Source organism: Limanda limanda, chromosome 19, assembly GCF_963576545.1.
Source record: "Limanda limanda chromosome 19, fLimLim1.1, whole genome shotgun sequence".
In the NCBI taxonomy this organism is placed as follows: domain Eukaryota; kingdom Metazoa; phylum Chordata; class Actinopteri; order Pleuronectiformes; family Pleuronectidae; genus Limanda; species Limanda limanda.
Window position 1 is genome coordinate 2,352,565 of NC_083654.1, and position 288,358 is coordinate 2,640,922.

Here is a 288,358-nt window from a genome sequence, read left to right on the forward strand (position 1 = left end):
ATGTTGTGGCCATGTCAGAGATTTTGACTATTTGATGATATTGACCTGCAGTTTCACCCATTTGAAGGCCAATTATGTAACTATCTGAGGATGTAGAAGAAGACGTCCAACTCGGTCCTCAGACTGACTGAGAGGATGCTGCCCCAACCCCACTGATTGCTACAGACCACTGATTGCATGTTTATTCAGGTTTTACTAAAATTGAGTGAAATGCATTTTCAAATTGCACCAAATACACATGCCAAGTGTGAAGTTAATTAGTTGAACGGTTCTCAAGATATGCTTTACACATAGAGAAAGAATTAGTAGGTACATTTGTAAACTTATTTTGTCTGTATGTATTTAATACATTCAGTAATAGGGTTTGAGTTATTATCTATCACTACATTGCTGGAGGGTAAGATTTGCAAATAGAGTTGTATTGTAACTTTCTATACCTGCATGCACTAACCGTTGAATAAAATTGAACAATAAAAACATATAATGATACTACTCAATGCTTTGCTCGGTATGTAGCATATGATTCTGAATCGTGATAAATGTGGAGAGCAACTTAGTGTTTGTCTGATGACTTCAGATTTTCTTTACTGGAGAGTCATCACATTATGAAAAGTGATGCTGCAGTCCTTGACTATAATTGCACGCAGCAAAATATTCCCTCTGGGTAAGGACTACAGCAGAAGGCAGTACAGTTCTAAATACTTTTTAGCCGGTCTATTACATTACAGTACACATAGTGCTTCATAATGACTAGTAATCACAACATTTTATTACAGCTTTTAAACAGCTCAGGTGAATACCATTAGGATTTGTATTGGACATTGTACTGATATGTAAGAGCTGGTTAACAGATTGTGTTGTAAAGATAAACTATGTAAGGAAACAACGAATGCGAAGCACTGAGTAGAGTCAAACATTCAGGCTCAGTATTACTTATAGATTGATTGCCAGTCATTATAATTAATCCAAAAATAAGAGTTGCTATTAAAGTATTTAGCTCAAACAGTGAAAACCGTTTTATTGGTAACTGGAATCGCACTCAGAGAGCACATACCACGCCAAGTCCCAATAGTCCCTTGAAACCACATTTAAATTTACTAGATTTAATATGAAACTGGAACAAATTTCACACATTTTTATTTAAACAGGCAGATATTTAAAGAAAGTTGAAACAAAATCCTGGATCTGTGCCCTGATCCGCATCTGCACAAAAAATGTATCGCGTTCCACCAAGTTTATAGAAATCCATCCAGTAGTTTTAGCGTAATCATCCTAACAAACAGACAGCGGACGGAAAAAGTGATGCAGAGGTAAACATAACCTCCTTGTTGGAGAGAATGAGGTGAAACAAGGCTTAGCAACAGGGACACAGTCAGCCAATGTAGGTTTGGATTTATACAGAGAGAACTGATATTTTCTGCTTTAAACTGTATGAACACAAACATAATGGGCGGAAAATGTCCACTTGCTGCAGTGATCTAATCAGAGCTGTGGGTTTTACACAATACGCTGCATAGTACTGGAAGGGGCTGGAGGGTTTTGAACAGAAACTGCTGAGAAGAAAATGCAAATTTTTCGGAAAGTAAGCTCACACTATGTGTTTATGCTAAATATAATGTGCAAATATGTAACATTTTATTAAAAAAAAGAAACTTCAATAATATATTTTCATTAGCGCTATTTAATCTCACAAATCAAAACTAAAGTCACCATTCTTTTCTTATTCTCATGTACAGATTAAATTAAGTCTCAAATTTCACAACACATCATTTAACATTAAGCAACAGTTAAGTATTTATTCCTGAGTATTTATACTGATAAAAAAACAGCAACTAATTAGTATTGACAACCCCATTCCCATTGGAAATAATGAAAGCAGTCTTGATGGCACAGTCCTCCAATTAAAAATTCTATATGTTCCATGGCTTTCAGAAGCAAGCTGTGGCTGTGAAGGGCCACAGTAGGCGGGTCTGGGTTAACTGTGGGAAGGGGCAAACCCAGAAAAAGCCAACGTAGGCCACCAGTGGCTAAGCGCATGTGTTACCCACAGTTATATTCCTTTTGAAGCCAGTGATGTTATTTCTGTTTGCAGACCCAGCTCGGTCCAATTTACAACCTGAGAACTCACCAGAAACTCTGGTTCTATCAGATCACGTCTCCACTCCTCCTGACATTAAAAACAAAAGAGCTGAATAGTGGCTAGAGGACTGATTTCATTGTAGAAGAGAGAGTCTGTCAACTGTGTCCATCTCGAGGGGAATGTGATGCACTTGTGGCATGTGTGGCAGTTTGCAGCATCCTTGACCTTGTGTGACTGCACTGATATGTGATTTATTGTTCGAGCTGTAAAACCGACCTCAAGTCTTTGTAACTGCACCTTCATTAAAATGCAGAGTGTCTGCACTTTGGAGAATGTTCCTCCCTTTTATGCACAAGTCACATGGCACTGTGACATTAATGTTTGCATCGTATAGATGCACACAGTAAGTTCTATGGAGCCTCTACATTCATGGGATCAATCAGTATGGACTATGGACCTAAGAGGACACAGCTTTAAAATGGATTGGCACATAGCTGGTACAAATATGTATGATTTCTAGAGCATGTATCCTTGTTGACTTTAAACCTTTTACTTTTCGTCAGGTACCACTATGAGATTTACATATCTCATTTTAAGTGAGGTGTTTTAATAACTCTTACATGGCTTACCATGACGTTTGGTGAACACCTTCATGTTCCCCTTAGCATGAAATATAATCATCATCTGGTATATATTTCAGTTGGCCTGTAGTGCTTTGGTTCATGAAAAAACACCGGCTAATTTACAATACTCAGATGGACTTTGTATTCAGTACTAGCAAACATTGGTGTTCTCAAAGACAATACTAAGTTTTGTACATGTAAGGGCAGTTTAAACTTTGACTCTTTGACTGGTCCCTGAAGCCGGCAAAATGTAGAAATCACAAAAAAGCGCCAAATTAGATGTTATGTTGAATTATTAGGGATGGGAAACTTTTTGACAAAAGGAGTAACACATGGAAAGCCACTATCTAAGAGTTTATTTTTTTTGGATGATTTTGATAAATGCTCACCAGATTGTAGTGGGATTCATCTGTTAATGAAAAGAAAGGCTAATGAGTGTGTACTGACTCACTGTTTTTTCTGTCTGTTGAGTTGTTAAGAAGCCTCATCAGGTTCTAACATACAATGAAAATAGATAATGAGTCTAAGTAACTTATCCAAAGAAAGATGAAATGGAGTGTTTTACTGTCAAAGATATTTTCAAATGTTCAGAGTAGTCTGCTTGTGGATATGGATCCATGTTGGGTGGCATTAAGATCAGTAAAGATTAGTCCATTGTTTACATGTACGATCAAAGTTAATAGCTAGTCTCTTTTCCATTGTGGTTTGCTTTGTGTTAACAATTGGAGCCATAGCTGTCTTGGCAAGTTATATTGCCAGTTGTAAAATAATATAGACCTATCACATTCTAATCTGTTTCTCTCTTGGGGAAAACTAGCAGACTCAAAATTGTTAACTATTTGGATAAAACTGGTGGCATTTCTTCTGATCTTGTGATTGTACTAGTTTTGTCAGAAGAAGCTGAGGTAGAAAAACTTCTGCTTCCCTTCCTGACAGCGGTGCCCAGCAGGTCCACTCCAACAGCTCAGACTCTCTACAGCCATACAGTATCACTCAAGCTCTCGGGCTCGCGCTTGAGTGCTACTCGATGGACTTATTTGACACTGAAGAAGTGCTTCTTTAATGTGGTGAGTGCTGACAAAGCAAGTGGTAAAAAAAAAGTACCTTGTATCCTTGACATAGACATTGTGGTGCATGTTAGATGATTATGATGTGCTGTGTAATATCAGCATGTTTGTCTGTAGTACACGAAATTCAATATTCAGGACAATTAAATGTAGTAGAAATGTATCAGCTCATTCTTCTGCATTTCGTTTGGCCACGGTGAAAGGGAGTAGGTACTGGCAGGTAACAGTAACTGTCTATTTAACATCAGAACCCTGTGAAGGCTTCTGGCATGTGCAACACTCTGGCTATGTTTGAGATAGCAAAGCTTGGGCAATTGGGACATATATTTAGAAGACCTTATTGTGTAGCCCACATTGTGTACCCCCATTTGTGAAGAGCATTGACAATTCATTGATCATGTGCCACTCACATTAAATGTGAGTGTGACTTTGGGGAGGTCGAGGGGAAGTACTCCACATATCGGCCATATAGAGAGCCCGGAATTCCATCTATACTCTGAGAGCCCTTTGCAGTTTATTAAGCATGGCAGGTTATTGCTGCCACTTTTCCACTTCTGTTCATCCATTGACCATTCTGCTCAGTCAACTGTAAATTGTGCGTAGCCTCCTGAATGCCAGCATGCTGTTAAGTTTAGGTGTGAAGTCCCTCCGAAGCCACATGTGTGTTTTTGCCCCGGATCTCTCCAGACCACTCTAACTGCCAGTGCGCAGGGGCCATGTTGCTGCAGGAGGATACCAATGTGGGGAACACCCAGTTTGATCTATTGCATGTAATTTCACCAGGCACCAAGTTAAAAATACTTCACAGCCGATAATAAAAAGCTTGCTTTGCTGTTGGCACTCAGGTCCAGTCTTTGGGTGCTTAAATCGTTTATTGACAATACTCTGTATATTTGAATGATTCGTATATATTAATTTGAACTGATTTACCTTACAGACAACTAAGCTTTGCTCAAAATGTGATAAATCTTGGTCAAATTTGATTATCATCTGAACTTTAAAACACACGGTAATGAAATTATTAAATCCTGCTATTTCTTTATTGCAATGCACTTTACAAATGCCTTAGTCTAATCCTAGATACTTGTTTGCAGCCTGTTCAAAAGGCTGCAGCTCGTATCTTAGCTAAAGCAAACAGCAGGTCTCATATCACGCCAATCCTTGCATCCTTTCAGTGATTGCCTGTTAAATTCGGGTCTGATTTTCACATTATTTTGATAACTTTTAAAGCTCAACACGGGCTGGCCCCTATTTACATTTCACAGCTCTTGCTAGGTCAAGGCTGGCTACTCAATGTAACCAGGGTTTCTCTGTCAGGGCGCCAAGGCTCTGGAACTCCCTTCCTGATGAGATTAGACTCCCTAACTCACTACCTGTCTTTAAACCACAGCTCAAAACATATTTTTTATAGGAAAGCATTTCTAACATGCGATTTGTAATTCAGGTTGTTTTAACTCATTTATTCCATTTATCTTACTTTTTTGAAACATTTTCTTAAATATGATGACTCTGCTGCCTTTGAGTATTTAGTTTAGTTTAAAAAAGGTTAAGAGGTAATGATGACTGAGCTACTGAGATGGTCACATGGCTTTCAAAGCACTGCCATACAAACCAGTAGCCAGTCAGATTTACCTTTAGCCTCAGTGTACCCTTGGGTTCGGTTTTTAACGTTATTGGGATTGAAAGGCTGAAACACCTGTTGACGCCTGAAGTGCAACTGGAGAGTATTATTATTATTTTCATTATAACAACCAGTCTGCCAGAGCTCAAATGTAATGGTTACACAACTGTTCCTGGGATCTCTCTCCACTTCTCTCTGACTGAACTGAATTGAATACCTTTATTTTAGTTCATTCATCTTTTGCCATTGATTTGCTTTTTGTGTGTGAAGCACTTTGTAACCTTGTTTAGATAAGGGCTATAAAAATGAAGTGATTATTATTATATTATTATTATATTCACTGCCACATTCATTTGTTTTGACTGACCGCTCACAGATTATATCAAAATGTAAGTACTGACTTGTTTATATATTTATCAAGGGATTTATTTATTTATTTAATCATGTATTTTAACACAATGTTACACAGCAAGCCAATATATAACCTGTCAATTCCTCTCCTCTTAGCATATTTTGCAAAGCTATGCATACATCTTCTAAACACATTTAGTGAAAATATTTGGCTTTGCATTGTATTGGCAATGTTTTGGTATTGGCAGCTGGCTGCTGTAGTTCAGTGTGCTAAATAGATTTGTGGCCTATTATGTCAAAGTCAAAGAGGACTTGGCACAGCTGAGCTTTTAAAATCAATTCACACAATATTATTTTTGTTGTAAAAGTTACCTGTATAAAGTCATCCCCAGACGATAGTGGTGAAGTGATGATTTAATAGGTTGAATCCATCTGGAACATCCTGAGCCAGTTTGATTGATCTAATATAGTCGGAAATCCCAGAATTTCATAAATGAACCAAAGGCCAACACTGAATAATGGTCATAACTGAGGAATGATGGACGTCCAGAAAGTGCCACGGAGAGAGAGAGAGAGAGAGAGAGAGAGAGAGAGAGAGAGAGAGAGAGAGAGATCTAATTTTAGAACGTGGTGATAAGTGGGGCTCCCTGTGGGACAGGGTGATATCAAAGGAATGCATGCTGACTCTGTTGCCATGGCGATCATAATTCAGCTTGGATATTGCCTAATTAGATGGCAGGGATGTAAAAGAAGAGGAATAGAAAAAAGAGTAACATGAACTGAAGTCATCATCATTACAGTAATAGGGATCAATAGCTCCTACCCAGCTGAGACACTATTTATATGGAGTTGTGGAATGGGTGTACTGTACTCAGCTCTTGAGTGTAGAGGGCAGACATACAATGCAGTACTCTTTCTAAACAGTCCTCATCCTCTAGTGTTTACAAATCATAATGTGGTTTTAATGTTCTCTAGCATACAGCATATGTGAATTCTCCTAAAGCTAGGTTATCCTGACCATGTCTCATTGCCTGGGTTTGATTTCCAACCTGATGAACAACAAAACAGAGGTGCAACACTCTTACTGCAGAGACACAAAAGACAAAGGAAGAAACTGCTGAAAAACTCCAGCTCACACATAACTGCGAATTGCTGTAAGAAACTTGAGCAGGACAGAGAGTGACGTACATACAGTAAGACCTGAGGACAAAATATTCCCCATGAAGATGCTGGGTTTTCCTTTCTATCTCAGGGGGAAAAAAAGTGTGCTCCCTCATTTATCTGTGTCGGGTTATTTCATATTAAAAAATGGATGAATAATTGATTAATTCATTAGCTGGATGTGACATCCGGAAAAGTTAATAAAACGTAATTTCTAAAAATGGGTCTGGGAAGATGTTCCCCGGTACAGCAATTCATCATCTGGTTCCAGCTTTACATCATGTTATTAAATTCAGTCTCAACGGTACAATATTCATCATGTGAAAGACAGAGCAAGAGATCTGAGGTACCCATGTATAGTACAGACAATAAGTTGTATTGTGTGTTTAGCCAAATTTGGCTTTGTGCACTGCTTCAAGGTCTCAAAGTAAAAAGGCATCATACGCATTTGTAGAAACAGTATAAATTTCAGATTTTGACTGCACTCTATGGAGGACCATACATGACTTAAGTATAAAGAGGACCATACATGACTTAAGTATAAATAGATAAATACAGAAATAAATAAATAAATACAGAAATAAATAAATAAATGAATTAATAAAAAAGGAAATAAATGAATTAATACAGAAATAAATAAATAAATACGTTTATAACAACAGAAATGTCTAAATAAATGTCTTAAATATATTTGCACATTTATTTATTCCCTGATTTATATTTTTCACGTTTTCAATCACCTTATGCTAATGAGAAAGGCGGGCCTAACCGCAGTCTCATGCAGGATTGGTCAACTGAGCTATATACACACACACACGCACACAGGCCCCGTGGCTCCGCCCTCATCAGTGCCACACACTCGCACAGAGACAGAAGCAGTGACTGAGACTTGAGCTCGTCACCGCGAAGCAGCTGCTGAGTGACTTTGTAGAACAGTGAAAACAGTGAAAACAGCGAGTTTCTCTGGTCACATCTGCTCAGAGATCAGCTGCTTCATGGGCAGAGCAGAAGCTGAAGGTGGTTTGGACCGAGCAGGAGTTTCTGCTTCCTCCTCTCTGCTCTCTCCTTGTGCTCAGGAGAACACGAGACGTGACGCCCACAGTCAGGATTACTGACACTTTAATCATCCCAATAAAAATATAACCTGAACTAACCCTCTGAACTCGAACAGGTTCATTTTAAGTGTGAACTGTCTCAACACTGCAAACAGCTACTGGACACCAGTCAGCATTGAAAGGCTGGATAATTACACTCCTGTGACCAATCCTGCATGAGACTGCGGTTAGGCCCGCCTTTCGCATTAGCATAAGGTGATTGAAAACGTGAAAAATATTAATAAGGGAATAAATAAATGTGCAAATATATTTAAGACATTTATTTAGACATTTCTGTTGTTATTAACGTATTTATTTATTTATTTCTGTATTAATTCATTTATTTCCGTTTTTATTTATTCATTTATTTATTTATTTCTGTATTTATTTATTTATTTCTGTATTTATTTATTTATACTTAAGTCATATATGGTCCTCCATAGCACTCTTGCTGTTGTAATGTTGCAAATTTCCCCACTGTAGGACGAATAAAGGATTTTCTTATCTTGTCCATTTTGTATTCTGATCACAATGTACACAATTATATTCATGCAAGTTATTACATATTATTTTGCCCTCTGGCTGCATGGAAGGAGATATTCTTCCATCACCACAACTCATTGATCTTCTTGATATGTTTTATTGTCTCAGTCGCAGCATGCAGCAATTTTTTTGCAATAAAGTCAAGACAAAAATGCAATTATAAATGAATAAAAGTAATTGAAATAGGATAGAAGCCCACGGAGTAAGAAAACACATAGACGTGACACCATTACAGATGAATTCAATCAACTCTGAACATATAATACAAAACACGTTAGACAAACATATAAAACAATTAGATAATCCCATTGGACAAAGGATGCAATATATATATACATATTTATACATGTGTACATGTTATTATTATTATTATTATTACTATCTTTACTATTATTATTATATATACTGTTGCTGCCATTAGGTTAGGCCTAAAGTGCTGGTCAGCTCCACTCCCACCACGAGGCCTGGGGCCAGATTGATTCTAATGGGAGAGGGAGACTTCTCATTTACATCCTCACTTAAATGTCAACTCGAAAAATACATATGACTTCCTCGAAATTATTGACGTCTCTCCTCTGGCTGCATATTCCCGGCCTCCCTCTAATCCTCCCCTGCCGTCCTACGTGTCCCACACAGCTCACGCCCCCGAGTCCTCTGACTCCCTGCAACCTGCATGCACTGGAGCTCACCACTCCAAACTGCACTTTATTGTCGTCCATTCCAACCTCATCCACACTTATTAGCGGAGACTCAATTATGCAAAATGTTGGGGGAAATATGTTGCTTTCGGGGGCTAGTACAGACAAGATCCCCTGCCTCCTACCCGATTATCAGCTTACCTAGGATGTTGTTCTTCATTTTGGATGTAATGACACCCTTCCAGTTTTTTTAAGTGTTTTGATTCCTATCTGCAAGACAGATCATTTAGTGTGGCCATTGGCAGATCCACTGTAAAGATGAACTGCGGGGTGCCTCAAGGGTTTGTTCCTGAACCATACTTGTTCTCGAACTATGTTACATGTAACCCCTTGGACATCTCATAACTAGACAAAAGTCATTTTACTTTCATCCTTATGCAGATGACACTCAAATGTTAATAAAGTTGTCCCATCATGTTTTTCTGCAACTCTATTTTATCCAAAGTTAATCATGACATTGAGATACAAAACATGAATAAATAAATAAAACCAAATAAATCATGCTTCCATATTAGTAGATGCTGGGACCTGGACATTTAATAGTTTTTTCCAAAGATGGCTTTGAGCATTTTAAGTAGTACCTTATGGCACTGATGTATGTTCAAGTGTCTGATAAATTTGGTTTTAATTTGTTATTTGTTGCTTTAAAAATGGGGTAAAATGTTATGACTGACAGATGAGACATCCATACCATGTCTCCGCTCCACATTCAGTGCTGCTTAAACTCTAGTTCTGAATGATTTCATCAGAGCAAGAAAACAGCACCAGGTTTTGCTTCACTTTTGTACCGTGAGAGGACGTGGATATGTGTCATCTTTATAGCCTTCCACTTTTCCTCCAAGATGAAGTCCCTTGCTGTGCATAGTGGGTGATTATCTCACTGCATGATGAAGTTTGGATAATTTCTTTGTAAACTGACAGATAAAATGTTTCTGTAGACGTCTGAATCACTCTGCTGCTCCCATCTTGAGTTACACCTTTACCTTACCTTTCATTTAGCTGATGCTACAAAACCAGAACAACAAGAATCAAGGTAGTAACATTTTCTTCAAAGAAGCCAAACTACAAAGTGCTATAGGTACTTGCCATATAAGTGCTACTAAAGCGTTACTTTAAAAAAAAAAATTATTCAAGGTATTGTCGGAAGAGATGGGTTTTAAGTTTGCGGTGGAAGAAATTTAGACTTTGCTGTCCTGATGTCATTGGGGAGCTCGTTCCACCATTTAAGGCTCTTATATACTACTACGTGTCCGTTTCTCGGAGAGTTCTCAGCAGGGGGCAAAGACTCTTTTTGATTTTTACTTCTCCGTCAGTCTACGTCCGGAAAAAATTCAACGCCAAACCCATAGGTGGCGCAACGGAAGACGAGCTCAGAGAAGCCTACCCCATTTGGGAAGAAGAAGTCCACGTGTCTCTGTTGACATGTTAGCTTGCGTCCCACACACTGAACCATGGCAACTAACAGAACTAAATAAAGTGACACCCAGCGGGTCAAAATGCTGATGTAATCGTTTCTTAGCGCAGCGGTTCCCCGGTCTTGTTTCCGAACTGTGTTGCTGATTCCACAGCTTGAATCTGCTTGAGGCTACATGTAGCTAGAAGCTACACGGACCTAGCTCCCCCCAGCTTCCACACACAGTCAGCAGGGACTCCCGACACTAACGACTACTATCCAGTGTTTGCTTCTAACCTGACGGTATTATAGAAACAGTGTCATGATAGAAGTGGAATTAAAGTCGTGACGGCGGGTTCTTGCACTGTTACCACCGCAGTTAGCATGGTGGCTAGCCTAGCCCGCTAGCCTAGCCTGCTAGCACCGTTTTGAAAGCTCGTTATAACCGCCTGTGACCGTGCACACATGCCCTCAGTGCTCGAACGAGCCACCGTCAGCCGGACAACTCCGCTGGCTTAACACACACGTCACATTAATCGTAGAATCATAGTTGTGTTTGGGTTTGATGCTACATGGAAGTAAACAGGAAGTAAACAGGAAGTTTGAGGTCCGGAAATACGGAAATGACGTCATACGGAAATGATGTAGTTCGCGGACCAATCACAGCCAAGAGCGGTCCGTCGGGTCTCAAACATGAAGACGGAAGACGAAAAGCTGTACGAAGCATTCGGAGAGGGCGTTTCACGACGGATAGGGCGGTCTTATCTGTCTGTAATAGAAGAAACGGAGAGGCATAAATTGGCCTTTAGGAGCAGGGACAGCAAACAATCTTGATTTTGTTGAGTGTTTAGCTCGCATTGAGGGAGCAACAAGCCGATTGGCAGACACAGAGCGGAGTGGATGGGCTGGGGTGTAAGGTTTGACCATGTCCTGGATGTAGACTGGACCCGATCCGTTCACAGCACGGTACGCAAGTACTAATGTTTTGAAACGGATTCGGCGCAGCCACTGGTAGCCAGTAAAGGGAGCGGAGGAGAGGAGTAGTCTGAGTGAATTTAGGTAGGTTAAAAACCAGTCGAGCTGCTGCATTCTGGATGAGCTGCAGAGGTCGGATGGCAATAGAGAGTAGACCAGCCAGGAGGGAGTTACAATAGTCTAGGCATGAGATGACCAGGGATTGGGGAAAAGAGAGGATCAGTTGGGTGTCATCAGCCTAGCTTTGGTAGGAAAAGCCATGTGAGTGAATGACAGAGCCGAGAGAGTTGTTGTGCAGTGATAAGAGGAGGAGACCCAGGACGGAACCTTGAGGGATCCAAGTTACCTGGTAAGTGCGGTCGTCGAGGTGGGATGAAAGCACATCACCTGAAGCAGCCATGGCACCACCTCCATCGAGATTCATAGACACAATTGTAAGTTTTGGAGCATGAGCAAATCGTTTACTTGTCCACACTTTTCTTTCATCCCTTTGGTAGATTATTATAAAGTCCAGAACAGGAGCTTATGTACTTTTTAATGAATTCTACCCGTGTCCTTCAGATTCTTTCTGCTGACGAGTGGCTTGTGGTCTGCCCTCTTCATTATATTGCTGCTCTCAAAGTCTCTTTTGAATTTGGCTTTTTCTTCACAGCTCTCACAATGTCTCTATTATAAGCTGCTGCTGTGGTCGTTGCTGAACCGGTTTGTGTGTCTGTTGCTCAGAACACCACTATTTATCTATTTTTGTTGTACTGGCTGTGCCTGTTGTTTGTGCAATGGCTCTTATCGATTCTCTCTCTTTTCTCTGCGTTTTTCTCTCATAGACATCTATCTTCACCTCATGATGTTTTATCCTTTGAAACAACAACACAGTCGTCACAGGTATAACCCAAAGCTAAAACCAAGACCAATATTTTTGCACACTTGTAAAAATTAGTGGGTTCAAATAAAAGGGGCTGTGTCCTCATTTGTAGGGTTAGGAACACATCTCAATGTAAATACCAGGAAATAAAAGCCAAATCTCTGAACTCATCCCTTTTCATCTTTTGATCTTAATCCTAAATGTCGTCTTTGACAACAAAGTTTCACCAATAGTTCTGAAGGTGGCTGCATATATACAAATGATATACTGTGGATTGTGCGATTTGTTTTACTCACAGCCTCTAAAAATCTTCATGTGGCGATTTAAATATCGCACAATATTCTCAACCATCATTCCTGAAGGGAAAATAAGGGAAAATAAGCCTGCAAATTGGTACTTGATGTCCCCTTATATTCATTACACGTCTACCCCAGGAAGCCAGAAAATAACTATGTGTCACTTCCTCTAAATAAAGCGGCAGAATAATTGTCGTTGAAACTTTGCATAGAGATAATAGTCTAGAAAACTGTCTTCTCCCTGAAGGGACTGTTTACCGCATTACTTCTGTTTCAACCCTGACATAATAACCCCTTGTCCCCAGTTAACCTCTCTTACTTATCTGCTTCGATGATCCCTTGATGTGTTCTCACTGCTGACAAAAATGGCCTCTAAGGGAGAGCAAACGCAGACTAAAAGGTGTCTAAGATCATGCTATTCTATTAAAGTCACAGTATAACACCAAGTCAGTTAACTTCAGGGATGTCCATCTGTCCCTATAGGAAGTACAAGTGATTGTGAATCAATTTCACTGCTTTGGTGCAAATGAAAGTGACAACAGGTGCAAAGTCTCCGGAGCAAATACAGTAGGAGATACCAGGAGACCGGCCATTACATGAGGAGAGCTGGATTGGTATCTGCTCCTTTGAGTGAGGAGGAACAGGTGGAGCACTGCCAGAGCCCAACAAAATTACCTCAAACAGGCTCCTGGCGTGCATGTTTCTGGCTAAACTGTTACAAACAGACTCAATGAGGGTGGCGTGGGGCCTGATATCCTCTAGTGGGAGCTGCTCTAAGAGCCAAGCACCTTGCAGCTCGATTGGCCTTCCCCTAAGAACAGCAAAATTGGAAGGTCTGTCACTGGTGCCCCGTTCTCTTTACAGATAAGAGCAGGTTCACACTGAGCATACGTGAGAGGCATGAAAGAGTCTGGAGACGCTGTGGTGAACGTTATTCTGCCTGTAACATCACCCAGCATGACTGGTTTGGCAGTAGGTCAGTGATGTTCTGGGGAGGCATATCCTTAGGCTGGTAAAGTGGGCCCTGGGTTCCTCCTGGTGCATGACAAGTCCCGGCCTCATGTGGCAAGAGTGTGATGACGAAGGCATTGTTGCCATTGACTGGTCCTCCCGTTCCCCTGACCTTAATCCAATTGAGCACCTATAGGACGTTATGTATTGGTGTATCCGACGCCGCCAAGTACCGCCAAAGACTGTTTAGGAGCTCACTGATGTCCTGATCCAGGTCTGGGAGGAGATCCCCCAGGACACAATCCGCCAACTCATCAGGGGCAGACCTAGATGTTCACTGGACTGCATACAGGCACGAGGAGGCCGTACACACTACTGAGTCACATTATGAGATGCTCTGTGAAATTCACGCTGGTTGGATCAGCCTGTGATTTCAATTCTTCGGTGTGGTTTTGAATCCAGGCCTCAATGGGTTGATGATCTCTGTTTCCATTAACAGTTGTTGTGTCATTTTGCTCTCAACAAATTATGCAATGTACATCAGTACAGATTTTCAACTTGAATAATTCACTCATCAAGATCTGATGTGTGATTTAAGTATTCCCTATATTTTTTGGGATTGTGTAGGTTGGTTATGGGAAGCCAACAGCATGCAATTAACCATAACTACCTTGTTAATACTATTATCAACCTTTTTCTATGATAACTCGTTTCCTCTCCATTTACTCTAATGGATATAAAAAGCCTCGGGTGTCTTCTTGGAGCACCCTGACATTTCATGATGGCTCCAATTCTGACAACAATAAAATGAACACTATTATCCACTACACTGCTAATGCTGATGGAAGTGAAATTAGAAACAAAATAAGTGACTTGTTGTGAGCCAGCACCATCTGCTGGTACCAAGCACAAACTTATCACACTGATGGTTTAATTTTAATTGTAATGATCAAATAATGATGTGTAGTAACTGGACGTTTACAATCATTTAAGATTGATCCATTTCTACACAGGGCCTTATTTTTTGAGACAACCTTGTTTAAGTTTTTATCAGCAGTAATGAGTGAGTTATTTTCCCAATCCAGACAGATTTATTCATCCCGTCACAAACTGCAGAAAATGGCAAGCAGAGCAATAACAAACCCCATTTTTCAGTTTTAATGCAAAACTGAAAAACAGCTTCTCCAGAAAAATACTACACTTATTCTATAACATGAGCTTTTAATCATGTTCACTACATATAAGGTACGAACCACAAAAATTAAAACATGACATTGTTTCAAAGCTTTGCCTAGAATTTGTCATCATTGCAATTTAAAGCTTTTCATTGGATTTTCAGGGGGAAAAAGTATCTGAACTTAATTGAATTTTCTCTAAATTCACATTACTCTCCTCATCAGTCAACGAGTTTTCCACAAACTACCAGTGGCAGGACTAATGAATAATGTAACAGAACTGGGAACTGTTGGGTTTGTCTATAACTTTTAAGGTCTTGACCTTATTGTGGCCCTGAAATTGAACTGAATACCTTTTATTTTTGTTCATTCATCTTTTGCCATGGATTTTGTTGTGTGAAACACTTTGTAACATTGTTTAGATAAGGTCTATACAAATAAAGTTATATTTATATTATTATTCAGTCACTGACACTCCATAATACCAGAGCTCAAGAAAAGGAACACATTTAATTTCCTATTAATTAAAGTCTCAGTGTGTCCTTAGATGCTGGCGAGACACAGTGAAGCGTTGGTGCCACCAAATCCAAATGAATTTGTAAGCGCAACCCGTCGGCCCTGAGTCCGCCATGACTGCGCTGTGCAGGGAACATAATTCAGGTTAAACTCTGGCTCAGTGCGATCCAGGTTGAGTGTCGGGGGCAGGACCCCATGGTGGCAGGCCAGAGCGGTGAAGGCTGCCTCCACAGCCCCCGCAGCCCCAAGCAGATGTCCAGTAGCCCCTTTGGTGGAGGAGACGGCCAGGCTCTCGACACTTTGCTGGAAGAGCCTTTTGAGGGCTGCATTTTCAGCCGCGTCACCCAGTGGCGTGGACGTGGCGTGAGCATTCACGTATGTCACATCTGCCGGGGAGACGCCAGCATCTCTGAGTGCTGCAGACATGCACCTATGGAGACAGTGGTCAGACAGTTATAGACTTTTTTTTCTCACTATATTTATCAGTAATCAAAGCAAAATAAATTCTCGACCAGATGTCTTCATCTTTATTTGGAGGACAAAATAAAATCCTAAGAACAGTTCCTACTACAGGCGATGTCCTCAAAACTACAGTACATCAAAGTTGAGGTGGGAAGTCTGTGAACTGTGATGGATGCTCACAAACGACAGGGAACTACTACGGAATTATTTTACCATTTACACTGTGTTTCCCTTACCATTCTGTTAATCGTCATGACCCCTCAGATTTACCCTGTGAGGGGGGTGCTGATCCCCACTTTAGAACAACTTAACTTTAGTGGGATAACTAGGTTGTTTTTTCTTAATATTTAGAATAAAATAAATGCTGGCTCTCACATTAGACAAATAAAAAATAAATGCTTCTGAAAACCCTAAAATCAGTCACCTGAATGCCCCATCCCCATCTGCAGTGGGTGCAGTGATGTGGCTGGCGTCCCCTGAGAGTCCATAGCCCAGGACCTCTGCGTAGATCCTGGCTCCCCTCTTCATTGCACGGCCCAGCTCCTCCAGCAGGAGCACAGCAGCTCCTTCACCCATCACAAAGCCCTCTCTCTCTGGGTGGAAGGGTCTCGATGCCAGCACAGGGTTGTCATTCCATTTGGTGGCGAGGGCACGTGCCCTGGCAAACCCAGCTATTGACAGAGGCCCTATGCAGGATTCTGTTCCTCCTGTAACCATAGCATCCGCATCCCCATGAGCAATGAACCTGGCGGCATCACCTATGGCATGTGCACCTGTGGCGCATGCTGTGGACACAGCATGATTGGGACCCTTTAATCTGTGTTTGATGCTTATGTGCCCAGCAGCCATGTTGACAAGGATGCGGGGCACAAAGAAGGGGCTCACTCTGTTGTAGCCCTTTTCCTGGAAGGCAGCCGAGGTGCGAGCAATCTCCTCCAGTGCCACCATGCCCATTCCGACAGCCACCCCAGTGCTGAGCTGTTCCTCTGGGGACTTGGGGTACCAGCCAGAGTCCTCCAGGGCGAGCTGAGCAGCCCCCAGGGCCATCACAGTAGCTGGTGACATGCTGTTGATCTCCCCACGAGAGGCAAACCTTTCCATGTTAAACTGACCCTCTTCAGTCCCTCTGGTCACCAGAGCGGCCACTTTACAGGGAACTGTCTTGTACTCCTCAGAGTCCAGAGCAACAATCCCACTGTGGCCTTTGATCAGATGGTCCCAGGGCAGAGCAGTGCCTGTGCCCAGGGGACACACCAACCCTACACCGGTGATCACAACCCTCCTCCTCGGCTGTCCCGAGCTGTGTCGTGTGGACAGTTGGTTTGGACAAACAGAGGAGTTCTTGTGAAGAAGTGCCCTCATGTTGTGTGCCCTCAGCTGTAGTGCGGTCCAGCAGGACAGAGCGGACATGTTGTTATCTCTCCGACAAGTGCACCGCTTCATCCACTGTGGAAATATCCATATGACAGGACAACCAGGGCAGCCTTAAATATGCCTGTGACTTTGAATCGTCGGCAACTCTCTTTAACTTGTACTTTTTCTTTTAAATATAAAATCAAATAAGATACAAAATAATTAAATTGAACTCAACTATATATATATAGAAATGATAAAACAAAGAGTAACAAACAATAGTTTCAGAGCTACAGACATTCAGGCGCTGATGGGGCAGCTTCACGCAGGACCCAAAACATCAACTTAGCAGCAGTGTTAGCATTAGCTGTGACTCTCAAAACTGGAAGGACCGGTGTTTTAAAGAGGAAATAGCAACATGAGTGTGTCACCAGCAGTCACCACATTGTGTGAGAATTCGAACGAAGTCTTCCTCGACGTGGCCAAGTTGTTACTCACATATGCGGACAATATTCTAAGGTAAAGTTGTGAACTTGCCAGCGGGTCAGTGTAGATGTGTTATGCTAAGCTGAGGATCTGATAGAGCGCTTCTGTACATTTCACACCTATGAGTTGGCAGAAAACGTCATGCCCTGACAGTCTGTCGAAATGCCGTGTACCTGAGCCGTGCTGCCTGCTGTTGTTCCTGCTGTTCCACCCAACTCTGTGAAACAAATGAGCACTTGTACTTTGACCCTTTGCTTTGACTCTGCCAATGGATAGACGCCCTTACTCGTTATCCCTCCTCACATAACTTTATATTTTCTGGTTAATTCGGCAGAGAGATAACTCACGATAAAGCAGATGTCAGATAGGTAACATGTCAGTTATCAACACCCTAAGTTTTTTGATAGAAAAGTAAATGTCTTAAGATAAAATTGTCGCACTTCCTTTTTTGAGTAGAGTCTATGTTTTCAGCAAATTGTTAGATTTTGTTCAGTGGTAATTTAAGCAAATAGGTGAAGCAGGATATTGCTGACAATAGCAGACTCAACAGTTAATTTAAACACTCGTAGCTATAATGTATGCTGGTTTGTAAATATGAAATTTCTCTAAAGCCAAAGGGGTACAAAAGGTGTTTCCTGAAAAGCCTTGAAAACAAATGATGCCACCTCCCTACAGGAATCCAAATGAGGAAAAGTACAGGTCGATCCGCATAGGAAATCCTACTTTCTCCACCAAGCTGCTGCCCGTCAAAGGAGCTGTGGAATGTCTCTTTGAGATGGGATTTGAGGAGGTAAGAACCTGCCTGCTTGCTACTACAGAAGTTAAATGACAGATCTCCTGTTGTATTGCTTTGATTCCTAGGGGTCTAATTGATCACCCATGGCAGAACTCTGAATAACTTAGACCCCGTTCAGACCTGGGATTGCATCCGTCCTGACTGTACCACTGACAAGTGGTCAGTGCTAAGTACAAACATGAACACACCTTAATGTGTCCTAAGATCCAATTACTCAGATCACTGCTGGACTTGTTCTTGGACACACATTTGGCCACATTCTTTTCGCTGTGTGAATATCAATGCACCCTGGGCCACAAAAGAAGGACCGCCTACTCAGCTGACATCCTCTGATCCGCTACAGTTTCATAAGGAACCAAATGTATTTTTATGTCTCTCTGTTGCATTCAGTGGTTACCACTAAATAAATATCAAGACTGACCAGCACATAATGATTAATACTTTTGTTAAATTGATACAAATCTTTCTTAAAAGCTAAGCTGCACGAGATTCAGTCAGCCCCTCATGACCCATTTCTGTCTCAACCTCTCTCCCACTCACTTGCTTGTGCAGACACATGCATGCCTTAAAAAACACTTTGACACATCCGTGTTCTCAGACTGGGTTGTCTTGGCAAGCATAAATGATGGTCGTGAGTATTTGCATATAGAGTGGGGAGGTGAGATCCATTCACAAGTAATCCCAGGAGACACGTTAAGGAGACATTTTAATTGCAGGTGTGAATATGACCGTTCTCAGGAGGGATGCTATTAAAAGGTCTGGACGGGCCTAATACACCCACTTTTACCTCTTTTTAGGCAGAGACCCACCTGGTGTGGCCCAGGTCTGCGTCAATGCAACAGCTGAAGCTCATCAGGGAATCCATAGCAGCAGAGAGGAATCAGAGGCTACAAGGAGGACAGCCTGTCCAACCAGGAGCTCAGGTTGCTGGAGCCTCAGCACCAGACAGCCTCGCTCCTGCTCCTGCTGCTGCTGCTCCTGCCAGTCAGCCAATTCCACCATGTCCATCACAGCCATCATCCCTGGTAAAGATGTTACCGGGCACTTTAAATAGCGGTGGCTGTTACTGCATATATTTGTAGCTTTCAGCTGCAGTATCATCACAGCAGAGGCTAAACACATTTTAACTCTCATAGATCCATTTTTGATAAGAAATGAGAATAAGCAAGTCTATGATGAAAAAATACAGTGAAGTTACCTTACAGCATGTTACATCTCTCAAGAACAACTATTGTAAATATACAATATATCATCTTGGTTGGTGAATGATGGTTCCTTGTCTTGTGTCAGCAAAAGAGTATGAGCTTCTTCGTGACTCTCGAGGCAAACTCCCAGCATGTGATGATGTATGAAAAGCCTGAATGGCAGCAGAAAGCTCTGAGTCACATCCCTCACCAGCAGCTGTCATCGGCTGCTCAACACAAGCTGAAGGAGGCTAAAGCTGCCGACCCAGGTAAAGTCCCTTCATTCAGTTATTTAGAGCAATCAGTTGTACTCTATATCTTTATTTTACTGTTAACACATTGAGAATAAGAGGCACAAATTACATGCTTTCCTGTTTGTAGATTGTAAACTTGGAATAGAAGACTTCCTGGTGCTGGAGTTACTTAGGTGGTTCAAGCAGGATTTCTTCTCCTGGGTGAACAGTTTACCCTGCAGCCGCTGTGGGGGTCCCACAGAGAACGCCAGCTCCCTCAGTCCCAGCTCTGAGGATATGCTCTGGGGAGCTCAGCGAGTGGAGAACCATTACTGTCAGCTCTGTAGGTTCTCCACAAGATTCCCAAGGTAAGAGTGTGCGTGCTTGCATGTGTTTTTGTATGTTATTTCGTATGCCGCTGGTGTTTAGGATTAGCCTGACGTTGTCAGACTCATTATTCTAGTCAGAATATGAGTCTGAGACCGCTCCATTGGGCTGTGATTATGGGGCGTGTTTCAACCGAACCAGGAAACCAAGTGCCTCTTCGCTCAATTGGATAGACCTACAACCAATCAGAGCAACGTAGTATGTGACGTCTGTCAAGCGACGCATAGTTGTTATCAGTTGTCTGTTTCACGAGTTTATTCACTCTCTAAATCAGGGGTCCCCACACTTTATCGGCTTGTGAGCTACTCTTGAAACGACCAGCTCAACAAGATCTACCCCCCCCCCCCCCCCGGCGCACGTACCCCCTCTTTTTTCGCGCCAGGAAACACACTGAAAAATGATTTTAAAAGATATTGATAACATATTTTATATTTTATATGATAGAAATGATTAAATATGCATCCCAGAGTTTGTATTCCCCTTCTGTTGTCCTGGAGATTTAATTTTACCAATTTTACCAATCACATTATTAAATGTCCCCCTCTGCCCAGCCACAAGCAGTCATATAGATAAAAAGAGAGCGAGAAGGGGGGGGGGGGGCTACGTAACCTCCACATAGGTTTGAGTGGAGAATACGTAATTTACCCTCCACACCCGACATAGCAAACAGCGGAGAAGTTCTTGAAGATGGATGATATTAAATTAATAATTTAATTGGAGAAGTACAGTGAGCTGTATGATCCTCAGCACATATAAGACAAAGAAGACACATGTTGGGCTGTGTTGCAGTTAATGTTGGAGAAACAAGTAAGTATATGCTTGAAAAAAAAAGGATTAAATGCCGTTTTTACTGCAGGCTGATAACAGCAAAAGTATGTGATATTATTAGTGCGGCGCTTCAGCGTCCGCTGTGAACAGCCAAGCGCCGGCGCTCTAGGGATTAGCGCGGCGCTTCGCCGTCACTTCCTCGTCCTGTTTGAACCCGGCGTGACGAGCAGTCCGCCCCGGTTGACGTTCGCAACATCGTCCAGAGCGGGGGGCGTGGCGGCGGCGGCGGCGGCGGCGGCGGCGGCGGCGGCGGCGGCGGCGGCGGCGGCGGCGGCAAAAAAAAAAAAAAGTGGGTACGCGGAGCGTCCACGTGACTGCCTCTTGTCCAGTTGTGCGATCGACCCACACTGCCTTCGCGATCGGCCGGTCGATCGCGATCGACGTATTGGGCACCCCTGCTCTAAATAAATCAATGGAAATGCTGCAAATGCCGCTCGTATATCCACCGGAGGCAAAGCCCCCAGGAAGCAGCTGGAGGCCAGGGCTGCTCGTGAGAGCCCCGGCCGGCGGCGGCGTGAAGAAGCCCGCTACGGATCTCTCTCAGATCCTCGCGACCGGCCCGGTACCGTTACCGGCCCGGGACCGAGGCTCTGACAGAGATCCGTCTCTACCAGAAATCCACGGAGCTTCTGATCCGCACGCTGCGCTGCAGAGCTCCGCTGTCATGGCTCTGCATCAGCGAGGAGAAGAAACGGCAGCTCATCGTTTTTTTCAAGCATTCACTTCCTTGTTGCTCCAACATTAACAGCGTCCCAACATGTGTCTTTTGTCTCATGTGTGCTGAGGAGCGTAGCGCGCCCCCCCCCCCACTCTCTTTTTATGTATATGACTGCTTGAGTGGCCGCAGCATCGGGGCCAGCTGATACATTAAACTTTTTATGAATCCCGTAGGAGGACGGCAAAAACATCTGTTCGATCTACAAATGCCTTGATCACGTTCCTCTGTCCCTCTTTCAAAATGAATGCGCTGTCGATGTCTGCTGAAACAGACTCGATGGCATCATCGACACATCTCAGCTCATAGATATAAACACTATATATGTCTAAATATGTCTCAGCTCTCCAGCGCTCTTTGCTGACGTGGTTGACTACGTCACTGTAGATCATCTGTCAATCATCGTATAAAGCCCGCCCTGACGATCTGATTGGATCGAACTGCTTCGGTTTTGAGCATAGTTTCTCCCCAACGGAGCGACTCCAGACCGAACTTCCCGAACAACAAATGTTGTGGGCGGGGCTAAGTTCGTCTGGCACCCAGGCTAGTTTAGGATGCCTTTCTAAGGTTATATTTAAGATTAAAATTAATAGGTATAAACCCTAACCCTATTTCTTTTACATTTCCTTTTGTAGTATTCACTGTCAATACATTTTAAAATGGCAACACTGTAGATATGTTTCCTGTAAACAGCAATAGAGTATGAATGGATTTGAACACAACGCAGAATATAATGGATCGCTTGCACGTTTACTCTACCAGGTACAACCATCCCGGGAAGCTGCTGGAAACCAGGAGGGGGCGCTGTGGGGAGTGGGCAAACTGTTTCACCCTGTGCTGCAGAGCCATTGGCTTGGAAGCCAGGTATATCTGGGATAGTACAGGTATGAACATGACTGACTGATGTGCCTCCTGTATCGCTTATTAGATTAAACCCAAAGTTTATTTATACAGAGATATTCGTCACCGTCACAAAATTTGTTGATTAAGAGTCCTCCCTGCAATATCTTTATTCTTTACATATTTTATGAAGCACAAAGATGAGTATGTGTTGTTATTACTGTACTTGATACTATCGCAAACACTGAACCAGTTTCAAATATTTTGCCATTTGACTCATTTGGAGAATGTCATTGCATTTTTTAAGCTATTAAATTCCCACTTAGTTTTATGTCAGAACTGTTTATGTAGCATGTAAATGAAGTAAAGGTTCTGTGTTATTTCAGACCACGTGTGGACAGAGATTTACTCGCACGCTCAGCGTCGTTGGCTGCACTGTGACTCGTGTGAGAATGTCTGTGACAAGCCTCTTCTTTATGAGGTTGGCTGGGGGAAGAAACTGGCCTATGTCCTGGCTTTCTCTAAGGACCAGGTCAGAGAAATTGATGCATACTGCTACTACTACATTATTACAACACCATCTGGCTTGCCCTGACTGGAACTCAATATGTATATTGATTAAACCTCCTTATTTACTTCCTCTCAGCCTTCTTCGCTTCCTTTATTGGTGCATTGCTTAACATGTGGTTGTAGATCAGTGTGTGAAAGCATTGGAAGGAATGTGTAATTGTGTCTGCATGTGCATCTTCATGCATGTGCACAAGTGTAAATGAAACAAGGAAATACACTTAAAAACATTACAAAATGGTCACTGGGTTAGATGGCAGATGTTTTGAGAATAGAATAACTATTTATGTATGAAGGTATTTTAGTCAGGGATTGGAATCTCATAATACAATACTGTGAATATGTTGATACTAATCACTAAATATTACATGTGTGTGTTTGTGATGCAGGTGGTGGATGTGACGTGGAGATATTCCTGCAAACATCCAGAGGTTTTGTCTAGGAGGACCAGTGTTAAAGAGACCTGGCTGTGTCGCACCATTAATGGGCTCAACAACTCAGTAAGTCATAGCCCTCTTAACCATGTATATAATACTATCTTGTGGTGACTCTGCTGTAAGCCACCTTCCGTCTGCTAGAGGCAACAGGGTTTGAGTCCAGGCAGGAAGAAGGACCTGACGGAGAGGCTGCTTGTTGAGCTGGTGGAGTTTATTTCCCCAAAGAAGCCGAAACCAGGAGAGCTGGGGGGACGCAACTCAGGCTCTATGGCCTGGAGGACGGCAAGGGGGGAGACCAAAGCGGCCGAGTCTTCAACACAGGTTTAGTATATCGTACAAATTATGTTGCAATGGATCTTATACTTCTCAGCTGTATGTATCCATTTCAATAGACCTCCTCCCAACTGTAATATAAACATGACATATAAACAAAAAATATAATTGATGGCATTGAATCATTATTGGGATCTCAATATGTATTCACAATATATGTGATATCTTTATGAAACGCTACATACAAGCAGATTGTGTTGGACATCACCCAGTCACATGCAGTGTTCTATTTAATAGTGTAATATGTCCAAGGTTGATGATTGAATTGCTGGGTGTCAGATCACAGTGTGTGCATCTGCGTGTGTTTTTCTCAGGCTGAAGGTTACGTGTTTACTCCCACTGAGAAAGAGAAGAGTGACCGGTTACTGCACGTGTGCTACAGTGCAACTAAAGACCAGTACTGTCGACTGTCCAACAGCTCTGAGGTAGTTCAGGGTTGGGATCAGTGCGTGTGGAGGAAGGAGTCGGTCTTCAGAATGTTGGAAAAGGACTGGCAGATGGTAAGAGCATTAACAAAGCAATAGTTTTCATTTCAGATAATATTTATTTCCAATATTCTATGATTGGTATTAATAAATGTATTCCTTATTATTTCAAGGTGTATCCATTTGAAAACAGTGCTGGCTTCAAATGTAGCCACTGTTGATGTAAATTGTGTTTGAATTAAATATTTTGAATATTAGGAAAAATGTCAGTAACTTTTTTTTTTCTACAGTGAAAATATATAGTATAATTAAGATAAAGAGCAATAAAATTTTGAAGTGTTAATATGTGTTTGTTTATCTTGTGTTAAAAGATATATATCTACATTAAGTATACATATTCACAAAACAAGCCCTGAAAGCTGTAAGTCAGCTCATCAAGGCTAATCTATTACTGTTTAAGAGCATTCGCCTATTTAATAATCACTTCAGCAAAACAATGGATCCCATTCCAACCCAAATTGTATCATCTGGGTCAGTATCATGGAGCACAGCCTTTATCAGTACTGTCAAACACACCTTTGTTCTACCTGCTTTGACTTGTTTTATACTTGCTCAAGTCCAAACCAAAATAATACTAAAGTTACTTTCAATGTAAGAAAATATATAAAAGAGCAGCAGCTCAAAAAGTTGAATAACAAATTTGGGGATTTTGCTTGAAAACGACATCAAAATAGTTGCAGATTATTGTTCTTGTGAAGAAGTAATTGATCATGTCGAGTTGATTTATAGTTTTTTATACCCCCCACAACCCTCACTCACTCTTTCACTCACACACACACACACACACACTCATACGCACACACACACACAGACATACGCACACACACACACACACACACGCACACAGTAAATAAAATAAACTATACAAAACAACAATTTAGTCTGATTACCAGTAAAGTTAGGCTAGGCACTTACTCACAAAAGATGCCTCTGGCAGCTGTGGTTTTAAAAACATAAATATATGTTATTTTGACTATGAATAAGATTAGGAACAAATTTTAAATAAGATAAGCATACTACTGTAAACTTCTAAGGGAAGTAAGGGAGAATAACCTGTGTACTAATTTGTTCTTCATGCAGCTCTATGTGACCTAATTGTATTTCTTTGTTAAGGTGTACATCTCTCGAACAGAAGGCTCCTCTACAGGACGAATGAGCTGGAAGTTTGATTTTGCTGCAGTCGGGATGAAGATGAAGTCTGTCTCGATCAGGACCAGTAGCCAGACCTTCAACACAGGGAAAGTCTGCTGGTCCTTGCAGTCAGGCCTAACTACTACAGAATTCTGTGGAGGTACAGTCATGCAGTAAATCATCTGATATAGTGCTCACAATGTGCCTGTATGACAACATCACCTCCTCTTGATTTCCTCTCCTGTGTTTGAACCGTCAGATGGGAAAATGCAGTCGTTCCCCAGTTTGTCCGGCTCGTTGGACATCGTGGTCGTAGCAGAACTCAGCGGGGGAGAAGGGGAGGCATCTTGGCAGCACTCTCAGCTGTTCAGACAGAGCCTGAAGGAGACAGAGGAGTCTTCATTTGAAATCCTCATCCACCTAGAAGATGCCTAACGGTTGCTACACTCAACAGAACTGGATCCATAATACTTTTTAATTAGTTTCTGCTCTAATGAGTCCAGTGGTTACCGTTTAAAATATAGTTAGAGCTCTAAAATGGTCTTTTTTTTTGTTGAATCAGTACAATATGTGTCAGTCCACCGGGTGGTGAAATATGCACGATCTAATGATTGACAGCAACAGCTTGTTCTATCCCAGATATTGCAGTTTGCTTTTCACAAACAAGAACGCAGCAGCACACAGGACATTGACGTTGTCCCCTATCACCAAAAGTGCTCTTGATATCTTCATTGGTGTCCCCTACATGTATGGCACCTCTATTTCATCCTGAGGCAATGTGTATTCTTTGTTTTCAGTTTAGAGTCTGTTGCATGTTAGAAACGTCATCAACCCACCCACTCGCTGTGTTCTCACATTGCCTCATTTAGACTGAGTTTTTACTAGCCAGGAAAAAAACTCTGGGGAAAGTCTAGAGACTCATACTTGCACATTTGCGCTCTCACACACAGCCTCTCCGGAGAATGTTCTGAGATTCTTCTAAGTTCAGTGCGTGTCTGAAAGCAGCTAATGAGACATGGAGTCTGAGACAGAGTTTTCACCATGAAGCCATGGAGTTTTTGTAACCTATACTTCTTTGTAATTTGCAAACCATGTGTTGAAACCCTCATCAGCTCAGGTATCTCCAGTTCCAATTATTGTTAAGTGTGTTATTTTCGACACAATGTGTGTTACTGTCTTTACAGTGGGCTATGGTTTTGTTCTATCTCATCAGCCCCAGTTAGAGCATGGATAATTGTGTGCGTAATGATAAACGGAGGAGTGTAATGTTAGGATTGGTGTTATGGAAATACGCTGTGTGGTTCTGCTGGTATAATAAAGATATTTTTTGCAGTCTGGTGTTTAAATCCACAATAAGCTGTGACACGGTTTACATCACAACAGACTGTCTGGGCTTCACTGGGGTTTTGCCGCCATCTTGCGTTGAGAATAAAGAGACGGTGTCTTTAAAGGTCCACTTCTCTCATTGGCCGAAATACCGGCGTCTTTGAAAAGCAGCCGCCTGATTGGTCAGTTTATCCTCGAGACGATTCGCTGTCTGTCTTGTAGATGGCGGAGCCGGACGGCGGATTTAGCTGCTAGCTGACAGTCGTTTTCATATCTAAATGAAAACTATTTAAGTCGGACGTTTCCGCAGCATTTCAGTGAAAGTCCTGTTCAATTCCGTGGAGCTCTCCCGGTGAATCGCGAGCCCGCCCATGCGCGCTTTTTGTACAGTATTTATTTAGCAGCTGGCACCCGCGTTAGCATCTTTGTTGAAGTTCGGGCCTGCTGTGCCACCGCTCGTCGATTTTAACAATAGCCGCGACACTCCCGTCCTCTGCTTGTTCTGAGACATTCGAAAGGACTATCCTCACCGCAGACCAGGGAAGAACATGGGAGACGAGCAGCTTCGTGCAGCTTCCAGCCACTGAGACGTTTGTTATGCGGATGGACTTTTAACTTCGGGGGAATTTAGAACACAGTGCGAGCAGCATCACCACAGACGAGAGGACCACAAAGGAAGATGTCCAACGGCGCAGCAGGAAGCGGGGCTATGGCTTGGCTGGTGAGTTGGTGTGATGCACAACTTCCTAACTAACGTATACAGGGTGTATAACACAAGGAGTTTGTATACAGTACATGTACGGAAGTGCTGTGTTCATGTCAGCGCGGTGCCGCGGGTAGCTACAAGCTGGAGCTAGCATTTAAATCCCCCGTGTGTCCGGTCCAGTGAAGAGGAGACAGCTGCGGTCTCCATTGATATTCAGGCCGGGATACAAAGGGCCACAGACGAACAGCTGATCGGTGCAGTGTCCTCAAGTTTCTACAAAACACTTCAACTCAGCTGCCGCTTCATGGAGCCATAGTTTACATCTTCAAAATAAAGTTTGTTTTGAAGAAAAATGTAGCGTCTAATACGGTTATTACACAGCCGTAGACGGAAGAACCCTGCGTTATTACTTATAATGTTACGGACACTGTTTATGGTAGTAAACACATAATGTATGGAGCAACACACCTCTATGAAGCTACTGTGTTTGTATTGTTCCCCGGTGACTCCTTTACGCATCACGTCGGCCGTCAGGAGCAAAGAGTTAGTTTGTAAATTACTCTGATTCATGTCAACCACAAATATACTACGAAGATGATTATTATCAGTCAAACTGTGCCCCTCGTATGTTGACTGGCTGTGAAAACCATCTGTCTGTTAGTGATTACTCAGTATTTGCTCATATTAATATCATTAACAGAACTCTTTTTAATATGGAAAGTAAGAGTATGGACATATGATGAGTGATTATTTTTATAGTATGTAGATTATCTGCTGTAAAGTGTGGCAAATTACTTTGTACAGCACATTTCAACATCAAGGCAAAGTGCTTTATATAAGATATAGAAGGCATCATGTGGAAATGTGTAAGCATTAGGCAATTTTAAAAAAAAGCATCCTGAAAGAAGGTGAACTTGAAAGGGAAATGAGCAAATTAAATAAGAAATTCAAAGGCAGATGTTACAGTAATGACTTGATTTATTAAAAGGCTGTGGCGAATAGTGAAGTCCACAGCATTGATTTAAAGGAACAGAGGGTTGCAGACCTGCAGCTCTCTGGGAGTTTGATCCTCAAATGTGGAGCATAAAAACTGAACGCTGCCTCCATGTATAGTTCTGACTGTGGGCACAGACAGCAGACCTGAGGGATCTGAGGCCTATTAACCCAATCAATGTAGACAAGTGGAAATATAAAAAGATATGGATACGTTTTCCAAGTTATTTAATCCTCTATATATTCTCATGTTGATAATAGGCGGACTTTGTAATTGTGTTAACATGGCTATTGAAGTTCATATTTGAGTCTGTGAGACTCAAGCTGAGCACTGATTTTAAATCATCCTGTCATGTCTCCAAAAACAATGATCTCAGTTTTATCCTTATTTAACTGAAGAAAAATCTTAACCCATTCCAGGATTGTAGTGGGGAGACTGTCACAGGTTTTATTTTGGATTGTTTAGTAGAGGAAAGCAACCCTCAAGCTCACCTGTGGTTCTCTTATATCTTGTCTGAAGGACTTTTATTACATCTTAGAAATTGCACTTGCCTGATGTTGTACAAAGAGCCATATCATGCATGAAGATAAACTGTGTAATGCACATGGTCTGCAGGTTTTTCTGCTATTTGCGTAAAACATTAAAACCCTCTTGCAATTAAATCTTTCTTCTTGTCATCAATAATTTAAAACAAATTTGGAAATCTTGCTTCTAAGATCCACCAGGACTGGGAAGATATTTTATTTGCTCAAATATAACTGAGGTTAGAAGATGAGTGCAAATGCACTTCACTATGAAACAGATAATCCTCCACCGTCCATTTACATGCTAGTGTCCAGTACTCTGCTTCTTCTGTGTGTCACCATTATCACTGTGAAGCCAATGGGAGGACAAGGCCTCCTCCCTGTGGAGGTAAACACTGATAATCTGGTGTCAACAGCACAGTGTTTCTCACAGGGCTCGGAGCTTAACCAGAGTCATGCATCCTGTAATAACTAAAACAACTCTGTTTAACAGGAGGCAGCGAACGGCAGAGGGGATGCCAGCAAGATGGAAGGCACCAAGAAAGACAAGGCGGCCTCCAAGTTGTCTGTGGAGCGAGTGTATCAAAAGAAGACCCAGCTGGAGCACATTCTTCTCCGTCCAGACACGTATATCGGCTCCGTGGAGCCCACCACACAGGTGAGTCCCGAGCAAACTGCTGTACACTGTAGACATTCTGACATTCAGGCTGTGGTTCACCCGTGGAAGCAGGACTGCTCTTTTAGACATTCGAGGTCTTGCCGATTATTTCTTCACAGTGCAGTTCACAGCAGAATAGACAGAAAAATTATCTTTCAGCACTGTTTCAATGTTTATTTTTTGAATTTATTAAGAATTTATATATTTACAATATTTGCACTTCCTGTAGCCTACCTGTTCCAAAATAAAAGAACTCCAGCATTGCTGTGGACTGAATCCATTAATTTGTTTGTAAAGGTTTTTATTGTGAAGAGAATGGAAAATGTACTGCTTCATACTGGATAGTACTGGTATTTATGTGAGTACCTAGCGTTGTATACAAGGAAAAAAGCAGTTATACCAGAAAGCCTGTAGTTATAGTAACAATGAGCGTAAAGGACCTCAGATGATGGGCAGTAGTCTCTCTCACTCTCTCTCACGTGACAGGTAAAAAAAATAATTCCCACAACCCTCCACTTGCTCGCGGTTATCCAGTTAACCGCGAGCAAGTGATGTTAACCTGTTGTGTTCACACATCAACTGGTGCTGGATTTCTAGGAACATTATACTTGGAGGTCAGACGGTTAAAGTCTGTAGAAGCTCGCTCGGACATTTGCGTTCAGACATGCACCTCATCCAGACAACATACAGTGCATGTCTGAAAGCAGCTATAGTGTCATTGAAAAGAAACAGATAATCTGACTTTATTAACAAATTTGATAAAAGGGGCCCTAACTCCAATGCATGGACTGCAAGTGCAAATGATGAATATTATTAGCGTGTTTTATAACAACAACGTATCATTGTGGGTGCAGCCGGAGTCTCACAGTTTGTCTGTGGCAACATTGCACAACTAAACATCTTAGAGTTGGACCAAGCACTCTGATGGGAGAATTTTCAGGTGCATGACAAACTAATGCTCTGGATGTTCCTCCTGATGGTTCACCATGGACCATAGCAATCTTTAGCCAGTTGGCTAAGATTACACCAGAAGCATAAATTGTAGGGCTGTCAAAATGAATGCGTTAATCTATGAGATTATTGTGCCCGAGATTAATGCGATAAAATATTTTAACGCAGTTAACGCAACTTTGTTTACTTCCGGTGTGCGGAAGAAAATTCAGCTCCTCAAGCAAGCTGCCAGCGTCTCCCTCACCAGTGACCACTGCACGTCAGTCAGCACTTTCACCGGAGCTGACTAAACTGGAGAAGTTGGAGAAGCTACTTGTACCATGCAGGCAACTCCACTCTTTCCGTCCTCTCATGTGCACTTTTTTTATCTTCCTCGAACTGTGTGTGTGTGTGCGTGCGCATGTTCGTCTGCGTGGAGCTAGCGCGGAGCTAACCGGAGCTAACCGGAGCTATGGGCAGTGGGCTTTGGGCAGTGGGAGCTGGAGCTAACTGCTTCAGCTCCCACTGCGGGTCTGTGCTGGGGAACTGGGGCTCTAGCAGCCAGGCTTCGGTCCACCTGACTCTGGTTCAAAACGATATGGTTGCAATATTGTATCTTCATCTCCAGCACTCAAAACAGGTCAATCTGAGGAGGGCTGTTTTAGACAGGGTAAAAAGGTGCTGTTTTAAATGATCCTTGTAGTATTTTGACCAAAATATGTCTCAGACATTTCATTAAGACCCCAAGGAACCATATCAACTGTGGTGAAATGGGCATACGGTGGGACCTTTGAAGTAGCAGAGATCTTCCTGTTTTCCATGTTTGTTTGCACTTTAAGTTTTTGCACTTTAACATGACAGATTTGAATGTCAGTTAAGTTTACCAAGGCCATTTGTTATGCTGTTGTGTGTGTTGTTCAATGTTAAAGATGACAGTACCAATGGTGTATCAAATACACCTCTTTTTTACCTTTTACTAATCTGGATGTTTCAATGAAGAAAGAAGCAGTGTTATTGTTTCCAAGGACATTGGGAATATTTTCAGCTGGTTTTAAAAAAAAAATTTGTACACAATTTATCATACATGATATTTAACGACCTGGCTGCCACTTTATAGGTAGGTGTTATAGGCCTGAGCCTCTTTGAAAACACAACATTGTGTAAAATACAGGCTGTCTGAAGTGATTACTCGTTAATTTATAAGATTTAGTGTTTAGAAGAAAAACAAACTTTTAATCGCGATTAATCGCGATTAATGAATTTCAAAATGTGAGATTAATTAGTTAATTTTTTTTAATCTATTGACAGCCCTAATAAATTGTCATCTGGGATTAGTTGCTATCTGAACTGCGAAGTGTGGCATTACACCAGCAGAGCCAGTAGAGAAACAAGGAAGACAAAATATTCCCTCATTCATATGTGTTGTGTTTCTGCATATAACCAGTCATGAGATGCCACAGTTCTCCGTAACCAAGGAGATGCCTCATTATCACATAGATCATTTGGAAGTCACAAATATTGTGAAGACATTTGAATATTAGATTGACACTAACATTAGAGATGTGTGCTCCCTCCTCGCTGAGGAGGAGAAAACAAGACAGTGAAGCAGCATGTTGCAGTCAACAACATCTCTGTAATGTAATACTTCCAGCGTTGACTAATTTCACATGCTGAACATAGTGTGAGCATCAAGGCTTTGTTTGTAACATTCCTCATATGTGTGAACAAAAATATATAAAAAACATCTCAGAATGAAAAAGCGGTGGCGGAGATATTAAGGGATTTTTTTTGTTAAAAAAATGCTGATGCCCTTGTTGATGTGGTGTAAACAAAAACTTGTGATCTCCGCTACTGCATTAGTCAGTTATGTCCTGCCTTTACATGCTGCACTGACCTGAAGGCTCCGGAGATTACTGTGTTGTTGTGAACACGTTGAAGAGAATCTCCCGCTGCGTTGTTCAGGGCAAACTCAGGAAAAAGTCTGGACCCAAATCTGATGATAATCCTCCGCTGTACTTGTCAAAAAAAAATTGTTTCAGTCATGAGCTTTAAAGGGTTTTTATTTCTTGGCATTTATCCCATCCTTCCATCAAATTTCGTGAAAGTTTGTGTGTAATCCCACTGACAAATAATAATAATAAATAATCGGACCGCATCAAAATGTAACCTCCTTGGGGTCGGTAGCAACAGCTTTGTTTAAATTCAGTTGAAACAAGTAGTCAATTAGGTTTTGACTGAAAATAATTGGTTGCAGGTTTTAGTTTAGGGTGACGAGGTGTCCAACCATTAACTCTGAATAAAAAATACACTTACACTTGATCTTTGATTCTCATGTCTCTTATCCTGTTTTTATTTTCTACCTTTCAGCAAATGTGGGTTTTTGATGAAGATATCGGCATGAACCAGAGGGAAATCACCTATGTTCCTGGGCTGTACAAAATCTTTGATGAAATTCTTGGTAAGCGAACGCACACTGCTCATCATCCTTTGACATTCTCATCTACACAGTTAATATAATGGTTCATTTGTCATTTGAGATTGTCCCTCTCTAACTGGAATATTCAAGTCTATAAAAATGTCAACATCGCTCACAGTGTGGTGTTGGCTGCGCTCAGCAGCACTGATCTAGGACTGTAAAGAGAGATTAGTTTCCCTGTGTGAGCGTGTCTATGTGTGCTCTGTTTGCAGCATGAATAGAGATCTCTGTGAAAAAAGAGGAGTCTAATTTATTTTTACTGTGGAAATGCAAGCATACACCGTCAGCTTTTACTGGATAAATAAAGGCTAAAAAAACAATTGTACAGTCTTTGTTACATATTCCTTTTAATGACTCAGTAAAATGTAGGCGTAATGCTGCACTGCTGAGGGGCTCCGGTTCTTGCCATGTGGGAGTGTTGTCAAGGATCTGCATACTTGGCCCTCTCAGACTGTGTTTTACACGCTCCATTGTGTGAAAATGATCACTGTCCAAGTAATTACACGAGAGACTTGGAGCCAGAGTATTTACTTTAAAAGCAGGATCCCTCTCAGCTAATATAAAAGGTACAGTGACCTTAAGCCTGTGTGAAATTACAATTTCTTTCTTTGTTTTTTTTTACTAAACTTATCCAAGTTGGGCCTTACATGACTTTTGATCAGTTGTTGTTATGTCCACACTGTAGTTACTCTTATCAAGATGGTTATTGTTTCTCACATTTTCAGAGAGAGGCATCAATCTGCTGTTAAGTCTGTATAATTTAATTGTGTTCTACTGAAAAAAAGGCCCATCACAACAACCCTCTGTGATATTTTCAGAAATAGATTATTGTCTGCAATCTGTTCTAGACCCAAACAGAGTCAGTTTACTGTATGATGATTACATTTCATATAATGGAACACCCTGTTCCACTCACTTATCTTACCTGATGGGGAATTGAACTGTTGCAGTGCAGGGAAACGCGGACAGATTTTTAAATGTGAATTGAATTACAGGACCACTTCTTATTCCAAGTGATGAGCCAGTAAAATGTCTGTGGCCATTTTCAGAAGGTCAACATTATAGAAATAATTGGAATAGGTGTAAATTGTTTATTCTGGTCCTTAGATGAACTCTCTCAGAGTTTGGTCATATGGTGTTACTGTCAGTGGCTGTGTCTGATATCACCCTGCAAATGAAAAAAGTGCTTCCAGACACAATTTTTTCGATATTTTAACGACGTACAAAAACAACAACGTTGGTTGGTGGAAAATCCCATAATAAATTTGAAATGTTTATTTTATGCTTAATATTTATACTTTTAGGTAAAAAACACATTGATTGAACATGTATGAATGTAGAAATAAATTGCTGCAATTAAGTTTACTTGTGAATACTTTTGAATGTTAAAATCTTTTTCTGTTTTCTTCCCCTTGCCAGTCAATGCATCAGACAACAAACAAAGGGACAAGAACATGACATCCATTAAGATCACCGTCGACCCGTGAGTGCACTGCTTCATGATATAATTATCAGACACTATATGTACTTCTGTAGTACTATCAGCTCTAGGCCTCCAGGGTTTGGCGAAAACATGCAGTAGATGGAGGGGGTTTGAGTCATGGATCCAGGCAGTAAACTGTATAATGAGCCTGTTCTGAATCACACTGAGCTTTTGTTTTATATGCGGTTCACCTCCAGCCTGTCAACTGCTTCCACATCTGACTGCTTAAAAAGCTGCATGTCCTTCAGCTGAGCCGCCGCTCTCTCTAATGTCCCCCCGCTGTATAAACGATACCATTAGCCCTCTGGTCTCTGCTGCTAACGTGGTTTTATAGAGAAGTTAATGCTCCTCTCCACTAGGCAAGCTTATTAACCACTCAAATATCTTTGTTTTTTTAGTAACCGCAAACCAAGCCGTACCTGGGAGAAAGTGCATTGATAGATATTGAAAATATTTATTTAGGAGCAACATTATCCCCTTTTTACTTCTGTTGATAAACCACCTGATTAATCTCTTTAATTTCATGTTTTAATGCCACCAGCACTTTGTCCCCATCGCGATACAGCTAAATGAATATCCTAAGTTAAGTCTTTACCGTTACATACCGCAGGATTCCAGCTTCACTTTATCATCCATTACATTCAGTCTGCTAAATAATAGAATGGATGACACTTCCCTGGGTGCTTCCAGACTTGCAGATAAATACAGAGGTCACATTTCCTGTGTTTAAAACATACATGCACAAGAAAGGATATAGTGTTTATGACTCTTCTCTGCTGTTGCTCTCTCTTTCAGTCATGCATTCATATTTTAAGCTTCATTCATTTTTCTTTGGTGAATGGCAGCGTGGGAGCTGTGTCGATGACGGATTTCTTTCATTAACCACCCACATATTAAACTCAGCATGAACGTACTCCTTATTTGACTGAAATAATCAGCGAATGTAACTGAAAACTCTTGGGTTTTCCATCTTAAGGTTTGTCAGCTCACAGTTGGGTTCAGATGAGTTTGATGTGTCCTTTTTTTATGTGTTCTCATAAAAGATTGAATGTTTCACGGATCTGAAGCTGTTTTAAAACTGTAACTGGAGTCTACTTGTCATTTCAAGTCCAGGTCTGACAAGTGCTAGGCTTCTGCCCCGTAACGTTCACTGTGCTTTGCTCCTCTGTGACACACGCCAACTCGCACTGCTCCTCTCAATACTACTTAGTTACTCTCACACACCTTCACCGCAAGTGACATCAATTGCTCTAATCTTCTCCACAGTCTCCCCTGGCATGTATAACATCGCTTGCTAAATGCTGTCGCTTGCTATTGTTCTCTCTCACACACAAACACACTGACCATCTGTCACAGTCAGACTCGCTATCGGCAGCACTAAACAAAATCTAGCCCGCGCCAGTGTCCAGTTAAACAAAGTATTGCCGTCGTCGCCAGGCAGTTACAATTCAACATAAACTCAGTAGATCTTGCTCTCACTGTGAGTGTTGACGCGTTCAGCATAGAGTCAGACAGCCCTCTGCTTAACACTGTCTCCACTCTGTAACAGTGTGTGTAAGTAATCAGGACTAAGAGTCTGACATGATATTTGGCCAAACTATTAAGGTTTAAAAGCTGGTCTTAAATATGAATATACAGTATTTAAGATTGTCCTGGTACAATTCATATCGCCTCTGTAACTCATCTATTTCCCTTTACCCTGCCTCCACCAGTGAGTCCAACACCATCTCCATATGGAACAATGGAAAAGGAATTCCCGTGGTGGAGCATAAGGATGAGAAGATGTATGTCCCAGCTCTCATTTTTGGCCACCTCCTCACCTCCAGCAACTATGATGATAACGAGAAAAAGGTCACAGGTGAGAGGAGCAATCTTGTAATATTGTATTAGTGGTTGTTAAAGTCAGTTCAGAGAGGTGCACTTTAGCCTCTGTGATGCTAACTGTTTATTTGCCTCCAGGTGGGAGAAATGGGTACGGTGCTAAACTCTGCAACATCTTCAGTACCAAGTTCACGGTGGAAACGGCCTGCAAGGAATACCGACATAGCTTCAAACAGGTGAGGGGGACTCTACACTACTCTTTATTTAGAGTTGAGGGAAACTGAGGTGACTTGAGCTCAGTCTGTCACTGTGGTAATTCTGTGAAGCTAACCTACTCAATGGCAGCTTTTCTGCAACAAACTCTGAGTTTGTCTCCTGCTGAGCCTGAAGATCCTGTCTGACACAGAACTTCTCTCCCCCATTCTTCATTCAAATAGTCCAGGTCAAAGTGGGCCTTTTTGCCTTTTATATTTTTGATAGACATAGTGACAGGGAACGGGATGAGAAAAAACATACCTTCCTTTTCAACACTGGCCTTTTTCTGAAGGAACCACGAACAGGAACTTTGATTTCACTGTAGGGACTTGGATCTAAATTAGGGGAAAACATTTCTACCCCCAAAAAGTCACTGCTCTTTGGGTAATATTTCACTGAGGTAAATACATCTTTTGGGGGGGAGCTTTCAGAGGTGAAGATGCCTGATATGTCGAGTACTCAAGCCTGTACAGCCCCTTTTATTTCTGCCTTTGATCTGCTTAATTTTTATAACACTGGCTTGTTGTCGCCATCAGTTGTTCATACATCATTATAATCATTTTTGCACACATGTGAACAACACTCTGCAAGAGCCTTTTATTTCTTTGAAAAAAGTTCCTATAGCTTTTTGTTGAAATGCAGCTTATGAAAGTTAAACATTCGGCTTTTTAGTCACCGCTCGTCTGGAAGAGTTGACATTGTTAAGAGGTTAAGATTCAGACAGGATAAGGTTAACATGTTGACCTGTTTTTACTAACATCACTTCCTTCGATCTATGATCAATCAGTCGTTGGAAAGACACATGGCCTCATGTTGACATGATGAATGACGATATTGTAGCTCCAGTGTTGACCAAAAGACATCAGCTGTTGTGGAGCTGAACACATCTCCGGGTTCAGCAACTATGTTACACAATGGCCCTGGATCAATTGGTCATTAGCAGTATTGCTATGAATTAAGACTAAATCTATTATTTTATTTCACAGATTATGTTTGTATCCGTTTAAAATGTTCTCCTTTTTCTTTTTTCGAATATCAAATACCTGGCGTTCATATCGCTGTATCAATATCATTTTTGTGGTTCAAAATTGTCTCTTCGTTGTCTTGTTTTTTTTATTGGTAATTTCATGAGGTGTCGTGTACTGTCTTTCCCCATAATTGTACACGAATAATGAATGAAAGAATTACTGTTTTATAGGGTTTTGACATCTGGTCATATCTGAGGTAAGGTTGTGTATAATACCATCGTTTCGAGCTTCAGCCCCTGAGGGTTATATGAGCAGAACTGGGAAGACACGGGGTGTTTTACTGTCACCGTTATTGGGTCTAAATGCACTGGACATAGTAAGGGTGTTCTGAGTTCACAAGGGTCCTGTACAAAACACAAGAATTATGAACTCAAGTGCAAGCAAAAAACGTTTCAGTCAAGAGTTTGTGTGCGATAACCTGTGTTTCGTTTTACTCAGACGTGGCAGAACAACATGACCAAGACTTCTGATCCCAAGATCAAATTCTTTGATGGCGAGGATTTCACGAGCGTGACATTTCAGCCAGACCTGTCCAAGTTCAAGATGGAGAAGCTGGACAAGGATATTGTAGCACTTCTTACCCGCAGAGCTTATGATATAGCAGGCTCCTGCAAAGGAGTCAAAGTTACACTGAATGGCAAAAAGTTACCCGTGAGTGTCAATCTTATTATACACTTCTTCCCTGCTACACTGTCTTAGCTTTAATGTTTGTGTTGAGGTTTAAAAAAAATTGTCTCAACTGTGACAGACAGGAATATGGCAGATGATTAATGATTTAGAAAGATGTTTATATTTTAGTTATTTTCTTGTGTCTGCCAGCTATGTGTCATTGTGTCATAGACCATACTCTTTTTTTTCTGTTTTCTGTAATTAATGACTCTTGACCTGAACCTGTCCTGCCTCCAAAGATCACTGGGTTCCGTAGCTATGTGGATCTGTATGTAAAGGACAAAATGGATGAGACGGGCGTGCCCTTGAAGGTGGTCAATGAAACTGTGAATGATCGCTGGGAGGTTTGCCTCACCATGAGTGAAAAAGGATTTCAGCAAATCAGCTTTGTTAACAGCATTGCCACCACCAAGGTATGTAGCAGCTAACTAGCAGTGAGTAAAAAGTGGCTGAAGTGGAATAAGTTGACGTAGGAGCTCAAAGTAAAAAAAATGGTTTTAACATGAGTATATGTCTGTTTCAGGGTGGCAGACACATCGACTATGTGGTGGACCAGATTGTGGCCAAACTTATTGAAGTGGTGAAGAAGAAGAATAAGGCAGGAGTGTCTGTGAAACCCTTCCAGGTTGCTCAACTGATTACTTGCGCAACATTTCTAATCAAAGTGAATGCAGTGTTCTCACTGTAGATGTGTGCTGATTAACCTTTTTCTCGTCTGTGCCTCAGGTGAAGAACCATGTCTGGGTGTTTGTGAACGCTCTGATTGAGAATCCCTCCTTTGACTCCCAGACCAAAGAGAACATGACACTCCAGACCAAAAGTTTTGGGTCCAAGTGTCCTCTGTCGGATAAGTTCGTCCGTGCTGTAAGAACACTTCCCTCATTTAAGTCCTCACTCTGTTTTGAGTTGCTCTTGTAACGTAGTTGGGCATCTGTCACTCAAAAGTCTCTTTTGTCACCCACAGGCCACCAACTGTGGGATTGTGGAGAGTATACTCAACTGGGTGAAGTTCAAAGCTCAGACACAGCTAAATAAAAAGTGCTCATCAGTGAAGTACAGCAAGATCAAAGGCATCCCCAAGCTTGACGACGCCAACGATGCTGGTGTGTGAACACTGGGTCATAGTCAGACAATTCTCTATGACATGTTAATGAACATATGAAAGGAATATTCTATTAGCAATTTTGGATGAATCCCATCTTTTGAATCGATATACAGATTATTCAGTGCTAAAGACTGCTCTGTTTCATATTTGTGTCCTAGGTGGCAAACACTCAGGTGAGTGCACACTCATCCTCACTGAGGGAGACTCAGCCAAGTCTCTGGCTGTCTCTGGACTGGGAGTCATCGGCCGTGACCGCTATGGAGTGTTTCCACTCAGAGGAAAGATCCTAAACGTGCGAGAGGCAACACACAAGCAGGTGGGATACTGGACAATTTACATAACCACTTGGTGAACAAAAATAACAGTCAAGTCAATGACTTAACTCAATCATCAGAAGGGAAACCGCTGCAGAGGTGAGTTATGGGCTGTGTGGTTTCTAAGGTGTGGATGTATACCTGGCAGCAAGGGTCTGAGGAAAGACACTGAAATTTCACTATGGGAAGAGTGAGATCCAGGATTTTTGGAGCTCGATTGTTAAGTCCTTCAGCTTTGTGGTCGTGCAATATATGATTGCTCGAGTACACTTTCAGTAGAAAATACAAGGTTTATGGTGTAATGGATCAGCCCTCACCCGTTGACTTCATTTAGATCAATACACCGCACAGTCTCTAGCCAAAATATTAAACATGTTGTCAACGTGGATGTGACCTTGCAATGTTGGTTTAAGGTATGCCACAAGAACTGATACCTGGGTACTTAGTCGATGCCAAAATTGCCACAGTGCTCTCTTTTTACAGTACTGGCGCTACCGAACAATACAAACCCGTCGCTGCAGGATGGTTGCTGGCTCAAATTGCATTTACGGTGTCCTTGTACCATGCCGTATAACCCTGCTGCATGTCCTCCCTCCTCACCCCCCCGCTGACCTGCGCTCAAGATCTTAAACACACAAAGACTCACAAACTGCTACAAAAAGTGTTTAACGGCTGTGATATCTTTCTGACAGAAAGTAACTAAGCACTGAATTAGTAAAGTGCTGAGACTTTTGTATATGCAGCAATTACCATTTATTATTTATCCTACTTTTAAAGTCTGTAAAATAAACATCTGATGAAAAGCTAAGGGCTTTTGCTGCAGGGGTTGTGTGTATACGTTCACTTCAAAAACTAGTGGGGAATTTTTGCATGCCTTCACAGCTTTATGATCCAGCAAATTGTTATTGTTTTGGTTTTGTCAAATCTATGAGCTGAAAGCAACTTTTCTTTCACATAATTATGTGATTAAATATTATCATTAGAAATCTTCCCTTTTTGAAGCTCTATTATGACCCATCACCCTTTTTGACAACAGATCATGGAAAATGCTGAGATTAATAACATCATCAAAATCGTTGGCCTTCAATACAAGAAGAGCTATGAGGACCCAGAGTCACTGAGGACCCTACGCTACGGCAGGATCATGATCATGACTGATCAGGTAATCTGCTTCATGCACAGTCTTTCAGATTTAATACAACTTAAAGCCCATCATCCTGTTGTATGCTTCTAACACCTATACTCTTGTCCTAGGATCAAGATGGCTCCCATATCAAAGGTCTGCTCATCAACTTCTTCCATCACAACTGGCCCTCGCTGCTGAAACACACCTTCCTGGAGGAGTTTATCACACCCATCGTCAAAGTAAGAGACATATAAAGCATTTTCAGTACAGATGGTAACTACAGTACAGAATAGACTGGTGATTTTCACTAGACCCAGATCATTCGGTGCATCTTTAATGCACAGCAACCTGCACCTGCAGCATGTGGCGGAGGGGATATTGTTTGCCTGGACTGCTCTTTTTATATGATTTTGTGTGATTAACTAATTTGCACAAAATATAGATATGCACTGTAAATCTGGAGCTCAGCCATGTTTATTTGATGTCTGCAGGTGACCAAGAACAAGCAGGAACAGTGCTTCTACAGTATTCCAGAGTTTGATGAGTGGAAGAAACAGACAGAGAACTTTAAAACCTGGCATATAAAGTACTACAAAGGTTTGATACTCACGTCTTTAAACATATAATTTTAAACTTTAGAAATTAACAGTTTTATTACGTACAATTTTCTCTTCTTTAGTTGTGTGAAAAACTATTCAATTTAATCATGTTACATTAATCTTCCAGGTTTGGGAACAAGTACAAGTAAAGAGGCAAAGGAATACTTTGCTGAAATGGAGAAAAACCGCATCACATTCAGATACACTGGCGTAGAGGACGATGCTGCCATCACTCTGGTAAGTGGAACAACACAACTCCATAATGTTCTGTAGGGGAACTAAATTCTGAAACACAATATCCAGTGTAATACAGAATGAAATATCACCATTAATTAAAACATAAGTACTTACAATTTTATAAAACTGGATGAATTCCTCTGAGATTATTAGCCATGCTTTCAAATTTTCTGGCTTTTGAATGTTTGTTGATCTTTAAAGGATAACGTTCAACAGTCCTCTGAGCAAAACCTGATTATTTTTGTGACTATCTTTGTGTTTTCTAAAGATCACTAGTTGTTTATCAGGCTGTGACTCGGGGGTAGAGTGGTCGTCCTCTAGTCAGAAAGTTGGCGGTTCGCATGGCAGAATATACTGTAAAACAAACACAGATGTATTTTTGGATGTAATATTTTTTTTACAGAAAATATACGCACATCCACATTTTCAGTAATGCAATTCAATTATTTTTTGTGCAGTGTTAACATAGTTGAAGAGTTGTAAGTCCTCAATTGAAAATTGGAAGATATTTTGAATGTATATTTTCTCAATAACAATTATTTAAATTTCATTGACACCTTTTTTGGGAAATCACTAATATTGAATGCAGGGAACATTTTAAGATGTATTGTTTCACTGTAAATAAGCATTTCTCACACTTGTAATGCAATTGACAAAGTCAAGATAAACATGCAATATCATCTTTTGTTTAGTAATTCCAGGATGACCCTCATAACTGTCATTGTTTTGTTTCAGGCTTTCAGTAAGAAGAAGACAGATGACAGGAAGGAGTGGCTGACTAACTTCATGGAAGACAGACGACAGAGGAGGATGCACGGCCTGCCAGAGGTTTGATGCTTTTCTTACAGGCGTCCATTTGAAGCAGTGTTCTCAATCCTCTGTAAAATATAATGTAAAAAAACACTGGTATCACATTATACCACAGATTTAAGTACATTTATTGATGTTTATTTAATTTATTTTCAGCAATACCTATATGGAACTCAGGCCAGACACCTCTCCTACAATGACTTCATCAACAAAGAGTTGATTTTGTTCTCCAACTCTGACAATGAGAGATCAATCCCATCTTTGGTTGATGGTTTGTATATTTACTCCATTTACTTGGTTTGTGTTCTGACTTTAGAAAAGAGCTGATGTGTAGTGTACAGATTGTTTTCATTCAGCCATTCTGGTACAGTCTCCCTTTGACGGTGTTTGTTGCATTTTTCTAGGCTTGAAGCCAGGTCAGAGAAAAGTACTGTTCACCTGCATGAAGAGGAACGACAAGAGGGAAGTGAAGGTAGCACAGCTGGCTGGTTCCGTGGCAGAGATGTCAGCCTATCATCATGGAGAGGTACGGTCAACTCACTGTCTTTCAGACATATGACATATTTTACAGAATTATAACGATGGGATAGGTGAGTAGTTATTAGGCTACTTTGAGATTTCTATTTAATGTTCCATCCCAAATATCCAAACTCCTATATTGGTTTAAATACTGCGTACTAGGTCTTAAATACGTTCAGGAAGCCTATTTCTGTCACGCTTTAAGATTAGTTTTATTAAGATAAATTTCTTGTTTGTCGGTTTTCTGTTCACTATTAATGATCACCCACTTTCTTTTGTCTGTGAAGCAAGCTCTCATGATGACCATTGTGAACTTGGCCCAGAACTTTGTGGGCAGTAACAACGTGAACATCCTGCAGCCTCTCGGTCAGTTTGGTACTCGCATCAATGGAGGCAAAGATGCTGCCAGCCCTCGTTACATTTTTACAATGCTCAGGTAAAGCGATGATGAATAGACTGGTTCAAATATTTTAATCTACGTCAAGTAGCTTAACTGATTCTTGTTACCTAGCGTTTCAGGATTTCCAAATGTCCCGAAAAACCTGGACAAATGGACAATCCCTTTGGAGGTGTCCAGTCTCCTCATGTTGTCATTCAATTTCCACAGTCCTCTTGCCAAGCTGTTGTACCCCGGAGTGGACTCCAACCTGCTTAAGTTCCTGTACGATGACAACCAGAAGGTGGAGCCCGAGTGGTACATTCCCATTATTCCATTGGTGCTGGTGAATGGTGCTGAGGGCATCGGGACAGGCTGGGCGTGTAAGATCCCAAACTATGACGTCCGAGAGATCGTCAACAACATCAACCGCATGCTCAACCACCAGGACCCTCTGCCAATGGTAAACTGTTGTTAAACTCCTGATTGAGTTTGTGTTTATACTACAAGCAACTTGGTGGATGACTTTGTCTGTTTTTTCTGGTTCTGACTTTGAGTAGGCGGAAGTGATATGATGATGCACTGCATAAACGTTACAATATAAATGTGTCAGATGTCAGAGATGTGTCCATAACTTTAATGCTGTGGTTTCCCTTTTATTGTCCTTGTTTAGCTTCCCAGTTACAAAAACTTCAAAGGGGTGATCCATGAGCTGGGTCAGAACCAGTACCTGGTTAGTGGAGAGGTGTCGGTCATAGATAGAACAACCATTGAGATCATAGAGCTTCCTGTCAGGACATGGACACAGGTACACTTCACCTCCATTACTTGCACGATATTGCACTTTTCTTTTCAAGTAGGATTTAATTTAACTTCTTCTACAGGAGAAAATGAAATGTGTTATGATCTAAACCGTTTACTATGATATTAAAACCTTTGTGTTCATATATTTGTCGTAATGTAAATAATTTTGTGTGCGCTTGTGTGCAGTCCTATAAGGAGTCTGTGCTGGAGCCAATGCTGCAGGGCACTGACAAAACACCAGCTCTCATCAACGATTATAAGGAGTACCACACAGACACCACAGTCAAGTTTGTGGTCCGCATGTCTGAGGAGAAACTGGCCCAGGCTGAGGCGTCTGGTCTTCACAAAGTCTTCAAGCTGCAGTCCAGCCTCACCTGTAACTCCATGGTAAAGTGTTCAACCATTTCCTGCTTGGTCTACTTCTTGTCTGAGATACATGAACTGATCTTTCAAAATGACTTTATCCTCAGGTTCTGTTCGACCACATGGGATGTATGAAGAGGTACGATTCAGTCCAAGACATCCTCAAAGAGTTCTTTGATCTCCGCCTGAACTACTACAAACTGAGGAAGGACTGGTTACTGGGTAACCTGGGAGCAGAGGCCTCCAAGTTGTCCAACCAGGCTCGCTTTGTCCTGGAGAAAATTGAAGGGAAAGTTTCAATCGGTAAAAAACACTTCCTATCAGCTGTTAATGGAATAGTGTTTGTTTGACTGTGTTACCGGTTTTTTTTACAATCTCAATTTGAATGCTTACAGAAAACAAATCGAAGCGTGAACTGATTCGCATGCTGGTCCAGAAAGGTTATGAATCTGATCCAGTAGCAGCCTGGGGCAAAGCTCAGGAGAAGGTACTGTTGAAATACATCACACTTGCATCTACATACAGTTATCACATTCACTTAATATGGATCACTATAGGTAGTGTAAATAGTTATAAATTTCAATGAAAAAGATGACACCTAATAGTTACCTTTGCAACAACTTCTAACACGAGGAAGATTCTCTCACATGAAACAAATTGCCATAAATGACAGTATGTCAGTAAATTAACATTAATCGACAGGGCAGTGGAGTAAGCAGCCCGTATGATGTTTGTGTTCTTCTCTGTCAGGCTCAGGAAGAAGATTACCGTGACGGAAATGATAGCGACAGCTCTGTGGACTCCGGCTCCTCGTCGGGGCCAAACTACAACTACATCCTTAACATGCCTCTTTGGTGCCTGACTAAAGAGAAGGTGGAGGAGCTGCTCAAACAGAGGGACCAGAAGGTATGAATAATTTATTATATTTCATTTTTGTTTAATTTTTATCTCACAAGACACCCACATCCTAGACACTTGATGATTGTAATCATAGAGTGTATGTTTGTATTATATTTGTTTGTCAGTGGATCGCCAAATGGTAATCAGCCCCCGCTCAATCAGTGCTAAGTGTTTTGTTAAGTGGGTTTGATGTCGATGAACAAAGAGAATGTGTTTGTTGATGTGCAGAGAGGAGAACTGAACGATATCCAGAAGAAATCCCCTGATGATTTGTGGAAGGAGGACTTGGCAGTCTTCGTAGAGGAACTGGATGTAAGTTTTGTTTTTGCCTCTTATTGTCGTCTCAGCAAACATTTCTACTTTCACTCTGCTGTTAGAAGTCAATGGTTGTGAATACAGATTTTAAGATGGTAATAAAACTAACCAAAAGTCAATATCATGTACATTTTCAGAGCTCACTGATCAACAAATCTGTACAAAATTAAAGAAGACATTTAGAGAAAGAAGTGGTTTTGTTACCGTTCCACAGAGCAATGCTAGTAGTGGCACAATTTTGTACATTTATGAATATATTAATTTTTCACAAATATTGGTTGCAGTTCTTTAAAAATACATGTCAATCAATGCGAAGGGTCTATGTTTCAAGTGCATCTCCTTAATCACAAATCTTATATGCTAGGAGAGACCTGGCTGAAACCCGTAATATAAATACCCAAAATCAACCTGTCACATTATGCGTCGACTGCACATGTTACAGTATATTCACCTACTGGAATAGAACACGGGTTTGGGCACACAACGCCAGACCACTACAGACCTTCATTTTAGTATGAACAGTGAAGCATGTTCGTTTGACTATAACAAGTAGGCAACTCCAAGGGGACACGGAATGCGGAAAGTATGGTCAACCCTACTGAACCAGTGTTTCACACTGTTTTTAAAAGGCTTCCAGCAGTTCAGAGGAAGAAATTCCTCTCAGGTTATGCTGTTAAGATAAATGTTAAAAGTCTTCATCTAAATATTGCTTTGTGATATCTTTCAGAAAGTGGAGGCTCAGGAGCGAGAGGACCAGAGTTTAGGAAAGGCCGTCAAACTGGTGAAGGGTAAAGTTGGCAAACCTAAAGCGAAGAAGCTGAACCTGGAGGAGACCATGCCGTCACCATATGGCCGGAGAGTGGCGCCTCCGACCCAACCACTCAAATCTGACGCTGCCAAGAAACTGACCAAAAAGAAGAAGGTAACATCTGCTGATGTAATTCACAGCTAAAGAGAGTAATGTCAGGATGGTTTGTTACAAGTTGTTTTTCTGTCTCAGGGTGACGCAGATCTGACGATGAAGTTGGAGTTTGATGATGAGGGTTTGGCTGTAGAGGGAGCAACGGGAGCAACGGGAGCAACGGGAGCAACGGGTGAAAATTCTGTTCCCAAACCGAAGGCTCCACGTGTCAAGAAAGAGAAAAAAGAGCCTGGTCAGTACCTTCCTCATCTGTTTCATCTTGACATTATTCTCATTTTGCTTGACCTGGATTTATCTTTCGTGTTTTCATTCAAATATGTTTATTTGAAATGGTACATTTTTCTCATTAACAATGTTATCGAGGTGCACTCAAGGTTGAGGAACTTTCACACACAGTGTCCGGGGCCCTTCCACGGCCCCCGTGCCCCTGACTGCAGTGTGTGGTGCTGGAGTTTCCTGTGTCCTCCCACCACTCACCTGCTGACCTGCATTCACTTTAACTAATAAAGTATTATTTATAACCGTTGCGTACACAAAAACGGGACCTGAAACCTGCGTACGCCACTTCTCACGCAAACGTTGGGATTTATAAAAGCTAAATTGACGGGAAAATGTGCGTATTTACATGCAAAATCTGAACCATGCGTACAAACGTTTTGGAGACGGGAAAGTGGCAATGCAAACTTGAGGCGGAGTACTGAAGCAAGATTATTGATACCCTTCATCATTTACATTAAATCTTACAGCTTTAGTTGTGCTCCTGCGACATATCTCTTCCACACAAACCTTCTAATTGAAAACAATATAACACAACTCACAGCAAATTACGTTCAGATTCCATTAAACAGCGGAGTTACAGAGCCGAGTCTTTAATAGGTTTTAATAATATCTTCTAAAACGGTGCATGTTTTAAATCGCTGCAGTGAACTGGCCTTTGCCATCAGGTGCACAGAGCACACTGGAGATCACTTTCAAGAAATTAAGAAACTTTCCAAATAGTATCCCAGAGTGGAGGTAAGGTAGGAATGGAATGGAAGGATGAGGAGGAAACAAGGATTCAGCGATGTCTGATCAGCTGATATACAGTAGATTCTATTGATCTGTGATCTTTGTGCTGAACTGAGATCGACTATCACGCAGAACGACCGATGAAATCGAACCATCCCAGTACAAACACGAGCATATAATAATAATTTGGTTAAATTCTATAGATTGGGGACATCACAGCTGTCTCTGAATTAACTAATCCTGCATTTTTGTATGATTAAAATACGAACCAACAAAACAACCGTGTATGCGGGTGAGGGGGTAGAGTGTTTGTCCTCCATTCAATTGTCAGTCTTCCCCATCTGCATGGTGAATACGATAACTGCAAGTTGCTTTGGATAAATCTGTCCGCCAAATGTAATGTTTTGCATCCACCTTTGAATTGGATCTTTTATTTTTTCATGCCCTGTCAGAAAGTTTTGCTTCCTCTTCTCATCGCTTGATGTCGTTACTCCGTCAGAACTCACAGTGGAAACCCATTGGTCAGCAGCATAATTTAATATTCAGGATGTGCTTTGCATTGACCATTTATGGTTGTATGTGGGCGTGTACAGGGCAGATCCATGTACGAACGTTTCCAGGTGGACTGTGATTTATAAAGTGAACTATACCTTCAGGTGTGCGTGCGCACGGTTTTATAAATCTGAATTTTCTTTTGCATACGCCATTTCCAGCTTTTGTGCGCACATACACTTTTAGTATGACACCCACGCACTGTTTTATAATTGAGGCCCCAGATCAGCACATGAAGTAACTAAGTGATTGTTTGACTCGCTCCAGAGTTTAGGAGGCTGCACAACACAAGATGTGACGCTCGCAGTCAGGACTCAGTGTTAAAGTGACCGAGAATCCACATTCATGATCCGACACCAATCGATTAATAACTAAATACATGATCGTAAGTTTATCAACTTAATCATCCAATGAAAAACAAAACAAATGAATGTGAACCAGTTCATTTTCAACTCTTTCAACTTTGTACTAGTTCTTTGTAATTCTGAACTGGCTCAACACTGGTTAGATGTTGGGTTGGATTTGTTGTATCAGCAGATAAATAATTAATCATCGTAGACTGATATTTGTGAACCACAACTTTCCAGACATGATTCAGCGTTGGCTCTGTGTCTGTCTGCTTTGAGAATAGTTTGTGCCCAAAGCCTCTTTGATGCTTTGCAGTGCAATGAGATAACTAATCCAATATTGAGCAGGAAGCGCCTCAGTCCTCAGTAACAATACTGACAGTTAACAGTCTGGTTCTGTTGTACACTGTGTTGCAGCGGCTCCTAGGGCAAGAAAAACGCCAACACCCAAAGGAACCCCCGCCAAGAAGGTGAAGAAGAGAAACCCCTGGTCTGAGGATGAGTCCAACTCTGAAAGTGACCTGGAGAACAGCGAGCCGCTCATCCCCAGAGAGACCAAGTCCTTCAGGGCATCAGGTAAGATGGGGCCCTCAGGCGCACCAACTATCGTTAAATCTAGTGCAGAACTGTGACAGTTATTTAATATTAACAGAATGTTTATCAGAGACTATATTGATAATCAAATCATCAAAGGATTCTTTATAGTTTTTCTGTCTGAGGGAATTTGATCTTTTTCCTGGTTACATTCAGAACGTTAACTAAGCGTGTTGGGTGTTTGGGCTGTTGGTCTAAGTCGATCAATCCTGAGACAAAACTTTGGACTCCGGCAAAAATGTTTATCTGCTGTTATAAAAACAAACACTTGTCTCTCTTGTGAGGACACTCATTGACATAATGCATTCCCTAACTTTTTACCCTAACCTTAACCATCACGACTTAATGCCTAATCCTAACACTAACCTTAAGCTAATTGGTTAAAGCCAAGTCTTAATCCTCATTCAGCCCTTTGAATTGGCCCTCATAACTATAGAAATACATGCTCATGCTCATGCACAAACACACACACCAACCCACACACAACTGTGGCTCAGGAGGTAGAATAGGAGGTCAGCAGTTCTATACTAACCACCTGCCTATATAAAAAAAATGAAAAGGAAATGGTGTTTTTTCTCTGTTCATTCATTGTATATTTCTTCTTGCATATATCTGTCTATCATCTGTCAGTCTCTCTATCATTCATCTCTCATCTGTGTCTCTGTCAAAAAACTTTGAAACACACATGAGTGTTTCTTGATGACCATGAACTCAAACTGAAGTTTATCTCCACTTGCTCCTTCATACGCTGTCACTGCACGACCAAATGTGGATGAATCCATGACTGAAAATAATCCCTAACAAATGCAGTGTTCTTCCCTGTTAGAATACTAAGTCAGTCAGCTTTGGTTACCTCAGGTTGATTATCCTCTGCCGGCTTCAAGTGTCTGATTGTCGTCTGATGCAACCCAGCTGAAACAGAACTAATGCTTGTACGAGACAGTGGAACCCGCTGCAAAAACACCGTGGTGTGACGCACACTCTGCTGTTTGTCTTTCAGCCTCCAAGCCAAAATACACATTTGACTTCTCAGAGGAGGAGGAGGAGGCCGAGGAAGATGATAACAGGGACGACAATGTGGCTTCTTCTCCGGTGAGGTCGTTTAAAGATACCTTCCCTTCGTCTGACACCAAGGGACGCTTCGACGACAATAATGAGGAAGAGGACGATGAGGATGAAGACTCGTACCCTCCTCCTGAAAAAAAGACCACGTAAGACCAAATCCATGGTTCAGGCATCTATTCAAATATGAGGGCAAAATAATTTACAAGTGAGACAGTGTGTTGACATGGAGACTGGCAGTTGGATTGCACAGTAATCTCTATGACCCTGGTTACATCCAGCCTGACAACTTTGTTGCATGTCGGCCTCCCTCTCTCCCCTTACATCCTGTCCCCTCCCCACTCTCTGTTCATTATTAAGGCTGCTTTTGGTTTGTTTGTTTTTGAAGGTCTGCGCCTGTAGCTAAAGAGAAGGAGACAACCAGCATCTTCTCCTCCAAGTCGGCCTTCTCTGAAAAAAGCAATGACAGTGGTGAGTAGAGGCTCTGTTTCTGTGTGCAGTCATACTCACCTTCTGTGGAAAATGAAGAGTGAATCCAATCATTTAACAGCGTTTCATTATTAGGAAGAACAGGTTAATAAACTAATCTTCATTATATTTTGGCTTTAAATTAATGTTATTTCATATTTAATTTATTCGTTCATTAATTTACAGACATTCAAACAGTGTGGACCTTTTTTTTGTACTTAAGCTTGGGGGCACTGTCTTAAGGACTCGCTAGAAACAGACTTGAAAACACGCAAGCCTAGCTACATCAATGTTACAAACAACCCATAATGCAATACTAGAAATGAAGTAACACTGGTTTTGAAAAATGGCTCAAAGTTGCTCCTATGCCGTCACTCTACTATAAAGGCCCTTGTTGATGGAGTTCTGCTGGGACGTCATTTTTCTGGCAGGTTCTCTGATCTGTACAGAAAAAACTCTGACACGTTGACCCTCAGTTTCTTGGTCTCTCTGACCAAGGTCCTTTTTTTCATGCTTAGTGAGTTTGACTGGACAGTTAACTCTCTGGAGAGTCCTGGTGGTTCCAGACAGATCACTGCCCCAAGATATAAATGATTGATAAAATCATTTTCACTGTTATTATGGGTCTTTGTTGGTTGATGAGAGAAAGTTGCATTTGTATCCAGTTTAAAGTATTAACAGGGTGCGAATATTTCCTGAATCCACTAGTACCTCTTTTATACCAAAATAAGTGGGTTTATGCATTTAAAAAAAAAACATTATGTGGATAAAGCTGCCAAAAAGATGATTGACGCCTTTCCCATTACCATTACATGAGTTTGCCTTTCTGTTCTCCGATGTCACAGACGTACAGAAAACTGAGGCGCTCGCTCACCTCGCTGTCTCGACAAATAAGTGTGTTCACCCCGGTGTCTTGTTCCCAGTGGCGATTCGAGCCGTAGCCGATAAGAACCTGTGTGTTATGCAGAATCACACACACAGGAGTAATTACACATTATAAACATTCCCTTAGCAGACAAAAGACGGATGTTAGTGGATATTACTTGGTTTTTTGACCAGTGGGAAAGAGACTTATGACACAAACGTAAAAATGTTCAATTCCGTTTGAAATAAAAACATTTTTATGAAGTGACATATTCTAACTTGTAGTAAAGTGTTTAACTAAAATAGTGGCTGCATCTTCTGGCAGTGAACCATGCAGCCATTTAAGAAACCTGTTACGCAATAAGTTGTAAGTGTTTCAGGACCAGCATCTGTAATGAAGCCACAGTTACGTAAATGTTATGTAATAAATCCAAGTCAAAGCAGATGTAATGGGAAGCATCATGTTTACATCAAGTCTGAAGAGCATCACTGGCCATGATAAGAAAGTGTCATTAATGGATGGCCTCGTTACGTTGTCTTGTGTCTGCGTTTTGTAGATCGGTCCAAGTCAGACAGTGAAGACGACAACGGCCCAGTGTTCTCAACCTACTCCAGCAGTTCTGCCTTTGACAAACTACTGCCGTCAAAGAAAGGTAATGTTGACTGACGTCCAGAAGAGGGAGCTGTAATGCAGCATCACAGCTGCTGCGCAGTGACACCAGAAAGAGATTACTGACATGTTCATCAGTTCACAAGGAGTGGAAACAGAAAATCCATTTTTATGTACATAGTGATATTAATATAACAAACGAAATAGAAATGGTGAGGAGAAAATCTGCCAGCATATGGGTTCTAAGTGAAGGGGTCAAGGCCTGTGTTGCAATGATCTAATGAGCAGCTTGTTATTTGTGATTTACAGCAGCTAAGAAACCTTCCGATGCAGCTCCCAATCCTAAGAAGTCACCAGCACCAAAAGCAAAGAAGCCAGATAAATCCATATGGGACTCTGACTCAGACACCGGGTCCAAAAAGCCAGCACCAGCTCTCAAAGGTACACTGAACATTCGACCACGATCACAGAAAATAGATGTTTATCCTTATGAGTTTTTGGTCACGTTTTGTCCTGGTTGGTTGACTCTTTGCAGGTAAAGGTCGAGGGAGGAAGAGGAAGGGCTCTCCCTCTGAAGACGACTACAGTCCAATGAAGAAAATGAACACACCTGCCAGCAGAGTGAGTCTCTCCCTGCGTTTTTTTAAATACTATGGTTACTGTGTATCCATGTGTACTGGAAACAATGACATTAGATGGCTCACTTCATCTATGTCCACTGTTTTTTTTTGTGTATTTTCTTTACATTGTCGGCTGTTCATTAGTTTTACGTTTGATAAACACTGCTAGGTAATTACAAGTTAACAGTTCTTTCAGTGTAACTACTCCACATCAGCGACATTCTCAGACATTTGCCTCACTGAACATTAGACCACAATGTTCCTCTCTGGTATGCGTTGGATTGTTGATGTAGACTTTATTGCCATCAGTTGGACTGGAATGCATGTTTAAGCATTTTAAGTCGTTTTTGTGTTCTCAATTGGACAGTTATATTAGTGTAGCCAAAGCCTTAGACCATTGGTTCACCTTGGAAAATTGCAGCTAATATAAAAGAGCAGTATAAGGCTTTCTGGGATTAACATCTATTGAATCAATAATAATATGATAACACACACACAAGCAAAATTACCAATCTGATTAAAAAATTCAATGTAGACTTCCGTTACCCTACATTTCATGTTGGTCCATTCCACAGACATATTTGGCCAGAAAGTTAGTGTTTAAATGTTCTTTACCTTTTTCATTTCATCCTACTGTTCTACCACAGTTCAGAATAGAATATTGTAATTTTCCTTAACTACATTTATTTGACATTTAAAGATGTGTGATCGGTTTAAAAAATATGAGTAATAGTTATAAAGTACCCACAAGCATATGGAATAGTACAACTATCTCTGCTACAACAGTAAAATGCATTCAAACACAAGTAATTATAATCTGATGATTAAATACATGATAATATTACACTCACATTATTTACAGTAATTTTTAACAATTAATTCTTTGATCAATCTTTTAAATGAAATGCAGGATATATTTTCAATGGTAAATCTAATACCTCCTCAGTCTTCGCAGAAAGCCCAGAAACCTCCATATGATGATGAGGAGGACGAGGATGACAACGACAACGGCCTGAGTGCGATGAGTGCGATGAGTGCGCAATCCCGTGATCGGCCGGGTCGGGCCAAGAAAGAAGTGAAGTACTTCCACGAGTCGGACGTCGGGGAAGATGATGACGACGACAACATGTTCGATTAAAGCAAACTTCAGTTACATTCAAAACACACTCCTCCTTCTGTGCTACCACAGACTTTTGTACATTTCCTGTTTCATTTTATTTACATTAATGGTGATGTTTAATGATTTTTATTGTGTCTGTGTTTTACACTTTTTATTATACATATACAGGTTTCTTTTTTATGCTCATTGAAATGTTCTGTATTTGTCCCAAGTGGCTTTTAGATGTGTAGGACGCTGTGCTTCAGCACATTTTAATTGTTAAAATACTATGTAACTTTTTGATCATGAAGTTGAAAGTAAACAATGAAATGTCATGTTTGTTCTGGCCTGATTCTTTTATTCATCACCTGTTGCAAATAGAAGAGCTTACTTTCACTCTAACATACACGTTGTGCTTGGTGCTCAAGTGGTTAAGTGGTGAAAACACTGCTGCTAGGCAATGGCAACATGGATGCTAATATTAACATTACAAATATGCATCTGGAAAACAAGCTAGAAAGCAGATAACATCATGCCAGAGAGAAATAATGGTAGAGGTAAAAGATGAGGCTATTAGGGATATCAAAAATGTTCAAGTGTATATAATTCAGAAGGGAAAATACACAGCTAAAAATACAACATATATAAACCCCTAGTTCAAGCAGCTTTTGAAGATAATACACTCAATTCATGATAGATTGAGTTACCATGGTAACTCATGTTTCCAGCACATTTCCCACTTTGGTAATACAAGGTCTCTTTTTATTTTTTGAATGAAAAAGGCAACTCTCTGTTATAGATTTGGTCTTTAATATATTACTTCTCCATTCTGGGCTGCTAAACAAATTAAAATGCCCTCTGTGTATTGTGAAAGTTCTGAAAGTTTGAAACTTAAATCTCCTGAAATCCTCACATTTTATGGGTGCAATGATTCAATGAAGCAGCAGACATGTTATTGTATCTCTGGATCGGCTGATGCTGCCTATGATTGGCTGTTTGTCACCCCACCTCTCACACATGCTCATGGTGGGAAACCCAGAGTTAATTTATTTGGTGAACTGGTGAATCTCCAAACCTCAAACTGCCTAGTGAGCCAAACATGAAACATTATTGTGTAACTTGTGAAATCTACCACCAGTATTTATAGAAGTGAGAGGATGAAGTGAACCTGTGTTATGGTCAGCGAGGTGTCAAGACATTTACAGGGTACATCAATTCAACTTTAAGAAGCAATTAATTCACTCATAATCTTATGTTGGTACAAGTCAAATTTAAATATATGTTTTCATTCCACGACATACAATTTGAAGACAAGTAGACAACCCATTTGTGATATATTTAAGCTTTCTGAAGTCTGAAAGGAAAAAAGACAGCAGTGACCAAATACAACTACCGAGGTTGTGAAGGACATTAGGTAATGAGGGTTGTCCACTCGTGTTAAAACTCGTGCTGAAGTGTCCTTGGGCAAAGTCTTCTTATATATAAATCCAGGCCATTTTCCCTCTCATTACGCTGAACGTGACAACAAATCTACTTACATTTAAAGTCCCGTGTTTATACTTGCGTTCAATCATGAGGACTTTCACTTTCCACTCACAATTCTAACCTCTTCCAATCAGCTGTATGTTCACTGTAATCCAAATTTCATATCTTTTCTCCACTCTGTTGCAACGCTGCAACACTCCTCCCCCACAACCTCCAGTCTCCAAATCCAACGTCCTGATTGAGTCCACTCACCAGTCCATTCATTCTATACATCCTTTACATCCCACCTGTGTCTAGACCCCTGAACTGAATCTCAGATTCAAGGGAACACAGTAACAAGCAATGCTGACCTACAATCATATTATACATTTCTCAAGGTTAACATGTAAGTAAATGCTGATATTACATATCCACCAAACACAGAAAAAACAATTAGTCCTGTTGCTGTGTAGCTTGTTAACTGTGCTGCTTGGTGATGCAGGTCTATGTGGGGTTTCAGAACCTTTTCCCTGTATATAGCAGCTTAATTTCTACCCTTGAGAATGAGGCCTTAAAAACAAAAAAGCTGAAGGACTCAAACATGCTCCACAGAGCTGAAGCAAATTATAAAGCATATCCATGATCCAATAGCATTTTGTAGCATCGCACAATGTATTAATTTAACTGCTGGAGCTACTGCATATTCCAATGAACACTAGACATTCACTGTTTGTCAGGATTCATAACCTGCATGGTTTAAAGAACACACACATGTATTTTTAAAATAAATATATTTTATTACTTTGCCAGGACAGTTCATGGTAAAGTTAAACAGTATATGAACATAAAAAGCATATGTTAATGTACAAACAGAGACAATATTTAAAATGGAGAAACAGATCGGAGCGCAAACCTCAGAGCAGCTACTGAGGTCAAGTTCTCCCTGTAGAGCCGGCAGCAGGGGCTGATGGGATCCATCCACATCCGTCCCTGCCCCTTCCCCCCTCTCGCGCTCAGTGGGATGTGATCATTATGTCTCATATAAACACGACTATACAACACTGCATATGACTGGTAGTGAGGTCCTCTGTAAGAGATGGAAAAAAGGCGACTATGGACAGTTTATGATGTCGACCAAAAACACCTTCAAGATGGACAACAACAGAGCTACTGTTAATGACTGATACTGGTTCACAGTCTATTGTTCTGGCTCCTGGTTTCGTCTAGGGTTGGACTGGTATGTGAGACTGAGATACAGGGTCTTTGTAACACTACTGCCATGTGTTTATGTTAATGTAGAACTGATCGGACCAGTAGGAAAAACTTCACAACAGCCTTCTACCTGTAATTTGACTCAAATGTTGAGGATATCGGATACTTGGCGACGTCAAGTTACAGCAAACTGCCGGCTCAATGGTTGCAAAGCATTTACTTGTTACATTGAAACAAAATAGGAAACATAATTCAGTCAGTGACACTAAAAATAGCTCACTGAGGTTTGGTGTTACTACAAGGCTTACAATATGGCAGCCATCTCGAAATGATGTGGGAAAGCTGCGAAAACAGAAAAACTGGAAGTTGTCCCGGTCTTCCCAAAGTGTCCCACCTTCATCAAAATGTAGCATACCAGGGAGCAAAGTATCTGTAATTTGCAGGTATTCAAAACCTCCTATTTAAAGGGACAATTCAACCTTCGGCTCAAGAGGATAAATTGTCCCTCTGTTTTTCCAACTAACATGTTAGCACATCCAGCTAACATAAGCTGTTGTCAGACATGAACTCCAGGTAAAAGCCGGAGAATTTTGGAGTTCACCCAGAGTCTGCCTTTTTGCAGAGATGCGTTTACAACGAGAGGTCAGTGGAAACCACGGAAACGTCTCACTTGGACATTTGCGTTCACACATGCACCTCCTTTGGATAAAATACGGAGGAGCTGTGGAGTCCAGTGCATGTCTGAAAGCAGCTGTAGAGGGACATTCATTTGGAGTCATGTTTCTGTTTATCTCTTCTTTTTGTTCTGTTGTCAGATTGGTGCCTGATGCAAGGGGGGGGGGATGTCCAGTTAGCAGAAGTTCCACTTGCAGATGCAAGCGAGGACATTAACAGCAGTGAGACTGAAGGTCAACCGTTAAATTGCAATAAAAGACAATAAACCAAAGCAAAGTGTTTAGAGAGGCATTGAAGCTTCATAGAACAGTAGAGCTGGGTGATTATTCTTATTGGGGTTTTCAGAAAAAGTGACACCTTTGACACACTACACACATTACACCATTAGAATGGTCTATCATAGTATAAAGATATGTAGTAGTGCAGGGTTGATATATTCCCAGTGGAGGGCAGTTGTTTGCTGTGTGACACTCTGAAGGGTGATTTAGGCTGATTTAGTCAAATCCTGTTGGTTTTTCAAAGCACTTATTCACATACCCAGTCAAGCCCTAGTTCATTTGTTGACCTGTCAACCAAATAGCTGTCGACTGATTGGGTTTGATTGATTGACGACAGCTGATTGGCTTCCTGGCAGAGGGTGGGGAGTGGAGCAGCTCTGTTGTTTGACATGGAACAGGAACAGAACATATCAATGACATCAGGTGCTGAGGTGACTCGTTGTCCATTTCTTCCACTCATGGGCTTCTCTCTCTTATTTGTCGCAAATTGTACACCTGTGTGTTGTGGAGCGTGACCCGGATGCCCAGGTCAACCCACCAAGTTCCAGTTACTCCTCCTTTTGAATTGTTTTACATTATTTAGATGCAATTCCATGATCCCAAGGACAAATGACGGAGCGTCTTTTCCACAGAGCTGCCAAATGAAATGCAAAGCACACACCATTTATGGAACATCTCTGCAGTGAGCTAGATAGTAAAGTATTACAGTTACGTCGGTACAACATTCAACAGAAACAAACAAGATGTAATTCAGCATTGTGAAGTTGTTTCCTAAAGGAACAGATAACGGCTCCTGCTGTGTCCGAGCGCCCGAGGGCACGCCAGACACGCCAGGGGTGGATGTGGACATTCTTCGGCTGTGAAGGTTTTCCAGCTTCGTAAAAGGAAAAAAAAAATAAAATAAAATAAGAACACCTTGACGCCCTCCCTTCATCTCTCACCAGGAGAGGAAGACAGAAAATCAAGGGAGAGCATTTCTTATGTCACATTGAGATAGAAGTAATTATTCCTTAACACTGCATATCATTCTTCTGACAGACCCCATGACATTATTCACATTCAAACACGCGGAAAACAAAACAAGAAAAACCCTAAAACAGCTCTGGTTTCCCTTATGATATGTATTTCTGGGCAGGGATGGAATGCAGATGGGTTTTTGTTGTGTGCTGTTGAGACCCAGAACTCCTCAATGCCCTGGGGTCCCACTTTTCAGAATGACTCATCTACAACAGTTCCGTGAGGAGCTTATCTCAGCAAATATTCATCCCAGCAAATATTTTGAGACGTCTAGGACACTAGGTATGGGATTATGTTTGTGCCAACGTAAAATTAGATTTTGAGCCAAATTTTGAATTTGTATTTAAGGAGCCAACTGTCATCAAACTTAATAGTTCATCTCATCAAGTCCTACAAAGCTCAGTCATAAAAAACCTTTGAACATCACATTGTCACAATGACACATATCATAGGTGTCCAGAATCCGTCTGTCATGTACTTTCACTTTGCCTCTCTGACACGGTAAGTATCACACAACTGTAACTTTTGCTTTAACGCAAAGCATTGCACTGACGGACGATTGGCAAAATTTTGTGGACGTGCCATGGAGACAAGCTTTATGGATCCATTGTTGAGTTTTTGTAAGGTTCTATAAATAGAGCACAAATTTGACACTGAGAATTTGGGAACTCCAGTTAAATGGCAAAACGTAATTATTGTGCAGTATGGGAGTGAATTTAGACTCAGCTCACTGGATGAAGACCCTGCGATATGGTTGAACGCTCTAGAGGAGGTGAGTATGTTTTTTCAGTTTTTTTCTTTACTTAATAAATTCTGATTGCACAACCTCTAAACTGTTGTTTCCGAGGTCGAACATATATGCTAGACTAACAAATTCCCAACTTCCTAATGAATAAGTGCATTTAGCAAAAGGTGTAACTACTCCTTTTAGTCTTGGATGTGGATAAGAAGTCTTACAAGCGGATACCATGTCTCTAGTTCAATGACAACAAAGTAAATTCTACCTGTGGACGAGGGAAGGTGTTATGTGGCCGAAATCTCAAAAACAAGTGAACTTCTTTTGTAAATCAATAATTTCAGATTCAAATTGTGACGAACCCACATCGGTAAATCAATCCTAAAATCAAATGCAAATGACCACAGATGCAACACATTCATCTTTCCAAAAAAGCTGATCAATATGAATTGACCGACCAACCAGAACCAATAGCTTGGATTGGTGGATGTCAGCTTGTTTGCATTGTGCCACTGGATTTTGATCTGAAATTTGGTGGCAAGCGTTAAATTCAATGGAGACTCTCAAGTTGGTATAAAGCCTTAAACAAGAAAATACAAAATTTAGTTGAACCAAAATGAATACCTGCTGGCACAAATTCCTGCTTATTACCTTCACTTATGAACAAAAGAGACTGTCCTACTTACTGCATCATTTCTGAGAAGAACATTTTCACATTTTCTGAAATCTATAGCTGTTTCAATATACGTGTTCTCCTTACTTTTATGTTTGATAGGTGGTTGAACTTTGGCCCTCTGCTGTGGGCCAGGGGCTGTTAGCTTTCATACTGCTAAGTTTCGAACATGTTTAAGTGCTACAGTTAGTTTGTACGGTATCAGCTTGAATGGAGCCGTGATCCGACCTGCAGGGACAGCAGCGTAGTGAGGGATCTGGGTATTAGTGGCTATAATGGAGTTCAGTTCCCATTGTTCGGTGGGATGTGCGACCTCAGCTGTGAAGAAAAGCGGCTTTCTAGGATCATCTTTTAATTTCAGCGGGACTGCCTCATCTGATACACCACACCGCCTACTTTCCGCCAATGAGATTAAGTACTCAGTTGGATTTAATGTCCGAAGAGAAGCTTTACTCGACTGCATTTCTCAGGGCGGTGCAGGGTCATTTGGGATCGCTTCTTGCATCATTAAATGTTGCTTACACTGTCAAGTCTGAAGTCTAAGGCGGATGAGTGGAGTGGATTTGGGTATTCCACCCCACCATGTGCTTTCTAAATTAATGTACAATCTTCCTCGACCCACGCAGCTCAGCAATCAGAATTGCATTGCCCATGTGTTTCACTGGTTCAAACAAGACACTTCTTAAAGGATAGAGAAAGAAAAGTAAGTTGAGGAGCTCTGCTCATAAGGCCATAACAGAGCCCATTATTATTTGCAGAGCCTGGTTGGTAGTTCATGCTGTTGGTGTTGGATACACACTCATGAGGTTGACATTCAAGCAGTTGTTTTGGAAAAGCCGAAGCTTTGATGACCCGACAACTTCTATTTGTGAAACTGTTACATTTTTAACAGCATCTTGATAGAGAGATATGAGACACCCTTGAAATCAGACCAGAGATGAATGTTTTCTCAGTTTGCTAGCAGGAGCACAACATGCCTGCAGAAGAGAGAATGTGGATATGTGATGTTTATTCCAATCATCATCCGTCATCATCATCACTCATTTTTTTGTCGCTGCACCAACATATGTATTCTTTTGCAAACTCTGATAAATAAGTTTCCCTGGCAATGAGTTATTTTCTGTAATTTTACATGCTGGGGGAAATTGGATTTCTAAATAGCATATAGCATAATGTGAAGCCAGACATCTTTCTCATACATTCAGTTATCACTGTGGGGCCAGCTTGTTTTTAACTTGTGAAACCCCTGAACCGACCGTGGTTAAAATGGAGTCATGGTCCACTAGAAGTATAGGGTGTCCTGTGTGATCACAGCCTGTTGCCTACAAATCTCTGGTATCTATCAACAACCTAATTTGCCCAATTTGTTTTGACAGTGAGGTAAACTGATTTACGGAGGAGATACAGCCACCAGATGAGTTAATTTCATAGACAGGCTGATTCTAAATCTAATCTGGTGCATCGTGTCTCTGCGGTTAATGCCGAGACTGGAAAGTTAAACAGACGCGGTCAATCTGATGAGTGTGTGTCAAAGGCTTTTGCTGTTGTGCTTCCCTCCTTTGAGAAAACAGATGATCAGACTCGGCTGTCGATATGGAGAGAAGCTTCGCATTCTGGCGATGTGGATGTCAACTCGTTCATGTAGAGACATGAGCGAGTAAGTGTTTTAAAAGACAAAAACTGTTTTAAATATAGCAACAAATATAAAATATTAGACTTCCATAATGTCAATATGCAATAACATTCTAGATAACTTTTTGAGGGACTTACAATTTGTTCCTCTTCAAACCTTGATGTATCGCCTCAAAGATAATATTTAAGACAATGAAAAAGCACCACAAAATTCATCATAGAAACAGAGATCTAACCATACGATGGTATGTACAATGTACGTATGCCAACAATATGAGAGAGGGAAAGAGATGAGGACAAAGTAGGAAAGAGAAAGAGAGAGAGGAGTAAAACCACTTATCCAACTCCTGTCATGCAGATAAGGAGTTACACGGGAGACCTGAGGAGTATCATCTCTGGCGGTTTGTGAGGGCAACGCCCTTCCTGTCACAGTCCCAGAGACGCCATTACAAATGAGAGCTCAGTTCAGCATAATACACAAACCGTAATCCTTTGAGGCCTCCGTGTTGACGTTTTCTTTTTAAGGAGGGAGTTTTAGAGGAATGGGAGAAGAAGGATATAAAGATAACATAATACCAAGCGTCGGAGAGTCAGGGCAGAGAGGTTGGGCAATGGGGGGGGGGGGTCTACTCCTTGCCGGCTGTTCTTTTTTTGTGTGCAAAGAAATGTCAGAGCGAGTCTCAGAGGCACCCACGGGTGCACTCTCCTAGGGCTCTTCGCTAGGAGGGGTGGCTGCAGCCCCCTCTGTGTCCAAGGAACCCGGCGACTCCTGGGCAGGGGTGTCCTCCTTGGGATTGTCCTTGCCGCTGGGACTGGCCCCTTCACCGTCACCTTCACCTTCACCTTCACCTTCCGCGGCCTCAGCTGAAGTGCTGTTGCTGTTGCCCTGGCTGTCTTGGCCCTCCGAGTTCTCCAGCATCTCCTGGATTAGCGGCGGCATGGAACCTGGGATCTCCATCTTCAGAGAGATGACGCGTTCTGCTCCTGCAAGACAAAATGAGGGTGGAAAACAAAATTGGGGGATGAAAGTTATTACTTGATTTTGGAAAGAGTTGTTAGAGAAGTTTCTGAATTCAAGGTCCTCTGACTGGCTTTGTCTGAGCCTGTGAACAATTTATCTAACTCTTCCACCAATGAAAACCACCAGTCATGTTGAAAGCTCCAAAACAATGTCCTGAATGGACATTGAGTGAAGATATTTTTTGTAATTAACAGATTCTAACGCAAAATGAAGCAGTTTCAACAGAATTTCTTGATAATACATCCTTTGTAAAATAATTGTAATAAAAAACTGTTTACTTAAACTATTGAATTGTGCACTTTAATCACAACAGTAACCTGCTTTTTAGCCCAGAAAATACAGAGAAGAGAAAATATCAAACCAAAAAGTTAAACAAAGAAAAAGTAAAGGATTAGGACACAAATGAAACCGATACAAACAGTGAAAGCATTAGTAAGACAAAAAGCTGTGAGAGGAATCAGATAAACCAAGGAAACAACAAGAAGCCAAGTTTAAACAAAGGGTTTAAAGGGAAGATAAAGAGCAGAGATAAAGAGAAAGGAAACTCTACAATAATGATTCCAAAGTCGAGGGGCTGAGGTCTGTGGAAGGTTGATAGAAGCATTTGAGGCTGCCACAAAGCTTATATAGGGTTTAAGGGTGAGCACTGTGAGTCAGTCCAAATCATACATGGAACAGATCAAAGATGTTTTCAATCTATTTTGTTTTACAGGCAGCCGGTGTCGAGAAGGTGCTGCCACCTTGTGTTCCTTGGCACCTTTCCTGCTAAGTTTTGAAACTGAATATTCACGATAACAATCAAAACATGCCACTGATGGTAAACTGACCAAATCACCCACCACATACTTTGCTCATTTGATGTAAAAATGAATGTTGTACTTTCTTCCCCCCTCCTTATATCACAAATTGCTTATGATTCCTTACTCAGCAGCTATTTTCCCCAGTTTGAAGATAACTGGGTGGTCCTCTCTTATCCCCTAAGTAGTCAAGATGGCAACTATCAAGTGTAGGAGATGTCCAACTTTGAATGCCCGACTTTTTGAACATTTTGAGTTCACCATCCTGGTCCTCATATACCAGTGCAAGTTGAAAGAACTCAAAGTTGAATGAACAAGTCCACAGTCGTCTGATCTGTTTTTAACGTCTTGAAACCCACTGGGTGATTACAGACACTGTAAGGGTCAAATAATGTATATGTCAATATGGACATGCTATACATGCTATCACCGCACATAACAACCATTTTCACCTATAAGCCAAACACAATTCAAACAGCAAGCAACTAAATCAGCATGTCCACGAAACACACAAACTAAACTACTTAATTTCCTACAACACAAGAGCAGACTCCACAGATTCCCACGGTATCTTTCTTATCTTTCTTATCAGCAGGCGAGCGAGATCAAAAATTCAAGTTCACATCAAAGAGCAACATCTATTATGTCTGACCTCTAATGTTTTGTCACAGTAAGTTTTGTTTGAGTCCATAACTCTGGTACAGCCGTTAATCCAATGTCTCTGTGTCACTTTGAAAGAACTCCAAGGTTGATTCTCTCCTTCTCTCAGTTTACTGACGGTCCCGAGTAAAACCTCTCGCGGCCCACGTCAGAGAACATTTGCATAAAGTTGAACCTTTTTCTCCGTGTCACATTGCAGCAAGACACCAGCTTATTTGATAATTCTACTCACAATGATAGCAGCCTGTCAGCCTCCAGTGTTTGAGTGCTTACGCGTCAATGCAGGAATATCAGTCTCTGACATGCAGGCAGACGTGGATGCCTCCTGCTATTTGTAACTGCAGTGAGCTGATACGTGTGGTGCAAGCCTAAGGTGACATCTCCTTACTACCTTTAGCACTGATGCTGCGCAGGTCGGTGATCTTCATCAGGGTTTTGGGGAACATGTGGGGTTTGCTGGGACGGCGCTTCCTCACGTAGATCTTCAGAGCCTCCAGCAGGGGCTCCTGGAGCTGGTCCACCTTGGAGGGCTCCTCCAGGTCCTGACGATCTGACACGCACACACAGACACACACAGACAATCCAGTCAGACTTGAGGCTCAGCTATGACAAATCCATGTCTTTGCGTTATCTGATGTAGACAAGCTAGAGGCTAATACGTGTATCACAGCATGAAGCCTGGTTTGATTAAGAAGGAAGAGTTTATCTCATTATGTCAGCTCATTTGCTGCAGAGGAGAATATGCAGCGATGGTTACAATTAGATAACTTGAGCAGAACGCTCATTTAAATCCTTTATTCCAACTGGTTGTGCTCAACTCTGATAACTGTGCGGTTTTAGAGCCAAAGCTGCTCGGCAGATGTGGTATTCAAATCCGTGCATCTATCCAGAGACCACTTCCCTGCACATAGTGATTATTAGAATGACTCAGTGGTCAAATGCACCAGAGGCCTCTGCTCTGTGAACAGGGACACTGGCTCAAATCCCCCATTCAAAAAACATTAAGGACTTTTTAGCTGGTGGTTCCCTTTTGTTTTTATTTGGCTTTATTGAGCATATCATGTAGCCACTGGCAATGTTGAAAAGACTTAGCTTGGGTTTATTTTCATCACAGAAAAATATTCTCCATTTGGAATATCCAGCAGATTTCACAACCCTGAGTGTCTAGTTTACATTTACTCATTTAAGTACATAAGCAGTCCCAATAACAATATAGGAGACTCCTCATTACAATTACATTAAACTATGGCATGAATCTGATTTCCCCTTTGACATTGTAAAGGAAAATAATTCTGTATCACAATCTTTGTTAACTGGGAGTTTAACCCTGGCTTTAACCCTTCCCTACTAGTCACATGGATGTTTCCCCAGGTCTTTACTCGATGGTGTTAACCCTCTCATTGCACTTAACCAGTTTGTTAACTTCGAAGTGTTTATTGTGTCGTCCTCTCCTCCCTCATGACATTTTCTAAACACGTATTTAAACCCAGGGGAAGAAAATACTGTTCTCACTAAAGTAATTGTTAAAATCCCATTGGGCCAAGTCATGGTGCTGTTTTGCATTAAGAGATCTCAGAGAGTTAAACATGATCACAACCAAAATAGCTGATGATCAGAGCTACACAAACAAGATGTAATAACGACCTTCTTTTAAGGTTGTTTGAATCATCTGATTCCAGACAGCATGATGCCATCAGGTGGAAATACTCTAAGAATTCAGCTCTCATATTCACTATCTTTTAGATTTCAAAAGATTGGTTCACATTTTTCCAGTCAATCTTAAAAAATGAAACACATGCAAGGTTCATTTTCTAACTGTTCCCTCCTGTTCTTTTTTGATGTAATCACTTCCTTAATCAGTTCCAGTGAAAGTGATGGAGATGCTCAATATGCTGTCACCTTTACCTGAGGCTGTTAAAGCAGCAGGACAGGAGGGTGGAGTGATGGAGCTCAGGTTCACTTGTTAATATCAGTCTCACTTTATTTAGTTTAAACGTCTTTTCTGATTGTCCAGCCAGCACAACTCGACATGGAGGCACTTTGGGGATTTGAAAAACACAGCATTGAAAACAGGTGAACCCATTCTTTAAAGAAAACTCTGTTGGATTGAACAGAACTTGGAACGACTGACCTGCCGATCCTTTAGTGAGGAGAAAGAGTTGTAATCGTTTAAAGTCACTTATAAAATTTAGATTTTTAAACTACTTTCTGTTTCTTGTGATTGTAAAATGTCTGGTTGTTGGATCAACAAGACAACTGAATTTTTGAACTTGGTAGATGAGAAATCCTCATAGGAAACTATATAGATGAAACCATCAATTGAGAATCAAAAAATGAAAGAAATAAAACCCAGTAATGTCTTATTTTATCTGAATGTAAGCTCTGAAAAAAAGTCACATCGAAGATTACATTTCAATCCACCTTTAGGCCTTAGGGTGGCAGTGTGTGCATTGAAATCAGAAGCTGCTGGGCCTGCAGACAAGGAGCATGATTACAGATGCAATCAGAGGTGTCTCGCACTTTCCTCGGATTATGCAAGAGCCTGAAATATTTGCTGAGGCTCCGGGGATTGAGTATATAAATATATATTATTGAATGAAAACCCAGCGGCGAAGGAGCCGGAGCGCTGATGAAAATGACGGGTAGAGGGGAGCGTAATAATTAGAGGAGACGCTGTGTGACTTTCAGTGGACATACAGGAAAACTTTGTGCATATGTGTGTGTGTTTGAATATGCATGTGTGTGCGTTACAGACTTGTGTGTTAATGTGCGTGTAGCCACATGAGGGCATTAGTTATGCCTGACGTCTGGTGGTGGAAAACAAGCAGCCTCTTCTCTCTTGGGGGGGCAGTTCAAACATTCCACTCAGCGAACGGATTCTGCTGTGACATACCTGCCCGTCATCTCTCTCCTCTCCCTGCTCTCTCTCTCCAGTCACAACAGCGCTGCCTCACTGACAGCAACCTGTGGTTGACCTGGTTTCAGACTCAGGTGGAGGCTGATTCACTTTCCCCTCAAACTGAGTGATTCCTTTACCAGTGAACCACCGAAGTTCTGCTGAACTGGGTCACTGTCTCTGTCACAGTGTGTTTTGGGTGATGTTTAGTCGAATATTCTCTATCCTATATAGTAGACAAAGGGTATCGCAGTGCATCATGAAAGTGGTGTACAACCGATGGTCACTAACCAGTATATACTATCATGCATTGCACTCACAACATTACCCGGAAGAAAAATGACGGAGAGACGATGACACATCGTCTTTGTGGTCCATGGGATTGGACAGAAGATGGACCAGGGACGCATTATTAAAAACCCGTGAGGGACATTATTCAGAATACCCTCTCACACACACAACTGAAAAGCTCTCACACACACAACTGAAATGCTCTCACACACACTACTGAAAAACTATACGCTCTCACACACACTACTGAAATGCTCTCACACACACTACTGAAAAACTATACCCTCTCACACACACTACTGAAATGCTCTCACACAAACAACTGAAAAACGCCGCTCTCACACACACACTACTGAAAAGCTCTCACACACACTACTGAAATGCTCTCACACACACTACTGAAAAGCTCTCTCACACACTACTGAAATGCTCTCACACACACTACTGAAAAGCTCTCACACACACTACTGAAATGCTCTCACACACACTGCTGAAAAGCTCTCACACAGACTACTGAAATGCTCTCACACACACTACTGAAATGCTCTCACACACACTACTGAAAAGCTCTCACACACACTACTGAAAAGCTCTCACACACACTACTGAAATGCACTCACACACACTGCTGAAAAGCTCTCACACAGACTACTGAAATGCTCTTACACACTACTGAAAATCTCCCACACATACTAGTGAAATGTGCTCATATACACAACTGAAATGCTCTTGCATAGTATTGTGGAATATAACGGTTCAGTGGTGAATACAATTAAATGCATTACAATTAAAAAGGAAGGCCTTCCTTTCAACTGAAGGAAACAGGAAGTCCACACCAGGAAGTGCATGTGCTTTTACTGGATTTGAAGTAGTACTTCAACCACAATGCATGTTCACCTGATCCTCCTTGTTTTTCTCGTCCAAACTTTATTTTTTGAGGTGAGAGGCAATGAAGAGGATATTGTTAGTTTTTTTACTAGTGCTCTGCAATGCATTGACTCATTGCAAAGGGAGGAATCCAACAATTTCGGTCAGGAGAGGCTTTATAGAGAGCTTGATGATCATACACAAACTCTATCTGCATTTCTTGCTGTGTCCAGATATAATCATGATGATAGTGATGTGAGTAATCTACTAGGATCATTGTATAGATCAGGGGTGCCCACACTTTATAGGCTTGTGAGCTACTCTCGAAATGACCAGCTCAACAAGATCTACCCCCCCCCCCGCGCACGTACCCCCTCTTTTTTCGCGCCAGGAAACACACTGAAAAATGATTTTAAACGATATAGATAACATATTTTATATTTTATATGATATAAATGATTAAATATGCATCCCATAGTTTGTATTCCCCTTCTGTTGTCCTGGAGATTTAATTTTACCAATTTTACCAATCACATTATTAAATGTCCCCCTCTGCACACAAGCAGTCATATAGATAAAAAGAGAGAGAGGGGGGGGCTACGTATTCTCCACATAGGTTTGAGTGGAGAATACGTAATTTACCCTCCACACCCGACATAGCAAACAGTGGAGAAGTTCTTGAAGATGGATGACATTAAATTAATAATTTAAGTGGAGAAGTACAGTGAGCTGTATGATCCTCCAGAGGTGGGACCAAGTCATTTTCTGGCAAGTCCCAAGTAAGTCTCAAGTTTTTGCCCTCAAGTCCCAGGTCAAGTCCCAAGTCAAGACAGGCAAGTCCCGAGTCAAGTCCAAAGTCAAGACTGACAAGTCTCAAGTCAAGTCCAAGTCCTGCAGTTTGAGTTTCAAGTCCTTTTGATCACAGAGTAATGATATATTTACACAGATCATGTATGCTTTTAAAATCTGTATTTATTTATTAAAACCCCCGCAAGTGCAATTGAAATTGCACTTGCGGGGGCCGCTCCTATGCAGTGCAAAAAAGGACAACGGCTCATAAATCCAATCCAAAAACTGCTATTTTTAATTAAAGGAGATCTTTACAAATTTAAGTGCAATGACATTAAACATGTCAAACATTAAACATTTAACATGTCAACACAACATTTAAGAACTTTTGGGAGGACATGCCAAGACATGAACCGCTAAATGCCGCTGTCCCACTGTATATTTAAACTTTTGGTTAAACTTTGGTCCACCTTTAGAGCACTAGTCTACAAACGTCTTGTTGAGTAGAGCTCATTCGGGTTCACTCTGCAGTGAACAGCAATCCAGCACAGCTGAAGAGTCACCTGCAGGCGGCCGAGGCAGGTAGGCCAGTCGGCTATTGAGTTTCAGGCAGTGTTGTCCATGAACGAGTTAAAAAGAACGCGTTCATTTTTATGAGAACGTTGAACTAAACGCAACTTAATGACAAATAATGAATTTGAACGGTGAACACGTTTATATTATCTGAGGTCAAGCTGAAACGTTACGTAATGTTTCCTTCTCCTGAGGAGAGACGCTGTCTAAAACGAATGCTTGCACCATGTCGTTGTGATCGTTGTTGTGTTTATTTGAAATGAAATGCAGTCTTACAGGGCAAAATACCGTCTGAAAGTTGCAATTCCGTTTTTCAACTTTTTTTTGTTGAGGGGGGGGGGCTCTTGCATATAGCACCAAATGTGCTAGGGCCGCCCCTGTGTAGCGCAGTGATTCTACCACCGGTGCGGCGCGGAGGCATAACAGGCGCGCGACCGGGAGGAGAGAATGCGAGGCGGATCTAATATTATAGCTAATGTTTTGACGTCTGCATCTCTTTAACGGCGGAGCAGTAAACAAATCGCTCTTTCAACGTCATCCACTCTATGCAGCTCTAGGGATTAGCGCTGCACGGCGCTTCTGCGGCGCTTCCGCGTCCGGTTTGAACCCGGCGTGACGAGCAGTCCGCCCCGGTTGACGTTCGCAACATCGTCCAGGGCGGGTGGCGTGGCAGTGGCGGCGGCGGCAGGGGCCGCCACTTCCTTTTTAACTGAAACACCTTCCGTTTCAAATGAAACACCTTCCTTTGTAACTGAAACACCTTCCGTTTCAACTGAAACACCTTCCGTTTCAACTGAAACACCTTCCGTTTCAACTGAAATTTTCATATGTCTGTATGAGAGCTTTTCATATGTGCGTGTGAGAGCTTTTAATAAGTGTGTGTTAGAGCATTTCAGTTGTGTGTGTGAGGGTATAGTTTTTCAGTAGTGTGTGTGAGCGTATAGTTTTTCAGTAGTGTGTGTGAGAGCATTTCAGTTGTGTGTGTGAGAGGGTATTCTGAATAATGTCCCTCACGGCCCCTCATAAGCACGTCTCATTTTTCTCTCTCTCTCTCTCTGGAGATTCTTCTCCTTCTCACTCTCATCAAAAACATCACAAGTATTGCAAGGATAAAGACGGACAGGTTTAGAGACCGATTTGAAGACAGTCGACTTGAACATACTTTTAAAAAAAAACATTTTTTATGACCATCACATTGTGGCGGTAAAATGAGAGCAGAGCAATGTATCCCAGCAAAAACAGCGGCAAATAAGCTTATTTATACATTAAAACATGGCCTTTAATATACAATTTTACCTGTATACCTGTATTGATGGTGAGTGTAAAATAAACATTTGAAATGTATTATGGTAATTCTCCACCGGCCGACATCGTTGTTATTGTTCTGTCATAATCCTACAACAATGACATAATTACTGGGGCGGAAGAAATGCACTGGGTAGTGTCTTAAAGTGCTTTTTTGCTTTTGCAAATTAGGTCACTATCATCCTTTACATAGAAGTCACTATATAGTAAAGTAGGGTTTAGTGAATGAGTGAGTGATGTTAGACACAGCCCTTGTAAGTATCATTTATTTACACCACCACATTTATAAACATGGGGCGCAGGATGAAAAATACAGAGTTCCCCTCTGACTGGAAATGTTGGAGTTATGATTTAACACTGTCAAACTATAAAGACATACTTTTGCTGTTGGACTGCTCACAGTTTAACAGCCACATATGCAACATGTGACAGGAAGTTACCGTTAGCTACGTGTGCAGTTTGTATATTTTATGTCATGAACATATGACACATTGTACGCAACATGTGATGATGGGTTGCATTTACATTTGTGTCTCTTCCATTCCCCCCCCCGCCTTCTATTCTTATCTTGTCCTTCTTCCCCACTGCCCCCCACCACTCCTCCCCATTCTGCCCCGGTTTGCCCACCTCCAGAGATGAGACAGATGGCGCTGAGGAGGCCTGTCTCCGTGTCGTCCATCTCGATGGGCAGCAGCTGGTTGGCAAAAGTGAACACCAATTCAGTGAGAGGGCCGAAGCCAGCGTTGTGCATCTGCGTCCGGTTGAGGGTCAGCCCATCGGAGAAGGTCATGGTGTCCTTTTCGGGGGTGTACCTCGTACAGATGCGCAGGATCTGACAGGGGGGGAAGGAAGAGAGAGAGGCTCGGTCAGCAGGGACTCAGTGGACAGGAAACCTTCTGTGACTAAAAATAGGAGGGGTCATCCATAGGGGGGAAGGTGCAGACAGTTTGCTTTGAATGTCTTGAAGGTGAGTTTGAACATTGACTGAGCATTTGTCCACTTTCATTATTTTTAATCAAAAACCTTTGGTTTGGTTTAGTCAAACTAAAAGTATAAGACTTGTTCCAGCTTTAATCCATACGACAAAGCAGGAAATAAGGAGGATATACCTGTACCACTTTCTACTGATTCCTTTCTGCTCAACCTGGCAATTCAAATGTGTTCTTATTAATGGTTGTATAACTGGTTTCTAAAGCATTACAGTACATTTTAATAAAAAACAAATAAAGGTATTACATACATTTATAATGTCTTTAGTACAGATGTATTTTTACACTGGGACTGATTTGCTAAAATTTACTTCCTTCTTCTTTCTTTACATCCAATAGTGTTGATATATTGTGGCGACTTCACTATACCTCAAATATCAAAGCTGTAAACTGATTACCCAGGACTTTAGAGCAGGTAATGTTTTTTAATCAAACCATGAAGCCAAAGAAAACCACTGAAGCTACACAATTTGTTTGAAACCATATTAGTGATGGTTCAGGATGAGGCCACAGAGACACAGTGATCAGTCACAACATGCTTTACTTTGTGGTGCTCACAGCATAAATTACATTTTAAGTCCCAAACCAAAATGAGCATCAAATCAGATACCCACATTATTACTGGACCTTCATGATGGGAAGCCATACTCTCAATTTCACAGAGGAGATTGGAGAAGGACTGAAAGCGATTGAATAACTTTCATATTTTGGTTGCAAAATCATCCACACTTCAATAGAACAGGAAATAAAACACGAGAAAATATTGTCATATGTAGCTTCTAAAAAAGTAGATTGACAAAAATTTAATTATGATACTTTACATCATGTTTTATTGGCTCAGTGTGAAAAGATGTGCATCACCTTTAACCTTGTTTCAGGTAAAAAAAAAGGTCAGGTTATATTTTACGAAATATTTATATTTATATAACTGATGGAAACAGGTAGACACACACACACACACACAATCCTGCAGAGAGGAGAGAAGTTCCTTATGTAGATTATGATGTGTAAGGGTTTCGAAATGAGCAGAGTCACGTGTTACCCGCCCGGATACTGTAAAGGTTATAATTTGAGTGTTTTCATCACACAAGCCTTAGTGCATTCATATGGAGAGCATCAAAATAATCAAAATATAATCATGTTGATTTTAATATTTTATTTATTTATTTGTGTGTGTGGGACCCACACTTTGCCACCGGGCATTTCTCACATAGTTTTCCGCACTTTTTTGTGCATTGCTTTAGCTACACATCCCACCAGGACCTGATTTCCAGCGACAGCAAGTTTTCAGAGAATAATCTTTGATACACTATATAACCAGTTCCAAACACATGTAGAACAAAAGTAGCAAATAACTCTTGAAAAACATAGTGTCACATTTAAATATGATCCAGGTGTTTTTATCAGGAAATAAAGTTGCTGAACATTGAAGTTACATTTTTAGTTACCAGACACGTCTGCAACAAAAGTGTATATTGCTCCGCATTGTAATGTTGTAATGCTAACATATTGAATGAAGATTATAAGGTAAAAATATGTTATATGCTATTCTTAGTTTGTTCTGCTGCCCCCTTGTGGGCAGAAAATCTTTTCATGCAACCTAAGGCAAAAAAACACATGCAAGTTTTTTGACTTTCATAACAATGAAATTAAATCATGAAATATACAAACTGCCCATAAATATGCAAACACATTATTGACGGTACCAACCTTCTCACAGTCATTCTCCCAGACTGTGAGAAGGTTGCTACTGTTACATGTGAATATGTGTGAATCTGTGAGAAGTCTCAACCAAGTTTCCCAGGAAGAGCAACAGAGAGAAGAGGCACGGCCAAAACAATGACCTTCCACACACTCAAAGAAAATAACCTTTGGGTCTCCCTTCTGCACTGCACTGCGTGTGTGTGTGTGTGTGTGTGTGTGTGTGTGTGTGTGTGTGTGTGTGTGTGTGTGTGTGAGAACACCTAATGAAGCCACTGACGGTGGATGTGAAGCCTACAGGAACCTTTGAAGCTATTTGAGTGGGATGCTTCTGACAGTGAGTGGCAGGCGTGTCTGCAACATGAAACAGAATAAAACATGGCTACTGGCAGTACTCACACCAGCTGGCCAGGCCTGTGCTCAGACACACACAGACACACACACAGCGTTTGATCTTTACTATGACACTCCCTCACCCAGGCCTGGTGCACAATACCTACGCCCTTCACCACAGAAATGTGCTGGTGAAGGGATGCTGATGGCTGAATGGGAGCCAGAGAGTCACCATAGCCTTCAACTTCTCACCTCTGTTTCCCCGGGAGTTCACTGCTGCTCCACTGCTCAGCCACATCTGATTAGTTGGACTTCATCAATGAAAACTCATTTGTTACCGTGGCACTGCCATAGAAACTGAACTTGACAGAAACATACTCAAAGTGAATAACAAACTATTCCTGGTTATCATCAGCATTCATTAACCCAGGATATATTGGTGCATGTTGTTTAGCTACTTTGCATTAACACCTCACATTAATCTGCATCTTCATGCATTAATCATAGATTGTACATGCCCCCACTGAAATGCAGATCATCCTTTCTATCACTACCTCTGTTATTGTTTATGTCTTTTAAAGACTAATGCATCAGGCTGCTGAGAGAACTATTTTATAATCATTTATGATTTGTAATCAATGGGTTTATGGATAATTAATGAGTAATTTATGCAGGTTTGTTTGTGTATGTAAGAGATTTATGCTAAATGAACGTATAACAATAATAATACTGGGTGGTTCTTCCCACTGTTCTTCAAACAGTTCTTCATGACATTGATTGAACAAAATGTTGGAAACCTTCTCTGAGGTTCTGCTATGTTCAACCAAAAAATCAAAGGTGCTACTGGGTTCACATCCGGCGACAGTAGAGTTAAATGTTCAATGGTATATATATAGCATTACTCTAGTCTTGATGACCACTCCAAGTGCTTCAAAGTACAGTTTTTTTTGTGGGCAGAACTTTTTTCTATGAGAACCGCACAGCCGACACAGGCATTTTGGGGCTCAGCATCTTGCCCAACGACACTTCAGCATGCAGAATGGGGAAGACTGGAATCAAACCGCTGTCTATCTGTTTAGAGGACCACCCGCTCTACCCCTGAGCCACAGCCAACCCTAACGGTTCCCTGAAGTTCATCAGTAAAACTAGTTTGACACTTTTACTTTATCCGACTGGAAGTAGCCTTTAGACCAGAGGTCTTCAACAGGGGGTCCGCGGAGGTACTGCAGGGGGTCCGCGAAATCTTTGGTTGATTAGACAATTTTTTAAATTTTTTATAATTTTTTTTTTTTTTTTCCACAAATTTAATTGTCTTTCAATACACATTAACATGCATCCAACATATTGTGAGGCTGATTTGACCCTCTGCCGGACAACCTCCATCCATCCAAGATTAGATAAGTTGTGTGCTACCCATCAGGGTCCGACATCTCACTAATGTGGGAGTATGTGTGCCATCCACAGATGAGGATTCACTGTCTCTTCTACATGTATGTTTAAAATAAAAACATGAATCTGTGAATTACTTTAATAGCTCAGTGTTGTATGCAAGATGTACAGTGGGTACGGAAAGTATTCAGACCTTTATAAATATTTCACTCTTTGTTTCATTGCAGCAATTTGCAAAAATCAAAAATGTTCATTTTATTTCTCATCAATGTACACTCAGCACCTCATCTTGACAGAAAAAAAACAGAAATGTAGAAATTTTTGCAAATTTATTAAAAAAGAAAAACTGAAATATCACATGGTCATAAGTATTCAGACCTTTTGCTGTGATACTCATATTTAACTCACATGCTGTCCATTTCTTCTGATCCTCCTTGAGATGGTTCTACACCTTCATTGGAGTCCAGCTGTGTTTAATTAAACTGATTTGACTCGATTAGGAAAGGCACACACCTGTCTATATAAGACCTTACAGCTCACAGTGCATGTCAGAGCAAATGAGAATCATGAGGTCGAAGGAACTGCCCAAAGAGCTCAGAGACAGAATTGTGGCAGGGCACAGATCTGGCCAAGGTTACAAAATAATTTCTGCAGCACTCAAGGTTCCTAAGAGCACAGTGGCCTCCATAATCTTTAAATGGAAGAAGTTTGGGACGACCAGAACTCTTCCTAGACCTGGCCGTCCAGCCAAACTGAGCAATCGTGGGAGAAGAGCCTTGGTGAGAGAGGTAAAGAAGAACACAAAGATCACTGTGGCTGAGCTCCAGAGATGCAGTAGGGAGATGGGAGAAAGTTCCACAAGTCAACTATCACTGCAGCCCTCCACCAGTCGGGGCTTTATGGCAGAGTGACCCGACGGAAGCCTCTCCTCAGTGCAAGACATATGAAAGCCCGCAGAGAGTTTGCCAAAAAACACATGAAGGACTCCCAGACTATGAGAAATAAGATTCTCTGGTCTGATGAGACCAAGATTGAGCTTGTTGGCGTTAAGTCTAAGCGGTATGTGTGGAGAAAACCAGGCACTGCTCATCACCTGCCCAATACAATCCCAACAGTGAAACAAGGTGGTGGCAGCATCATGCTATGGGGGTATTTTTCAGCTGCAGGGACAGGACGACTGGTTGCAATTGAAGGAAAGATGAATACGGCCAAGTACAGAGATATCCTTGAAGAAACCCTCTTCCAGAGTGCTCTGGACCTCAGACTGGGCCGAAGGTTCACCTTTCAACAAGACAAGGACCCTAAGCACACAGCTAAAATAACAAAGGAGTGGCTTCGGAACAACTCTGTGACCATTCCTGACTGGCCCAGCCAGAGCCATGACCTAAACCCAATTGAGCATCTCTGGAGAGACCTGAAAATGGCTGTCCACCAACGTTCACCATCCAACCTGACAGAACATGAGAGGATCTGCAAGGAAGAATGGCAGAGGATCCTCAAATCCAGGTGTGAAAAACTTGTTGCATCATTCCCAAGAAGACTCATGGCTGTACTAGCTCAAAAGGGTGCTTCTACTCAATACTGAGCAAAGGGTCTGAATACTTATGACCATGTGATATTTCAGTTTTTCTTTTTTAATAAATTTGCAAAAATTTCTACATTTCTGTTTTTTTTTCTGTCAAGATGGGGTGCTAAGTGTACATTGATGAGAAATAAAATGAACTTTTTTGATTTTAGCAAATGGCTGCAATGAAACAGAGTGAACAATTTAAAGGGGTCTGAATACTTTCCGTACCCACTGTATGTTTATAAATGGCAGTGGCATGGCTACCCTGTACCTTGCACATGTTTAAATTAAAAACATGAATATATGAACCCGTGTAATATTTGAATAGCTTAGTATTGAATGCACAATATCAGGGTAGTTATGTTGAACATGGCACTAGGTCCAGTTTAATATAAAACACAAGTTTATGCAATATATATAGTAGGGGGTCTCTGCTCCATCTCTCCACCTGTTTGGGGGTCCTTGGCCTGAAAAACGTTGAAGACCTTTGCTTTAGACGATGGTAAACTGTGGCCAAACGGGACAAACATGGTCTGCAACAATACTCATTCACATGAAGACTCATTGGTATTACTGACCCAAAGTTTGTCAAGAAAACATTCCCACCGTCACACCACCACCAGCAGTCAGATGATACAGAGCAGGTTGGTTCCTTGGATTCATGCTCTTGACACCAGATTCTGCAGCCTCAGCAGAAATCCAGGTTCATCAGACCAAGCTGCGTTTTTTTAGTCTGCACCTGTCCAGTGCTGGTGAGTCTGTGTCCCTGCAGCCTCTTTACTACTCTCTCTAGTAAAAAGGGGTTATCTGAGTTACCATGGCCTCTCTGTCAGATCCAACCGGTCTGACCTCTCTCATTAACAAGATGTTTCCGTCTACAGAACTAAACTGAATGTCAGCAGATCAGCAGATTCAGAAACAGTTAGAGAGAGAGAGAGAGAGAGAGAGAGAGAGAGAGAGAGAGAGAGCTCAAATGACTGTGAGTGAGTCTGTCTGACTTGTGATGAGCTCGTTTTTACTGCACTAGAGGTGTTGCGATAACCATGTAGTCAAGATAACATGAAATATTGATATAATGTTAATAATACACATAAAACATACAATCTCAACCTCAGACCGATCTGCATACATTTTAAGTAAGTATTTACTCCTGATGTACATTTAATATCAATCATAAGTCATCAATTAGAACAATTGACATTAGGTTGTGGGACATCCATATGGTTATGGTTCCTCGTCCTTTGATTTGTCTTTAGCTAGCTCCCTCTCTTGTAGCTAGCTATTAAGTTCTATTAGTTTAATTAAAAATAAAGCTTTACTTCAACCTGTATTTATCATTTTAAGATTATAATATAGCAGGAATAATTATTATGTGGCAATGATTGAAAAAAGAATGAAACTATCCCTAATTATATTAGCCTAAATATACTCTCCCATAAACACACGCACTCACACGCACACACGCACGCACACGCCAAGCATGCAGGAGTGAGACAGAGGAGGAAGAGAGACAGACATTTTGCCTTTTTCCATCTCATTACAGTACATTGCTCCACTTCACAAGCCCTAAATAACAAACATTTACCCGCTGGCAGGCAGCAGACTCTGCAGACATCTCTGCGTCTGTGCTCCATAAAGAGCAAACAGCATCATTAAGAAATGCAGTGCGAGGAGTGACTGCCCCACATTCAAAAACACAGGCAACCGTCCTAAAAAAAGATTAGGGGCTGAGCAATGTGTCTGCATGTCTAATCTAACCTCCACTACAGACTGCTACTCCTCATGATGAACTGAATTGACTGGCATGATCAATTTATCTGAACTTCCTGACTCCCATTGGCCAGCTGAGGAGGTCATCCAATAAGATCTGAGGATTGGTCTAATGGGAGCCGGGCTTAAAGCCACCGGAGATCTGAGGCTCACCACAGACTCTAAACACATTAATAGATTCCAACACACCGAGGAACAGGAAAGGGAATAGGAGGATAAATATTACAATATACCAAGGCAGACAACTCCCTCTTCAGTAAAGAGGTGTGTTTATATAACTGTGTTATATCACTGCTGGGAGCAGTTCTAGAGAGGTTTTTAGATCATTACTGAATATTTTAAGAGTTTACTCTCGTACTGAAGAAACATCTAAACTCTGCTTCTTGCAGCAACTCTATTAAAGAGAAACTACTTGAGTTTAATTACTGATATAGAGGAAAAGGTAGAAAAGTCACAGTGTCTGGAACCCTGTGTACACTGCAAAAAAATAAAAGGTTAGAAACAACTCGCTGCAGTAGATTCTGTAATGTTGAGGAGAACCCAGTCTTGGATCTATGAAGAAAAACACCTACAGTTGTGTTGACTAATTGTCTTTCGGTCTGATCATTTATTTTGTTATAAAAACATAAAATACTTAATTCTGAGAATTCTTGTGTCACCAGGGTCTGGATGATTTAACCAGTTCATTCCTTATGTTGATCTGAAAATTGACACTCGCCATAAACAATTATGTTGACTGCATTTATACACCACAGTCTTATTGACCATCAAAGTGCTTTACAGTACAAATCACATTCACCATATTCACACACATTCATACAGCTCTTCCACAGTATATGCTGCGGTTTTCATTCACACTGTTTCTAACTACATTCAACCTCTTCTGTTTTTTGACCACTTCAAACAACACAACTTGCTTAAAAGCCACTTTTTTGTCCAGTATAGGCACCTTGACGACTTTTGATGAGTTTAATTATCTTGATTAGAATGACACCCACCAAAATGTCCAGGCAGGCAGCTTTCAGGAGCGTGATCTGGTCTGCGATGGTCAGCCCCGTGAAGCCAGGCACTCGTTTGGCAAATTCCACGATCTTGATAATGCACTTGGTGGCCAGCTCGCTGAATTTGTCCCACAGGCCCAGGTCCAGCCTCACACGGTGGTCTGCACTCGAGTTCTGTGAGGCACACACACACACACACACACACACACACACACACACACACACACACACACACACACACACACACACACACACACACACACACACACACACACACACACACACACACACACACACACACACAAACAGAGAACAAGCCGTCAGGCAAAGAGGCAGCTACTTTCGTCATTGCACAGACTGTTGCTAATGATCTCCTCAGTGCACCCTCTTCACTCTGCTCCATATGTGTCAGTTACCTACAGTAAATAGGCTCCATAAGACCAGAGCTCTCAAAAACACTGGCAGGATTGTTGTTGTGAATACGTCGAGCTGAGCCGAGCCGGGTGGCCGGGCCTTGCAATAATGAGCATAACAGTGCCAGTGGGATGCTTATGCAATGATGGGATGCAGAAACAGAGCTGTGACAGGTAGCACAGGGCGGTTTGAAGCCAGAGCTGCCATTAATACAGCTACACCGTCCAGAGCCTACACTGGAGGGAAGCAGGACGGGTGAAAGCCAGGGAACAATAAAGACATAGCTGATCGCAATATACGGCAAGAGGAAAAAGTGGAAATAAATGTGCTGTAAGAGACCAGAGAGGAAAGAAAGAGAAGGAATAACAGATGACAGGGAGGGAAGTTAAGAGTGGGTGAGCTGAGTAGTGTGACAGAGCAGAGGAGAAGCCGTGGTATAGAGAAAATATGTTCCCTAACTGCTATTTAGGGCCATTGATTAAAACAACAAATGGCTTCAGAAAATAGAATAGAAAAACTCACTGCGCAACTTTATAAACTGTCAATTTATTATAACTTGGATCCTACTTTTGTAACTTATGTCATTATTTCTTTCAACAGGGGAAATAATATATATACACAACCAGTTAGATGGGATGTAAAAGGCTCAATAAAATTGAAAAAGTGAGAGTTCCTGATCTGCTGGTAATAACCATTAATTGTGCACAACTATGGTCAACATGACAAGAAGTCTATCTATTAGCTCTGATGGCTGTTAACAATCGATGTGGTTATCACTGTCACCTCACACCAATAAGGTTCTTAGTACTGCCAGGTTCTGTGTGGGGTTTGAACGCTCTTCTCCTCAATTAATCAATCAATCAAATTTTATTTGTATAGCCCATATTCACAAATCACAATTTGTCTCATAGGGCTTTAACAAGGTGTGACATCCTCTACCCTTAACCATCAACAAGAGTAAGGAAAAACCACAAAAAAAAAACTTTTAACAGGGCAAAAAGAAGGTAGAAACCTCAATTTTCTTGCGGAGCCTTATATTGGTGACCTGCCACAGTCTAAACAGATGCAGATTGGGTGTAAGTGAATTGAAGACTCTGTAGGTGTGAATGTGATTGGTTATTTTTCTCTGTATGTTGGTCCTGTGATATGCTGGCACCACTTCCCCTCCTCTCGCCCAATGTCAGCTGGGAATGACCCCCTAATCCTTACCAGACAATCTGTATAGATAATGGTTGAATGGATTCTGATAAGAGTTCTGCTATCCTAACCTGAACCCAGGGGGTCCTGATATAAGCACTCAGGTCGTGTTTGTCTATGTTTATCTGTGGCAAGTTAAAAGTAATCCACTTTAAGTTAAAATAATAGTAACTTCATCATCAATAATGATGCTAAAACCTGGGGTTAAAAAGTACATTCCTTGGTAAAGTGGTGAAGTGTGATGAAAAAGTAATGTGAAACTGTTAAAATAACCATTAAACCTAATTTATATGGTTAAACAATGTTAATTTACAGTGTTTGTGCATGGTTACCATCGGGATCCGACCCTTGTTATATTCACAAAATAAAATAATGAATCATTAAATTAAAATGTGCTCTTATTTTGAAGGCGAAATAGATAATTTCTGATTCCATCCACATACCTGGGGGAATCGTAGTGTTTTTCACAAGTTACCATTGTTGAAACACTAGCTAAACCTTGCGTGGTTACTTCTGTCTTTCAGACAGTCTTTCAGTTGAAAGATTCTCTAATGTATACAATACGTTGTTTCTTCCCATAGAATAACAAAGTGCTGCGAATAGATGCACTGTATGAATGTGTGTGTGAATGGGTGAATGTGAAACTGTACCGTTAAGCGCTTTGAGTGGTCATCATCAGACTAGAAAAGCGCTATATAAATACAAATCCATTTACCATTTCTGTCATGAATATAATGTGTTGTCAGATGCTGCAATGTGTATGATGCTATATTCTTGTACTACATAAGAAATTCATGCGAGTAATTCATGTGAGTAAAGCAACCATTTCTGGGTCCTAACACATGCATGTTATGTTTTAAATCTGAGTAGTAAAATGAGAAATGCCCATTTAGCTGCTTCAGGTCAGAGCTCTGGTATTGTGTCTCTTACTGAGACACTAGAACAAAGCCATCAATAAGGTCACAAGTAACATCAATCTGCAAAAGATTAATTCTCTAACTAGTGTGAATATTATAAGTCAGGTGCCTCAAAAATAAACAGCTGGTGGTGCTAATTTTCTACTCGGGCACCGTTTATTACAAGATGATGTAATTAAAATAAGACCATATCAGCCAGTGGAAAAAATGATGGAAATACATATATATGACATTTCTGTGTGTCTCATGTTTTAATATAAGAAAGGTTACGATCTGTGTTGTAGTCTTACAATCTGAGTGTACGTCTTTATATCTTTCATCGTGCATGGTACCAGCACAGACTGAAATGCAGAGAACAACTGGAGGTCTGTTGTTTAGCCTCGGTCTATCGAGGCCTTCGTTCATACAGATGTTGCCTTTGCAAGTGACGATCATCACTATCGCTCAGTCTGGATCCGCACAACATTTACTTTCATGGACACACCAGCTGTTTCACCTAAGCGTATCAAGGTTTCAAGGCAATATTTCCACGTATTGTAGAATTTTTTTTTTTCACTCATTTTAAAAACTGAAAATGCACTTTATCCTGCAATGGCTCAAACTCTACAGATTGTTTTATCCCAATAAAGACACATTTTTGAGTGAAATCCTTGCTGTAAATAAAATCATAAAACAATGGAGAAATTGGACTTAATTCCAAAGATAACACTGTCAGCATCTCCCCTCACTACATGCCTACAGCATCTCTTATATCCCAGAGTAATGCTACCCATTATTTTTTAGCTTCATCTTTATCACCAGTGTTTCTGAGACATGGGAGCATCCAAAGTAGAAACATCCAAAGGGGAGATTCTGTGGTTGAAAAAAACGGTTTGGTTATTGTTTACTGTGGATTAGGGCTGCAACAAACAGTTCTAAAAAGGGAGGGGAAAGAAATGGCCATGGGAGCAGGGGATAATGTGACAGATTCAGACGGAGGAGAGCAGCTGCTGGGGAATGGCTTGGGTGTAGCAGAGGAGAGCTGTGGTGCGCTGGCTGATGGTGGGGATGGAGCATCTGATGACCGTTCTGTTTTGTGATGGTTAACATGGAATAGCCCATCTGTTCTCCATGGGTGAGTCTCCACATGTAGCAAGGACACAAGGCACACACTCACAGAGAGGGGGGACACGCACCAGCACTTCACACAATGAGGAGGGACGATCTTTACACAATGTACTGGATATATGTTAGACAAGGGACGTCTGTACTACACAGCACGTTCAACATATCTTTTTGTTATCTGGCTTTGCTAAGTGTAACAACCGCGGTCTCGCTAAGCGGTCACGTGACAGCTGTTATCAACATTATTAGTCCACCGAGCACGTTCACAGGTAATAAAGGTAAAAGAGAAGGAACGACAGCTGACGAATAATTGTAATATAATATAACGTCACTGCCTTATCCTCTTTGCAGGAGTAGATCTGACTATAATAACATTTGTGTATTTGATCAAACTACATGTGTTTGAATATGAGAGTTTTACACTCATTCTTACGGCTGGGTCAAGCAAACATAATTCAGAGTGGTGTGTAGGCTCACTTTACAAAATAGTCCAAGTTTGCGCTTGTCATATAATAAAAAAACATGAATATTTATATTTTCCAAATATGTCGTTTTACAGAGTAAAACTTAAGCTGTTAGGTCTCCCTGGTGGAAAAACTGTGTACTGAAGACTCAATGTTTTTCATTTGCCTTGTAAAATGCATACTGGGTTAATACTGTGTACCTGCCATTACCGTTATTCGTCTGGAACAAGTAGAAACTGGAAGAACTTATTTTTAAAGTCTGTAAGTGTTTGGACTGTTACATTTTTTGTTAAATAAAATGGTAAAATAATGGTTAATAAAGTCTGAACTATAAAAAGAAATAGTTTTACATCAATATAGAAAGTATTCTGTGGTAAAGTCTTTTAAACAAATAAATCCTGCAGTTGAAATGGTTCAAAAGTAAGTGGGAACTTGGCTACTGAATGTTTCTTGGGCAGCCGAATGTTGTTTCATGATTAGTTAAGTCTATTGATTCCCCTTTTTATGGTAAGAACCAGCTTTTTGGGGAAGAGTTTGAACTCATAAAAACAATACAGAAATCCATAAAAAGTTCTCTTGTCAGAATCAGAAAAGGTTTTTGCCACGACCAGGCCACGCATACACATATAATGAGCAGGAATTGTTCACATTGCGATTCACAGGCCTCAGGAGGGACAGAAACAAAGCCCTGAGAAGCTGTATTTGACTGCTGCATAGGCTTTTTACTTCCAGCTAATTAATAAAACCGCAAAAATACTTTTTTACAGAGTGCTTTGCGCCTCCAAACAAACTCCTTGGACACTTTGGCTGTTTACTCAGCAGAAACAACTGTACTGAAAGCCTCTTCAATTCCAAACTCAGCTCAGGAGAGACTGCTCAGTGTGGGCAAAGCGAATATATGCTCGCTCTGTGTGTTTTAGCCAGTCTTACTGATTCGATCTGCCTAAAGATGCCACTTTATGGTTGACTATTAATTTGGTTAAATCTCCCTGTTTCTGTCTTTGTCATTTTAAAGTCAGAAACTGTCTGAACAACATAAATAATGAATAAAACTGTCAAAAAGGGAGTCAAAGAAAATGATGCATTATATAACAGAACCAAAACCCAGACAGAGAGAATGTTAAAGTCAAGTTTCACGGGGTGTTATCATACAGTCTATGGGTGTTATGTAATCAATTCATTTATGTCCAAAATGCTCAGTGTGTTTTTTTCTTGTCTGGGTAGAAAAGTCTGTGGAGCAGCATTCAGAAACAACAACTCTACAGTGGAACCCAGAAAAATGACACATCCGCTTCCATTGGTCTGAGGGCTTTTGACTGAAGCACTTTCAAGGAGTTTTTTCAATTCAACATTTGTCTGTTTAAATTTGGTTATTGAAAACCACCAAAGATCCCCGAAAATAGGAAGGTGAGGCAGGTTTTACAGCCCCACTCCCCTGAACCGAAAAAAGAGAAGATCCACGATGCATTCAGTGAGTTCACAAGAGGATAAATGTGAATGCACCCAAGTGAATAGAGGATTCATTCAGATCAGTTTGCTCAGATCACATCCGGACGTGTTCTGTGCTGCATGGAAGGTGTGCTGGGATGAGATGGAGAACCAGACGTCCTCTGTATGAGAGGAAGTCATTCATACTCATTTAGTTGTTTCTCAAACCACATAAAATGGCTTTGTCCATGACGCCTGAAATTTCCGAAAAGCCCATACAGACATCCATCTTTCTCACTGTCTGTTGTTTGCATATTTGCAGAACCGTGCATCTAACCTGTGTTACTCTTGGCTTGTGTATTGTTAAGGGCCAACTGAAGTGCAGTGTCAGTTTTGATGTGACCTGGACAAGTGATTCATTCAAAACCAATAATCTTTGAATAAATAGTCGACCAGTGCTCTGTAGCAGCAGAGGCTAGGACTCTGACACTGTCGATCATGACAACAGCATGTTCACATCATCGGGGGCATTCATGACAATAACAACTGATTCTCCGGTTCGGGGCTTTAGTGAAGCTTCACTAAACCTTGAATGAACAGGTGAACAGCTGTTTGTAAATGTTTTTTTATTTATAAAGCGCTTTTCTAGTCTGATGAAGACCACTCATAGCTCTTTACTGTACAGTTTTACATTCACCCATTCACACACACACATTCATACAGTGCATCTATTAGCAGCACTTTGTTGTTCTATAAGGGGCAATTCGGGGTTCAGCATCTTGCCCAAGGACACTTCGGCATGCACTTGGTGTTTTGTTCCCTCTCTCCTTCTCCAACAGCATTTGGTATTTTAGAATAAAAATGCTGTAAGCAATAACAAGTGGTCACTGGAGACATCTATGGAGACACAATCTGATACCAAGTGTGAAGCGACGAAGTTAGAGCTGTCTGCAGATCCCATCGCCTGAGATGTTAAAGCCAGGTGTGAACAGGGCTTCAGCCCGGCCCCGGGGACTGTTTCAGCGCGAGAGGCCACGAACCGACCGCATCACTGAAGTGACTGTGAAGACAGCTAGAGCACCCCCCCCCCCCCCTACTCTTCACAGCACATCAATCCCCCTGAGGTTGTTACTGTGAGGCAGTTAGCACCGTGGCAGGCTGGACACTAGCAAACAATCTATTGTGTGGCCACCCAGGAGAGAGAGAGAGAGTGGCAGATAAAGGGAGACAGAGAACAGCAGAGAGAGAGATCATTAAATATGATCTGGGGTTAAGTGAGAGGCACATTTTCTCTGTGTTTAAATCACAGATAACGAGCTGCAGTCGACACAACAGCACTATGGATGCACATTCCACTGATTGACGTCTGATTTGATGGGGACGGAGGAAGCCGTGTGTGTATGTGTGTGTGAGAGAGAGAGAGAGAGAGAGAGAGAGAGAGAGAGAGAGAGAGAGAGTGTTTGCACAAAGCACATATGTTTGGGGGGGTTGGAGGTGACCGATATTAAAGCAACTTATCATGCTCTCTTCCCTCTGGCTGGAGAGAGAAAGAAGGAGAGGGGACTAAAAAGGGGAGCTAAGGGAGGGAGGAGGGTGAGATAATTCTTGGTTGGTTTTTCTTTTTCCAACAGTCCCCCCCCCCCCCTCCCCCCTCGCAATTCCAGTCAATTACACCGGTCCCATAATTCAATACAGCGAAACAAGGAAGTTGCCGGGGAATTCTAATTTAATTTAAGGTCATTTATTCAAACAAATCATAGAAGTTGCAACATTAGGAGAATAAGCTGGCTGTGAGGAAATGAGCGCTGTGCTGTACGTCAGCAGACTTGTGTGTACAGATGCAGAAAGGGAAAAGGCTGTGAAAGCAGCCAGCACCTGTGACGGATGGCGACGCCGGTCAAACTGTAAAGTGGCTGATATCTCCAGCCCGGGCCGTGTGCTGTGCAGCAGCAGCGGAGGCCGCCCGGAGCCCTCTCGGGCCCCGCAGAGCGCTAATGTTTTATTTTGTCTTTGAAAGTGCCAGGCTCGTTTGTCATCGCCATCACTGTCAATGAAGCATTATTCATTGTCGAGCTAAGCCCTCTCACTTGCCCGGCTATCTCCGCTAACCCGGCAATGAACTCCTAAATCACTGCAGACTAGGATTTGAATATTTCACCACAATAATTGGAGCTTTAACCTAATCTAGGGGCGCAGGAGCTTCTCTTCTGTTTCCAATGAGGAGGACTCAAAAGGCGCATCAGGATCCAATCACTAATAATAAGGAACTTCTCACAGTCTGTGAGCAAGCATAATTACCACTGATCCAGATTAAAGCTTTATCTGGGGCCGACTGCCGCTCCAACAAACAGCAAACACTGGTTACTATCGTAACCAGGGAGCAATATTTCTGCTATCATGTCGTACTATTTTCAGCTTTGCATTTTGTTTCAATGCCGACTGATTATTTTGTAAAATCAGGAAGTGTCTTTTGGGAGATTGAATGGGATGAGGGTGGAGAAGAGAGGGGTTACAGCGATTAGCAGCTTTGTGTTTTAGACTGAAAAGGAGGAAAACAGAGCTGTGGAGGTGGAAGGCGACTGTACAATGGAACCACAGCTGCTTGCCGCCCAGCTGCTCTGTTTTCCCATGTCTCGCCCATCTCCGCTCTGACGTTCATTTTTAGAAACAATCTTCATCACGGCGCAGAGGGAGACTTTACTGAACATTATAGCTGCTGACTACATTTGTTTATCCTGGTATAAACAGCATTTTAAATGATTGACAGGTGTCTTGAGATTTCCACCACATCATTAAGCATACACCCCCTCCTGCGCTCCATCTCTCCCCACAAAAGAGTGTTTGTGGAGCGCCTTGTCAATCACAGCTCACTCCCCGCCGAATGTAATCTATATGTTAGTCAACTTAAAAACAAATACATTAAACGCTGTCAACTCGCTGCACAATGCCGCCATTCCTCAGTGTCAATCAACGTGCATCCAGCTCAACATGATTTAGAGCTGTCAGCCGGTCCCGCAGCTTCAACTGTTTGTGTGACGGAGCATCTCCAAACTCAACCCAACGACGGGTTTGCAGTGACGTGTACGAGCTGGTTCTCTCTACAGAGGTTTTCTTTCCACCTGCATAACCTCTGACCTTTGCACTGAGTCGTGACGAGCACAGAGCCGCCCCTCAGGGGAAGGAGAGGTTTGTCACACCAATGGTAAATGGTAAATGGTTTTGTATTTAAATAGCGCTTTTTATAGTCTTGATGACCACTCAAAGCACTTTACAGTAGTTTTATATTCACCCATCCACACACACATTCATACAGTGCATCTATTAGCAGCACTTTGTTATTCTATGGGGGGCCATTCAGGGTTCAGCATGTTGCCAAAGGACACTTCGGCATGCAGATGGGTCAGACTGGGGATCGAACTGCCGACCTTCAGGTTGGAGGATGACCACTCTACCCCTCAGCCACAGCCGACCAAATGAGAGGAGTTCGTAATCAGTTTCATACAAGGTCGGGCGTTTTGAGACTGGACAGCGAGGGTGAGCTTTCTCTAAGCATCCCCTCACTATGTGGTCTTTCAGGGGTCTGTCAGTTCAGCACAGGGCCCTGGTGTTTGAGGGTTCACCAGCCTGTGACTTGTGCTGGAAGATGTCAGGGGTAACAGAGCTTGCACAAACCCTGACAATCGCTCTCGACACCCAGCTCGGCCAGCGCCTGAATGTGTCGCTTGATTTACAAAAGCAGATAATGATGCAAGGTGGATTATCCATATTTATTCTATTTTTCAGACATGTCAGAAGCAAGAGGCTCGATTCGGCATCTGCAGCAACCAGATGGGGAGCTGTCTGGCTCACAAGCACATCCCTTATGAGGGGTTGAAACTGCATCGTCTTCCCTCCATAAGAACTCTTTTCTTATTTTTAATTTCCCTTCGCACTCTTGCAACATTTTGAACTGGGGTAAACAAATCCTACTACCATCTCAGATTTGTCTCGACAGAGGGAGCCTGGAGGGGGGGGGGGGTGATGTGTTAGTTGCATCGTGCTATTACGATCCATGACTTTCACTATCTTTCTATCAGGCTTAATGTCAAATCAATAAGTATTGAGAGCAGAAGAAGAGGAAGTGCTGGCGAGGATTTGCCTGGACAGTCGGTGGTGTACGTGTGAGCTCGGGAGGTGCATTCGATGTGGATTTAGAGTACAGTACAGGGGATTGATTATCACTATGAGCTCTGCACTCTGGGCTAGCTGGCAAGAATCAGATCAAAGATGGGAACGCTGTCCCCGGCCGGTGCAGAGTCACAGGATCAGAGAAACACGGTAGCTCTGTTATCTTTATGATTCAAATAAACGACCCTCTGTGTAGACGTATACTTTCAGAGAGATGTGTTCCAGGCACTGCAGGACAGTAAACTCACCGTGTGGTATTTGCCAAGCTGGCAGAGGGAGGGGAAGGTTTCTTGATGGGCCTTGCGAATCTTTTCAATGATGTTCTCCAGCTCGGCTGTCAGCTCGTAGCTCTCTGCCAGCTCCGGCTTTGGGCTCTCTTTCTTCTTCTTATTCCGGTCATTTCGAACAGCTGAAGGAGAACAAAGGATTAGGATTAGGCGTTGACAATGAAGCCTGTAAATCGTGGCAAATGTGGACGTTGGTGGATGGAAATGAAATAAAAGACATTTTGAAGAAGGAACAACAGAAGTTTGTTGCTTGTAAGCACATTTTCTTTTTTGCTGGTGACTTTTCAAGAGATGCAGCAAGTTGTCAAGTTATATAAACCCGAGACCTTACATAAGGACAGAAAGTTTGGAGCTGCAGACTCTTCTGTCGGCTGAACCGGTTTCTGTCAGTATACTGCCACTGGCAACGTCTCAAATAAGGAGAAAACAAAAGTGGCTGTAAAAACTCAAGTGCTTCACAAATGGGCCGTGCGATTTGTGAGGGCATTTTCAATTAATTTCCCATTTCTATTAGTTTCCTCTTACTAATGGTTTGTGGGCTTTTTTTAGGTGGCTCATCTGAGGTTGGCCCGAGGCGTAGATGGATATGGATGACTTTCTTCAATTGGATTGTTGTGAATGTGAATGTTAATTATTCACATTCATTTAATCGAGGAAATATCAAACTACAATAATTAGGTGTGCAAAGCTATTAAGTACATTTGCCGAAGAACTGTATATATAATAGCAGTCAAGTCAAAGTCAAATCTCCAGAGAATGTCCGAATGAGCCGATGTGAGAAGATCCTCTACAGCGAGCAAGTGGGTGTGTTGATGACGCTTCAAAACACGCAAAAAAAGAAAGAAAAAATAATACAAATATCTCTGTATGAAAAGACACTGAAAAATATGACAAGGGAGCTTTTGGTGATAAGGGCAATGTTCTGTAAACAAATATCTGTGATCTCCCCACTGACTCTGCCTGGTGAACCACCCCTCATCTGGGGTTCATGTCTGTAAACGGCTTTATAGAGTCAAACATCATCAAATGCATTTTATTCCGATAATTGATTATTTGTTAAGAGCAAATAGTCAGATTCTCCCATGACTATTAATGCAAAACTTGCAAGACTGAAGAATTTTAGGATGAATTCTTGTCTCTGCACTGCCTTCTACCAATGTGGCTTTCATTGATGCTTTTTTTGCCAGTGCTCATAACCGTCCGGCAGCTTTAACTGATACTTAAATAACAATGTATATGATGTCAATGGGAAAACAACGTGACAATGTAAAAGGTTAGTGATGAACCTACAGAGAAATGTCAGCTTAATCTGCAGGGAGTGAAACAGGCAGGAGTTACAACAAAGCCCAGGCTGCTGTGTGTAAACTGCACCTTGAGAGACTAGAGTCCACAGGGTCCTTTGCTTCATTAGGTGCAGATATTTGAAGTCTGACTTAAACAAACCAAGCAGGTTTATTACAAAACGCACAGAGCGATCATCTATACATCACAGGTCTCCGATCACCCTTTCAAATAATAAGGAAAGGAGCTGGAGAGAGAGTGCTAGGCCCCGTTGTCAGCGCTGAGACACCCAAGGGACCTTCCGTGACATAACAACATTCACATCCTCTGCCCTAGTTTGTAATAAAAACCCCTCTATATTACCACATTAAAGCCAAGGTTGGAAACCTTTAAAGCAGATCTACAAATAGAGAAAAATATTTTGCAAACAGTGGCCTACTTAAACAACAGAGAACATGGTGAAGCTTATGAAACCTCCCCTCTCTTCAGCTCTCACAACCACGTTCATATTCAGAAATCTAGAAAGGTTTTGTATCAGAGGTGTGAACCACAGGTTGCACTGGGACCCGGTTACAAGAGCGTTTGCACACTAACTGTGACATATAAAGGGAGAAGGGAACACACACAGACAGGAATGTTTGTGGCACTGAACGCTCTGAATAATATGAAACAACATGTGAAGTACAATGAAGCGGGACAAAAGCTATAGTTTGGTGTAAGTTGCTTGGGAGCCTGAAGGCCACAGAGCTGAAATCGCACAGAGATGGTTCAATGGGGAGAGTGGCTCTGCATGGGGTCTAATCTTGGTACAGAATACAGAAGGTTGATGTGACTTTGTAGAGCCTTGCATGTGAGGAGAAGGATGGTGCTGACATTTCAGAGCTGCAGTGAGACAAGGATGATGAGAGAAAACAGCAAAAAATAAAGTCCAGGTCTAGGTTCTGACTTGTTTAACCCCAACATTGCACAAAACAGAACCATTCATACAAACTCTGGACTTTCTCCGAACAACGCAGCAGGAACTTTTTCAGTAAGATGCTTTCACAACAGCACAGAGATCTCCAGGGCGTTCATTTGAGGGGTTGTGCAGCAGGAAGCGACAGGACGTCATATATTAATTATACTGTGGAGATCATGTGTTTCTGCTTACAGCACAACAACACTGGTGTCGGCCCTTATCACCAAAAACTCCTTCGACATCTGCATCAGTGTCTTCTACATGTATGGTTCCGCTTCTTCATCCTGAGATATTTGTATTATTTTTGTTTCCCCCATTTTTCATGTGTTTTAAACGTCATCAACCCACACCTACATACACTCACTCACTGTGAGTAATGCAGTGGATCTTCTGCTGTTCTCTAACAGGGGCTCACGCTGACATTTTCTCACAAACAGCCCCTCCAGACAATGTCAGGAGATTCAGTGCATGTCTGAAGCAGCTACGGACACTTTCACAGGTTGAAATTCTGACAGAAACATTGTAACTTCTATTAAAGGCATATTAACAACATAGATTATATGAAGAACAAATGTAGGCAATAAAGTGTAAAAGGCAACTAGATTGATGTGATGCAACACAATAATTTCTCCTTTACTTTACAATTTTTTTTACCAAATTACATTTTTGGTATTTAGCTATGATATTGAAATTGTAATTGTAGGCTATTTTTACTCAAGCTAAGGTTTTCAGTACTTTTCCTATACTGAATGGGTGGACTTATTGGCTAACTGATTATGAGTTTCTGCACTAAGCTACACATCTTGCACATTTCTCTGAACTATATCAGTCTTGCCATGTGACTCTGGTTCAGATAAATACTTCTCAAATGTTGGTATGTCTTTAACTTGATGAGCTGCAACTGTTGCACACTGCTTACAATGCTTAAACCCAAGCACAGACTTTCCAACCACCATCAGCTGTAAACATATAGACCAATGTACTTATCTCCATAATCAGGCATTAACCCAACACATGGGTTAGAGTCCAACGTAAACATCTCATCTGTTTTATCAGCAGTGGCTGATACCCTTAATCTGTTTGACCCGATGGATGTAAACTGACACATGCTGGTAGCCTACTTTCAAACTGCAGTTTCTTTTTTATTGCTCCATATATAGTGCCAGAAACGAATCAGTGGCGCTCAGGGACATGGGATGTTGTGCACATCTGTTTTATTTTGACACATTTCACCCACATCTCACCGGATCCTCTGGCTCCACACTGTACGAGCGTCTCAGTGCATGGTCGATACGAGTCGGACTGAATGCTATGGTCAGCCTTCTGATTCGTTCTGACTACTCTGATGAGAGGCAGCAGTTAATGTGCTGACATTAATCACTCCATACATTTTGACCTATATCTTTGACCTATATGTCCGTATCATTGAAGTAGCCTTTGTACTGTATGTACTAATATATATGTATAATTTCCACTACATCAACTGCGATTATACAGTTAGTAAAGCAAGCTTTGACAATGACAATGTTAATTACTTCACTGACTAAAATGTGATCCGGGAGAACACTAACACTGACTAATTGTAACAAAATCAAATTAGATAGAGTTCCTGGCCACAGACTGGATCAGTTTTAAGATGGTTACAAATTTCGATTGTATTTTACCTGACAATGTTAATCCTCCGACATGTCAATGAAACCAGTAATGAGAGAAGTGATGCTAACCCTGTCATTAAGGTTTACAGAGTCAGTGTGAGGACAGCGGAAGGGACATGACTTAGAGGAGAGGGTGAGTCCTGAGCCTTGTTCTGTTTGTGGCTCCACAGGGAAAAGCTGAACACAGAAGCAGTCACAGTAAACCTGCTTCACGTGCACATGAACAGAACATGTAAGGGCCCTATTTTGCTCCCTTGTTAGAAATCAGGTGTGGGCCAGTGTTGTGACTCAAAACAAAAATTGAGAAAGTGACACAATGATGAGGATATTTAAGTTTTAACAAAATGGGAAAATAACACGTGTGCATGTGAAATGTATGTAAATGTACATAAACGAGATCATAAACACAAAGTCCCAGTGTGTTCATCAGTTGTGAAGTTAATTGTGAAACCACATGGTCATTTGCACTTGACTGAACAATCAAATCTACACATATCATGTAATTTAATTAATTAGCTACATGTGAAATGTCGAAAACCACGTATGTCTATAGAATCACACGTCAAATATAGATCTAACATGTAAAGTAACATGTGAGATTGTTTGAACAATGTGAAATATTAATTAAAATCAATAATTCACAGTGAATGAATATGTATTAGTCACGTGTGGCAGAGTTCTGTGTACAGAGGTCATTTAGAGGTAAAACTATCAAAATCCATCCAACCCTGTCTGTAGCCTTCTGTGAGCAACTTTGTCACATTCACACGATTTCTCCGCTCGGTGGACAAAAGAAAGTCAGGTGGGCTTGAACTGTTCTCTCTAGCTCTCTTTTAAATACTGTTATACACCAGTTTGTGTCTCTTTACATGTGAACATCAGTGCAACAATATGAATGTCTTTCAGTGGACATTGTCTGATAATATGCAGTTTTCCCCACATGTAAACAATATTGTTTGTCCTTATAACACCTTAACATCCGGCCTTCCAGTATGGCCGTTCAGAAACAACAATCAGATAATGGCTGGTACAAGTTCTCTTTGAGCGGCTTTACTCATCCAACCTCACAAAAAACCTCTATCCCAGGTGTGTGATGGAGAATAATTCATGCAGCCACGATCTCGCAGCAGCAATGCAGCCTTTTTGATGCTTGTGATGTTTCGAAAGAAAACAAGAATAGGCCTGGTTGTTTCTGTCAGAGTCTGTCAATGGTAGGTGCCTTTTCAAAGAGAGACAAACAGTCGTGGGGGTGTGAGGGTGAAACCAGGCGCTCTGTGAACACATACACACATGATACAAAAACACTTTGCTGCGTGGCAGGGGGGATGGTCCAGAGTAATGGTATAGAACGGGGGATGGTCCACAATCTGTTCAAATGTATGTGTGTATCATTTGTCACAGTGCAGTGACAATCTGTGTCTGGAGAGGGGGTTGTGGTTCTCACAAAGGCTGGAGATGTTATTTAGGGAGACAGCGCCGGGGCAAGTGCAGCCCCCCCACCCCAGCCCATCCAGACCAAACACAAACACTCACCCAAGGCCGTCCATTACAATTGCACTCGGAGCAAATCAGTGTGAGAAGATGCATCAAAATGATGCATCAGAAAAGAAGCCATTAAAACATATGGCTTTTTAATAAGCACATTAAAAGGGGTTGTCATCATAAATTAGTGCCTGTGATCACTACTCCTGATGGACATTATCTCCACTTTTATCTTCACTGGCCTCTGTGGGTCTATCTGGATCTCTGAGAGACATTTTATGTAAAATCTTAAAACTTCATGGGAGATAAATGGACAAAGAGCCCTGCGTAAAAAACACAAGAGGCCGCATTAGTGTGGGCGTGTTGTTGCGAGTAGATTTAAGAAGATGAAATACAATCCTCCACAGCAGCTTCTAATTACTTTATTCATAACTACTGCACTGAGACAGAGTTTTATAACTGGAAACCTAAGTGTGTGTGTTATAATCTACATGACCGATGAGAGTTGTGCATTCTCGGCTTGTGTTACATTATTTTGCAGAAAACGTCTGAGAACGCTTCGTTTATCTGTGTTATAAAGCAGTGACATGAATTTCCCAGTGATCCTAAATGATTATGTTTGACAAAACTAGATGCAATATTCTCTAATAGTGTCATGTAATTACCTGCTTGCAGCAAAGGGTTCCAATCCAAGAGCAGATACAGTATTTAGAGATAAACACTGAGACTTTGGTGGCCTTTGACATGAACACATTTGGGCACTGCTGAACAAACTGAACTGATTTCAATCCAAAAACAAAATGTAAAAAATGTGCTTTGAGCTTTAAAGTGTGCTTTCCTCCAAACAGAGGCTGTGAGGAAAACACCATCCAGCCACTCTGTCAGGCTTTGAGGGAGCACTGTAAAAGCCGAGTGGTCCTGAAGTGCCCAGGAATGAAGTGAGTGGGAATAAGACACGCTGGTATATAATACACTCCTCACAGAGATGCCTACTGCCTCACTCCAAGACGCTCATCTCCCTCTTCCCTTAGTTAAAGAGCAATGTCCCACCCTCTGTCTTTTGTCTGCTTTATTGTTTTTTTTCCACAGCTGCTTCTAGCCCCTTGGTGAAGCCTGGCATTTTTTTCCCTCTGCTCTGCTGCTTTAGCTGGATGTTCTGTGGTGTCCGGGGGCAGCTTGCATGGATGATGGCCGTTGTTGAGAAGCCACCAGCCAGCCATCTGCGTGCTGCCAAGCTCTGCATGTTGTCTCTACAAGCAAACAGATGCAGCGGTAAACAAACACCATCTATCTGGAGACCACGTGGTCCAGCCCGGGCCACTTGCCACAGCACTTAATATGGCAGCTCCCTAACACCAACCAGGTGGCTGTCGAGGAACGATGATAAGTCTCTGCTGCCGCCAGAACCCCGAGTCTAAGCAAACGTCAGTAGTGGGACAGGGGAATAGAATGGAGAAGGGGCTGTCAGATGGGAAAACTACATTGTGAAATTCTGACCTTGGAAGAGGAGGGGGGAGGGGTGTTGGAGAAATTATAATCTCATGATGGTCTCACTGCTGGTTTAGAGGTGTTTTTTCCACACTGACACACACTAATATGCCTATTTGGTATTAAACCCAGACCAAAAAGTAAACCATGAATAAATAAATATTAGGTTACGTACTCTGTCCACATACACTGGGCGTATAACTGCAAGGGATTAGGTGAGTTCCAAGAGATTTCATTTGACGGAAATTCTGCTTTTCGTCTAGTGTATACGCATGCCGGTGTACACAGGTAGCATTTGCTTGTTAGTTGCAGAAAGAGCTAGGCTGCAAACAAGATTGCACGAATGAGAGCTTATCTCCTACACATGTGAGGTGTGTACTTAGTAAAATGCAGATTCAACTGCACCACAGCTGTGAGCAAAGACAGGGTCAGCAGAGCTTGTAATTGATTATACATGTTACGTTCTGCACTGGTAGCAGAGGCTAAAAGAGGCCATGTGATGGGAGCCTTGAGAATCAGTGACGGTTACGTTGTGACCGAAAAGACCCGGTCAGCTAGCAGTTGGGAGTTTCTACATCATAGTTTCCAAACATCTCAGCTTCTGCCTGTCCAGACTACAACAAACGAAAACGGGGCCCACAGCGTTTTCAGACCTCTCTGTTTCAGTGGTTCAGTGTGGATGCCACACATATCTATGGCAGAGTCAAACAAATGTGCGTCAGACACAGAACCATAGACTAGCTGATGAATATGTCATCAGGTTTGAGCATTAACCAAAGTCCTGGATAAAGTGAATTGCTCATAGCACCAGGTGATGCCCACAGTCACTACAAAACCTCAAGCAGCTGACTAGTGGATACAAACACTGAAGAAGTGACCTGCTTTACAGACGTCTGACCGAACAGAAACCTTGGTAAGGAGCAAAATGCTGCTGCAATGAATTTGTATGACCCGATCATGAAAATCAAAGGGTTACTTGTTTAGCTTTTCTGCTTCATAGAGACACCGTGAAAAACAACTTCTTATCCCCTCAAAATGTCCCCAACACTGCTAACCCTCATGCAGTTGCTCCTCTTTTTGCCTCCTTACTGGTTTCCCATTGCCTGTTCCTGTACCTGCTCAGCTATACGCCTTCATCGTCATCATGTTTATGGTTACAGTCCCTCCACTGCACCTGTGTGCCTGCTTGTGGGTCCATCTGGGTCACTCACACTGTTGTCCCTGCTCAAACCGTGAAATTGTCTGGTGCACCTGCTGCGGTGACTTGCAGCACTTCCATCTGTTCCTTTGCTTGTCTATCAGCTTCAACATTTCAAAGAGTTCAGATGCTCTAGGCCCTAGAGCATCTAGGGCTTGTCCCAACTAAGAGTGGTGCCACAGTTGTGTCCGTATCCTTTGGCAAAACTGCACCAATGAACAGTATCTTCAGGGTTAAAAGAAACACATCAGTACATCCAGAATATGTTTCTATCTAGAGCTCCTTTCTGTTAAACTTCTGTTCCATCACAATGCTCAGTGCGTCTGTCAAAAAGTCCTCTGCAGTTTCAACTGATAAATAATACATCACAACAGTATCTCATGACATCGTGAGACTCATGATCGCTGCTATAACACAAAGACACAAGTCATGTAAGGATGCACTCTATCACGTTCCTGCTGGTGCAGCACACACACACACACACACACACACACACACACACACACACACAGAATGTCCACCATTGTCTTCCACTTCAGTAGCACTTCAGTTTTCAGCAGAGGCACCTGATTGCACGAGTCCAAAAGCAGATGCTTCCACATTATCTGCTGACACAGGGCTCAGACTGGACTGTTGACACCCTGCTTTCATCATGGGATAACTACACAACACCTTTAGAAAATATAAGCCAGACCTGGTTGTATGTACTGTGTTCTTAGCTAATTGATTGACTGTTAAAAACCACTGATCAGATATTCTCATGGCTGATCAGTGTATTCAGACATTTAAACACAATGATCTCTTGGCTCAGACCACAGTCCAGACTTATTTGAGGTTTTTAGAAAGTGGAACGAGTTGCAAAAAGGTGTCAGAACATGAGTGTCCCTCTATTTGTTTAAGAACTCCTTGAAGAATCATCCCTTCTGACACCTTTAATATCACAACATGCCAAACTAGCACTTACTGTGACTTTCAGTGGACCAAGACACTTGGCACTTACATCAAGGTATTTGAGATACAATGAGGCTTTGCTGCCCTTTTACTACTTTAGACCTGTGGCTGGTTACATCAGCTGGAATCTCAGAGGCTAAATCATCCTCTCAAAAGACAGGTTTTGGCTCACCTGAAATAGTTCAAACAGTGGTGTCCTATCTCCAGGAGATCCACTTGTATAGTGTTGAATTGCAGCGTTTGGGAGTTAGCTTATCAGGGCAGCTGAGGCTACAGCTACAGCTACTCCCTTACCTAGACTATACCACTCAAACTATCCCAAACTTTGTAGTATGAAGGTTACCCAGTCAAACATGTGTAGACGAAACTCTGATGTTGTTCTATATGTCTTTCTGATGCAATCATAGACGGCTCCTCCCCTTTTAAAGCTTTTCTCAAAGACCATGGTCTTTCTGACCCAATCAAAGCGAACTCTTCCAGATATACACTCACCCAGGGCAATGATTACTATTGCACTCCAAACAAATCATTTTGAATGTGAGAATATGCATAAAAATTATGCATCAGAAAAAATAAAGACATTCATTACACAGTTCGAGATCTAGAGCTACATCCAATTTAGCCAGCTAACTGTGTCCAACAGCTCTCAGTTTTATTTACTAATGACTCTTCATTAAGGTTATTTTCCTCAATGGTTGTACTGGAAAGTGTATCTATGGACCTGAATACTACATCCATCCATCTCTCCATCCAATATCTATCCTGTTTATCCAGAGGGAGCTGGAGCCAATCCCAGCAGACATTGGGTGAGACAGTCCATCACAGGACCAACACACAGAGTAACAATCTTCACACAGTTCATAGAAGTAGTCTCCAATTAACCTAAGCTGCGTGTCTTCTTATCTGAGCACCTGGAGAGAAAAAACCTGATTAACTGCAGGCTGGAACCTAGAACCCTTTTTCTGTGAGGCAACAGTGCTAACGGAAAGTTTGGCTCTATCTGTTTTTTTGGGGTGTTTTTTACAGAAAGATATATTATTCTATTATTTCATATTTTAATGGTAAATATTGCAGAAACCCTTTCTGCCTTTCCCTGCTGAGGTCACTATGGAGGATACTGTACATGCAGCCTAGTCTAATTACCTGCATTTCTGTGTGCAGTGCTTACTCTCGCCTCAGACATAAGGGAAGTTATAAATAGAAACAATTATAAGTCACTGTAATTTGGACACAGTAACAGAGAAAGATATTGTTTGAAATTTGCAGCCCAATTTCAAAGAATAATTTGATAAATCATGAGTCAGACTAGTTTGAATAAAAAAGGCTTAACATGTTTTGAAAACATTTACATTAAGAAGTGTTTTGCATCTTTCTCCCAGATGACAAATATGTGAAGAGAGGACACATTTTTATAATAAGTCAGACATTTTGTGCAACTTCTTAAAATGTCCCTCATAACATACAGACACATTTCTGTCATTAAACTCTACCCCAAGAGGATCAAAGGTCAGTTCCATTTCCTTCTATTTCAAACATAAGCTGCTCCCCCATGCCAGTTGGTAGAGCTGCAACAACACGAGAGTCTAATTCTTTAGATTAAATTGGGATCTGTCCTTAGCAAGGTACATTCTTCTACTCAGGGAGCTGGGTCCTAAACAGAGAAGCAGCCTTAGGAGTACTCTTGAGCAAGGCACTTAACCTCCTGAGATGCTCCATTGGATGAATACACTCCATGTTTTCACTGCTCATGGATGGAGAAATGCAGAGGTCAAATTTCCTGTGTGTGTTTAAAAACATACCTGCCACATAACCCACTTCAAATTGGTAAATGTGCATAACTGGAATTTTGGTATTCTTGTCTTGATCTGCGCCCTGTGTGACGCCCCGGTCGTCCTCCAACCAGACGGTTGGCTGTTCAAACCCTTTCTTCCTCATTCCACATGCTTAAGTGTCCTCATACTGAACCTTGCTCCTCCTTGCTCCTTCTCATATAGAAAGGTGCTCCACATAGATACACTGTATGACAGAAAGTCCTGCGCCTCTCACTCAGACATTCGTGATGAGAATGAGAATGTCCAGAGATTATCTGGAGCTCAGTGTATGTCTGAAAGCAGCTCAAGTCTCTGTGTTTCCTATGCTCCTTGTTGGTTTGTCTGATCTGTTCCCCTGGTGTTCCCTCCTGCTTCTGTTTGTTGCTTGTGTTCCAATGGTTTTGCCTCTTGGATTTTCAGAGTTTGGATTTCCTGTCTGGCTGAAACTGCTTGTAAGCCTGTTGCTGTTATAAAGCACATTCACTGCACCTATCTTGCTTCCACATGTGTCTGCATTTGGCTTCAGGATTACTTGAACTGTGACATTTCTGAAATCTTACAGTGTCCCATGGAGCCTATCCCGTCTGACTGCTGCTTTTGGAATCCTCCTCCCTCCAGAGGAATTGATTCTGCCCAAAGCCAAACAAGGTTATTGCCTTCACCTCCACACCGGCTCCATGAGCACTACTATTCAAATGGAAAGATGCTGCCCCCCTCTCACATTCCCACTGAGCTTGGGATGTTATGCTGTTTTTGAAACTGGGCCATTCCTCAAAAGGAGGTGTAACTGCCTTCTAAAACATGGGACCCTTTTCTATCGTTCTTGATAAATATGAGACTTTTAATCTCCACTTTTAAAGTGGTTAAAGTGATTGTGCAGCTTATGTTGTATGCATGAGATTATCTTTTTCAGTGTTTCGTGTTGGCTTTAAAAATTTAAGTTGTGTAAAATGTTTATTGGTACATTTGTGGACAGAGGCACAGATAATATTCTGAGAAGTAAACTGGCTATAATCTATCACAATAGTACTTTATTAAGACAATTCATTGTCAACAAACCCTTCAGTCGCTAAGCATTTTTGACATTTAACTTGACCAACTCTTCAGGTGATCTCATAACCCAACACCATGCCTTTAATACAACACCCTAGCTTAAATATCAGCCATATTCTTCAAAAAAAATGTAAGACAAAATCGTAAACTCATACATTCAGAAAAATGAGCACAGCATAGGCCTACAGTCAGTTTGGACCTTGTGGAGTAGGCATTTAGAGCAGGAGGCTAATGATGCCTATGTCTCGCCTCCATCCATGAAGAGGATATGGAATGGTCCCTTTTTTCATCTGTGGCCCTGTGGGGGGGTTTAGCCCAAGGATATCAAGACATCATCTTTTCCATGACTCCTCTGCTGAGGTGTGAAACAGCATAAGAGAGAGGAGCAGGGAGCTAATGGAGCATGAACTGGACCTGAGCTATAAATGCTGATGCAATCAAAGAATGCCAATAACCTGTGAAATGCAAACTCTGACAATGGAGTGAAGGAAAAAATGGGGAACTCGACAGCAGCGAGAGCCGGGGTTTTACTAAACACACAGTGTTTCACTTTAAGCCTCAGGTTGTCGGTTCTTTGTTTGCCTGTTCACTTGTTTTTATTCTCCTCATCACAATGGGTGATTATTTGACGGACATTTTAAGAACTAAGCAATAATGGCTAACACATACACAGGCATCATACATGATATTTAATGACGTATGGGTCTGATCAACTGCGCTATAATAACAAAACCTTTTTGCAGCAGCACTAGCACAGATGACTTGATCTTCACTGTTATCACACTGATTACAACTCGTGTTTGTCTGTAAAAGACATTTAATATATCCAGGTAGAACCACTCCGGATTTACTTAGAAACGATTAAAATGTGAGGACATCAGACTTGTCCTGACTCAAAATCAATAAACTTGTTTTTCATATGTCTGTTTGTTAACTAGCTTGTTTGTTGTGTCTGCAGGACCAAGGTTGAAAGTGCAGATGTTTTTACCGAACAGTAAGTATTTTCATCACTTTCCTTGACATTGAAAAATATTGCCTTTTTTAAAGTTTGCATTAATTTCTCAGACAATTATATTTGGCAGACACATTCATCTGAGGTTGTATGTTGTTAAAAATTGCTAACTTGAATCTTAAAAAATTTTTAGGGGGCAACTGTGGCTTAGGAGGAGGAGCGTGTCTTTCAGTAATTGTAAGGTTGACAGTTCGTCGCCCATCTCTCTTCTATTGGCTCCTGATGGCTCAGAATCAGAGTGTGTGAATGTGCGATAGAGAATCAGTGCTGTATGAATGAGTCAGTGAGTAAAGGGCAACAAGAAAGCCGTCCATTTACCATTTCAACCCATGACAAAGTTTAAATTGAGCTCCATATCAGTACATCGAGTAAAGTGGGTTGGTGACTCACACTCTTTGGACATTCCCACGGCAAAGCACTTCTGCAGGCGGCAGTACTGACAGCGGTTCCTCGTCACCTTGTTGATAATGCAGTTCTTCTCCCGGTGACATGTGTACACCATGTTCTTCTGGATGCTGCGGCGGAAAAACCCCTGAGGAGACAGACACAAGACAAAAATCAGGAGGTTTTCATGAAAAGAACTCTCTCACGACGTTAACCTCATTCTTTGCTCCTAATCTTCTGCAGCCACCTATTTTCTTCATCAACGAGTCAGCACCAGTGAAACGTCAGTCTGATGAGAATTGCCATTAAGGCTGAGAGAGAAGCGAGGCAGTGCGTCCCTGCTGGGAGCTGTGTGGCGCTTCAAATACTAGATTTAAGCTCAGACATAGAGTGGGAACAGAGAGTGAAGAAGCTCAGGCTTTCAAAAAGCAAGGCTGCTGTGCCGTATGGAAGAATAACTGAGGACTTTGGTGCAGCTGAGTTTGCAGTACTACATCTGAACCAGACAAGGTGACATTGAGCTTCTGTGGAAGACCAAAGCACTCTTTCTTTCAAAGGAATGCTTTCAGCGTGATTCCCTGGTACAGTATCGTTATTGGGCCAATTCAATATTTAGTTCTAAAAAGACATAAGTAACTGAGGAGTGAAAACAATGGAAGAGCTCTGCATTTAGAAAAGGGATTATTCATAAGGCATTGAACTCAAATAGAACTCAGGAAATGAAGTTTAAATTCTAAGAATGACAATTAAAGTAAAATATTCTCGGAATGACAACCAATTTTCGACAGAGGGTAATAAACTTCAAATAGAAGATCAAATGTCTTTTGAACGGAACTTTTAAAAGCTCTCTGTCCCCTGTCTGGTTACGTTTTGGCATATGATGCACAGAGAGAGATGTTGGATCTCCATGACAATGAAGGTTATAACCTTGACTTATTAATTTCCATGAGACTTGCCGTGGTTGTAGTTTCGCCTGTGAGATGATGAATGTGAGGTAACGATCAATAGGCATTTTAAAACCAAGTCTCATCACCAAAAAAGGCATTTGAATGTGGTAAAAAAAAAATTGGGGGCAAAATATTATAATCAAGGGCCTCAGCTATAGAATGGATGTATAATTAACTCACCTATTTAGGTCCTTGCTATAAAACCCTGACCAAAGAGTTCCCAACAGTTCCAGCTTCTGAAACCCCTTGAAAGCCTCAACAGCTAAATTATGTGTCACTTATCATTAAAATGTTTATTAAAAGCGTTCTATGTCCAGGTTTAGGTAGGCAGGGTTTCCGCTATGTTTATTTTGCAGCGGCACCCCGTCGACACATTAGTATTCTTAGCTTGCTGTATCATCTTGCTGCAAGTCCTCCCTCCTGACGTGCATGCACTCACTTTACACTTTCACATAAACAACACGAATCAGAAGTTATAAGGACCTGAACAGCACTGAAGTTAAATTTGTGTTTGTTTGATTCACTTTATGAGACATGAATTCAAACACATTGAAAAAGGGTCCAATATTTTGCACACACGCAGTTCAACACTCACAAACACTGGAGCACCGATTGCTACTGGGTATTTCGCACTCTGCTTTTGATGGCGTCCATTTAAAACACAAAGTCTATACCGTAGGCACACATCTTCAGTTTCCTGTCTGTACCTGTTCTGCTTGTGTGATGCCAGAAATTACCCTTCTTAACCATTAAAGCCCTCTTCATCTAAACCCACATTCAGCCATGTGGTGTGACTTTCCAAGGGCTCTAGGCTGCCTGCTTGAAGGAGAGTGATAATGACAACAGTGTGGATCCTCCTTGAATATCTTGGTGCACAGAAACAGAGGCAGAGAGCTCATCTGCCTCTGTCGCTGAGTGACAGAAAGCAGAGGAGCATCTATAGGAAGCTGGAGTCTTCACAGACCCCCCCGCCCCCCCCCCTCTTGATATTAATTTTCCATAGCTCTAGGGTCTTTTGCAATGATCGTCCATCATCCAGACCCTTTTGCACCGGGTTGGGGAGGTGGGGGTTAAAATTCCATTTACCATAGCTGCCTGTGACGGATGGGACCTTGCCTTTTCATCAGTGAAGCAGGATGCACGATGGGTAACAGATTAGATCACAGGAGTGAAACGACTGACTCTGTAGCCCATCTCGCCTCGGCCTCGATCATCCGTCAAATGCTGCGCTGCCCCTTTGGTAGCACCGGATACTGACTAAAAGCAGCCTATCGTGCCTCAGCCTTGATGACACGTGACCAGTGCGAGGTCACCTCCCCTCAGTTGGCATTATTCATTTTCTTAATAGAGGCCTTTATCCTGGCTGATGTAAGCCAAGTGAGTTGGTAGACATTACCTGTGAGGCCTGATGGATGACCATGGACGCGGCCTGCATCACCATTAGCTGCCATATAACTGTGTTCAGGTTGGGTGCAGAACCCAAGGCTACTCCAGTACTTACGCCATTCAAAGCTGAGAGCATGCAGGTCACTTAGCCTTGGAAATCTCATTGTGTGTGTGATAAGTGCTGTATGTGCTTGGGCTTTCATAGTCGTCCTTTGCGTGTCACGCACTTGCTGCAGACTGTTTCCCAAGATGCGTTTGAGTTTTAGTTCTACTATGGTGATGGTTTTTTGATAGTTAAAGGGATGCGATCCTCCTCTTTCTCTCCATATAGAGTAGATTAAATATACTTACTGATGGGGAAAAGGAAACACGATTTTCTGATAACAGAGAGTTATAGATTCCTGGCAACTAGATAAGAGAAGATATACGAGAGAAACAAACCACCACCGTAACAAAAGAGTTTGCGATACTTAAGAAAGAAAACAAATCAAGCCAGTTACATTGTTGCAGTGGTGCAAGTAAAACTTCAGTTTCTTCACTTCACCATCAGTTGTATAACTTGTTGACAAAAGCCATTCATTTTGGGGCAAAGTTAAAGCAGAGTGTTGCAAATTATGGATTTCCAGGTTTTTTTTTCTGAACATGGATGAAATTATTTTGTTGCCAATGTTGTTGGACTGGACTTACAATGATTGATATGAACAACATTGGCAACAAAATAATTTCATCCAAGTTCAGAAAAAAAAACCTGGACATCCATAATTTGCTGGTGCTGACAAAGAGTAAATCTCATAAATCTTTGGTATAGAAAGTAACTTAAATTAACTCTGAGATGAACCGTTAAGACACTAGATATTAGCAGGCTAGCTTTCTTCACAGTGCAACCCTAGAGGACACTATTGTAATAGCGTTGTGCCCAATTGTGATGGTGTATAAACAGCTTCAGCAACAAAGTGGTCGACGAAATAAATGTCTCTATAACAGACTGTGGAACTTATTATCCAGTTAGCTTCCCAGCTGGTTAATTATTATCTGGCAGATAGAAATCCAGTTATCCTGCTACTAGGCTACTATGACAGACTATCCAAAGCATGTTGACACATTGTCTATATTACAGTTAGCATATTACTACTTTGCTCACCAGCTAAGGTTGTGTAGCAGTAGGGTACTAGGGTAATCACTATCACACAGCATCACAAATAGATTAACATTGCAGTGCCTCTTTTTTGGTCTGACGCATTTTATTCCTGTGGCAATTGGCTACTTCAGCTCCTCTCTGAGAGTTAGCCCTGCCACTGCCACTTTGTTACAGTACAATCTGAAACAAATGTCAAACATTTAATAATTAATAAAGAGATGGCATAATGGGGCAGTGTGTAAGAAGCTGAGCAGACCTGCCACCACACAGTTGTTTCACGTCAAATAAATAAATACAAGCCCAGTAGCAAGCAGACATTAGAAAATGTCTGTAAACGTTTATGCACAATTACTTTTTAATGCGCACCCCTCTACTTACTACTACTTACCCCCTGGCTTTGGCAGATATCACAACTTTATGTGGCAACTGACCTCGTTTATTCTGGATTTTCACCTTTTTTCTCCCGCTCTTCCTTGCAAATCACTTCACGGTCTGAGAGATTTTTTTTTCATATTCAAAGACTTGGAACATTTTTCTAAAAAATGTCAACTTTTAGGAATAGTTTGCGTAGGATTTTGAGGTTTGCTTTCGATCATTGGTACTGCATGACATTTGCATCCACCATTTGTTGATATATATTCCATTTAGCTGTGAAATGTTTCCTGTGCCAATGGTTTTCACATGATCCCAAAGACTAAGAATATTTTTTTTTCTCCATGCAAGCCTTTAGTACTTGTGCTTATAACCTTAAGGCTAAATTCCGGGTGTTGGTTTCTGTGGCCTACCATTGAGGTAGTCCATGCTGAGCTAGCCTGTAAATATCATCTTGACAGATGTGTTTTCCAGGATAAACAGAGCGTGTTGGGGTGAAGAAGTTGCAGCATCTTCAGTGGAGCGGAAAGCAGATTGCAGGGGTCAAGCGGGATCTAGAGGCTGGAGGACTTGCCTCTTGTACCACTTCATGATGATATGTGTGAGTCCCCAGTGGCACCAATCCTTCAGACAGCACACAGTATGATGTTGGTTAACTGGAAGCATGTGGGAAAATCTGCTTGGGCATTCTAGATGTTAAATGTTTGCATGGACATTGACCAGGTTTTGATGGTATGGTCACAGTCTGTGTTGATTCTCTGTGCATAACTGAGCACATGGTAGTTCCTGCTGCTTTGTGGTCTGCCTCTTCCCTCCATCTGAATGAAGCTTCTCAGATCTTAAACAACCTCTGCTGTCAGCAACAGCTTCTAGTTTACCCTTGAGGTGGTGGTTTTAGTGTCTGTGACGTCAATACGTCAATAGTACTGATGTGAGCTGTCACAGTCTCTGTGTATTCCTCCAGATTGATGCGATCCTCTTGGTAGCTTGCTCTTTTATTGCTTTTGAAGCACTGATTCAGGATTGAGATGGACACCTCTGGACATAAATGCTTACAGATTGGTCTGCACATTTCCGGTGGTGGTTTCTTTACTGGGATTAGCATGACATGTGTGATATAAATGGCTGGGCTAGGAAGGAGGTGATAGAATGCTTTGCATGCATTTTTTTTTTTGTGTAGACAAGGTTCAGTGTATTTTCTCTTCTTGGTGCAAACCTGACATGCTTGTCGAATTGTAGAATTGTATAACAGTAGAAAAAAATCATCAACTAATAGTATCGCCATAAACTCAACAAGAGAATAGCATTGTTTGAATGTGAACACATTATTCATGCACTACAAACAGTCTACAAATCTAACCGGACAGTCATGAAGCCTTGTCATCTGTGCGACTCACTTGTGTGCATGTCCACAGTGTCCCTATGGAGTGATGTTGCAAGGAAATTTAATCCAAGCTGTTCTTAATTTCATGCTTGGTAGTCCGTCTAAGCTGTAAAATTCAACTCATTGTCTTGTGAGCAGACATTCGCCAACAGCATAGATGGGGCAGCAAGTGAAGTGGGGTAAGCCTTTAGCCGAGCTCGGATTCCAACACTTCTATGTCCTCCGTCACAACATTTAGTGCTTATACTCAGTGAAAGGTTGCTGTGTGTGCATGTGCTGCCATGTCATGACTTGTTTTTCTTATAAGTACATTTGGTCAGTTAGTCAGTTATATACACATTGTTTTGTAGTGTGACACAAAATATATCTTATCCAATTTCTTGTTTGACCATTACCCCATAGTAAGTGTTGCCTGTCAAGTTTTATAGCTTCAGGACATAAAAATAGCAAATGCCGGCCAGTTTGTTCAAAACGCTAACAAACGATCATGAACTTTTGTGTGTTAAAAAGGACAAATAAGCAAGGGGAACTGAAAATTATTTCAGTGGCTGCATACATGATATGTTGTGGTAAAAGATAGCAACTAAAGATAATTGTTTCTAAGCAAGAAATCAGCACCAGCACTTCAGCTGATGATTCATGTAGATAGGTTGGAGATAAAGAAACGCTGTTGCTCTTGTGTTGCACAATACTGATAGTCCTTGTATCATGTATGTATTATGTAACCTCAGCAGTAAAATGTAAGATCACATTATTTAATTTGAGCTATTTTTGTTTCTTTGCTCAGAGTTTATTATTTGAACTTAGTATTTATTTTTATTTTTAGCATTACAATAGAAAAGGCCTTTTTCTAAAATAAAATATAATCTAATAAAGTCATGGAGGTAACATTAATTAGGCAAGACAAAATATAGTGAACCACTAGTTTAAATCTGTTGTATTTGTGCAGCTCTGCTGTGGTCAGGGTGTTTGACTGTTTGCTGTCAATAATGCCAGTTACATGACTAATCTGTGCATGTGCTGGTTATTTTCTATTTATCATGGCTCATGGATTAGTAATTATGGATTTGGTGTCAGATCAGCTACTGGAGCACACACACGTTATATTTGCCGTGCAGTCCCTTTGGCAGCTTCTCTCCGTCCAGTCTGATAGGTGAATATTGTTCATAAGGTCTTGCTTGTCCTAATCGCAAACCTTTGTGAAGCAGGTTCCTATGCTAGATATTATATTAGAATAAATTAAGGAAACATTATCCATTAGCAATGTATTAACTGAATAAAGGATTATGGGAACAAAGCTTACAAAACTTAAAAAGATTTCTCTTTTTTATTATACTGGCCACATTTTATATTAGAGGTGGTGATAGCTTGCTGAAGTCTGGCTGTGGACCCTCCCAAGGTTCGGGCATGTGTTTTCTTTTTTGTGACAAGGGAATTGCCTCCAAAGCCAGAGGTCTGATCTGACCATCAACTCAATGGTGCAATAAGCTATAAGTCTGTCTTTTTGATGGTTGTTCCAACAGTTCCAGTCACAGTGTTATTCAAACATGAGTTGTATGTGTAGCAATGTGTATCTCCAGTGGTCTCTGAGCAGCAAAAAGTGAACAGAAGCTGCAACTCGGAACAATTAATCTCTTCAAACCTCCAGGGAAACACCATCAGTGTCTGAGATGACACTGAAAATCATCACATCTGCTCTCTGAGTCTTGCTTTCTTTTCTGCCCTCTTTCTTGTTCTCATCAGTATTTTTAGTGTCTCCTCTGTCCTACGCATCTCTTTGATTTATTTCTGTCACCACAGGACACCAGTGTTGTCTTGATACTGTAGACTGCTGACATTTTCCAGCACGTGCCCTGCAGGGTGAACTCATTTGAAGTTTATAAATGTGTGACCAAAGGACACCCTTGAGCTGAGTGTTGTACAAAGGTGTTTACCTAGGAAGTGTAAAGTTGCAGAAGCGCTGCTGCTGGGCTCAATAAATTATAGGATCAGAGGTTTCAGCTGCAGGGACAAGTTGAGAATGAATCACACCTCGTAGACAAGGATGCAGAGGAGGGCAGGCTGCTAAACTCAGTTTGCCCCCATACAGGATCTGTCTGCAGATATATATATGGATGACATGCAGCAAGTGGTTGAATAGGTCACAAATATGTATTAATTTCCACTTAAAATTATGCTGACAAAATACGTATTTTTTTGTGTTTTTATCCCCAGCCTCTCTCATAAAATTTGGAGATAATACATAATTATTAGAGCTGTCAAACGATTCAAATATTTAATCGCGATTAATCGCATTTATGTCATAGTTAACTCGCGATTATCGCAATTAATCGCAAATTTGTATCTATTCTAAATGTCGCTTCATTTATTTTTTTTCCATAATTTTACTTTCGTTTTAATGCTCTTATCAACATGGAAAAGCGGATTGGCTTGCTTTATGCAAATGTTTTATTTTATTGAAAAACAACATTGCCAAACAGGGCGGGACAAAATAAAATTATAAAGTGCACATTTCAGATAAACAAGGACTCAGCCTATAGTGCAGTTAAACCATGGCTTAATATTTTCTTTTTTTCAAGTTTGCTGTGAACATAGCAGTCAGGCCTCTTATTTCAGAAACAATGAACCATAACAGTTAGGTTACCAATAAAAGGTAAGCCTACTACTTCTTTGCTTTCAGCCAGCTACTCAAACAGACAAGCAACAAAATAACAAACAAACAAAATACACAGGCAAGTGTCGGCCTACTTTGAAATAAATTAAACACAGAACTTTGTAGGGCTATATGAGTCCTCCCCTTATTTGTGGAAAATGTATGAAATAAGAAGTACCCTATTTTGAAATAAATAAAAACATATAGCTGCAGCCTAATAGTGTAACGGACTGGGTTTATGTTTATGTTTGGCGTATGTTCAGTAAAACACTGTGTTGAAGGAGCGCTCTGATATCCTGAGGGTCAGTGAAGGAGTCTGGGTGGGACATGTGACTGTTTGGACCAATAGGATGGGGTTGTTTCGGGATTGGGGCTCAATGAGGACGTGAACTGTTGATGTGTGCGAGTGACGGAGTACGAGAGAGAAGTGCACATGTTCGTGTGGAGGAAAATACAAGCTACTAAACCACGAAGAAGTTCTGTGTCCTGTGTAAGCGGGGACGCTACGATAGCATCAAAATATATATTTTAGTGGGCGAAATATTAAAACAAAAAGCGAGAGCAGGTCAGACTGGAGGCGAACACAGATTCTGAAGCTGCAGCTGCAGCTCTGCTTTAACTCGCGTTAAAAAAATTGACGGCGTTAATGCCGTTAATAACGCGTTAAACTGACAGCCCTAATAATTATAAACAATGCAATTTCACAAAGTAAATGATGATCAAACAGATATAATTCAATTAGTTTTGTACAGAGGGCCCTATTAATTCTTTGTGGAAAGGTACATTTTGTGTATGTTGACACCTATAGCCGTCTTGATTACATAACTCTCTATTCTCTCTTCTGTAGATACAGCCATATTGAGATGTAATGTCAGTGCATCAGAGGACACCAGCTCAGCCACCTGGGAGATAAGGCCACTTCCCCCGGACTGATAAACTGCACCTTAACAAAGATCATTATCCAACATCTTGTTATCTTAATGGGCCAGGGATAGGGTGTCAGAGTGACGGCCCCACCATCTTAGGCCTTCTCATTTACAGATTAAAAAACGAAAGTTGCGCCTATCAATTATTAAGCTACAAGTCAACCCCTTGTCCACCTGGCCTCCTCCTCTTTATCTCTCTCTCTCTCTCTCTCTCTCTCTCTCTCTCTCTCTCTCTCTCTCTCTCTCTCGCTCTCTCTCGCTCTCTCTCTCTCTCTCTGGCTGCAGCTCTTTGGACTCAGCTGCAGCGTTTTGTGTTGCCCGAGGACTGGGTAGAGCCGCGGGGAGAGAGGCAGCGCAGCGGATTAGCTTTCACCCTTAATCGTGTCGACATCTTATCACTGCCGTGGAAAGTGGAGAGGACACTGGAGACCCTGAGGGGTTCCAGAAAAATTAGGAGAAGAGGTAGAGTGGAAAGTAGGAAGGTAGGGGGGTGGAGAGGGTGGAGAGGGTGGAGAGTGATAATTATCCAGTTCATCCAGTCCAGGCTATTACTTACACCAGCAGTTTACTGGAAAGACATTAGAGTTCAGGGAGCGAACAGGGTTGTCAGAACAACTATGGGAAAAAATACAACTTGGAAAAGGAGGACAAGAATAAGAGCAGGTTTCCTAAAATTCTTGTTCCATTTTAGGAAATGAGTCAGGAACTTTAAACGACTGCGATCATGTGAAAAATCATAAGTCCATTATTCCACTCCAGTTTTCAGTTTTTTCATGTCAAAATAAGGGTTTGAACTAATGGTCGGATTAGAGGCTTTCTCAACCAAATGCAAATTGTTTTATACTGTATTCCATGTACACACATTTCTCCAAGTGAACACATCAATTGTGCCAAGTGGGTTTTGTAGAAGCTTAAAATGGACATTTTGGAGAACACAAAATGGGGACAGCAGCGGTGTTGTGCTTCAGCCTGCTGTATCAACTGAAACAGAAGAACAACAGGACAAGAAAGGAGCCGGACTGCACAAAGAGTCACATTGTTACCGTGGCAAATGTGAAACCTCAACTGATAAGGCACAAACAGTTACAACATGGAAAACAAGACACAGCTCTCTCAGACCCCCGCTCCTCTCTAATGTTTCTCCTTCTCTCTCCAACCAGCCCCCGATACTCAATCAGTGCTTATCTGTCCATCTGAACATCTGAAGTGCACAGATGGACCAGGAGATACAGTGGAAACTGAAAGGTAAGATAAGGGGAAGTAGAAAGGAAAGGGCAAAAAAAGAGGTCATAGAGAGGAGGAGGAAGAAAATAGCTGGTAAGAGGCCCGAACAGAGGAGCTGTGTGACTCACCCAAGCAGCTCTGAATAGCTACAGAGACACAAAACTGGAGACCAAACGAGAGGCATGAAAAGATAATAGAGGAGAGAATGAGGAGGTTTCAGATCACCCAGTCTTCCCCAGACGCCCCACTGTGGCCCTATTCTTCAGGTTGCCGCTCGCCATTCAGCGCTCATCTTTCTGCCCCAGACCTGCCAGGGGCCCCCTCAGCACTCAGAAGCCATGTTTGAGCTCTCTCTCTCTCTCTCGCTCTCCGGTGGGAGGCCTCCGTCCTGCTCACTTGCACATTAACACACATCCCACACAGGCAGACCTGTTGCTGACCTGTCCCATCCAGCACAGCAAGGCAAACACTAGAAACACTACTGTGTTGCTTTATTGTGTGGTACTAGATGTGGATCTTTTTCTATGGTTTCAACTTATTCAGCTGTTTAGGAGACGGTTGGGCCTAATGTCTGGAAATTCTGGAAGGTTAGTTACACAGCCCCACGCCAGTATGAGCTACATTCAAGTGTGTGTATCATCACATTATATATTTTTCCAGTTCTGGTTTCTCCACATCCACTGAGGTGATTCAAACCTTCTCTTATTTAGTTATAGGGTTCCAATTCACAATCAACAAATTCAGAGCTTTGAGTTGTAATTAGGCACAAATTAGAATTAGACATAAAATATTTTTTCACAAAGCTCTTGCACTTTAGTTGCTAACTAGATGTTTGGTCCTGAGCAGGTAGTGTGCTGGGGTTGTATCAGTGCTGTTGCTGGAGACGATGCACATGAGAGTGGTGTAGCTGAACCAAAGCAACAAAGCTGCAAGCCAGAAAACTACCAGTGAGCTGAAAGCTGTCTAAATGACTTCGTAATATTTCCATGGGTTCATCACTGTGAGAAACCCTTTTCATATCACAGCATGTAGACATTTGTTCAAATTAAAAAAATATTGATTAGTGCAACATTAAAGTTCTGGGCACAGTGATATTGTGACCAGTGCCAGTTCATTTCATTTCAGCTTACGGACATTTCCAGATGGTCACTACCAGACTGCAAACTATCTTGACATGGCTCAGCTTTGAAAACAGAGAGCTGGACACAACAAGATGGCAGAAGCTTCGATGCTACTTGTTCAGCACTATAAGACCCCTGCCCTGCTGAATTTACAAACTCGTCCACAAAGGGGCTACAGTCCGTTGCAAAACCACATGTAACAAATACTCCATGTTCACGCTACAACAATGGAAGTACTCACTACAGTCATTCTGATCAAACTCAGGGCACCTCTGAATCTCAAGTACATAATTCAAAAACAATTTTGCATATTTAGAATCATTTTGATATAATGACCAGGGAAACTGAACAAAAGTAAGACTTGCATAATAGTGAAACAATACAAACTAAAAATCAACCCCAAATGTGTAATGTGAATGGCCCCATTTTGAGTTTGAATCTAAAATTAGTTCCTAAACAGATGACTCACCTGTGAGTACTTTTCACATGACCTGATTTAACCAATGATCAGTCATTGATTTTATATCAGCCAGGTTATGATAGCAAATTGAAATCCAGGTGTTTAAAAAATGTGAAAATTGTATGTGAACTTAATGGGGACACGACTAGTTTCCCTATTGAATTTAAACCTTGCAGTGCTACCAATAGCAGCATTCTTTCCTTGCACATTAGTGTTCCACTTTCATGCTAGTTTAAATCATCCGCGCAACACAGGGGAGAGGGCAGGCCGGGCCACAGCCCCACCTAGGGGCAGGGGGTTGTGTAACATCTTAGTTGCACCAGTTAACTTGAATTGTGCATGAATAAAATATGAAATAGTGCTGAATAGAAAGGGAAACAACACATAATCATTTAGCCAACACATTGTGCACTTCCTAAAGTTAAAGTTTCAGTGTGTAGGATTTAGTGACTTCTAGTGGTGAAGTTGCATGTTGCAGCTGAATACCCCTCACCTCACCCTCCCCTTCCAAATATAAAAGTGAACCTCTGGTAGCCTTCAGCTATCATAAAAACGCAGAAGATTTTTAGTTTGTCCAGTTTGGACGACTGTAAAAAACATGGTGGTCTACGCAGAGAGGACCTGCTCCCGATGTAAATATAAAGTATTTTAATAACAAGGGACGATTCTAGGGTAAATAAAACAACAATTCTTACAGTTAAAGGCCGGCACATGCTTCTGCGTTTTCAGGGGCCCGCAAGCGCAAGAGCCCTTCCGGGCCCCTTACGTACTTACGTGCTTACGTACGTCGCCCAATTTTTCTAACTAGACGGCAAAGCTCCGCAAGCCTCACGCAGCCCACAAGTCTGTGATTGGTCTACTAACTACATCCTTTCAGGAGTCGCATTTCCGGTTTCATGCCCCATAATGACAGCGGAAACCACGGAAGATTTAGAAGAACGAATATAGACCAAAAAGAAAAGCACTTGGCAGAAGAGATCCGAAACTATGACCACTGGTATAACCCGTCACTAACTGGCTGATTTGTCCGCCAGAAAAAGGCTATGAGGAGCCACCGTGGCAATGTTAATAAACAGTCAACGACGACTGCCACACACAAAGAAGAGCCGACTTCGACAAAAAACATTACTCCGCCTAGTGGTCTGGCAGTGAATTGCTTTGCATCAAGCGCAACCCTTGGGGAACCATAAATTAAAACGAGTCTGTCGACACAGCTGCGTGAAAAGCCACAGACGCCGTTGCAGAAGCATGCGCCGGCCTTGAGATGAAACACAATAGTGAAAACATCACCATGGTTATTTAATATTCAATTTATGCCAATAGTTCCCTTTCACCTAAATCTTACTCACTGGACCTATAAGATAAAAGCTGGGTGGAGCTGGGGCTGGAGTATTTAAAAGGGCGTGTGTTACAGTTTAAGCTGTATGACAAGCTCCAACCTGAGGCTTAAGAAGAATGGTGCAGCTTAAAATAAATCAAATAATAAAGACGATTCTAAACATGTAAGTAGAACGGCTGACACAACACTGCCATATACAGTAGAAAAAATGTTAAAGAGGGAAGGATGAGGTCGTGTAAGTACACCAGTGAAATTTAGGTCAGCGTGGGAGTCAGTCAGACAGCACTATGCTGCATCAGGCTGACTGACTTAACTCTGGATACACGTTAACAGAACTCGTTTTCTATCTCAACCACGACGCAACCACATGTTGTTGATGGTCATATGGTTTTCACATCTCTTTTACCTTAAGATTCGTTTTGGAAAAGCATTTGGTGTCAAGGTAGCTGATAAAACAACGATAATTTTAACAATAAAATAAATCCTGATCAATGCTGTGACTATACTTTCCCCATTATTGATAAAAAAATAGTTTCCATCTTTTTCACATTTTTTCCAAATCAACAAGGAACCTAATGTGTTTGAATTAATAATCCACAACGTCTCTCTAATGACAAACTTGCACATCAACTCCAAGCACTAAAGGACCATCATTCATATTTAGTATACCTGTTTGAGCAGGTAACTGCTAATTCCTCTGACAAATAGCAGAAAAGATTTATTCCTTGAGCAGCAAGTCCCCCTCCACTGCACCACATGGGATACACTTAAGACTGTTCCTCCTATTTCTGCTGTCAACCAAAGAAGATCTTGATTAACTAATTGCTAATCCTCAACCAGTCGATTGGTTGCAGGGAAGAAAATCGATTGGTCATTAATATTAGCACAAATTTAATAATATTATAGAGAAACCTACCACCGCATTTCAACAGGAAGAAACCCCCAACATAGCCAGACTCAGGGAGTGTGAGGGCATCTGGTTCGACCAGTTGCAGCCACACAAACTCATTTGGAGTCAACTCAAACTTAAAATAAGTTAGACCTAGACCAGTCTCCATTAGCTCAGGTGAGTTCAAACGTATTTCTAAAACAACCTGTCGCCAATGGAAGGCTAATGGTGCAGCACTTTAACCCTTCTCAACGGAAAACCAGCGATTGTCCAACAACTGACAATTTGAACGAGTGTATAACGGCTAACCAGTCGCCCGGGAAAGTATGGTAAACTGTCCATGGACTGCATTTATATAGCACTTTCCTAGTGTTACTGACCACTCAAAGCATTTTGCAATACAAATCACATTCACCCATTTACACATTCATACAGCACTTTTATACGCAGCACTTTTTATCACACATCATTCACACACAGGGACTTAGTGTCTTGCCCAAGGACGACTCAGCCTGAGGATTGGAGGAGCCACGGATCGACCTCCTAAGCCACAACCTCCCCTTCATAGTCATACCTACTTCACACATTAACAACCTGAGCTCTGCCCACACACACAGTCACACTCCTGGTGATACATAAATAAATGGTTGTCAAATGGTAAGTATTTATAAAGTGCTTTTCTAGTCTTGATGACCAATCAAAGCACTTTACAGTACAGTTTGCCATTCTGCCATTCACAAACACACACAGTGCATCTGTGAACAGCACTTTTTTTTATGTGAGGGGTTCAGCATCTTGCCCAAGGACACTTCGGCATGCAGATGGGGAAGACTGGGATCTAACTGCCGACCTTCTGGTTGAAGGACGACCACTCTACCCCTCAGCCACTGCCGCATATGTAACATACACAAAATTCAAGACTTCCAACTAGCCATCTACTAATGACAGTAAAAAGACACAAAGCTGTTTCAGCAGTTGAGCAGCAAATTGCACTGCAGGGAGAGCACAAGGATGCGGTGGCATAACAATCATATCTATTTCATGTCATACTTCTGCAGTGTTGAACCTCTCTGTCTTATTTTTCTCTCTCTATTAGCGCCCTGCACTTCTTTTATGTTGTACAACGTTGACAAATCACATTATGAGAGTGAGTGTTAGCACCGAGGGGAGCTGTATAGATTATGGTGACAGGCAGAACGAACTCAGAGAATGGCCCCGGCAGATCCATGTCCTTTTTTCCCTCTCTATTTCTCTAGTCAGCTCAACTGGGATCTTCATCATCGGCGTCCTGCAACAGCAGTGGACAGCAGGGAGTAAATAAAGATATGAAAAGCACCCGGGGGGAGAAGGATTATGAGGTGTGAGGAGGGTGCTGCAGGCCCAAGAACTGCTATGGATGTAGGTAGGAGCAGGGTGGAAGGCACTGCATCTAGGTCTGTTAAAGGTAATATATATGATATTCGTTGCAATTAGATGTCACAGTAGCATCCTGGAACAAAGCAAATATTAAAACGGCCAAACCTTCCTTCCCCTTTGTCCTCTCAGATAGGTGTTGCTAAACAGTCAATGGGTGCTGAGAGTGGCCCCTTTACCACACACACAGCTGAATCAGTTTAGACTGTGGACAGGATAGCCAACAAAAAGACAGTCCAGCTAAATGTGCAGAAAAGGATCCATTGTCTCCTACCTTTGGGTTGGACATGGTGCACATGGTGGTCTACGCAGAGTTAAAGATCTCTTATGTTATTAGTGGAGAGGGATCCCTCACATGTGACTCTCTCTGAGGTTTTGAAACCATCTTGCTTTATCAATGTGGGGAGGAAGGGACTGGCTACTAAAACCAAGTTCTGTTCAAAGTATGACTCATCAAACCTTCATATTATTTGTATCCATCGCAGGGTCATTTGTGTCAAAATTATTATGTTGATGAATCCCAAATTCTCCGTACTCACAAAAGCAGAAAAATGCATATATTATCTTATTACCACATTTAAACTCCTGCATAATTCATTGTTACACAGAGGAGGTTTTATTTTTACTCCTGTTTATGTGTTTATCTGTTAGTCAGCAGGATATCTGACGGTATAGGGGCTTCCATGCTGTGAGTGGTGCTTCCAACAGAGAGTAAACCTACATCAATGTATTAACTCCACGCTTTATTCAAACTCAGAAAAACAAAAGGGAAATGTTATTAAAAAACAAGTTAGAAGTTTAAAGTTTTAAAAATGGTGAGTCCTGCACCTACAAGCCCAAGCACCTGGAACCACCATATTACCCAAAATTCTCCTTAAACTAATTCCTTACAGGATTGCTTTTTTTTCATTCCCTGCTCCTGCATTTACCACATTTTAAGGCTTATGCCCCGAAACATAATCAGATCTGCTTGAAGTGGTCTGCTAGGATAGGTGGGCAATCGCTGTGAGGGTGAACAATGGTTCTAGTAATGAAACAAGTTGAAAACTATAACAAGAGAATAATCATCCAGATGTATGTGGTTGTTAGACCTGACATGATCCCAACATTATAAGGTCATTTTAACATATTCTGTCTTATTCTCTGCTGTTGTACCATCCATAATAACATCGCATCCATTGAATATTATGGGATTTTCTGCAGGTTTGGATACAGATCTGGATAAAACATTATATTTCTCTCTTTGAATGCTGAACAATTTTAACAACACTTATTTAGTACAAAGTGTTTAGCAGCTTTGACTCAGGTACAGCATGTGTTACTGAGTGCTTTAAAAATGTCTACATAAATATGTGAGTCACTAAGAAACCGTGACTACCTATTCACAGCGTTATATCTACTTCAACAGCTTTTGTGAGAAGCCTTATCTGAAACAATGGTTGTGAGCTATGATTGTCATCTGATAAAAACACATGGTGCAGTGGATTACATTGTTGTAAATAGCAGTAAATAGACAACAGTTTTTTAGCACTTTTATACAAAGTGCACTTTGTGCTGGATTTCTACGTAAACCGCATCCCAGCTCGTTAAATACTCACAAGTTGTATTCTATGTGGAAGGTGGAACCTGCTTTCATTTTCTACATACATTATTTAAATGCGAGGCATCTGGTTGGTCGTGTGAATAATGAATTAAGTCTTTCTAAAATCTCTAAATTCTGCCTCGGTGAGAAACTGAGATTTGTAGCTGAATGCAGGTGAATTTATTCCTTTATTCAGTCTCTGCATGTGGGCGTGAGGTGGAAAGGGAGAGAGCAGAGAGGGCTGGGGGTTCAGAGAGAGGAGTGTTTCTTTTCCACTGTGTGGATTCTGAATTGTGTTTTATTCACAGAGGTTACGGTCTCCCGCTTGTCAAACCAGTTCCATCAAACTAATCCCACTGTGTCAACATCTCAGGATCCAACACGTAACAGGGGGCGAGGGAGGAGGGCTCACAGGCTCAAAGTTTTGTCTTCATCCCCAAAGGCCTGTCAGCGCCGACGACACGCGTACAGATTCAAGTCGTCTTTCTTTCTGGACATTTCAGGGCTTATGCAAAACAAAGCTATGATGTAATTTTCTAAATTGTTCTGCATCAATGCTAAAAAGAGGGAAACTAAGCCACTGAAAAAAAAAAAACCTTGCTGGATAGTAGTCATACAGACACAGCAGTTCTCGAAATGTTTGTCCAGGTTTAGGGATATTTGTTTGCGTGTCCACCTTGACACAGACATTGATCCTGTAGGGCTGCTGCACTGACCAATCACACTCTGAAAGAGCCTTTGTCAGACATGGAATACGTAACATTGCCTCATCTGTAAAAGTGATTGCATATTTTTCATTCTGACATGTGCTCATCTTTATTCATACCTGGCAGGACCCCTAAGGACAAGGCCACACTGCCTTCACAATATTTGGCACATGGTGTGTAAAAAGATATGTCACACAGCACTGCGAGACCCTGACTTTAACCACCAGATCTGCAAGTAGCTTTTCTCATCACTTTGAAAATTCAGATTTTGCACATAGAATAACAAGACTTTGGGCTGGGAACTAATTCCTTTTCGCTTACTTTTGAATTAAAATAGACCTGCTGGAGATCATTTATTCATCCATAGAGTCATTGATAAAAGTCGAACATCTATAAAAATGCTTTTCAGATTATTGAATAGCTGTAAAGAGTCACGTGTGTATTTTTTGAATTGTGTAAAAAAGTTAATTGTAATCTAATAAAAACAAATCTTTGCAAATCCATTCAGAATCAGAAACTGAAATCTCTCAATATTATGGAGACTCTTATTTCATTACTACTTACAGAAAACCTGTTAGAAGCAATTACAGCTTCAAGTCTTCTAGTGAAAATCTGTGCAGGGTTTGCACACCTGATTTTGGGAGGTTATCTCATTCTTCCTGGCAGATACTCAAAAGATCCGTCACACGGGACAGGAAGTGTCCGTGAAGTGACATTTTCAGCTCTCTCCACAGATGTTGTTCAGGGTTTAAGTCTCTGCTTTGGCTGAGCCACTCAAGGACAGTCAGAGACTTGTCCTGAAGCCTCTCCAGCCTCGTCTTGGCTCTGTGCTCCGGGTCATAGTCGTGCTAAAAAGAGAACCATCAACCCAGAGTCAGGCTGAATAAACTGTGGAGCTGAATTTATCCTTGCCCCTAATTCTGATCAGTCCTTCTGTCCCAGCTGCTGAGAAGCATCACACCATGATGCTGCCACCATCATGCTTCTCTTAACCACGGGGATTGAAACCCAGGTGAGAACCTGGATTCTGCCCAAAGAGTTCACTGTTTGTCACATCAGACCAGATGATCTTTTTCCTTCCAGAACTCACTGGGTTCTTAGTCTCCTCCCTCACCATGGCCCACTTAAATCTATCAAAATGGTTTATATACCTTTGTCCTGATCTTTGGCTCAAACAACAACTTTATGGTTTAGTTTTTGTCTTGACATTAAGTGACTAAAATCTACTCATGCGTATGAATTCCTAAACTGTTCAATCAATTCAGTATCCAAAATCTATAGAGAGTTTACAGATATGTTAGTTTAAAATTTTCGAAAAACACATATTTTTGCCACTGTGGATTATTGATTTTAGACTTGGCAAAATTGCATTTATATTCTTTATTTAATCTACACAATAATAAAGAAGGAAACACCCTTTGGTTCATTCGTTGCTCAGGGAAGGAGGGAAGCATTCTTTGGCCGCATTCAGCTTTTGAAATTGGACAGTAGTCATGCTGCTGTCCAATTGCTTGAGACAGTGCTTCACTACTTCTACATCATAGGTTATCCTGAAACTCTCCCTGGCTGAATCATCACTGCATAACATTAACAGCTTCATTTGAAGAAATCACATTCTTTATAAAAATTCAAAGGGCACTTAAATATTACAGCATGTCACATAGGCTGCAACTCCGTGGTTTAATTTTGTCAAGAAACACTTAACCACCACAAGCACAATTCTGCCATGAGCTCAGTTAACTTTGTGTTAAAGCTGAATGTTACACTATTGATCTACAGGTTAAATGATTTTACTTTTACTATCATGATCAATCTGCGCGAATTCAATGCTATGATTTCAATATGCTACTGCTCTGCTCTGATCTCCGATAGTAACGGCCCCCGAGGCTCATGGGTATTATAGTAGTTACACACTCTCGCCAAGCCAAGATTAAGAACAATAAATTCTCAGAAACTAAGCTAAATAATTCAAACTGGTGCCAGTATCCAACATCTTTATGGGGGAGACCTTTTTCCATTTTAGATAAAACAGTTAAATAGGGGGTAAATGGCAAGAAACTCCCTGTGAGTCTCAGATATGAGACATGTAAACACATGTAAAACTGCCATTACATATGTTTAACAAGATGTATGTCCAAAAGGGGCTTTCAAATATTCAAAAGGCCTTGCTGTGTTTTCATCAGGATAACTTTCAAGTGAAGAAATAGTCCCTGTGAAATATGTTGAAAGAGTGTGTTCTGTGGAGACGGGGATACTGGGAGAAGTTGAACTGGAAAATATTGAATTTGATGTTTTTGTAATCTAGCTGAACTCACCCTTCTCCTCTGAGAACGGTGGTGTATTTGATTAGCAGAGACACATTTAAGTGATGCCAAAATGCAAGGCTTTACAAGCAGACAGATATCTGAGAGCCAGCACTTCCTCATGCTTGGAAAGCTAAATTGAACACGATGGAGTCTAGAAGACTAATATTGAGCATTTTCCCCCTCATGTGTTAGTTACAGCAAAGAAAGCAGACATAAGGACAGCAACATGCATTTATATCAGATTCCTTCTGGCGTCTTTAAAGTGGTCCCACAGCACCTGTGACATTTGAGGGGTTTTCAGAAGGACGCTGTCAAACACGTCAGACGGGCAGGAAGCGCAGGGGTGACTGGATGTGAAGGCTGACTTGACTTTGGAGGATTTCTTGACTTTGGGTCAACGCAGATAAAAACTGTCATCTGTTGCATATGCATGTACTTCTGGACGCACATATGCCTGCACAATTTAACAATTCAAATCAGCCCTGTCCACACAGGGAGTCTGCTACTGGATCAAACAGCTACTCAGGCATTAATGCAATCAAACTCTGATCAGAGCACAACCCAAACCTTGAAATGCTGCTTTCTGCCATTCATAGGTTTACTGTCACGCTGGAAAATAATCTAAGTTTTTAAATACCAACATTTGTCTGGTCCAGCTTCTTAAATATGAAGAATTAACCTCACAAACAGAAAATCATTTATTAGATTAAAACATTATATTTATTGATGAGCTATTGGAAGACTAGAATGACATTCTTGTGGCTATATGATAAATAGTTAAGTTGCATGAAACTTTTTTTTTAATGGTGTTGAATAATGTCAAGAAAAGTGTTGTTTTGCTGTCAGAGTGAAGTCAAAGTAAAATTGACCTTAAACCTTTTGGATATAAAATACAAACACTTCATTGTTGTACTTCAATTAGAGACTTTGTTTAAAAAATATCCTAATTGGAATTTTATATATGATTAACAATAGATACAAAAATAATAAATAAATATGTTTGCCTAATTAATAAAAAAGATAGGTGAGGTCAAAGTGACCTTTGACGAAAAACATTATGCCTCCTCTGATGGCTGTTGATGGCGTGGAGGTATAACAATTGAGCTATTGATCTAATAATTATTTTGTTTTTAAAAGAACAGATAACATCTATGAACTAGAGACAAAATGAATGTAACTAAACTGTAAAATGACACTTTCAAACTGTTTGTTTGTCTGATCCAAACCCCAGAGATCACAGCAAACACAGTAAATCATAGGATATTAGCTTGCAAGGAGCTGTGTTGTTTAATTTCTTTTCCTGCTTGAGAAAGGACTTTAGTGATTAAAGAATTGATGTGACAGTGAACCAGCAGGGACCATATCGAGAAACTGACACCGCAGCAGAATTCATTTTAATATTTGCACCTGTTCTACTGTCATACGTCCAAAAATCATCTGTGAAAAAGCCCTGGCTTTCACTCCCTGGGGGTTTTACATTCTAATAATGGTTCCTCCTCTCTGCTCTCCTAAATCCTCCGGCCTGCAACCTGGGATTTGATTGAGGTCCTGCACCATCAAGAATGTCCAATCCCTTAAAAGAGGGATAAGTGATCCTGGAAATCAGATATATGTTGATACTCAACAGACAAAAAAAGGGAAACTTTCTTACACCAACATGTCAGTCGACAATGTATAAAGCATTTCTGCTTTGGTTATTCGGTAAAAAAAACTTTCATATCTGTGCAAATCGGCAAATAAACACAATGTGTCTGTGAAAAGCTCCTATTAGCTGATTGTTATTGACCAATCGTAAAACATGATGGCCTGCAACAGCTGTATGATGATGCCATCACACATATTCCAAACAAACTGCTAGTAAGAATTAGCAAGATTCAGATGTTAACATAGATTTGCAAAACTGCATAGACAGAAGAGAGAAGTAAAGCTAAAATGAAAGTATATTTGTAAAAGGTATTTCCTAACTCATGGCTTGTCTTAAGTTACTGTTACAGTTTGATTCATTAATGAAAACATATTTACTGGTATTGATCTCCATTACTGCCATTTCTGGGGGAAGGAACTGTGGCACTGGACTTAAAAGAAACATGTTGACATTTATTTGAAGTTCAACGGCAACGAAAAACAACAAATGTAGCGACACATATTATTTGAGCAATTCTTCACAGTGCTGGGACTGGCCGTCTGTGCACCGTGAAATGTATTATACTGCAGGATATGTGCATGCATGTGACCAGCCCATACACGCACACACTTACACACTCTCACTCCCTGTCTGTCTTTGAGTCTATTTGTGGCTCTAATTGGCTCATTCACTGGGCAGTAAAAGGCTAAAAGCTACAGCTGTAGAGTATGCTTGACTGCATCTATCCAATAGATGGGGCTTTCCCGGCACACTACGCACAACAATGCATGCACCATGGAGACGGAATACAATACAGAGTGAGAGAGGAGAGAGTAGAAAAGTTACATACAAAAGACATATATCAATATATATATTTATATATATATATAAATATATATTATATAATCTGCTGCTTAAGTCAGGGCCATTGAAACTCATATTGTTCATAATCTCAGCAGCACTTAGACTTTAAATTCCACTTCATTCACCAACTGTCATTAGGGAATCATAATCTGTGCTCCATGTGCTCAGACCCACAGTCATGTGATGATGATGTTTCACTCATTTGTATAAACTAAGCTGCTGGGGACACACTGCACTGTTTATTTTTAGCAGTACAGATGCATTCCTGTGTTTTAATATTAAAAGGACTTTATCACACACCAGAGCAGAGAGGTCAGAGGTCATGACAGGCCTTTATGATGAGGCTTATATTGGCACATACACCGCATGGGAGACCCCAGACAACTTAGTTTGACCCAGAGTCTGTGGTGAGTGAACTGATCACCACCTCCCTCTGGGGCCAAAAACTCCAAAGGATTCCTGGCATACCACTGCTGCAATTACAGAGGTGGGGAGGAGAATGGACATCACACCGCAGCGTGGCTACATGGGGAAAAAAAACGCATAGCCCAGAAAGAATTATACAGGATGTCTGTGAGGTTAACTGTACATGTGGTATTCTCCCAAAAATGTAATCCATTACTGCTCCCACTGACGACATAGATCCAATATTTACTGTTTAGTGCTCAGCACAGTTTTACATATAAAGTGTTCCAACGCAATGCTCCAGTAATGCTTTCAAATCCATACTCAGCAGCCTATTCTCTGACGAGCCTACTCGATGTTGTTTATATATACAGTATGTGCATACGGGCGTGAGCGGTTGCCTAGCAACAGCTGCTGAAAGAGCTCAAGTAAAGACAGAAGACAGAAGAAATGCTGGCAGGGCAGATGTTAGGAGGAATTTCTAAAAGTGGAGCATTTGGGGATGGAAGACTGAGACTGAGCAGAGACGCTGTCATGTCTGAAGAGAGCAGTGCAGCCAGAGTAACAACACGTTTTCTCAGTTAGACTTTACTCATAATCCTACAGGTCTTCTGTGGCTGACCACACACAAGTGAGGTATATGGAATTTAGTCTGTGGTTCATATTTAATGGTTAACCAAAAAGACTTGCATGTGCAGGTGTCACAGCGAATACCACGACAACTCATTTTTGAACATTGCCATCGTAACACAATATGTTTTGCTTGTGTCTGAAATCACGGTTGACTTTTTTCTGTATGGAGCCAATCTTTCCCAAACAAAGAGGCTGAATCCAACCATAAACCAGTTTATTAATGATTTGGAGGTACTACACGTCTGTTTTCTGTCATTTTACAGATGCATTCAGTGTTGATGAATTTATGACTTGCCAAAAATATAAATTAATAACGTGTTTTTGTGTGTAAGACGGTTTTGCAGAATGACATTTTACAATTGAACAATGGTTCTTTGTTTGGTCCAATTACAGGTTTGGTTACAATCAGCGGATCCAGTTCTCTCAATATACTGTTTATCTTAATGGCTATTTTTGACATTTATTATAAATTCATCAACACCCCTTTTTAGGTATCGGTTAAGCATACAACTTCATTGTGGATCTTAAGAATAGTAAGTAAGCAACTCAAGGTCCACTTCCTTTCTTTTTCATATGATGAAATGTCATATCTACAATAATCTAACATCAGGAATGACTGTGTATTGGTCACCAGTACAGCTAACTGGCATGTATTTTGAGAAGAGACCACGAATGAATGGGAAGAACATGGAAACCCAACACAGAAAGGCCCTTTAAAATTTTCCTGCAGTAGTGAAACTGTGCAGACTACTGAGACAGATTTAAAAGACAAGGCCAAAATAGGGGCATTGATGCCTTTCGAAAGCAACTCCTGAGTCCTGGGACATGAAGTGGATATATGTGTTTTTATACTCGTCGTCAATGGTCTTCAGACTTCATCTACAAAGGTCTACAAACATTCATTTTATTAAGTGGGTTATAAAATTTACTTCCAATCTTTCTAACTAAAATCAAAAAAACTTTACATAATGTTCAGACGGGGTCAAATATTAATGATCAGATCAGTTTCGGATTACCAGCACAGAAAACAATCCCCAATTTGAATGAAAACTGCTTTCTCAAGAGGCAGTTGTGTGAAAAAACACTTCAGCGTTCAATAAACAACACTCGGAATGAGCATCACAGAGACAACTCAGCATGCCATTTCATCTGAAGAGGTATGGGAGTACTACCTTGCAGCCCTCACAAGCGCTGACTCCATAGTGGTATCCAGAGGACTTGTCCTGGCAGACGAAGCAAGGCTTGTAGACTCTGGGAGGGGGCAGCGGGGATGGTGGGCTGGGGACGAGCTCCTCAGAACTGGTGCTCTGTGTTTCAATGGCTGCAAGAAATGCAAGCAGGAAGAGGAAGATGAAGAAGCTTGGTTTCAAATGTGTGAATGATTCATTTAGACATCAGGAACTTTAGAAAAGACAAAGCAAACATGACATAAAAAAAACTGCATCGCCACAAAAAGAGAATTGGTTTCTCCAAATGTAGTAGGCCTGAATACTCTGACTCAGTGACTTTTTGGTTTGAGGCAGTTGGTCGACTGTGTTGTGAGCAACAAACAAACAGCAACATTTTCCTACTACACTCCCGACGGAGTTCACATCATCATTCTGAAGTGGGATGAATCATCCATGCTTCCCCTAACCTTTCTGTGGATGATGACAATCTGTGGTTTGGTAAGTCAGTTGGTCAAATCAACACTTTTGATTTGGAAAACTCTAAGCAACTAGGCTGCCTATCCAGGGTTTAACCCACATCTTTCCACAACGTCAGCTGTGATGGGCTCCAGCCCCCCACTCTCAAAAGTTCATTTGACACAGATAATGGATGGATGGATGGATGGGAATCTAAGCAAATAATGTATGGATTGCCTTGATATTTGAAAATGTGTTGTCTTAAAGTTAAAATGTTACTTTGTAATACTTTAGTTTCTGACTAAATATACACACATATATATATATATATATATATATATATATATATATATATATATATATATATATATATATATATATGACGAACTATCGATTTCCATGATTGGCTTTCCAGAAAACGCTTTGGCAAAGACATGGAAGAAGAGGGGAAAGCCATGCAGACAAAAACACATTTTTTTTGGTTAAAACCAGTCTCATCTAAAAAAAGTTGAGGAATAAATTAAACAGTAGTATTTGTGGAAGGTGTACTTGTAATTTTTGGTTTTCAGACACCAAAGTTCTAAGAATACTTCGTCATTCATGCTAGAGAACACGTTGAAACTGTACCAGACTTTAAAGCTATGCTGAGACGCAGGTGCTGCCCTCATGAACACAAGACAATTTACATAGAAAATGGAGAGCAATCTTTGCTAATTAGATTCCATTCTTCCGTACTTCATCACAGTAAACTCAATTACTGATGTTGGGGGACAAGCTCTTATAATTACTGGACCCTTGTCCTTCTATGGAATTACCTGCAGGTGTAATCTAATAATCGGCCTCATTTTCCCTGTGTGACTTTTTGCACATGTTGAATTTGCAGCTTTACATTCGGTTACTTCAGTGACTCGAGGGAAGATTTAACAAGTCTACAGCCCATACAGCACTGTGTATGAGGATAAATGATACCTCTGTAAACAGGGATGAGAAAGCGAGACGACCAGCAAGGTTAATTAAATTGAGATGATTTATCGATTCTCGCTCTTATCTGAGTTTGTGGAGAGGTTTGGGCGCCAAGGAGAAGTCACTGTGACTGGTTATGAAACAGTGACAGCATCAAATACTTTAAAGTTCTGCAAAATCTTTAAGCAGACTTGAATAAAGTTGACATAATGGTGCTGTGTTAAGATTTAGAAAAGTTTGCTGGTCGGAATTTCAAGTGGTGTTCATCTTAAAGGGACTCTTACCTTTGTTGCATTTTTACACTTTTTGTGGATAAGGTTAAATTGGTATTAATAAGGTAATGACACTCTAAAATGCAAGACAGACCCACCAGGAGTTAAAGCAAACAATTATTTCACTCTCGTAATATTTAGTGAAAACTTCAACCAATAAAATTCTTAGGACCGAAGGACCTTATTGGCCGACAGACCTGTCTGTTTGCTGCATGGAAACAGACAGGAAGCCCGTCTGCTTCTTGTCGCGCATTCGGGCCCGCGTCATCAAGGCGCGTCCTCAACTATAGGGTTTGTTTTGATTCCACGGCAGACAGTAGCGAGTAGCGACCGTATCGACCGTAGCGACTGACGATGGCAGACCAAAGTGGTCCACGGCGTACTGAAACAGCCGCTCCCAGGGGGAAAAACAAAAGAAAAAACACCGCGGATGGGAACGAGGGGGTGGGGCATTGGAGGAAGGCGGGATGATTCGAATGTGCTGTAATTCTCAAATGCAACAAAGGTAAGAGTCCCTTTAAGAGAAGGAGAAGTCAGCCATGTTATTTCCTCCACAACTGCAGTGTGAGCTGGTTTCATAGGAAAGAGAGATAGACATTTGTCATCTCATTGCTCCAAATGCACCAAATGCTTCCCCTCTGTTGTTGGCAGAGTGAAGTAAGAAGCAGCTTGCATGTAAAGCAGATGTATGGAGAGACACCATACTGGAGAAAAGCCAGGGGTCTCGGATCTAAGCCAAAGCCCTTGAATAGGAAAAGCAAAGGGGTGCATCTATGCACAAATATAACTAGGCCTTATGTAACAAGTTCTAAATATTATAATTTAATCCAAGCACATCCAGAAAACACCTCCTAGCGTGCCTCAAAGGTTTTTTTTACCAACTGAAATTTAAATTCTCACTTTGTCTGTTAGGAAACAAACTTTAATGTGAATTTATTTCCATTTCCGAACAATTTAGACTGATTTATTACATTTTTAATATGTTTTTATATGTACATATATCATTAACTTAGAAAATTGTCATTATGGCGTTACTACCTCAGAGTGCCCTCAGTGATTACGTGAATGCAGAAGGAACATACCTGCCTTTATATGAGAGGTATATTTATTGCCATACAAGTATACAATCCAAACATATTTAGGCATTTAAGCACTTTCCAACAGAAAATAGATTTTTGTCAACCAACTTGTGTTAGTAGAAATAAGCAGTCTTCATGACAAAACTGTATTATGATGATTCAGTTTTCTCATGCAAACTTGAAATTACAAGTCATTGTAATTTGACTAGAATGTCTCAAGTCAAAGTACTATTTTTGTTGATGTGCTTCCTGGAGGAAGGCACTAAGAGTCTTGGAATGGCATGCCTGTCATCGCAGGCAAGTTTTTTAATGAGGTCGAGAGAATATTCCAGCTCCAAATCATAAAAGGCTGAGGCCTGTGCTTTTTCTCAAAGTAGATCTGGGTGACAGACCTTCCCCATGTCCTGCACTTGTCCCCAACACAGACACAAATTGTGTCTCGTTCACTTGCTCTGTTGCATTTGTTTGTGGGTGGTGCAGTGGTGAAACTGAAATAACACACACTAACAACTCACTCAACAGACCTGAGCCACTGTCTGACATAAGTCTAGCAAATATCTCACTGACAAACCTGCTGGCTGCAACCAGAATAGCGGCTTCTCTCAGTGCACATACACCGATCCACTTGGAGAAATATTTGACCAAGATTAGCAAGTGGCCCAACAAAATCCTCTCCTGTGTACTGTGTCCCAATGGCTGTTGAGGCAAGATAGTAATATTTAGACTTTCCAGAGGATTCTTGTCCATCGGTTAAATTTGTTCCTGCTTCGGCACTGATCTCTGTAGCCTGCTAAAGTCACTCAGCATATGTTAATCAGGTGCATGGACACAGCAAATGATGCCTCTCAGGACAAATTATTTGCTGTCAGAAGGAAAAACCCTTTTCTGAAAATCTGGCAGATTTGTGAAATGAGTGCTTAAAACCATTTGCTACGCTCTTTTTTTAAGGAAATGAATGGCAGTTCATTAAGCATCTGAGGACTCCAATATAGCATGATGCGATGCAGCCGTGAACACCCTTGCTGTGTTGCTAAGTTTGGGTAAACAGGGATGCAGGAAAGAGCCGGAGTGTCAGGTTTGAGTTCTGCTGTAAGTTTTTTTATGTAAAGAAGGGGGTTCCACCTTGGTCACAGCAGTAGCATATGAGGTTTATGGGATCAAACTCAAAGTGTCTGAATATGCTACAGTTGGGTCCAAGTCATGTATACTCTCCTGCAGTCATGCACCTTCTGCCTGTAGCTCCTGTACTTTCAAGGTCTAAAGTTACCCATTATGAAATTTGACATCTCTTGAGAGACCCAATACCCATGTTAGTTACCAGTTAAGTCTCCATGTCTGGATGGGATGTAATTATGTATTGATACTTGAGTAACAAATACACCTCAAATATGCACTATTATATTGTCTGAACAGTAGCAAAGGTTCAATCCCCTGCTCCTTTAGTCAAAGTTTTCTTAGGCAAGATACTGAACTGGTGATGCTTTGTTTTTTTTCAATTTTTGAATAGGTCTTCGTTATGCTATTAAGGATACACAGTACAATTATCCACCATTGCAGGCACACAAAGAGAATATGCCCCAATGATCTTAATACAGTATACAAACTTTTAACCCTTACTGGGGAATTAGCTTCATCAAGCTTATGCTTGAAATGTGATGTAGACTCCTCTAATAAACCTGCTGCACATACACGTCCTCAGTCTGTACCCTCGATCAGTTTGCTGAAGAAGGGTTCAAACAAAAATGCCAATTAGAATATGGTGTAGATGCTCATTTACACTTCCCTTACATAGAGAAAGAGACCCGTCCGTTGAAACAATGAGTATTTTACATTGGCTTCGTTGTAAAGCAATACATCCACTTGAAGGCATTGCAAAGTTGAGAGGTTCTGACAACGACGAGCATGGTGATGGTGGAGGAGGTTATGATAATTCATCTCTTGAGATAGGGGAAAAAGTGGCCACATTGTTGGACCTAGGGTCATCTCTCTTTTGACTACAACTCCCCTCATTATTTCAGGTGGTACTGCTCCATCCCATCTGTTTTGTCCGTATCCATAAGTTCTCGAAAGATGTTCACAAATATGGACGAAATGAAAGTACGGAGAGAGGGCTCCACACGTATCTCATCAATCAATTGATAGACAAAGGAAGGGGGGACTCCACACTGGTACTTTTTATTACAGAATATAACACTGATCTTACAGTACCTGGTCTCCAAGGCTCAATAATTGCTAGTTACACATGAGCAGCAGAACCAAGAGCAACTCATTACTGATGATGATATCTCCATCAAAGCAGTTGTGAATAAAACTCCTAACCCTAGCTCAACAAAAGAGAAGGAAGCACCACGTTGTGGTGCTATTTAGCATTGCAAACCGTATAAACTACACAGGTATCGTTAACACCGTGATTGACTGGCACCATTTCCATGGGTATACTATGCCTCTCGCCCAGTATCAGCAGGCTCCATTTCCGCCACAGCCCTCAAGGATAAGCAGGTACAGCTAATGGATAGATGGATGTGACATATAATGAGTGGGTTTCTCTTAAGTTTCATTTGCAGTAGCATTCAATTGCAATTCAGATAAAGACATACAAGGAAAAAAATGTATCCTATTGTAAAACAGATCACAGGTTAAGAGACAATTATTCTCGTCCTTGTCCCTTCTTTTTATGTTTAACTATATAAACCTCTGGTCACCCTAGCCGATTGTCATATAACACAAAGTGAACTCCACTTCCTTTGTAGCTACCTCAGCTTTAGAGCACCCTGCCTGACAGTTTTGACCATTTCTCCTTTGTGTTACCTTTGCTTTATTCATTTTTTATTATTATCATAATCCTGTCTTCCCACCCCCCACCCCCAATTTTATTCACATTGCTTTGCTTAACTGCAGCAAGCTTTCATTGTCTCATTTCACAATCACTCAGTTCACAGTTCACTGTGATTATGAAGCTCCATTTATCCCCTCCTCCCTTTTCCACAAAGAAAAGCAATATCATATAACCTCCCACATTAAACATATAATAAGTGAAACAAGGGACGTTAGATGAAGATGAGGATGTATGACTACTGGAGCACAAAAACTGTATATTTGCCCTCCCCATGTTATGTAGAACAATGAGGCATATATCAACATGAAAAATGATTTTGCCACTGATATGCCGCTGTAGTATTTGTTAAACACTGAGGAGGGGCAGAGCCAACAATTCAACCCTGTGCTGATGTGAAACTCATGGCTGCATCTGGAAGGCAGTGTGAAGCACATGCAAACAGATGGGACACATAAACATAGACGTATTATACCTCGGAGTGTGAGTGTGTGTGGGAGGGGGGGGGCTTCACGGAGTACCTGTATAGTGGTGTATGGGCCCTATCAGGTGCAGAGGAGCCTTTTTCCATTTTCTGCATGATTAAACTTTGAGTCGACTTCGCTGCATGTTAACATACACAGAAAGCTCCATTATAGGAATAAAGGCTGGTGACAGACAAGCGCGCACGGCGGGTTCTGGCTTAAGAGCAGGCAGAGAAAAATGTGTGGCTGAACCCTTAGCCTCTGGCTGAACCTGCCAGAAGGGTCAAACAGGAAAGCACACACTCCCTGCTGGAGGCTGAAGGCTGAATGAGGGGAAAGTCTAAAGAAAACAGCGCCACTGATTGGTCTGTCCACTTGGACCGAGCCCACTGACAACAGCACTGATACGCAACAGCTACTGATACTGTCTTTTATCAAGTATCAGTCAGTAAGAGGGATGAGCTCAGAAAGACACAGCTGATGAAAGTGCACACTGACTGATAAACTTTACCATAAAAGTTTAATTTGTAATCACTGAAAATATGACATGATAATCTCACGTCTCTGCATGGGACTGGTGTGACTTTAATTTATCAATGACTTTATGTAAACATGGAGAACCTGTCTCCTTATGGAGAGTTGAAGCCAAAATATCCCGGATATGGGAGAGGCCATTCTGCCGGTGATGTCATTTGCAACCTGTCTTTGCAATGGCTATCAGGGGTGGAGCTAAGTCCCCACCAGCCCATCCATGAGGCCAATTGAGAGTCTGTCTCAGCTGTCAATCATGACACTTTAATCCATTTATTTGTATAACATCCATTAACTTAATAAAAAAAAAACTACTGGAATGATCACTCGAACACATATCAGCGTGACAACAACTATACCTAAAATGACAGAAACCGGCTTAGGGAAAAATGTACTTGACTTTTTAGTTTAGTTTATGTCTTATCCACTAACAGTTTGAGAGAAAGAAAGAACACAGCTAAGGTAAATATTGTTGGTCAAAGCAATTTTACCTGAAGAGTCACTCTTTTTTTTCAATTAACTTATAGGTTCTAAGTGACCGTTTCATCTTCCAGTTTCAGTTTTTCTTCTGAGTTACTGATTTGGCACAAACTGTTGCAAGGACATCAGACTGTCACTGATTGTGAGATGAGCTTCACTGTCACACAAACTGGCTTCATGCATCCATGGAAACAATGAACTCAAAGAGGCTAATTATACAAACATGTTAAGGAGGACTTCAGAGTTATTTTAAGAATAAAAAAGTCAAAGAGAAATATGCAGCTTTACATTCACTCTTTTGTTATCTTAAGCTTCGCCTCTGTAACCTTAGTATTAATGTAATTGAATTCAGTTCAGACATGATCTTGATTGCAGATTTACAGATTGTACTGAACGGGTTTGCGAAACATTTAACGTTACACATCGAAATAAAAAATATTGATTTAAACTGCATTTAAATGACGTACAAATAATACATCCTTTAAAGATTTAGTTCATCAAAATTCAGGGGGAAAAATTCTCACTTTCAATTTTCAGAACCTCTTGTCTATGAAAGAAACCGTCCCCCTGGAGACTGTCCACAGTGAGGTCTGTGGATCATCCTGGGAGCATCGCCTGTGGAAAGAGATGTCGCTGGAGGCGATCTCAAAACCTGCATAGAATTTCAAAACCACCCCCACTAAAGGTGTGAATGAGATTTCTCTTTCTGTCTTTCTTTGGAATTTGAATGACGCTTTGGAACATTGACGCTTGAATATTTTCATGATGTTTGACATCATCTGTTCATAGTGACACTCCAAAAATGAAGGCACCTCCCAAGCACTAAAACTGTTCAAGCCCAAAAATAATGTAGAAATAATCTGCAGAGCTGCAGCATTGTCTAAATATAAGAACATCCTCATATTCAGTTTCCCCACTCTGAAAACCAGTGACATGTACGATGACATGGTCCACCCAACCGCACGGCAGATGGTAAAGAACCTGAAGCGAAGTCTGTCGCAGCACACAGGCAATTCAGCTCGATACCACAAAGGAAATTAGGACAGAACTGTTCCTGCTGCAAATAATGGAGGGAAAGGTGCACTTTAAATCTAAATGTTTAATTTAAATTTAAATCTAAAAAAATCAATTCAACACTAGAGCCATAAATCTCGGTGATTGAATTAAACCTGACAAATTATAGAAACAGGAAGGAGGGGAGAAAGAGAAAACAAAACCAGGAGGGGGTAGAAGAGAAAGGGAAGCATTTCCTGAAGCTCTTCGGGGTATTTGTGTATTTGGTTTGTGTTAAGGAGAAAGCTGTGGTGATTTAGGTGTGGAGCGGTGGGCATAGCCTAAGAGGATTAGAGGAATAGGAATAGCAGTCAGTGAATTCAGTCCTCCTCCTCCTTCTCCTCCTCCTCTTCTTCTCCCTCCACTCAGCTGACGCTCCATCCAGTCTGGAAGTGTTTTTCCTCCAGGTTTTTCTCTGCAGGAGTGCGGAGCGCATAGCTCGCATACAGCAGGCCCAGTCAGAGGAAATAGTCAAAGTTCACTCAAAGTACACCAAATTAGAAGCAGCTTTGCACCGCCCTCCAATGTGTTTTATGGAGAGGGATATTTAGAGGAGCTTTAAACACTCAAGGGAAAAGAAAACAATAACCAACAGTCATTTGACCTTGTGTCTTCTGGGGAAAAGGAGAATGGTGGGAAGACTGCTTTTCATCAGGGCTTCAAAATCTATTCTACACTTTATAGAACAACCCCCCCGAACTTGACTTTACTTCTGGATATTATGTGCTGGTAAATTATTATTAAACGAGTTGTGTTTGGGTCCAGACTCCCCAGGAAGTCGTTTGACCAAAACCCACCACTGAGCTGTCCTTTTGACCCCCTCTGTGACCTCACACTAACCCCTGGGAGGGACTGCGGCGCTTAGGTCAAACGGCACGTTGAAGGGTAGCTCTCTCCGACTTTACACACTCGAACACAACAGGTGCAAGCCACTTCAAAGCTTTCATCAAAACCGGCCGAGGAGCTAAGATGGCCATAAAAGCAGGCGATGGAAAGAAAGCTCAGGGAAGGGAGGCAGGAAAAGGAATGAGGCTGTTCAAATGCAAGAGGCTTCCTTTTTGATCCTCAGGAATTTGTGGCCTTAAAAGCACAGAGCAGGTATGACTTTATTCTTCCCCTGCCAGCAATTTTAGATGTAACTGGGTTCTGATGCTGGCCCTGTTAGAAAACAGTCAAAAGAAGAGCTGGGTGCTCCGGGATGGGTGTGGCCTTATAACGTTTCAGCTGAGGTACTCATAGGACACATGTAAAAGTTCACATAGAACTGTGAGTTATTTTCAGGTTAAAAACCAGCAAGAAGTCTCATGACAGCAGGTCATGTTCTTCAATATAAGTCACTAACTACAAACTCCCACTCCCACACGACCCAGCCGGACACAAATAAACTATAAATATAATTTTAAATAATCTGCAGAGCCCACATTTCTCAAGTGAAATTGCATACAATTCAAAGGAGCTAATGCCTCATTAATCTCTCCTGTACACACGGTCCCCACACAGAGAGAAATCCTGAACAGTATTTCAAACACTTCCTCAGGCTCGAAAATAAATATCGGGGCAAAAAGCACACAAACGCTGTACAGCACTTTGATATTTGCTTTTGTGGGCTCATGTGTTTAGACTGAACTCGTGAATTCTGCTGATACTCCTGCCGGTGTTAAAAAGGGATTGCTTACTTTCACACCGGCAGAAAAACGAGCCTGAAAAGACAAATGCAGCAATCATAAGAAGGTAAAAAGTCTAAACTGCAGCTAGAACAAAAAATAACATTTGACGTGGACCTGCAGTAAGAATGTAAACCTGTGGAGTTTAGACTAGGTTATTTCTAGACGTTCCTTGCAGTTAGGTATTAAACTCCTGAAAGTGCCGCTACAGCCATAACCTTTAAAAATAGACAAATGTAAGTGTTTTGGTTTCAAGAGGATTAAGAGAAATATGTCCATGCTTTTAGTATTGTAGTTGTGACTATAATGTTTTTTGTTTAGTTTCTTTAACTCGTCTTAAAATTAGACAAAGTGGATAACATGAGTCCAGCTCTCTTCCTCTCAGTCAAGCACTGTCAACTGTTGGTGTAACTGTGAAGACTGTTACTGTACCTTAATAAGATCCTCAAAGCTGCTTATGCTATATCATGCTGCCTGATGATTTATTTAATGATTATTAAATTTCTTTACAGTTCTACTTTTTACTTATTAAATTGAATCCAGTGCTCTTTATTCATATTTTACAATTGGTTGTAATTTTCCATTCATTTATGTTTTATTCCATTACACATATGTAAAATGTTTATCTTGTATATTTCTTATTTTTAAACTAGTTACATGTATGGTTTCATATTTCCTTTCTTTATTTTATTAACCTTTTTGCCTATATACTAAATGAAACACTGTGAATCGCCTTTGTTTTTTAATGGTGCTACCACTACTATAAAAATGTAACGTTTTGTGTGTATGCCTCTGAAACGGCATGTAAAGTAAAATTCTCAATGGAATGGTTTAAAAACATAGTAGTGGGTTTATAAACGCTACAACTATGACATGAGAAATTCTCACCTGTATAAATAAAACATGTAAATGTGGCTTTTTTTTCCGTGCCGTCGAGGTCAAACAGGAGCCTACAGCAAGTTAGTCTGCCGTGGTGTTTCTGATATTTATCAAAAGGCCAGTATCACTGCTGATACACAGTATCCCTGTCACCCTGGTTGGGCCCTAACACCATCCTATAATCATGAAAATTAAACATGCCTGGCACCAGCGAGCTCTCCTTTCATTTCACTGTTGTTCACGGCTTTTTATTTCCCCCCATCCGCCTTTCATTTCACATGCCCACTAAATTAGCTTGGTGTTCAAGCTGTGCTAATGGCCTTTCATGTCCATATCAGAGGCGCTTAAGCCTTGAAGACAAAAAGGCCCCAATTATCCCATAACACACATCGACTGTCCAATACATATCACAGTGGTACATCATCACACTGCATTCTTTTAAATAGTTACAATAGCAACAGTGTTTGAAGACAATCACCTTTCCACTTATTCATGCAAAATGACTTTGATGCTTTTAATGTGAAATGAATTTATATTTATACGGCGTGCGCATCACACAGTTTGCAGCAATTCCTCGGCTGCAAAGCCTACTTTATCTGTGTAAAGGAGGTCCTTGATCATTCTTAATTAACATCTAAACTGGAAGAGGAAGTGCATTAATGGCCGGCTCTTTGTCGGTGCGGCTAATTAACACCCAGGAGGTTTCCATTATCCTGAATAAATAAATTAATAAACCAACATTTCAATGACCCTGGGAGAGGCTTTCTCAAATCAAAATCTTATTTAAACAGTGCCTTATTCAAACAGGAAAAGGGCAGGGGTGTCCTGTCTGACTGCGCTAAAGGCCAACGTGCAGCTTTACAGGGCGAGGACGAGCTCGTTGTGAGAAAAAAAAAAATCAATAGAATCTCCTTCTGATCCATTTAGTGCTTTATGGCTCTGTCTTAAAAGGCCTGTGTGAGCAGATGTGTTGAAGGGCACTGATTGTCTAATTAGATGGCAAATCCAACGCACCTCAGTGCACCGCTTCTTTCATTTCATGGGTCATGGAAAACGACTTTATGTTTGGTTGACCCAGTGTAAACCAATCATTATGTTAAATGCCATTAGAGGAAATATAATATTCAAATTAAGTCAAGTAATCAAAATCTAAGTGAAATGAGTTAATGAATATTAATTCAATCGAACAGACTCTGCAGGTTCTTCACAATGATAATGGCACCAGGTGCAGCAGGGCCGTAACTATACTGAGAAGAACATTTTTGGGGACTTTATCTCATGACATTTAAAAGTTACATTTAAAGTTACATTTTAAGTTACCTTCTGACCCTTATGTCAGAAGGTGCAGTATTTTCACAGTCACTTGGTTTTATTTTGTCTATTTTTAGTCCAATATACGTACACAATTCAGTATTTTTCCACAAGATTTGTATTCATGAACAATACAATGCTGACCCTCAATTCGGGGGTTGGGTTGGGGATTTGATTTTACCACAGTAAAATGAACGGCCGCTTAAAGGAACAGACCTTATGGCTCATTATATTTGAACCTGACGGGTCCGAATGGACTTTTTCGGGATATTTAGTCTTTGACATAATATAACATTACAAATTACAACTAAATAAAATGTACCATATTCTTTAAATTTCAGGATAATAGGCCTATATGCATTATCCTTAAGTGCTCTATATTCCAGTCTGCAATATATGGCAAAATAGCCAGTCTGCGGATATTGAGTGTTTGTATGAAGAACATTTTAATGGAAGTTTCTACTTGGTTCTAAAAAAAAGCTTTTAGGTCAGAAGTAATTTTATTTAATGACAAGAGATACAAAAGGAAATGTCTGAGGACGGATGTGATATAAACATTTGTACTGCAATCAAAGCAGCATTTGGACCTTCATGCAAAAAATTTAAAAATTACAGGTTATAATAATAAACACTTTACAGAATAATGACCGGATTTCTTTTTATTGTCTGATAAAACTTTTCTGAGGAAATTGGCCAAACTTGACCGTTTTTTAATAAGCTCAGCCTTCGGCCCGGTCAAATAGTCTGAAAACGTGTGGAAACGTCTAACAAACAGGATGCTAATGTAGAATATTTATAGAATAATAATAAAATGAAAGTTTCTTCTGTAATGCTGACATATCAGCTACTTAAGATTGAAAATTATAAACATTTTCAGATATTTTTATCAACTGCACAATTTTCTTTTCAGTTGTTAGTTTCAAAGCTCAACAATATGATTAACTCTAAATTAACTGACAATTTTAATTATCAGTTCATCAAAAATTAGCTGATATTTTTGTATCATATACAGTAGTAAACTAAATAAACCTCTATATAGGCTTTGGACTGTTTGCAGTTATTTCTCATCATTTTAGAGAGAAAACTACACAGAAAAAGAAATCTGCAAAATCACTTGTCTAGGAAAGTGACAGATGATCAAACCCCTAAACTTGCAGCAGCAGAATCTCAAAGTTAGAGGTGGCGGCTGCAGCTAACTTTTCAGTTGTCCCTGCACTGATGAGAGCCACTTTTCTTTTTAGACCGGGCGCCCTTGAGCAAACACTTCCTGAGGAATGACAGCTGGAGGCCGGTCGTTATCAGATGGGGATGAATCACGGAGCAGCAGCAGCAGGCTGACAGTGAAAAAACAAACTGTGACAAGTGTCATGAGCTCATGGTGAGTGGATGATGGAGATCTGGGGATGATGATACATCATTTATAATAAATTTAAGGTTAATATCAATGTCACCTTTAGTCTGGTTTTCTAGTGCACTTTGTTTGATGAATCTTAATGTTGCATCACATCAGATGTTGGCCTCCAAACCATTCTGCACCTCCTGCTATTATCAGAATTATGATCATTTTATCCTCTTGGTGTATGAGGACAGATTATTAGTAATATTTCTGTTTGTTTTTTGCCCCAACAAGGTGGAGATGCAGGTGCAGCCTCCACTTCCCCTACTTGACTAAAACTTCAGCAGCCATCCACCTCTGTCAGCCAAACCTCAAAACGCAAGAATGTGGACACGTTCCGAGCAGCACCCCGCTAATCTCGCTGACAGGCTCCGCATGGTCGTTCATCTCAATCAGTGTCAGAGAGCGCAGGTCGCGGCTCGTACCCCCCCCTCGCACCCGCCTCACCAGCCCCTCGCCCTGTCATGTTCCGCCGGGCAGGAGGTGTGGTGGACGCCGCCTGTGTTTACTCGGCGCATTCCACCGAGCGGCACTGGGCTCGTCTGACGGGTCCGGGCTGGTTCCGCCGATTTGTCAACGATCTAATGGAGCGATCATATGAAAGTCCGGGATGTGGTTGCACAGGGATTTCTACTTAGTCTGACATCTAAATAAAACTTCTATTTTTAAGTCAAACACCAGATATGCACACCTCAGCTGCTCCATAAAATGCTCTTCCTGTATTAGATGATTATTTCAGAAATGTGATGCTTTCCCTGCTTCCAAGAGTTCTCCTAAAACTTTTAAACACCCCTGGCTCATTTGGAATGAGCCAAGTTCAACTTCATCATCATCACTGTCACAAAAGGGCCAACTTATGTTAGAGTAGTGTGGACGATGGACTCAGCTCGTACTGACCCACCATCCTCATCATCAGCCCTAACGGTGAGGCACATGCAGCAGCAGCAAACAACAACAACAACAGCAGCAGCAGCAGCAGCGGATGAGGAGAAGTTGGACCTACAGTGTGCGCTCCGGCGGTGGTGCCACTCTCGGTGTGCCAGTCCGCTGATGCAGGCTTTCAGAGCCTTCTCCTGCAGCATGCAGGAGGACGGGCTGGGCGAGTAGAAATCCAACATCTGCCCGGGACTCACGGCCAGCACGTCCATGCAGTCGAACATGTTGGCGGCGCGTCGCTCAGCTCGTCTTGTGCGTCAAGGAATTGGGGGAGAGAAAAAAAATCACCGGCATAAGCGCACACAACTCCATCAAACTCCGCTACTTCAGCCCCCCTCCTCCTCCTCCTCTTCCTCCTCTTCGTCTTGTTCTCCTTGGCACAGCAGATTCCTCTCCTCTTCTTCTCATTCGTCCCGCACCGGAATCATGAATTATTTCGGAGCTCAAATCTTCCACCGCTTCCTCTTAAATGTTCATTTTCTTTAAGCAGAAATCCTCCGCGGCACCGGGTCCGCTTAGCGCGCCGCCACGGGCGTCAGAAAGCGACTCTTCCATAATAATCATAATAATCATAATAATAACAACAACATGCCGGCGTGTTCTCACTCAAGTCGCCCCGGTGTCTGCTGCCTGGCACGGGGGAAGGCGGCGGTAACACACCGCCTCCGCTGGACGGGCTCTCTTTGAGAATATGAAAAACACAACGCGGACGCGTTTTTAAAAGCACATGTTCTTCTCCCCCGATGACGAATGGCTTATATCCGTCCCCCAGCTCCGCTCATTTCCAACTAGTTTTGCCACGGAGAATGAAAGATTGAATAGCCTAATATATGCGACTGAACTTTGTATGAACCCTTCCGAGGCTGCTGACCTTCAAATGACCTGCAGGCAGGCTGACATCACTGCAGCTCCCCGGCGCGGAGCAAGGCGGAGAGAAGAAGCGCAGGGGAAAAATCACACAGATCTTTTTTTCTTTCTTTCTTTTTTGTGTGTTGGGGAAAAATTAAATACACGAAGGCCGCCCCCCCCCCCCCCTAAAAAAAAGAATAATGTACAAGTACACGAGCTGAAGAAGTGTTTCCACTGCTCTCAGTGTCTGATTTGTCTTCACGCACAGTGACAGGAAGATTCCCCTGCGCCTGATGAGATGAGTGGTCATAAACAGCAGCAATACTATTGATTTATGTAGCTATAAAGGAGCAATATTTTACGGAAAGCAGGCCACAAAAGTAAAAAGAACAAAAAGAAAGGAGATAATGTATCCAGTCTCTTTTATCCTGTGTATCTTGACAAACTACAGCAGCGACCGAAGGTCTGTCTGTCTCTGGTCAGTGTCATCAATCATCAGCTCAAAGTGGAAACATTAGTTCTGCTTATAAAAATTAATTTGTACATTTCTGTAGGATCCATATATCCACAACCTCCATCTCTTTACTAAAATGAGAACATGTATATTGATTAAAAAATATGTATTTAGCCTATATTCCTGCTCGTTGTCTATTCATTTAAAAATAGGAATATCTACAAGCTCAGTCACACCTCACCAAACAACAAGCTGCTTATATTACATTCAGGCTTTATGATATGAAATTATTATGGATTACAAAACAAATCTATGTAGACATTTCCTGAGTAAAGTGCATGAGGTTGGAGTTGATGGGCTTGGTAATAAAAATAAAAGCTTACAGGCTGAGTTCCAATTGAACTCAGCTTTAACACACTTCCAGCTGCATTGTCACTCATAGGGTGATTAAAATGAGATTATTGTTAGTGTGCAGTAGTGTGAACATGAAATCTAAATGTTGGTTAGACACTTACTTTTTCATTTTAAGCAAAAGACAGTGTCACAAATGATTGATGGCTGGCGTGTTATTATTTGATCAATCGTGAAGTGACATTTCACAGATGTTTCAGATTTTTTTGGGACATTTTTGGAGCTTCCTGTTTGGTTTAATTTCTTCAATAAAATGACACAAATCATTGGAAAACTAATCAAAAGATTAGGATTAGAAAGTGTTTTTCTTTTATGACCTAAACGCATGAGGCCTGTCACACCTTGGCATACAAATGACACCTGAGGCCCAAATCATGTCAGCTTATCATGTACATGTAAAAAGTTGTTTAATTATTTAATCACAATTTTTATGTATGAAGACAACATTCTAAAAACACAATGACACTTTTTTCCATGAGACCTGAATGACTGTATTCATATATTATATTAAAACATCATGTTAACATGTTGTGTAACTCATATGAATCGGGACACTGACTGGTGGTTATGCAACTGAGTTTAACTGAGTTTGCACTACATATACTGCACTGTATAAAGTACATATCTATAGTGTGTACAGGAGCTGAGTTATATAACAGTGAATCTGAATGGGCCTCCAGTGAACGGTAGTGTGTATGGAATTAGTTTGTGCAGTTTCAGGTAATTCACAATAAGGCAGAAGAATCAAAAGAAGAATCAAAAGAGGGAAAGTACAAAATTAACATTATAAAGTAATTATTACTTTGAAAATTATGATTATCATGGTTTATTAATTTGTAGTGATGTCTAATTTCTCCACAACTATCCATGCCAGTAAATTATATTTAAAGGTCAAATAAAAGTAAAAAAGTAAAACAAATTATAGGAAGTACATTTACCCAAGTTCTCCACTCTAGTTTTCAAACACTTTCCGTTTGCTGTAATAATTCTATTTTGGGCAACTTTACAAACTTTACACTTTACACCAGCAAAGCATTTTAGAGATAAATGTACTTTTTATACTACTACATTCATAATCTTAGATTTTAGACACAGATGCGACCCAGTCTCTAAATCATTTGTTATTCTATTCTATTATTATGACATTGCAATATCTGAAAGCTCTTGTGTGTAAAATGTTATACATGAGAGGTATATTGTGCCAGAATAAAAACCCTATAAGCTGTTTAAATCAATTCTCTATTGAGCATATATATTAAAATACTGCTTACACATGAAAGTGATACTAATAATAATAAAGCAGTCCAATATAACACTCTGAAAGGGGCTGCACTGCTTTGTGCATCTTAATGTACATTTTGCTACTGTTACTTTTTTATGTAATCTCAAGACTATTTTTATTTGCAGTTATAGCATCTCATGTGCATAATGTAAAAGGCTCCACTGTTGCAGAAGAAAGGACATGATGGGAAATGTCCCAACTGCATGTGATGTTGGTACAACATGCTGATGTGCAACAGCAGGAATTACAAGTGCCTTATTATTTAAGGGCTGAGAGTCAGTTGAATCATATTCTCATCCCTTATTCCTTTTAGCAAAGTGGCTGATGCTGAATCACACGACTCACCGTGATGCATTACAATCACACTTGCCCTTTAGTAGCAAAGATGAGCTCCTTTGAATATAACGATCGGAAAATTATATGAATTGTATCAAAGTGTCATTAAATGCCCAGCTGCGCCATTAAATGTTCAACCTCCTACATAATGTGCACATTATGCTTATTATATCATGTTCTGATTATACTAACCATCATGCGCTCACAGCGGCTGCTTCTGCGATTCCACTTAATGACTTATCAGGAGCAGCACAGGTTAAATGTCATAATTCATTTTGGTTCAGGGATTATTTATTATTTACCACTTGACAGTAAAAATACCTGTGCTCACTGGAGCAGAAAATCATTTTAAAACAGAGCTGCAGGCCCTTTTCAAGACATTCATCAAGGTTGAAAAATACTTTTCCCAAAACTTACATTTACATTTTTTTCCAATCTGCTCCCCTGTCACCGTTCCCTCTGGTCCGAAACAGAGAACATGTTTGTTCTGCACTTCTTCACAGAGAACAAAGTTTGTTCGAGTGGTAACCACTTCTGTCCGCCGACATGGGACACGTTTGAACAACAGCTAGACGATTTCAAATGCTATGCTTTTGATTTTTTTAAATTCTTTTTTATGAAGTTTTCTGCAGACATGACAAAGTCAGCATAGCAACTGTAGGGCATGATACAGACAAAAATTCCAATATTTTAAGCCACTACTATGAAAGTGAATCAGACATTATATTATTATAATGATGTTTTTGCATTACTACCATCAGGCTTGTGACATTAGGACGTTTCCAGCTACCAGCTACTCACCCTGGGTTTGCACTTTAACTTTTCACGTTCAGCTTTATGCAGATTTCTGCAAAATTTCAAACAACCCTGCTGTCATTGGTATTATCAAGATTTGGCATTTCACATGACCCATGCACTCATTTGAAACAATCACCTACTCTCTCCTCCCTGCTCTGACCCTGCCAGCTGCATGAGGTCAGCCTCACTATACCTACTCATCTATTTGAGATTGAGGGTTCCTCATCCTTTACATCTCAGTCAGTTAAATATAAAATGCCTTAATTAGCCATCTCCTTATTTTTCTTTCCAAATAAAGCGTTTTTTTCCCCGTGTTTTCCCAACTGCCATCCTGAATTTGAAATTGACCAGTTTCTCTCCCTCGACTTTGATCAGATGCAGCCGGTATCTGTTGTCTACGGCGAAATCGAATCCTAAACCCCGCCTCCACAGTATCTCTCCGAGACACCTGGGATCACGACTTGTGTGTTGACACCTCCGAGAACCAGTGGAGCGGCATTCTCGCCCTGTTGCACTCTTCATCTTTATGTGCCAGACATATACGCAACTATTGACCCTTAGCCCCAGACTGCTTTGTTTGGCTTCCCCCCAACTCGGAATACAACGTGTACAATACAGCGTGTCATTGCCTATATATACACCACCCTGTTGGATAGACACCACCACCACCACACAACAGGTGGATAAAACAAGTCACTGCCTTTTCTATGCCTCTATCATCAATGTGAATAGGATTTGATAATTTACTGACCATCTCATTCTACCATAATACAAATTTCATTTATTCTATTTATTCATGAAGGGTTTTCACAGCTTTTCAAACTTGGTTGTGAAGAATTGTAATTAGTATGGTTCAGGTATTTGCTTTTGTCCAGTGACAGTAGTTTGTGATGATTTTATTGAAGTGTTACAGTATAGAGGCAGACACCCTCTCTACGTTTAAGAGTTGGCTTAAAACCTTCCTTTTGGATGAAGCTTATAGTAAGAGCTGGTTCAAGTCTGTCTTCGACCTGCCCCTAGTTCTGCTGCTATAGGTCTAGAACGTCCGGAGACATATGACACATGGAGCCTCTCTTCCTCTTCTCCCTCTTCAACACATTAATGTCACATCAATACATTAGACTGACTTGAATTCTTCCCCGAAGTCCTTGTGCTGCTCGACCACATCATGGATCGTGATGGTGGATCTTAGATTGTGATCACGGACCATAGATCGTTATGGTGGATCATGATCGTGGTGTTAGCTGATCGTGGATCGTAATGGTGGCTAGTAGATAGTTATGGTGGATTTATTTTAGTAGCGTTCGTCCACCAAACCTAACTCTGCTGTAAATTGTTATTGTCTCATGTCGCCGGTGGTCCAATCCTACGACAGACATTGAGAATAGTTTTTAGCATTTGCTGCTGTAGGTCATGAAGAGGGAACAAAATTAAAATTAAACTATGTAATAACCAGTTAAAACTCCTTGTTGTACATTTAAATATCCCTCAGATAAATGTACTGAAGCCCTGTCAGTATAAGCACCAGTTTTATCCATGCTTTTGTCTATGAAAGGATGCAGCATTTAAGTGCTTTATTTCATTCCATGCCATGAGGAGTGAGAGACACACAAATAACAATGAAGGCTCTATTTGAACAATGTGAGCTGTTGGTGCAAGTGCATTTAGGTTGCTTTCAAATCCACTTTCGTTTGTTTAAAAGTGGATAAAAAGGTCAAGGCATCAGACGCATGGTTCAAATAAAGTTGTCTGTAGTCTCTCAGTTAATCATAGTCATCACATGCAATAGATTTATCAGAGAGTCATCTTCCAGTCTATGGAAGTTAGTGGGAGAAACTGTGAAGAGGTTTCACTTTGCACACAAATTGAGCAAGTGTCTGTGTAAAACAAGCAGAATATACACACAGTACCATCTTAATAATGGATCCTTCTAATAACGATGAAATAAAAGGCCACTGACTTCAGACATGTCAATTTATTCTGTGTTAGCCTTGTTTAGTAGATTTGTGCTTTGTGTAGCATTAAATAAATTTCAGTTGCTCAAAGAACAATGGAAACAGGCTGGTAGGCTATGGCCTGACTTTTTTTGTGACATCACCTTGTTTTCCTGACCCTAGAATTCTCTCACATGTGGGATTAAGCAGCCTATTTCTCATTGATATTTACAGGTGTCACCAAATCAACCACTGAAATCATTGTGATTGCCATTTTAATGTATTCCTCTCGTTTGCTCATTAAAGAATGGAAAATGTGCTGAACTGTGATTGATGTAAAATATACATTGAAAATAGCTTCCTCTTTTTTATGTACACGTGACAGCCAACAAGGACGTCAGCCCTTACTTTATGTCATTAAGGTTTGTGTTCTATATTGATAATTCTTTACACAATCCTGTCCTGCAAACAAAAGTGTTTCTTATCTTGACATGAACAAGGTGAATAAAACCTAATTTTCAACCTTAGAAACATTGTTGAAACAAGATTCGGCCATTTGTAAAACAGACAGATGCTGAAAAGTTGATTCTTGCTTTCATTTGTAGCCGACTGGATTACTGTAATACATTTAATAGAGGCCTCTTAAAGAAAACAATAGAGAGACTCCAGCTCATTCAGAACTCTACAGCTCGGCTCTGAACCAGAACCAAGAGGAGAGAACACATAAGTCCAGTTCTAGCTGCTCTGCACTGGTCAGTAGGAAAACTCAGGATTGACTTTAAGGTTCTCCTCCTTAGATACAAGGCTCTGAATGGACAGAGTTACATAGCTGACTCTCTAGTTTACTATGTTCCCTCTAGAACACTGAGATCATCTGCATCAAGTCTATTAGAGGTTCCCAACAACAGCCGAAAGAAAATCTGAGATGCAGCTTTTTTAAATGACGCTCCAAACTTGTGGAGCAGACTGCCGCTAGATATCAGAGAAGCTAGTTCAGTTAACATCTTTATAAGAAAACTTGTCTCTTTATTTCAGCCTTTAACTAGAACTTGAACTTGCCTGCACTCCGGAGCTTATACAATTTGTAATACTTTCTCTCCTCTCTCTTTTTATGCATAGAGAGTTAGTTTTGTTTCTTTTTATATTTTCTTTCCCTTTTTTTTTGATTTGAACATATTCTTATGTTACTTAAAGGGGGTCAGATTTATGTTGTGTACAGATTCAATTGGCGGCTGTGATGATGACCTGGTATGGCGGACAAAACTCTCAGCTTGGAGACATTTAACAGATCCAGTATTTTCAGGGCCTAACCCAGATAAAGGAATGAAAGTTAATATCTTGACCTGTGCTGTTTCAATTTTTACCATTTTAATCTGTCTCTAGGAAATTCCTGCATTTCATGGAAGTTAAATACTTAATTGCTCTCCCTCATTTTCTTTATCTTTAAAAGACCCTCAAGGGAATGTGGTTCAAAATGCTTGTAAAAATGAATATTTCCCCCCCTTTTTTGGCATTAAGATTTTTACTTAAACGGAAACTGTTGGGAAGTATTGGCTAGTGATAAGCAAGGTTATTACCCTGCGCACGGGCATAGCAATACACAGGGTATTATTTTCACCTGTGTGTGTGTGTGTATGCAAAGCAACTAAACATTACTAAATGGATTTTCACCAGACTCGGTGTGAATATTGTTTGGAAAAGTATTTCCAGATGAATACATTTGTGAGCTGATCGGTGAAAGGTCAAAGTCAACAAAAATAAGGTCTGAAAAACAAGATTTCTCAACAAACTATAGAGGCAATCTCTTTTTAAGGCAAGAAGCTTTTGATGATCAGAATTTATTTTCCATCATATGATATCATTAATGTAACATGAAATCATGATAAAGTCCAAAAGAATTCAGAAATATTTCTTTTAACTTTAGTCATAACCTGAAGCTAATATCAATCAAAAACTACAAATTATTTGTAGCAATAATGTCACCATGACATCACTATAAAGTCTGAAAAATACCTCATATAGTATTAAAATACATGAACTTTTACAACCAAAGAGATAAGGGATACACTCTTCTTCTTATCTAGATCAACCACTCATCATATAGTATAAATGTCATAATAAAATGGCTTTATTAGAATGTAAAAGAGTTAGCATTACCTGATGGGGTTATATACACTGCTCACATGGTGTGAATGGCCCCTACTATGAATTTCATTATAGTTTATAATGATAGGCCTATACTCATTGTGATGCTGTCATGTCATATAAAGAGGGTTCCAATATTTACAGTTTCCATACAACTTCAAATTCACATAAGAATCCCTGTAATCATGTCAGAGGAAACTGTAAGTATAAAGTTAGAGTGCTGTATGCACCGTGGCCTACATGCAGTCCTCCTGCCCCAGACAGTTTGCAGAAAACCACAAGTACAGTAACACTTGTGATAGCGTTTGATAGAGTAAAAGAAGGTGGTTTGAGAGGCAGAGCTGGCCTGAGCGCTGCACAGCACATTGATCCCCACGGAGCTCATGAATATTGCAGAGAGCCTACAGCAGAGCTGAAACAGGAACCCCTGGACCCCCCCTCCCCTACACACACCAGCTGACCCCCTGCAGTTCAGCCAGTGTAACAGTAACCCATGGATACACACACACATCCACAGAACCCCGGTCAGCACAGGTAATGAATCCACCTGAAAATCCACCTGTAATTAGAAGGTGATAATGAACCCATCCATCAAGATAAGGCACTTTCTGGCATCGGCGGTCCGCGGCTCTTGGCCACCACTGCCAAAACCCAGCAGGCTGTGACAATACACAGAGTAGCTGATCATTTAATAAGGCCGGGTAACGCCTGACCGCTTTGAGGATGACACACATGCAGCGGCTGCTGTTTTCACAGAGTTTTAACACAACCTGTAGGTGGATGAGTTCACCACCTAAACTGCAGCTTCAAGTGCATGTTAGATTCCCATTTCTTGTCCACATTAAACCTGCATTGCATAGCATATTTATGAGCACAGCTGAATTTGGTGCTCGCAATTCATCTGTGGGTCAAACCCCATAACAGCTATATTTAGTTACACTTGCACTTAGCCTATTGGTAATTTAATTGGAGCCGCATGGCAGAAGCAAAAATATTTTCCACTCAGGTAAAGTATCATGCCAAAGCGTGCGTCGGAATTATGGCTATGTGTCGCAATACGATACGCAGAGTGAAACCGAAGATTAGTATTCATTTCAGTATGCTCATTAGAATAAATTCTTCATATTTAAACAGAGAGGGAGCATTAATGGATTAAATACCATCCTATTTGGGACATCTTTTATCTTATTAAAAAATAAAAGCACACAGTTACATAAGCTTTAAAAATGCCTATATTCAATTTTTGTTGGGGATATGCAGGGAAGTGAGCAGGCTGAGGATCAGCAGCTTATTCCTCCCAGTCCCAGGTCGTATTTAAAGCATTGATTCATAATTTTCCCCACAGTACAGCTAAACCTTACCATCCAACGTTTTAGGAAGGTTTTTATTATACCAAGAAAACTGGAAAATAACATTTTATAAAGTGAATGGAGCATTTGCAATAAGTAAACATACCATATTAACTCCTAAAGCTGTCGAAAACTGTGAAGAAAAAAGCCTATTATATAGAGCCATATTATTCTAGTTCCATTATTCAAAGAGCTTTTCTTCTTCTGTGTTGACAGACTGAACAAAGCTAAAAAGCAGCAAATGTAAAGATGTGCAATACGCACAGGAATGATTTATTCTAAAATAGTAAAAGCAAGCAAAGCTGAAAAATTGTCACCATCATTCTTTCAATACATTCTGTTTTTCACAAAATTAACTTTAGTTGTTCCAGCAGGACTAGACATCATCAGTTTCAAAAACAACAGCCTCCCAAAAGTTTGTGAAATGAGCACATGCAGTGCTTTTTTAGAAATATTGTGTTGCCTGAACAAAAAGTGAGAAAATGTAAAATTTCCCATCAGGAAAAGATAATGTGGAGGATACACAAAAGCAGGAAGTGGTTTGACATTGAGATACTGAGGAAAGTAAAACACGGAGGTCAAATGAAGTGCATGTGGGAGGATTTAGCTCAAACACTAATGAACTGAGTTCAGTTCCCGAATCAGAATGATGTTTGTTACAGCAGTGAGTCGTACTGTCAGTGAAACTCATTAAAAAACTGCAACAGGAACTACATGGTTTGTGTTTACATCATTTAACAGGTTTCAGTTTCGGATATGTCGCTGTGGACTCATTCCTCTGGTTGTGTGACTGTGATTGGTTTAACTTCATCAGAACTAAAAAGAAAGTCAACTCCAGTCCTGCTATCGCTGGCTCCATGTGACCTCATGACCCTGATGAGGACTGTGTCCCTTTCTTCATCGCTCAGAAAACGTCACTGATTATAAAACACATGTATTTTAAAAAGCACAAACACTCTTCTCTTTCGAATAATCTCATATGGACAATCTCACCCCAACCTTCTCTATACCAACATTGAGCACAGCATTGAGGGGGAGCTATGGTTCAGGAGATAGACGGGTTATCCGCTAAACAAAAGGTTCTACCCCACCCTCCCCCTTTGTCCGTGCTGTAGTGTCCTTGGGCAACATCCTGAAGTCCAAATTGCCCCTTACAGCTGTGTCGGCAGTGTGTGAATGATGATGAATGGCAAAAACTGCACTTTAAAGCACTGTGAGTGGTCATCAAGACTAGAAAAGTGCTATATAAATGGAGACAGATTACCATTTATCAAAAGTAAGCAAGGTAGATAAACCTGTAACTTCACTGCTCTTTTTACAGATGAAGCTGAATATGGGGAGAAATCGTCATAAATTGATATGTGTGGACATATATAGGAACATGTGTGCATAATTCCTGCGCCTCACAAAAGCATATTCAAATGCACACACAAAAGCCCAGTGTCCAGTGCATACAAATGTCTTAAAATATGTTATTTTATATTTATTTAGCAATTGTTAAATGGGAAATGTCATAACAAGTATTATTATGAATAGATTGGAGTAAATTATATAATTAGAAAATTAATTTGTGGAGATGAATTAGTAGTATGATATTGTGTGTTGTCAATGGTGCTTTAGGCCTATATCATGTGTTTAAATAAAAATAAATGGAGCAGGGTCCAGAATAAATACATGATATTAAGTGTGAAGATTCTACAAATACTGATCACCAAGAAATTACAAACATTCATAACCCCCAGAGAATGAGTGCTAATTATAAATAAATTAACTTTCTGGCACCATCAGGTCCAAATGCACATGCAGTTATGGTAAATGAAAGGTTACAGTTAGACAATATAAACACTTGGCACCGAACATAAATAATGTTTTGCAGTATGATCCAACAAGAGCATAATTTCTACAAATAGTGGTAGATAGACAGTAGTTACTTTTCTTTAATGCTCCGTGGTAGAACCATTAATAAGCACGAGAATCCATGAATCTTCTGAGTACATTCATGCTCCTCTGAGGATGCGCACTTTCTATTTTGAATATATAATCCCTCTTTTTCAAACATGAAGTAAATTATTCACAACATATTCTACAATCTACTGATTACATGGGAATAACTTAAAAATTTTTAATTGTCTGTAGCTTGTTCACTCTACACCTTTTGATTTAGTTCTGCTTGGTTTACTGAACATTGTAGCAACACTGGAGGATGCAAGTGAAGCTTTAAACTTTTCAGTATCATTTCCCTGTAAATAATGTTCCTCCAAAATCCTTTGAGTTCTCTGTCCTAGATTTAATCAAGAACTATTCAACTTTAAATTCTGTGTCTGCTGGACTGGAACTATATGAACAATGATAATAAATAAGATGTTTTTCTACTGGGTCACTTGATTACAGATTTTCATGATTATTCAGTTAGAACATTAGGATGTGTTAATAAAGGGATTATAATGTCTGCTAAATTAAGTAAACAGCACAAAAGGTATCTGGTGACTGTCTTATAAAAGAAAGCAGTTCTTATTATATAAAACAGAGTTAACCCCATGTGATGTTTAAATATTTTAGCAGTAAGAAGAGCGAATCACAGACAACAAAGACAAATTGTCAGGAATAAATAGAACACCTGTTTACTCAACCTAAAGACAAATGTGAGGATGAATATTTATATAACATCGTCCATTTTGAATGATTCACTGGGTAGTGGTCTAGAACACAAAGTTGTATGTTAAGGTTCATCGGAGTTGAACCTTAACTTTAAGTTGCTGATGTACTCCCGCCCTGTCGGTGAATCCACTGATGGAAACAATTTAATTGAAAATAGTAGGTTTTACTACAGCATTTAATAGTAATTAACAGGGGTTACACCAGGTCTTTTTACAAACCACTTTTTGTAATGTTATATTGAAACGGATTAGATTCATTCATTCAGTCATTGCACAAACTCAGTAAGTACTATGTAGGTTTAATATGTACAATTTGGATAGGGACTACAAGAAATAGTATATACAATTAGAATGACTCACCTGAAATCGTACACGTAAGTCAAAATATTGGTTACGCTCCATAGCAGAAGTTAAAACTGATTGCAGACATAATGCAGACATTTGATCTGCACATATACAAACAAAAGCTGAACCATGTGCATGAATATATGAATTTCTCTGCTGAGTGGGAGACATGATCAACCGATTTAATAAACCACCTCTGCCCCTCAGCTGCACAGTTAGAGGCAGAAGTGTGCTAAGTTAAAGTTATAAGCACAAGCCCCCCCATGGTCATGACAGGGCATTTCAAGTCAAGTGCACATTATTGTCTGCTCTGTACAAGACAATAGCTAATAAACATTGACTGTGCGGGCTGATTGTGATTGGTTAAAGATGTGTACCACTGGCCAGAGGTATAGAGGAGAGACCCATTACAAACTAGAAGGCAATAAAGTGAGCTCATTTACTCCTAACAGCCTAACTACCTTCAGCAATGGGTCCCCTGCTGGAAATTTGGGTCGATGGAGAAGCAGTAATTACACTTCTGTCTAAGTGTCTTAATGTGACTGCCTCCACTGGTTACTTCTCTGTCTCCAACAAAACACAGGCTGATGGATCATTTTCATTTCCAATCAAACCTGTGGGTGTACGTGTGTATCTGCGTGTCGCCGCAAGCATGTGCTTGAAAGTGTGGGTGTATTTCTTCTCCATATTGTAAGATAATGCAATATCCTGTGATTGTCAGTATAACACAACTCAGTGCCAAAAGCTTTATTTAGGAAAATTGTTGATGTGGGAATTTGTTTGGCTTTGTATGTATTTTATGTGTGGGGCTAAAAACTACTTTCATTCACTTCTTCCATGTTCATAATCTCTAACCTAAATTTCTCCTACATCTGTTCATATTGTACGAACATAACACGTCAGATTCAAAGAAGCTTGAACTTGCCTGAGGACAGCAAATTACCATTATAAATGCCCAAATAATACCAAATAAGGCTACACTCCCTGCCCCATTTCAGAAGTGTTCATTCATGAAAGAGTAAAAAGATAAAGTTCATGAGATCAGAGACTGAAGTCCCAATTTCAGTGATCCAGGGTAGAAAGTCTGGACTTTTTAGCAGGATCATAAATGGAATTAAGAATCTGATAAAACCAGCATTACACATGCTGTTAATGCTGAGTCACGGGTCCAATGTCACTGAAAAAAGAAATCCAAATTAAGTAAAAACAGGTCTCAGCACAGCGAGTAGATTGATGGCTGTAACAGGAGGAGGTGAAGGTAAAGTCTCCATCACTTTACCTGAAATTTTTCTGCAAATTATCTGAAAATATTTTACATGGAACAATTTAGTCCTGCAAAAATGAAGTCTATGAACAAAGCCCAATGCTAATTGCACGGTTTGCTGCTCACAGAAGAATGCGCTCCCCCGGACATGACAACATTTAGCAGGTACATTAATAATTATATTATTTTAATTCAAATTGCAGGTGTAATTTACATATTATAACTTCAAACTAAAGAAGTATACAATCCATTCGTGAAAAACTTGGTTTTGATAACAGCCGACTGATTTCTCCTGACTCCTAAGACAGGTCTGGACCACTCTTAAACTCTGTACCTTTTGAAAATTGGAACTTACCCCAGATGCATTAAGGACACATAAAAGACATACTTGTATAATGAGTGGGTGATTTAGTTTTCCTTGGACACAATAGGATCCATACCCAGACTGTATTGTCTTTATTTTGTCTTATTTTTGAAGTCTTTATGTTTGCTGTTTGCAGAAATTGTATCAATCATTTATAATAGTTTTTTATATTTATATAATATTTTTTTACGGTGAGGTGTACTTTGAGTACAAAGACTTACTGCAAAGTAGAGCCAAATCCCTCGTATACACCAACATACTTTGTCAATAAAGCTTATTCTAGTGCTTGGCAGTGCTTATCGAATGAAGAGTACTCGATAGTTTAAAAGAAATAAGCTATCATATTAGTGCACTATTTATCCACTCCTGGCCATTATCCAGGTCTGTGTTGTGGTGGCTAAGCAAGCCCGGACATTCTTATTCCTATAACCTCCAGCTCTTTCTAGGGGATCCTCAGACATTCCAAGGCCAGATGTATAGAGCTATGTAATTGCTCCAGCCTGATTTGCTCCCTGAGATGAGATGAGAGACTGAGACCTCAACAGGGAGGCATCATTTCCATATTCTCAAAGCACCTTATCCAGCATCATATAAACAAAAATGAACAGTGGTTATACTTTTAGTTCCCTCTGGATTTATGAATATTACCAAGACAGGTGGTACACCCCTCCCATTACTACTGACCAGACGATACTAAAGTCACTACAAACCCACAGTGACCATAGCTTAAGATGTACTTTAGACTTATTTGCTGCCTCTCATCATCTACTTATGTATGTTTCGCTGAAATTTCGCTGAAGTATAAGCTGCCCCAATTTAACTGTAGTTTCCTATTAGCAGACGAGAGTTTGTGGTCACTACCAAGCTTTTTGCACTGCTTATTTGCATGCCACCTTGCCACGTTCTGGTGTCAATAGTCTATCTGGACTGTGTAAATCAGAAACTTGAGAAAATTTAATATAGCTATAGTGTGTGTAGCTCCGAAAACTAGAGGTACAATGAAGTAGGGTTACTGTTCTTTCTTGTAGATAAAAGGAAGGCAGTGGAGGTTGAGGCAGCTTAATCAAATTGATAATTGTCCCCTGTGGAAAAGATACTGGGCCAAATCCAGAACATTCTGTAAGGACTATTATTCTGATCTGAGGAAAAGGACATATGGGCTATCAGTCTGTAGCAAGTGGGACAAAGCACCAGATAAGCAGCAACAAAATTAGGAAATGGTATATAGTAAAACCAAGTGCAGAGACAAATCAATTAAAATTGTAGCTTCTGAATAAATTGTATGGAAAATCTTCAAGTTCCAGAACTTGTATGCCTTTTATTTAGGTCTGTTTAGACTCAAAAAGAAATTACAATTTTGAAACGTAAAGAAAGACCTTTATGATAAAATGGAAATGGTAACATTTGATTAACTGGATTAGCAAAATCTATTAACTTACTGCTTCCATCTCAGCTTTCTTCACTAGCAAAAAGGTATTTTATGATCTGATCCTGCAGTCAGCATTGTGCTTTGCAAAACAGTTGAAATGACGGTAGGGATTAGCATAACTTCTATTTTGTTTTGACCTTTGCTGTCTTTGCCGGTAGGCCGCATCCTCCTAAGAATGCAGCACCTGAATGAAGACACATCTTTTGACTCCACCTTTACAAGTGAGTATTATTTTTTCTCCCCCCATCTCTATGACAGAACAGTTTCAAGTGTGATTGCTCAGAACAGTCACATATGTTTCATATATATCTCATATGCTAAACAGGCATTCTAACAAACTGAAAAGTGCTGTTGTTTTTTTAATGATGTTGAACATTTTGATAATAAGAAACATATTCAACATAAAATCTATATTTAACTTAGAGTACCAATAGTAAATAGAAAAGTTAGACCACTGTGATAACACTGACTGCTTAACTGACAGAGGACTAATCTTTCTCCTCACTTCCTCCCGCTAAACCATCACCTCAGCCCTCACCTGACCTGTCTCTACAGAGTTCCCTGTCCTGGCCATGATGAGCTGTTTTAGTGGCAGAAGCCTGGTGTTTGCTGTGAGGGGACCTTCCCATCAGTCCAATGGGCTTCTTTGTGGCTCGTGGAGGGATTACTGTGCATTCAGTAGGCTTCACATGGTGAGCCACAGCCCCTCTGATCAGAGAGGCACTCGCCTATCCCCCCGCCTCACTCCTCGGGGCCCTTGATTTCACAAGGATTAGCACACAAAGTCACCTAATCTCTCCCTCCACTCTCTTTCTATTGATGGCCATCTCAAACATGAACGATCTCACACTGCTACACTCAGACAGTCATTGAAGTGCCAAGATAATAAAATCAAATAATCAAATAATATAATATTTTCAGCTATTAAGTTGTGTGATCAAGGTATCTTGGCACTTCCAATGTATTTAGTATTTAGTCTTATATCATATTGCATAGGATTATTGAAGTTGAAAAGCTGAATGGTGAAGTTGTAATTCAACTTCAAAGATATAATGCCTCGATACTGCTCCTGTGGTGTCATACAATTGTCCATAAGCCATTCAAATTGTACTCGAAATGAGCATATTCACATCATGTTCTTGGCCTAAATGTCCACTATTATCCTCCTGGCCCGAAGACGCGTTCACGTTTGTGCTCCACATCGCACGAGCTCTCGTCTCAATGTTTTCTCTCGCCTAAGGGGCGCAAGACGAGATCATCCGTAATAGCTGCAATATGTGCGAACAAACTTGAACATGTGGATGACAGCAGAGTTTTTTAAGTTTGAAGAATCGTTCACCAGTTACTTTAATTGTATTGGATTTGCCTCAACACTGTTTACCCCTGAAACTCCAAAAGTGTTTTACGGACTCAAACATTCCAACCCTACCCCCCAACCGCATAGTGGTGAGTATGTAATGGGTGCATTTTCAGTTTTTGGTGACACTTTCAATTTAAAACCCAAACTTCTTATTTTCAAATGTCTTTTTTGTAAATTAATTTTTTTCTCTGGACAGATATGTAGCTTGCTTTATCCTATTGCCTCCAGTCTTTATTCTAAAGTAGGATGTGTGCTCAATCTCTGCAAGTGTGTTTCCCAAAATGCTGAATTATATCTCTTTGAGTTTGCTTAAAGATATCATTTTTCTTTGAGGATCAAAGTAAATCAAGTGCTCTCTTAAATGTAATTTTTTTTTTTTATCATCAATGGCCTTTTGGCACAGTGGTAAATAATAAAATGAATTATGGCTGGATTCCATTTGGCTCTTTCTGTTTAAGGGTCCTGATATTGTTCATGCTGTCAAACTGTGACACTGTCATGGCGTCCTGGGACACTCAAATAGAACACAGCCATTACTAATGCTGTTAGTAACACTTGTGCTTTTCCTTCTATGTGAAAGTAAATGAAATGACTACTGGAGAAAAGACCTAGTACACAAACATATTGAACAACAGAAAATCTACTGGCTGAACTTACCTGTGAGCAAGATGTACTAAAGCTTTTCTTTTTCAGTCCAATTCTGTCTTGTTGATTTTAAACTGTTTTGTTGAATTCATAGATTTTTTTTATTTGGGTGTGGATGGCTTGACTAAGATAATTAAATTGAATATAAGTCGCTTTAATAAATGTTCATATAAAACAAATGGTCTATAGCTTTACGAAATACATGCCAGAAAAATATTGGAAAATATTTCAATACACGCAATGTTAAATGGAAAATAATTCATAATGTTTGTGCAGCAAATTCTACCTTTTTGTATAATTCATTATAATTACTGGTGCAAATTCTGAATGCTGCACAGCAGTCAAAAAATGAATCTGCCAATGAATCTATATCAGACATAAAATCTGCTGACGTATGTGTATAGGCTGTCAAAGCATGGCATGTTAGGAAAATCTGAACAGTTAGGTGGAGAAATATAGGAGACTCCTAATTGCTGAATTTATGAACAACAGCCTTGTTCTTTTTTCGAATCCTCTCTCTGAAAACAGTAAATAACTTCTGTCCCCAATAAGTGTTGAGAATACTGCAGGCTGGTACCAAATGGCAGAAAACAGACGCCTAATTCAATCAGAAAGCCCTAGGGCGGCCAAGCATGGCTAACTACATCATGGTTAAGCATCTTGATTTTGTCAGAATTATAGAAAATGACAAGTGAACTTGGCATGAACCGCAGAGTCAGGGTGGAATCCTCGTATTGGCATTTCATAATCTAAGCAGGGCGGTGCCAGAAAATCAATACTTTTCAACCTCCCTTTCTGCTGTTTTCTCCCCCCTGAGTCTGAGGGAGATGTCTCTGAAACATCACAAAAGAGTACACAATAACAAAATGCACAATGTAGAGTCATCAGTAGTTATACTAGTGTCAAGACCCAATGCTTTCACAGTTTGTAGATCTTCAATCACTGTGGGCTTTATGTGAATTCATCTGCTCATCTGTTCGAATCACTGTGGTGGTCAAACATAACAGATTCAGGTGTGGGGTCGGGGATGATGTTGATGTTTTGGGTTTGGTTCATGGAGCTGGGTGAGGTGGGATATAGATGGTAGGTTCTGGTGATTCATAAATGTCACATAGTCTTACCTCTGAAGGAGCTGAGCCAATTAAAGCTAAGCATTAGAGATTAATAGATACTGTTGCCTGGTGGTATCACGATATGAGTGCACCATGATGTGATTTTTTAAGAGTTAATTAATGGCAATAGAAATAAATAATGGAAAAGGGATTTTGCATCAATCAATGTCCTGATTCTACTCTATCTCATGTTGTAAATTGTCCCATCAAATCCCTATAAGACATCGCAAGAATGAAAAATAAATAATACATGAAGAATGATGATCTCCGTTAATCCAATGTCACCCACATAATGTGCAGAATAACAAGTCCTATCAGAACAGGCTGATGTGTATAGAGTGTGTTTATTTGGAAGCAATCTGTTGTCCTTTCCACATGATCTAATCAAAGTAAACACAGGCACGTGTAATGGCGCTCTGCTCCAGCGTGGCATTCCTGAAATCAGAAAAAGCTGATTTATCAATAAGCAAAAGTGTGTGAGCCCTTTGGAATTACCTGGTTTATCTGTCCATAAAATGTAATGTGATCTTCATCAAAGTCACAAGTACAGAGTAACAGAATGGGCTTAAGCTAATACAGGGTATATGCAGCAATCCTGAGATTAAATTCAATACTTTTCAAGACCTTTTTCAAGACCCTTCTAATATTTTTCAAGACCCCAGCGCCACTAGGAGCTGTAACCGGTTACATCTACATATATCCCATCTGGATGCTGGATCATGATCTTGCTGGCTGCTGACCAGAGACTATGATTGTAGCAGGACTGCTTGACATATAGTTTTTAAGTTATCCTTCAAAATGTTAACCCTCATCAATGCTGCTAAAAACTTTAATTCCGATGTTTTCCTACACTTGACATCTGTTGCACTTGTGTCCTTCCTGGGAGACGGATCCCTCACATGTGGCTCTGAGGTTTCTACGTATTTTTACCTGTTAAAAGGGTTTTTAGTAGTTTTTCTTTACTCTTGCTGAGGGTTAAGGACAGAGGATTTCTCACCATGTTTAAGCCCTGTGAGACAAACTGTGATTTGTGAATATGGGCTATACAAATAAAATTTGATTGATTGATTGATTTACATCAGCGACACAATTGAGATTGCAAAATTAAATGAAGTTTGCCAGAACTTCTATGTAGCACTGCATCAACACAACATAATTCAGATAGGCCGGGAGGGAATAAATCTCAAAATAATAAATTGAGTTTCTAAGCCAAAAGGCACAATTTATTTAAAACAATAACATGCTCACTCACTCACTCACTCACTCACACATGCAAACAACAGTGTTTCCCACAGGATTTGTAGAGATCATGGTGGATGGACCCTGGACCCTCTTGGAAGAGGATATAGTACATTTTAAAGTAAAGATGCATCAATCTGGTCCACTTTGAGAGACAAATTAAAAGGCTGGATTGAATTTAATATGGCAGTCAGAATCTACTTGTGGTGTGAGAAACACTGCAAAGACACACTGAGCAGTAACTGGTTCAGTCAACTCTGCAATAGGCACTTTTATAATACTTTAAAGAATAAAACTATTTTGCAGCATAAATAACACAAATCAGATCAACATATTCACTGATATAATGCTACAACTTTCTCAAAAAGAGCCACCATGTGGCATGTCTTTAGTGCAACAAAGTGTTTAACTGACAACTAGTCTGGTATCTCACCTGAAGGAAATTACAATCTGCGCTATTCTCCCAGTATTATGATATAATAACAGAACTCAGAATTGTACGTGTGTAAACTTTGAACATGGACGAAACTAACTGAGCTGTGGTAGTGCTCACTCCTTACAAATATGATTCATTGGACGTGAGAGAGGTGTTTTACTGTTGTGTCGAGACACCACAACACTTGTGCACGCGGCGGTGGCGTGGCGTGGCGACATCACTGACGTCTGTACAAGTTGAAGTGGTGACAACTGAACTGAGTTAACGTTAGCAACGCTAGCAGCTAGTTACTAGCTTCAGCTTTCGTACTCGTACTGGGTCGTGTAACAACGTTAACCGAGGGAGTTATTGCCCAATGCTCGATGGACAACCGCTGTCTGCGTGCCGTAGCGGATTCGTGGCTAGCGCCTTCCATGTGACCGGAGAGCATTGATCCCCATTGAAGCTACACTCGCTTTCTTCCTACAGACCAAACAGTAACCTCCCGGTCACTCCCAGCGACGGGCTTCAGCCAGGGCTTGAACTGCTCGTGTTCCAGCCACGACCCCGTGAATTTACACGTACCCATTGCAGCAATATAAATAATGTGTGGCTTACTGTTCGCAGCTAGCCGTCCTCTACATGGAAGATTCAACGACTCGTGCTATTCGCGCTGCGGTCTCGCGCTCGAGCCCCGTCCCCGTTTGAACGCCAGGTATTTTTTTGTTGCGTTGTCGTGAGGACTAGAATAAGTTAATTCACATAAACTCTTAACAACTTTTGACAAATGTGCTATTCACATCGAGAAAACAACACATTTGTAAGCTATTTTATTTAGTGGCTTTATTGTGGAAGGTTGATGTGTAGTTCCTGTTATAAGCAAGGTGCTGGTGGGACTCTTATTTTGAAGGGGGGTTCTAACGGAAGGGGGTGTTGTCCAGAGAGAAGTGCGAAGGAAAATATACGGGTGCGATCTCCCGATTAAATAACCATCTCTCGTGTCACTTTTCGACTGAGGCCTGACAGTATAAGAGGAAAAAACCATCGGCTACACAGAGTCTTGAATTCGAAAATGATTCAAGACTTTTTAATACTTTTCAAGGGTCTTGATTTTCCCTAAATTTATATATCACCTTTTAATACTTTTCAAGACCCCGCGGATACCCTGTAATAACAGACAAATTATTCTAATCATTCAATTTTTTATTGAATTTATTAAGAATTCACAGTGCTGATGGAAAAAGTAAATGAACCCTCAGATCCAATAATTGGGATTTTGGATTATTCCTCATACAGAGCTGATTCAACTCAGCCATTTTCTGAGGCTCCCTGGTGTGAACTATTTTCTACCATTCTACATCTCTGTTGGGTTTAAGTCTGGGCTGCAACTGGACCACATAGATTTACTTTAAAGTCAATGCCCTAATCAAGGTAAGCTACTTTGAAATTAATTTTCCATTCGAATGTGTCAAGATGTCTGGGTCTGGAGGCAGCAAAGCCTCAAATCATGATGCCCCCTCCACCCTACTTCCCCATCTTAGCACTGTGCTTCCCACACAATTTAACCTTAGTGTTATCAGTCAACAACATATTTTTCCGGGAGCATAGATGAGTGTCATGCTGCTTTTTGGCAAACTTCTGATATGCAGTGCTGTTTACTTGGTAGAGCAGCAGTGTCATCAGGACAACATGCTCATGGACAGAGCTGAGCCCAGTTCATTTCTTTGGTAACTCTGTGGTTGTTCTTGTTCTTGGGATTGTAGCCACTCAACAAAAGAGTCCTCATTTATATGTCTGTGGAATGATAAATAACAAAAGTAGCTGAATTCTTAGAAAATAGTCATCTAAAATAGATGATTAACCAATCAGGAAAATAAAGATTTCATAGATGGAAAAGGGATGCTAGATCCTATTATAAGAAAGATAAAACACCAAAATTGCTTCAACAGTCTATTCTTTTTCATGTTTCATATTTTGCACAAACAAGGACACATTGAAGAAGCACTCATACAGTTGCCATAATACAACAAATATCTATCTATAGCGCTTTTCTAGTCCTGTTGACCGCTCAAAGTGCTTCACAGTACAGTTCTACATTCAACCATTCATACCGTACATATATGTGCAGCACTTTCTCTGTGAGAGAGAACAATTTAGGGTTCAGTATATTGCCCAAGGACACTTGGGGAAGACTGGGATCAAACCGCTGACCTTCTGGATAAAAGATGACCGCACTAACAGTGGTGAATTTCGATCTTATTCTGACCTTACTGTATGTTCTCTGTCATTCTGAATAACTGGACATTACATCACCAAAACAGATCCAAAGCATAAAAAGCTCAAAACCTTTTTACATTATAGCATTTTTTCCTGAAGAAGAAAACTTGGGAGTAAGCAAACATGTTGGGTTCAAACTTCTGGAAAGAGTTAACATGCTCCATAGATTCCAATTGAAAGCATTTGATTTAATTTCTGGTCCTTCTGATGGTGGCAAAGGAAAATAGTTTGCATGATCAACAATCTTACATCAGTATCTTTATTGGCACGAGACTGAATTTAATTTCTCCTCTCATAACCCTCTTTATACGATTTTAAGTCCGTCAGAACCTTATGCTTGATCTTTAAATTTCAAAACACACAGATTTACGGCTTGTAATGTGTTTGCTCAATGAAAGCAGGCTTTGTTTATCTTCCCTGCCTCAGTGGTACATGCAGCAGTTTCCCCTTCCTGATACAAACAGAGGGCTATGGAGACAAAGCAAAACATAGATTCAGGAAAGTACAGGAAAAAAAGAAAAACTCATGGGGACTCCTTTCAGTGCAAACAAACTTACTTTTCATCAGGTACTATTACACGTCCCATTCACATTTATTGGATTGAGTCCATGCAGCATAACCAAGGTGCTGACAGGGGCTGATTACTCCAATAAGTCTTGCGGCCCTAGAGGAGGGGTCACCCAGAGGACAGGCCTGCAGAAGGGCCTTCCTGAGGGCCGACAGTGACCTGGACTAGAGCCTTGCCCAAAGTAAGGCTAATATCCCCTTACCCCAACCTCGACGCTGAACCTTTCCCTGGGCTCTACTCATTCTTCTCCCGTCTGGCTCGCTGTATGCCAAAACCCTGCTTTCCAATAGTTTACCCTTTTCCTCTTGTTTCAGCTTCCAAATCCTATAATCAGTGTAACATTTTGTGTAGAGTTTCTCAAACAATTTATTGTTGAATGCCCGTATTAATTATATATTCGACCAATGGTTCCCAACCAGGGTGGTCTGGGCTCCCATGTGGTACCAATAAAGAATCTGAGCTGTCACAAGATACTAAAGGGATAGAAGGAAATTATCATTTTTGACCTTAACAACAGGATTTGACAAAATGATCTTAACTGGTGTCATAAGTATGGAACTTTCCTGACAGTTTTTCTGTGATCAAAAACTAAGAAAATAATCTCCTTTCCAAACCACTTTTACTCGATCTTAGTGGAAAATAGTCATGAGGTCAATGAAATAATTAATAAGGAGTTAGGTAAGGAAAAACAAGGTGTGAGTAGAGAATCCGAATTTACCTGTATGTGGCTTGTTTTTAAACAAACGTCATTCATAATATAAGGAAGATAAGTACAGTGACAATCTCATTGCTGTGGGCCTACAGTTCAAATAAGGTTTCCTGTCCAAAACAGAAACACAGTTCACATGAGTCACTTGTTCAAATAAAGCAGTGATTTGATGTTTCAAGAATGTTTCTGTTCTTCTTGTTTTGGAAAAATACATTTTGGTAAAGACGGATTTACCCATGACTTGCTTGACCTTTTTGATTGATGTATCACTAAGATTCTTTGTGGGGATTTTTTTTCATTTAATACGTCTACTTTCTTTTGTAAAGTTGATCTAAAAAATAGCACAAAAAAAGTAAATATGCTTCTACTTTTATAGATTTTGAAGGGAGACATATATTTCTCTTAAGTGAGTTACAGTTACAGCAGTATATAGTTTTCTCTCACAGCTGCTTTACAACTTTGTATACTATTTGAGTATAGTAGAGATGATGAGGAGGATTTGGTAAAACAACATCTGTGTGTGTAGCATTTTGTTATAATGATGATATTCTAAACATGAAATTAAATATGCTTGTTCGTCAATATTACTCGTGACTGGAGAGATTTAAAGAGAAGAGTAAATATTTATAGATGTGAAGCTCAGCCATCATGCAAGGATTTTGTCATAGTGTGTCACTAGCATAAAATAGGTGCTCTGTTATGAGAGCCTGCTGATGTAAGAAAATGTGGGCCGCCAAAACCTCCTTTCCTGTCATAAAGGATAGTTCAGTATTTCCTTTGCCAAAGAAGATAAGCTCACACTGAACACTTGAAGGTCCTTTTTTAGCATTTAGAAAACTCTTTCAAATTGAACTGCTCACAGATCCACACTGGAACCAAAATGTGTGACGAGGGCCCACAAATGTATATTTCCTCATTTTATTGGGCAAACTGTATAACTTTGAGTGCAATAATTATGACCCATGAGTCGTTCATATATATCCTCCAGCTGGGTTATTTTTCAGGGGATAAAACTGCATAGGTGTCAAGAGAGGGCCGAGAGAATGCAATGCTGTTGCGGGAGAATTCATCAATCTGTCACAGAGCTGTTTGTTCTTTGTCAGTCTTTTGTCTCCCTTGGCTGTTTTCTGCCTCAGATACATACATCCAGCGGTTGTTAATCAGTCGCCGGAGCTCTACAGTGCTGCTGCCACTGTTCTCCAGAACCCAGGAGTATGTGGCTTAGCGCCTTTCAAAGCGTGCCTGCCTTTCAAACAGACACAGCTAACCCAGCTCCCTCTCTGAGAGAACAGCCTCCACACATAAACAACCTTTTGTTCGCGTTCTCAATTGGGGGAAAAAAAGGCTCCACAGTGACAAACTCACTCAACTAGAGGGATCTGTTGGGTTGTGCATGCTGGTGGAGGCCAGGAACCTGCAGCCAAGTAGCAAATGGAGAGACAGCAGAAAGTAGCTTCTTTGGGATGGCCCTACAGTCCTGATAATCTCTTCAGCCTACCGTTACACCAACAAGCATTCATTCTGTGGCAGTATGTTCGCAGAACACGTTCAGCCTATTGTGATTGATGAGCTAAGAGCTAAGTTGTGACCAGGGGCTAAATATAGCGCGGTGGCTATACAAAGGCTCAACTGAGACAGACACAGTGCAAACACAACGGATTGATGGGTATTCCACAGTATGACGGATGACAGCAGAGATTGAAAGGCTTAGAGCATCTGTGGGAACTGGACCTTTTCACACTCCCAAATGTGACCTGGCCATATGATATCTATATGTATTTAATTGTTTGTTGAAGACAGTGAATCCACATTAAAGGATATTTCCAGTTTATCCATTTTGCACAGTTAACATCCAGTGCCAAAAGAGTAGCAACCCTTTTCTTAACTAAGCACGAATAAAAGAGTGTTGAGGTTTCTTTGAACCCTATCCAACCAGAATCTAGCCCTAACCATATTCTAACTATGGTTAACTCGGCCAACTCCGATGTAAAACATACACAGCGCTGCTATCATTACATTTAGGCTCTGATCTCGTCACTCACCACAAAGAAACACTGGGATCAACACAGCATGGACTGTGGGGTGACAATAATTTACCCCTGTGGATGTAGACTCACATCCTACAGGTTGATGGAGGGGTGGAGTGGAGACTAGGCCTAAGTCAAGTCAATTGTAGAGATTAATAAAAACAACAGGAGTTGACCTAAGCACTATACAGAAAAAAAAAATCAGTTAACTAGTTAAGATAATTTAAAATTAGGTAAATTCATACAAGAACCGGACAAGAAGATATTATTTCATCATGATTTGTTTTAATTATAATTTTGACTTTTAGCCGGGACTTAAGCTTGGAGATCGATGGGACAGTCAGTGAGGGGCAACTATTCCACAGTCTGGAGCAGCAACTGAAAAGGCTTAATCACCTTTTGACTAGTGAGAAGTTACTGAGGATATGAAGAGTTCAGGTGTAGAATAGGGATGGAGGAGATAGTAAAGTAGCCTGTAGCCAATCCCTAAAAAGATAACAGCATCAGCTGTCTATTTGAATGGTAAACAGTAACGAGAGGAAAGAAAAACGAGATATGGTTTCATGTGTGACAAAACTCGGTGTGTTTACCCCTCATACTCCAAAAGTTTTTTGCGGACTCAAACACACCACCCACCACTCCATCGTCATAGTGGTAAGTAGATACTGAGTGGATTTTTATTTTTCATTGAACTACCCCTTTAAGGTGGGGATCTAAAATCATTTTATTTACAGAACTCAACCAAGGCCTCTCTGGTTTAGGTCTGATGCCCGGGGTGAGTGCAGTGTCCAAACACAGTGAGGGGATGGACGATTAGCCTACCTGATGTTCTGCAATCATAACCCTGGAGGATGGTCAGGATGTCTGTGAAGCTGGCAACATGAGAATAATTTGAGTAGGTATTGTTTAGGCTTTAAAAAAAATGGGATTGGCAAATATTTGCATTCTGGCAGAAGGCTTTATAGACTGCAGCAGCAGTGAGGCAAGTTAGTGATAGCGTAGCTTTCAAGCAACTATTGTACATAACACAACAAAACAAACTAAGTAACAACAAACTGTTTAGAAAACCTTTCAAACCTTTAATTTGAAGTAAATTGGAATATGTGCACAACATTGGCACCAATCCGTCATTGCACTGGACAGCTGTATGAGTGAATAACTTATGAGTAACTAAGTACATCAAGGTTGAACCAAGTGGGGATTTGTAGAGTTTACAGCCATGTTGACAAGTTCCTAGATCTCTCGATTTAACTTAACAATGTTTTCAATGTTATTATTATTACTAATGAGAATGTCAACAATAACTATGAAAGTAAGATCAAAGTTCTAATAAAAATATGCACATACAAGTTAGTGGTGGAGTTGCTTAAGGTTCTGTTCTTGGATTGATACTTTTCACTTTTTATATGCTCCCTTTAGGCAACATCATCAGAAAGCTTCACGTACACTTCCATTGTTACGCAGATGTCACCAAGCTGTACATATCTATGAAGCCTGATGAATCTAATCACTTCGTTCTACTTCAGGAATGTCAAGAACATCAAGGCCTGGATGACCAAGAACTTCTTACATCTAAATTCAGCCAAAGCTGAGGTTGTTGTACTTGGCCCTAAACACTTGAGTTATGTTTGACCAGGATTTCATTTGACTCACATATAAAACAAGTTTCTAGGACAGATGTCTCACACCTGCGCAATATTGTGAAAATTAGGAACATCCTGTCTCAGACGGATGCTTAGAAACTCGTCCATGCATTTGTTACCTCCAGACTGGATTACTGTATATCTTTATTATCAGGATGTCCCAGTATGTCTCTGGGAAGCCCCCAGCTGGTCCATAATGCTGCAGCACGAGTGCTGACAGGAACTAGAAGGAGACATTGTTTTACTCTTAGCTTCTCTGCTTTGGCTCCCTTTAAAATCCAGAACAGAATTCAAGATCCTGCTCTTCACATATAAAGTCCTTAACAATCAAGCCCCTTCACATATCAAAGCACTGTATTGTCCCAATAGATCACTTTGTTTCCAAAACAAAGGCTCACTTGTGTTTCCTAGAGTCTGTAAAAGTAGAATGGGAGGCAGAGCCTTCAGCCACCAGGCTCCCCTCCTGTGGAACCCACTCCCACTCTGAGTTCGGGAGGCAGACACCATCTCTATATTCAATGTGAGACTTAAGACATTCACCTTTGATAAAACCTATAGTTAGTGCTGGATCAGGTGAGTCCTGAACCATCCCTTAGTTACGCTGCTATAGGCTTAGACTGGCAGGGGAACGCCCATCATGCACTGAGAACATCTCTATTTCCTCTATGTGATGTGCTATGATATAGTTTATGTTATGATTGGGCGCTATACAAACAAAATTGTATTGAAAATGTATGAATGTAAATTATCCTTTCAATTTATTCACTTGCTGTTATGTTACAGAATGTCAGATATAGTATAAGCAGCAAATCAACAGCATGCACACATATCACTGATACCCACATGTTTTAAATTTTTGTATATATTTCAGAAGCAGGCTGCATGTTGAGGAGTATCTGTAGCTCATTCAGCAGAGTGAAGCGCACTGTCTCTCCATGAATGAGAGCGAACATCCATCCAACTTATCTCTGAGTGCAGACTTGGGCTCTCTGCCTTATGATTGCAGGTTCATACACACCCCTCAGTCACACATTAAAAAGCTTCTTTGTATGAAGCTTAAGAATACCACTCATTTCCAGCTGCCTTTTTTCCATTTCAAATCAAATTAACACCTGGGATCAGAGAGAAACTGCATTTTAATCCTGTCTGTACTGCACATGTGGCAGAACTGACACTAAAGTTGACTTTGACAAATATAAAAAATACCCCAAACAATTAAATAGGAAACAAACTTTAATAATACAATTTTTAGGGCACATCCATTTTGAAGCGTTGCATGCTTTTTGTCTGAAAAAACAAAAATAACCAGTTCTGAGAGAGAGAGAGAGACGTAACCTTTGCAAGACATAAAGTTTCCTTTGATCTAGGAAGACTGAAATCAAAGGATTCATGGTCCATGTATGTCCGCGTTACAGAACATCGTGTTTTAATGGCGTGTAATCAAACTTTGACGCCACGCCACGGTCACACTGTGTGATTAAAAAAAAATCCGTCAGTCAGTTCTTATCTCCATCTTGTTGTGATGACACTCATCTCAATTTGAAGTTGATCCGATGAAAACCCTGGTACAAGTGTATCAAAGAAAAAATGTGGAATATGGCCAAAATGGCCACTAAATGCAAAATAGCAGGCTTCCTGTTGTGTTTTTCCAATTGCACCAAGAGACTTTTTTGTTTGTCTGGTCATGATACACCTGTATATCGACTTTTGTGAAGATAGGTCAATGGGAACACCTTCCAGGGGTCTCGGGCTGTCTCGGGGGGCACCGTTGAGCCATTTTGCGACGCCCATTGAAAATTCCTTCAGAATACGTAAATTTTCACCACTTTCTAACTTTCTGCAAATTTTGGTAAGAAGTTGAGCATGTTAAAGCCCTCAAAAAGCCAATTCATTTGCCTGAATAATAATAATAAGAACGAGCACATCCATTTTGAAGCGTTGCATGCTTTTTGTCTGAAAAAACAAAAATAACCAGTTCTGAGAGAGAAAGAGACGTGACCTTTGCAAGACATAAAGTTTCCTTTGATCTAGGAAGACTGAAATCAAAGGATTCATGGTCCATGTATGTCCGCGTTACAGAACATCGTGTTTTAATGGCGTGTAATCAAATTTTGACGCCACGCCACGGTCACACCGTGTGATTAAAAAAAAATCCGTCAGTCAGTTTTTATCTCCATCTTGTTGTGATGACACTCATCTCAATTTTAAGTTGATCCGATGAAAACCCTGGTACAAGTGCATCAAAGAAAAAATGTGGAATATGGCCAAAATGGCCACTAAATACAAAATATCAGGCTTCCTGATTTGTTTTTACAATTGCACCCAGAGACTTTTTTGTTTGTTTGGTCATGATACACCTGTATATCGATTTTTGTGAAGATAGGTCAATGGGAACACCTTCCGGGGGTCTCGGGGGGTCTCGGGGGGCACCGTTGAGCCATTTTGCGACGCCCATTGAAAATTCCTTCAGAATACGTAAATTTTCACCACATTCTAACTTTCTGCAAATTTTGGTAAGAAGTTGAGCATGTTAAAGCCCTCAAAAAGCCAATTCATTTGCCTGAATAATAATAATAATAATAATAAATATAACATTTTTAGGGCTGCAAAGCAGCACTGGGTGGGCCCGAGCACATCCATTTTGAAGCGTTGCATGCTTTTTGTCTGAAAAAAACAAAAATAACCAGTCCTGAGAGAGAGAGAGACGTAACCTTTGCAAGACATAAAGTTTCCTTTGATCTAGGAAGACTGAAATCAAAGGATTCATGGTCCATGTATGTACGCGTTACAGAACATCATGTTTTAATGGCGTGTAATCAAACTTTGACGCCACGCCACGGTCACACTGTGTGATTAAAAAAAAATCCGTCAGTCAGTTTTTATCTCCATCTTGTCGTGATGACACTCATCTCAATTTGAAGTTGATCCGATGAAAACCCTGGTACAAGTGTATCAAAGAAAAAATGTGGAATATGGCCAAAATGGCCACTAAATGCAATATAGCAGGCTTCCTGTTGTGTTTTTCCAATTGCACCCAGAGACTTTTTTGTTTGTCTGGTCATGATACACCTGTATATCGATTTTTGTGAAGATAGGTCAATGGGAACACCTTCCGGGGGTCTCGGGCTGTCTCGGGGGGCACCGTTGAGCCATTTTGCGACGCCCATTGAAAATTCCTTCAGAATACGTAAATTTTCACCACTTTCTAACTTTCTGCAAATTTTGGTAAGAAGTTGAGCATGTTAAAGCTCTCAAAAAGCCAATTCATTTGCCTGAATAATAATAATAATAATAATAATAATAATAATAATAATAATAATAATAATAATAATAACGAGCACATCCATTTTGAAGCGTTGCATGCTTTTTGTCTGAAAAAACAAAAATAACCAGTTCTGAGAGAGAGAGAGACGTAACCTTTGCAAGACATAAAGTTTCCTTTGATCTAGGAAGACTGAAATCAAAGGATTCATGGTCCATGTATGTCCGCGTTACAGAACATCATGTTTTAATGGCGTGTAATCAAACTTTGACGCCACGCCACGGTCACACTGTGTGATTAAAAAAAAATCCGTCAGTCAGTTTTTATCTCCATCTTGTCGTGATGACACTCATCTCAATTTGAAGTTGATCCGATGAAAACCCTGGTACAAGTGTATCAAAGAAAAAATGTGGAATATGGCCAAAATGGCCACTAAATGCAATATAGCAGGCTTCCTGTTGTGTTTTTCCAATTGCACCCACAGACTTTTTTGTTTGTCTGGTCATGATACACCTGTATATCGATTTTTGTGAAGATAGGTCAATGGGAACACCTTCCGGGGGTCTCGGGCTGTCTCGGGGGGCACCGTTGAGCCATTTTGCGACGCCCATTGAAAATTCCTTCAGAATACGTAAATTTTCACCACTTTCTAACTTTCTGCAAATTTTGGTAAGAAGTTGAGCATGTTAAAGCCCTCAAAAAGCCAATTCATTTGCCTGAATAATAATAATAATAATAATCCTTACAATTTCAATAGGGTCTCACCAGACACCTTTGATGTCTGTGCTCGGGCCCTAATAATAATAATCCTTACAATTTCAATAGGGTCTCACCAGACACCTTTGATGTCTGTGCTCGGGCCCTAATAAGAAAGAAATAATAATCCTTACAATTTCAATAGGGTCTCATCAGACACCTTTGATGTCTGTGCTCGGGCCCTAATGAAGGGAAACTGGACGATGGTCCCGTGTTGCTGCAACTAACATGGTCAATTTACATTGCCACTTAAGAGTCCCATAAAAACCACAGTTGCAGCAGCAGGATACACGCCCTGTGATGATTTATCTAAATCTCAAGCCTCAACCATATTTCAAAGTGTTTGCATCCTCTGCAGGGCACAAACCTGAGTGCAGTAAAGCTTCCTATAGACGTGCACCAAATATAGCACAGGAAAGTTCACATTGGCCTGTGTTTGACTCCAGGATCTCCAGCTCCACCCTGTTCTCCCTGGCCCCATCCCTTCCTGTGATGAAATCTACTCCTCATGGCAATGGAGACCCCTCCTCCACTCCCTTACCACCCACCACCACCAAAAAAAGAAGCGATCTTTGAAGCGAGCCGCATCTCTGCCGGCTCTGTCGAACAATGAGATGCTCTCATGCTGCTTTGTGCTGCAGGCCTCTCATTGCAAACAGAGCTCTGAGAACTGCTTTTTTCATTGTCTTATCTTCAAGGGGTAATAAATAAGAGGCCGGACGGCAAAACAAGCTGCTACAAGGCGGGGAGAAGAATACCACCGTTTAAAAGGCCGGCTTTCAATCCAAATATATTCAAAGAATAGTTTGAGTTTTGTTGTGCCTATTAATGAACATACAAAAGGAGCCATTTTCTTGATGGATGGCTACCATGGACTATACACTGTGACCGCAAGCAGGGGGGTCCATATGTTAACATGTGCATTGGGATTTGTACCTCTGACAAAATGTTGAGGAGTGTTAAATTTTCTGTGGGGTTTTCGACCAAGAACTCAATTTCTTTAAGATAAGGAAAATCTAATATGAATTTAGACTCTCATTCCAAGCAACAATGTCTTCCCTGTCGAGCAGGTTCTCATGGTTCAGAGACACAAACACAGAGCAGAAAACCTCCAGTGTGCCCACAGGTGCAAGGCACAGAAATCATATCAATAAACTGAAGTAAGCTCTGTAATCAACACAGCTCAGATCACAGGTTGCTTATTGCTTTGGGGAGTAAATACCACAAGATGCGTTTCCAAATTGAAGCTTTTCCCAATTAGTTTTGCTACGTTTTTAAAATTTTCCCTCGCAGACTGTTATCATTCATTCATGTATCAACATAATTTGTCTTCTCGCCAGCGAGTAGATGAGGGCTGAGGTCTCACTACAACTCGAGAATGAAGGGGCTTGATGGTGAGCTTGAAGTTTAGAGTCGAGGCAGACTGAGCCTCTCATTAAACAGATCCAGATGTGTGCCAGATGTCGGGGAGTCTCTCCCATATAATAAACCCCTCACCATAAAAAAGACCCCATGGCCGTTGTCATCACAGTGGGTAACCACTGTTGCTTGCAGCAGTCCGGGCAACTTTCCAAATCCCAGAAAAATTGTGTATCATGTTGTAAACACAGATTTAGTGAACGTATTGGAATGTACGGCTGCATATATGCATAATGCATAGGATTTTCAGGAAGCTACATGGGGAAGATGGGGGTGGGTGGTGCAGAGACTCCTGGCTATGTGAACTATGGTTGAACTGTAGGAGGGAGTGCACTGTAAGGTTGGAAACAGTGGGGGTAAAAAAAAAAACTCCCAGTCCCTTTTTCAATCAGTCATACAGCCAGACACTGGTCTCATTTTCAAACATTCCCCTTTGCATTGTCGATGACCTATAATCTTTTTTCTCACTTTTTTTTGTTTCGCAAGCCTTGTCCTCATCACATTCAGCCGTCGGTGAATGAAGACACGCCGCCCCTTTCAGACAGCAGATAATGTATTCGGAAAAGTCCCTGTTGAAACAGACGTGTTGTTAAACCTTTAGGTAAAACAATGAGATTTAGCCTTAGCTCTCCTGCGCCTGTCTTGGCAGAGAGGCTGGTGAGTTAGCTCCATTCATTTGCCAGCCCCTTGAGTGCACATTGATTTTCAATCCAGAGGGTGAGCACATGGTGTAATGAGAGAAGTTTGCATTATTCATACTTTGCCAGGGCTTGAAACCGCATGTGACCTAAATACCTGGTGATGGATTCTAAAATAACAACAGGGAAACACTGACAGACAGTCAGGCAGACAGTGACTTGAAATGAGCGAGGCAGACAAAAGAAGGGGGGAAGGAAAGAGGAGGGGATAACTCTGGTGGGGGCGGGGGCTGTAGGTGTGCGAGTGTGCATTTGCCAAGTTTGAGAGCAAACTGACAGCTACGTCTCTTAATCTTGGGTGCTGTGCAGACATGTTGTGTCAGTCTTATTTCTAGAAAAACTGTGTGTGTGTGTGTATGCATTCCCCATACATAACATCTCTCAAGCCCGACTGACTGACTGACTGACTGACTGACTGACTGACTGACTGATTGACTAACTGACTCCACAGACGGATTGTGTTACGAATACAACTTGAGAAAGCTTCCTCCTTCTGCAACTGCATTATGAATTCTGTCTGACTCTGCTCCCTCAGCTTATGCATCACACTTTAAGTGTGTCTGCTGCTGGAAAGGTCTTATGTAAGATGTGGTGCTAGAGGAAAAAAGGTGACCTGACAGTGATCATCTTAAAGGAGACAAGACTTTCTGGGGAAAAAAATGCATCTTTTTGCCAAGAAGCAATGGGTGGAAGCGTTACATGCATGAACGGGTCAGTGGTCCTTAATTTCCACCAATAGTATACAGTAGTATATATATATAATATAATGTGGAAAAATATTCAGTATTGAGGTAAATCAGCAGAAGTACACCAGTTCCAAGTAACCTCACTGCAGAGCCTGTACTTTTTAACTTTTTATAAAAAGTTTTCAAATGCAAAGAAAAGGGTTGTAGAATTTCCTACTACTGATAATACTGTCCATGTACATTTCCACAACATATGTACTCAATATACTATTGAACTATATTGATTAAAGTTGCTGACGGTATTGATCTGTTTTAATTGGAGATGTTTCATCTTAGAATTCTTCCCAAAAAATGCTCCTGTTTAATTTGCTTATTTTCAGTTTCGTATTTCCCATATATATTTAAAAAAAATCTATATTAACCTTTTATGAATAGAACTCCATAGCCTCCTTCCTTTGCATCTTTGTAACATAAAAATATATCCAGCTGTTCAAAGGAGACAGACCCTTCCTTCCCTGGTTGGCTTGAAAGTGGAACATCTGCAGGAAGTGTTGAGTTTCACTCAGACATTGAACAATTAATGAAAATGCATTGGTTGCATCAATCTACTTATTCCAGTAATCACTGTATGTCCTTCTGTATGTGGTGAACATATCTCAGAGCCGTTCATCTAATCAGCTTCAGTCTGTGTATTGCTAAGGGTCCAAAAAGTTTTTTGACATGTTATACATTCAATATTAATACATTTTAATAAACAGGCCACCAGGGCTCCGTAGCAGCGATGGCTGGGCTCTCCAACATAAGTGATATAGTCAATTCTGAAAAGTGCTCAGGGTTCTGCAGGTTGATTCCAGTAGCAGATCTGTAGTTGCCGCGGCTCAATTACCGCTTGTATAATAATCACTTGAATTGTTTCAGAAAGGAAACTGCGACCAGTGTTACCACAGGCCGAGCAAACAGACTATTCTGAACAGGTATGTTTAGAACGGCCAAATAAACTAGTTTAATCAATTAATAAAACAGCATTTCTGTTAAAAATAACTCTGGAACTGTATTATTTGTGCATTACATCATGAGAAAGAGAGAATATTAGTTACAGTTTTTATTATCTCTGAAAAGTCTGCCTCCGCTCAATGAAATTTGATTTGTGTTTCCTCTTAGCATTACGGACTTTGATTTTAAATTATTTGAATATAAGCAGTGCACACTGCAGGTCTGTGGAATTGCAACAGTAGCTCTGTGACACTGTTTGTGCAGGGCAAGATACCAGCTGAGGTAATGTAAGTAATGTTTTTGTTTTCCAATTTTGATTATTAACATGAACTGATACTTTATTTCATCTTTATCACCTTTGAACAACACTGTTTTTGGCTTACATTAGCACGGTACAACTCACTATGTACAAATTTACCTTGAACACATTAAACCAGCAGAACTTTTGAGAGTAATGATACAAACACTGTCAAACACTGTGGTTATGATGCCTCAAGGTAAACTCACTTCCTTTTTTTTACATGGAATCCTTCCTCTGAAATGATGGTTTCTTCTTTATCTGCAGCATCAGACATTTTTCTGTGACGCCTCCTTGATTTGTGTTCCATACTCCTAGTTACTGTATCTCACTAAATCTTTGTCTCCTCTCTAGCTCTGGCAAAGTAATCTTTAGAGGATGACGTGAAATGCATTGCTACCGGTTGGTCAGCATGGGAATATCTCCACAGACATGCATAACTGTGAAATTCAGAGATTGATCTAATAGGCTTGATATGGGGGGCTTGAGTGTAAAGGAAATTAATTTATACTGCGCACTACAGCTTTGACACTTAACCCCAAGTTGCTGCCTGCTTATCATAGCTGACGGGACCCTCTCTTCTCGAGGCCTGTTGTTACCACGTGGCAGCATCAGGGAGGACAGAGAGGGAGACGCCGTTCCTGGGGCAGAAGCACGTCGACGTTCACCTGTCAGTTGAAGCCTTTGATAATCTGTCGGGGGGGTGAGCAGGTGGGACACTGACAGGTTGGGAGAACAGGTAGCATCCCCCTCGGCCAGATGGGAGGAGAGCACGGAGAGGGGATACGACAGATGGGGAGAGGATGGAAGCGTGTGAATGACGGGATCTATTAACCAGCGCGCTCATATGCTACATGTGTGATGTTTTTTTTTACTGCTTCAGAATGAGCTAATGAGGTCTGTGTATGTGTTTGATTTTGTTTTGCTGACAAACACTATTTTTTAAATTGGTTTTCAAAACTGATAAATGTCAGCCTTCTGTTCCTTTACTCTTTTCCCGTTCAGGCCCGTACTTAGCACAAGATGCTAACATCTATGCAAACTTGACTTGGCTGACAAAACCTGAACTCTTATCATAAAGTATCATTCAACTCCGGTGGGGGGATGTAACAAAGTACAGTTACTGTCTTTCATGGTTTTGCTCTGCTTTATGAACAGCCCTTTGTAACTTTGTTTTGAAAAGTGCTGTATAATTAAAATTTGTATTATTATTAGTGTTATTTACTTTGTTACTATTACTACTCATTTATCTGTACTTTAATAACGCTATTTTTATAATGATCAATTTCTCTCCACTGCATATATGAGAAAATATGTGTTCTCTCTATTTTCTTTTCACATTGTTATATTTATTTTTAAAACAGAGTTGTACCCAAATCCAATACAACTGAAGTAAATGGCAACCACTGCTTCAAACTTAAAAAAAAAAAAAAAAAACTGAAAATGTCTCCATATTGCCGCTGTGGTGTCATCCAAGTGTCTGTAAATCCTGACATTCAAATTTGAAACAGTTAAACTGTTTACTACTGAGATTCCAAAAGTGTTTTGTGGACTCAAAAACTACACCGCCCCCATCGGTAGAGTGGTGAGTAGATTTTTCTGTTAACTATCCCTTTATGAATATAACTTTTTTACACACTTGGTGTAGATTTTATTATTGCCACACAATAAACATCAAACTTTCGAAACTGACACTTCTGGGTCATTGCAGGAACTAGTTTGGCTTCACCTGCATCAATGTTTTTTTTTTGAAATATTGTTGGTGTTTGGTTACCGGGTCAACATGACCCCTTTTTTTTGGTTTGTTCATCTTTTTGTGGGTACTCAATAGAATTAAACATTGCTACAAATATATTTTTAGAATGTATATTAGGTGGTGGTGGATACTGATGATCTTGATGGGAGCCACAGGGTCAGACTGTTTCAGACCAAAAAAATTGAAATGACGTTTGGACATTGGTTGGTTGGTCAAACAACGATTACACAATGTCCGTGTTAAAACAGCCCAACTATAGCCTATTTGTAAAACTAGAGGGGCACTCTGAGAGCAATTACCTCCACCAAAGAACTATTTCGCCACATAAAAAATAAATTCTGGATCTGCTCCTTCATTAGATACGCCCAAAAAGCTAGAGTTCTTGTTTGACCTATACCCCAACCATCCATATAGGGGCATAGAGGCAAGTTACTGAACCCAGATAGCCCTTGACAGCGGGTAGCTGGTAAAAGTAAATGTTTTACATTTTATAAAACATTTTTCTTGGCACAGACATTCATATGCCGCACTTTCTTTATCAGTCATACATTGAGGGCACAGCCGTCCTGTTGTGGGCAATTTGGGGCTCAGTATCTTGTCCAAGGACACTTTGGCACATGAAATGGAGGGGTGCTACATAAAATGAACAGAAACAAATGGTAGCCTGAAAAACCATATAGATACTTTCAAAATTCGAAAACACAGCAGCGAGATCTGCAGAATCATGAGATGTCGGACACATATGTTCAAATATGTGAACTGCAGTAAAGATTAAAACGTCTGGGCTGGACCTTTAAAGGGACATTTCACTGGGAATATCAGATGAAATCATTCATTACTTTTTCCATTTTTTGTCATGAGAATATCTTAAAACATTAATTTCAGGCCAAACCGAGACTAACATGAGCCTCAAACCTTCAAACAGTAAGTGTGTATAAAATACATTGGTGGGGTGAATTTAAAATTCAGATTAGATAATTCATATAAAATTGTATTAATGTGTTCTTGATTATAATATTTCCTTTTTATCTTTCTCATAAATATTGTGAATATGCTTTATTTCTTTGTCTCTCGTGTACTACACACACCCTCACACACCCACACACACACCTCAGTTAAATTGACTGGGCCAGTGCTGTTCCCAGGAGGTGTGTGTGATGTTTGCAGTGAGAGTTCACTCTTCTTTGTGGATTTCCCAACGGAGGCAGGAGGCGGACGAACCAGACCGCTGACCCTACAACGGCGAGCGTTTGAGTGTGTCCCCGGGGGGGCGCTGCGATGGCACCCACATAATTTGTGTGAATAACAGCAGTGCCCGGTACCTCCACTGTTTGTTTCATCTGTTTTCTTTATCTTGATGTCTCAAGTTCAGATGTGTGCCAACATGTTTGTATCAGACAGGCTCAGAATTATTCTTTTGTCTCTAATGTTGTAAATAATACACTCTCTGCTTTAGTCTATTTCACACAGCAAAGGATGATCAAGGAGAACACAGTGTCTGTTCTCTGTTTTAACTACCTTGTGTTTTTGTTGTTATTCAGTATATGAATGCTGCTGCATATTTCATGTCTGTTCTTCCTCCTGCCCCAGTCAGAGGAACGAGATCACATTAATGTACTGTCGTTCTCTTCATCTTGCTCTCAGCTGCAGGAGCTGACTTTGTGCTCTGCTCTTCTTAAAAATGAAACAGTTTTTGATGCTTTATTATTACAGGTATACACCTGCAATGTAAAGACGCAAAATTCTGTCACTTTGAAGTCAGTGGAGTAACTCTGTGATTACCAGCCTCGAGGATGGGGCACCACGAGGGCATGAAAAGTGAATCACAGGCCACGAGATGATGCCAAACAAATAGAGGTTTAATGTTGTTACTTTTCTCATGAAATATTGCTATTTTTCAGGATAATTGCATGAGATCTGCCCACATATAGTCAATTTCTGATCTCTACATATTTTTAAGATCTGCTTCTGTAAGACCCTTTTATATGTCTTGTTGTTTGGATCACATACAGTTTTGAGATTCTAGGGGTTTGACTTGAAATGTCCTTTCCTTTTGAATTTTACTTTGAAGTTCCTTGTATTGTGTGTCTCTTACCTGTTTTACTTCCTGAGAAGTTTAGTTTTCAACTTTTGTAGTTGTCTGGCACGCCCACGAGGTGTTTCACCTATGCCCAATAATCTCTACCGTCCTAGTATATTTATGGTCCGGAAATAAGGTTAGAAGTTAGGGTTAGAGTTAGAGCTAGGGCTAGGGCTATGGTATACCATCTCAAGTCGTAACAACTCCGAAAGTCAGTGAAAAACACTTGTCACTTGCAAACTGTATGTCCATCACTCACAAGCTCCAAACACCGCTCAATAAAGATATTTCTATGATTAACATGCACATCTTAAATTATTCATATGGCTGTCACACCTGATCCTTTTCCTTTGGTCCTTGTTTATCGTGTAGATATTGGAAAGAGGTGTAAAGATGCTGTTTGAATGCTCTCATCGCAAATACTGGAGAAACACTTTTTCATTCCACACTGCACAGTTTGCTGTTTGTTTGGAATGACAAATAAAGTTCTTGAAATGAAATATAACACTCTTTGTTTACAGCGACCTTGTTTTTTGAAAAACGGAACAACGACAACAACTCTGTAACTGTAATTTTTACGAGGAGCATGTGAATGTTAGACTCTGTGCCCCCAGTCTTCCTTGTCAGTCCATCTGTGTTGTTCCTGCCTTGAGACAGTAAAAGAAGCATATATTACCTAATGCTCTTTTCTGCACAATCTGTCCTGTGTATGCAGTTTTTAGGATTTTATAGTTCTATTCCCTCATGTTAATCACAACAATCTGGTCTCGCTTGGATAACAACATTTTTCTTACCTATCAAAATACGATGTGCCCGGAGCACCAGAGAGCACGAGTGGCCCATTCGTTTCAGAGTATACTGTAAATACTGAAGTGGGTGGAGTTAACATGTGCTCCACTTTATTACATTGGCTGTCTGTCAATGAAACTGTACAATTCCCGGAGGGGGTCTCATATTAAAACTGAAGGGTCACCCATAATATTTTATTCAATTCACATGCAAGGCAACACTTTGCTCTACTAAGTGGCTAATATTTAAATTACAGAATATTGTGACAACTTTGAATTTTGCTCCCTTGCTTGAAATATGTAGCTCTATAGCCATTTATAAAACTGGTTCTATTGACAATAGCTTAGCAGTGAACAAACAAATAGCTAAATAGAATCAATTGAAATAAATAAGCGAGTAGAGACAATTATTTCTATTTACAGAGGGCAAGCACAGCAATGTGATTTTATATATTACATTAATGTAATGTATAATTATAAATATACATTAAATCTGTATATGATTTGTATTCGCAAACAGACATAATAAAATAATAAAGTGGTAAAGTTTGTGCGGGCAATGTATTTAAAAACCTGCATCTCATAATGGAAATGGTAATTTACAAACAAATCCCTGTGTACAATTGAAGCCTGTTTAAAATGAAAGCCTGGGACCGATAAAGATCCTGAAGCTATTTAGGTAATTATAAATAGGGTTGTATAATACTTGTTGATCTTAGCTGAGTTTCCAGTTTGATTTGGAAAATCTACTTCACATTTGAGAGAGACGCATATTATCAACAGAAATAATTAAAAAAAGAGAAATAGAAAAACCGTATTGAAATTGCATGACTCTTGCTGTGTGTATTTGCACTTCAGAGTTTGGCAGCACACTGAGCTCCTCGCTGGGAGAACAACTCCCCCAGGGTGAACCTGTTTGCCGTTTCATTTTTTTTTTTTCATGTCAGAGCAGATTTTTAGATAGTGAAGAGGAGGATGGAAAACCGGGGGAGTAAATATGTGGAGTTGAGAACAGCAGAGCTCTGGCAACGGCAGCACAAACCAGAGTGTGTCAAAGTATTGCGACAGCAGTGATCCACTTCCAGGGAGGAAATAATCCAGGGGGAAAGTGTCTGGATTACTAAATGTTGCCTGAGATCTCTGTCACCTCCTTATTGACTTAATCTGCTGAAAAAGAGGCCAAGTGCTTAATTTTTCAGTCTGCAGTGAGGAGAGTGATCACTATTTACAAGGGATTTTTGTAATATTTAAAATGTGCTTCTCCATATTGTTTTAGAGTCAAGACTATTGCCAAAGAAAAATAATGAATACGTTGAAAAAAATTAACAATCAGAGCTGTTTAGGTTAATGGAGGCTACTGCAGGTATTTCATACACTTACACTCACAAAACAGCAGATAGTGAGGTATCCTGACCTCTACTCCCTGTGGCTCAAGCTTCGAAACATGATGAAACATACATTTCCCATAATGCAATTGTAAGACTCTCCCAGCTCCTTAGTGCTCTATGAACTGTCTGCTAGTAACACAGGCTTTCTGGTATGAATTTGAAGACCTCAAGCCCAAGCAAGGATGAAAGTGATGACATATGACATATAAACTGACTTTGAAGTGTGAAATTGCTAGATTCCCCTTTAAAAGAGCAATACACTGATTTAGAAACAGTTAACAACCAGCATCAGATGTTGCATCTACACTACTTCCCACTGTACAAATATAAAATTTCAAAATATCTTTGATACAGGTGCTGCCATTTTGTGCCGATGGAGTCATTAGGATCCAGAGTCTGCACAGTAATGATCCAGGAGTGGAGCAGGAGTATCAAGCTCACACACCACCAGTCGGCCAATTGTGAGTCGGTTTGTACTGTCAAGTAGTACATTAGTTTGATAAAAACTGCAGAGCTAATAAGACAGAAACAATTTTTTTTTTTTTGTCAGGTCCACGTCCCCTTTGAAAAATATGGTGGGGGCGGACCTTATGACCTATGATGCAGTCAGCCACTAGGGGGCAATTCACATGCTTTGGCTCCACTTTTGGGAGCTGACAGGTCATCCATCTTTATATGCTGTGATTGGTTAAGACTTGTTGCAGCAGAAGCAGAATTATTGTCTTTCATTTATTCGACATCAGTGTAAGTATCCTTCTTTCTTTATAAAACCTGGCAGTGACATTTGTTCACAATGCAAATCCACCCTAACAGTTGAGAACATAATCTGATGAATTCTTCCAGGAGTGGAAGAAGTTCATATGGTTGTTTAGCTCACCGACATATTCTCATCTCTGACATCTCTTCGGCTGCCTTGTGTGCACTGTCGACAACACAAATTCCACTGCTCATGTACTTGCAGGGGTTTTCATTGCTTTCTGACACTGTAATCCGTAGAAAAATAGAGTCATTATCACACAGTCGCTGCAATCAGATGATTGTATTTGTTTTCAGCAACTGACAAAACTGACAGGCGCGTGAAAAATCACACTTTTTGGAGCCATCCTGCAAACTGGTTCAGTTCAACCTATCAATGAACCTGTGGAGCAGACTGACAGCGCAGACAGACACACAGACACACACAAACAAAATCACACACTGATAGACATAGCAGAACTTTTCCTCTCATTGCTTCATTGTCTGAACTGACAAACAGTGCATTGTTCAGTGGTGGAAAAAATTACTTATTCACTCTACTGTGGTGTAGTTTCAGTTTCAGTCTTTGGATGGAATTATATTTTAAATATGTTGACGTATCTCTCTCATTTCATCCAGAGGCTCTACATTGTGCTTTCATTATGACGTGTGTTCTCTCAGTGTCTTCATACAGTCTAAAAGAAAAGCATAGGATTTACTGAAAGGGCTGGTTTCTATTCGACTAAAATGCAACATTAAAGTTTTGAAATGCCAAAGTCGCCTTCTACGTTGAACATTAAAACAGTCCTTGATATGAACAAAGTTAGGTTAAAATGATCTGTTTTTTAAGTTAGGATTATTCAGTCCTGTAAAAGTAGTTGTGGCAGCGACTTCTAGACGGTGATGTGTGTAAAACCATAATAGGCGGAGGGACAGCTAGTACTCACCAACAGGCGAAGGTGTACTGCCGCTGCTTGATGGCTGCTGGATCTGCAGCCTCTGAGGTGATGGCAGCGGCAGCTGTGGCAGGGAGCTGATGACGGAAGGGAACAGGAAAGGATACAGCCCGGGTGTGTAGCGCCTCATCTGGACCAGCGGAGGACTGCTGCGGGGCTGGGCGCGGCTGGCGGTCTTCATCACTTGGATGGGCAGAGGGTGCACTGAGCACTGAGCGAGCTGATGCGCGGTGAGGCTGGGAGGCCATCAGGTGACCCCCTGGCTGCAGTTAGTGCGTCTGGAGCTGGTACGGTGCCACCTCAGCATTCCAGAGATGCATGGTGGTGGAGTTTGGTGTCACCCAGGTCAACTCAGAGGCTCGTTCCAATAACACTGTAAAACACAAAAGCATTCGCTATGAGTTAGTTAGTTAATATCTGATTCCCTAACAACATCAGGTAGACGAGACAGATACACCTTTACTGTCAAGATTTGTTTTCAGAGCCTGAACTAATTCCACACAGAAACACAAACATACATATATATACATACACTGACAAATAGGTCAAGATCTGTGCAGCAGTAGAATGGCAGAAGGGACAAAAGCAAGCTCTCCTCCATTTTAAAGTTTAGGATCTCCAACCAGATGGCAATAATGCAAAGTGTGGATTCAGAGGCCGATATACAATATAATGAACAATATAACAATATAATAATTTGATATTTTAAGTGCGCGGTCTGCAATGGCTCTATCATTCATGTTATCTTGATGGGTTTGTTTTTGATGGGGATGTTATCATTAGAAAGAAAAAGACAGAACATAACAACAGCAAAGTAAATCTTAAGGTAAAGCAGCAACAGCACAAAGTGTCTGCATGATGGTCTCTTATGTGATGTGAAGTGATGGGTTCAAGGACAACAATGATTCAATGGTCAACAATGAGGTACTTGAAACTGACAACTGCCACTGTGTTGCTGTGGATGTATTTTGGGATCAGCCCAGTGTGGGTGTGTTTGTCCCTGTCAGTGCCATTTGTGTAGAGAGTGAAAAGGATGGGGCCGAGGACACAGCCTTGGTGAGCTCCGGTTTTGGTGATGATGGCCGATGATGTTACTGTGCCTATTATAAAAGCCTGTTGTTGTTTCTAAGGAAGTTGTGAACCCAGAGAATGAGGGGTGGAGGGGTGTTGACGTGGTGGAGTTTCCTGATCATCTGCTGGTGTTGTGTTAGAGGCAGAGATAAAATCTCAAGAGAAGTTGTCTGTTCATTCTGAATGATGTATGTATGTTGGAAGATGCAGGCCATATCATTTGCATAGGTGGTGTGGTCTGTTTTTGAAGGATCATGTCTTGATTTATATCTAGTCAGTGTTACATTTAGGCTTATTTTGTTTTCATAATTCTAAATTCACGATCCAGTTGGTGCTTTAGTTTGAGTTTGGTTGTTGATAATAAAGAATGAAAGTTGATGGCTATAATGAAAGCCACGTCCTGGTGCTCTGCATTTCTTTCAGGCTTTGCATATTGCAGGCGATCCAGGATCAGAAATGTAGGCATTTTTAAACAATGCTTGCCGATATGTTGGTGTCTATCCAGAACTTACCATAACCAGAAATAACAGAAACCATCTCAATTACGTAGCCTTGAAAAATGATATGCTATGATATTTTGATAAGAGATAATTCAGAGCAGAAATTCAACTCCATCCCATCTCACCTACAAGCCAACTATAAAAACGCTTATTTTGTAGGTTAATTAGTCGATGTAACAGGTACCAAACTGGTCATAAATATGGCCACTATGTCCATCTAACAGGAAAACTATTTGTGAATAACAAATGTGTAAAATGTATCTTCAATTTATAAGTATTTCTCTCTTTAACCATGTTAGCAACATTCATACTATTACAGAGGGGAATCAAAGGCTAAAGTATAATGTAGGCTTTGATAATATTAAGTCAATAAGTTCGGGTGAGAGTTGCAAGAAGTCTGTCGCTCATTCCTACTTGTTTTATCAACGCTGGTCAAGCTGACCAAAACAACCCTCAGGCAATCAGAAATGTCCCAGTGCTCCCAACGGGCAGTCTGCCACAAGCCAAAATTTAAGCCCTATTCAGACCTAGTGTTATAATCCTGAGTGAGTGACCTGGTCAAGTGGACAGGTGTAAGTTTGTCCATACCTGGCAGTAAAATGTCCTGAATGTGTCTCCTGTGATCACTTGTGATCGGATTCCACTTCCAGAGCTCCATATGCAAATAATCATTAACGTAATTTGTGTTCGGGAGGACCAAATTATGTTGTTCACAGATGTGTCCGATGAAATTGTTTGTTTGTGTGTGTGTTGTTGTGTGTGTGTCAGCGAGTGAGAGATAGAGAGCAACCAGAGTCAGGAGGGGCTGAATAAATCAATACGCTTTTTACTCATTTGAAAAAAACATAAATCATTATGTGGTGACACTGAAGCCTAAAAACAATTTTGATTTATTGTGAAACCGTTGCGTTCAGGGACATCCGCTGAGTCGGCGGCCCTTCACACGGGGCCCAGGACACATTTGTGTTCCTACAGCGACAGGAATGTGGCCTTGTGTCCCTAACCAGCTCCAAATGTTGTGTGAGTGATCAGATCTCAGGAAACATTAAGGAAGCATTTGGGTGTGTTCAGACCTGTACCGAGTGCTGACCACCGGATCACTCAGGATGGATGATAATACCAGGTCTTAACGGGTCTTTGAGGTATTGTGGATGTTTGCTCAACATCTACAGCCTTGCTTAGTTAAAAAATAATTCTTTCATCACATGAAAGATTTGTTCTTCTTCAGGAACTCAGTTTTTTACAGAGAATTTATCAAGAATGTTTTCTTTATTTCTCATATAATTGTTTGGTTAGTTGTAAGCACCATTAAAAACAACAAGTTCTTGACCTTGTTGCACAGATATACTCTTTGTTGATAATATAAAACAACCTTCAATTTCAAATGTTCCACTTCCAATAATGTATTATTTTTAAATATTAATTGCGAAGGATTGAGACATTGTCCAAGTTATCCCTTGCAGAGGGTTCATCCTCATATATCAGCTGCATCCCTTCACACCTAGACCTCCCCCTGAGCCTCGTAATGCCAAGTCGCTGCCATCTGACTTTGGATGAGATAAAGACAAGCGGGGCGGAGCTGAGATGTGATCATTTCTCTCTGCAGAATGCTAAGTTATGAACTGCTAGAATATAATGGTGCTCATAATGCTCGAAGGGGCCATTAAAGTGATCTGTAGCCACAGTAATTAACAACTACCAGATAGTGTCCTATCTCTGAGGGCAGAGGAGAAGTGAGAGAAAGTAGCAGGACAGGGATGTGTAACATTTGCTCTGTATCTGGATTTGTCAATGAATGATGAATCTGTTGATAGCATAAACTGAGACTGGAATGGAAAGGTGATCAGAAACTGTAAAAATGGGTCGCTGCCATCAAAACTAAAATTGTAACTTGTAGAAATATTTTGTAAGCTCTGTTGACCTACACAACTCTTTTTCCTATAAAACGATGGTAACCACAGACAGGACCCATGCAAACTGGCCTCTGCAGTCATGTGTTAAGTAAACCCACCATGCACCCCAACCACTTTCTTACAAATGTGCTACTGCCACTAAATAAATGTGTATCCATCATCATTCATCAGCCTATACCAAGGACATTTATCTGCCTGTCTGTATGTGGAAACCATATCTCATGAAGCGTTGATCTGGCATGTGTAATGTAAATTTCTCCAAGAAAGTGCAGTTTGGTGCAATTTGGACATGGGATACATCCAATAATATATCTTCTGCTATGTCCGCTGATACAAACCACAGCAGGGGATGAACAACTGGGTCAAACCACCAGGCTTTGATTTGAAGATTGTGTCAATTGCTTTACAGACATCTGAAATGCACTACATTCAATGAATGAACATATAACAGTGCTGCATATTGAGCTGAATCAGAGTTGCTAGGAGGACTCACTTATCACAAGGAATATTTCTGAAGACGGCTCCAAAGCATTAGCACAGGCCAATCTAATAACCCATTCCAAACAGGTTTGTATAAACAGGCGCTGCACTAGTATATATTAATTTAAATGATGATAGTTAAATATTTTTAAGGAAGAAATATCATCCTGGATAAAAACACCATGGTTATTATGGAAACATTACAGGTAATCTGCTGCTGCACTAATAAGAGTGTATGATAATTGTATTACCACAGTTTCAAAATATCATCAATGCAGATGGAAACATGTTCCCAGTGGACGCGAGTGTTTTCAGTGCAGGTGGATCAGGTGCAACTTCTGGAAATGAGGGCGGCTGTGGCTTAAGAGGCAGAGTGGATCGTCCACTCATCAAAGGAACGTGATTTGATCCCTGTTCCACACGCTGAAGTGTCTTTGGGCAAGATACTGAGCCCCAAATTGCCCCAGGGAATTCTGTGTTAATAATAATAAGAAAGCGCTGAATTTAGAAGCGCTGTATGAATGTGTGACTGGGAGAATGTGACTTTTAATGTAAAGCACTTTGAGTGGTCATTAGATCAGAAAAGTACCAGAAAAATGCAGCCCAATTAAAAAGGCCTGAACCAAAAGTATAAATACATCAAAGTGCTGTGTGTATGAATTACATTGATTTTACATTACATATATACTTAAATACATTGGGGTCAGTTTGACCTTCTATACATTTCGACATTATAAGCATTCTTAATGAGAATGAGCATTAATGAGAACATTGGCAAATGTGAATTTTCCTTAAATCGTGTATATGTACAATCAAGAGCTAGGGCATAACTTGCTATCTACAGTACTTCAACAATAGATACAAGTTACACCATGGGATTTTTTTTAACGGTTTCATGATCTTCTGTCCCACAGACTTTAACATTTTAACAACAAGTAATTTTTTTGAGCAATATCTTAAACCTGAATGTAGATCACCACATTTGTGCTCTACACGCAGCCTTTATCCTGTAGGCCCCATGTGTACATATACATTTGTTTTTATCTACACAGAAAATATGACCGTGACAACAGCAGATTATGTCTTATACAATATATTGTCTCATGTCTATTTGATTGAGCATGAGAATATGATGCTGAGAGTGAAAGGACTATTTGTTGGATGGAAACAGTGATTAAGGTTCAAAGGTTAAACACCATGAAGTAGATTTCAACATTTGAAGGAGCCATTTGAAGGATTGTATATAAAACTGGATGGCATTACTGCTCCAAAAATTGAGCCCAGAACACCTTGATTTTACCCAAGGGGCGTGCTGCAGAATAGGTCCTGAACCCCACCTCCTCCATGTTAGCAGATGGTACATGGAGGACACTCAAATGTCATGTCAAATATATTTTTCCAAACAGACTTTATTATGTGAATGCATAATGGCAGCACCAGTATCTAGGATATTTTAACTTCATTTTCGTGCATTGTGAGGAAATGGGGACATGTCGGCTATCTTTCCAGTCTGTATATGAAGTAGATTAACCATAAAAATGATAAAACTTGTTTTTGTTTAGTTTTTATTGAAAACCATGAAGTGTCATCTACTCTTGGTATGATGCAGTCAATTTGTATTCTGCAGATACTTGGATAATTACTTCTTGAGATGACTTCTTGTCCTTGAAAGGGGCATAATACTGCAACCACAAGTGTTAAGTTTAGTTGCCTTATCGTCAAATTCCAATAGGTAATTATTCTCAGTGTCTCAGTAACAGGTTACAGCAGTAGCAGATAAGAGGTGGAAGGTGAGCTGCTGCTTGTTTGGCTCCAGCAGCCTTATCTCCCCGGGGTTCCCTGCTGTCATACACACATTACTGTAAGTGTTTAATCAAAAGGGACAGAGGAAACAGACAGACATGCGTTCAGCAACTTCTGCTCTCATTACTAGGTGCTTGATCAAAGTCCAGTGTTGAAACTTTTTCTTTTCTAACAAACAAAAGGGTCTGGAAAGCATGGTTTAAATAATTCATGAGTTTGAAGGCTTATCAGACACCAGAACACACTGTATAGTCTATGAAGAAGGATTTTATAACCACTGGAAAGTTAGTGCCACAGCAACAACTTTATCCTCTGTCTCAACAAGCACAAATTTCAATGGCCAAAACATTTAATTTCTGAATGATGTTCTATTGCTGTGCAGCAGAAGCTGAATCAAATTAAATAGATTCTGTGCCCAACCTTGTGTTATTGCTTTGGTAGTTGGCATGACATCACTGTGGACCATCACACAGTGCTGTGAGCTATGGACAGTTGTTTCCCTTTTTCAGCTTAGGCCTACAGCTCTTGACACGGACATTACAAAGGGTCATACCCCACCGTTCCACAAACATTTATTGAAATTGTTTCAGTAGTTTTTGAGTTATCCTGCTGACAGATAGAAAAACACACAGAAATGAAAATATAGATAAAGATTGGTTTGATGTCACAGGAACCAGTGAAATCGAATCACTTTATCTTGTAATTCCAAGTAACAATGATGAGTGAAGAAAGTCCCGAATGAAAGATTTGAGTTATCAAGTTCTAGAGACAAAAAACATGTTTTGTGAGAACACTGTGACCTTGACCTTTGACCACCAAAGTCTTATCAGTTATTTCAAGAGTCTAAGAGAGTAATAATAGATCTCGCTCAAGGTGTTCTTTAGCTGATATGTTCACGGAGCAAAAAGGTTTTTGTGAGGTCAGAGTGAACTAGACCCTTGACCTCCAAATTGTAATCAGGTCATCCTTGAATCATAGTGAATGTTTGTGCCAGATAAAATGTAATTCTCTGTGGGTGTTCTGATATGTCATATTCACATGTATGAATGTAATCAGTTACAAATATAAAAAAATTCCTTCAAGGCATTCTGTAAATCTTGTGTTTACAAGAATGGGATGGATGGACGGATGGACATACGTGAAAACATGATGCCTCCAATGACTAGCTGTTAATAATGATCCTTTTGAAGACATTTTCTCTGTAAATTAAGATGTCTCTATCATATGGTTTATAATAAGGGGTCTGAGCATACATATAGAAATGGTTGAGATAGAATTCCAATCATCTTATAAAACAAGCGTTACATATGATCGTTGATTAGAGCCTCATGTAGTCAGATGTGAGGGATACAGTAAACAGACAGATCAATGGAAAGCTTTATATGTCATTCTGAGTAAAAGCATCAATTAAGACCACTAACAGAAATGCACTCAGAAAACAGTCTGTAATGTGCTTCTTAAAGTCTGTATTTGTAGTCATGGCAATGCTTTGCAGCTCTCAACAAGCAAACAGCGTCTCCAGTCCAAGAACACACTGTCCTATTGTAATGAAATTATTCCTAATCACTGCAGAAAGTAGTGAGTACCTTTTTGCACAGAAGAGCCACTTAAGCCTTGCCCTCTGTTCCGGTCTTGTTTATCAGTTTGACGTATTATGTCTCCAGCAGAATCAATTATTTACAAAAAAAATTCAAAACTTTCCAATTAACATCGAGTCAGTAAAATTATCTGAGTCTTGCTAATGCTTTCAGATAATAGGCAAGATCTGCTCAGAGTCTAGACTTAATAAGAAGACATTGTAACTTTCTAACAACAGTTAATGATGTTGATGATTTCACATGTCAAAGATAATGGAGTTGGAAAGAGAAGGGGAAGAGGGCTCTGGCGGACAAAGGCAGATTCTCAGAAAGAGATGTTTATGCTGTAACATAACTTCCGAAAGTGTGCTGCTTTTCATGCAGTAGTTACTGCCGACGCATCTTTGGTCTTACAGCTTCGAAACAATCTCCTTAAAAAAACTTTCTTCCTGCAAGAATAATTCATGAGGCTTAATTTAGAAATGTGGCTCATGCTGCTGTAGCGGAGTACAGGGCTGATAAGAGCCACAGCAACTGAACACGAGCCGAATAAAAATAGGAGACATTAAAAACAACCAGTTTGTGCATGTACAAACAACAGTTTGATGAGGGCCACTCATATGTACTGCCACACAGTCCACACAGTGAGGAGTGCTCAATAAATTGTGTTTACTTTTTAGAAATTCAGTCTTGGCTTGAACTCTCTGTGTAACAGTGGATCCTAAATAACGATATATAACTAGATAAAGCAACATGAGACATTTGATCAGATCAGACTGATCAGAGGACACCACATCAAATGTAAACATGCTGTATTTAAAGCTGCACCTGCAGTGGCATATGAATATGTATTACACCAATTCACAACACACTCACTTATAGAGGAATATCAGCCTCACTTCAGTGGAACTAATACTGTACCCTTATTATACAGAATTTTTCTTATACATCCATACTACACTACTTATATAATTCAACTGTACTCGACTTTACTTTTGAATTTCAGAGAGATGTCTGTGATTCAGTGAATCTTAATTTGAGCATGATTGTGGAAGAGAAAACACAGTATTGTTACACAGTTCTCACTGTTGATTCTTTTATTTATTTATATATATTTAAAAATATATATTTATATAACTTCTTCAGATATGACACCAGTAGAAATGCAGACTACTGTTGTGATTAATGTCTTTTTTGTTGAATACTTGTAATTTATCCTGAATAAATTTGTCACTCTGTGCGAAACCACTGGTCTCGAACAGTAACGTTATAAGGAGGAATGTGCACAGACACATTCTCTTCCTTGCATCCCTCCACGCTGCAGTGTTTCTTCAGTGTTGTTTGTTGTCGTTAGCCTGTGGTAGCTAACAAACTGCTAGCTCAGCAACATGTCTGCTTGGTGTCGCGTACGGTGTGGATGGGTGGTGGGTTCGGAGGCTGGCCTGATACCGGCTGGGTGGGGCTGAGAGACGAGTGCGATCCCGTATGACTCATACGGAGGAGGACGTACAAAAGGAGACATTTCAATAACATATTTCTACGAATGGACTGATTGAAAAAGTCTGCGGAGTGACTGTTTTCATACTTTGAGGGTCCCTACTGACATCCTTCAAGTAACTACAGAGAGTAAAAGCCCAGAAAATGTAATTTACACAATAAAGGCCCTTTAAATTAGTTGTTATATGAATGAGTGGACCTGGCCCAAAGTCTTTCCACCCCAAGGATAAACTAATCTGAGATCTTAACAATAAAGATGTAATATTACAAGAAAATAGGTTTATGAGAGCTTTATTCTCATAGATTTACCACTTTTATGATACTACGACATTATTCTAGAAATCTGTGAATTTTCTAAGACTAGGCACAAATAAAGACGAAGGGACACAAATTAACTACAAACAGATGCACAAGAAGTACAAAGCCCCTGCTCATACATGATTGAAAACCCCCTTTTTTTTCTTACCAATCTTTTAGTTGCCTTGTTTACCTGCCATAACCGCAAAGCCCAACTTTGTCTGGTAATATCTTATGCATTTGTGTTTTTTACCTCATAAACACTAAATTGTATTTCTCCACGAAAAACACGTTTTAAACCATGTCATACTTCAGTGGGGGTTTTGACTGGACTAGTCAAGAGAAACCGGGTCAGGGTTTTAAAATTAAATAGGTGCTGAGCTGGATTAGAAACAATGGTTGCACATTGGCAAACAAGAGGCAGGTACACTTTCAGTGTTTCAGCCTTCACAAATTCCCTTCTGTACATCTATGGTTGTATATTCTATGGTTATCTCTGTTTTTCTCTCGGTCTTTTCCTTCCTCTCTTCCCGATCGGTTTAGAATCTTGCAGCTCCCTCTGATAGATGAAGGCTCCTCTCGTGTCGACCCCTGGCATCTGGATCACAGCCGTAATGACTGGGCCAACTGGTGCTAACATGCCTCGGAGAAAGGTCAATAGACCCGAATGGCAATACAAGTATCGACAGTGTCATCCATCAGAGGCTGCAGCGGCTTGACAAGGGCATGACAACAATTGATTCTACATCTGTCAAACCGGGATCAATTACAAAATAATTTTCAGGTGAAAAATGGAAATCAAAATGTGCAGCCTCTGCGCTCTTAAGGGACAATATCTATGTCAGACCCTCACCTAATCAGACAAACTGCACATACACCTTCATTATTCATACAGGAGCCATGAAGAGTTCCCCTTTTTTTCTCGATGTGCATTATTCATTATGATACATGAAGGGACCTTCTCAGTGTTATAGACGTGGGGGTTTTGGCTGTTTCATGTTGAGCATGGAGCTGATCCTGCTGGGAGTCTTGGGACCCATTGAGTATCAGTTGTTCCAGAGACACCAGAGTACAACTTGCTTTATTAATTCACATGTACCCACTGTCACAGACAAAGACATGCACACATGAAACACACACACACACACACTATTGGACATCACAGATATTGAATTCTTTAGCTCATACTGTGAGTCTCTTTTCACAGTTCTTCATTGTACAGTGATCAGCAACAGAACAACATAGCAAAGCAATTAGCATAATTAAGTGGATTTCAAAGTTTAAAATAGGCACTCAGGTTGGGTGACTGTTGCTTAACAGGGTTAGTGGGTCTTCCACTGACCTGAGGATCAATGGTTGATCCCTAGCTCCTCTGAATCACATGCCTGAGCAAGACCCCTAAATCACACATGACGGCTTTACTGGCAATGTGTGAAAGATGTGTGATAAACAAAGAAGCGCTCTATGACAGTGTGTGTATAGGTGAATGTTACTCAGAGTATATGGGATGGGCGTTGTATACATGCGCTAAATGAACTCCAGTAATCTTGTGTAGCATCTGGAGGAAACAGAAGTCACAGTCTTTTTAAAACAGTAGTCAAACTCCTGGTTTGTCACCGTAAATATAGGTCAAGCCCCTAAAGGTCATTATAAATTAAGCAAAAACACAATATTGTTAATATGAGCCTTGCCTCTGTTGCTCTTGAGAACACAAATCAGAGCTGTGTGGAAATGAAAACCATTTCATTGATACATTTATGAACCCAACATGGCACCATAGAATTAATTGATGCAAATAATATGCATAAGCTTGTGGCTTTGAATTTTTTTTTTTACCAAACAAAAATGTGTTTTCTAAGATACTGGGACATCTTTTGTACTGATAATTTGGTCTGGAGACGGTCATGCCAATTCAAGCCTCAGAGGTTCTACAATTTTAGTCACACAACAATTTCCTGTGGGTAAAATGAATGGGACTTTTACTTCTGGGATCAAGGGGTGCCTGACACAGCTCCCTCCATTCCACAGAAGACATGCAACTATTTTCACAGGCTTAGTAGCAAGATCCTCGATGAGTGCTGCAAATGTTTTTGGGACAAAACTTATTTACATTGTGTAGTACTCAAAACAAAGACAATACATTTTAACTGAATTCGAATAATGCAATGGCAAAGTACAATCACTACAGTACAAAGGACAAAAGAAGTTTTAACAAAATCACAAAGCCCAGGTTTTTAAAAATGTCTTTCTAGCTTCATTTAACACAAATTCTGAGGATTTGAGATCTCACAGGAAATTGATATATTCCTGGCTTTAAATAGACTAGTGCAGTGTTTGTTCTAAACCTGCCTTTTTGGAATAGGCTGTTTACTTGATTATCTACTCCGGAGGTAGTCATTAGTGAGTCCTCCTCAAACTGTTCTACACTATTCTCACTTTTTTATCAACAGTCTGTGATGCAGAGTGAAGTCAGAACACTTTCTGTTCATCCTACCTGGTTTTATATGATTTTATAGTCAATACATGATGTTAGAAAATTGGTTAGACATTGGTCACTCAGAGCCATTCAGCAAAGTACTGTAGCATCCCTGCTAATTACTGATATGCTTTAGCCGCAAGCATCCATTAGTTAGCAAGCCGGGCAGGTAACTGCAGCTATCTTGCTAAACAGTTTGTTTCAAGACATGTATTTTTACTAGGGATGGGCATTCGATTAAATTGTCTTAATCGATCGTCGGGAGATTTAATGACGAATTTTCGATTAATCATTAATATTTTTATATTCAAAAATTCACTATTTATAGGCTATATGAAAATGCAGTGAAAATTAAAAAAAACAAAGCGTGTTTCCTCATTCAGATCTTTATTACAAGATGAACAAAATATGCGCTGCCGTAACCTCAAGCAGCGGAGCCGACAGCTAGAAGCCGGTGCTACTAAACACTAATAATATAAAAAACAAGCATGTTAAACAATAACTTAACCACAAATATATAATACTTAGGTCTGACAGGTTTTGCCACATGTAACTAAAACTATCAAACAAGGCACCGAGTCGAGAAAGCTTCATAAAAATAACTAGTAACTCACATACAACTTCAGCACCAGCCTACTGACTTGTGTTGAGAAAGATGACATGTTAACATGCTCTGGAGTCAGACGCGAACGCAGCCTGGTGACCGTCAGTCCAGCTGCTGAAACAACTCGCTCTGAGAGGACTGACGTCGCCGTGATACCATACAGTCTATGCATGATACACAGGTAGCTCCGTGCTAACTTGGCTAGCCTGGGGAACGTTATTCTCTGCTCGTTGTGCATCGCAGCTCCTCCGTGCTAACACCGAGTTGATGCTAGGTTGAGAGTGAGACCGAGAGCAGGACGCGCCGCCATTAACCAGCGTCGGATGTGCGTTCTTCAAGTGGTACATCATTTGAGTCGTGGCCGAGTTGTACTTAAACACAGCTTCGCAGTGTTTGCGGTGAACCAAGTCATTGTTTAATTCTAAATGGTCCCAAGCTAAACTTCGCCGTGACTTCTTCGTGTTTACTTTGGAAATGGTAACACGGTAACTCGCAGGTAACTGAGTAGGTCTGTGGTGTTTTTTTCAAACACTGCCCCCCGTGGTCAAATGTGTAATTACCCAATTAATTGATGAAAACATTATTTCATCGAGGAAATTCTTAATGATCAATTAATCGATCGTCGATTAATTATGCCCATCCCTAATTTTTATCATGGAGTCCTGTCTCATAACTTAGTAAAACATGTCTCTCCTGGTTGAACGTAATATATGTTTCTCAGAAATTTGAAATGCAACAAAGCCCTGTCAGTTTTTATCAACCAACTAAATATTCATCATACATTTTTTTTATCTAAAGCTTCACTTTTTTAAATGATCAAGATTGACATATCATAAAAATGACAGAAACAAACATTAAAAAGAAACAAACTGCTTGAAGCTGCTTGAAAGCCAAAATAAAAATATGGAAAGCATTCGACCAGTTTATGGGCTGAAACACCAAAACACTGGTAAGGTTCTTGAAATGATGAAGATGGACCCGTTTTGCAGTGAGCTCACATCCCCAAACACAGACACCTGACAGGCTCAGAGAGGTGTCCAAACTGAGTCGGCTCCTCTGGGTGTTATTATCTGTACACAGAGACACATTGGGAAAAGAAGTCTGAAAGCTGCTCTTAATCATGCTAAGTGTGACTAACCAACCATAGCCGCTGTGTCCTCAGGACACACGTATGCGTGTGTGGCTGTGATGATAACTTCAGAGGGATATAGGCCTATACCATTACAAGAAGCTGTGGACTCTTGTGACTTGTGTCATGTGTGGATCTACTCAAGTGTTGATTATTTGTGTATGATGTGTCACAAGGACCCTAGGCTATGACCACGGACATGGATGCTGTGATTTTAAAGTGCATTGTGACTAAGTACAAGAAAACTGTAAACCCTGCACTTGTGGTTGTTCACACAATATTGTTACAAGTGTACAAGTACATCAACATCAATCTATATAGCTCCACAGTGTGGTTCCAGAAGTGAAAATCCCATTCATTTTCTGAACAGAGATTTTGAAATATCAGCCATCGTATTGTAACCATCCAAGGTGGATTCATCACGAGATTGTGAACCAAGGTTAAATTCTCTTGTAGAAGCCACAAGTCCATATGAAATTCCCTGTATTTTAAGAAAAACTGGATTTGTGATGTCAAGGGGAAGAACCAGTCAATCTTCAGGTGTAGCAGTGATGTTTCTGATTGGTGGAGCTTGCTATTACCATGGAAATGTTAACCACAAGCGCAAAAAAACGACAATGATCGGCTAAGATCGACTCATTCAACGTTCCTACACAACGTTATAAATGCTTTACTGTACACTATATGAAATGCTATGCACATACAAGATACAAGCTACAACATATTGTTCTACTATAGTAAAAACAACGTTAAATTAAAGACAATGGTTTTTGGAATGCATAGTGTTTTTACTCTTAAAATAATAAGGTAAAAAACTTGTATCTTTGCCTTTTTTTCTCCATTTTTCAATATTTGTTTTGCTCTGAATTAAATGTTTTATGGTCATGATTCATCTTGTAGTTGGTTGGCCTGGTTCCAGGCGTAAAACTCTTTTTATGAGGATTTTCTGAAACGTCAATGCAGAAAATGAAGGGGAAATTTACTTAAAGAACCAAAGCTGTTCTATGAGTGGGCGATTACTGTTTCACGCTATTATATCAAAGTCTGAGTAGTAATGGAGGACAGTTTGGTCTCCACAAGCATGAATAAAAATATGTTTACTACAAGTGCTGTCTTTATGAAACATAAAACTAAATGCACTTGTAACAGGATGGAATATTTTGAATTGGGTTGACTACTCCTTAGCTAAATTGTGCTAGACTAATTGAAATTAATTAATTAATCACCTGAGTGCAACAAAGGTTCCCTATCTATGCAAATGTTGTAGTCATACAGTGGTCATTCCCTTACCGCAACCAAGTAATTTGTTTACCCTAACCTAACCGAAATTTAACACATCAGAAAACACTCAAACTTTATTTAAAACAGAGGTTTTAACAGGAAGCCTGGCAAACAAGTGTCCTTCCGATAACAGAATACAGCTCAGAAGGCAGTTGTTCATGGGACTTGGAGGGTGTTATGCCTTTACGTCAAAGCGCACCATGGATAAAACAATGAAAAGAAAGAGAATGAGCAAATTCAATCTGTCCAGCTATAGCTTTTACTTTAGGAAAAGTGATAGTTTAATCATAGTTGACAGATTGATGCTGACATTCTTTCTGAATTGTAAGAAATGGAGGATGAGTTATACACTGAGGGGGTATTCAGACCAAACACAGATTTTGATTAGGCATTATTAATGTTATCTAAATGGTAAAAAAATGTATAAATCACCAACAGCTAATGTATGAACTTTATTGCTGAAGCTAGTTACACACACATTGATACGGTTTGCAACTGCTTTTGTCCAGCTCCTCTCATTTCTTTCTGCTTTACTACGTTCCCACTCAAGTTGAAACATTTTCATGTAAACAGTTACATTTCTGCCTCAGTTTGCACAGCCTGGAACACATTAGGGTAATTTGGTGCCTTTCATTTCTAATATTCTTAAATTCAGTTTGCAAAACAGCAAAAAGCATTTTATACAAACCAGATGATTCCTCAACAATATTTTGAATCTCTCCCATTATGGTGAATTCTCAAAAAAAAAAAAAAGAATAAAGTACTGAGAATTATCCCAATTGCAGCCCTCAAGTAAACATACCAAACTAAATCGTACAATAAATGTGGTGAAGTCACAAAAGTTAATGCTTTTCAGATTAACAGAAACATAATACTGAGTCAGGTCTATTTCGCCAGACAAACCAGACATGAATACGCAACGTAATGGGTTTTAATCTGGTGAAAGAAGGACTACATTTTTAACTGCTCTAGTTCACCAAGTGTGGATTACAGCTTTTTACAAGTCCCTTCTACCCGGCCTGTCAGCCTTATCTCTGCCTGGCTTTGGCACAAAATGAAAGCTGTATTCAGGAAGAAGCTCTAACTCCTAATGACACATGTTCCAGCTTTAGCCCAAAAGAAAACATGCTTAGTGTAATTCAGTATGTGATTTTATCATCAGTGTCAACATGGCCAGAAAAATATTCCCCCTTTTCTTCACTCAAAAGCAGCTGACAGGCAAACAGTGCCTCCATTGGGTCTCTGACGTCTGATATGCTGAGCGTCATATTTCTAATTTCATCAAGGCCAATGGAAAGGGTCATTACATAATTGTGTAATTAGTGGGGTTTGGTACAAAAACAGGCTCAGGAAGCACAGTGCCTGATAGGGTCCCAATAAAGACGAGACGCACAGCATGTTAACATAAGCCCCCTTTTAGATTTGAAGAGAAATTCTTAAAGACAAACCATCACTGCTACATCCTCCACTGTTTTCATAAACCCGCATCCACCCCGAGCTGACTGTCCCCTTGCCGAGCCTGGAGCCAAGCCAGGCACGGTACGGTTTCATCTCTCACTGGGGCTCCAGAGGACAGAGCACTTTTCTCCTCTTGCCTCACACTCACGAAATTACCAACTCAGCTTTTTATCTCAGCTTTATGCATTTGCAAGCGGCGCAAATGTATGCTCAAGTGAGAAGAGCCGCGTTCACAACCTGAGGCTGGCAAACAGCTCGGCACATCACCTTGCTTGTACAAGTGGTGCTGGCAACAGTCGCCCGGCTCTGTCTCTTGCTTCCTGTTCCCGCTCAGTATCCTGTTGTCTGCTTTGCATGGAATAGCCTTGTCCTCAATAGCGCTGTTGTCCTGATTAAGCTCTATCCGTCCAATTAGCTCTGCCTGCTCAGGAGCTCCAGCAGAACTTTCTCAAGTCTGAGAAAACTGTTTAAGTTACACTTTGCTTGAGGAGCATGGTGATGCATTACAAGCAGGTTATAGATACAGCTGAGTCGCCGGGAGGCAGCTAGGGTGGACGGCGTGCGCACACCAGAGAGGAGAGTCTGCATCCATAGTCACAAGCACTTTGGTTAAGGCTTGAGGAAAATGTGCTTTTGGTTAAAGGAAAACATGTGTGTGAAGTCACTAGAAGCCAGTGTTCTCCAGTCTTTTGACAGAATTTGTATTAGTAGTCAAATTGTAGTCTACTTTTCATTTCAGTCTAATTATTATTTGCATATGGTCTGTATATAAGAAACAATTTTCATGTCTTGTGACTATATAGTATAATTTTGCCATTCACCCATTGACATGCATTCAGTGGATCTATGTGCTGCAACCATTGCTAGCAGAGCTGTCAGGGGCCATTCGGGGTGGAGCATCTTGCCCAAGGACATTTCAGCACGCGGAAAGGAACCAGAGATCGACCCAAAGAATTTCTGCTTTCCGCTTTACCTCCTGGGCCACAGCCGCCCTGCATCTTCTATGGTTGCAGATGTCACCATCTTTGTGTACATGGTTAGTGGTGTCTTCCTGTAGTAACGACTGACTCACCTCATCAGTCAATCCAGCATTTCCAACCTCTAATCTAATCTGGTAGAGTTCCTGCCAATTTCCTTTGGTGTGAGTCATTCAGCAGATGAATTCACTCTCCTCTTCACTGAAATACTAAAATACTAAATGTCAGTGGAGAACAAGTCCTCTGACAACATCAGAACTATTTATTTCTGTAGCTAACACTTGGAGGACGATTTAGATTGACCACCGACTGATGGGCAGACAAAGGCATTTCTTTGCAAGGTGTTTCTTGAAAGGAGGTGCAAAATATCAAGCAGCCAAATTTTCTTCTAAACAGCAGATATCTGGGGCGGTACAGGGAACTGTAATCAAGAGCTACAGTGTGTGATTCCACAGATTTGTGAAGTTCGTTGTATGTACATCTTTAAGTTCATTGCCGTTAAAATAATTCATGGTGCTCAACGGCAATGTAAATGTATTTGTCAAATATAATGAAATGTGTTCCATAAGATGAATATATACGCATCATTTGTAAAGTGGGTCTCTTACTTTTTTTATCTGGAACATGTGATATGTACACTGTAAAACCTAACAGTACATCTTACTAAAAGAAGTAGGTTACAATAACTTAATTCTCAAAAAAAGTTGAGGCCACTAATTATCAATAATTTAACATAACTCAAAAGTAAATTATTGAAGTAATAACTTAGTTATTTTGAGTGCGCTTAAATTCGAGAGCATTTTGAGTACTGCTGACATGAATCATTTTTTTTCAATGACTCGTTTTCTTTAAGTTGATTTTATACTATTACAAAAAATGCAATTCCCATGGGCTGCTTTTTTCCTATTTCTTAGGATTTTAAATTGTATTTTTGTTTTGTTTATAAATCATCATATTTTGGATAAGTATGCATCCAGATCATCTTTAAAGGGACTCTTACCTTTGTTGCATTTGAGAATTACAGCACATTCAAATCATCCCGCCTTCCTCCAATGCCCCACCCCCTCGTTCCCATCCGCGGTGTTTTTTTGAAGAAACTTTATTTACAAGCAGACTTACAACCTACTGCCTCCGCGCACGCACGTGAGTTTTTGTTTACCAAAGCAATGGATTCGGATTCAGAAGCACCGGTAAGTTATATACATTTACATTCACATATATATTTTTCAGTTCAATGGTTATTTGCACCAAGAAGCAGACGGAAAACCTGCATGTCCATGCAGCAAACAGACAGGTCTGTCGGCCAATAAGGTCCTTCGGTCCGAAGAATTTTATTGGTTGAAGTTTTCACTAAATATTATGAGAGTGAAATAATTGTTTGTTTTTACTCCTGGTGGGTCTGTCTTGCATTTTAGAGTGTCATTACCTTATTAATACCAATTTAACCTTATCCAAAAAAAGTGTAAAAATGCAACAAAGGTAAGAGTCCCTTTAATAATCCTCCAAAGTGAGAATGTTAATTACATAACGTACAAGCAGGTATTTTTAACAACTTGATTGACAGAAAATTACTAATATTATACGTGATTCATTGTGTAGCATATGTACATTTGAAAGTTATATATATATAAATATATATATATAATATTGTTTTAATTTCCTTGTCTTATACATCTTTTAATATTTTGGAGTGTTGAAGGATGGGGCGAGTGGGGGTCAACTTCTGTTTGTGATTTCTAAACGTTTTTCCAGCCCAAATCATTATCGTATTTTATAGTCCGGAAATAAAAGCACGGCTCTTATATATACAGTCTATGCTCTATAAGTAAACGTCAAGACTCTAAGTTATTAGTCCGTTCATCTTCCGCTCCTACTACAATAAAACCTTGTTAAAATAAATGAATCGACTCAGTCAACAGAAACGCGAGAGTGCTTTTACTCTGAAACGGGCACAGGAAGAAGTGAGTGGTTTAAGCTGATGACCTCAGGTGAGCTGACCCGCTGAGGTGAAGCGGATCCAGGGCCAATTCACAGCAGAACCAGAGACAACGAGGCCCGGGAGGAAACTGAGTCAGATATTTGGAAAAGCCATTTGAGCGTTACAGACTCATTCAACTTTCTCCGTCACCTTCCTGTGAGTCTGCTCACTTCCGGTAACCTGCCGTTCACCTGCTGTCGCACACGGTACCGACGGGGACTGGGGGCGTGACCGGTTCGAGCCGGTCAGAACGAGGTTTGCACCTGGCACCGGCGTGATGGAAAAGATCGCATCGAAGAGCTTTCTGCTGGACAGACTTCACTACTGATGGAGAACCCCGTGATGATACGTCCTCCACGCAAGGTAACGTGGTTCTTTTATTGCTGCTCTTCATGTCTTGGATGCGTTAGCATCACTACTTCCGGAAGCTGACATTTAGGCTACAAAACAAGGTGTAAATGACGCCGTCTCGACTTGAATTTGAATGTACGGGCTTATGGACACTTAGATGACACCACAGGAGCATTATGGAGGCATTTACTGTTGTTTTTTTCTGTTTCAGTAACTCCAGTTTTATTGGATTTGGCTGCAACGCTGTATACCCCTAAAAGGAAAGGGTTTTTTTGGACCCAACACTTCATCCACCCCGCCATCATCATAGTGGTGAGTAGATAATGAGTGAATTTTAACTTAATTCAATCTATTTCCAAAGATGTATTTGTTCAGTCATAACATATGCCCGAACCTGGCAGTGCAGTATGCAGGAGGAATGATTACATACACCAACTTTTAAAAGTAACATAATATGTTGTATGTGTAACCAATGTCTTGATCAGCTATTTTGAGCAAAATATAAGCAACAAAAATATACCCAATCCAAAACTCTGCCCTCACTATATGAACAACTCAAAGGTTATGGTCCACACAGCAATCATATTATATGGTTTGTAAAAGTACACTCAACTACACTGGACATGTATTCCATTTTCAGGATGAGATGGAGGCAACCCAGGAGGGAGCAGTGGCTCTGGTTGCAGTGGTGGATGGAGCGGAGGTGCCTGCAGGAGTTCCCTTTGAAACTCATCACGTTCTCGAAGATCAAGTTGTAATGTGTCACAGATCTTGGACTGATTTTACTGGTAATTTTGTGTGGACTGATCTATGCTCTACATTTGAGCTACCATGAGTTTATAATGTTGAATGTCAGCATTGTTTTTTGCTTGCATGCCAAATACTGGTAGCTAATGACATGTGTATAGAGTAAACTATGGCACCTCTGATTTTTGTGTTAAAATAGATCCTGTTCTTGGATTGCTTCTGTGGTGTTCTCACTTCTCTTCTTTACCACATGGAAATATTTTTAATATATATTTATATTATTTTTATATGAGCCTCATTTCATTGTTATTTCCAGCATATAAATGTTAATGTATACAACATTTAATTCAACAGCTTCATTGTAAAACAATATTGGCACGGAATCCAAGGGTATCCAAGTGTTGACGTTAAAAATGTTTTCTTTTGTCAGTTACTGACACGTTGGGTGAACTATACCTTTAAACTGTTTACTTAAAATATGCCCTGCTTTATGTTATACAGTTCATCTTTATGGGCATAATAATGTGCTTAGTCTGCTGTAGCCTTTAAGATTGCATATGTGAAAAATCTGAGAGATATTTCTTTGAATTTCAGTAGCTGGTTGCATTGAAATGTGAACAACAAAATAAATTGCTCATACTGAGTCATGTGGGTGTTTTTAATTTGAGTTAATAGAGTTTTAAATGTTTAAGGCAATCAGTTTCATCAAATGAACTGAGTAGCCATAATAAAGTTTTAAGTTATCACAACTACAATGTAATCATTTTCTTAAATGGAAGACAACTAAGTAAATTGAACTTAAGTGGTAACATTTGTATAAAGAAGGTTAATTTAAGTTAGTCTTACTTAATCCACTTACATTCTGTCAACACATTTTAAATAAGTTTCTGTAAATACTGCATATGAGTATAGAATACTAAATAGATTTAAGGTCAGGTAACTTATAGGGATCGGTAATATTAACTTTAGTTACTCAAGTTGCCTCATCAATAAATATTTGAGTTACTTTTGCTTAAATCAAATAATTTGTAAACCTTAAATTGTTTGAGTTAATACACTTAAATGGTTCAAGGCAATCAGTTTCAGCAAACAGTTTGAGTTGACCTAACTTGTCAGGTTTTACAGTGTAGCTGTTAAAAACCACCAACACAACCCTCAGCATGAAAGTGTTTTCGAGAGTTAGGGAGCTAGTTTCGGTTTCTTTAGCTCAGTCATACAACATTGTGTGATATAAAAATGCTCATTATGGAGCTTTGAACACCCTGAGATCAGGCAGTGGGAGAGGAAGAGAAGGGAAGAAGGCGAATAAACTGTGTCACTGTCAAAGTCAGTCAACCTCATGGTCACAGAGTGGCAGTGAAACAAGCGCAGTATTAGGTGGAAAGCCGCACGCAGCTCGGTATTAAAGTGCCTCACTGGATTACAGTCTGGGATCTGTGTCGTGTTAAAGCTGTGCTTTACCGAACTAACCCAACTCCAAACTATGCAGCAGTCAGGTTCAAAGGACCTCACCTGCACATCTGTCATGTATCAACAGAGAAAATATGTTTGGGGACTGACCAGTGTAAACAAAATATAATGGAATATAACAACAATATGAAATGAAATTCATAAAAACACCACTGAAAAAATATTATAACAGAGCAGAGTAACAGATGAGGAGTTAGAGTGCAGTAATTTGACCTTTGCTGCCCCAAATTCATCAAAGGAAATTAAATTGATGAAGAGAAACCAAGTAAATAGTTTTGATTGTCATCAATCATCACTGGTTCCATTCCAATCAAAGATCATAAGTTTGAGATTATTCAACCAGCAATAGAACTTTTAAATCTATCTATAAGCAAATGGAACCCTGTGTAAAGACTAAGCAGGACCAAGGTGCTCAGGTCTCTTGGTTCTGTGGCAGCAGAGGTCTGAATAACCTCTGTGTTTCTAGAAAGATAGGACAGAGAACTAGACAGAAATACAGTGATCCAGCCTGAGGGAAATTAAGGCATCAGTGAGTTCATCTAAATATTGTCTGGACATCCCTCCTATTTATTTTACATTATAAATTGATTTGATATCGTAAAACAATTCTCCCACCCCTCGATCTCCATAGTGGGGAGTAGATAATGAGTGAACGTTTGGGTGAACTATCCCTTTAAGTGTTTGTTATCCTTTCATTTCTGATCTTACCTGTTTCCACATCAACAAGCTACAAAACACTATTTATTTTCAAGTGAAGCAAAAAGTGTTCCAGATATAAACCAAAGGCCTGACATGACAACTGGATGATGGAGTGGAGAAGAGTTGCTGTGTGGGAGCAGAGGCCTAACACAAACAACTAGGGAGGAAATGTCTAATGGAATAATAATAGTGCTTTGTCATGTTTTGGCTCCGGAGCGAGGCTCTATTTGCCTTTCCATCTGAACAGTTTCTTCTCTGACTGAGCGACTGAAAATGGTTGTGGGTGGGAGGGGTGATATGGCGCCTCTGGAAACTTGAGGAGTATAAAGTTTGTGTTTCTAAACAGAAAAACGTCATGGTTCTTAGGAAAATGGAACCCAGAGCCAGACTCTGGAAGCAGATTTGTAAGTCAACAGTCTTTACTAAGAATAAAAAAACAAGGATGACAAAATTTAAACGGGTAAAGGACTGAAGCAAAATCCTCAAAAAAAATAAAGGCAAGGTCAAAATCGATCAGGAGCAAGAGAGGCAGGTAAAGAACAGACTGGGACATTTATACTGCAACATGTCAGTCAGACAGAACAACAGGAAGAGACTGCCACATAAAAAACAGAGCTGGACTGAAGGAATGAGTGGAACTTTGACTGATTATAGCGTAATTGTATCACTGGTTTAAGGAGCTTGATATGTTAAGTGAAAATCAGTTTTGAGTTTATTTTGAAAAGAAAAAAGATGCACTGTGTCACAGCTGATTTTGCTGATCTGAAGTGACCTTACTGCTCCTTTTTAAGGCTCCACTACTCACAGGTCCAGCAATTTGACCCCTGCTGTCGTTACTAGGGATGGGTATCGTTTGGTTTTTATCCGATACCGGTTCCTAACCGATACTTTTAAAACGATACCGGTTCCTAAACGGTGCCTGAACCGATACTTTTTTCAAAAAAGTGCACAAAACGATACTTGACTAAGAAAGGCTTTCCAAGCCGACCCGGAGCAGGTCGCGACACAACGCCAGGGAGGAAATGCGCCCGGCGGGGGGGGGGCAGCCAGCGCCGGGGAGAGGTCTCACGAGGAGATCCCCCCCACCTGCACGGAAGCCCTGACGCACGCGGGGCGCGGGCAGCGCGGAGACAAGAGTCTGTCCACCGGGGGTCCGCGGCAGCGGGGGCCTCCGGGGGCCCGGCGGGAGCCGCCGCTTCCCGTGAAGGAAGGAGCGGAAGTGTGAGGAGGCGGGACGAGCGGAGACCTCAGGCTTCGATTGGCTCAGGCACCGAAATGAGGCACCGAAATCTCCGTTGCATTTCGGTCCGGGTAGGTACCGGTTGTATTGGAACCGGTTCCATATTGGAACCGGTTCTCGGTACCCAACCCTAGTCGTTACTGTAAATCCCCCTGAAACTGATGAGAGCAAATTCTCACTAGGCAAGAAAAAAACAGGTGCTGTATTCACAAACACTGTGAGAATATTCAGCAGAAATAAGTCCAGGCTTAGAGATGATTTATAAAACGTCTCAGAGCAGAGCAAGGCAGGGACCGACTCCTCGTAGGGAGATGTTGTTGACCCCAGTTTTACGGATAATGCAATCTTTTAAAAGGTGTGACAAAAACATACACACACAAGCAAATAAATATCTTAGTGATTATGGGCATAGAATGCAAATCGAAATCTATAGTCCTAATTTAGTCTCTATTAAACGGCAGAACAGTAGGGCAATATGAAGAAAAACAATGCTGACATTTTGATAATATTATCGTCATATTATAAGAAAAAAGTCCAAATATTACAAGATTTATTTTTAGGGGGGAGGCAGCGTGGAGAATATATGATCGCCTGCACTCCTAACATTTTCCTCGCAGTCTGTGGTTCTTTATTCAGAAAAGACAAGGTTTCTTACACATTCTTAAGCCCTGATACATAGACATGATACTGTGGTACTGATGTGACTAAATATTACGAATTTTTGTAATTGTTAAAATTATGCTGCACCACATTTCTCATTTTATTCTTGTAATTTTGGGACTTTATCCTCTTGTAAAATTAGGACTATATTCTTGAAATCCCCTTTCTTTTTTCATTTAAGTGGCCCCAAGACTTCATTATACTATCCACAAAGACTAAGACCTGGTATGAATATAAATTTTATGTTATTAACAATTCATAAAAATTGTGTCAGTAGATTAAAATAAAATATAAAAGTAGCCCATGAAATATTTGAAAACACAGGCCTACTTGTGCAGAAGCTTTCTTCAGAACCGCATGTTAGTAAAAATGTCAGCGAAGTAAGAGGAAGACGTAACCACAAGCTCAGCATCTTCAGCCAGCTTCTGTGTTTTGAAAAGGTACAATGATAATAGGCTCTCAAATGCTTATTTTCATGCAGTTAAATTAATATCCGGTCGACTCACTGTCAAATTGAGACTGGGCTGAAACAACACAATCCTACACAATCAGTGCAGTACCTCCAGAGATGATAGATGATACAACTACAGTATAAAAATATCGATTATAGACACTTTCAGTGCCGTATTTCAATTTTAAAGTGCAGACCTCAACACTGTAAATGAAGATATTCATCATGAAAGATACATTATAAATTTATTTTTGAGATGTTACTGCAAGGTTTAGGATTTCATTGCAAAGAATGGAGAAAAAAAGTACAGTTGGATCTACAGGGGGATATGAAATATTTCATCATCAGCTCTTGCCTCAGGAGCAAATGCCAATAATTGTATCTGATTGAGTTATATATTATACATGCATCACTGTAGATGTTGGCTATTCCTGTATTCAAGTGTAGAACATCTTCAATTCTGTATGTGCATCCAAGTCAAGTCAAGGTCGACTTCAAAGCCCCAGAACTTGGCAGATCTCTCATAACTGACTAAGTGTTGTGACATGAAAGAAGCTGAAGATAACGTGACACTCAGTTACTTCCAGACTGTACTCAAAGGTCTCACGCACAATGGCAACTCGCATGAGCGAAAGGAAAAAAGGGGGTTTAATGGAATCCAACGCTCAATTACCATAGAGCTGCTCATGTAATGAAACAAAGTGACCTCTGACAGTTTAACGGTTGAATTAATGTCAGAGACGCTCAGATCACTGCTGCTCAAAGTCACACACTGAAGACTCGAGTGCTTTTGCCACACTAATCATGTACAGTACATGTTGCTCAGATATTTCAATATCTGCAGGAATCCAGTGACCACAGAACTCATTAACTCATCTTTTTCTTCCTTTACAAATGGAGTTTGTTGACTAATTTCCATGCTTCATTTATGATGTGAAAACCTTCCGCAAAGCCTCTGAAAATCCCATCATTCTGTCAGCGAGCGACTCGACAGCACACTTCATCTGGTGATGTTCTCGGCCATCATTACAGGCCAAACAAACAAACGCCACAATGTAATGGATCAGTTATGCAGCGAGAACTGGGCCAAGGGGGTGGCGGGCGGGCGGGTGGCGGGCGGGCGGGGCTGGTGCTCGGGAAGGCTGAGAGGGGTGGGTGGGACGTTAGGGGGGAAAAAAGGCTTTGAAGGTTTTAGAGCAGTGGACAAATTAGAACCGAAGACATTTCCATTCCAACCGACTTTATTAGGAGACAAAAGGAACGCTAAGTGATGCAGATTCATATTGTGCATGCAGAAGGAATAGATGATGATCAAAGATGGAGATACATCCCCACCGCGGCTCCAGCGAAAGGCCTGAGGTCGCTCAGCTGTCATGACTCTCTCTCTCTCTGTCTCCCCGTCCTTCCATCACCGCCACTTCCCCTATTTTATGTGTTCTTTTTTTTGTTTTTTTCGATCCCCTGATGCCAGCAGCACACAATGCATGGTGGAGCCCTGAGGAATAGTGCATCAGCTCAGAGCCAAGTTAAAGAAACAAAACAAAAAAAACACAACAAGCAGGCAGAGGAGATTAACATATAACACAGCACAAAGAGGAGCTCTATTCATCAGACTTAGAGTATGTTGCACCAAAAGAGCAGACAAGCACACTAAACAATCAAGAGCACATGCTGCATACTGTATAAAGAACTCCATATGCCCTGTGAGTACAGTGGAACCCAGATACAGCAGCAGAGTTTGCAGGAGACTGATGTTAGATGCTGTTCTGAGCTTGGTTCTTCTAGACTGCTGCTTTCGAGTTTCTCCTCTCTCCAGTACCAACGCTCGGAGGCCGACCCAGATCCCAAACCTCTCCTGCCGGCTGTTGGCATTTAATGCAACATCAGAAAAACATTGATCTAGAACACATACAGGGACAATTGTGGTCTAATAGGAGCAGTTTCCTGAAATGATGAAGAAACATATATGGTGCCATAAGTGATTTATAAAGCATCAGCTGGAAATGAAATGAGACAAAAAAATGCCAACTCTTTCCCCCAGTATTAGAGAAATGATTTACTCCTGATTATATATATTCATTTCAAAAACTCATCTACCTTCACCCGAGCTGTGATAACTAAACTGGACTAAATTGAATCATACTTATTTGCTCTGTGCTCTTTACATAGGATTGTTACACTACTTTTTTTGTAATGTTGTACTCTTTATCATACTTTGTTTTTACACTGTGTATTTTGTATTCAAGTGTATTGTACATGTTTGGTTTTTGTATTTTTGCATTTCTGTACTTCTTTTAGACATATCTTATGAATGCTATGACAAATAAATGTCCCTGTATGGATTGTCATCCATCTATTTAACTAAATTATACTAAAATCAATTCAAATCTATTTGTATAAGGTCAAATCACAGCAGAGTTTATCTCAAGGGTCTTTAAGGTCGAGACCGTACATAATTATAAAGACACCCAACAGTTCCCAAAATGGTTTAGCATTTGGCAACTGTTGAGAGAGTAAAAAAAACAGGAGGCGACCTCTAGAACCAGACTCAGTGTGGGCGACAATCCGCTTAGACCAGTTGGGGTGAGTAAACAACACATTCAACCCTGAGGTGGATAGTTCTACAACAGCAGAGACTGGTGGCTTGCACTCTTGTCAGCTAAGAACAGAAATGTGAGGCTGCATTGACACAGTATCAACAAAACAAGACAGTTCAAGACTGAAAAAACGAGCCTGGTCTGATTAATGTCTATTTCATCTGAGGCTGCAGAAGGTAAAGTCACAATCTGAAGTAAACCGCAGGAATCCATGAACCAACAGTCCATCAATCATGATTTGAATGTCACAGACTATCTGAGTAATTTACAAATTTACGATCACAGTTAGGAATAAACGTAGGAATAAACGTTCTATGAATAAAGTCACAACAGTTACACAGGTTCCACATTAACTATGCATCCATCTCATCTGTAGATGAAGACTATGTGAGATAGTTGAAATTCCTCAAAAAGCTTGTTAGCAAGCTTGAGTTATACTTGTTTCATTCATGCCAGCTGCTTGCTTAAGACAAGTTCGTTAACCTAAGTGACCACATATGGCTGTTTGTCTCTTCTCTCTGATGCCAAACAAATAATTTATCCTGCAATAGAGGCCCTAATGCTGCAAGCTTACCTGACCATCATCATGGTCACAATAATAAAACCCTGGAGCATGCCATTGTCCTGGACCCGCGTCGTCATGGTTACAAAAATAACAACAGTAATGGTTTGGTTGTGTTAGGAACAACAACAATTTTCGTAGGTTTAGGGAGGGACCAGGAGCTGGGTAAAAATGATTACTCCATTCAGGTGTGTTGTCAAAGAAACAATAAAATACAATTAAGATTATAATACATGTCCTATTATCCACAACTATAGTGTAGAAATGGGAAACAAACAGTGATTTCCCATATCAGTGTTGTTTCATCAACCCATCCTTGAACCCCAACCTCATCCTTCTCACTCTTAATATTATGTCACCTAGATTTCTCCAGTCCTTCCATCATTATTACGTTGGCAACTGCTGGTCTCCTGCAATAAATCTTGAATATGGCTTGAAATAAGCTGCTTGCACCATACAATGTGTATAAAGATGGTAAATCTGTGTCATTTTCCTACCACTATGTGATCACTCCCATCATGGCATATTCTAGCATCAGAGCAGGTGCAGTAGTGATCGGGGATGGAGCGACAGCAGCCGGGTCCCGCCAAGACACTCACTTGCTAACGTTTTTATAACAAATAATTTTCTTAAAAACTTTCTTAAAAATCACTTGAACTAACCTTTGAGAAGATTTTATCTGACAAATTTTTGACTTCTTACTTCAGCCCATGTCCCGTCAATTAACATGGATGTCAGGGATTATCAGAATACATTTACGTTGTCCTAACAAATTTGCTTTTATGGCCATGCAAGAATAAAACAGTGTGACCCTTGTACTAACATTTTATTCGGGCCCGAGCACCGAATGGTGAGAGGCCCTATTGAATCTGTAAGGATTATTATTGTCACTATCCTAAATTTGCTTTTTGAGGGCTTTCCAATGCTCAAAAAGTTGCTAAACTTTGCAGTTTATTAGAACGTGGTGAAAATGACAGTATTCTGGAGTATTTGGAAATGGGCGTGGCAAAATGGCTCAACAGCGCCCCCTGGAACCCAGCCGCTAGGTTTCCACATAACCGATTTTCACCAAAATCGGGCGAGAGGTGTATCGTGACTAATGATGAAAAAAAGCCTCTTAGAGCATTATGAAAAACGCAACAGGAAGCCCGCCATTTTCTATTTAGTGGCCATTTTGACCATATTCACCATTTTTACTTTGACATACTTGTCCCAGGGCTTTCATCAGATCAACTTCAAATTCAGATGAGTGTCATCACAACAAGATGGAGATAAAAAATGATTTAGGGATTTGTCCTTCGTCACACCGTGTAACCGTGGCGTGGCGTCAAAGTTCATCAACTCGCCGCGAAACACGAAATTGCTGTAACTTCAGTGTTCATGGTTCCATCTCACTCAAACTACATGTGTGTGTTAACATCCCCCCCCTGAAGATATTCATATGGTTTTAAGAAATGGGCGTGGCAAAAAAACTGACTAGCGCCCCCTAAAGGGCAGCCCCGACACTACGATTGGCCGACATGTACAAAAATTGAGTATGGCATGTGTCTTTTCATAACAAACAAATAAGTCTCTTGGATTGATATGTTAGACCAAAGGGGAAGCCCGCCATTTTGGATTTAGTGGCCATTTTGACCATATTCACCATTTTTACTTTGACATACTTGTCCCAGGGCTTTCATCAGATCAACTTCAAATATAGATGAGTGTCATCACAACAAGATGGAGATAAAAAATGATTAAGGGATTTGTCCTTCGTCACACCGTGTAACCGTGGCGTGGCGTCAAAGTTCATCAACTCGCCGCGAAACACGAAATTGCTGTAACTTCAGTGTTCATGGTTCCATCTCACTCAAACTACATGTGTGTATCAACAGCCCCCCCCTGAAGATATTCATATGGTTTTAGGGAATGGGCGTGGCAAAAAAACTGACTAGCGCCCCCTAAAGGGCAGCCCCGGCGCTACGATTGGCCGACTTGTACAAAAAATGATTAGGGCATGTGTCTTTACATTACAAACAAATAAGTCTCTTGGATCGATATGTTAGACCAAACAGGAAGTCCGCCATTTTGAATTTAGTGGCCATTTTGACCATATTAACCATTTTTACTTTGATGTACTTGTCCCAGGGCTTTTATCAGATGAACTCAAAATTCAGATGAGTGTCATCACAACAAGATGGAGATAAAAAATGATTTAGGGATTTATCCTTCGTCAAACCGTGTGACCATGGCGTGGCGTCAAAGTTCATCAACTCGCCGTGAAACACGGTTTGACGAAGGATAAATGCTGTTACTTCAGTGTTCATAGTTGTACCTCACTCAAACTACATGTGTGTATCATCAGCCCCCCCCCGAAGATATTCATATGGTTTTAAGGCCGTGTGTCAGTGGTGTCGAAGTTTTATTAAATGCCATCAAAACACGTTGTTCTGTATCTCGGACATATATTGTCCAATCGAGTCCAAACTAGACATGTAAGACTAGAGTCCCGGCCTGATGACATCTACACAGAAATTATTACTTAAAATCACAGCGCCCCCTGGTGGATACAGGAAGTGAAGCGTTTATTGTCCAATTGAGTCTAAACTAGACATGTAAGACTAGAGTCCTAGCCTGATGACATCTACACAGAAATCATGACTTTAAATCACAGCGCCCCCTGGTGGCTACAGGAAGTGAAGCGTTTATTGACCAATTGAGTCCAAACTAGACATGTAAGACTAGAGTCCCAGCCTGATGACATCTACACAGAAATCATAACTTTAAATCACAGCGCCCCCTGGTTGCTACAGGAAGTGAAGCGTTCATTGTCCAATTGAGTCCAAACTAGACATGTAAGACTAGAGTCCCAGCCTGATGACATCTACACAGAAATCATGACTTTTAATCACAGCGCCCCCTGGTGGCTACAGGAAGTGAAGCGTTTATTGTCCAATTGAGTCCAAACTAGACATGTAAGACTAGAGTCCCAGCCTGATGACATCTACACAGAAATCATGACTTTAAATCACAGCGTCCCCTGGTGGCTACAGGAAGTGAAGCTTTTATCCTTGCCACAGAGAGGAAAACGCATCCAACGCGGAGACATGCGCTTGATCATCGACCGCTCTCTCCCCAAACTGCAACAGGCTTCAGCGTGCAGGTGCTCGGGCCCGCAAGTGCTACAACGTAGCCCTAGTTTTACTTGTATTTGCACTTTTCATTCAATAAATATGAGGCAATCTTAGGGATCAGTATTGTTAGATGTGTTTTAATGAACTGGTATCCCTCCATTCCCTGTCTAATCCCCCCCTGCGAGCTAATGGGCTGCACTGCTGTTCTTTATGACAATCAAGCTCCACAACTGTGGGTTTCAGCATTCTACAAGTGAGTGTGCTTAGAATGTGTATATAGTAATTATTAGAGACTCGGGTTTTTAGTAGTTTTTCCTTACTCTTGTTGAGGGTTAAGGACAGAGGATGTCACACAATGTTAAAGCCCCATGAGACGAATTGTTATTTGTGAATGTGGGCTATACAAATAAAACTTGATTGATTGATTGATTGATTGAGCCCCTTAATACCTGGATAAACCCCAGACACTCAGATGGACTAAGCTTCGACACCAACTTATACATTATTGAATCGTTTATCCCTCCTCTCTCTTTCTCATTAGCACAGAGCAGTGTACAGAAAGTGCAGCATCTCACCGACACACAGAGGGAAGAAGCTCCACTACTGGGCTATCATCATCTGTCACTGTGGGTCCAACACCAACACAGGGATACATCTTACTCATGGATTCCTCATGTCTAGACTGACTCATAAAGAATTCTGTCACATGGTGTGTAACATCATGATCTGTCCTGACAAATATATCTTGGGGTCAAGGTCAAAATAACTCTATTGGCAGATCACTATGTAATACTTTGCTGAGTTTGTGGCGTATAGTGTTTTTTCTCTGGCACTGAGGTTGTTGTTGGACAGTGTTTCACCAAAAGAGTGTTGCACCTGGGTTTTTGATTCTATGAAAACAAAACGTTGACAACACTCAACGGTAACATCCAGCGTCCAGTGGATCATCTCCGACAAATGTACTTCTTTGTCTTCTTTGTCTTGGTTGGTTATAATTCTGTATGACATCTTGGGATCGACAGACGTTACCAGGACAAACTTCTCCTCCATTTTCTTGGTTGCCAGGATGACAAGTCTAGCCCCATCCTACTGATGAAAATGGCCTGCCTGAAAAAGGAGCTACAGTAACGACACCAGTGGCTTTTTGAAAAGTTCAGCGATATTCAACTTGAAGGGCTTGGAGCAGCCAGACGAAAAAACGCAAAGCAATCGGAAAGAAGGCACCGAGGCAGTGCGGTTTCTCAAGGCAGCCGCATATGCTGTCTCCTTATTAGGGCCGAGTGAAAAAATACGCTGCCGCAATATGGACACAAACCCTTAAAGCTGGAGCTGCTTTTTGACAGAAGTGGGTGGGAGTGGTGTCTAAAAGACCTATTGTGCAGCAGGGAGGGGAAACAAAAGATGGTTGTCAAAGGTTTTTTATCTTTTTTAACCATGACCATGATCTCTAACCCAAGTCGTTTTGCAGAGGAGAACCACAAAATAATGTTGCACTGGCACAGGAAGAACTAAATAACATAATGGATCATCATTCAATTTTTTTTCCATTCAAGCAGCAGCCACGTGCAGCTCTGCCGCTTGAGCCCAGTGACTCATAATCCATGTTGTCTTTCATTTAGCGGGGAGAGCATTTGGCGTATTGCGATATGGAAATACGAGGAGCTGATCAAAGCTCTCCTCCCCTGGATGAGCTCTACATCTGTCTCTCCGAGGACTCCCAGCCTGCCAAGAGCTGCAGCTCCCTAATACAGACGTTTCAGCACTCATGCCCAGCCACCCGCCATCATTAAAATTTCATACTGACACACGGCATACAGATTCCTTCGAGCCCTACAGGCTCAACTGTATCCTCCTGACTTACTCCTGACGCTCCCTCCTTCTCCCCTCCGTGCTCCGGACAGCTGATTGGACGGGTCTGAGGAGAGATACAGATCAGTGGATGACTGATTTATTACGGCAGTATCGAGAGGGCGAGTGACGGCTGAGTTTCAAATTTAGATATTTATGAGCTGATCTCAGCTCATCACATGCCTGCGAGAATCTGAAAGAACGATAAGAGGCAGCACAGAGATCCTGCAGGAGGACGGTGGGCATATTTTCTGAATGGGAATGAGCAGAAAGCTGCATTTCAAGAATATCAAACATTGATCTGTCATCAGCATTTTAAACTTTAGGCTTCAGAATAATTATTAGGGATAAACTGATGATTAGTAAATCTTCCACTAATTAATCAGTATTAGATTTATATCTGCTGCGAATTCTCAATACGATATCCATTGATCCAGGCACCATCTTTCTTTATAGTAATGATCTGCATCCCATCTTTCATGTTCCAGACAAACATACATATCTAAATTATAGAATTAAAGGGTTTTATCAATTCCCAAAGAAAATTAAAACACGTTTCCCTTAAGGGCCTTGTGGCTGTGTGAATTATAACTTTCCTCTCTCATAGGAGGTGGGAGATGTTGTGTGAGATTATTCAATCTCCAAACCTCTTTTAGAGGAGTTAAAGGCCTGACCAACCCTTACTCGCATGCTGGATCAGAAAACGTTGTAATCTGTTGTTGTGGCAAATGATTATTGCCAACCACAGGAAAGTTTTCATCAGGCATTTCAAACCACAACAATTCTAGCAGGAATGAGTAATTAGAGACGCAATATTATGAATTTTCAGTGAAAGAATCAGCATTCACATCCCATCTTTCAACAAAGCTAAGTCATCTCAACTCGTGACATCTAGTGCAGTGAGGTTTCACTGAAGCACTGAAAACCCTCATCATCCACAGCCACACAATCTCCTCTGCCTTCACAAATGTTCCACCGCAGCTACAATCCATGCAAGGTGCTGAAGAGGCTAGTCACTGCTCTGTGCCCATGCTGATTATTTTTGGGACACACCAGGATCCCGCTGATCCATCTTCCTCTGACACGAGACAACTCCAGTCCTTCAGTCATTCAGCTGCGGTGTCAGGACGGAGGGGACAGTAAATGATTCAGGCGGCCCAAGGGTAAATTTGTGTCCTGTGCCAAAATTCTGTTGCAATCACACCCCATTTAATCAACCTGACTTGTCGTTACAATTGATTGTGTCCATTTTAGCAGATAGCAGTGGAAAGCAATAACAGGATGTAAGAAAAGGTACGTTAAATAAGCAAAGCTCTGTCTCCTCTCCCTCTTTCTCCTCTCATGCATCACACTTCACGCTGTAAATTTGATGCGCCTCTGTTCTGTGCAGGAGACACGTAACAAATCAGCTTGACATGTAAAAACGCAGCAGTGTCAGGGGGAGGATGGTAAATCTAGTGGAGGATGGATGAGAACTTCCCAACAACACAATGCTCAGAAAATTCTCATGTTAAAATATTTACAGTGCTGCACTCGATGATAGAAAATAAAAAGACCTGTGTTAATGTTGGGCTGTGAATGGGGATGGGGGCTGTTCCTACCATGAAACCTAAGTATGGTGGGTAGTTTATGGCTGAGTCAGTTCTGTAAATTTAGCATTGCAGAAAACGCCACATACCTTTCTCATGTTAAACATATGAACCTGCATTATATGAGATGTGTAATGCTGTTAAGTTTAGAGCATTGGTGATGACGATATGATATCTAAGCAGATTTCTCACATACTTTCCCCAGTAATAGTTTGTACACCTAGTAAAGATACTGTAATATTAGATTTACTTATAAATATTTATTATTTGATTTTTTTAGTTTTAGGTATGTGTATTTTTTTATATTTTTCTTCAAGAATAAATATCATAAGTATGTATGAATACATAAATAGATACATATGTATTCATGTGTATAGACATTTACAAGAGTCATAATATATATTTAAACCTGCATACTCTTTATATTATAATATATTGAATACTTTTGTAAATGTATACCCTTATGTATACCCTATATATACAGTATATATATATTTTTTTAAATATTTTTAATTTCTATCCTCTTGCATTTTTAATTACCGTGTCGACCTGACTTGTGCTGACAGATTTTACATTTAAAATGTAAAATAAATTATGTTTCAACTATTTTGTTATGTTGATAATCCACAAGTATAGAGTATCCATGAGCAGTAAAACTGAAAATAATCATAATAATAGTTTTTTTTCAGATAAATTATGTCAATATATGTCTAAAAAATATTTTGGGTAGTAAGGGCATGTACAGACAGCATAATTTAAAAATGAATTCACTGGACTTCGACTCTTTCATTAAAATGTTGTTCACAGCCCTGACCGCGGACACACACACACAACTTCGAAAACAAATGAGAGGGCGGCTCTCTGCAGTGGATGGGCGTGCAGGAAACACACACCTCTTCCTCACGTTTCAGATGTGCCGACTGCTTTATAGAGCCAAAAAATGCCAAGAACAAAAACTCACGAAAGGAAAGGGAGTTTGTTGAGACATCATCAACAGTACAGCATAGCAGCACCATTTAACACAATGTTGATCAGACTGGGCACTGATTCTCATTATGAGCTGTGTCAAGGCTCGGGGAAGAATCAATACAGGCATAAATTGGTCAAAGAGGAAAAGTGCTGAAGATAAATCTTGAAAAATAAGATGTTGGAGCTACTGTACATTGGGGGGGTGGTAAGAAGGAATATTGTTGATGCCTCCCTGCACTCGGTGCTGTGCATAATCAGCAGCAGTCATGCTTTGGCTGTGTAATTTGAGTGTAATTGCAACAGGCCTGCGATTTGAAAATAAGGACAAACACTGATGCTGCTCTATTGTGCAATCCTTCATTAAAAAGCAATAACAACTTGATGTGTTAATGATTTCCCCTCCTGTTAATAAATGTTTCTTTGTCCACCAAGGTCTTTCTGGAATAACATCCAAACAATGGCAGGCATTGTCGTGCAGGGCGGAGGCACGCGATTGTGTACGTTGCGTTGATGTTTTTAAAGAGTTTCTGGGAGCACATGACTGATTTGTGGGGTCCGACTGGAAAGGCAAACAAAAAACAAAGATGTGAACTTCCTCTGCTGTAACCGCCGTCTGCTAAGTCATGGGATCCCGTGGCCTCGAACACTGAGCCACTGTTTCCAGGTCAGCCTTGACAAGTCCAGGCTGCCCTGAAACTTGAATACATATTAATAGCGTGAGTGAGTTAAGAAGATTAAAAAAAAGACAGACAACAAGCGTATCCTTGTGAATCCATCCATGTTTTATATCCATTGGCTCCAAAACGGTGATAACTTGCCGAACTTTGATTTATCATGATGTGACAAGTAGGGTTGGGTACCGAGAACCGGTTCCAATATGGAACCGGTTCCAATACAACCGGTACCTACCCGGACCGAAATGCAACGGAGATTTTGGTGCCTCATTTCGGTGCCTGAGCCAATCGAAGACTGAAGGCTCTTATATACTTCTACGTATCCGTTTCTCGGAGAGGTCTCAGCGGGGGACAAAGAGTCTTTTTGATTTTTACTTCTCCGACGACTATCCGTCTAAAAACAATTCCCCGCCAAACCCATAGGTGGCGCAACGGAAGACGAGCTCAGAGAAGCCTACCCCATTTTGGAAGAAGAAGTCCACGTGTCTGTGTTTACATCTGTTAGCTTGCGTCCCACACACTGAACCATGGCAACTAACAGAACTAAATAAAGTGACACCCAGCGTGTCAAGATGCTGATGTAATCGTTTCTTAGCGCAGCGGTTCCCCGGTCTTGTTTCCGAACTGTGTTGCTGATTCCACAGCTTGAATCTGCTTGAGGCTACATGTAGCTAGAAGCTACACGGACCTAGCTCCCCCCCAGCTTCCACACACAGTCAGCAGGGACTCCCGGCACTAACAACTAGTATCCAGTGTTTGCGTCTAACCTGACGGTATTATAGAAACAGTGTCATGATAGAAGTGGAATTAAAGTCGTGACGGCGGGTTCTTGCACTGTTACCACCGCAGTTAGCATGGTGGCTAGCCTAGCCCGCTAGCCTAGCCTGCTAGCGCCGTTTTGAAAGCTCGTTATAACCGTCTGTGACCGTGCACACATGCCCTCAGTGCTCGAACGAGCCACCGTCAGCCGGACAACTCCGCTGGCTTAACACACACGTCACATTAATCGTAGAATCATAGTTGTGTTCGTGTTTGTTGCTACAAGTAAACAGAAAGTTTGAGGTCCGGAAATACGGAAATGACGTCATACGGAAATGATGTCGTTCGCGGACCAATCACAGCCAAGAGCGGTTCGTCGGGTCTCCAACATGAAGACGGATAGTTAGAAAAATCAGACGTGTACGAAAAGCTGTCCGAAGCACTCGGAGAGGGCGTTTCACGACGGATAGGGCGATCTTATCTGTCCGTAATAGAAAAAACGGAGAGGCATAAATTGGCCTTGAGGTCTCCGCTCGTCCCGCCTCCTCACACTTCCGCTCCTTCATTCACGGGAAGCGGCGGGCCCGGGGACAGACTCTTGTCCCTGCGCCCCGCGTGTGTCCGGGCTTCCGTGCAGGTGGGGGGGGAGGATCTCCTCGTGAGCCCTCTCCCCGGCGCTAGCTGGCACCCCCTCCCCCCCGCCGGGCGCATTTCCTCCGTGGCGGTGCTCCGGGACCGGCTCCGCTTCGGCTTGGAAAGGCTCGGGGCAGGAGGAACGAAGACCACGCCGAGACAGGTTTCACAAAAGCGTCCGCAGTTTAGGGGGACGAAGGCGGGGGGCCGAAGCCCCCCTGCGACAGCCCCAGCCGCGGAGAAACGGGGGTCTCCGGGTGATGGAAAAGCGAACCTCAGTATTCATTTGGCTCAGGCACTGAAGCAGTGTTAATTTCGTTGACGATAACGAAAAATATTCGTTAACGCCCCTTTTCCCATGACTAAGACGAGACGAAGACGTAACGAAATGGATCTTTGAAAATAAAAACTATGACGAAATCTATTTTAATTTTCGTTAACGAGACGAGACGAAACGAAAATGTTTGCGGTTGACTAAGTCACAACAATTTTTAAAAACATAATCGTATCAGACCGTCATGAAGTACCCGGAGCGGCGAGTGTGTGTGTGTGTGTGGTCCCAGATAGCGCTCCGGTCCCGAGGCTCCGCCCCCTGCTGCAGCGCACTCGCTCAGAGAGACTGAGATCAGAACTCGTTCACGTCAAGCAGGCCGGTCACTGACTCGCCGGCTGCTTCTTAACTATGGAAACAGTGAAAACACAGAGTTCCTCTGGTCTCAGCTGCTCTGAGATCAGCGCCGCAGCTTCTGGATCAGAGCAGAAGCTGCAGTTGGTTTATACCGAGCTTCAGTTTCCTCCTCCAGTCTGATCAGCTTTCACTTTTTGTTTTCACATTTCGCCAACGCCAACTAAAATATATAGGCTGCAGCTATATGTTTTTATTTATTTCAAAATAGGGTACTTCTTATTTCATACATTTCCCACAAATATGGGGATGACTCAAATAACCCTACATAGTTCTGCGTTTAATTTATTTCAAAGTAGACCTACACTTGCCTGTGTATTTTCTTCTCCTCTTCATAAGCATTTGGTGTTTCCCTTTGTTGTAACAGGTAAAAATAAATAAAATGTCAACAGTTTTCTTTATTGTTGTTCTATAATTTCATAAATGCAATAATCTACAGATTAGTATAGTATAACTTTATATAAAATTGTATCAGCTTTGTTATCAAATATGTTTTGCGGCTCCAGACAAATTTTATTTGGGGGAAGAGGGGCAAAATGGCTCTTTTGATAGTAAAGGTTGCCGACCCCTGCTATAGACCTATAGGAGGGACATCTAATGGACAACCTAAGTACTGAAATCTAGACTAGTATGCAGTTGTAGACACAACACACGGGGTACCTGGACCTGAGAAGGGAAGATAAGGAGTTTAATGTGGCTATTCAATGTGACTAAAACTAGACTAAAATGAAATTCGTTTTCGTCGACTAAAACTAGACTAAAATGTCATTTGTTTTCGTCGACTAAAACTAGACTAAAACTAAGAAGGATAAAAATGACTAAAACTAGACTAAAACTAATATGCATTTTCGTCAAAAGACTAAGACTAAGACTAAATCAAAAATATCTGCCAAAATTAACACTGCACTGAAGTCAGAGTCACGAGTCAGAGTGTGTGTGTTTTGTATTTATTTTTATTTATTTAAGTATAGTGTAAACTTTTGTTAACAGTTCGTATGTTATTCAGCGTTTTGTATTTATTTATATTTATAATCTGCTTTATACAGTTAATATATTTGGCAATAAAAAAAGCCTTTCTTAGTCAAGCATCGTTTTGTGCACTTTTTGAAAAAAGTATCGGTTCAGGCACCGTTTAGGCACCGGTATCGTTTTAAAAGTATCGGTTAGGAACCGGTATCGGATAAAAACCAAACGATACCCATCCCTAGTGACAAGTTGTGAGCAAATGTCCCCTTGGTCATTTTTCATTGTACTGGGAAACAACCATATTGTGTGTTCTTTCTGATTTCACATAATGGATTTAAGGTTTCGCATTAAGGTATAATTTGTTTTCTCTGGTTGTGTCACGGTCCAGACAAGAGGTCATAATACCAGGACAGTGTGGGGGCTTAACAACAATGACACCCAAGGTCTGGACAGTGCGCACTGTTGAGTGGAGAAAGGAAGTTGGATCCTAACGTTGGCTTTACGGCACAATAGCTCCTTTAAAGGGATAGTTCACTCAAAAATTCATCAAATGTGAAGAACAACAGAGAAAAAAAACAGAAAATGTGTCCATACTGCTCCTGTGGTGTCGTCCAAGTGTCCGTTATCCCGACATTCATATTCGACTGGAAACAACGTCATTTACACCATCATTTTGACCTGGATGTCCACTGTGATCCACATGCGAACGTGGATCAGGGAGAGGATATCAGATATCAGTCTTGGAGAAAAAGATGAGTTTTATTTATCCAATGGAAATCAAATGAGGTTTCTTGCACTTTCATATGTCGTGTGGCTGTGACACTCATCCTGTGTTCTAGGCTCTGGATAATTCTCTTTTGTCAAATTTTCAACTCATCAATAATAAATTAACTCCTCGGAGAAGATTCAGGGTTCATCTCCACCCTGTTTGAGCCGCAGTACAGTCAGCCATTCATTGTCGCTAAGTAGGGCCCAATATTGAGCAAGGCCACTTCTATAGCAATGTAGGGTTATCCCCTCAAATGTATTTGGTTGCCATTTGATGACTGACCTTATTTCCCCCTCAGTGCAGATCAAGTGCCAGACTGCTGCTTTGCCTATCGCAATGCTGAGTGGCCACTTGATTCTGCTGAGTTGGTTTTATACTGTTTGTCTGACGTGTAATGCATCACATTCCTGATGGACTGCCAGACTTTTTACAATGTTTTTTCTGCAGCAGGACAGACACTTTGCCTGAAAGGTGGTGGTTGGCTTATTGTTTGTGCAGTGGTAGTGATCACTGTTTGCTTAACTGGTTTTGCGATAGAATCTTCCCGTGGTAAGTACGCTGCCTACATCATTTCCCCAAGCTATTTATGTTAGTGTATGTGTTGTTTCTCAGCAGCTCAGCTATTTTAGCATATCTTTAATATTAGGAAATCTAAGTTATTGGCTTTTACTTATAATCGTCTTTACTTTATCTTCTTCAGTTCTTCCATTCCAGTAATCCCATTATCAAATAAAGATTTAATTGTGAACTGAATGAATGAATCTCTCTCTCTTCTTGAACCCCCAAAATGTGATTGTGTCCATGCACACTGAGGTCATCGGTGTCGATCATGACCCCTAGGCTGCTTTAAAGACATATTTGTCTGTCTAGACACTGTGCTGGGTCACATTGAATTTAAACATTTTTCATTTTGTATTCATGCTGAAATATTTATTTGGAGACAAGCTCTCTTCACAGGGAAATGTTTCTGTAATGACTATTCAATGAATCATTCAGTCATTCTGTGCTGGGATGTTTTGATTATCTGTAGACAAAGTATCATTTTTTACATAAAACTCTTAAATATTTTTCTCTGCATGTCCTTTTAGCGACCTGGACCATTTGGCTTATTTTCTGCTCATGCTATCGATGTTCATGTTACTGCAAACATATAAACCCACACACACACAGGCCTAAGCAGAGCCCTGAACAGGCTTTAACTTTAACATTAAACACAATCAAAGACTTATTATTCTGGCCTTTTTATTAATAAGCAATTTGTGATTATTTAATTCAATGAAATAGACCACTTTGGAAGACTACAATTATTAAAGGCATTTTATACATTCTGACTGTATTGACCCTTGTCTTTATAATGAACAACAAACACATGGTATTGGTCGGCTAGTTCTCTCGCTGAGTTTAAACTTTTACTTGTCAAATTCCGAGAAAGATCCTTGCAAGAGTCAAAAACCCAAACCTCCTTGCCTCCTTTTACCTGCTGCACCAACCTGCTCATCGCCTCCTTAATCGCAGCATCTCCAGCTGTGTAACATACAGAGACTTTGAAGTGTTTCAATAGGCTTTCATCCTCACATAACTCATTCAAATGTAATTTGGTATGCAGAGAACTTTACAGTGGAAAAGTAGGAGTGATACACCGTGACTGAGCAAGATTTTGTGCAGTTTCTGTAAAACTGTACGAGAAGGAAGGCCCTTGTGTGCACTGGTCAGATGTTTTGCTTGCCTGTAAAATGTCTATATTGCGGTTTTGGAGAATCTGTGAGTTGAAAGTTTCCATAGTATTTCTGAATATCAGCCATATTTTTGTTAGCGCTTATTTCATTACATCTGGAAAAATCTGAGCTAGCACACGCTTATCCTGCAAAACTATGTAAATGTTGTCACTTTGAGATGTGACGCAAGAAGTAGCTATCTCGTCATCCTACCATTCAGTTGAAGTACTGCATCATAGTATTCTTTTACCTTTGTCAAATTTTGGCATCTCCTAGGACCAAAACAACCTGATGTTTATTCACTCCTAACAGAGCATTTTCATCTCTCGGCATTGTAACAGTTGTATTGATTGTAAAAAAACTTGTGCCTCATCTATTTCTTTTACATTTTTAATTTTTAGTGCCATAACAGAGATCATTGTGTTTTGGATATTTTGCCTTAAAGATTTCATGTAAATTTCATAATCTTTCTTCTATTTTCTCCTGGTCCACTGAGCCACATCTACAAGTCTCATCAACATATCTGACTAAAGATTGATGTCAGTCCTATATTCAGACAGAATTTGCATATTAATGGTAAGTTTTTTTATGCCAAGTATCACAAATTGCAATGTAAGAATCCGCATTTTTGTGTAAATTAACAAATGTGTAGAGTAATTTATACATCATGGTCCCGTGGTCACTGAAAATCGTGTTTGTGCCTTTTCTTTTGATACGCTGTAATAGAATTCTGCCTTTGCTATCTCTGTGATTCAGACGTGATCTCTGTGATTGATGCTGAATCACCATAAATGTGGTCCCTTGATTGATTAAGGTGTGTTTATTACCCCTCTGTATTTCTTTAGTTGAATTAAAAGAGGTCATATTTCAAGTTACCGTTGGATAACCTCATGACTCTTTGTTCAATTCCTCAACTAAGTAAGGCTGTCACTAAGAAAAAAATCTGTTTCAAACTAATTTGAACAATTAATTAGTAATTATTGCATAATTATGAATAATAATCTGCTAGAATAACCTGATAAAGTGGAATGATTCTCTCTTTGTACTGTTTTGCTGCAATATACCATTTGTGCCTGCAGAGAACCAAATGAACCACATGGCCTGTCTGTGACAAGGCACATATCTCTAAATCTAAATGATTTTTCTAGGCGAGCAGTGGATTTTCATCACCCAGTCAAACATGGAAGGCATCTCTGTCTCCAAGTTCTCCTTCAGTGCAGCAGCTGCCGAGCTTAGATCCCACTAGAATATTATGAAACTGACCTAATTTCCCAAGCTCGCTGCAGGCTGCGATACAGCTCCTTTGTACTTTTCATTTTAGCCTAAATAATTAATTCAACCTTCCTTTGCCTGTAATATTTCCCATAAAATGCCAGCCATTGATAGAGTCATAGCTTATGCCATTATAAATTAAAATGGATAAATATGTAATAGCTCTTGTCTCAATCGCAAACTCAATTTCATCTCCGCAAAAACATTATTTTTCATTAGCCACTTTTTGGACATATTTTAGCAGCAGCACTCCTTCGATCTATTAGTGGCCAAAGCACTCTACCAAGACATTTTTGAGAGGAGTGAGGCTCCAACTTGCAGAATGATTTGTAAAGACTACTTCACTGACACACTACCAGACATGTGCACATATGCCAGGAGGACTTGCATGGATCATTGTACATAATGCAACTTTGTAATTGGAAGAATTCCAGTCCCAAACAGGCTACAGCCGCTCCTCTCAAACAAAGCCCCAAATACAAACATCTTCCAGTGCTGATACACACACCGCCCGAGGACTTTTCCACAGTCTGTTTGACACCTCTAGTCAAGTGCTTCTCGGCAGCCCAGGGTCTGATAAAACATTCAGAGCAGGATCCTGGCGCCTGGTGCTCCTGCTGCTGTGGCTGCTCCTGTGATAAGGGCCCTCCTTCTCTAATTAAAGCCCAGTAAGCCCATGCTGTAGAGCTGCCTGCAGTGAGAAACCCACAGAAACTGCTGGGGATGGCTTTTTGAGGAAATCTCTGAAATATTAAGACGCCGCTGACAAACCGGGGCTCAGGTGAGCATTCTGCTGTCAGGCTCTCAGCTTCGCTTCCTTCACAGCTCATTGAGACGGCTTACCCGTGGAGAGAGGCTGGAGGGTACTCCAGTGGGTTTGACCAGTCAAGGCTTTAAAGAGTCATACTGATATTTTTTGGCAAAAGTAACCACCCAGATATCCTAAAGAATTTGTTTTATCTTTCTTACAGTCAATTAATACAGCAAAGCATTAGAGCTCATTCATACACTATGTACCATGGATGTCCATGTCCAGAGTTCTGTTCCAAGCGTCCATCAGTGTGCTGTGCTGTTCAGTGCAAAGTCCATTAAAAATGCACTAAATATTGAGGCAAATTGCAACATGTAATTTTAAGTGTTTGACTATATAGTGATACAGATGAATGATTATCTAATGAACAAGTTGAGCAGTTTGCAGCTAACTGACAGGCATTCCCCTCAGGAACTGGTGGAGACCAAAACAGAGCAACAGCTACAAATGTTTGTTTACACAATCAATTTTGTTTCTGAGACAAAAATATGCTATAGCATGATGTTAGAAGTGTTACTCGACAAATTATTCTTGTGATAGAAAACAATGTATGTGCACATACACCTTGTACTTAAAGCAAATGAAACAGCCATATAGATCATCTGTACAAGCAGCTCATTACAATCAAGAGTGACATGTTATTGCTAGCTGGCCTCTAGCAGCCGTAGTAATTACGGCGAGAGCAAAGGAGGTTAGGTGATGTAGTATCAAGCTCAACAAATTCCATGTTAGGAGGAGGGATGGGTCGACAAAATGCAGGACCACATTTGTTTCCTGTTTTACACATTTACATTCATCACCATCTCTTTTAACCATGACGATTTCATAATCTTAACCACACTTATTATTGAACCATGATGATGTATGTTCAGTAAGCCTGCCCCAAAGGGACGGTATTTCAGGAGATGCTCCCATGAATCACATCACTGGGTAGGGACAAATAATTCAGGTTGGAGGACTTGTTCTGAGGAATCAAACAAGCAGCTTCCACTTAAAAAAGCAGTGAATAAAAGTCCATATTCTGTTTCACTCTGGTGGTAAAACATGCTACGATATTCCACAAAGTAAAATCTGTCTTTGACAATAGAAGAGAGAAAAAAACACCTGTTAAAAATGATAACTGCACTGAGAGGCTCACAGATGCAGAATAATTGGGTCTCATATTCTGTAATGAGAGCCTTCATTCGATCACAGCTAGACAAATGGACTGTGGGGGTATTGACACATTGAAATAACCTTTCATTTCATTAGGGGAGGGAAAGCAATGGGAGCCATAATGCCAGGACCATTTTCCACAGTTATTCTGCCGGCAGAGTAATCGTGCCATTAACAATTCATTACCATTTTATGAAATCAGAACAACAGCGCTGAGAGCAGCTAATATTCCTCACAGCCCATATTTACACACAAAATGTACAACTCATTTGGTGCATAACTGCGTGGCCTAATCTATGGCACTGATAACTGAAGTCATTAACCAGGCTACTGATGACGCTGTTCGTCATTAGTGTTAGATTTAAGGTGTCGGGGAGTCAACGCATTAGCTGAATTATGTAGTTGAGCGTGGACGGAGGAGGGATGTGATCGTTCCGCACACAGGACTGATGTGAGTGGGTGTGGCAGCATGGGAGAGACGAGCCACCAGAAATCCTCTTTTTAATACTAATGCTGTGCACCTCAAATAGACTAATATTAATAAGCGCATAAAGCAAAAATGCTTTTACTTCTACTAATTTATGATCCCTTCAGCCAATTCATAACGATATCTTCTACTTATATTGTAATTGTTTCTACCTTAAATTCACCAGAAATCTATTTTAATTCACCAGGACTACAATAAGAAATAATTTTTCCACTTAATCGGTTAGGATAATATGATGATCATAACACGCAATAACAATATAGTGTTGGGATGACAGTTTACTTGGACACATTCTTTACATGGATGCAGAATTGCATGAAGGCAACTCAAATTTGAAGTAGACAGAGTGTGGCACAGAACAGGAGGACTCCGACCTTCTGAGACAAAATGAGGATGTTATGCCTCAAACAGGGGCAACTTCTGTCACATGGACCTGGTTTGGATTTAAAAATTCTAATGTGTTCCCGCAACAGCGATAAAACACCACTAACCTCTTTTACCAGCTATTTAACAATCATGTTAACTAGCATTAGTATGGAGAAAGTCTACAGATGATATAAAAGAGGACACTTGAGTGCTCAGAACAGAATAGCAAGAACTCATGAAGATGGTAGGAATGGCTGCTGTTACAACTTAACATCTGCAAAGAAATGGTACTAATTTAAACAGTCAGGAAGAGGTAGGAGTATCGACTGCAGAGAATAAATATGCGTTATTATCTGGATATGAAATGGCCTCAATTAGAGATATTTGTCATATTACACATCCCTACCTCTAATGGCATCTAGCCCTGCTCACATTAAATATGTCCCTGGGATTTCTGCCTCCACCTCAGTACAATGGAAGGAAATAAAGTGGGTGTGTTGTGGTGCAAAACAGTAAAATTCAGTATGGATATTTAATAGCAACTTGGATACTCCATAGACTTGATAGTGTACAATTTTGATGGGTACTTCTTTCATCCAAATATGTTTTTTCACTGAAAACTGCTAAATTGTGAGTGAGAATGAAATGTGTTTTTTAATTCTCCATTATTTAGAAAGTTGGACATTTTAGACAGTGGCCATCAGTTCCTCTTTCATGCCAATTCACCTGTCCTGGTACCGATCTAACAATTTGGCTACTGCAATATATATATATACCCCACTTTTAAACTACAGTTTTTCTCAGATCATTTAGGTCTCCAACATGGTGCTAACATTGGGGAAACTCATGTTCAACTTTGTTTTTCTCAAAGCCTCATCTGATCCTCATCTGACCCTCCGTTTGCCTCAGGTCATTCCCTGCTGCTTCCAGTCTGTCTGCTTCTACCTTGCAACTCTTCCATCTGTTTTTTAAGCCAATATCAACGGTTCCATCGTCTTTCCTCGCTTGGATCCACAAAATCCCCCAAACCAATTTAAAGAAAAAGGGCTTGCAAATTAAGAAGAATTTATATTTTTTTCATTGTTCCATATCTTCACATTCCGTGGCATATGTTTGGCTGAAAAGATTTTGAAAACAATTGACCGAAAGATGTTGTCAGGTTTACCTAAGAAGGTCAGTTAAAATAATGCTCACAAGAAACTCAAAGCAAATTTTTTTGAGACGTCATACAAAGTCAATGCAGAGATGCGAACAGATGCAAACTTCAAGTTACTAGCATGGATCTTTGATTTATTCGCTTCCCCTTCTAAACCTGCTGAAGTTGAGATGCTTGAACTCAAGCAAAAAATGTGTGTCACGCAATGTCACGAAAGCCAATCAGCATTGAGAAACTCAATCATATCCTGGCAACAAGCACAGTAAGTGATCAAACTGGCCCCTGGTCAGCCTCAGGTAGCGCTGGAAACAGCAGTCATCCAAACTCAGCTCCTGGAGGAAACAGTCAAATTTCCCGAGCTGTGCTGACCCACACACGATGCTGCTGCTTTCTCTGCAGCAATCTCTAGTCACTTCAGCCAGTAATCCTTTTTCTTTATTGGAGGAGAACAGGCAAATATTTGTGGACTGTGTTTACTCATGTTGCTCGTTCGAATATCATGAACAAACACAGATGATCCTCGCCTTGCCCAGTGTTTTGTGTGAATGCATGCAGCATTATATCAATGCTGCAATTACTAGCATGGCTAAAGACTTATCATTGGTAACAAAGCATGCTTTCCTTTTCATGTTGTGTCTTCAAAATATTGCAGACAGGAAAATTAGGTAGAGAAAAAAATACAGTAGTTATATAAGCAACACATTTATAAAAGTGGAGAAGAATGTATGCATCCACACTAGGTACTCTGTCTAGTTATAGGCACTGTGGTGCTTGCAGCTAAACGCTAACATGCTGGAACACACACACACACACACACACACACACACACACGTGTTCCTGAATAGAAGAACCAGGTCTTTTCATGATATTATCATCTGTTCTGAGATTATCTGTCAAGCTGCAGGTATTAAGAGTTATGCAACTGTTTGTGTTTATCCCTTCCTAATATGTACAAGTGATCAGCTTCTTCTCCAGCTTGTTGGTGTCACATGCTTTGTGCAGGCAAGCCAAAGATATTGGGAATTAATTGGAACCATCCATTGACTCTGTAACTCTGTAAAATGTTCAAAGAGTTTTTACAAATAGCATGTGTATTCCTAGTTGTTAAATTCGGTGAGATTTGACAAGCATAAATCGGCATTAGATTACTTTGATCATTTTTATTTATTTATCTGACATGATCTCCATCATGGCCATACGATTGATAGAATTCCTTCTTTTTTGGCAATTTATCTTCATAGTAATAGCACAATGTCCGTTTTGTTGCTGCAATGCTTTATAGTGACCTTTAATTTTGAAAGGTTGTGGGCCCGAAGATTCCTTAACAGACATCTAAAATAGTCGACACGCAGTGTATGAAAAAGCAGCAATTCAGTAAATCATTCACACTTATATATGAGCAAGACACGTGAACAGTAATAAAATAAATCCAGTGTCATTTTGTAAAAAAAATTTCGAGGGTAAAATCTCTATTGCAGATAAGCCAGTTAGGATGGACAAAGTTTTCAAACTTCACTCGGCAACAAACAGTGGTAATAAAGTGCTCTGGATTACGTCAACCATACAAAATAAAAGTGACAGTATATTGTAGAAATGTTTAGGGAGGACAAATAATTTTGTGCTCTGGAGCATAACCACAGGCCAAGCAAACAGGCAGGTTTATAACAGTCACTGCATTAGTTAGTTCAATCCTACTTTTGGTCCTTTGCTTCAAATATGTCTATATTGTATGTGATCTGATATACCCAGAAAACTTTGTTGGCTCAATTCCGATGTTGCAGCGTTGCAAACTTAGGGTGGACTTTGGCAGAGCAACTGTTCAAGGTGGGAAAACTTCAAGCCAGTATCAGTCCATGTGATGACCAGAGTCCTGAATACCAGAAGTGCTGCATCTAGGCCACTCAGCATGAAAAATAGATAAACCAAGCTAGTTTTGTTAGATTTCTGTATTGATTATAAGTTCAAATGTATATTTTTACAGAAGCACTAGCTGCTCTAAGCCTGACAAAATATTGTGTGATAAGAACTTAACTTTTCAAAATGTAACAGTCATGCTGCTTCAGGGTGTTTTCGGATGTTTTTGCCTTCTTAGCATTCTGTCACTCCCATTTCACTAAGGTGTGTCTAAGATAATTTGATAGCAAATTTAAAGTGAATATTTCCACATAGCTTTGTGAAACTTTTAAATCACAAACTCTTCCACAAATCTCTTTGTTTATAGTGTTGCTGTTGTTTTTTTCAGCTGTATTTTTCTTTTTTAAACCACTGTGTCCTTGATGTGTCAGGTGAAAAATGTGCCTGGGCGAAGACGCTCATAAATACTGTGAATACATATTTAAGAACACCTCAGAGGGATTGGAGAAAAAAAACCCAGGTTGTGGAACAGCAGGATGTTTCTCTGAACTTCTATTTACCTCTTGTTGAACATCATCTCACTTATTTACTTTTTTATTCTGCCTCATATCTCCAAAACAAATGCCCATTCATCTATGTAGAGGGATGGACTTTTTTCCAGTTAAGTACGGAACACAGATTTGTCATTTTGCCACGGTGATATTAATGTATCCATTGAAAGTGCAACATACATAGATGCTTATTTTCCCTGCTTGTATTATCTCTCATCCCTTCCTTTTATTTGCGGTTCTATCTTCCCTGATCGGTGTTTCACTCCTGTGGAAGATTAACAGTAACTCACTCTATATGCAGTCTTTAAAACTTTATTCACCATATCCAGACAAGACACTATTTAAATGGCTTCTGAAAACATGCTTTACTCTGAATGGAGGATAATGGAAATTGTATCGATATATGTATGAGATGAAGTATTAATATATATTTTTATATATATGTGTGTCTGAGTGTGTGTGTGTGTGTGTGTGTGTGTGTGCACCTACTAAACATACCCACATGCCTCGTTCCCCTTTTTACATTGTCCTCTTTTCTACTTCCTTTAGTCATTGACAAAACTTTGATTCGTCTTCCTGACACTTGAAATAATTAATAATAATCTATTTTTTCTTTCTAAGCTATGCAAGAGACTTTCTTTAAGCATTGGTTAAGTGTTGAGTTTTGAGCTGGTTATGAGGGTAATGTTTATTAAGAACATAATGTTTGTATATATAGGTATAAGCTGAACGCTCTGACTTATATAAAGCTTAGTGTTGGGACATGGTTTTTGTGCAAAAAGGCAGGCCTCTCTTTCAGGCCTGTATTGGAAGTCAAAACCTGAGAGCACATGGCCTTTGTCTTGAGAAAGCCACAAGCCGCATGGGCTGGAGAATACTCAATCTCCCAGAGTGCAATGTGTTCTCTTTGTACTGAGAAGGTCAAATAACTCCGTCTCCCAGGAGGCAACATGTCCCCTTTGTTTCAGCATCTTCGCACATAGGTGCGAATATCTACCAGGGTCAACTCCAATTGGTCAGTCTGGTCCCATGACCAAGGGGCAACCGGGTCTATAAAAGATCAAGGCTCCCCCAGAGTCACTCTCTTTCTCCAACCCCTCGGAGGGCCGAAGGCTGCTCCAGCAGCGCTCTTCTCCACCGACCACCACTTAGGACAGCAGGCCGCTGGCCTTTCCTCCTGCATCGGCGAGTGGAGGAACCGGATTCCTCCAGCTCAAATATTCTCTTTCCAACAACTGGAGGTCAAAGGTCGAGCTTCCAGCTCATCTTCTCAAGAAAACCTCCACGCATCTCAAGCTTCTTCTAAACTCCTTGCAGCGACTCGGTGTCCTGCAGGTAAGAACTACGGCTTCAATAAGCAACTGAACTGCACAGCTCAACAGAACCGCGGAAGCAGAGACCACACGAACCAGAGACTTCAAAAGCCTGAACTGCTAACCGAACTGCACAGCAACTTTCTCCCTGTCCTTGGACTGGTAACATAATCTGGGCTTAATAATTTTACTAGGCTAAGCAAGACTGTTTATTTGATTCTGTGTGGTGTTTATAAGTTTGATATATGTGGTGATATTGTGTTACAAGTTAAATCAAGGTTAATGTAAGTCGGGCTCAACACAGACCCTGCCATTTTCTGATTAGCATTCTCACAGATCCCGCATATCTCTTCACCTACTTAGCTACGTCCCCCGACCAGAAGGAGGGGGGGGGGCCTGCTAGCTTAGAGATCTTAAAAGATCACAGGAAGGTGTGACTCTCTTTGTTAGCCACCAGCGAGACCCTCACACACACACACACACACACACACACACACACCCACACACACACACATCTTTATTAGTTAGTATATTGTTTAGTAATTGGTGTTTTATACTTATTATGTTTATAATAAATGCTTTCTTTTAACCTTGTCCTGTCATTAATGTTGCATAAGTGAAGTTTGCCAACCTCTACACTGTCAAGAACTCTATAAACCTTAACTGTTCATTATATAGTCTTTAATAGTAAATATTAAGATTTCTAATTGAACTAGATCTAAATGAGACTGATCTTAATCAATAAATTGGCTATCTTTTCCCTTCTATGAAGGGTGGTGCCCCGCGAGAACTTAGTCAAACTAAAGATATGATTTAATATTAATATTTTAAATATTAATGTTTTATTTTTCTATTTTTGATAACCAAATTTATTGAACGCCTAAAGGCACACTAGCTTATGGTATCACTCCTAACCATTATTGCACAACATTTATGGTGCCCCGTGTGAGGCAGAGTACAGTTGGCAAAACTTCATGACTATGCAATATTAATGTGTTTTTCAGTTTTGGCCAACACCAGAAAGAACTGAATTTGGAATTTGCAGTCAAGCTAAAGGTTTGAATTCAATTCCACTAGTCTGCCACCGGAGTAGACATTCAACCGTATTTACAAACAAGTGCATTGTGGTCTAAATTTAATTTACTCATAAATTAAATGTTTATTAATAATTAATTATTAATAACTACCATTTTAAGTCCCCATACTGTTACACTAAAAGATTGCCTGTTGCTAATAATTCTAGTTGAACGTTCGTTGTTGAAATTTTGAGAATTTCTTTTAACATTTGAATATCACATATTCAATGTTAACTGGTCAAGCTGCGAAATTTCCTGTAACTATTAAATGCTTTTGAATTAAGACATATCGTGCCACCGGCCATATGTAACAGAGCTTGTACCTAGCTGCTACTGCCTAGCATATCAGCCAAAGTTGGATAAAGAGAACCTGAGAAAGAGCCACAGCGTGCTTCCAGCCCTGTGAATTTATAGAATCCCTAACTCTTACTGCCTTGCATATCAGTTAGTGCTATTAAAAGTTTGGTGAACTATTTAACACACCATAGTTTCGGTTAGGCTTGTGTAAGATAGAATCCACACTACAAGGTGTCTGCCATCGCGACACAAAAGCCAACCACACGCTTTTGATTTATAAACTTAAATCTAATCCTTAAATTTCAGTTTCAACAATGGAGAACCCCTGTGTTGAACAATTTGTTTTTTCCCTAGCACAGAGCCTGACCCCTGGCTATCCTGAATTCATCAGCAAGTTGAACTTCAATGAGTGCATTAAAGAAATAGATTCACTTCTTAATGACAGGTGTGATGCACAAACAGCATCAAAGGGCCCATTGTTGAGATGTATGATCCTAAATTTCCACAGGCAAATCAACCTTGCCTGTCAGAGCAAAGCAGCCATGGAACAGGAGGTAAATTCCCTGAGAGCACAAAATGCTTTTCTCCTCCAGGAGGTCCAGACTGCTAGTAAGAAAACTCTGCACTATTTGGAAGACCTGCACTCAGCAGAGTCAGATCTAATTTCACACAAGGAGGAATTGTTAAAACTTAGAATAGAATGCGCGGCCTCACATCAGTTTTTGAACCAAAGTAATTCTGGTTATTCCGATTCAAACTCCTCCGATAGTGTACGGTTAACTCCCTCTTCACTCCCAAGATGGGACAGAATCCCATCTGACCCGAAGTCTTTGGGAATTAAGTCACCTTCTGATCCTCCACTGACAGGAAGAGGTAACAGCTTCCTAACTTCCCATCTCACTGACTCTGACACTGACATTGATGACACATGTAGTTTATCCTCAAGAACACATTGTGCCTCATACACTTCTCATCCACTGATGCATGACACATTTTTTCGTGCACAACTCTTGAAAGGGGGGACTTCAACATTCCAAAATGTTTCAGCACCTCCCCCTCAACCAGAGAGACCTGTAGCAGGTGATGCACGCAGCCGGACCCCACAGTGTCCGCGCTTCGAGTTGCTTGAGTTTCTAGCTAAAGATATTGAACAATTTGATCCAGACAACTGTGATAACAACATTGATAATTACTTTAGGGAACTAGATCTCAGCTTAAGCGATGTGCCAAATGCAACAGAAAGAGAGAAGGTTAGACTTGTGTTAAAAACCAGCTCTACAGCTGTTCACAAGTTTATTCAGTCACTTCCTTCCAGCGTCGCATGTAACTACACAGAGCTCTGTCGAGCACTAGTCGAAGAATTCTCTTCTACTCCTGATGTGATAACAGCCATTGTTACAGCCTCCCAAATTAAACACTCACGTCGTGAAAATCCCAAGGATTATTTCAAACGCTTGAGGCATGTTTATTTTCAAGGAAAGAACACACCAGGACTAGAAGAAGATCCCACCTTCAAGACTATTTTCTTACGTAACTTACATCCATGTATACGCACACACGTTGTACTGATGACACAGGAAGGAAAACCTTCAATGCAGCAGATCAGGAAGATGTCACAGGTGGCTTGGGAAACTGTTGTCTCTGTCAAGGCAGCAGTTGGTGCAACCGAGCCTGTCAGAACAAACATCAAGGTGTCAAATTTGTCTGCAGCCTCAAAGCGCCCCCCTCACAACAAAAGAAGGGGGGGTGACAGCAGGCAGCGTGGGGACACAGAGTGCAGGCGCTCTGTTCACCACCTTCCCAGAGATCGGCATTCCCACAGTAGAAGCTGCAGGAAGCCGTACTCTGACATTCTGGCCCAGACATATTACAACCACTCAGAAGATGACGGCAGCATCTCTGAGTACAGCTCAAAATATGGTTATGACCGAGCACACAGTGACAGCGCCTCTGAAGTCAACTTAGAGTCTGGCCCCGCAGAGCGTTACAGCCCCGAGCCACGACACAGGCGATCCAGAGCTCGACCCTCACGCTCATAACCATCACAGTTAAACACTGTACTGACAGTCAGTAGTAAGTTTAATGCAGTTAAAATAGGAAAACTGTTTTGTTAGCAACAGCAGCAAACTCAAAACCTTAATTCTGATTAAAACTTACATACCACTGCCAACTTTGTAAATATGTTTGGATCGACTACTTTCATTCCTCAATAAATGTAGTCCATACCACACAGGTTATTACATTAGCATATTATTACAGAAACAATGATACAGTCATTTGAATTTTGAGATTTTGAAAATTATGACATCCTTCCGCAGGAAAATTGTTAAATCTAACAGATACGACTGAGTACTACATTGAGTAAGACCCAATGAGTGAACAAAACTCTTGGACATTTCAAAAATGACCTTATCATTGTACGCGTCTCTCTCTACATCTTATCTTACAATTTACAAATGTCACATTTTCTGTTTTCTCCTTAAACCTAGTGAAGAGCACAGGTTATTCATTTTGTACTGTTACTGTAACTCTGAATGATTTGTCTAATTTGAATCTTGCTTAGCTAACTAGATAGTGTATACAAATGCCCAGATGTTACAGTCCAAATGAACTGACAATTGACTTTTCCAGCTTTGCACTAAACATGTTCAAGTACGCCCTCAGGAACACACGTCAGGTGCGATCCTGACGCCGCAAGGGGGATGTTGGGACATGGTTTTTGTGCAAAAAGGCAGGCCTCTCTTTCAGGCCTGTATTGGAAGTCAAAACCTGAGAGCACATGGCCTTTGTCTTGAGAAAGCCACAAGCCGCATGGGCTGGAGAATACTCAATCTCCCAGAGTGCAATGTGTTCTCTTTGTACTGAGAAGGTCAAATAACTCCGTCTCCCAGGAGGCAACATGTCCCCTTTGTTTCAGCATCTTCGCACATAGGTGCGAATATCTACCAGGGTCAACTCCAATTGGTCAGTCTGGTCCCATGACCAAGGGGCAACCGGGTCTATAAAAGATCAAGGCTCCCCCAGAGTCACTCTCTTTCTCCAACCCCTCGGAGGGCCGAAGGCTGCTCCAGCAGCGCTCTTCTCCACCGACCACCACTTAGGACAGCAGGCCGCTGGCCTTTCCTCCTGCATCGGCGAGTGGAGGAACCGGATTCCTCCAGCTCAAATATTCTCTTTCCAACAACTGGAGGTCAAAGGTCGAGCTTCCAGCTCATCTTCTCAAGAAAACCTCCACGCATCTCAAGCTTCTTCTAAACTCCTTGCAGCGACTCGGTGTCCTGCAGGTAAGAACTACGGCTTCAATAAGCAACTGAACTGCACAGCTCAACAGAACCGCGGAAGCAGAGACCACACGAACCAGAGACTTCAAAAGCCTGAACTGCTAACCGAACTGCACAGCAACTTTCTCCCTGTCCTTGGACTGGTAACATAATCTGGGCTTAATAATTTTACTAGGCTAAGCAAGACTGTTTATTTGATTCTGTGTGGTGTTTATAAGTTTGATATATGTGGTGATATTGTGTTACAAGTTAAATCAAGGTTAATGTAAGTCGGGCTCAACACAGACCCTGCCATTTTCTGATTAGCATTCTCACAGATCCCGCATATCTCTTCACCTACTTAGCTACGTCCCCCGACCAGAAGGAGGGGGGGGGGCCTGCTAGCTTAGAGATCTTAAAAGATCACAGGAAGGTGTGACTCTCTTTGTTAGCCACCAGCGAGACCCTCACACACACACACACACACACACCCACACACACACACATCTTTATTAGTTAGTATATTGTTTAGTAATTGGTGTTTTATACTTATTATGTTTATAATAAATGCTTTCTTTTAACCTTGTCCTGTCATTAATGTTGCATAAGTGAAGTTTGCCAACCTCTACACTGTCAAGAACTCTATAAACCTTAACTGTTCATTATATAGTCTTTAATAGTAAATATTAAGATTTCTAATTGAACTAGATCTAAATGAGACTGATCTTAATCAATAAATTGGCTATCTTTTCCCTTCTATGAAGGGTGGTGCCCCGCGAGAACTTAGTCAAACTAAAGATATGATTTAATATTAATATTTTAAATATTAATGTTTTATTTTTCTATTTTTGATAACCAAATTTATTGAACGCCTAAAGGCACACTAGCTTATGGTATCACTCCTAACCATTATTGCACAACATTAGATTACTCTCACTCATACTAAAGCAAACTTTTTCACAATGGAATGATTCTATTTTTCTGTATGGGAATCAGCAGCTATAATTTTTTGAATCCTTTACATACCAAATGAAAGCGTGAACATGCTGTGAAAATAAATCTTTGGCTGACATTTGTTATGAAAAAGCGGACATTTACCAATTACGGAGCAATAATTGCTTGGCAAAAGCAATCCCTCCTCCCTTTATTGATTTAGTTTGAAAGGTTCCTTCACATTGACAAATCCAGGCAGGCGGAGCTATGCTCCAGCCACTTCTGAGGTGTCATCCATCTCCCACCACAGGTTTCTCAGGGAGCCTCATGCCTTAATGCTCATTTAAATGGGACAGAAATCATCTCTCAAGACAAATAGCCCATCTCCAGGCCGTCTGCAACAGCATGGAACCGGAGCAAGAACATCACAGAACAAATTTCATGAGCCGCTGTGTGGAAGCTGATGTGCAGACCGGCTCAGATTTGCTTGATTGAATGACTTATTGATTTATACAAAACCAACATGAAATTGCACTCAACACGGTGTATATACACTTAAACTCCCCTGAGTAGGATGGATGCAATTTACATGTTGTCATGTGTTGAGGCCTTTAAGAAAAATGAATATGACTGACCATTAGTGTTTATCTGAAACTAGGGCTGGACAACATATCACTTATATTGAATCATAGTTCCAAAGAAGGTGATTTCCATATACATAGTTATTTTTAGCTCACATAACTGTGTTGACATGCTGATAGGCGCAGTTACTACCATTGTTTTTCATTAGGGGCGGCTGTGGCTGAGGGGTAGAGTGGTCGCCCTCCAACCTGAAGGTCGGCGGTTTGATCCCCAGTCTGAACCATCTGCATGCCGTGATGTCCTTGGGCAAGATGCTGAACCCTGAATGGCCCCCCATAGAATAACAAAGTGCTGCAAGTATATGCACTGTATGAATGTGTGTGTGAATGGGTGAATGTGAAACTGTACTGTAAAGCGCTTTGAGTGGTCATCATCAGACTAGAAAAGCGCTACATAAATACAAATCCATTTACCATTAGCAAATTCAACTGAAGTTTATTTTCTGACAGGGCGCTAAAGCAGTTAGTGATGGGAGATAGAGATGGGAGAACCTTCTGTTAAACAGACGCATCAGATGAGTTTTAGGTGTGCCTGCACTGCACAGCTGCTCAGCTACTATGATCCTTCTCGTTATCCTACCTGTGACATGCACTAAATTGAAGTCAGTCATCGCACTGGGAGATGCCTGCCATGTGCAGTTTTTGAACAGAGTTGCAGCAAAATTGTTCCATAGCAAACAAATATAAAAAGTCATGGTCAAGCAGATTATGTGATATCTCAAAAGTTATAAAGGTTAATGAGGTTAAACTTGGTTCAGTTTTTCACTGTGGTAATACCCAAAGAATATGAACATGTTGCAATGTGATTTAGTTTTTCATTTTGGCGAAAAATGTGTGAAGCATATAAGAAAAAAAATGTATTCTGTCGTTTCGTCAGATCATTATAAATATATATTTTTTTACTCCCAATCTTTTCACCCAATCTTTGTTTAACTTGGAAAATACAATATTTGGACTACACCAGGAAACCGCAGTAGTACCTGTTTTTAGATATCCACTACACTTAGCTGCCAAATCACAGAGAGTTGGCTAATTCAAAAGATTCTTCAATGTGTAGTTTAAAACCAAATTAGATAGATAACATAGATCTAACTTGTAAAACATAAAAAATAAAAGTTCAAAGCTTACAATAAATCACATAAATCTTCCATTATTATTATTTAAAGATTGGCACGGCGGCCTATTAATAGACATTATGCTCATCATATTTAGTCCAAAACACCCCACATCACGACCATGTCCGGATTCTCCTCCTCCCTGTTTCGGGTTTTACTGTGTGTGTCTGTGGCAGTTCTGTGTCCTTTGGCCACCCACGACCTCACGTACGGGACTGGATTGAATTTAGCCAGGGGGGGAAGATTTAGGAAGAGTAAAGATGATATGGTGGATGTGAGCAGAGAGGTACGGTTGGGAGTGAAAATTAAGTTCATTTGCGAAAATCCGCGCTCACATTCAGCACTCGCAATAAGAATGCTGTTGACAGCAACAAGTCACTCCATCAGTTCATCTGGGATGTCTTTTCCTCCGAGTCTCTGTGTTTTCTGTAGGCCAGTATGACTGCGCGCGGGTTGGCAATGTTAAAGCGCTGGCACAGCGACTCAACCTCAGTCTCTCCATACAGCGCACCTGCGTCCTCGGGCCAGTACTGTGCGTAAAGCACCTTCAGCTCCTCAATTAACTTGTTGCACAAGTTGCAAACACAAAAATCAAATGAGAGATTTATTACAAAACGTCACATCAGCGGCGGTGTGTCTTTAGCCGCCGCCGCCACCGCCACCCCCTGCCCTGGACGATGTAGCGAACCTCGTCCGCGGCGGACCTCTTGTCAGGGGGGGGGGGGGGGGTGGGGGGCGTGGCGGCGCCGGCCCACACAGCATTCGCGATCGACGTATTGGCCACTTGTAAGAAATCACTTTTTTTTTTTGCCGTGACAAATTGGATGTGTGTCACACGCCGAAAGCGTGAGAGTTGTCAGCTCTGTATTCATATTTTTTTCTATACGAGAGGTACCGGATCAGCCCAAATAAGTCCCGGAACACGGGCAGGCCAAAACCAAGAGGTGCCGGATCCTGTTCCGGCATGATCCGGCACAAATTAACCCCTGGCTATGGCTAGCTCAGGTGCTTAATCACACTAGCACCACACAAATGAGCTGCTGTGTCAGTTCACCAAGATCTACACACGGCTCGTCAGAGCCCATGTTGTGCCGAAGTCTGTACGACTCCAGTCAGACCAGCGCTATCATCTGAACACATTTTGTTATTGCTTCATTTTGATCGCCACAGCCATAAAAATGAATGGGTGTCAGTGAGGTGCTAAAACCAGCTGCAGCAGTTGTTGTAAGGGTCAATCATTCAGTCTAAATAAGATGTTCAGCTTGTTTTAAGGCACCAAACGACATATGAAGTCACCCTCAGAGGACACATCCCCACAACTGCTGCCATTGCTTTAAACAATGAGTAGAGCTTGCAACATTTAATACAGTGCCCTCCAGAGGATTTTGATACTGCATCGCTCTTTTATTAGAAATGATGAAAGCATTGAGACGTTATCATTCTATTTGCATAATGTACCGTTCTAATGATTTGTGTGAGGGCCCCTCAAACCCCTGGGGTGTATGCTAAAGGTATGCTAGCAGGTATGGGCTCAGTCCTGAGGGACAGGTTGACATAAACTGTAGTTTGATGTTTGCAGATTAAATCTATCCTTCCATTTCTTTAAACTTCAACAATAACACAAAGAATGGCAGAAAACTATTCTAAACTTTCCTGTTCACTTTGTTATTATAGGATATTGGGTGAACACTGATGATTGCAGAGAGTTTCTTATTTTAAATGTTTTCATAATTCTGCAACATAATACGTAAAGTTTACCATCTCTTTTTTTATGTGTTACTCAACCTGGTGTCTAGGTTGTCGCTGACAAAAAGCCCTGAGCAGAAAAACTTTAAAAAAAAACAAACTCAAAATAATATTCATGGCACCAGGTCCACTGCTCAATAAGGTGGTTTAGAAAATGCATTACAATTTATAATAAACTGCGATGCTTTAAATTCTGAGAAACAGCTGCATTTAAATGTATAAGGGCTTTGGGACAGGAGCTCAAACCCTTTCTACTTCAAATTCTGGTTAGTTTCAAAATAAAATGAATGTGGTCCTGTGTACTGTTACAAAATTGTAATATGTTGTGCCTTCACTGACCAAAGGTGAGTAACAGTACATTTTCTTTTTAAGCTACCACTGTGAAATAGCATCACCCTGGCTTCTCTGTGTGCCGGCTCATCTCTTCAAACCTGCAGAGGAAAGGTGGATCAAAGAGTACAGAGCAAAGCATGCTGGGTAAAGAGCCTGGGAGCGCATACCAGCTATGACAAATGCAGCTTTGGTGGATACAAATTGAATTATTCAGACTTAGAGGCTTTGGGCTGGATGGGGAAAAAAGATCATTGGTTTGTGCTCCTTTGTCCATCCTTCATAGTGATCCCTGGTAGCCTTCATGGCTGCCTTCACTACGACAACAGCAAAGGCGAAACAGAGGTCACCATCTGTCAGCGGCCACATCATGTGATTAATCAGCATTTTTGTTTGTGTGCGTACGTGTGCGTGAGTATGAGTGTGAGAGAATGCTATAGAGTGATTAAGGTGGGAGAGTGGGGTTTATTTCAATCCTGACTTGATCTATGTATCACATTATAATTGTCTGACTCAGTATGAGTAGTGGGAAAACAAATGACAAAGAAATCAACAGCAAGGTCGAAAGAGCTCACTCGCCTACAACACACACAGACACTTCAAAATGTGTCCAGTCTGCTCCTGTGTGATGTGTTTGAGTCAACAAAAGACTTTTGGAGTTTCAGGGGTAAGCAACGTTGCAGCCAAATCCCAAACAATTGAAGTAACTATGGTGTCAAAACCCTTTTACTTGAAATACAGCTAAACATGCTTTCTCCTGTTTAAGCATTTTGTTGTCGTGGCAACTCGAGTTTGAGGTAGTTGCTAGTTAACTGTAGGCTAAAGCTGTGTTCAGCCAGAGCCATGTAGAAAGTGTTGTCACCAAAGTTAAATGTAGTGTTTACTAGATTGATGCGCAGATGTGTAAGGATATCTCACACGAGATCACGACATTATTTCAGATATTACACTAATGCCACACGATTGGCCGATTGCCAGGTGTATAGCTGTTGATGATAAAGCGCTCATGTATGATAATGTAAGTTATATGATCATTTTTCAATGGTTACATTTTTCCCGTTCTGTTAAACAAAGCCTAATGCTTTAACTGTTGTAGCCCATACTGCAAAGCTTTGAGCATAAAGCTGTTATCTTTTTCTTCCATAGAAAATCAAGCAATTGAAGTCGACATGCTGCAGCATTTTATAGGACATTGCAGTGTGTCCTTGTAACAGGCTTTCACCCGCAACAAAACTCAACTTTATCTCGACATTTCTGTAAGACGTGGAAGAGCAAAGCTGTGTTTGACATGAACATCATTCCTTTCATATTAAACTTTTCTCTCTTTTTTGATCCTTATCCCGTTTTTCTTCAACCTCCGCTGTGCAATGCTCTTCAGAGGAAAGTTTGACATTGTACAGATCTATGACATGTTAAGCATCCTAATATTATCTGATTTATGTTGATATAATGATGTTCTGCTAGTGTACCTGTCTTAATTTGTTTTTCTTCTACTTTTGCTTTTACACATCAACATCCTACTGAAACCCACATAATGCCTTTTCCATATTACTAGTTACATATGTTTCTTTGTCTGCTCTTAGTTATGTTCTGTTTTTCCTCAGCTGCATCCTGTTACAACACAATTAAAACAACCTCAGTTCCTCGAAGGATCAATAACACTTTCCCAAATCATCAGTCACATCATACCTTAGCCCACCCCACACCCCCCGCCCCCAGGACAGGTTAGCGTCTGCTGTCAAAAGCTCTCTCTCAAAAGCACACAGCAGATCATAGTGCCGTTGGTGCACATGAGTATCACATTTCTCCAGGGCCAAATATGAAAGTAGCCATTTGTATTCTGTTGGCCGCCCAGTCGGCGATGCACTCTTTTTATTCTTTGTTTCTCTGGATGCCTCAGAGGAGTCCATCTCACTAAAGAGGTGGAAATCAAACAACCATTTGAACGGCTCCTCGTATCCCGGCATCATTTGCTAGATTGCTTCGGCATTCTGAAGTCCAAAAGCTTTAGTATGGATTTTGCCAGTAAGAAGTCGGCGCTGCCTCTGTGAGATCAAAGCAGTCGAGGGCACATGATCTGTGCAGTGTTTAAGACAGCTCTGAGGGCCTGCATGACGTGACTGGACTGCCTAGACCGGGTCAGAGGCATCAGAGGAGGCGATGTAGTCCATCAGCCCTGACGTGAGATGGATGAAAAGTTAAGAGATGGGATCTTTGTAAGTGTTGAACAGGTGAAGGTGTTTTGATTGTTGTTGGGGAATTGTGAGGGAACATCTGTGCATTTCATTTGAGAATTTAGATTACAGGAGGAACACATATGATGTGATATCTTTATTCATATACCATTATATGAATAAAGACTGAGCATACAGTAATTCGGGTTAAGGGTAATGCATACAAGCGTATAAATCATAATGACCACCATTCATTTTTACTGTTGTTAACATGTTTATATCATACTTTTATGTATGAGAAAACACAGTATGATGGCCAGCACGTCGGAAAACAAATCGTGGGCAACGCAAAATCCTGAATATAACTACAAAAGCCACAACAACGGATGTTGACAATGAAACAAGAAGAGTTACTAAAGTCAAGTGGGCCGTAATTTGAGAAAACCCAAGTCAGTCGCTGCTCAAAATGTGATACCCCTCTTTTGGAGGTGATAGAGGTGCTTGGAGCACCCAAAAAGTTAAAACGTTTTTTATTTAATCCTTTTTGCGTGCTCCAAGCACCTGTACTGTAACACCTCAAAAAGGACAGGCATCAACATTTAATTGGCAACTGGCTTGACCGCAATAACTCTGTTCATTTCATTATCAACATTCATTGTTGCTCACTTCCATTGTCATTATGTTTCAGTTGTGTGGTCTTTGCGGTTGTATTGAAGCTTTTGTAGCTGTGTTGTTACTTTTGCATTTCCTGTTGTTGCGATTGCATCTGGTTTTCCGTTAATGCGCTTGTATGAGACGTCTCGGCTGTATCATGAGTGAATAATCAGTCAGCAGTATGGCTGAGTATTTCCGCCTTAGAACTGCAGTGAGCCAACGTCTTCAAAATGTATTCACACAGATTTTATAGATCACAGATCTAAGCCTATTGTGGGGTGGAGATTTGTATATATTTTATTTAGCTTTGGACCAATAAAATATCTAAGCAACACAATAATTAACTGTTTGACAAAGTACTGTCATCAAGATGAGGGCTGATTTGATATATTACTGTTAGATTTATGATGTCATATAGAGCGATACATAAAATGCATAACTTTTCTGATACATCCACTTGTGACCCTGTACAGTTTTTTTTTGTCTTGCTGAATTACTCCTACATCACCACTTGCTATTGTTTAGTATACAGCAGCAATGAGAGCAATGCACTCAGTTCTTCAGCTACTGGTTAGAGGCTACTACTGATTAAGGCTTCATTTTTTTATTAATTTACAAGTGAATTGAAGTGGTATTCAGTCAGTTGCTGTTATTAATTATAATATAAAATCAACAACAACAATATGATGCTAGCATCTTGTTGCTTTTACTTCAGCAGGGAAGCACAGAGAAGGCCTAAGCCCTCTTGGTTGTCTCCTCTGTATTAGCTCAGAAAACACCACTTCAGAGTCTGGGGAAGAGGAAAAATTACGTTAACTGGTTTATTCATGAAAACAGAGAGCAGCTCAGGCAAAGGTTCCGCTGAACAGATTAACCTGAATAAGATTTGAAGCAGAACACAGACGACAGTTCCGCATGTAAATAAGACTGACTTAAAAAATGTACTGAGCTGAAGAAAAGCACCATCAGATTATTTCCTGTATCAATAGGAAGACCATATAAAGGGTTTTCTATCCAACAGAATATAATAATATAAGATATAATATAATATGTTCCATGTGACAACAATGTTCTCCAATTCACTCAACTGCAGTTACCATCAACAACCATTACTGGTGATTATTTTTTAGATGTGCTCCACTCCAGTGTGCCTCTGGGTTGTGGAATCAATAATCAGTTCTATCAAGTATCAAGTACTAAAATGTTTTACCTCTTAAGCAGATTTAAATTAAAGTTATTTGGGAAGAAATAAGATGTTCTCTAAGTCGCAAAAGGATTAGTTTGACTTTGTTGAAATTTGTTTCAATATTTCAAACTCAACATTAACAAATATACAAATTAGCAGGACATAATCTAGCAAATTAGTAATTTTTCATTCTGTTGCTTTATCCACTGGAAATAATATGTGAGTCAGGATGTGCTGAGGCTTGATTAGCATAAATACTGGAGGCAGAAGGAAACGGCTATGTCATTGGTTCCCATAGAATCACACCTCGAACGAATTCTCTCTTTCTGTGTTGCTTTGTTGTTGTATTTCAGTAAAAGTAACCGTTGCTCGTTTTTTTATTGGTCCCATCTTCACCCTTTTAAGTTCAGTCACCACTGATTAAACTAAACAAAAAAAACTAGTGTTGAATTGGCAGTCTTAGTCCTGTGTCAAATGTTTGTTAATTTTCTATAATATTAAGTCAACGCTATCCCATTTTTGGTTGGCTAAATGTGTGGCCATTTCCCCTTACTTTTCAGTTTTTAATCTTGGGGCATTCTCCCCTTGGCTCCATTTCTTTTCATAATTGGTTCAACAATTCTAGTTGAACCAAAACTCAAAACAACAAAATAGTTTAGGATGTTGTTACTTTATCATTACTTTGTTTATGCAAGTGAAACATTGATTCATACTTTAGCTAGCTACTGCTATATGCACCTGGCTATAGGAGCCATCTCGCTCAAACCTGCATAGTAGCATGAGATTAAAGTCGGACCATGTTTCCACCAGGATGTTTTCCAAAAATCCAGCTCAAAGTGATTTGACATGGCACTCAATGTGAGTAGCATACTTTAACACTCACTCACACGATTAGGGTCAATGTTCTATTTTCCATCATGTAAAATAATTCTTCTAAGATGAATTCTCGATTTATTTAACATTATATTGCCCATTACACTATATTATTTTATCATTTTCTTATTTCCTTAAAGGCCATTGAAGCAGAATTTCCAAACAAATGTTGCAGGAACAGTCAATGGGTTGGTCACAGTGGAGTAAATTGTTGATGACAACAAAGAATAAATCATTACTTTGGTTCTCAGGCAGTCAGATTGCTCCGTCAGCTGTCAGAGGTTTCTGAAGCTCCACAGACCAAACTGACAGCCCGGAGGAGGGTCTGACCCACTCCGCAAGAAGATAAGGAAGGGAAGATGAGCAGGGAGGAGAGGTGAGCGGAGAACAGGCTGGAGCACAGAGTCATGTCCTTGCTTTGAACCAGCCCTCATTTGTGCTAACTTCCCAAAACCAACCTCTGGAATGCCATGCATAAGTGGCATAAATAACCCTGAGTGACAGCTAAATACCAGGGCGACGCTTGTTGATACAGTCCTCCCTCTGCTTGTCTTCATTGAGGAGGATTTTCAGGAACATTTTGAATGGCTCTGGCTCCACAAGCAGAGAGTCTGAAAAGGATTTTCACACCACTCTTCCCCACTCACCCCGTCTTATCATTGTCGTCTTTGAGAATTGGGGGTAGAGGGGGGAGGGGGAGGGCGGCGAGATGCCAGGGACACCCCCCTCGCCAGACACAGTGGATGGGTACAAACACTTGGCAGAGTGTGGCGGCGGATTTGCCAAAAGCCACTCTGGCAACCATCGACTCTGAAGGTTCAGTGAGAGGTGAATCATCACTCACCAGCAGTAAACACAGAAACAAACTGCATGCTGTACTGTACACACTGCCGCAAGCTGCAAATGTCATCAGCTGCAAATTACAAATCAAATTCATATAAATTAGCTAAAGTACTGGCTAATGGTAATAGTGTATGTTGCCTTTCTTGTAGCTTACAACTGAAGTTTTAGTCATGCTCAATAGCATTGGTAAATGAATGGCAAAGTTGGTTGATCGTTCCTAGACTCTAGTCCAGACTTCAGTATTCATACTAAACTCCAAAATGGATTTGATAGAGATAATAACTAGATGATAAAGAACTATCTTCAGTGACAAGAAGAACAAAGAGCCCTACAGAGCCCTGATCACATCACTGTGTCCAACTGGGATTACAGAAAGAGACAAAAGGAACTGGGACAGCTTAAATCCTGTAGAACTTTGGAGAACTGCAGTGGTTTCTCTGAGATGTTTGGAACAACCCACCTCCCAAAGACCTTGAATAACTGTACACGTGTGTACCCAGTAGAAGTGGTGCTGTCCTAAAGGTAAATGTGGTCACAGCCTACTCCATTGTCTTTCGTTTGCCTTGTACCTTTCTAAGAATGGAGATTATTCAGACGTTTCTGTAAACAACTATGGAACTTCAGACATTCGAGTGACCTTGAAGATTGACCCGAAGCGCAACACATAGATATCTATATAGTAGAATAAATAAATATATACAAATTGATCAGTTGCAGTTTGGACTGTCTTTAGACAGATGCAAAGCTATTGTTCTTCTGCTTCAGTAGTCATCAGTCCATTCAAAATAAAATAATGTATATTACATTAAGCATCCAGTTCTCAGCTTTAAGAACTATGTGGGAGTTATCAACCAAATTGCAAGGGTTCACAAATAACTTTTCACTTGTCACCACGTATACATGGTTCAAAGTTGGTTGAGAGCTCAGAATTGACATTTAGACTGAGTTGTCAATATGAGGAGTGAATAAGTGTTCATGCATGTGAAGAAGATGGTGACAAAAATCTGCAGTGCGCATTTTTTGAAAAAGCCTGTGTTCACAGGGAATGTGGAAAATAACCTGTTAGAGTAGCCGTATTATCTTGTGACGGACCAAAATACTATTTGCATGGTTCAGAAAAACTATTAATGACATCATACACTCTCCAGGAGGAAGACGTACATGTTTCTGCATCACAGATCAAGAGAAGAGTTGATGACCGAAACCGCAGAGGATTCATCACAAGATGCAAACAGCTGGTAAACCTCAGAAAAACCAAGAGCAGACTGCAACTCACAAAAAAATGCTAGGACCTTTCAGGCGTGAAGAGGTGGAATATCCTCCGCTGGATGAGCCAGTCACCTAATCTGAGACTGACTGAGCAGTGTTCTACTTACTGAAGATCAGAATACTAGATGCAATATAGGTCATAAATCCCGCCTCCTCCATGTTAGTGTAGAGGACATGGACTTAACTAAAAAGTGAAAGTAAACTTTGAATTGATTTTCATGTCAAAGAGGGTCTCTGTCATTTTAGCGGTTGCTGCTTTGAAGATGGGATGAAACACCATGATTGACAGCTGAGTCTGACTCTTCATCGGTCGATCAGGACCTCGATACTGTGGCACCATGCTTGCTATGCAGCACAGAATCTGACTCCAAATATGCAAGATGGCAGCGTTCATATAAGGTGTTTTTTGGCATATCCACTCCAGGGTGTAAACCTGCTCAAAGTAAGGCTGTGAATATGTAAATTTCCAAAAAACAGTATACATATACATACATTTAAATAATACACACTTTTGTACATGCATAAAACGTTAAAATGGACAGCGACATGAATATTGACAAAAACCTTATGTGGGCATAATGTATTTTACATTGAGTTTTGAGTCAAGTAGACTGCGATCAAATGTTACTACATACTATTAGATACTATTAGAGTCTTTCCCTGTCAGGTGTCTTTGATATCCAGAATCACAGGTTGCTCTTGGACCAGATAAAACTCACCAGAATTGATTTGGACTAAGACATAATTAGTGACTCGGCTCTGCTCTCTGCAGAGAAGTGAAAGCAGCATGAGTGTGTTAACCAGACTCACTGATGTGTACTTCATTAAGGCCGCCCTCCTTTTGCATATTAAAAAGCACCTAAGTCTGGGGAGTGTATCTTAACACCATTTTTCCAATGCTGTTGCATTAATTACTTTCAGAGTAACCCAGAATGGAAATAAATTAACTAATTTTAGAAGTAAATGATGAGGCAGAGGCACACAATAGAGAGCGAGAGCGAGTTGAGGGTAAAAAAGGAGGCAAAGTAGGGAGGGAAGGAGAAGTGGTGGAGAAAAATGTAGGATTGTCTCTTGTTACAGTCACTGTTAGAACTGTACTGCAATGCACTTCTCAACTATTATGTCAAATATAAATCCACATTTCAGAAAGTTTGACAGCAACTGTGCCGCAGTGGAAGGAGAAGCTCCACCTGTTCTCTTCCGACAACAGCAGGAGAAAGTTCAGCACTGAGCTGCATAAACTAACTTGCAGGAAGTTTGCAACAGATCCTCTTGTAGGTCAACTTTAAGTCTGCAGCACTGAGCGCTGTCTAATGTGCCGATTGAGTTGACTATAATAAGGCACCGAGTTTCAACACACTCTGCAGTTGGGTCTGGTACTGTGCTCGGTGTTCGCTGCCTCTGAAGGTGAGTTCAGACAGAACACATGGCAGATTTTAGACACAGCCTGACAGTGCACAAAGTCAGAGTGATGACAAAGATGTGTGGAAATAGATGTGGATTCACTATTGACAAACATTGAGGTGGAAAATCCACCTGCACCCGATGACAATGATTCAGATTGAAAAAATAATTTGCTCTTTTAAAAAAAGGTTTATAAATCAACTTCTTTGGAGACGAGATGGCAGAGCATAGACACTGTAAACAAAGGACTAATAATACATCTGGTTCGCAATCTCTCTGAACATATGGGTACATGAAGAGAGGGACCCACTTTATTACAACTATAAGTTTTCAATAATTACAAGGTTAGTAATCCTCAAAAAACATGAACTTCATGATTAATTTAATGCACCACCTGGCAAGTACACAGAGGAACCGGCTTCTACCCAATATTTGACAATCCCTGTCACATTTTTGACAGATCAACACTCATTCTAAGTCAGCACTGCCAGATTCCTCCCCGAAAAAAAATTATAATCATACAAAGATGCCAGAGTGATTGAATTTCAAAGGAAACTGCTGCACATTAAAAATCCCATGGAGGTGCTGCGCAGGGAATACCTTACATGAAAATTGTTTTTGTACCATAAACAACACCGAACAAAACCTGAGGGTAACCAAACAAAGGGTTGTGAGACAGCCACGGTGAGACAAGCTTCATGTTCTGCATTTCTGACATGATGGGTGTACGATGAATATTCAGGCTGGTTCCAGACCAGCTCCTGAATTACCACCCAAACATTTTTACAATGCTGTTTGACACTCCTTTGCTAATGACGGATTCAGGGGTTGCTTGAATTATTGACACCAGGAAAAGGTTTTACGAATTCAGTTATTATCATATACCTGGCATCACAGATCAACTCAAACTTTTACAAACTGATTTAGGAGGGAGTAGGAACAAAGAAGAAGAGAAACTGGACTCTTAGCAGATTGTGGAGAGCTTCATGAAACACAAAACTCCCAAAACGCTCATAGGATAGGTCACTGCTTAGTGGTTGATGGTCTGTCGCTGAAGAGAGAGTTAACAATATGTATTGTTGATATGGTACATCTCAACCTGCCTTTGTGAACCTTTATTCTCTCATAGTGTAAATAATACAGAAAAATATATTTATTTATTATACATTCAATTGCAATTCCGTTTTTTTTTTCTGATTAAACCAGACAATAATGCAGAATATACTAAGTAGTGTTTCCTGTCACTTCTGTTCCTGCTTCACACCTTCATCACCTGTACCTGGTGCCACCCAGTTACTCTCGCTGTTTATTCCCACCAGTAAATACTCTTCTCAATTCCATTGTTGTGTCTCTTCTGTCATTTCCCTGCCTCAGACCCTGCTATGTGAACTCGAGATCATCTGTTGCCTCTTTTACCTGAAGCTGCTCTCCTGCATGTTCTATACATCAATATCAAGTCATGTTGGTGCCATAAGCAAGTATTTAAATGCCATGCTTGAACTACATTTTGCTTCTAGTACGTTATGTACTTTTACTGAAGTAGTATTTACTTTTACTTAACTATCAAGTGTTAACTAAGTGATCTCAGTACTTCTTCCACCTCTGCTGGCTTTCTGTTCAAGTTCACATCTTTCTGCTATCATCAAATCATTAACCCCTAGTTTAGTTGGATGAAAGATCTACTCACAAAAGAACATGTCAATGGTAACATAAGATGACAAACCTCCTCTTTTCTCTGATGTCCTTGTGTGTGTGTGTGTGTGTGTGTGTGTGTGTGTGTGTGTGTGTGTGCGTGTGTGCGTGTGTGTGTGTGTGTGTGTGTGTGTGTGTGTGTGTGTGTGTGTGTGTGTGTGTGTGTGTCTGCGTGCGTGATAGCTGCTCTCATTGCTAGATTATACAGGCCCTCTACATGGTAGTACAATCAGTATTTACTTAGTTCAATCAAGAGAAACTTGATTCCCAGTATAACAATGTTTATTTTGACAAACGCACAGAAGTAATGTGAATGTTTACAGTCTTTAGCATTTAAGACCCCTGTGAGATGTCATCAGAATTAGAAGGGGTGGAGCAGAGCATCGAACAGGAAGCTGGTGGTTCATCAGTCAATCGTTTGATTGGATGGCCCATATTATGATTATTGTCCTATTGGACTTCGCTAAGTGTGACATCCTCTGCCCTCAACCCTCACAAGAGTAAGGACAAACTACAAAAACCTTTTGACAGGGAAAAATGTAGAAACCTCAGGAAGAGCCGCAAGCGAAGGATCCCTCTTCCAGACGGACAGAAATGCAATTGATGCCACGATTAGTAGGTATATTGTCAGGCAGTCTTGTCAATTTTTCAGTCCGCGATCAGCTTCCACCATGATCAGGTGCCGCCATAATCCACAATCCATTGTCATGATCCACTGACACTATTGGGACCCATCATCATGGTCCATGATCGCTGCCAACACGATGTGGGATTTAAGAGTACATATGATCAGTTGAGGTCGGGATCCGATCAAGACTGGAGGAGATTGGGGTGGAGGAGGGGTTATGCGAGTCACTGAATTACAGCTGACTGCAGAAGAGAGGAGAAGGGATTTTTAAAGTTTGACAGCTACTGAATGACTGGCTGAATGAAGACTAGACTGCGCCAGATCTGATTGGATATTTAGGAAGGCCCACAATTAGCTGATCAGTATGCAGGTTAAGTCTTTCTGACTGAACTTACGCAAAGCTTCATTTTTGGTCCCTGTACTTGAGAAGGCTAACTCTCCATGTCTCTGCCTGCTCCAGGAAGTCATCTGCCTGTTGGGATCAGTAACCAACACCCTGTTCTCTGCCACTGCCATCGATCACTGTGTGAGTGCCCACGGGGCTCCACACACAGCTTTGTAACCTGCCACGCCAGACACGACATCTACACCAGAGACATTCCACAACCTTACCTGTGAAATATTACTACTCTCATTAAAGACTGTTATTTTACTTTGAGCTCTTGTCTGTGTTTTGCTTTTGGGTCCAGTTCCTGCTTCAGATCTTTACATTTGTAAAGGTTATACATCTGTATAACCAGCTGTGACCCCACAACACAATATTTGCAATTTAATTTATTTAATTATTTAATTTAATTATCTAATTATTTAATTGTATTGGTCAGTTGTTCTACTACTTACTATTTATTTGCTTATTTGACTGTTTACTTTTTCTTTTTGCTCATTGTTGTTTTTTGTTTCTTACTTTGTTGTTTTGCTCTTTCGTTTGTTCTTGTTGCACTGTGCCTGCGCTGCTGATGTAAAACCCTCAAATTTCCCCACTGTGGGACTAATAAAGGATTCTATCTATCTATCTATCTATCTATTTTGTTGATAAGAGCTGACACAGTGTAGATGTGCTAAACCACGTTATCTTTGCAGCGGCTTATCTAAAGTCCGTCCTGTGTCTGTTGCACCACACCTCACCTGAACACTCTGGTGGGATTTTGATGTAATGACAATCTGAGTGGAGAAGCTCCTGCTGTGCATGTGAAAGGCAAACTCTTGAGAAAGTCCAACTTAATTGTCAGGAGGTCCTCCAGAGTTCCTGTTTGAAATATGTTCATGTTTATACGGCTGAAGTTTGTTGATAATGTTGTGACTGTAACTATGATTCATAAAATCATGCCCATGGAAATTCTGCATCATCTGATGCTGTCTCTGCCAAGTCTGCACCAGCAGGGGGTCGCTGTAATCACAAGTGACAGACTGGATGCATAGAGTGGTTTATACTGTATGAGTGTAGACAAAGGAGTGGCAGTTCAAATTATTCAATCAGTGCTGAACATGAATTTCATTTGCTTGATTTTTATAATATCTAACATAGATTTAAATATGACATGATAATTGCTTTTGGTACAAAATAAAATTTTATGTCAACCTCCAATAACTGCTATCATTCTGACAACCAACAACATTTATCATTATGTGACTTGCCTTACACTGAGGGACCAGGACATGAGATGGTGTAAAAGTTAACACTGTGTTTGCATGAACTCTGTTTATATATATATATATAAATATATATACCTCCACACACACATTAAGCTTGGATTGCCCCAAATGAACAGGACAAAGTGTACAAGTGATTTACCTCAGCAGCCAGCCTGCGACAGACACATTACAGAGTGCGATGAAGCCAAAGTATAAGGTAACCAGGAGGATTATTCCGATGAGAATGAGTAATTTGCATTGCAAATTAAAACTGTATTTAACGCGGAGTAACATGCCCTTCAAATAACTTCTGCTGCAGAGAAATCCCACTTCTCCTCCCTGTTGAAATAGTTGTAAGGAGGGAAGTGCTGCACGTGAAAGCCTCCACACTGAACATCACCATCACACTGAATTACAGTCGGCTCGGACTCCTCTATTACATCGACAGCAGACTGTGTAATAATCATTTCACAGCAGTTTTCTGAGGGAATTTAACATGTGATTAATTTGTTAAAACCACTGTGCTCCTCCCACAGGTTGAATAGCTTAAAGAATCAATAAGCCCCCGTGTTGTGCCGTGTTAAAGAGTCTTGGAGACACACTTCGATGCAGTTTGTCGGTGGGTTTTTTGTTTTATTTTTTTTAACACTGTCTGAGCTCTTAAATGTTGGATGTTGAAGATGATGTGGGAAGAAGAAAATATCGTAGTGAAAGTCAGAGGCGGTGATATGAGTTCATTCCAAGTTTACAGCTTAGAGTTTAACTGATCGTATATGCTATCAGATCAGAGCTTAACTCCGAGTCTCTAAAGTGCTGTTTATACATTACAAATTTGCAAAAACAAATATATTATGCTGTCTTGATTTTTCCCATTCGCTGCTTATTTGGTATTGTATTCTATTCAAGAAGAACATCATCTTTAGTTGTAAGGATATAACATTGGAATGTCTATGTGTGATCTGCAGAGCTGCAAAATATTAATATTAAATATGCATATGAGTTTATTTTTATATAATAACCACTTGAGAAAACTCAACTATAAGGAGTGATGGAACCAACAAGGCATAACAGAATATATGGTTGTGGTTCAGTAAAGTTAAAACAGGGAAGTTAAAGGAAAATAAACGAATACTGGTTATTATTTAAACCAATAAGAAAACAACCCTCATAAATAAAAAGTTACATTTATTTAAAAAAGATTTGTTGCCACAGTATTTTTAGCAATCATTCATTCATGAAACGAGGGCCAAATCATTTTAGTTAAGAATAAGCCATTTACAATAGAAACATGTATTCAATTAAATATAATTATTATGGCTTTCAAGTTTAAAGAGAGATCAATTATGTGTTACACCTCCTCACTGTGCTTGCACAATGCAAAAACATGGACTTGGACTTTTGTTATATTGGTATTTTTGAAAATTATACAGCAATAATTACTAATACTGTTACAAATAAGTGTACTGCTGAGACCTGATGTATCACACACATATGAAAGAACTTTCTATAACCTATATATATACATCTTAAATATCCCATGCCCTTTATTCTAAGCCATAGCAAACATATGATCACCTCATTTAGGGAAATAATTAAAAACAATTAAATCAGTCACATCGGAGGAACCGTCTTTTCTTTCCTCTCTGGGTTTGTACGCTCCACCCATTCATCTCCTACTGTTATCAGTGACAGCTTCTTATCTGGCTAATGAAGCATACATAACACCCTGATGCAATTTTTACATAAGGTTCACGGTAACAAATCAGTATGCCAGTTATGTTCAGTCTTCCACTGAACAAGATATCTTTCATTCATTATTGATGTTTTGTGAGAGAAGCTTTCCCCTGAAGGCACACTAGGATTCCCAGAGCCCCGGCCGGCATCAAAGGCAGCTCTATAATCTCGTCTTCTCTTCTCTGCACCCCTCCACTCCCTGACTCTCCACATTACATGGTCTATCTTACTCATTTACTGCTTCCCCTTGTCGTATGTGTTTAATTATGATATCACTTGTAGTAGATGATATGATAGCGGGATAAACAGTGCAGTAGCTGCTATTATACTGTATAAAAGCATTGATTGTGCGTGGAGGATGTGCGCTGTATTGCTTTTATTGTTTTATCTCTGGAGGGAAATGTGGCCGCCAGTGTTTGGAGTTTGACTTTATAGACTTGTGCACAACAGTCTCAGGTATACCTCTGCACCAATGTGCTGCTATAGCCAAACAGGATGTCAGACATGTTACAAATTATTTATAAACTGTGTCTGAAGACACGGAGCACCTCCTTTGAATGTAGCTGAGGTTCAACAACGTTTTAATGAATGAGAACCCCTCTGATTCTAACTAATGTTTGCATGCAACATTTATAAATAACTCAATTTAAACATTACTAAATATAAATTATTTAATTTGTATCTGTAATCACATTCTGATAGAGGGCAGCCACACAGCTGTTTTTAGTTCATGGGATGAATAGGGCTGCATATATATATAAATATACAGGATTACAGTAATTAAGGTCTTAAGTTTGCAGGGGAAATTGGCACTCACAGTGTCCTACCATAGAAACATCATTTAAACTTTAGTCACTGACAGTTTTATATCTCTAATCGTGAAACAACAATGCAGTTATACTCAATGTTAAGCAGTGCACAGCCCCACACAATTCCCACACTTGCAAATCAGTGGTCAGCTATGGAACTGCAATGACAGATGCTAAAGTTAGCTCATGAGCGCTGCTAGCTTTAATACACACTAATGTTCTTCTGGTAGTAAGCTACCAGAGATGTAAGCTCTGGTTCTTCGGGTAGTTATCCCTACGGCCCACTGTGGTAAATCAGAACATTATTGTGTGGTCGTCAGGTTTATGTAAAGGATAAGTGAGCAGTTGTATTTTGCGCAACATAAGAGTCATGTGATGGTTCACAAGTTGTATGTTCAAGTCAATGATGCTCAATTGGCAGATATGCTTATATGCTTATTAATAGATTTAAATAAATTCTCTTCACTCTTATAGACATTGTTTAGATATTTTTCAAGTCTTAAAAAGCATTAAATATGACTTTAAATTGTTTGCAAGAGCCCTGTATAAAACTTCAACGCTTGCAATTCTAAATATTGTAACTAAAGCTGCTTTCAGACCTGCACTGAACTGTGGATCTCCTGACAGTCTCTGGAGGAGCAGTATGTGAGGAGGCAAATATCTGAGTGAGAGGATCCAGACTTTTCCCATAGATTCTATACGTCAAAATGAAAATACAAGAAGAATACAAATAACTCAGGAGGAAAAAGCAGTGATACTTAGAAGGCACTGACGAAGATGTCAAAAGTGGTGTTGATGCGCTGTAAACATCAACTCATGATCCCCGCAGAAGAATTGAAATGTTACCTCCTACCTCCTGCATGCTGCACCACCTCTCAGCTGCTCTGGAGATTTCTGCCTTGTTGTGAAAGTGTCAGACCGAAGAAGCTCCTGCTGCATTTTTTATGTATGAGTGGCAAACTCTGGAGAGAGTCTGGACCCCATCCCTGCAGACATTCTCAGGAGTGCATGTCTGTCAGCGGCCGTACTAACATTAATGGTGGTGGTGCAGGAGGTAAGAGGCTCGTCCACGAACCAGAAGATCAGTGGTTTGATCCTCTGCACCTCCAGGCTGCATTCCAAAGCGTTATTGGGTAAGACACTGAACCTATATCTATGTAGGGAGCAGGTCCTCTTGTTCCACCATGCAGCTCCTATCAGCCCCTGGCTTTACAGAGGACCTGTTGATAGTTGTACACGACCGTAGATTCTCTTTCACGTTTGGAAAGGCAGCGTGAGGTGGGGGGTACTTTACAAGATGCCACTAAATCCTACACACTGAACCTTTAATTAATTTGAAAACCTGCTTGCCAACGATCCAAATTCTGAGTCATGATCCACTTTCTGAGTTATTGCACTAGCAATTCACTCAGTTGCAATTTCATTCAACTGTGCCATTCACATTTGCTTGTGCAATCAATCTGTCCCTGTAATTTATTATTTCAATATTTTATGTGCGGCCCACTCCAAACCTCTTAACACTGTATTTATTGTTGCGCTTCATAATTGCCGTTCCTTATTATTATATTGTGAGGTAATTTATGAATTTATACGGATACAACATTAGTGGGACTATCTGAACTTCAATATATTGTTGGGACATGGTTTTTGTGCAAAAAGGCAGGCCTCTCTTTCAGGCCTGTATTGGAAGTCAAAACCTGAGAGCACATGGCCTTTGTCTTGAGAAAGCCACAAGCCGCATGGGCTGGAGAATACTCAATCTCCCAGAGTGCAATGTGTTCTCTTTGTACTGAGAAGGTCAAATAACTCCGTCTCCCAGGAGGCAACATGTCCCCTTTGTTTCAGCATCTTCGCACATAGGTGCGAATATCTACCAGGGTCAACTCCAATTGGTCAGTCTGGTCCCATGACCAAGGGGCAACCGGGTCTATAAAAGATCAAGGCTCCCCCAGAGTAACTCTCTTTCTCCAACCCCTCGGAGGGCCGAAGGCTGCTCCAGCAGCGCTCTTCTCCACCGACCACCACTGAGGACAGCAGGCCGCTGGCCTTTCCTCCTGCATCGGCGAGTGGAGGAACCGGATTCCTCCAGCTCAAATATTCTCTTTCCAACAACTGGAGGTCAAAGGTCGAGCTTCCAGCTCATCTTCTCAAGAAAACCTCCACGCATCTCAAGCTTCTTCTAAACTCCTTGCAGCGACTCGGTGTCCTGCAGGTAAGAACTACGGCTTCAATAAGCAACTGAACTGCACAGCTCAACAGAACCGCGGAAGCAGAGACCACACGAACCAGAGACTTCAAAAGCCTGAACTGCTAACCGAACTGCACAGCAACTTTCTCCCTGTCCTTGGACTGGTAACATAATCTGGGCTTAATAATTTTACTAGGCTAAGCAAGACTGTTTATTTGATTCTGTGTGGTGTTTATAAGTTTGATATATGTGGTGATATTGTGTTACAAGTTAAATCAAGGTTAATGTAAGTCGGGCTCAACACAGACCCTGCCATTTTCTGATTAGCATTCTCACAGATCCCGCATATCTCTTCACCTACTTAGCTACGTCCCCCGACCAGAAGGAGGGGGGGGGGCCTGCTAGCTTAGAGATCTTAAAAGATCACAGGAAGGTGTGACTCTCTTTGTTAGCCACCAGCGAGACCCTCACACACACACACACACACACACACCCACACACATCTTTATTAGTTAGTATATTGTTTAGTAATTGGTGTTTTATACTTATTATGTTTATAATAAATGCTTTCTTTTAACCTTGTCCTGTCATTAATGTTGCATAAGTGAAGTTTGCCAACCTCTACACTGTCAAGAACTCTATAAACCTTAACTGTTCATTATATAGTCTTTAATAGTAAATATTAAGATTTCTAATTGAACTAGATCTAAATGAGACTGATCTTAATCAATAAATTGGCTATCTTTTCCCTTCTATGAAGGGTGGTGCCCCGCGAGAACTTAGTCAAACTAAAGATATGATTTAATATTAACATTTTAAATATTAATGTTTTATTTTTCTATTTTTGATAACCAAATTTATTGAACGCCTAAAGGCCCACTAGCTTATGGTATCATTCCTAACCATTATTGCACAACAATATTTACCAGAAAAGATCACCAAACTCTTCCTTGCACCAAGCACTGACACCACTAGACTCATCTTAGGCTGAAGAAGTAATTGCAGTGACAGAACAAGAGAAGATCATCTGTTTTACAATGCATGGCTCTCTGCTCAGGAATAAAAACACCACTGCCATCCACCAGCATGGTTCTGCCAGAGTTTGGGGTTCCACTCCCCAGGGCAAGGCACAGACATCTGCAGGGTTTCTGTCAGGGGGGAGAGGAAATGTCTCTGACTCATTCCTCTGTAAATAACAGCCTTCAGCGTGTATTCATCATTAGAGCCAATTGCAGTCAATCTCTTTTTGACATAATATTTGGCTCCCTGACACCTCTGCACCTCCCCTTCATATTGAGATGTTAAGTACTCTGCGGTATTTATTAAGCAGTGGAGGCTCTGAGGGCAGGCAGGCAGGTGCTGCCTCCTCAGCACACACGCACACACACACATACACACTCTCACACACACACACACACACACACACACACACACACACACACACACACACACACACAGTGCCTTAGTGCACATCCATGGAGCTGACGTAGCTGCCTTAGGTCAGTTCAAAGTTTGAGCTCATCAAATTTGACTGTAAATATAAGTCAGTTATGCGATCCACTGCTAATAGGATACCGGTTACACAATGTGTTGCAACACAAGTCTCTGAAGTGGGTTAATCATTTTTAAACAATTCATTCTGAATTTTAAATCGTCGGCCTCCTGAAGGTCTTTCGGTCATTAAACTTTAATGTGGAATATTTACATTACTTCAATTAAACTCAGAAATAGTGAAAAAGGCCACAACATATATTAATAGGTGTATTTCCCTTTCGATGCCTGAATTTATCTGGCTTTTAAATTTACTGAATGAAGTGTTTTTAATTTCAACATCTTAAATTGAGGAAACAGCTTTTCAGAGGTGTGACAAAGTCATGTCAAGTAACTCTGACTCAGAGCTGTAAAGTCCAGAATCAAGTCCTTAGAAAGTAAGTGGGTACGGTCTGGTACTGCGCCACTAAAGGATTCAGCAGGCTGTCGAAACCTATAGACAATAACCCAATTTTCAACAAGAAAACACACACACAGCTAAGGCTAAGTCGGCATTAACAGCAGTTTGCTTTCTTTCTTTAGAAAAAATCTCCCAACTAAAATGAGACAATTGTTCTGAAATTCTGGTATGATAATGTGAAATTCATCAAATGTCCCTCCCAAACCTTCGCTAAGATTTGTTTGACTTTTCTTCTCTGTTCCCAGAGGCCCACGCTGGATTTGTCATCACTAGACCACACACTATTGTGTCATTTGAACCAGAAACCGACAAATGAAAAATGCTTTTACCAAAAATAGTTTTGTTTTGGTTTACTAACTCACTGTTTGCTTGTTCAGAGACTTGTTCACTGTTCAACTGATTTTAATTCATTTTGTTTAAATTTTCATCAAATTTAAAACAAAAATTTGAACGTTCTTTCAACATTCAATCATTTTTAATTCCTCTCTCAACCATACAGGTATTTGAATGTGTCTGTTCAGGGATTAATGCAGCTGGGGAGGAGAAGATCAAACACTGAAGGTTGGTGTAAACCAGACAAATCTTTTATAAATCCTTTCCCCAGACTAACAAATCTCAAATCCAGTCCAATTTTAAGAGTTTTAAACAGGTCATTATGCAACATTGTGTTATTTTAGTACCACAACTTTAATTGCTCTGCATCTGAGCCCCATCTTTTTCATGTAGCTGTCCACTTTTGGCTGAGTATTTAGAGCAGGATGTTTCTGATGTATCATTCTTCCTGTTGGTCTGCACTGTGAAGCCTTTCCCTCCAGCCTGACCCCTGTTCGGCTGCTGGTTTATTGACCCCATGTACAGGAAATCCCATGTCAGGAAAATTAAGATGTGATTCACTGCACACTTCTTATAACATGTTTTCAACAGTTAATCCTGGAATTGGGAATCACATACTGACATTTGTCAAACCCACTGAGAAGGTAGAAGGTAACCCATGGTGTCTGTATGCAGGGTTTTCAATTGAAACAGCTGAAGACGAATTGATTGCTTTTATTAATTACATTTAATAAATTACAATAACGACAGTATCAAGGATTATCTACCTACTAGATTCACAAATAACTGTTGTCTATATATTTAAAGCATATTTAGCAAATCGTTCATCTAATCAACTTCACACTTGAGAATTTGGACATGCAATATGTTCAATATTAATAAAAATGCAATAAACAAGCAACCAGCACTTGAGCAGTCAGTGTGTTTTTGTGTGTGTGTGTGTGTGTGTGTGTGTGTGTGTGTGTGTGTGTGTGTGTGTGTGTGTGTGTGTGTGTGTGTGTGTGTGTGTGTGTGTGTGTGTGTGTGTGATGGGTGTGTGTGTCCCTTTACAGTCAGTCTGTGGTCCCATTGGATCTTCTACTATTTTGAAGACTGGGGCAACCCACGGGTCAAAATCGCAGCCAGATAATTTTGCTAAAAAGAAGAATTTTCACTAAAATGTACTGAGACACAAACAGTTACGGGTGCAGCAGCCGCTGCCCTCCATCATGGCAAAAACATTAATTGAATCACTTCCTGTTTGGCAATTTGTCAATAATAAAACAAATTCAGTTTAATTTTATAAAAAACTTTAACTTTAACATCTTGATTGCAGATAAACCAGGTAGGATAAACATAAAGTTTTCCAACCTCACTCTGCATCATAGATGTTTGTAGAAAGTTCTGCACACAACGTCCAGCACACAAACAGTAAAAAGTGACGTTATGTTGTAGAACTGTTTAAAGAGGATTTACTAACGACAAGGAATTATTCTGAAGTAACTGCACGAGGCGATTTTAATTCTTTGTGAAAAAGTGGCCTTGCTGTCCGTTGCCATGTTAACATGGTGTGTTGCAGTTTCCAGAGCTATTATGAAAAACTGACTGCAACTGAAATGATTAAAACTGGGGACCATCATATAAACCTTTTGTATAGTTATATCAAAGAGAATGCTGTGATTTTCACTGAAGAAATTTGGGGCATATGATAAAAAGGAAACCATCAACATGGAACTTACAGAAGACAATAAGTAAGAGGTCAAGAGGTTATCTGGTGAACATATTGAAGCTCAAATCAACTAACAACTAATCTACTCACCACTATGCCGATGGAGGGGCGGGTGAAGAAATAAAACAACAGAAAAACCTTTTTTATTTTTAGGTGAACTATCCCTTTTAGGTCAATGAGATAATGTATCAGCAGAAAAGACCTTGAGTCACTTTGCATTTGGGGTTTTTTTCAGCTGCAATCCATGAGCAACAGTGTGGTGAGCTTCACAAATAGCTTCTCATCTAACACTGACGAATGGCCTGTCCATGAAACTAACTTTGATGGAGGCAGAGAGGAGTGATGGACGTGGGAGCACAGAGCTGGACAACATCAGACAAGTCCGTCACTCTCAGTGTCCGGCTGCCAGCACTGACAGCAGCGCCTCAGGAGACACACTCCGCATTGCAGAAAGATTTCATAACTGAGCTTTGACCAACTTTTACTTTCTCTGAATAAGTAGAAATCTGATGCCTGACATCCCTGATGATCAACAGAGACATTCAAACATGAGCTGTTGTTTTTTTTATTTCTTAGCTAAAACACCAGACTCCCATATGGACAACGATGTGGAGCGTGTGCAGAACTGAAACAACATGTGCAGGGTAGTATGATATATACTCTGTTTGGAGATAAGTTGTAATATATTAAATACATCAGTAGTAATGTGTGTTTTTTAACAAGAAATATACATAAGACAAGGTCTGAACCAATGATCAACATAAGTCTGACCATTTCCTAAGGTTAGTATGTGATTGAGTTCATTGTTGCATATTGAAACAAGAAATTTACAACAAACCATATAAACCTTGAAGAGATTATAGTTATATATATAACAATATTGGACATAATGTGATTTATTTTACTCTTATTGTTTTTATCAGATGAGAACAATAAATTGTTATTATTTAGTTTACAAATTTCTAACTTACTTTTCATATTATTTACTGCATATGTAGCGAAGGCTATCTAATACATTCGGTTACATTTCATTTAGCTGACACTTTTATTCAAAGCGATTTACAATAAGTGCATTCAACTATGAGGGAACTAACCCAGAACAACAAGAATCAAGTAAGTGTTTGGTACATGCATGTACATACATGTATTGTGGACAATTGAAATACATTTATTTCTGCTTTAAATGTGTTCATACTTACATTATATGCTTATATTTATGTTGTGTATAGGACACACTACATGAAAACCTGTTTTTACTGCTCTACAACAGGAATTTCAGTTGCACACAACTTATTTCTTGCATACCCATACATTTGCATAAATATCTGCTCAACTGATTTAATAGTCTAATGTATGCAATGTGCAAAACACATTTTCATAATTTTTCTCTATTTAATTTAATTTATTAATCTCTTCATGACCTTTCCTTTGTTTTCTTCCCTCTGTACTGGTCCCTTGTGCTGCTGTAACATCAGAATGTATCTCTTGTTGAAATAAGTGTATCTTACTTTATATTATTTAATACACACATTTATTTGGAAGACTTACCATGTGAGATATAAAAATGCAAAGCCTACACAACAGGGCCACAACATTAGGTAGCAGATGCAGGACCGGATGGTATCGTAGTTAAGGGGTGCCACTACCCTCTCTACTTGCAGCGACCCCTTTGGAAACGGCAACTGAGAGGCAGTACTGGAGCTTTCAATCGTATGCAATGGTCATCTGTGTTGACTTAAAAGTTGGGTCCACCTTCACATGGTAATTGAACCACGAGTGGTGATTGTGTTGTCATATTTGCAATTAATCAAATTACACGCAACCAACTGACCCACAGAGAAGCCCAGTGACCCTTGGACTGGTGCGTGTTCTGCCCATAGAATATATTCACCGGCATGACAATAGAGCCCTGATCAGAGCAGTGTAACCCTGGTTTGCCCTCTGATGTATGGCACGCCACACATACCCAGCAGCCCCAGACTTACACGGATGGAGACGGGGAGGCAGCAGCAGTCTGACCACAGTGTTCCACTGGTGCTGTGACACATCTCCTCCTATCCCTGCGAACATTTTGCCACCTGCTGACTGTTAGTGGTAATCACCTGACTGATCACAGCTCTCATGCCCACACATGCAGTGGTGAGAGTGTGTGTGTGTGGATTTGACATGAATAAAGTCGCATTTGAAAAATCTATGAAGACAAACGTGAGGACAAAATCCTTAATATATACTGTGGAGATTTAAAAACAGAAAAACCTTGGAAAACCGTGCCCACGCCTTGTCCGTATAATGTAAACCCTGAGAAAATGAAAATGTATATTGCAAAATTGAAGAGCTTTGATTTGGGCACAAGGCTCCACATGAAAGCAGTGGAGGAACACTCGAGCTGCTGATGGAATTAAGCACATTATTAATGTAGGCTTACTTCAGGCTATTGCATCTCTGAGGTTCAGCCTTTGATATCAGCCCGAGTCATTAATATTGCATAGTGTAACTGAAGTCTTAATCAGCCCATCCACCACTGTAGCACCACCTTTTCCCAGCCGGGACGAGGATGTCTCTTAGAAACAAGTTGCAGACAAAATCAAACTGATCATTTAGGCCCAACCTGCCGCTGACTTTGAAATTCCCAATGACGGCATGTCACTCTGCCACGGCTCCGTGTTACCCCGTGATGGCATTTCCACAGGGGACCACGCTGCAGCGCGCATACAAGTGGGTTAATCAAAAGATTCATAAGTCAATCAGAGAACATTAACATAAGAGAGAGAGGCTTGGGTGCACAGAGTTCAGTGCGAGAAAACATCAAAGGCTTCCAAGAGCAGGCATGAAAGGCATGGGAAATGAGCTGTGTGAGGAGAGAGGAGAGAGGAGAGAGGAGAGAGGAGAGAGGAGAGAGGAGAGGAGAGAGGAGAGAGGAGAGAGGAGAGAGGAGAGAGGAGAGAGGAGAGAGGAGAGAGGAGAGAGGAGAGAGGAGAGAGGAGAGAGGAGAGAGGAGAGGAGCTGGCAGCGCCTGCAGGAGGAGAGGAGCCGCTCACTGGCTGTCAGGTACTGGGAGCCTCCAATGAAGCCCTCATACCCCCCCACACCCCCGCAGGAGGAGGAGGAGGAGGAGAACAAACAATGTCTTGTTGGTTTAACTATTCACTCTGTTTGGTTTATTGTTGGTTCTTTTTTTTATTTCCCCCCAAAAATAAGAAAAGTGTTAAGAATGGGTGAAGCTGTTCGAAGTAGTGTGTCTTGTGATGCTGGATATGAATAAATGCAATATTCTGCACAGGCTCCTGACTTCAACATCAACAAAGAGTTAACACGGAAACCTGCACAGTGCAAAGAGCGAATGCTACAGTTTGTATAATCCCGTGTTGAAAAGTGACGGTGAAATGAGATGAATGCTGGATGATGTTGGCACCTTTATGCACACATGACTAATGTTCCACATGCACCCCCGCACACCACCCCCTCCTCTCCACCTGCTGAAGCAATGCACGCTGGTCAGCTGTGAGGTGCAACAGGTGCCATCACTGCCACCACCATCACATCCATCTCTTTCCTTCCTCTCCTTCCTCATCGTCCACACTGTCTCCGCCAACGCACCATCTTCGCTTTTGATGACGACACCCACAGGATCAGCTTTACCTAATAATAATAATAATAAAATGAAAGGTATACTGGGCTGTTCTTGGTCTGTGCCACTTCCACACGCACCAAAACAAACCCGCGACGCGCCTGGATGACAGCAGCCCGCGCGCATCCCCCACCCCCCCACCCTGACCCACTTGCACCTGCAGCCGGGTCTGGAGCTCCGCAGCCTCACACCCCAGCTCCGGCCAAAGTCACACAACTTTTCTCACACCTCCCACACCTCACACGCACAACCAGAGCCAACAAAGAGTCGCCGTCCGGAGTTGGAACCACCATTTGGCACCAGTCGGGACTTTTTACTCACCCGCATCCCGCAGCCGCTCCCGCTGACATCTTCATTTCAAATCCTTTAGTTTCCGCCCCTGGAACCTCAGCGGCGGTACCTTTGCCCGAATGCAAAGTGTGAGAGGAGCGAGAGAAAGAGGGGGGGTTGGGGTGGGAGGTGGGAGCGTGGCAGTATGTCCTCCCGGGGTGAGGTGAGGTCCTTTTTGGCACCGGGTACCCGACCTGACCGCGCGCAGCCGCTGCTCACAGAGGGGGGGGGGCGCTGCTGCAACACGAGGTCTAACCTAGCAGCGTGGTGGGAGCGCTCGTTCAACTGACACTGTTAACCACACGACACCAGCATTTAGGTGGCGCCAACACACACTCACACACACACACTCTCACACACCCAGTTCATACTCACTCATACCGCTGGATGAAGAGGCAGCATCAGATCAAGCCTCTGTGCTGAGCTGCATTCCTGAGCAAACCGTTTCTGTTCTTGTCTCCCTTTCTGGAATAAAATTGTGTCCCCTTGTTTGGACTTGTTTGAATTGAGACTTCACATTTACTCTACAATTTGAGAGATGAGTGGCGCATCACTTGTTCAACTAAGTGGTTACCTTGAGATGTTCCACGTGGAGGGAAAAGGCAGTGGCTGAGCTGGTTGTAGCCTCGTTTCTCAATAAATCGCATTTTATCTGTGTAGCCCATATTCACAAATCACAATTTACCTCATAGGGATCAACAGGAAGAGACATCCTCTGCCTTTTAACACTCAAATAAAAGAGTGAGGAAAAGCTAACAATACAACTTTTTAAACACGGGAAAAAATCCATAACAACCTCACAAAGAACCACATGTGATGTACAGAAGTTTAATAGCTGCCATGAGCTAAGCACATCAACAAAATAACATGATTTACAAGATTTATGAGAAAAAATACAATGTCTAAGATAAATGGAGAGATGTGTTAATGTTTCAATTCTTTAAAGTCTAACAGAGATTAAGGGAGCAGCAATGATACTTGTAATAATAGTGTTACTGCCATTACTGGTAGTCTATCTATGTCATCAATCAATCACATTTTATTTGTATATCCCACATTCACAAATAACAATTCATCTCATAGGGCTTTAACATGGTGTGTGAGTAGACATATTGTATATAACTAAGCAATCTATGCTGGTTTCACTTTGAGAAACATCAGATGAATCCTCTTGTCATCTCTCAGTTGTATTACTGTGCAAGAGGAGCAGCACTTATCTGGAGATCTGATTCCAAACTTTGACCACATTAGCTGCTTACTCGAAAACCGCTTCTTTCTTTGACACCAGGTGGACAACACATGTTGCAACATCTCCAGAATCTCTATGCTAGAAAAATCAGCACGATGAGGAGTTTTAGATGTTTGGCATCACCGGCCGAGGCAGATGGCCGCTCCCACTGAGTCTGGTTCTGCTCGAGGTTTCTTCCAGTTAATGAGGGAGTTTTTTCTCTCCAGAGTCGATGCACAAGTGTCTGCTAATTGTGGGAAGTGTTGTGTTTCTCTATCACTTGTAAGGTCTTGACCTTATATGTAAAGTACCTTGAGATAAGGTGTATTATGACTTGGCGCTATACACATTAAATTGAATTGAACTGAATTGAATAGGGTTGAGGCATTCCATGGTCATTTTCAAGTCCTGCATGTGTTTCTTTTTAAACACATACACTCTTACAAATGAATTACGGTCATGCACATTTGAATGAAAGCCTTAATTCATTTAGAGTTCATTCCAAGCTGTGAATGATGGTATTTTACATACAATAAGAAAGGTATACAGTGTTAACAATATCATACTGCAGTTATTTAACAGGGGCTATCTTCCTACACCTTGAATCTACCTCTGTGTATGAAAGGTGCTTTATAAATAAAATTGCCTTGCCTTGCCTCTACTGAAGTATTGGGGATTTTTTGTTTGTCGCCTATATGCAGTTTGATTATCGTTATTCAATATCAAGCTTTAAATCCTCACATTGTTCATCTGCAACCTACAGTTTTTGTGTCTCAAGTTTATTATTAACTCACCATAACCATCACCCAAATTTTTAAAAAAGGCTCCTTTGTGAACCAGCTGTTTTTGTTATTATTTAGTTATTACTCAAAACAGGATGAAATATTCCATTTGTTTAAGGAATCCTTTCAACAGCGAACTAATCCACATTCGGTGCTGAAGTGAGTATTTGGGGCAGCACGATGTGTGGATGTGGGACTGAGACAAAATAAACGACAGTGCTTGTGTGCTTGTGTGTGTGTGTGTGTGAGTGAGTGTGCCTGTGTGTGTGTGTTCACAGTGATGTACAAACATCACCCCGAGCAGTACTGTGGTTCACTGATGTGTTTTTAACAACAGAGGCTCAGAGGAATAAGACACCTACTGTACATCAGGCTTCAGGATATAGTGTGTCTGATAGCCCTGCCACCATGTAGAGGTAATATTTCAGGAGATGCAGAAGATGGGGCCAGATTACCTATACGATCGCTGGGAGGACTTGCTGCATACATTCATCGTTATTTTGGGTTTTCCCACTACGAGTGCTGACAAGAAGAGAGGATTGTCATCATATTTGGCATGCAGTGACCCAGATACTGACACATCACAGAGGCTCATTTCAGCACCAACAGAATACAACTGCTTAGATTTGGTTATTCGCTGTTATATTTATTCATCTTTTACATATCTGCTGTATATATATTTATTTATGAGTTAAAATAATTATATATTGTTCTTATCAGTTTTCACCTTAACTGCTCATTATCTGTAAATAGTTTTATCAGCTGCATATATATTGTCATGCGCTACAGTATTTATTAATCTGCTGCGACCTGGTCCTGTATTCATATTCCTATTTACTTTAACTGTACGTCATTTTATATCTATAATACATACCTCAATGTACTCCTATCACTTTGATCCATCAGTATTATAATACGTTCTTAAAATCAGTTTTCACAGCCGTTATCCTGTTCACCATCCTTTTACATTACATTACATTACATTACATAATTTTACACATTACATTACCTTACATTTCATTAAGCTGACAGTTTTATCCAAATCAACTTACAATAAGTGCATTCAACCATGAGGGTACAAACCCAGAACAACAAGAGTCAAGAAAGTAGAATTTTTTTCATGAAAGCCAAACTACAACGTGCTATAGGAATTTGTAGTGGAATTTGAATTTGAATTTGAATTTGAATTTGAATTTGAATTTGAATAGGAATTTGAATTTGAATTTACTGATACCTGAAATGTAATGCGTTTCCATTCTTGAAAAGCTGTGATCAGAGAGAGAAAATTCTGCCTTACCCTTTCCAACATTAGCGCATGACAACAATGAGACAAAACAAGGTGAGGGTAGAAAGTGCATCAGAGCCATGGTGGGGGGGTTGGGGGGGTTGAGAGTGGCACCTTTGATCCAATGATCCAATCCAAAAATATTGACAGGCGTAGCTTTAAGTAATCCACTCAAAGCTGCGCTTGACGTTGTCGGCTGATTAACAATAAAAGCTCCTGTACTGGGATGATGCTGCAGCCTCCATATTGCTGTCATTACCTGGAAATCTGTGGAACTTCACTCTGCCTCTTTTACCTGCCCACTTACTAAATGCTCCATCAACAGTATTTACTGTGGACTGGTTGGAGTGCTCAGTCAAAACAGTAATGATATAAAATAAGTTTATCATTAGGCCTTACAAAATCAGCCGCTTATTCCATTCCATACATATGGTCAGACGAATAGATGGGTTGATGCTATACAATCAAAAGTGTATTGAAACATTGTAGGAATACACTGGCCAAGACATATCACACAAGCACATTCATTGAAAACATGAATGCAAAAGCCACTTAACAGCTGCAAAGGCAGTAACTCAACTACACAAGCCACACAACATGTATACAACCCCATCGGAAGCGAGCGACAAAGAATGTTGACAACGAAATGAGCAAAGTTTCACCAACGATAGCTCACTTGACCACAGAAAGAAAAGAAAATTGATCACAGAAAGAAACGCTGCTTGTTTTATTGTCAACCTCCACTGTCAATCCCGTACATTGTGATTGTGGTTCTGTTATTTGGCTTTAGCAGTTGTGTCAGTCTTTTCTATTAATATGAATGGTGTGTGAAGGAAAAAGCACTTGTGTGTAGAAGTGCTGTATGAATGTGTACGTGAATGAGTGAGTCCGACTTGAACTGTAAAGATCTTAAAGTGGTCAATAGCAGATAAAGATATATAGTTGTGGCTCTTTGCCTGCACCCGGCCTCATCCTCTACTCTTCTCCCTCCACACGAAGCACCTCAACATTGTACTATTTGTCATTAACTTCGTAATGTACCCAACAGCCCCCCCCCCGACCCCCTCTCTCCGGCCCATTCAGTGGCAAAAGATGATGTTGTTATCAGCACTAAGGGCTGAGTGTGCATTCCTCTTCCTGAAGATATTATCTGTGCCCTCCACTGCAGGCAGCCAGAGAAAGGAGAAAGTGATGGCGGCAGAGCGGTGGGAAACTCCTCTTTTTGACACCATATCAACCCGACGCTTCTTATCTCATCCCGTTTGCTGCTGAGCCAGACGATTACCAGAGTGGCTTTATTCACATAACCCCGACACTCAATTAGTCTCCCACACCCACTCGCTCTGTTAGCGCTCAGTGCCGGGGATCCACAGCGGCAGAGACAAGAGCGAGAGATGCAGATGAGTTGACCCACATCAACAGATCGAAGCTTGTCGTGTTTTAAGGAAAATCCAGCCCGGACCTCACGTCTTAGATCAGGATTTTTCTGTAGAGTGTGAAAGGAAAGAAAAGGTTTGAATTAATGCTTTGTGCTTTTGTTATGGCTGTGCAGATGGACACTTCTTCAGGCCATTTTGTACAACACAACTTAAAGTGTGCTGTACATTTTTGGAAAATGATATTCAAGATATAACTGTGGATAAACACATGTCATAACAAAACCTTCCATTTTGCATAATTGCCATAGACAAGCAAGGATTTTCCAAGTGACAGGTGTAAGCTCAGGGAAACAATCTAAATGAGAAAAGAAAAAGACCTCAGGGGTTTCTATATTTGGTTTATCCGCGGCAAATATCCGAGCTGTATAGTATAATCTGTAGTTCATCATCAGTTGTTGTAACATGTAAAACAACAATACCTGAGAGGCACAAAAGCCACAAATAAATGGCTTTTGTAAAATTCTAGATAATGAGAACTTTGGGAACAACTGCTGTTAGCGCGCTAACCACATTAACTCCTACAGGTTATGTTTAAAAATCTTACTATGCTGCTGTATTTATTCAAGAGGTAACACTACAATGGTTCACTATCACCTCAAGGAGTACAAAGTGGAATTACAAGACAATTAAAAGAACAGGACTCCGTTTTAGCCATGCTGCCTTCAGTAGATATCTCTTGAACATAATACATAAACACCCATTCCATTAATAATCTCAGTTAATTTGGTATAGGTAATAGGTTTTAAAGTTTTAAACTTGCACCTTTAATTGATAATTTTCCTTTCCCAGATTCATTATACATTTAAATCTTTATTATAATAAACATTTCTCTTTTAAATTGAATAGTTGAAACTGTCAATACTGTGATTTCAATGATTGCTTGTGAACTGAATGCATGTCCACCATAAATATAGTTGTCAATGAGCAGTCCAAATCATTCATTTACCACACGTTTATGGTTTTACTATGAAATGAGATTTTGCCTCAAATAAAGTGGTTCAGATAATGTGGATAACCTGTTTACTCGTTGCCTGATCATCCATCCGGTTTGTACTCCTTGTGATTGATGTGGCCATATATTGCAATCTGAACAGCTCCTGTTGGGATGATGCAATCGTTACCTCTAAAAACCTAATTACATCTGCCACAGAAAGCCTCCGTTCAACCTCCTCTGATAAAGAATTAAGATCTCAATCTTCTTGGCAGGTCATTGCCAATCTCAGGCTCCATTCAGCTTGTACTGTGAGAAATGTCCTCACGCGGTTCTTTCTCCTGGTGTACAGAGACTCGGCTGTTGTTAATGTGAAGCGTGCGACAGGAAATCTTGTCATTTGTCAATCTATTGACTCACGCTCAAATAGGAGAAGACAACTTCTGTGTGTTTACCAGGAGCTGCGAGGAAAAAATGTTCCTTCCCTCACTGCTGCTCTCCTCCAATCACCAACGTAATTACACACAGTCTATTTGCAGGGAAGGATTTTCCACTGCTCTGCTTTTGATCCGGGTCCATACCTGCAGACCCCCAACAAACACCCCTCCTTGTTACATTTACTCTGACCTGTCACTGTCGACTTGTCTGTTTTTAATTCCTCACACCAAATTCTGTCTTCGCACAGAACTGGATTTTTTTTTAAAGAACGTGAAGTCAGCAGGCGAGATGTAATGCCTGTCATATTTCAGTGTGATGGGCATCGATAGCACAGTGTACGCCTCTCAGAGAATTTTTTTTTTTTGCAGTCAGCGCACTTCCTGCAGGCACAGCAGTGCTGATGGGAACACACACCTGGAGGAGATGCTTTGCTCTAAGACCTCCATCTTCATGTGCATTCATTTTTCACACACTGGTTGGATGTTGGGTTTGTATTGGATATTTGTACTTACAAACACAACCAGTGTCAAATTTTGGACTTGAACCTGAGTTTTCCTAATCTTTTCATTTTTGCAGTGTATCAATTCCTTTTCTACTGATAGATCCCCCTAAATACTACTGGACCTTTAACTGTGACTAAAAATACACACTGATTTGTTTCAGATGAGAGATACTTTTTCAGCCCTGAGTAGTGAGAGCATGTCTCTTCAAAGTTCAAGAATTCATGAACCATACGAGCCTTGCAGCAAACACTACCAATGACGCAGGGCAGGCTGACAGTTTGCAACATTAATATCTATTTGGATTTGTGATCCTGATGAAACCAGTACATGTCCAATATTCTCTCTCCTCTTTGTTCTATTTGAGTCCAAACGTAGCGGCTAAAAGCTGCAGGATGTTCACCAGGGAGTGCTCAAGTTTGTCTCTCTATTGTTGGTGTAGTGTCGTGTTGTTTACCCGAGCTCTCTGGTGGAAAACAGCTGTGTACTGGACATCTACGGATAAAATTGAAATTGATTCTCTCATCTCACAGTGGATTTGATGGAAAACAAGCTTATTATCCAAAAATCCTTGAAAGGGTCCACATAATGGCTCAACTCACCTTGTTATACCAATGCTGTTTACGTCATTACAGTAGATAATTCTGATTACATCATATCCAATTTGCAGAGAAAGGCACCACTCACCCAGTGTGCATGTCTGTGTGACCTGTATTGAAATGAACATGAATCAGATGGAGGCCACCGTCTTCTTTTTGTATCCGCTCTGAATGATGCTCGAGGACCGGATGCGTCTTCATTATTGAGACGGTACAGAGGGACTTGGATGCTATTAACATGTTTACCTCACGTACACTTCACACAGATCGATGCCCGCTCTGTCCCGCTGCTCAGAGGGCTCTTACTCGCGATTGATTGATAGAGGGAGAGGAGCTGCAGGCCTCTGCCGCCGGGCAAGAATAATTATTGGACTGATGCGAGAGGATCAACCGTCGCTCGTCCTGGCTCGCTGGACATCTATGAATTAGAGGAAGGTGCTGACTATGAACTGTGTCTCGCTCACACTGAACCATGCAACTGGCAAGTCCTGAGGGAAAATGGCTTCTTTTTTTACTTAGATTTAGAATTCTGTTTCTCAAAGGATTAGTCATATCACATCTGGTCACATTAGCAGACGGACATGCATGTGTTGGTGGGCATCCCACAGTAGTTTAGGTTAACTGGAGGCTCGAAGTTGCCATAGGTTAGATGTTACCTGTGTAGATGTATCCCGTCCCCTGCTCTTCGCCCAATCACAGCTGGGGTTGGCTCCAGCCCCCCTGTAACCCACTGTCATGATTCTACCCTCTGGTGAACTTTTGTAACATTATGGACATTTACTTTGCTTTGCTGTGTGTTTGGATTTGTGGTCTGTGTTTGGTTGTTTCCACGTTGAGTTCTCCGCTTCCTGTTTTATTTTTAAGCTTCTCTTTTAATAAATATATGGCTTTAAATTCTGCCTTTTTCCTGTTTCCAGCCCTTGTGACCGTCTGCAACTGTCCTAATGTGTTTCACCTGAGTTCAGTTGTCCCAGCCTCTCACTGTGCTTCCATTCATTGTTTTTTAGGACGCAGAGGATGGGGTCTGTGCAGCCTACGTCAGCTGCGTCCTTTGTCGGCCGCATAGTGCACATCCTCTGTGTCCTTCATATTGCATCACCAGCCTGTCCTGCCTTTACAGCCGTGGCCTAGCAACAGAGCTACGAACTTGAAAGTTCTTTGGTTGAGTAAAAACGATGAAAAGATGTTTTTAACATGTGCACCATTAGCTGTTGGATGTTTTGAAGCCGATAGCTACATTAAAATTGAATTCTTCTTGAAGTGTTTTCTCCATGCTTGCTGCTAAAAAAAGTTTATCACAGAAGCACCATGAATCCTGGGTTAAACTGGAGCCTCTGTTGGTCGGGGGTGGAAGGACAGATACTGTTTGTCCATTGAGAAACCGCCATCATCTCCACCTGTGTTCAGTTCTTCCTGCCTCACTTATAGTCTCTGTGTTTCCCTTTGTCAGGTTGCCTGTTCACACAGAGATTTTCCTTGAGTTGGATTTCACTTTTCATGTATGTATCTAACCCATATTTCTAGAGACCATGAGCCTCATTTGATTCATTTTCTTCTCATCAAATTCACATTCATTAGCCAAAGCTTCAGTGCCTGCATTTGGGTCCTCTTAGCAAATGGATGATAATGATGATTACATGGTTTAGAAAACCTGTCAGCCAACAGAAGATCCAGCATCATTGTAAATCCTAAAAACTCATCTCAGACTAATTAAATGTGTCATTCCCGTGTCTGCTATTCACTCACTCAGGTCCTGTTCTTTCTTGATCATGCAGCCGTAATCACAGCAGATATGAGGGGAGGGGGTCGTGGTGAAATTTGTGGTTGTGATGGATGGTGCCATGGTTTCATCAAAGTCTGGCTGGTGTAATTTGATCTTCCAGATTCCCTGGATGAGACTGCTTGTGTGTGTGTGCGTGTGTGTGCGTGTGTGGTGGAGGGGGGTTCAGCTGGCCCAGGGCACAGAGAGCGCTCCTGGAATGTATCATCAGATGTATCAACACGGGAACAAAATAACTTATCACTAAAAGATGAAAACACTGACATTGGAGTCTCATCCGAACACCCTGAATCCATCATTCAGTCCAGCATCAGACAACACATGAGCCCATCCATCTTTTTCCATTCCTGAGCACCTTCTGGATTCTCCTGAGCTCATCGCACGTTCCAGAGCAGCACCGACGCCTTCCTTGAATGATATTGTTGGAGCTTTTTTTAGCTGAGGACGACACTTCTCATTTCAGATGGATGGCGGTGCATGTTTGCCCTGTGGTATGATTTCTTAACTCTGTCAGCAGGCAGTGCAGTAGACTCACCAGGCTTCGGAGGACTATCTATTTGAGTTTGCAGCACGGCTCAGGGGACCATTGAAGGGGTCAATCGGAGGGCAGAGCAGGAAACAATAACAAGTAGCAGATAATGACACGATACAATACAGTCGCCTGAAAATGGCTGCTTTAATCATCAAGGATATCATATGTTGGGGGAATACTCTGACAGCGATATGAAAAACAAGCACCCCCCCTAGTGGGGGAACACGTGTGGGTTGGATGATTAAAAGGATATCATGTTCCTGCTGAGCATGACTGAGGTCTAGTGGGGCAACTACAGATATTTGTATACATATATTCAGATCTCTTCGATAAGCTAATATTACAGTGTGAAAAAAAAACATTGCAAATAAAGGTCCTGCATCAAAATTTCACTCAAGTACATAAATCTTATTGGCAAAATATGCTAAAAGTATTTATGATGCTTGATGATCTCTTTTGCTATGTCTGTTATTGCTTTTAAATCCCCCATTTCATTGATTTAATTTAATTAAACTATTGTTTTATTGGGGAGTACTTTGTAATTTTGTCAAGAATGGTTCTAAGCAATATGTGATTGAAAAATATAATACGATGGCATATTAATAATAATTTTTATTATTATTATTATTACCATTATTGTTAGTACCATTATTATTATTATTATATTCTGTTGACTATATAATTTTGTATAGTGTATTATCATAATTTGTTTCATGAATAAAAATTACCCGCAAATTTATGAATGCACTTTATTTATATAGTACTCTCCTTAAAAAAGAGCTAACAGAAAAAATAAGAAAAGGCTGTAATCATTTGACAAAGGAGAATATAATTACGTTACACTCAAGAATAGAAAGTGAAACGCTATGAAAAGCTTTCCAAAAAATAATTCTAAAAGATTTACGATGTTATGTTATTATAAATTCTGTCCACTTATTATAATTTTGTTCGTTTTTAGCAAAAGCCCAAGAAAAATGATGCTGTTAAAGTTGAAAAAAAAGGTTTTTGAGAAGTTGAGTTTCATATCTAAAATTCAAATGCAACAAAACTCAGTTCACCCTTCCCTAGTTGTTCATTTTTAGGTCCACCTTTATTTTTGATGACAGATACTAACCCCTGAGCAGAGATGGTTAAAATCTGTGGAAAGATGTTCTGCAACCCATCTCTGATGGTTCTTTTCAGCTTCTCTTTGCTGGAGGGGGTTTTGTTACACTACCTTTTCTATCAAAACACTCCAAAGGTGAATGTGAGGGAACGTTGTTATGTCAGGTCACAAGATTCACTTTTTCTTCTTAACAAAGTCTGGGTTTGGCATCAGTGTTGGAAAACTACCTCTTTAAAAAGCGTCTTGCCACTGAGTCAACTTTTCTTTATGTATCTGGATTTACACATGTATCCATATGGGGCCACACACCTTTTTCACTTTTGGAGCCGAATCACATCACACCCCCACCTTCATGTTTCACATTCTGCCCGATACAGTCACTGTGTTAATCCTGGCCTGGTCCACCTCAAACATGCTGGACTCCATCTGTTGCAAAGTTTTTTTATTTTGCTTTCATTCGACCAAAGAATGTGCTGCCAACATTCATAAGGCCTCATTTCATGTTCTTTGGCAGAGTTCGGTCCTGCACTTTTGTGCTGTTTGATGAGTAATGGTTCACTTCCTGGACTGAAACCATAGAGTTTGACATCATGCAATATCAGATCAGTCAGTGAAGCACCAGTTTCCACAGACATCCCTCAGCTCCATGAAGTCTCACAAACTGGTTCTTGTTCCGACATGTTCCCGACACGTGGAGCCATGGTGCATTAGACATAACTAGGACAAATGCAGAAAGTTGTGGTTACTTACAGATTACTTTATGCAAATGACAAGTGTGCTCATATATTGTTGCTTTGAGTTTGTACTTTAGGGCCTTTATTTTGTATCTAGTGTTTCTCTTTGTTTTAACTATACATAAGATTAAAAAATCCCCTGATTTCTAACCAGAAGAACCTTGAATGTGCAGCTGACAAATTTGTAGAAATGAGATGATGAATTACTCAGTCCACAAGAGCACAAATAAAGAGAAGAGCACAGCCTTGGTTGTTAATGGAACCAAACTAATTTAAATGAGACTGACATGAGTGATGTCATGAAAGATTGTTGCGGGTGGAAATCAAAGGCAGGAGTCCTCCTTCTCAAGTTAAAATTAAGCAGGTTTATTCAGAGGTCACAGGTCAGGAAACTGCTGTGTCTAGCAAATTATCATGCGTGGGCCCAGACATGGGCCTCCAGTAAGCTGCACAGAAAAAAAGGCGCTTACACAAAGTCCGTACATAGCTTATATATTGATATACTGGGCGTGACAGAGGTTCTTGTACGCCCGGCAGTGCCTCGTTGGCTGGTTCACAAGGCAGTCCTGCCTTCCTGGCTCGTGGGGTCCTCCTCCTGGCGTCGTGTCTTGAGGATGCTGTAGGTGCGCGCCATTGCTATGGTTACCAGAGGTCATAGCGTTCCGGCCTCAAAGCATTCTAAGACTGATGATCTCACAGGAGAGAGGACGTCTTAGAAATTAATATAATGAAGTGATTCATGGAAAACTGTGAGAAAGGCATGAAAACCTCTAGTCTAATCTGTCCGCTGTGTATGTGTGAGGGAGGGTTTTGGCCTTGTCTGCTCATTATCTGCCTCACCTCCCTAAGATGTTGGCCTTGTGTGTGTGTGTGTGTGAGAACATGATGTGTAGCTGACCACACGTGAAAGTGTGTGTATGTCAATAAGATACACTTGTAAAGTAATCACCAAGCATCCAGTTGATACTTTTACTTTGTGACAAGGACTATTATCCTGCCGGAGGTACCCATAGAGAGGGTTAACTGTGACCATGATGAGATGGTCAGCAACAATACTCAGAAACTATTCCTCACCCCCTCACACTGACACCAGCAGCAGCCTGGAGTGTTAATACAAAGCAGGTTGTCTTCATTAATTCATGCTGTTGTCTTTAACTTTCCAGTGTTGGTGAGTCTGTGGAACTGCAGCCTCACATTTCTGTTCCTGGCTGACAGAAATTGTCTTAATGCAGAGCCACCTCAAGAAAAAATCTAACTATCTACTAATGAAGACATCTGCCCAGTTATCGACTGGTTTAGCACATCTGCCCAGTTCTTCACTGGCTCTCTTCGCAATATACAGCTCACCAATGGTGATTATCTCTTATCTAGGACACCAAACAGGTTTATAATTACAAGACTGTGGTCATATGTAAACAAATCCATTTCAGCCTCCTTAGTGTCAGAACTAGCAGAGGGATTGATATTGTTAAACCTCTTTCCCTTTGTCACTGTCTCCCCCAAGGAGAAAACAGAATAACATACAAAAACAGCTGCACATATTACTGTAGAATTCTCCAAATTCTAGTTTATACATACGTTCTCTGCATATTGATTGTTGGTCCCATCAACTCACAATTTTGCACTTTAAGGTGGTATTGTGCAGGTAAGTGGCCAGACAGAAGTGTAATAGCACAACTGTCTAAAATACTTTTAAAATGCTTATAATCTTGTCTTATCATCTAAGTTGTGTGTTTATTAAGTTTGATGCACTGTTAGTCTTTTCAGTGCAGGATTTTTAAACTTGAAGGATAACAACAATCCAAAATTGGCTGAATAGACATTATTGCAAATACAGTGAAAGAGTAATATTTTGAAATTGGAAATATTTTTTTTCATATGACGTTTCAGAATGTTGACTTAATGAAAATGAAGACAAACACCTTATTTTCTCTAGAGGCAAAATATGACTATGGAAATCATTCATAATACTGGGAGTTGTTCAAAAAATAAACGTTCATAAACTCAAATATTTCTTAATGATCAGGTGACGTTGGCAGAAGTGCAGTTCCAATACATGGCCAGTTGATGGCAGCAGCAGACTGTGATTTTCAGGTTACATAATTTGGCAAATTACCAAAACTTTCCCTGCCGATCAGATAAAACCCTTAAATCGCCACAGATCTAGAACAAATATGCGATTTAGTCCAATTTGGTACATGTGAAGGCTCTCAGTGAGGAAACAGAGCGCATATTAAAGTCCAGTATTTATCAGTATGGTTGGAGAACTGCCAGGATGAGGTGAAGTATTTGGCTTTGGCAGCTGGGGGAGGCTGCACAATGACACACGCACGCACACACACACACACACACACACACACACAAACACACACAAACAAACACACACACACACACACACACACACACACACACACACACACACACACACACACACACACACACACACACACACACACACACACAGACAGACTGAGGTTACCATGTGTTTAAACTGTCTAACCAGCTGTTGGGATTACACACTTGGAGAGCTGAACAGTGGGAGTCCAGAGAAATCTCCGTCTGCGTCAAGCAGCACAGACCTTCCCCTCTCTGACACTAATTCTGTGGCCTGAAGTGAACCTGGCCACATTCACTGAGTATTATTCAAAACTGCTATTAAATGATGATGTACATGATAATAGCCTGTCTTGTGTGTCAGGGTGTGTTTAAGGCCTGTTCTGTTCTTATCAAAGCTCTAAAAGAGTCTGGAGACAGTCCAAGTTTCAGAATCTTCTCAACTGTGTCACCTGAACACTTTTTTAATAAGAAAATATGTATGAGTCACAAATATTTTCTCTAAAGAGAAATAATAAATGTTAACCTTTATCATTCTTGAAGGCAGTGGTTTTAAAGATAGACTTCAATTATTTTTATTCTTTTGTTAGAACAACAGGAAAACAACATTGACAACCACAGGTACAGTACATTACATTAAGATTAAACAACATGTGGTGGTGTATGAAGTACATATATTACTTAATTCATCATTTTATTTCATCATCATAGGATATTCTCAGAACTACAGGATGAGCCTGTGTAGTAGTCTCTATTTATTTGCAATTACACACAGTCGAAATGTGTTTTGGACATCAAATTCTAACATTTTGTTTTCTTCCACAGAGCGATATATAATCTCTTTGAAGGATTTTTTTTTTTATAACTCTGCATCTGGCTGACCTAGAAATGACTGTAGAATCCCTCCACATTCAGTCCTACTTTGCAGAGGTGAGTGAGACCCAGAAATCCTGATCACATCGGACCCTAGACTGGATTTTGAGGGTGAGAGTCCTTGTGCAGAACTCCAAATGTCCCCTGAATAATGTGTGACAGACAAAGTGCTTCACATAGATGCACTGTATGTTTGTGTGTAAATGTTTAAATGGTAAAACTTTGCCGTAAAGTACTTTGAGTCGTCATCAAGACTAGAAAAGTGCTTTATAAATATGAACCATTTACACAACGTTTACCTCAGACTGATGGTTAAAATAGTCAGTGGAAGATTTTGAGAAAACTGATGTCAAATGTGCACAATGTGTCTCTGGTCAAAGTATAGAAAATAAAAGGTTTCTCATAAGACATCATCTTGTGATGCTATCACCTAAAAATATCTTTATTTGAGGTAGGACAGGATGTGCCATCATATCAACATTTTAGCCCCAGATAGTTGAAAGTGTGGCATGAAGAGCAAAGTAATACAGTTACACATCAGGGATTCCCAGAGCCCCTCTACATGGAGGCATGGTAAAAACATATAAACTTGACTCCAGGCCTCTGGTCTTTGTAAAGTTCATATGCTTTCTTTGTTCTGGGAACTGTTGGGTTTCTCTGTTATTTTCAAGGTCTCAACCTTACGATGTAAGGTGTGTTGAGATCATTTATGTTGTGATTTGGTGCTATGCAAATAAAATTGAATTGAATTGAATGGAATAATATGATCCAATAAGTTATTGGGATACACACATGTAGGTACAAAGGAAAAAGACAATGTCAATCATTGGAAAATGGTCATCTTCAATACTCCAGCTCTGCCCCTCTAGGACTTTCTAAAATCATCTTTACCAGAATGTAATCAAGATTCTGCTTTCAAATCAAATATTCTATTCATCGAGTTTGGTGGTGGAATTCAGTAATATGTGTATTGTGATTTGAAAGTATGAGCTTTTAAACATTAATGTAACAGCCTACAACTAATTTCTATGGAAAGAAATGGTGCAATAATAAAGCTTAGGTCAAAAGATAGTGTTCTACACATGCCTCCTAGTTCACAAGAGCAGTTCCCATTATCTCTAAGCTGCACACACTTAATCGTGTTTGTTGTGGTCAGGGTTAGGGTTAGGGGTTGGGGGTTAGGGTTAGCTATCAGTTTAGTACCGTGATTGATGAGTGACCCCTGCACCCCTACACCACCTCAGCTCTGAATATCCAATCATCTCTCTTCATCCCTCATCACCAACACCAGTGTCTACCTTCTATCTCCTGTACCACTTTTAAAACTTTTAATATAAAATGTGTCATAGCCAGCAAAATATAATCTTCTGCATACAACAATAATTAGTCTAGGACCATAACCACTAATTAAAACTCTTGTGGTATCTGTATAGACAGATGTGGTTCAGTGGTTCTCAGGCTAAAATAAACAATGGAGAAAAGAACGGGAACAGCTTTGTCTGGTGGAGCCCCACATATGAGAAGGAAAGGGAGTTATACCAGTGTTTTTAACTAATGACTCAAGTTGATGGAGTTTTCTTATCTATTGCCGACATCATGGACCAAATGCATCTGGAAATAATATCAAACAGATTTGGCTATAACACTGGAGGGGGATGGAGATAGGAAAACCTTAAAGTCTTATTATTGGACAAAAGCCTTGGGGTCTTTCTGGATGTTTCTCTAAAACTGTGTGACCGTTATTAAAGCAGACTTAAAGGCATGTGGTTGGAAGCAGTGATATATGATATGAATATTTTTGTTGGCATTGTGTACTTTTCTATAAAATCATTATATAAACCAAGTGTGAAAGAATCACAGGTTAATAGTTTGTGTTCTTTACCTTGGACAGAGTGTCTTGCTTTCTGTTAGTCTTTTATTGGGTTCAAAGGTAAATTATTTAAGTCTTGCTGTTCCAAATCATATTCAGAATGAAAAAAGGTTTCCTTCGATAAAGTTTTATGATCCCTCATAAAACCACTGTGTTAAAGTGCCACTACAATCCCTTAAGACTGTGATATTTTCCTTCTCAATCTATATAATGCAGACTCCTCCTTTGCCAAAAGTAATTCCTATTCCAATAAATTATTTTGTATTTGCCTTAAAGGCCTCCCACACTGTCTGGGTCGGGGATCAGCAGTCATATTGAATTTGATTAATGAATAACTTTAGAGTACAGGTCAGATGCAAACATGCACACACACATTCATACAGTGACATGCTGCCCCTCCTCTATCACACACTGTTGGCAGAGCATTTGAGGTTCAGTATCTTACCCAAGGACACTTTGGCATAAGGATAGGAGGAGTCAGGGATCGCTCCGTTGACAATTTGTTTAGTGGACAACGCACTCTTCCTCCTGACCCACAGCCTCCTTATATGATAGATTACCAGAGCAAAACTGTACAGTGATTACCACCGAAGAAACCTTTGCACTATGGATTTAATCAAACCAAGTTAGTAATCACAATAACAAAGGTACAACCAAAAGGCGACTTCTTAAAACAATGATGAGCACCAAATAACACACTTGTTTGCTAAATTATTAATAAATATTAATGTCCAGACCTCTTTTATGATCTAAGTGTCAGTAAGAAGTGAATTAACTTCACATTAACTCTGTCAGGATCTCACTGAAGGTAAACATTAGTTAAGCTGAGTCCAGGGAGTTATTTTTGAACTTTTCTTTCACAGTGATCACGACGTGCTGGGCAGGGTGAAGTATTCCAACCCTTGGCTTTTTCTTTGTCAGATCTTTAATTATATCATTGATAGATCTTGAGGTTGCCCTCCACATGAGAAAGATTTCTCTCTTCCTCCCTGTGGACTTGACCTTCTTCATCTACAATCTTAAAAGGTTCAAGAGTAAATTCTCTGCTGCAAACCTGGGGTGCCTGGTTAATTCTCACTCAGTCTCAGTATATAATGAAATATGTTGTTCAGTTGGACATTTATATCATCTGTATCCTCTTTCAGGCCCATTACTCTGATGTTAATTCCTCTACTGTGTGACTCAAGGTCTTCAGTGTATTTTCCCTCTCCAAATCATTCTCCATTAAGCTTACGCATTTTCACCACATTGAAATCCTTGGATAAGCTTCAAATGGCCGAGTTGATCTCTTTGACGTTAGCATTCACAGATTCCTGATTACTCTGGAATTCACTGATTTAGCCCACGATGGAGCCCCATCTGTGTTGATGTCATGCAGGCGAGTGTTCCATGAACTCATATCAGTGTTCTTTGAAAAGTTGTCTTGTCTGGTCTAAAGACATCCGATGAATAAATGCTCCATATAGTAACTATTTTACCTCTTCACAGTTTTAATATCAAATCCTCTAGACCGGTATGTTATCGAACTCAAAACTCATACTAAGACACAATGTTCACCTGTTTGCGGTGACGTGATCCTCATGCATCATTATCTCCTACTTGCCTGTCATTAATGTGGAAGTCTGATCAATGTTCTCAATTGATTTGATTCAGTCACGGCTTCTAAAAAAGTTTTAAAACTGGGGAAA

At 40.6% G+C, this 288,358-nt stretch overlaps 4 protein-coding genes across 4 annotated transcripts; 2 read left to right on the plus strand and 2 right to left on the minus strand.

Annotated features, from left to right (window-relative positions):
* Positions 1-14,916: 14,916 nt before the first annotated feature.
* Positions 14,917-17,325, minus strand: oxsm (3-oxoacyl-ACP synthase, mitochondrial). Its single transcript, XM_061092778.1, has 2 exons — positions 16,293-17,325; positions 14,917-15,836 (listed from the first exon to the last, which is right to left on the minus strand). The coding sequence occupies exons 1-2, from the start codon at positions 17,309-17,311 to the stop codon at positions 15,434-15,436; spliced, it is 1,422 nt and encodes a 473-aa protein (XP_060948761.1). The 5' UTR covers positions 17,312-17,325; the 3' UTR covers positions 14,917-15,433.
* A 214-nt stretch (positions 17,326-17,539) lies between these two features.
* On the plus strand, positions 17,540-26,975 carry ngly1 (N-glycanase 1). Its single transcript, XM_061092811.1, has 12 exons — positions 17,540-17,740; positions 18,383-18,497; positions 19,301-19,528; positions 19,794-19,956; positions 20,069-20,288; positions 22,613-22,734; positions 23,077-23,222; positions 23,647-23,757; positions 23,836-24,015; positions 24,342-24,527; positions 25,626-25,803; positions 25,903-26,975. Exons 1-12 carry the CDS (start codon positions 17,640-17,642, stop codon positions 26,076-26,078), a joined length of 1,926 nt encoding a protein of 641 aa, XP_060948794.1. The 5' UTR covers positions 17,540-17,639; the 3' UTR covers positions 26,079-26,975.
* Positions 26,976-27,639: 664 nt separating this feature from the next.
* Positions 27,640-54,409, plus strand: top2b (DNA topoisomerase II beta). Its single transcript, XM_061092809.1, has 36 exons — positions 27,640-27,690; positions 29,687-29,851; positions 33,149-33,239; positions 34,677-34,740; positions 36,453-36,598; positions 36,700-36,797; positions 38,283-38,495; positions 38,753-38,926; positions 39,037-39,138; positions 39,240-39,377; positions 39,478-39,616; positions 39,777-39,934; positions 40,969-41,094; positions 41,187-41,297; positions 41,550-41,655; positions 41,785-41,894; positions 42,630-42,722; positions 42,861-42,975; positions 43,109-43,230; positions 43,511-43,659; positions 43,831-44,062; positions 44,273-44,407; positions 44,590-44,790; positions 44,874-45,069; positions 45,162-45,253; positions 45,517-45,672; positions 45,895-45,978; positions 46,709-46,903; positions 46,982-47,135; positions 49,228-49,386; positions 50,405-50,615; positions 50,855-50,937; positions 52,356-52,451; positions 52,718-52,849; positions 52,944-53,029; positions 53,975-54,409. Exons 1-36 carry the CDS (start codon positions 27,649-27,651, stop codon positions 54,164-54,166), a joined length of 4,866 nt encoding a protein of 1,621 aa, XP_060948792.1. The 5' UTR covers positions 27,640-27,648; the 3' UTR covers positions 54,167-54,409.
* An 8,111-nt stretch (positions 54,410-62,520) lies between these two features.
* On the minus strand, positions 62,521-185,481 carry LOC133026027 (retinoic acid receptor beta-like). Its single transcript, XM_061092840.1, has 8 exons — positions 185,292-185,481; positions 127,560-127,708; positions 103,021-103,162; positions 89,703-89,863; positions 79,761-79,937; positions 71,641-71,845; positions 64,684-64,842; positions 62,521-62,798 (listed from the first exon to the last, which is right to left on the minus strand). The coding sequence occupies exons 1-8, from the start codon at positions 185,479-185,481 to the stop codon at positions 62,521-62,523; spliced, it is 1,461 nt and encodes a 486-aa protein (XP_060948823.1).
* Positions 185,482-288,358: the final 102,877 nt, after the last annotated feature.

What these genes read in the sequence shown, in the direction of transcription:
- ngly1 (XM_061092811.1), top strand. Translation starts at nt 17,640, where the DNA reads ATGAGTGTGTCACCAGCAGTCACCACATTGTGTGAGAATTCGAACGAA. An exon ending in CATCACAGCCATCATCCCTG is followed by an intron (nt 19,529 to 19,793) that starts GTAAAGATGTTA and finishes GTCTTGTGTCAG; the next exon opens with CAAAAGAGTATGAGCTTCTT. An exon ending in TGGCTTTCTCTAAGGACCAG is followed by an intron (nt 23,223 to 23,646) that starts GTCAGAGAAATT and finishes TTTGTGATGCAG; the next exon opens with GTGGTGGATGTGACGTGGAG.
- oxsm (XM_061092778.1), bottom strand. Translation starts at nt 17,311, where the DNA reads ATGAAGCGGTGCACTTGTCGGAGAGATAACAACATGTCCGCTCTGTCC. An exon ending in GATGGGGATGGGGCATTCAG is followed by an intron (nt 15,837 to 16,292) that starts GTGACTGATTTT and finishes CTGTCTCCATAG; the next exon opens with GTGCATGTCTGCAGCACTCA.
- top2b (XM_061092809.1), top strand. Translation starts at nt 27,649, where the DNA reads ATGTCCAACGGCGCAGCAGGAAGCGGGGCTATGGCTTGGCTG. An exon ending in GGATGCACGGCCTGCCAGAG is followed by an intron (nt 42,723 to 42,860) that starts GTTTGATGCTTT and finishes ATTTATTTTCAG; the next exon opens with CAATACCTATATGGAACTCA. An exon ending in CCTCCTGAAAAAAAGACCAC is followed by an intron (nt 50,616 to 50,854) that starts GTAAGACCAAAT and finishes TTGTTTTTGAAG; the next exon opens with GTCTGCGCCTGTAGCTAAAG.
- LOC133026027 (XM_061092840.1), bottom strand. Translation starts at nt 185,481, where the DNA reads ATGAAGACCGCCAGCCGCGCCCAGCCCCGCAGCAGTCCTCCGCTGGTC. An exon ending in GCGCTTGTGAGGGCTGCAAG is followed by an intron (nt 103,163 to 127,559) that starts GTAGTACTCCCA and finishes CTGTCTCCTCAG; the next exon opens with GGGTTTTTCCGCCGCAGCAT. An exon ending in CGTGGGAATGTCCAAAGAGT is followed by an intron (nt 89,864 to 103,020) that starts GTGAGTCACCAA and finishes GTTCTCCTTCAG; the next exon opens with CTGTTCGAAATGACCGGAAT.